Source organism: Drosophila willistoni, chromosome 3R (assembly GCF_018902025.1).
Source record: "Drosophila willistoni isolate 14030-0811.24 chromosome 3R, UCI_dwil_1.1, whole genome shotgun sequence".
Classification (NCBI taxonomy): Eukaryota; Metazoa; Arthropoda; class Insecta; order Diptera; family Drosophilidae; genus Drosophila; species Drosophila willistoni.
In genome coordinates, this window is record NC_061086.1 from 27,550,485 (window position 1) to 27,833,801 (window position 283,317).

Genomic DNA, 283,317 nt, shown 5'->3' on the forward strand with positions numbered 1-283,317 from the left:
CAGACAGCCAGCCAGATCTGGGAGACCGTCGGACTGTCTGTAGGGTATTAATAAGCTGGCCAGAGAACAAAAGAATCGGGCCCACATTTCGTAGGCCATGAAATTGTCAGTGAATGTGAAATTTGAAATAAAATGATGAATTTATGTGCCAACCGGTGAGTTGGTTTAAACGTGCGAGAATTTTGCATTTCACATGAAATTGAATCGTTTCATTTGTTTTTCGATCTCTCACTCTCTCTTTCTCTCCCTCACCCCCTCCCTCTCTTTCTCTCTCTCTCTCTCTCTGTTACATACAATGCATCTTGTAGATACTTTATACTTTACTCCATCTTTTCTTTTTGATGCAGTATAATAAAAGAGCACTTCATATGATAACCAGCAAGAATCTCAGTGCCAAAGCAAACAAACAAATTTCTACAAAAGGCGTAAACAAACTCAAACCAAAAGCAAAAAATATATTCATAATAATATTCGAAAATTCAACTCGTCAACATTGACATAACCCCAATTGCCGAGGGCTCAAGTGCATGCCGACTTATCGAGCCAAATGAAGTGGCATGACGCAAAAACCCAAGAACCTTTTCCACAAAAAACGAAGAAGAATTTAAAGACATAAGACGGCTATATGCAAATACTGACAAAATATATCCTTTTCGTTGCCATGCAAATCAGATTGCGATGGATTACATCAACTCCGGGTTGGAGCGGAGACGGCGGCTGCTGCTGCCAACAATAACAAGAGTGAAGTGATGCTACGAAATGACAGTTTTATACAATGTAGACAAGAGATGGTGAACTGAGGGGGCGGTGGTGCGATGAGAGCTGGCGAGATTCTAGTGGTACGCGTAAAAAAGGTGCTGAGTGAAGGGCGAGTGCAAATTGATTCCGAATCCGCACACTGAGTGACTTTGATGACACAATTTGATTGCTGCTATCTGTGGAAATTAATTACTTAGACTGCTCCAATGCTCGCTACGTTACTCATTACTTACCATTTCATCTGGGTCGGGGAGGGGGCAATTAGATGTGCAAGTCCGAATGGAAGTTCACTCAGCTCAGCTCAACTCAATTAAGTTTTTGCCCAGCTCATAAGCTGCATAAATCAACTTAAATTGTTATGGCTTTTAATAATCAAGTATACGCTGGGGTGTGAATCCGACTACAACTTGCCACGGTACGAAGTTGGGACTGACATTTGCATGGCAACCCAATGTTGGACATCGTCGAAGATTTATTAGGGCATTTGACTTGATTTAGCTTGTTTATGTTTTTCACAGGGACAAAAACTTATGGCTAAACATTATGGCCACAAAATGGACATTGAAACTGGATCTAGAGCTAAAGCTGACTGTGTGTGTGTGTGTGTTCGTCGAGGTGTCTGCTGATGTGTATCATAAATTATTTTGATGGAGCCTGGAAAATGCAATTGAAGCATCAGATAGAATCAACGTTTTCTCCCCCACACACTCTTTAATCTAGGATTGCAGGTGTTAAATGTCTTGGGCAAGGTGCTCGACATAAATTCTCTAGAGTTTGTGACTTTTCAAAATGATTTGGCATCTGTTTTATTTACCCACAGTGGGTAAATGCTATGAAAAACTACATTATAAATAAAGTTGTAGAATCTCTGGTAATAGTAATGAGATAGAAAATGTTGATGAAATAAACAAAAGGAAAAGTGAAAGCGAAAGTGTCTAACTAAATGATTGTCATATATTAACGAAGCTTAAATAAGTTGATAATACTTGGCCTTAAATTATGGTTTGTTTTTGTAATTGTAATAGTTTTTGTAAAGGAACCAGAACCCTTTTCACATAAGAATTGAATGAATTTTACAATGTTCTCATCAACAGTAATATAGATAAGATTTCACAAGTAAGATAAGAAATTATACTTACGAGTTAACAGCAAATCGCTTAGTAACTGGTCCAATGTGGCTGGCTTACTGGGGATACCCAACACTTTGATTTTCGACCCAAATTAATGGCCAACTCCACCCTAAAAATTTGCAAAAATAAAAAATTGTATATGTCTGTCGACGACATAACCGAAACCATTAGGGTCACTTTTATGCTATATGGTATGCTCTTTTATATTTCACTCCTGCTAATGTTTGTGTCTTGTAAGTTGTCACGGCGAGACAAAAACTCGACCAAATGCAGCGTCATTCATCACACACACACACACACACACACACATACGGACACAAAAACCCATATATAAATGTTGAAAAAAAAGAGGACCAAACAAAACCTGAGAGCCAGGACAACAATTCTCGTGTCTCTGCACTTAAATACCGAGCAACGAACTCAGACAAACAAACAAAAAAAAAATGGCAGCAGCAGCCCTTTTGTTTTTGGCACAGCATCCCACATTCCATATCCCACATCCGACATCCGCATTCCTCCAACGCCGCCCCCCCACCACTATTCCGCGCCCTCCCACAATGTGTATCAACGCGCACTCGACTCACTTAAGGCACAAAACACAAAAACATTTTGTTTATGCGCCCCAGCAAAACTGTTAAAAAATTAAAATGCTGTTTAACAACTTTGCCGCATGATAAATGAGCGCAAATACACCAAAAGGCGCCTCTTCCGCTCCCCTCCACAACCAGCCTTACATCTCATCCCATCCAGCACCTTCTCATCCGACACCGAACCTACCTGTTCCCATTGTTTATGGGCCTTTGTGACTGTGCTGTGCTGTGCTTGGAAGGGATTTGGGGTGTGGGAAAGAACGAGAGGATGTTTCTGAGACTGTCCGACTAGTGGATGTGGGTTGGCAACGACTCTGCGGATGAGGGGATGCGCCAGTCCTGGCATATTTAAGGCTAAAGTGTCATCATAATTATCCCAAAAAAGAGCAAACAAAACCAAAGATCGCACATTAGCGCTAAGGTAGGTAGGTGGGTAGGTCGGCAAGAGGGGGGAGGGGTCTCAGTGTGCATATGCAAATTGATTTTAATAATAAACATTTTCCGAGTAAATTGAAATAAAGCGCTCAAGTTTATAGTTGCAAAAACACAGAACCTTGTTAGCAAGCAAACACTTCATAAATTTAATTCTTTCACACCCAAAATGAAATAAGCATTATTTAATAAACCCTATCGAAAGTTAAGACCAAAATGACAGGCCAGTCTGGATTTAAGGCCCGAAATAAACCTTGTGTAAATTGTGTTACTTGGGCCAATTCTGGATTAGCTTCAGATTGGTAAGTACGAGAATTTTCTAAATCATCCCTTGACCTCAAGCTAACCATTTTATTTCGACAATGATTCTAAACTTGTTGTGCCTTTTTGATATAATGAGCAATTAACATTGCATCTGAAACGAAAAACGAAAACTTTTCTCAGCTCGGCTTTTATAATCAGCGTAAATCGCTGCAACAAATAACAAATAAACGAGAAACTTTTAATTAATTTAAAATTAACCACTCCACAAAACCGAGAAACCAAACAAACAAATAAACAATATCTGCACTTCAGCTGTCCGCAGCAACCGTAATGCTGATGTGATTTCTGACATCATTAACATAGTCTGTTGGAAAGAGATGGCGGAGGCGTGGCCAGGACACACCCACACCCACACAGACAAACACAACTCGAGATACAGACACAGTTATAACTAATGATAATGGCTACAGTTATTATGTCCTGTATCATTGGATGAATGGGTCACTTGAATTAATTTTATGTTGCCTTTAAAGTTCCAAAAAAAAAAGGACTCGACAAAAAGCATTTTCAAACTTTAAAACATTAACACAGACAACCACAGACATACAAAATCCCGCACATTATCACATAACAATATATGCAAAAAATTCCACAAATATCACTCAGCTCATTCACAGAACAAAGGATAATGAATAATGGACACAAAAATAATGTAAATGAGACAGAATTAGTCCACCAAATGGGAATGGGAAGTACTCGACTTTTTATTATAGGTACTTATATAATAACAAAACAAATGTAAAGGTAAGGTTTCTAAAGAAGCAAATCTTCAGTTTGAATTTTATATCAGATCTTTTTATGCAACTTGATTAAAAAGAGTTCATTGAAAATGAAAATAACGAATGGAAAAAAAGGAAATCTTTCAAATTAGATCTTTTAATGCAACTTGATTGAAAAAAGTTCTGTCAAAGGTAAATTTAGAATGTAATCTTTGATGTTAAAGGAATATTGAAAGTTACAGCATCAATCCCAAATCAAAATTCACTAGAATTTTTAAGGATCTTTTGCTCTTTTGATAATTAGGCAAATAAGGGCCCTCTTGATCCCTGGAACTCTTGGAAATGTTACAATATTTGAGGACTTTTTATGATGACTGCCATGACTCTGTGGGTCTTACAAACACTTTATATACTCTACATGTACTGTGCACAATAAATGCATATAATAATGACAATAAAAACGACAATATTATTAACGTATGACCGGACGCGAAATGTGCTTATATATGTAGTAACTGTCGCGTGTCTACAAAAACTGATGTCGTTAAATGTAAATGATAATGAATATTAAACATAAAAATACAATTAAGTATGCACTTATTGTGCAGTTAAAAGAGCTAACAATTTTCACTCTCAGAGGCATGTACATGCCCTTTGCCAAATTTATGTGTAGTTCAGATCAGACAATGTTCATAATCAGCCAAATTGAAGGTCAGCAATCTCAAAAAAACAATCTCAACAGATGGCATGATTTTTAATGAAATGAAATATTTTTGTGGTCTGCGTTTTAAATGAAATAAAATACCATAAAACTGATGATGGCATGACCCGACCCAGGACAATACAGAACATACATATAAATTGAAGTGCCAGAGTGAAGTAACGGGAAGACAACATTGCGTATGCGTGACAATGATGTCAAAGGACATTAAGTAATTATGCCAACAAAAAAATATTCATATTTTTCCGAAATAAATGTTTTTCGTATTTTGTGAGCGTACGATTGTATGTGTTTGTATGTATATATGTATGTGAGTGTGCGTGTGGTTTGCTGTGGTTGGGTGTGGTGTATTGTGGAGTACTCGGGGCCACAATCTGGAATAACACGCATTTGCTCTAATTAATAAGCCAGCCCCTCCAACTTTAGATGACTTGCCGTGTCCACATGAAATGTGTCATAATTTCTATTTATGGTCTGGCATCGCCGTGGGCACGTCGCGTTTATTATGATTTAATTTAATAAATTACAACAAGTCCTCGGTGAGCATTTGAAAAATTGCCACGACAGACCCACCGCACAACATGGCACGCAACCCGACAGCGGGCCAAGTTTCTAATGTGGCCAACAAGGAAGGAAAGGACAAGGGACACAAATTTTAAAGTGAAAAGCTAATTAAGTAATAATTTGCCGTATGTGGGCATAAAAAATTTTCCCATTACATGCCATAAAGAGTAAACAGTGTGGATAAAACATAGCGATAGAGAGAGAGAACGAGAGAGAGAGAGAGAACCAGTGAAAACCTCATCTACGCCTTTTTTATATGGGTTAGGTCATGGCATTCTGTTTATGGAGTTATGGTAATGCCTTTTGGTAATTACTTATTTGATAAATTGCTTCAAGTCGAGTTGAGTTTTTGGCCATAAACCAAATATTAACTGCAATGAAGTGCAAATTAATGTGCAAGATTATCAAATACGATATAATTTTTATGATTAAAAATTGCAAATTCTCTCAATATAATCGAAATAACAAAAATTATATGAATTTTTTATGAATGAATATTGCAAAAATGTTGACAATGCCCCGATAAAAATGCCACATAAAAGCCACAAATGAGAGTTTATGGCCAACAAAAATATAAATTCCTAATTCCAATTCACCTATCACACTAAACGAGGAATGAACACTAATCAGTGATATCTTTAATCGCATAAGATTTCTGGTTTTATGTTCTGGCAATCATTTTATTACTCATACAAACTGGAATTTGCACTTGCTGCAGGTGGCAAATGTTTGCCCTAAAAACGGGGTATATTCGTTTAGACCAAAAGCTAAGCATCTTTGTATATACTTTCAACTATTTTTGAAAGAACTGTCATGATTGATGAATGATTGTTCTTTTTTGGTATCCCATTTCTACTAATACAAATTGTGAAAATGATTGTTACCCTTAAACTAATACTAACTAACTTCAAATTTATTTAAGAGAATTCATGGTAAAGTAAGCGAACTTTAATGCTAGGAAGTTGTTTTTCTCATTCGCAGTAGATACTCGTGCGAATTTAAAGAAAAGTTAACTTAAGCACACACTAAATGCATAAAAATAAAAATCAACAAATGCCAGCTAAATGAAAACTTAATGATTTCATCTAATTACAGCAAAAGCAGAAAAATAATATAAAAAAAAAGGAGAAAAATGATAATAAAATGCCGGACAGCAGTCAGTCGCTGGGCTAATTTAGTTAGCAGTCTGCAGTGCGGAAATGCCACAAACACTCGTCGACACTTCTTGTCGACAGTCCTCCAGAGTAGCACAAATTCCCTGAAGTCTCCCTGAGGCAAAGTCAAAGTGAAGTCGACAGACAGCAGCAGCAGCAGCATCAGCAGTAGCAACAACAGCAACAGTCCGCTAACTATGACAATCTATGACGTTCTTTTTGCTGCTGTCTGTCTGGCCTGGTCTAGCTGGCTCTGTTCAGGTCTGTTGGCCAGTCAGTCAGCAACTGGCTATCTAAATTTAGCCACAAATGTTGCTGCTGCTGCTGCTGCTGTTGGCGTTGCTGTGCCTTTTATGGGCTTTGATCTTTAGCCAAACGCAACTTGGAGTACTGGTCAGAGCTAATTGTCCTTTGGCATTCCAACTCCACAACAAGAACATCATAGTGGCTTGTCATCATTGGCATCATCATCATCATCATCATTGATGGGATGTAACCTCTGCCACGACTTGCAGCAACAACAAATATAATTGGTATTTTAGAGATCTGTTGTTGTGTCTATATTTAGAACTCAACATGATGGCAAATGCCTTAATTACATATATATACGCATCAATATGTTGCACAAATTACTGTAATTTGGTCCTAAGTACAATATTGCAGATGCTGGCCAATTGATAGGAATAGCTCAACTCAATTCTTTTGCCCTTCCTACTCCTCTCATCACCTCCATTTACATCAATTTTAATCATTTATCAGAGGGAAAAGTAAAAGTAAACATAATTTCTGCACAAGCCAGCGATTTAAATGCAAATTTCATTGTGCATAAATTAATCGAATGAGCGCCAGGTAAAATGAAGCAATCACCACCTGGTCATACATACATATACATATATAGAATTAGCATAAATGCGTCATAATATTTTATGTTTATTAATTATGGCATAATAAAAACTTGGGTCTTCTATTATTGCATACATATCTGTCTATCCATCTGCCCTCTCTACGGTGTTAATGTGGGGCGTTCTTTGGGTTGCCGCCTTTCCTTTAAGAAATCTATGCAAATTCTCCCAAGACTCCACCCTTTCGAATCTTATCGTCAACATGGCCATCTACCATTGGGCTTCTTGGAAACTGTCAGCCGACAGACTGATAATCAAATTTCAGAAAGACTTATTTTTGAATTTATGCAAAAATAAAAAGTTCAAATTAGCAAAAAGAAAAAAACATAACTTGAGGGAATTGGGTGAACAATTTGAATATTGTTTGATCAAAGATATAAATATCTTACACTGAGAGAAACAATTGGACAGATTTACTATAAATGGAAACTTTTTGCTAATTTTTGATCTACTCATAAAATATTCACCAAGAAATTTGGACTGGAATAATGTACAAATGGCAATTGGTTCCTTTATGATGCATTCCATTCTTATATAAAGATAAACTCTACGATGAAAATATAAATGAAAAAGCCTTAGCAATCAATAAAAATTTAACCTAATAAGTTAGACGAAGTTTAAAAATATCATTTCTATTCTGAATCATGGTCTTGTTAGATTCGATTAGAGTGGGAATTCCGCTACGAGAATTATGTCAAGTTAGATGAGTTTCATCCAGTTTCTATTCAGATTCTATTTATGGGCAAAAACAAAGACATTTGAGTAACAGCATCCATGATTTTAATTACCACAACAGGCTGTTAGGCTTTTGTTTTTTTTTTTTTGGTTTTTTATCATGTACAATAACCGGTTTTTACCGTTGAGGTTCAAGCACTTTGCTTACATCTTGTTGATGTATAATTCTGGTTAAATCAATCAAGCAAAATTTTGGTAGCTCATGCTCATGTTCAATTGTATCTGTTAGATATGCGGTATATTATAGCCGGCGGGCGGCAATGGCAGCCGGCAAATTTCTCGGTCACTGGCACAGAATTCGCTTCGTTTGTTTTTTTTTCTCTCTCTCTGACAGGGTGTGGGTACGCCAAGAAACAATAACAAATGAACAGCATAAACAATTACAGCACCAATGAAAAGTGAGGCACGTCTGTGACAAGTTTTTTGTTTTTGTTTTTAAATTCCAACCATGTCTCATTTTGGGCAAGCTTCTGCACTGGATTTACTTTTAATGGGCCCTGCTTTGACTTTGACCATAGCCCCCATATAAGTATTATTCCGTTTCATTTTGATTGCCTTTGTTATTGTGTTGTTTTGGTTTTTGTTTTTGGCAATTTCTCAATAATAATTAATTTTGGAAGAACTTTCTATTAGCTGTCGTCGTCATCGTCATTTTATTTGTTGTTGTCGTTGTCGTCGTCGTCGTCCTCATCAGCATGCATTTATTTACAGCGTCAAGTTGGGTGAAAGTACCTTCTGATTTGGCGAATCAGAGTTCGCCAATTTCCACTCAGTCTTCAAGACGATGTGTGGGCATGTCTTATGCAGAATAGGCCAACCTTCTCAAGTGTTTAGTTCTCTTTAACGATTATTTGGGGTTTTTTCGTCAAGTGATTTCAGCGAAGAAAAACATTAAAGTTTGCTTAACTGTAACTAGAATTTTTCTCAGATGAGGCATTTTTTGTTCTTTTATTTTTTTGATTATTTAATTTCACCTTGTCTGAGCAGACGCCGACAGTGACAGCGGAAAGGTTTTAAGAAAGCCGAAAGCCATGAGTCATTGCCAAAGTTTTGGCATTTATGGGTTAAGAAGTCTTTCTTCTTAGAGATCTTGGCATTATATCTTCATGAAGATGTATGTATGTAAATTGTTTGCCAAATAAAAATGTATTACAACATTGAGATGACGCAAAGCAAAGATTGTTTATAGATCTTATTTACTGAAACTGAAGCTCAGGCAGTTAATTCTAACTACAAGAGCTAGGAACATAGGTATGCAGTAATTGAGTTTGGCTCTTAAGATATTTAGAACTAGTTTTAGTAGTTTAGATACTAGAAATAAATATTGATTGCTTCGATTCAAATTTGAATATTATTAGAACTTTAAGATGGACAAAGTTTTAAATGAAATGAAAGATTTTTTTTTAGTTTGCCACTGGAAAGGACAAGGACTAACTTTTATTTCTTTACTTCTTTTTAAAAAAAAATTCTTGACAATTTTTCTTAAGCCATTTATATCTGAAACCTTTAACATCCTTATATTTTCGTCGATTATAATAATATACATTAATGTCTGCTTAAATCACAATTTTCCTTTTTACTAAATATCGGTCAAGCCATTACTAGAAAATTTAAATAAGAAAAGGTCCTTAACGTGATTCTATGAAAATTTCAAATCATACACAATATTAATATTAATAAAAAGAAAATACCACATAGCCCTCTAAGGGCAACTTTTTCAATTTTCAAAAATTTGCAAAAATTGAACATAAATCGACAGCACCGAAGATTGCGTACTCTTTTTAGTCTGAAGTTATGTCTGGACTTAAAACCAAAGTGGTATGATTTAGTTAATAAGAGCATGTAAATCATATCTAAGTAGATTTTACAAATATTTCTAACATCTAATAAGAGCAACAATATGGTCAATTAAGTATGGGAATAATATAAACTAAATACATTTATTTTCGGGCTAAAGTTACAGCTAAATATGATATGCTCAATGTGAGAGAATATAAGAAATGCCCAAAACAAAAAAAAAAAAACGAAACAAAAATGGCAATCTCAATTTCAATGGGTAAATGCCTGACATTGTTGCGGCATTGAAGTAATATTGAAAATGCTCGCATTATGATAATTTAATGCAAGTGATTATTGAAAATCATAATAATATTTTTATGGTGCTTTCCACGCATTTTCGTGACGATTCGATGGGCAGAGGCAAAGGCAGACATGGTCTTAGCGCCTGGCTTAACTTAATGTTGGAACAAGGGCAGAAGAGCGCTGGATTGATGATGAAGGGCATTTGGGGAGGGTGGGGAGAATGTGAAGATTCCAAGCTGTTGCTGTCGTTGTCGCATTATTATTGTTATTACCAAGAAACACACACACATACACACACACGCACAGGGGCACTTTTTTTTATCAGCGCCAGCAAAGTACCAATAATTCGAAACAATTTATTATTTTAACATTTGTATATCAAAGACGAACCAAGCACACACACTCAGATACACACACACACACTCACTCAAACAGGGACCCACATGGAGAATGGAGCATCGTGTGATACTGAGAGCCATGGCTATTTACGAATGCAAATCACGTGCGCTCATAAACTGGCAAAGCGGCAGAGTCGTCCGCCCGCTGGCGCCGTCAGACACCTGCGCCTAGGCTTGAGATATGTATATAGATACTTATACACGCACACGCTTACGCAGCATCCAAACCCCACACCCTTCTGTCAACCTGACCCACCTGCTCGATTGACACTGATATTGAAATCGTGTGGGTGGGCGCGATTGCAAAATCAAGAAAATCTTTAAATTTTATTGAAACGAAGTTGCTCAATGAATGAAACGAAGCAAAAAGCTTTCACTGTGCCACCCATTGGAATTAATTTTACTGAGATTTCGATTCACCTGTTCGTCTATACCCTGTATATCCATATAACAGTGGGGTTAAAAAGGCAAAACTTAGTAGACAGATCTTTGGTAGAAATAAAGATTATTAGAGTTTGAATTGAACTTCAAGATTCCCCTGATTGAGAGGCAAATCACTTAATGTTGTTTATAATTATAAAATTACTTTCGTTCTATAAGTTTGTTAAAGTTCTGTATCAATTTTACAGGATATACGAATCATTTTTACTTCACATAACTTGTTTACAGGATATTTTGAAGTCGATAGCTGGAAAACTTTTGCCGATTTTTATCTTATTGTTTATGACAAAATCGAGATGAGAGGATTTCAATTTGGGCTTCTGGTGCTACCACGTTCATCGTTGATATGGCCAATTGCCATTTTTCTTGAGCTTTTTGGACAATTGAAACATTTCCTTCTGAATACTGTATGGGATTCCCAAGATTTGATTGGATGAGCTTGTACAGCAGGGGTTGAATGAACTGCAGTCTGAGAACTTGGCTCTCATCTAATTTAAGGGCCATGATTCACTTGTTGCACAATTAAGAAACAAAAACCAACAATAAATCAAGCAAACGAGCGAAACAAAACAAATGAAACGAAATGAGTAACAACAGAGGCTAAGCAAACAGCTGAGCTGGTGTGGCTTTCGACCAATGGCAAAGACAGCGGCTTCACTCCACTTGACCAAACAGCAAGAAGCAGCCCAAAAAGAACTCTTTTAACTCTTTTTGGCCAAAAACCAGAATCAGAGCGAGCGCGAGTGAGCAAAAAGAATGCCAAAGACACGGATCGAGAGAGAAAAAGAGAGGGAGAGATGGTAAACACACAATTCGCAAAGACAAAAGTCGACGTCTTTAGAATCCGCTAAATTGCTTACAATTTATGCTTGACGCTGCGACGCGACGTTGACGCAGCGCTCAGCTCTCTGACTTTCATTACAGCAACGTCGACGTTGACTGCGACGCAGGGCTTGGAGCAAATTGAATTCGCGCACAGTCAGAATCATCCGCATTCTCAGCTAAGGCAGATGCGCAGCCGCGCAGTCGCAGTCAAAGTCACAGCAGAACATCATCATTAGCAGCAGCAGAGGCAGCGGCAACGGCAAAAGAAATTGAAGCGGGACACGAGGGTATAAAAGAACCTGAGCCCTACTGACCAATGAGTACAACTCAAAACTCTCGTCTCCATCTCGGTTACGCGTGCGCGCCCAGTGGAGCAATTTATCGGGCCGAATCGTAATTTCAAAAACGCATCCTGACGCCAGGACATGCCAAGTGCTAGTGCAATATAAGAAACGATATTTCTGTGATCATTTTTGTTTAAGTCAACTGATTCGCTTGAATTTCAAATTTCGGTGAGTGTTCCTTTACTCAAATCTTAATAAGTGAATTCACAAACGAATCGAATTAACATATTTAATGCAAATCAGAAAGCCATTCAAATGCAAATTGCAGTTCACTTGAAAATCAAAATTAATAAATTTCATTAAATTTATAAATATATATAAATCAACTCACTGTTGACTGAATTATTATCAAAGCACAAAGTAAATTAAATTAAATGAAAAATAAAATAAAATATTCATAAATGCATATTATTAAAATATATTGTAAAACGGATAAAACAACAAAAGCCATTTATTAAATTATTGAAATAGAAGCGAAATTCGATACAAAAATTTCCACTCATTGGGCGCTGGCAGCACTTAACTCAAAATCACTTCAGAAGTGAAGAAGATTAAACTCTTTCAGTGACATCGATTGTTAACATGGAAAACTCCTCAAGTGAATTTTGCTAAAATTGAAAGTCCTGCCACAGGATGAGAAAGAGTAAAAGGCGAAGCAACAACAATGTCAAGTTTAATTGACACCATTGTTCCGGCAATGGCAACACTTTTTGCTCCATTAAGCACCATAGATTGGCAAACAGTGAACAAAAAAGAAATCACAAGAAAAAAAAAAAGATAACGACATTTACGGATCTGCGAACAGGCCATCACTTCAGTCCATCAGTCAGTCAGTCAGTCAGTCAGTCAGTCAGTCAGCCAGTCAGTCAGTCAGTCATTCAGTCAGTGAGATACTTTGCCTTGATTTCGAACAGAAGTCATATCAGACATTGACCAATCGTCCAGCAATTCCAAGCACGTTCCTCAAATTATTATTATGCGAAAATCGCTCGCAAAAGGATCTTCTTCGTTTGCCTCCTTGCCCCATGTCAATGCCACTGTAGTTTCAACTTTTGGCCTGCCTGCCACTCGAGTAGACAATCAAAAAAATTTAAATTTGATTCGTTGCGCATACCCAGCAGCAGCAGCAACTACAGCAAACATTATATTATGCCCAGCCAAAGCGCACTCAAGTGTCAAATGTAAGATGGCAAAGCAAGCCCAAGCCAAAGAAAAAAAGTACAGAAAATGAAAAGCAAAAAGAAAATCATGAAAAATACTTACCAACTTGCACTTCAATCGAAGGATTCTTACCATGCGCCGAAACAAATTTTTCTTTTCTTTATTTTTCGTCATCCAGTTTTCCCTTTTTTCTGTTCTTGTTGTTTGTTCTTTTTTGTCAATTTTTGCTTAAGTTTTTCATGATTTTCATAAATTAAATTGTTTGTCCGACTACAACATTGACATTGACATAGTACAAATAAAACTTAAGTCTTTGATGGGACAAACAAAATGAAACTGGAATAGAAATCGTTATCTAAAATATAGTTGATTCAATTTATATGAAACAAATCTTTGAATATTAATCATTACTTAGTTTAATCAATTTCATCTCCTGGTTTAAGTTTTTATGCTTCAAGTAAAAACTGATTTAGGTCAGGAATGGCGTAAGCCTTAAGAATTTCATTCAATATACTGTTAGATATCTTTTAGTTTTCAATTTTCCTTGAAATCTGATCCGGTTGATGTCGTTCTCAATGGTTTTGCTTGCTCATATGCAAATGTTTCAACTATAAAATTCACACGCATCAATTATCACACTTTCTTTGTCGAGTCCCAGGCGGCAAAATCTACATAGATAGGAATCTAAATAGATGGCCAGGCCCACACATTGTACCCAAGAAGAAGAACTGAGACCCAAATTCTGGCAAAAGCATTTTTGTTAATTTAAATTCCGTACATTACCCCAGCCCAGCAAAATACAACAACAAAATATTTAATATATTAATAATATTTGCACACCCAAAAAAAAAAAAAAAAAAACCATATAACAAAAGTAAATAAAAGATGAGAAGAGAAGAGAAAAAAGTGAAATGAAGTAGTTTTTTGGTCATTACGCATTCTGTTGATGGCTATCGCCTGGTCTCTCGAATTGGGACTGGGCCAAAAATTATGCTAATTTTATGTGTCAATTATCTGCCAATAAGCACAAGGCCTTTCAGGGGGCAGGAAGAGGCAGAGCAGGGCAGTTGTAAGAGTAGGGTTTCAGTACATACATATTTGGATTTTTTGTGGGTTACTGGGCCCCTCCATGGTCCTCTGTGATTGCTTCTGATGTGTAAACATGATTTGTGCCAGTCAAGTGGCCAAATATTCTTGTTTTTTTCTTTTTTTTTTGCTTGTTTATTTGTGTGTATACGTCATTTTTTTTTTTTTCTTTGGTGGGGTCTATTGGCAAACATTTGCATATTTTGTTTGGTTTTATGCAAATTAATGGGTGGACTTGCCGAGCTAAGCTTTATGAGTTTAGCAGTCAATTAAAGTTTAAAACTGAATCAATCAGCATATGAATAAAAAAAACAAAAAAACAGATACACATACACAGTTTCAATGAATTGTTTCATTTTACCTCGATTTGAAATGAAACGAGGCATGCAACTGACAAACAAACAACTAAACAAACAAACAAAGAGACACAAACAAACAAATTGTTACACAAACAAAATCTGTTTGTATCTTGACATTGCTCTCTCGATGACAAATAAACCAAAAATTAGCTACAAAATGCTCAAATTATACAATTAAACTTCAACTTCAATTGCCGCGAGTTAGATAAACAAACATATAGGGAGGAGATTGAATTCAGAGGGCACACGCAAGTTTATTCCCCTGAAATGTGGTAATCGATTGGTGAGCCATTCACGCAATTTGTAACAGATAGCCCGGTTTTGGCTGAAATAGCAGTTTGTAGACTTGCAAAAACAATTGAGGGTCGCTTAATGCTTATTTCAGAAGCTTCACTGTTTGTTCGATACGAAAAACAGGTTACAAATTCACAATCATTGAACGCTACCTAATTTGGCAGCAAACTCGTAAGAATTTTTGCCATAAATGTTAAGCGCTTGGCTTCTGTAAATAAATAAACAGATAATAAATGTGGTAACAAATTATGCAAATACTTTTCTTCTTCTTTTTTTTTTAATCATGACAAAGCCAATTTCTAATTATTAAAAGCCCTTATATAATGTCTTATTTTCAGTATTTAATGACAACTTTTGTCCATATTTATTTGATATAATCCTTAAAAAAAGGTTTTACTTCTGAGAGCTTTTATACGAAGTGTTTTTATTAATTCCGAAAATGCTTGAAATAAAGAATTACCTTTAGGTATTGCTTTTTTTTTTTTACTTTGATGATAGCCTACTTAACTCTGGCCAATTGCTAATGGAAGGGAAAGTCAAGTCGGTTCTTTATATCTTTGTTCTTTTGTTATTGTTGGTGCGGTTTTTGTGGTCTTTCGACCACATTCTCTTTGAATGAATCAGCATCTTGAACATTTCGGCAAATGTTACACTTAAATCTACAAACTACTAACAACTATTTGAGTGTATGAGACAAATCCAAAGTAAAAACAATCGTATGTAAGCAGCAACAATCTAGAGAACCCAAGACAAGCAAATTACCATAAAATTTACATAAAAGCTTCCGTGTAGAATTTATTTAAAACAAATAACAACAACAACAACAACAACGACAACCAAATAAAAGGAGCAAAAAAGAGTGGAAGCAGCCAAATCCTGGACACTACATCTTAGACCCAAGCCCGGAAGCCAAGAGGTTGTCAGGCAAAAAGCTATAAACATAAACTGCCGACAACAACAACAACAGCAGCAACAGCAACAGCAACAATTGGCAACAGGTGTAGGCCAAGTCAAGGGTTTCTACCTCTTTCATTCTTGTTGCTACGCTTAACTCGGGAATAGAAGCCAACAACTTGACAGCACAAAGGACCAAGTGTGAAACGGGCGCCTCACTGACCACGTGCCCCTTTTTTGGGATTCCGGACAAAAGTCGGAAACGCTGTAGTTCAAGCCGTTGGCTTTTTGTCTGTCAATTTTTCTGTCATTCTGTTGTTAAGACGTAGGTTACTACGTGCAGGGTCCTTGTCATTGGGCAAATTTACAGTTGGTTATCTTTCGTTTTTCTTTTTTCCCTCTGCCCTCATCTCTGCCCATTCGCTTTTGTTGGCCATTGTCGAATCGTTTGGGGAAATCTATGAGAATGTAGCGCCAAATTCGACACTAAAAAGACAACACGTTTTGCGTTGCCAGCATAGAGTGGAGGATCTAATGATGGTGGAGAAGGTATGGAAGCTATGGAAGGTGAAATTAAGTAATTATGCACTTGACTTGCCATTTTTGCAATTTCCCAGAGTTTTCGTCATCGTTGTGTGTGTGTTTGTATGTGTGTAGGCACTCCTCTATATGTATATACGTTCCCATTCTGAGCTAACATTTAAGCCGCTTTGCCAACAGACAAAATGTTCAGGCTCCCTTCCACTTCAGTATTGTACCATTGCCTGCATTCAATTCCAGTTGCATCCGAATATCCAAATACCAATACCAATTTCAATTCCTTCCTCTGCTCTGAGCCCCTCAGCAAAAATTGCCATAGAGCATATATTGGCATCATGTTCTTCTTTGCAGACATAGCGACGTTTTTGTCTTTAACAAAATTATAGTCACTACATGGATATGGCAGATAGTTGGGTGACTATGTATGTATGTATGTATTGAGTGCTCCATGAATAGGTGAGGCCAAATGGGAGGAAGTGGGCTGCTATTCTGGACAGTGAAATGTGCCAAAAAGCTCTCAATGGTTTGATCTGGCCTGCAAGTGACGTGATATCTCCGTGAGCGGCGAGAGTCAAGAGTTGAGTTTGCCTTCTGGATGGCAAGTCAATAGTCAAACTAACAAAATGGCAACTGGCAATAGTAACTGGAAGTGCATCTGCATCAAACTGCCTGGCAGGCTTAGTCGTCTGACCGATATCGATATACGGCATTACCTGCTAAACTGTTTGGCAGTCCAACTTCAGTTAGGACTATGTCCAGGTGGACAGCCAGTAAAGGATAGATAGACAGACAGACAGACAGATGGAGAAAGAATGAGAGAAAAAGAGAAGAAAAAAAAAGGTGGGAAGGGCGAAAAAGAGATGGCATGTCAAACAGTTTTGCAATTGTTTCGAAATTGTCTCTCGTGCAAATGCAATTTTCTTCAATTTCATTTGGGCGGAGGACATTTTTGCTAGCTGCCAGTTGGCAATGGATCCACATATACATATATAGTCTAGGGTCTAGTCAATATCTCTGTACATAACCAAAAGGGAGTTTAATCTATTACATTAAACGAATGGCAGATTTGTATTTTCTCCTTTCTCCTCCCCTCCTTGTACATCCCTCTTCTTTACAGTTTTGTCTGAAATGTAAGCATGACATTTAAGTTATTTGCACTTGCAGTTTTTGCCAACCTCTACGGGAAATTCAATTGAATTGATTGGCAAAGGTGTTGGTATTGGTGTTGGTCTACGCTTCAGGGAAAACGTTACCTTATTGCAAGTCATTTTAAAATTGTCATGCCATTTGACCTGACTCATTCCACACACATAAAAATTCACACACAGCAAAACATACTCAAATATGTCCTTAGATAACTTAGTAAGAGACTCTTAGATACATACATTTAGATTTTCCAATTTCCGGCATGATAGAAAATATAACATAGGCAGATATTTTTATATTTTGAAATTGTAATATTAAATATATCACATTTCACATAAAAGAGTCAAGGAAAAAAAAAAGAATAGTTGTATTTAAAGCATTGTTCATACCTGGCAATGAAGTGGACATCAAAATGACAATTACCGGCTCAACTCTTGACAATTTGATTACATAAAGCTTATGGTCAGGACTAACAAATATATCAAAGCCAAAAGCCTGAAACATTCGCCAAATACCATGAACAATGAACCGATGTTGACATAATAAAACGCATAAAACTAACGCAAAAATAGCAATCCCACAGAGAGGCAGCAACACCAGCAGCAGCCAGGACACAAGGCCGCAGATGCCACAAATTGCAATCCGCACAAGAAGAGCAAAAAAAAAGGAACAAAAAAAATTGTTATTAAAAAATATATGCCATAAAATGTGAGGGAAAAGCAGGCGAACAAAGGGTCAAACTGGAGAGGGCAGGATAGGGCAGATAAAAAGGATGGAAATCATATAAAAGGAATCAATGCAAAACTATGGGGCTTAAAAGCGCTTTAAATTGGCTAAGAATATGCAAGAGCATGGGTCATAAAAATGCGGTTAAATTCAAAAAGAAAAAAAAGAAACAGAAAACGAAGTTGAAACAAGAGAGTAAGAGAAATAGTCAATATGGTAATATTAAAGCTAGTCCTTAAAGTTGTAGAGAGCCGCCACCCACTTAATACATTTTACGACAGGATAATTTTAAGTTAACGATGTGTAAATACTTAAGGGCTTCAAATGCATAACCAAAAACCCGACATGATGGGCCAACCGCAATTATGACAACAGGGTTAGATGACTTCCCCTCCCCCAGAGCAGTCTTTCTCTCTCAGTTCTCTCAGTCTCTAGTTTGGACAACAGAACCAATTACTAGGAGTATCTGCAGTGCAGTGTAAAGGCTTTAGGCTATGATTTTGCTCTTGGCTTGGTTAAGGCAATGGTCACAAATTGCTTGCTCGTTTGTTGCACAAATGAGACACATTGTAACCAAAATGGGGGCGGAGGCAAGGGCATAAAGGTTTTCGTATCGGTTGGGTGTGACGACGGTAGGCCAATGTCCTAGACTGATGGCTGGCCTCTGGGCCCACAACCACATGGACACAATTACCGACAACGACAATTACCCGCCAGCAATTTACTTGAATTAACACCCAAGACCAAGTCTAGCTTGTTTCATAGTTTTCTGCTTCAAACTCACAAACTGCTAACACACACAACTGCATAACTTTTTTATAACTTCTTCAGCACAGAAACTGCATTCAGACAGCTAGCGATGGGCGATGGTAGATGTGTGATGGATAAAGGAAGAAGAGTAGAAAAATAAATGCATAAATTTATTATTACCACGACCACAATGCGGACGCTGGATGACCTTGAGCATGAAACAGCATCAGCAGCTGGCTAGTTGCCTGACTGGCTACGTGTTGGCCCCAAGGCACGCTCCTTTGTTGTCTCTGGCTTCATTCTGCTTCAGCTTTGGCTTCGGCTTCATCTCCAGCTCTAACTTTGTTCATTGGTGCTGAATGCGTCAACGCTTGGCCAATAAATTAGCAAAAGACCAAAGCAATTTGGTGGCGTTTTTATTGTCTTCCATGTGGTCAGTGATTATGAGTGTGTGCAGCATCAGGTGTGGATGCCACAAAATTGAATTTAATGCCAACGATGGCAGCTGCTTCACCGGGCATCAATCCTTAAATGCCTTTAACGTGATTTCCAACTAAAAATGTAACCCTTTTATTATGGTTAAGCGATGCTAGACTAAAATAAAAGGGGAATTTTTGCTATTCTCCTTTACTTAGTTACTCATCAGTGAATGAAATCTCTTGCTTGAATTTTTTTTTTTTTAAGAAATGTTTGTTTTAAGCTTAAACAGATGTACTAATACCCTTACGAAACTATAAATTTATTTAAATTTCTCTCACCACATCTTATTGTCATTCTTAAACAAACATGTAGATCTTTATATTTCCATTTATTTTTGAATGTTACTTTTTAGAAATGTAAATCGATTGTCAGATAATTCTTTCGTCGTTGTTACAAACACCATGAACAAACTAGATTATCCGCTGCAAAAGAGTACAAATAAAAGATAAAGCCCCTAAAGAGCCATCGAAATGGCCTTTGTCCTTATGCGTATATACATTGGTTAACGCCCATTGCATTAAGACCACGCCCACAGGCGCGTGATTTAATGAGTTTTACAGACACTGATTTATGCCTAATGACTAGGCCTAAATCGTTTTGTGGTTATATTACACAAAACGCCTCTCCTCTACACGATCTACCCATCTGGCATAGTAAACTACATATGCAAATAAAGCAAGTCAAACAAATGCCAAACTAAATTGCTTGAAATAAAACTTTTTGGCAACTTTAAGCCGCACACACACACACACAAGGAAAGAAGCAGAGAGGCGAGGGGAGGAGCACATAGAAATGAAAATTCTCATACGAATGAGAATGAGAATCACATCACAAGTGAGCAAAACAGATTTGTCACAAAACCACAACAGCCAGTAAATCAGCATAAAAGGCGAGTTGCAAGTCAAAACATTTCAGAAATTATGACCCCGGACCAGCAGCAGCAGAAAAGGGCCAAAGATCGTAGCCGCAAGGGTAGGAAGATGACGCGGGGGGTACGCGGTCACAATGAGGATGTGGACAGAGAGCTTGGAGAGCGTGTGGGTTAGCGATAATTGCCATTGTGGTGAATGGACAGCGAAGCTTGCCAAAAAACAAAAATCATCCAAAAACTTACATACATACATACAACCACTGAGAGTCGAGAGTTGAATTTCATAAATGCAATAATTGCTCTGGCCTGCGATGTTGGGTTGTGTGTATCTTGTGTGTATCTACATGCATTGTATGTGTATGTGTGCTTGTATGAATGCATGCACAAAAGATGCAAATCAGTCAGACAACAGGACACACATGACCGAAAGAATGACGGTACAGAGTAGCGGCACAGAGGTTCACTTCACGTCTTCTGCTGACCCTCGCACATTGGGGCGATTATGTGGCCAAAATGCGGTACAGACAGCTTAGAAATATCTTAAGGCCGTGAACTGCTTATGCCTGGTCTAATAAGTATTTAATTAGCACTTCGAACAAAACAAAAGACGTCTTATAGCCATTGTCCATTGATTTTATCTTAATACCTTTCAGGCCATTGTATTGCAGTTTAAATGGAAAATTTGCGTGAGTGTTCAAGTCAAGATTAGAACTTTTCCGCCTGCTGCTGCTTAAATTCATGAAAGGGCAATAACCAAAAATCTTCTTGCCCTATGTTGATGCAGATGATGCGGTAAATGTTGATTCGGCTCAAATTAAGATCCTGCTAATTGAAGATGATATCGATTCACATATTGCAACCACTGTGCTTCAGTTTCATTGCTGTACTGTGCCATACTGGAAGCATAAATAAGTTGTCTGCTGTTGCCTCAGGCCAATCTTCACTCCAGCTGAAGCAGCAGCAACTGCATTTCTAGCAGTTCGCCCAATCTAACGAGGCCGTATTCATTACAACCATGAGTGAGTGAGTGAGTGAGTGAGTGAGTGTGTGAGTGAATGGATGGCTGAATGGATGAATGAGAGGAAAAGAGCTGGTTGCATGCATTTCTGCTCTCCCATGTTGTACTTGAGGATGCATTGTAAGTCATCCAAATTTGGATGGTGAGGCACAAGAGCATAACAAACAGCTTGTTGTTGCTGCTACTGCCTTTGCCGTTGCTGTTGCTGCTGGGTTCACTTGAGCAGACAGTAGAGCAGCCACTGACACTTCCGTTTAGGCTTTGTTTTTTGCATCTTTTTTCGGATGACTTTTGGTATGGTTTGGCTTGGTAGCTGTGTGGGTGGATTGCTGTTGGTTGGTTGTCTGCTTGGTTAGTTGGTTGGTTGCCCATGTGGCAAAAACAAAGCAATTACAAGCTTTAACTTAAAGCACATTTACTTCTTTATGTGTTTATATGCATTATGTGTGTGTGTGTGTTTGTGTGCATTATTCATGTCTTTATTTATGGCTGACCAGTTTGATGCTTATTAAATAGTTGCATTTGCCCAAAATTTATATCCAAGACAAATACTAAAAGTTTTAAGCAATAATTTTTCTTACTTTGCATACAATTTGCAAGCATTTGACTTTTGTATTCAAATTTATTTATGTGAAATGGCAACAAATTTTATAAAATAATATATTTTTCTCCTAGCTACCTAGCTATTTTTCATGTGGCTTAAACTAAAGTCAAGATGGTATGTGTAGTTGTTGTTTTTCCAATGTGATATCCAGCTAACCATATTTTCTTGGAAAAACAAACACAAAAGGAAAATGTAGTGAAAAGCCTGCCTGGTTGCCTCCATTATTGGAGTGCAAGTGACAGGGCGTGTCATTTGTACTACACACACACACACACACACAAAAGAGAAGACCTACATGAGTGCCTGTTTGTGTGTGTGGGTGTGTGTGTTGGTGGAGGGTTTCTTGCTACTTAAACTTCAGCAAAATGTTCTGTCATTTTGACAACTACATTCACATACATAGTTTGCTTTTGCTATGTAACACGGGTAAAACAATGAGGGTAAAACGATGATAAAGAAAGAAAAGAAAAACCATCAAACAAGTATTAAGCGACGTGAGTGCAAAAGAAAAGAAAATCAAACTTGTGGTGAAAACTAAGAAAATTGCTCAAGAAATGCGGTTGAGTTGATCTAGCTTGTTGACATGTTCACACACACTTACACACACACATGAGATGCCACACTTGCAATCAAAAAACAAAAAAAAAACTTTTGCATTTCAGTTGACAAAAATTGCCATTTAAAGCCATTTTCATTACATTGTCCAAAACAGTAGCATCCACCTGACCACCAAACGGCATTTCCCGACAACAATGCATACAGATACATATATATATATATATATATACATACACACATACATATATACATTTGTACATTTATTTTCAATGTTGCCTCAGCCATAAGTTGAGCAAATGAAAAAAATGAAAAAAACATTGTATGTTGTTCAAAAGGATTGCATTGGTACGTGCGTTTGCAACAAATTGCTGCATAAACGCAAAGGCACACACACACACACACACACACAAACACACACCAATCTCAATCATGCCACGCCCAATGCTACACCCTACTCAGCTCATGCAAAAGTAAACGATTTTTAAATGCAATTTCACAAATGGTCAGCTTCGGGTCTCGCTTGGTCACCTCACAAAGTTGTCAAAAAATTATATATACCTATATATATCAAGATCAAATTTTAATGTGTTCGCCCCAGCCAACATGAAATTTTTAAAAGCATTTTGATTTGCCAGCCTGGACGATTTGCAAGGCTTATGAAATTGCGTTTGAAATATTTATGAAAATAAAATAGGTAAAAAAAAAGGAGGGCAGACTAAAAACAAGGGTCACAAGTCCAAAACCATTCAAGATTCTGTCTACTCCAATGGCCAATCGCTTTTCTCTTGAAATCTCAGTCAAAGCTTTCCAAGTATTTATACATACATTCATTTGTATAACTGTATGTGCGTGTATGTTTCACATAACAGACAAAATATTTTACCATTCTTGCATACTTCTGCGGCCTGCATGCCAAAAAGGTGTGTGCGTGTGTATATGAAGAGCAGCTACAAAAAGCAAAAACTGCCAGCAATGGAGCATAATCGCATAGGTATCCAGACTAGGGTGGATCGAATGCGTATTCGTAGAGTTTTTTAGTGCCATAAAAACACTGAAATCGAATGGAGAATCTACTGTGAAGAGATTGCCTTCGATGACACAAGACTGGTTTAAAAGTGTAGCAAGACAAATTTCTATAATCGTATCTTTTTTTAATTCTGTAATTTGCCAAAATTGAAATCTAGTGGATGAGTGAATGAATTCCCTATCGCACAATTCAAAAGTATAAACAAAAAGTTTCTTAGTTTCGTTAATATCACAAGAGTAAAGTGATTTTATTTTGTTTATTTTGCTTAAACTGAAATAATCGAATAAACAAAGATATGGAAGCCAGCCTATTGTAAAGACTGCTTATATGGCAATGACTTTGGAATACTCTGGGTTTTTATTTCGTGAAACTTAATCAAAATTTAAGAAATATTTTCATATTAGTCATATAAATTATTCCTAAAAAATATCAGTTAATCAAATGTTCACTTATTTAAAACTTTAAATCGTGTAAAAGATAGTCGTCTAGTGGCATTTCTTTAAGATTTTTCTTTTCTTTAATTGCAACGAATATGCTTGTACCATGCTTTCTCTCTCTCTTCATCTCTTCTCTTTATCTACCCACACTAATACAACCAATAACAACTGGACTACAACTAGCAAAATCTTCACATTTATGTTGCTGTGATTGTAAAACGTAGCATACTTTTGCGCACTGGCGTGCACAAAATGCCAGAAATATTTTTGGCCTCGGGTTTCTGCCTATATATGTATGTATGTATAAGTGTGCGTGTGTGTGTTTGACTTATATGAGTGTTAGCAAAAGATACTCACATACAACAAGCCTGCCAAAAAATGTTACATCTTCCTATTGACTTTTTGCCAGTCTCCCAGATGAGAATGAAGCAACAACAACTACGAAAATTGGTTTGTGTTCATCTACCAAACAATGCAATAAACGTAATTACAATTGTCTGTATATATGACAATGTATACTTGTATGTACGTACAAGTGTGTTACAGAGTCTTGCATGAATTGCCTTAAAAAAATCTTCAATAATTTGAAATCGAAGCTCAGTAAAATTCTTTCATCTTTTGCTATCGAAAATGCATTCATATTTTTTTATTGCTTTGCTGCTTTTTGTAAAGGCATTTTGTTTACACCATTTCTTTTTTTCTCTCTTTTTATTGTTCCCTTGGTCCTGGATATATTCAATCGGTATTTTAAGCACTGATGTGTTCAATCCTTTGTCACAAAAATGTGAACAAATATTTGCAGAATTTTTTCATAATTTGAGAAAATGCAAAAATGGAATTTTTACCCTTGTACAATGTGTTAATATCCTTGTTACAAGGACACATTTATTTTGTATTGATCAGTTATATTGTTTCATGTTGCAGAAAGCTTTATCAATAACAGAAAACTCAATTAAAAGTTTGTGCTGTGAATCATTTTGCCTGTGGATATATCGAAATAATCGTTTTTTTTTACTAAATGGCCAAATAAAATCAAAGTAGATAAAATCTTGCTTAAAAAGGCATCAGTAAGGTATATTCAGGGATATCTTTCAAGTGAATGCCACCAGACCAGCTGTTGCCCGCCAGGGAGAAAGTAGCAAAATGAAAACTATTTTAACATCCCTTTGCTAGTTGTTGCCACTTTTTAGTTGCCATTTTCATCCTCCACTTGCTTAGAGGAAAACACCGCAACGACCAACAAGAACGACATTAACAGAAGAAGTGTTTGCGCTTTTCGAGGCAAACAACTCGCCCCAAAAAACAACCAAACCAAACCAAACCAAACCAAAAAAAAAAGTAAAACGAACTAGGACACAGGAAGTCGCGTTTCGCATCCTGGCACTCGAATTTTGAATTACGACAAGGGGGCATCCTTTTGTCGGCTCGTCGTACTGTCGGCCTGCGTGTTTAGGATCCACTTCCTTTTTGGTGGGTCCAGCCTTCAAAAGGAAAAAAAAAAGTTCGAGGCTAAAGCAACTTGGTGACTGTACATAAATTTCATTCTATTTTATGAGGCGGCCCAGCCAAACATCTTTGAAAACTTTCACACACACTGAAAATCTATGCGCAACTAATGCAATTTTATTTCTCACTTTGCCATTTTTCATTGCAGGTTGCCGTTCTCGTTGCTGTTGCCATTGCCATTGACGTTGCCCAACGCCGCCGCCGGACTTTTTGTGGGCGTAGAGGAGGAAACTGTTTCGGTGAGTTAAGTATGAATTATGTTGTTTTAGCGCCGCTTCTGAGTTTGAAAACTTATTGAAATATGCTTGCATTTTGGGGCCACTACAAAACTTGCGTATGTCCTTTGAAACTTAATTGAAAGTTCGGCCCGGCAAGAGTTTCCTACAATGCAATATGCTTCAAGTGCTTGTGTATGTATGTGTGTATGTTCACCTATATGTGTGTGTGTGTGTGTGTGTGTGTAGTTTAAAAGGAACACCTCACGCTCTATGCCCTACGGCAGTAAATTAGCGACAGTTGTTCTGCCTTTTGAGTACGCCAGGTGAAAGGGTAATGGGAGATGGCAGATGGCAATGGATGAAGAGCGAGTCAAAGAACAGTCTTAACTGAATTTTCCATCGGAAGCGACACCAATGGCGATAGAATGAAATGTTAGAAAATCCTTACTGTGCGTGCAGCAAACACTTTTAACAGAATTTCCCATTCGCTTTCTATGAAAGCGACAATATTGTCTTATAGACTTATAGACTTATATATAGAAAGGTAAAAAATGTCCTTGCTTTTGGAGCATATTCTATACGATTCCTCTAGGTAAACTATGACAAATGTTAGGAAATCTATACACATTTAATGATGATGATTTATATACCATTTCATAGCATATAAATTTAAAAGAGGAAATGAAAATGACAAAATGCAAGTAGAAGTTTAGTAAATGGATAGTATAGAACAATATATGTAGGTCTAGGACTACTAAATTTGCTGATCAGTCAGAATTTGGGCTGTACTCATAGACAACTAAATATATATTTCAACAAAATAGAAATAAGAGATTCAACTTTAGAATTGCCATTTCATTTTGCAAATCTCATTATCTTTTTTAATGCACATGTAACTATTTTTTTCAGATTTCTACGATTGCGTTTCATAGTTACTGAAAAAAAGAAAGATAAGTTAGTTGCATGCTTCACATGTTGCTAAAGTTTCAAAAGCGTCAAAGGCAAAAAGAAAACTCAACGTGCAAAACTGTTGTCAGCCACACAAAAGTCACTTCACATCACTACATACACGCATACACACACACACTTTCAGCTGCCACACACAACTCTCAGAGTTCTCAAAGAATTGTCATATCTACATCTACAGATCTATCTTACACATACTTCTAGAGCGAAATATGTGGAAAAAGAGAGAGAGAGAGGGAGAAGAACTTTTCACGCACAACAAAATTTGTAGAAAACAAGACAGAACACATAAAAAAAAAAATAAGAAAAGATGAAATACTGAAAAAAAGCAAAGAAAGAAAACCAAACGAATGCCAGAAATCTTTTGCAGCTGCTCATAAAAATGTCAGAGGCAACGTCCCCAGCTCTCCTTTCCACCCGATACTATTCCTGTTTCTACTCCTTCAAATGCCCTCTCTTTTTTTTGGATTCCCTTGACTTGCAGTTTGCTTTTGTGAGCAATTTGTTATTCGATTTTTATATGGCCCATGCAAAACTTCCACTTCCAAAATGGCAGACAAGCCAACTGAGGAAGCAACTTGTAAGTGAAGCGGAGCTGAGGCGGCATTGCGGTTTGCTGGATGGCGGGACGGGAGTTACAGTGGCTGCTGTGGCACCACGGAAATGGCTTGAAATTGTCAGCTGCGCAATGATGCACATTAAGTGTCAAGTGTCAGGCGCTGCCAAAAGTTGTTGACAACAACAAGAGAATTCTCCTTCAACTCGTAGCTCGAAGAGACGATGACTAGGTAGGATGGTAGGGCCAGTGCCAGAGCCAGAGCCATAGCCGGAGGTGCCTGGCAAAGGATGTGAATGGAAGACAGTGACGCCGTCTGTCATCGGCAAGATGAGAAATGCACTTCATACTTGTATTATTTATTTATTTTGTTTAACTTTGCAAAGATTTCTCACATCGTTTTTCTATTGAAACGTGCTGCGAGCAGTTTTCTTCATCATTTTTCCCTTTGTGTAAACAAAATTTCTAACACCAGGCATTTGTGGTTATTTGAAGTGGGCGTTAGCCGACACAATAACAGCGAAAACTTTTGGCACCCTGTCGCCATAATCAATATATTTATTTGCGTTTCAATTTCTACATCAAAGTGAGCCAAACAATGGCAGGATTCCAGTCACAGGCAACAAAAAAGGACGCTTCCAATGGTGTTCTCAATTCCCTTGGTTTGAAAACGTGAGCTGCCTCTTTGAATAGGATTGGTAAATGTTGGACGGCTTGGTAGGTGGAAGGAGATAAAATGTCGCAACATATTGGTTAAAGGTTGCACATGTCGCTTGGAATGCAAGTTATCTTGAATTTCTGATTCCATTTTCGATTCCCTTCTTTTGAATAATTGAAATGCAAAAATCAAAAATAATCATTCGAGGAATTGCTGTCGCATTCATCCCTTTTGCCACTCACTTTTTGGGCATGAGTGCATTCAATCGGCAAACTTGTAAAATCAACAAGTCATTGGCAAACAGTTCGCTCCCAGACGATGCTGCAACAGAGCAAATATTTGCTGGCAAAATATTTTGCTTATTTGCATATAAAAATACAAAACGGACAGACAAGTTCGTGGGTAAGCAAACAGTTGATACAGGTGCCGGCAATAGTCGATAACAAACGGAATGAGCGGAACGAGTCCTCAAGTGGTTCAAACAGTTGCAACGGTGGAAAAAAATAACTATATTTAGAACCGGATACGGAAGTCAACTTACCCAGAGGGAGCTGAAAAGCACAACTCTCACATGCGCTGGTAAAGAAAAAGCAACAGCTATATCGAAAAACACGGCAGCACGTTAGAACCGGCAGCTACTGCCAATTGAAACTGTCGAAATTTTATTTGCCCAGCCAGGTGCAGATGACTAAAATAAAAACAAAAATCGGGAGAGAAAAAAAACGACAAACCAACTAAAGACTCTGGAAAGCTGTCAGAAAATGCCAACTGAATAAAAGCAACAGATTGAATTAAGAACCAAAAAAAAAGGGAATAAAAATGAAATCTATTTAAATCCTGCTGAAAGTTTGTTATGTATTTTATATTTTTCTATTTGAAAGGTTTGCCAACATTAAGAGGTTAATTTTCCTTAGGGATTTACGATTTAAATGAAAGTTTTTTAATCGCATCATATTGTCTCTATCATTCTACAGTAGTCTATCTTAATTAAAGCACTATATTTTCCATTTCGTGTTCGTTTGTTTTCTGTATATCTTCATTTGCAGTAACTAATTCAATTTCACTGTGACAGGCGACTAATGGCAGAAGGTTTTTAAATTCAATAACCCAACCCAATCATGGCAACATTTCAACATTTAAAAGTGCCTAAGCCTTACAATGCGCAACTAAAACAACATCAGCAGCAACTACAATAAAACTACAGCATTAAACCGACACATTTAAAGGCCAAACAAAGTTTTGACAATTTAAAAACCGAGTCCAGAGACCGGTGGACCACTGCTGAATGCAACTAAAATGCCAGTTAACTTTTTTGTTTGTGCAGGGTTTTTGCAATTTTTGTGCAAATGATGCCCTCCGGAAGGTGCTGGACACATGGCTCAAAGCGCACCCGGTGGCGACAGCGACCAAAACTGTTTCAGAATGGGGCAACAACAGAACAACCGAAAGACAACATCATGGGACAAGGGAGTCTGTGTCGCGTATCCGCAAAATCAATGTTAAGCTTGTAACGTGCAAAAGTTAATGCCTGCTTCCCTTTTCCCTACCCACTAGACCATGCACAAACCGAAGCAGAGGCAGCAACAACTACAACTACAACTACAATAACTACAAAAAAACATTTCATAGACCACAGAGGAAAGACCCGAATTCGAATCGCAACTAAAAAGCCAAAGCGGAAAATGGCCACAAAACAAAAAAGCCTGAAAATAATCAACGAAACGTAAAAACGTTGCCATATTTAATATGAAATGCAAAAGTGTATGTATGTGTGTGTGTTTGCGTTGAAACAAAGAAAAAACAACAATTTACAATGAAATTATAAATGCAAAAGCGACGCTCAGAAAGCCATGAAAAACCCCAAAACACAAATCGAAAAAAAAGGAGGGCACAACTAACTATGAATAGATATTGCCCATATATGTATGCTACATATGTCCTGGTCCATAAAGGACCATACAACATATATACACATTTGTACACAATATATAGAAAATGTATATATTTGAACGACATTGTTGCCTTACTTGATGTTGTTGTCATTTTTAAGCCAATTTCCGTTCATTTTGACGCTTCCGCTGCCCGCATCGAGCACCGAGTATAGCCCAAAAAACCCAAACATCAAAATCTGTATGCATTTAAAGGATATTTTTCTTCTGCAATGTCATTTTTTTGTTCTATTTTTCTGTCTGCTCTTCTGCGGTTATTGTGGGTCAATGGTTGCTCTTGCTGTTACATGCGTGGTTAGACAATTAAAATCCACACCAATTGTCCTTTTTGTTGAAGGTTTTTGTCTCAATTACAATTGAAATAGTTAAACAATTGATGAAATTTCTTGCATTGATTAGGGTGAAAAATAGTTACCAAAACTTGTGAATTTCAACAATCTTTTATTAAAATATTCTAATTACATTGCAAACTATTTGAGTAAAAGAAACTTAGTGCCTCTTTAAAATTTCAAATTCCAATTGAATTCCATAAAATAGCCAAAACAAAATATGTCTTGTTCTTGGCATTAGCCACAGGCATGGGTATTAGATATTTTCTAATTGATTTGATTCACAATTTAATCGATGGAATTATTGATTGCATATTTTCGTTAGCCAAACCACACGAGCCATGTATTCAGATGGAGTAAATAGAATGAAAGCATAGGAAAATAGTTCATGGCTTTTGAATTTTGTTCAGAGTACTCAAAAAACATTTGACCATATTCTTTCGATCAATAAATCAATATTATATACCTTAGATTTTAAAGAAATATCGATGTATTACAAAACAAAATATACCCTCATATGAAGTAAGCACTTGTAGGGTAAGCAAAAACGTAAATAAGTAACCTAGATACCGAAAACCTATAAATACATTTACATATGTGTGCGTAGAGATATATACAGACATACCGACATATCTATATCTGTTTTGTATATGTACATATATACATATGCGTAGATAAATATAAATAAATGAAATTTATTTTACACGATTGCACATCATGAAATTTGCAAAAATATTCCACCGAGTCTGCTTGGCAAAAAAGAAGCAAAGAGACCGACCCGGCTACAGATTTTCAAGTGGAGATGGCGTTATTTTATTATTTATCGGAATGCCGACTGCATGAGCGAGCATACGATATGGGAAACTAAATTGTTTGGATGCACAAACACCTTCAATATCGACTAACCAGCCACCAGATGGAACGAGTTTTTGGTATGTCAATTCAATTGAGCCAAACCATCGAACGGGGACGCACGGGGGGGAATGCGTTTAAAAAATGTTGACAAACAACAACAGAAGCAGACACTTTCGGGGGGGTGCCTGAAAACCAAAAGCATAGATATTTTGTTTCAATTATGAATTCATTCGTTGTGGTGAATCCATAAACAAAAAGGAATAGAGACAGGGAGAGAGAAAATGAGAGAGAGAGAGTGAGGTAGAAGAACTCAAAGAAAAACAAATTTTTGACTTTGTCATAAACCAAATTAAAAGAAATATTTTTCTAAAAAAAAACATGTTTCTTTTTGGAGTAGATAATTTATTTACCAAAACTCCATCAATTTGATTGTTTTATGGCATCAATAAATATCAATTTTACATTTAGTGCCATAAATAATGTAAGAAAAGTTGAGTATCGTATATACTTTTGGGTAATGGATACGAGTAAATGGCCTTACACACAGATATTGACAATTTTACAAATAGTTGTTCTGCATTGCCTATAGATCAATCCGAATATAAGCCAACTGCACATACATAGCTTTAAGCAAATAGCTAACTATACAGAGAGAGAGGGAGAAAGAAGAGGTGAAAGCGAAAACATAAGGGAACATACATAGTCACTCCGGGCATCAATTCACTGGCCATTTGTTAATATTTCGCGGCTCGTTGTCACCCTGGTCAGTCAGTGGCATGGTTATTGTCAACATGGCCAACGAATTGCATAGTTCGCTGAAAATGTCAAAATGGGACCCACAGGCTAAATGAATGACCAACAAACAAGCCAGCCAACTGGCCTTCCTTTCTGCCAATTGGTAAACAGTTGCCGCCCAGTTTCAGTTTCCCCGGGTTGGGAGTTATAATAACGCGTCACACCCACAACAAACCCCAAAAAGGCCGACTAGCATGCATGGTCCACTTGACATTATGACAACAACGCATCATCGAACTGCAACTGCATTGACAATTCTGTGTCACATTTTGGCGATGCAATTTAATTCTCTGCTTCCAAATGTGCATGTTCTATATATGCTGTAGATGGCGTATATTTGGATCTGCATTCACCTTTACGCTTTCACCTGACCAGGCAACTTTTTAATGAGCTCGATTTCGTATAGTTTTAATTAAAAACTGTGGGCGTGGCAGTAGTACTTGTTTACATTTCACTAGCAAGAATTTCCCCAAGGCCCTTCTCTCTCTCTCTCTTTCTAATACATTGAGAGAAATATGATTACTACTTACACAAAGAATTATCATTTCAAGATCATTAATCAAATAAACATTTAAAAGTTTGTTTTTTGATTATTTCATAGTATTTCTTTTTGTATTTTAGTTTAACATATTAAAGACTTGAAAGTTTTTTGCTAGTGTAAAAAAAGTTTTGCTGCCAGTGGCATAAAAAGGAATTTCATTATTGAGGCAGCTGGCTGAATATCATCTCTCTGATATATACAGCACATACATACATACATATAGAACGATATGGTGAAAGTTGTTGCAATCGTTATTGTTGTTGTTATTGTTGCAAGGGGTCAATATTTGCCTCACACACACACACACAGAGAAGGGGAGATTTATTAGCCCATTTTGGTGGAAAGTTTTTCCCTTAAAACCCAAAGGCAACATCTGCAGGTCACATTGTTATTACACATATGAAGATAATCTATATGTGAGTCTTGTGCAAAGAAAAAAAAAGCAACAAAAAAAAAAAAGATTAATAATGCATAATGAGTTGCAGATGTGAGGTTAAGCTTTATTGAGAAAATTTTCGAAACTTAAATATGTATATGGATGCGGCTTTCTATGTAGGTGAATAACAGGGAAAAGCCAATTGCAAAGCCAAAAACTGTTGCCTACTTTTGAGGGTTCAATGGAAATGAGCACACACACACACACACACACACACACACACACACAAACACACAAAGAGAGAAAGACATGTTAAACAAGCATTATTGCCTTGTATTTCATTTTTATGATGACTTTTGTCTCACTTTTACGCAAATGTTTATTTGGCGTGTTGCAGCAACACAAATAATTGTCATGCAGCATGTTGCATATATTTTGCGTGCGTGTGTGTGTGTGTGTTTGAGTGTATTGCCTTGGCTTTTATTTACGATTATGTGAATTTTGGCGTCTTTATGTGTAAAGCCATATACTACATCTGTTTATGTCTCAGACATCAAAAAAAAAAAAGGAAAATAAAACCACCAAAAATGAGTGAATATATTCAGGAAAACTAATGGCAAAATTCGAGAAGGTATTGAATTTTTCTTTTTTTCCAACCATTTTGCGATTTACGCTGATGGAAAAGTTTAAGCGCTAAAAACTAACATTGATAGTTCTCTTTAACCACTCTCTCTTCTTTTCTCTCCCGTTTCCCATCGTGCGTATCTCGTTTTGGGCAAACGGCAACAGCTGCGCGTACAAGGCAGCCTATATAGCCAGAGGACTAGGACTATATTCATTTCAAGCGACAAATAAAAAACCAACATAGAAAAGGGGGCAAAAAAAGACAAAGCAATATTTAGAAGCACCGAAATGACTATACTCTTGCCTTTTGAATGATTCTCACTTTTGCATAATGATGAGAGAAGGAAATCTCTTCAAAAAATGATTTCTATAGGGACTTTTACTCGATCGTTAGTAACAATCTCAAGCGAAACTTAAAGAGATCTTCCTTATATTCAACGATTACTAGGTTTGTGATTAAATTAAAAAAAAAGAGGCCTTAAATTTTATCTTCAACTATTCTTTTCAACAAGAAAAGGGTTGAATATCATTTTTAAGAGTATATTTTAAACATTTTTCTATAAGACCCTTGCGCTTGTGAATATCGCCGCCGTTTGCGTTGCTTCTGTGTTCATGTGCGCGTAAAGTCCATTAACATGAAAGGCAAACAAACAACTTTTACACAGAACGAACACACTCAAACATACACACATGCAAGAGAGTGAGAGAGAGAGAGAGAGAGAGAGAGAGAGAGGGGGTAGACAACCCATCATATAACCCATCGTCACACTTTCTCACACATACGTTTCACACAAATGCAAAGTTTTGGACACTTCATAGTCAACTAACAAAAAAATGCAACTACATTTTTTCCACTTGCCTTTTTTTTCTTCTTTGTTCTTGTAGTTTGTAATCAGTATTACAGTGCAAATGGTATTTCAAATTTTTATCAACATTTACTTAATATTTAGAAGGCAGACATTTTTTTTAACTTGGATTAAAGATAAACAATTAAAGAATCCAAAAAGTGTAAGAAGTCCTTCAAGTTCGTATACACAAATTGATAATAAACAATTATTCATGGCTTCACGCACACAAACATAGACACACTTACACCTATTTTGAATTGATCAGGCCAATCAAGTAAATCAACAACATGTATACGCCATGTAAGCCCTAAGACCAAACATTTGTACATACATACAAAGTGCGAGCGAGATACAATTGTGGCAATTGTTTTTAGCCTCTTTTATTGAACCGAATGGCATTAACAACAATAACAAAATACAATAACAGCTATCATAAAATCGAACAAATATTTGGCAAAGAGAAATAATTTCTAATAGGCTTTCCTCTTCAATTGAAATCGTACGATTCTATATATATTTATGTTTGTTTCTATGTATGTATGTTTCTATGTATGTATGTGCAATGTTTGTTAAAATTAAATAGAAACCTGTTCGAGGCGGCACACAACTTCAATAAATATTTACATTTGCTTGTGGTTATCTGAAAGTTTTTAATTAAATATACATATATACAGATTTTGCCAACACATATCGCAATAAATCCCCCAATCCATTTTTGTGGCCCCTAAGTTGATTGTTTATCCATTTTACAAAATTTTCAATTTTCCATTACAACATGTTCTTTAAAGCTGCAACATTTTTCCGCAACTTGAAACTTCATTAGTTATGCAAAGCACACAGAGAGAATGCCCAGAAAGTCCAGTCCGAAAGTCCAACCTGAGGGGCAGGCAGATGGGTAGAGAAGCTTCTAATTCCTAATAGCCCAAAGCAAACGAATAGCAAAAATGCAAAAATCTATCCACCCCCCGTACTCCAACAACAAAGACAAGACAAGTAAAAATGGAAACTTGAAAAACAATTCACTCAAGTTTGCTTTGCAACTAAGAAATTAAGCTGTTGTTGTATTAGAAGTGCTGAACTCGGCCAGTGAAGCAAAAGTAGGGAAACATATTTTACATATGACCAGGGTCGTAGCAAGTCGTGACCCTTACACATGTGGTCTCCATAGATTTGCTTTAGAATATAAAGAGGTTCAATCAAAAACAATTACAGATTTATTCTTTTAATCAGATATACAAAAGGATTAAATGCAGATTTTTCTCTCAAAATTATTATCGCATAATCTTTATTTAACTTCCTTTCATGGCAAAGCATTTTATAAGTATCACATATATTATAAACCGGACCTGCACGAGTGTACATGTGAGTGTGCATGTGAGTGTGTGTGTATGTGTATGTCTGTGTGTTTATTTCACACCTCAAGTGTGCTGAAATATGGCAAGAAAAAGAGTGAAAATATGCTTGAACGTGTCACCGATGATGCTGGGCATTCGTGCTTGAAAAGTTTTCTAAACATAACTGCCGACAAGCTCTGTTCCATTCTACTAGATATTTTTGCCCGCACATCTTCAATTCCTGTATCTGCATCCTATGCACACATTGCAAAATTTCCTTGGTTTCCACCTTTTTCATTGTTGTTTGATTCAGTTTTTTTCTTACCCTTTTTCTTCTTCCTTTCGTCATAAGTCTGTCTGTTGTTCTCCCTGTCTATCTGTGTGTGTCTGTTGATGTTGCTGTTCTCATGCCTGAATAAGATATGCATATATGCTCATCATCTATAGTCAGCGATATTGTGTGTTTTCCTATTGACTTACCTACATACATCTCTGATTGAGAATTCAATATACAAGAAGTAGGTTAGAATCACTTTAGGAATTTGTGGTATAGAATATTCTGTAAATTACTAAATGTCCCATATAAATAAATTGCAAGTTTTGCTTAAAGGATTAATCCTTAAACAAACTGTTTCTTTTAAAGACATCTGTCCCCAAAACCACAATTAAAGCTTTCTTGAAAAAATAAGAAAACAAAACAAAAAAAACAAAGTAGAAAGAAAACTTCTCGTCTGTTCTCCATTATGATTATAATCAACTTAATCGACAGCATTCCATTGCCACCCACCAACACTAACAAAATCTGTCACGTCACAAAAGTTTATCTAACTTTGCTTGAACTCATAACCATTTGCCCTATCATCAATATCCAGCAAAGGAACCAAAATCCACGTGCAATGACAACGCACTCCGTTTAATATTGAGTGAAAGCAAATATTTTTATGACCTTGACAAATCAGTTTTTCTGGTTTTTATAATAAGCCAAAGCAAGCCAATACCCAACTCATCCCCCCCACCCCCAATCAAACCTAAATGCGAATCAATCTGAAAATATATTATGTGAAGGTATATATACGTAGAAATGCCATAGTAAAATTCCACAGGGGTTTAGGGTATGAGAGAGAGAAGCTCAAAAAAAAAAAAAGAAGCCGTACAAATTCATACATAGCTTGAATTGATTTTGGTGCGAGTCATGAGGCCATGAGAAAAAAAAAATGTGCTAAGATTATACATATATGTAGGTACGTACATACATAGAAATGTTTTATATATAGCCCTTGACAGGGACCCAGCTTGGAGCATACATTGAACAGAGGGGTAAGTGTAACCGGCTTTGAGTTGAATATACCATCAAAGGTTCTTTATTCGGGTGAAATTCTGGTTTAATGGGATACGCCCCTGTGTCGCTTTCTTGTATCAAGGTATATATATCAAACACACTCATGGGATGGCGACGACAACGACAACAAAAAGCGCAAAATGTCGTTCGCTTTTGTGAGCCATTTTCTGTTTCGACATACGACAACGACACGGCATTTATAAAAATCATACGCACTGTTGTACCAGCAGCACACGGCAACAGCAGCAGCAACACCAGCAGCAGCAGAAGCAGCGGCAATTGCAATGGCAATGGCAATATATTCTTATGACTTGTCAGGCAACGTTACGCATACGTAATGCCATTTTTTTTGCCTTTTTTTGACAAAAACTGTCAGCTCCTTATTGCTGGTGGGGATCATAAAAACTAACTTCAACGGCAAGCTTAGGCCAAAGTCAAAGCCTATCATTAGCCAACATAATCCACTTCTCTTGCTCCGCCCAACAAATCACTTGTGCAGTTGGCTTTGGACGATTGTCAAAGCAAACAAATCAGCAAAACATTGTGAAGTTGACACGAGCCAACTAACTCGCCATAAATCAGTTATCATTTCTTTTTTTCTTCAGCCGATCAATCAGCTTCATTAGTTTGAATAGAGAAAACATAAAAAGAGTATTCTGTATTTGACCATTTGACGTTTATCTGGATAAGACAGGAATTATTTGGAATTATTTACTTGCAATGATTTGGGATCAACATCCAAAAGGGTTCCCTAATTTCATCCGGAGATTGTGATAAAGATTTCACATGTTTCATATTAATGATACGAAAATAAACCATGTGTTGTTGGACTTCAAAGTCAGAGTCAGCATAAAAATTTAGGTGCCAACTAACAAAGACAATGGGAAAACATATAGAAACAAGGCTACGCCCAAAATGTTTTGTCACATTTGCAACTTTTACAAGCTAAACTTCGATGTGGGCGTTGGCTTTGTTGGCACTTGATGGTATTCGAATCAATTGATGGCAGAAAAGTTTACATTTCATTCCAATTTTCAGGTGGCCAATTTAAAAAAGAAACAAGAAAAACAAGAAATAAAACAATCAAAAAGCCAAGGTAAGCCCAAATAAAATGAGGCATTAGTCAGGGCCCCTAACAAATGGTCATATATGTACATATAAATGTGTCACTTGAAACAAGGAAAGATGCTTTTCCAGGCTTTCCCTCATCACTTGGCAACGGCAATGGCAACGAAGAACATTTGAAAACTGTCAATCAGTGACAAAACAAAACAAAACCAAACAACCAACTAATTGGTTGAAATGCACAGTAAAAGGCAAAGAAAGAAGCAAAAAAAAAAAACCCAAAACCCCTCAAAAAAAGAATTGGGGTCTGCCAAAAAGTTTTACGCTTATTACACCAAAGAAAAACAAGAGACACAGGAGACAGAGAGAGAAAACAAAAAATGGTGTTGAGAAATTCATGATTCATTAGCAGAGTCAGAGACAGAGAATTCCGAGCTAGGGATACACCGAGAAGTGGATAACTTTTAACATTCAAGTCTATTGCTGACACCGACACCGACACCGCCAACACCACCGACGAAGCCAAGTTTCGCCTTGGCTAATTTAAATTCTTTTGGCGCCGCCGCCGTCTTATTAGAAGTAGTCGGGCATGACAGCTCCTTAAGCGCCTGAGTGATTGACATCAAAAAGGCCCTCCTTGATTCCTGTGCAATTTTAAAGCAGTCATCCGCAGAAGCAGTGCGCACAGATAATAAGTATATTATAAAACATCTATATATACCTATATATAATGTACATACTATACATTTATATAATTAAAATCATTCATCATTAGCACAAAATGCGCATGAATTGAAATTTGTCTCGTTTGCTTTTTATTCACGGTTTTTTGTTTCTGCCAGCAACCAATACCCAGACGAAAAAAATGACCAGTTGTTCGTCCTGTTGCAAATGCTCGATATAAAAGACCTTCATAAATTCAAAGATAAAAACTTCACATCAAATATATTTTGGAATAAAACATTTTATAGATTGCATTTTTCTAAAACAAACCAAAAAGTTTCGAAAGATTTTTTTCTTATCTGTTTTAAGAATATCAAATTCCTTTTTTACACCTACCACAGGGCATTCCAATGTCGATTTAAGACAAATCATACTTTTCAGTTAAAGTTTCATTTCATTTGAAATGACTGGACTGTTTTGTTAATTGCATGAATGCGGATTTTTTGTTTTGCCAAATGGGTTACATAACGGAAGCTTTCATGCCAAAGCAAAATTAAAGGAATTCTTTAAATGAGAAGCAAAAAATACGACCCAAAAAAAAAGAGCTGCAATTTCCATTATAATTAGTAACAAAAAAAAGAAGCTCATTCTAATATTTTAAAATGGATAAAGCTCTTCTAACTCGTATTTTTCTGACATTTTTTAAGGTATTTTTCAAGTTTTAAAGAATGGATCTTAAACTTTGGCAAATCGTAACTATTTTATAACCCTTTCTGATCATTTAGCTACTTTCAGTTTAGTGTATTCTTTTAATCTAATTGTCCATTTTCTTTACATTTAGTACCATTTTATTTTAAATCCAAGTCTTGTGCAAATGAGATGAGAATATGCCAAAATGTTCTTTTATTCTCTTCCACTGAGTCTACTAACCTTTTTCAACTCCAACACATCCATCGGTTTAAGTAACTCTGCTTTGGTCTGTCTGTCAGTCTGATTGTCGGTCGGACAAATCTCACTAAATGCCAAGACAAAAGTAAATGAAATTGCACTAAATCTACAGGGAATTTTGTTCAACCTTTGGCTTAGAGAGAAGATTGGGTGGAGATTGGTGGGATGGGTTTATTCTTTGTGGGGAGGGGGGAGGTGCTATAATCAAAAAAGGTACGAGAACAGGCCTAGGCCAAAGTGATAAACCGTTTCCACTGACATCGCATATAAATCTGCGACAAAGTTGCGTCTGCCAGACGCACGGACAGCTCCAAATCGTGCAGGATTTGTCACGCCAAATCGTTGGAAATGGTTTTGGCCTTGTTTATGCGCTTCAAGCCAAGCGAATTTTTGCAGAAAACGAAAAACAACAACATCAACAACAACAATAGCTAAAAACTGTTTGTGACTGTGTCGTAAATCTTTGAGTAGCTTATCTACAACAAAACTGTGCGCTTTTCTCTCTTACCATTTTTGTTTCATTTCTTTTTTTTTTTTGTTGTTCTTTTTTGTTTTTAATTCGCTGCGAAATATGCAAACAAGGCAAAGAGGGCTTGCAAAAAACAACAACAACAACAAAATGAACAAATGCAAAGAGAGAAAATGTTAAATGTTTATTTAAAATGAGGCACATGTTTTATTTGGCCAAGTGTAGGAGAAATGGGAATATTATTTATAGCAGAAACTGAGACGATTTACGTCCAACAAAGGCAAAAACAAAAAAACAAAAAACCCCAAGAACGAGACTTGAAAGATGAGTGCAGAAATTAGGCTATCAAAGATCTCAAGAGACAACAAAAAAAAGCTCGAGGTATAGACCAAAATACTTAAATGCCGAAGATTCTATACCCTTCGTGCGACATACACGGCGTATACTTATTTAGTCAACTAAATTAAATTAGAAAACTAAATTGAGTATACTTATTTAGTGAACTAAACTTAATTCGAGAAAACGAGTTAATTTTAAGGTGTTAATTTTACTAAATATCTTTAATTATTAGCTACAATATATGGAGGAGACTTAAATAGATGCTGGCCAAAACGACCATGCCCCCTTTTGGATTGAAGTAATTTATGCATACCCGAGAAAGTATGGAAAATACTCTCCCACAGCTTTCACTTTAGAGTTACTTAGGAAAATTATCTTAAAAAATTAGTTTCTTAAAAGTTTTAGCTGAAAAATTTCTACTAAACAATTATAAGTAATAAACTAAAAATTTGTTAAAGGCATAACTAAAACGTTAAAATATACAAAATAAAGCTAAAAGAGCAAGCTTTCCATCAAAATCAATTTAAGCTTGGATCTTGTAATTGCCTTTTAACATTTTTACAGCCCATATTAAATATATATATAATATTAAGTATTAACGCAGCATTTAATAGACCCATTTATCATAAATGCCACAAAAAAAAAGCCAAGCAAACGCACAATGCCAGACAGAACTGACAACGATAAAACGAAATCAACGATTATGCCTTCACTTTGATAAACGAGATGTCACCGAAAACAAAACACAATGCCATAGATGATCCAAATGAGGTGAAGCCAAGTAAAAGAAGAAAAAAAACCAACATTAGCTCAGTGTGAGCGACTTTAAAATACCCTAAGCTCAGTTGAATTTGTATCTTTCAGATGGTTTTCTAGCTTGTGATCCTATAAGGACTTACCTAAGTACATAAATCATGAAATTCTTACTTGAAAAGATATACAATTTGCTATATCCCAACTTACTTACTCCTCAGACATATATATAGACACATCTTTGATGCTGATTAAGAATATACCTACATATATACTTAATCTTTTGTTTGACTAACCCTTTTTGGCCTTTAAAAAGGACATCATCAAAAGGCATTTAATTTGCAATTGTTTTTCAGTGTTAATTAAACATGATTTTTGTTTCCTTTTCTTTTGGGCAAGAAGAAAGCCAAAATCAAAAATCCAAGTATAGATAATTAAATCAATTTGATTAGAATTTTGTTGCGAAACGCACAAATAATTGCATGTAAATTTATTTAAATGCATATTTACCCGCGTAATTGCTGCAAATTTACGTTTCATTTAATCGCCAGACCAAAAAACAACAACAACAACAAACCAAACATTAAAACAAAAACAACAAAAACTGAAACCAAGAGAGAGAAAGAAAAAAAAAGGACAGGCTGGCAAATGACGGAGGACCATGAAAAAGCACCAAACAGATTAAGTTTAACTCCCCCAACTGACTTTGGGGACTTTATTATTTGGCCATTGAAAAATGCGCCGACTGTCGGGGTACCCAAGTGGATTTTAATTTTTCAAAGTTAAACAGCGAGCGAGGGAAAGACCCTTTTTTTTATGATGATGTCCCAACTCTCTTAATGCTGGAGAATGGTCAGTGTGGACAGTCTGGACTGAACTGGACTCGACTGGACTCGGCTGGATGTTTGTTTAAATGTCGTTGGGATGGATATATTTGCCTATCCCGTCAGCCCCTCTAGGTCCACATCGATGTCGGCTACGTTTTATTGTTTACCTTTTCGACTGTTTGCTGATTGATCCCTTGGGTGGTGCTGGTCCTCCTGGTCCTCCATGAAAGGTGATGGTGAATGGCTGATGGTGAATGAAGGCCATGTCTCCGAGCCACAGTCGCCTTCGCGGCCTGTGTAATTAATTTCGCTTTTGCTTGAATTTGTCCCCATAGCAAAAAGCGAAAAACCATCAAATTGTCACGTAATTATATTTGTGTTAATGATGGCAAAGTCAATTAATATACATATACACATAGAATGAAACAATTTAGATTTTCAGTCGCCTCGTGGACTTTAATTAAAAATGCTTCTTCACTGTATTTTGGCCACAATTTGAATTCATGCTGTGATTTTTAATTTTCATTGAAATTGCTGCAGCTGTCGTCGCCTTTAAGTCATTCAACTGTTCCCTCACTGTTGGTCGGGGCGGGCATCCACGCGACTCAGCGGCCATCATCATCGTCGTCTCGACCATAACCATATTCCAGGAGATGCGACTGATAAACGCCTCGTACTAAATTGTTGGCCCATTAAGTTATATAAGCCTTAAGTGGCTTGTTAATCGCTGAATCAGAAAACAACAACAACAACAACAAACAAAAAACTTGTTGTCTTTTACATTTTTCGATTAACTGCGACAAGCGAACAACCAAAAAAAAAGAAAAAAAATGCAAATTATACGACCTTGCCACTGACAATATGACATCAGCGTAAAGGTAATTGGAGCAAACGATATCGAAAATCATTCAAGTACTTTACAAATGTATTCGAAGAGCGAGAGTTTAATTCGTTGAACAATTTTACACTGTAAAAGCATAAAAACCCCGCTTGACCATCGCCTTAATGAACATTTCTTTCTTTTGGCAAAAATAATAAAAGAACTTCAGTTAAAGATACTTTAACTTGTCTTAATAAATTTAAACATAAGAATCGCTGCTTTGGCTGACGAAACTTGGAATTGTAATTGTCCAAATCGATTGCAAATTCCAAATTTGTGGAGTTCACCTGGTTCAACTAGTCTTGGACAGATACACCGATGCCTGTGTTTACCTGTGTGGACGTGTCCCCACGTGCGGCATATTCATGGCAAATGGGGGGAGGCGCCACAAGGGGGCAGTGAGTCAGTTTGATTGCGATTCCCGTACATACAAAACGATGCATCAGTATGAATTACTACATATTAATGCCATCGAATATAAATTAAATTTCATTACATGACGACGTCAATTAAAAGCATGTAAAACTCAATCGGCAATGACGTTTTTAAAATGCAGCCAGACCCAGAGTCAGACACAGAACCGGAGGAGTCAGCCAACCAAGCAGCCATCCATCGATCCAACTAACAGCAATGGGAGAGACAGACAGGGGCTCAAGTAGACCCGGGGGCAGGGCAGGGGCAGAGGAAGGCGCTTAATGAGTCGGCAAATGGCTGATAAAAATGCACAGAGAATATGAAAATCGTTGGAACTGGCGTTGACATCGTGTTGTTGTGTGACGTGGCGCAAAGTTTTCTCGAAAGTGACAGGAAACATTGATAAAAGTGGCAACTGACTGACTTTTTTTTTTTGTTGTATTCTTTCTTTTTATTTTTGACTTAATGATGATGATTTGCCCTCAAAAGCATTTAAGATTATTTATGCTGGGCAATTGCTTATCTGTATCTCACTTTGCCTCGATGCATCCATTTGCCATTTTAAATTTGCCAGCATTTCACAAATAGTTCAAAGATAAAGTTTTTTAATTAAACAAAAAAAAAAAAAAAACAACAATAATAAATTAAAAATCTAATTAAAAGTTAAAAACAGAATTGTTGTTAATTTTCCCCAGGTTCCGTTTTCTTCGTCCTTTGTTATTGTGCTGCTTCTTTTGTTTTTTTGTATAATTTTTTTTTTCTTTTTTTCTGTTATTTTACAGTAAAAATCATTTAAGCCAAAAGCCCTTAACAATTATGACTTTCCTTTTGCGCCAAGTAAATGAAACTTAAAAGTAAAACTCGCTCTGCCATTGACGTGCGCTCACTGGGCTTTGTTATAAGCCGTCGACAGTTTTGTATGGCCTCCCGTTTCATTCCAATTGCATGCCCCCGCCGCATCCCCCCCGCCCCTTTTAGCCCTTTTACCGTGTTTGAGGCTCCTTCTTATGACAGGCACGGGAAACAGCGTTGGCAATGACGATGACGACGACGATGACGACGATGCAGGCTGGCAGATTGGCGGCAGGCAAGCAGTTAGGATGGATGGAAAGACGTTGCGCCACTTCAGCTTCGGCTTTGGCTTTGCTTCATTTTCAGTTTTACTTTTCAAGTTTTTTAATTCTTTGAATCTTAATGACTTCTCGTAATAAGTTTTCATTTCTCATAATTTCTTAGGTTAATAGAATCTTTTGCTGCAACTGCCAAGCATGTAGAGCAACTGTAAATGCAACTACTTGCACAGTGGTGTGAAAACAATCACTACATTGAGCATTCATTCATTGAATGGCAAGTAAGATGAGATTAAAAATCTACAGATTTTTAACTAGCTTAATTAATCTTTTAAGTTCCATACCAATACATCTAGTATTTATATTAGTTTTTCAATCCACTGTAAGTTCAGCTCAGTAAAAACTTTCGCTTTGGGAAAACTATAATTATGAAGTTGATACAAAGTCAGTCAGTCAGCAGCTCGTGCAGCAACTGAGAACTGTCAGGCAAAAACGCGGACGACAATAATGACTATGAGTCTGAACAGGCAGAGAGATGAAGGCGAAACCTTCCTCCCTCCTTCCTCCATCCTCCCTCTGAACCATTCTTGGTCGTACAAATTTCTAACACTGAATGCTGTAGCTATCACAGAGGAAGCACTAGAATTATATAAAAGTCCGACTACATAAAGCGCAGCAGGACCACAGTTGACATTTATGCGAGCTGTGCGACGACGACGACGACGATGGCCACATTGGACTTTAAGTAAATGTTACAAAAACGTTCAAGACGCATCTACCGGACAGATGAGGGGGAGGTTGAAGCGTAAAGCCGACATCGTTGCACTTGGCATTGTGGCTAATCATAAATTCAAAAGCGGCAAAAGTGCAAGAGCAGTAACAATTAACTTATTAAATGGGCAAATGCCAACTAGAGACAATGGCAGCGAACGAGGCGTGAAACAGCCGTGAGCATAAGAAAGACAAGTAAATATTTTAAAGTATAGACTGAAAAAATACCTAGTACCAAAATGAGGTGACTTCTAAATGTTTCAACACTCCCTTAAGTGGAAAATAACCCACCTTAAAAAGGTCAATGCTTCCACTTTGAGGTCTTTAACTAAAAGGTATCAAATTGTGCCAGCAAATTACTTAAGCACTTTTAAGAACTTTTCCACAACATTTTGCCATTGCGCACTTAACGACAATGACAATAACAATGACAAGAAGTCATGTTACATGGCGCTATTTGATTATTTTGTACGTCTTTTGCTAATTAGTAAAATTGATTCGAATTTTATGTTGCGTGAAATTGCCTCATTGTTTTCTTTAATCAAGAATAAATAACCCAAATTTAATTGAAACGTAATGTGTTTTTTTTTTTTTTTGTTGAAAAATCAAATCAATTTTCATCAACACTTTACGTTTTTTTTCATCGCTTTTTTTTTCTATTTCCTTTCTTTTCAGTTTGTTGTTGTGACATATTTTGGCAACATAGAACTCAATGGCGCCAAAGAGGACGCCATTTTCCAAGCAGCTCGACAAAATGGCGACAAAGACTCTACTGACACATCCGCCCCGCTTTAGTTTCATCCTACTATGCAGTTGCCTTTGCATTGGCGCCGTTGCAGCACGAGGTAAAAAAAAAAAAAAAAAAACCATATATCAAAAGTATATATATATCCAAATAAATGTATATAAAACTATACTATATATACTTGTATATTTACCACCTGCAGCATTCATTGTATTTACGGGAAAAATTCATTATGAATCTGTCAAATTCATACTGCCATTGTAGCCAAGTCTATACATATTATTAATTAAACTTTTGGTCATACAAAAAAATTTGATATAATGGCAACAGACAAAATAATAATAACATGCATAATAACTGAGGGTAAAAGAAGAGCTTTAATTATTAAATATCCTTCACAAAATAGCTTCATATCTTTAGGATTGTGTAATAATGATATTTCAGAATATGCTTTCAACCTTTTTACTCATTGATTGGAATAATATTAGTTGTTTTCTCTTTTTTTTTTAATTCATTCGAGACAGACACATTGCTGACAAAGTTCAGCCATTAAAATATCAGTGACAAAATCAAATTCAACATTGACACACTGCCTGCCTTTGATAGCAAACAACAGAATCCAACCATTTCGAAATGACACACAACCGCGACAATAGCTCGACTAACCGAAATAAAAAAGCCAAAAAAAAAAAAAAACACCTCTGGTTTGTCGGAGATTTATGAAACACCGACATTTACTTGCTCTTTGAAATTGAACTCTTTAGAATTCGGAAAACTTATTCAAAATCATCAATTTTCATCAACACTTTACGGTTTTTTTCATAATCATACTCTGAATGTTTTTCTTTTCTTATTTAACTACGTGTATTGCAGATTAGCTGGCAGTTAGCTTATTATGGGGAATACTATTTTTGAATAATGGATTGATCCAAGTAATTGGTCGATCTATTAAGTCTATGTCAAAATATAAACTAAGCTACTCAGTATATACATACCAGTAGCCATCAGATTGGGAAATACAGAGATACTTGAAGAATTTCAGAAAATATAAACCAATCACACAAAGAATCATAACAACTAAGTATATAAAGATTTCTGTGAAGTTAGTAGACTGATAATAACCCAATATATAATCTATTTGGATAAAAAGAAGTTTAAGATTTAAGAACTAGCAAGTGTGAATTTATACATTGTTGCACAGGAAATATTTTGTAAATTTACCAGACTCAAAAAGCTCAAAATTGAACGACTATTTTGCATAAGAGTACCACACGATACATACACATATACAATCATGTATACATACACTTGATGCGGTCATAGATATTGCTGAATTGCACAAAATTGCAAGAGTATAAGGCTAAAAAAAAAGGAAGGAGGGAAAAAAAGTGTAGGTAGGTATATAAGAAAAACGTTGACACATTTATCACAAAAATTTCGTTTCAGGGGGGAGACGAACGACAAAAAAAAAAATTTGTGTTGCAATTGCATTGGTAGGCGGCTAGCTAACTGGAGTGGCACGTTCTGGCCATAGATGGATTTAAGGATAACCAATCGCATGAGCTTTTAGTGCAATATTGCGACAATTTTTATTAAAATTTTAGAAATTTCAATTTATTTCGCACTATGCCCAACGGAGTTGTCTGCTTGCATTTTTGATTTGTTGCCAGGCTGTGTGAAATTGGTCAGCAAAACGTGATTTGATTTCTTTTCGTCCTGGCTTACTCTTTTTTTTTTTTTTTATTACTCTGGGTCAGCAAATATTATTTTGATAGCAGTGAGTGTTAGTCTAGGTAGGAAATTTGTTGCCTAATTGCTAATTTCATTATGACAAATGCGCACAGTCATGAAAAAGTAACAACAAACAACATTTATATATTTATGTGTATAGGTATATTGATTTTAGCAATCATCATCAGTCTAGACAGAAGCTGCCACCTTCTTGAGCTCTTTAATATATCATGGGGCAATCGTTAAATCAGCTTCCGCTTCACTTAACCATAATCAATGACCAGCTACCGAGTTACCCATCCGCACATTACACAGCTTATAACTCACGCCTCCTGGCTATATCTGGCTGCCCCTTCAGTGAGTTTAATTGAAAATGATCGCATAAACAGGTTCAGCTACCAGTATCTCTCTCTCTCTCTCTCTCTTCCCGTCTTGACCACAACTGGCAATTTAACTGGCCTGGCCTGGCCTGGCCTAGCCTAGAATAAACAAAGTAGCTTAGGCTTAACACTTAAGTAAACACTTAGTTGGCATAACAGAAACGCCTCCGAGAATAAGATATATGTATGTATAAAGAAGAGGTGGGTCTGGGCTAACAATCTTGTTGCCACAACTTCAACAAATTGGCCAACACTCGAGTCCACACGATCGCTTTTAGCATCTGTTGCGGCTGCGCATCCAGCTTCCTTTTGCCAACTTCAGCTGTCAGTTCTAATCTAAATAAGCGAGTTGTCTGCGCATAACCTTCCTTGCAACCAACAGATCGGACCCAAGACCCACAGTCCAGTCCAAGCTGGAACCTTAGCTTGGTCTTGGTTTAAATAATAATTTGTATAATTTATACATAGAATTTCTTGAAGGAATTCAACAAGACGATAGCTTCTTATGGTCATGGGCAATGGCTTTAGCTGGCATTCAACTGATTTATCTAGCATTGGCTGGGAATGTCTTTTCGGGCTATGTGGCTGGGGCATAAATAATTAACACGTGCAGCCAACAGTTCGCAACAACAGGGCAATTTGCAACAAAGGAAACACAACAACAACAAAAAACTTGCCTCTCCGATTAAGGAGTAAGAACAGGGCCGCATAATAAATGGGATGGGCCCAAATAACACGAATCGTTACAAGTAATTAATAACTTCCTTAACAAGTGCAAGAGGAAAAACACTTTGAAATACTAAAACTATAACAGGATTCCAGGATCAATACAACAGCTTAAATGTATGTTTAAGAAATTAGTCCATCCCTGGTTCAAAATTGCATACTCCTATTAAGTTTCTATGTACGTTTATTTTATTGTCTGTAAACGAAGACTTCCTTGTCGCCACTCTGGCTCTTGGTCTACCTTGTCTTTCATTAGACGTTTTGTGAGTCTCAAATGAGTTTGCTAACTGAAGTTCTCATTGCTTTAGGCATTTCTAATTATTTATTTATTGCTATGGCTCTCTGCTTGGAATTGTTTTCAGTTAGTTCAAAGTGTTAATGACCTTAGTGAGTAGACATAAAACGTTTATAGAGCAATTCAAACTTCACACGCTTCATGCCAAATGTTGCCTCTAATCAAAACAAAATCCGAGTAGACAAAACAATTTACAATTTACAACTTACATACCTAAAATGAAAATCGAAAATTATTCCAATACCACATTGATTTGGACACCGGTGTCTAACTAAGCATCATTTAGATATATATCCTGTGAATCCTTGGGAATTTAATTATACAATAGTTTTGTTATACCACAACAATATCAAGTTAGTTGCACTTATGTACATAGAAAATAAACAACAACGAGAACAACTCAATACAGCCAAAGCATATCCGACCACCTCCTGCTGTTGTCTCAAACAAATTCAAGTCATTGTCGGCAATTGATTTGCCAATCCTGCTACCAATGTCCTGCTCCACCATCTGCCCCTGCCTGCTGCTAACCTAAGAACAATGCCCATCCTATTCCATACAAGTTTTCGGACGGTCGTTCAATCGGTCGGTCGGTAGGTCGGTAAAGGTAAAGTAAGGACGTATATGTGACTCCATTTAAAATATAAGGAGGAATTCTTGCTGTGTTCTTGTAATTGTTATTATTCTTGCGGTATTGTTGCAGCTTAATTGAAAATATTGTAACTGTATACATGTACATACATGTGTGTGGGTGTTAGTGTTATTCTGTGGGTGTGTGTGGGAATGTGTGTGTGTGTGCCCCTTTGTTTGGGTATGTTTAGTGATAGCCTCAGGCATCTTTGTGCGCCACACTCGATCTCTTTCCTTTTTCCTCTTTCTAAATGAAATTAATTGAAGGCCCTCAAGCAACACTAACACACTCACAAACTTACACTCACACATATGGTTGCTGCTTGCATGGACGTGCCAAAGGGATAGCAATTCATGTCCTTAAAAAACTTTAACTATATCACGTTACATTTCGTCGTATTAGATCTTCAATTCTTTGTCTTTAGGAAGTTTTCGTTCAAACAATATCGAATTGAAAAGCATTTTGATTAATCACTTGTCCCCTCCTTTCTGGAGGTAACTTTTTCCCAACTTCCATGTGGAAATGCCTACAATGTAACTTGTTCGCTATAGTCACATATCAACTAAACGCACACACACACATTTGCATCAATGATGTACTTATATGTATTTAAGTTTTATACAACCAATAACTGCCGGCTATTGTAATAGAAGGAACGGCCCAATTTTACCACACAATGGCTATAGTGAAAGGTTTCTCTTCAAACTTTCGATTGCCTATAAGTAATTAATATTCAACTTTCATTGTAAGTAACATCACCTTGCCGCATGGTTATATAGAACTACAATAAGAAACCATAAGCCATTCCGTTTGGGTTAGTTGCAGTGATTAGCTATTTCCACTAGAGTATGGCGTTTCTTATCTCTCTTCCCTTTTTACTTCCACTGCAAAGTTACTGCCTACTGATTCTATTACCTTGGCCCCATGCAAAAGATTATGAAGATGATGATGATCATGATGATGATGACAGAGAAGAACAACTAATGCAATAAAGTCCTTTACTCTTGTATACAAGTTGGCCCATTTAAATGCCAACTCATAAACGTAAGACAAAAAAAAAAAAAAAACAAGAAGGAAGCAACTCGAATGTCAGTTTTCATTTTGCCATTTGCCAAGTTCTGTTCTTCCTTTGCCATTCTGCTGCATCCTTTTGCACTCCATAGTGTGTCCTGTTGGCTTGTTGGGTAGTCAAGTTGCAAGTTGCAAGTTGTAAATATGATATTTGGATTTTTGAGCTGCCTGTTTTGCTACAACTATAATTTCATTTGCCTCTGGTGGCATTTTGTCGCTGTATTACTTTTGGTGTTGCTGTTGTCGTTGTCGTTGCCATCATGGAGAACAACGTACATATGTACGTGCTGGTCACGATGGCGTCACCATGGTTGTCCACATTCACTTTGTTCCTTTTTGTATTCATTTTCAAGTGTATGTTTATGCCATCGTACTCCTTTTTGGTGTTTTTCGCTCGAATTTCACGGTGCAATCAAATGACCGGCTTAAGGCAAATTCAATTTATTATGCAGCCTGACAGTTTTTAGCCACTTTTTTTCTTCTGTTTCTCTATCTCTTGGTCCCTGTCTAGATGACAGCTGCCGGTGACTCTGACAGCAAAAGAATCCTTTGCTAATTCAGGCAACTCTTCCTTTTCCCACTATACTTCCTATACCATTTTAGTTTTTATGTTTTTTTTTTTGTTTTGTCGTCTTTTCTTTGTTTTTGGCCATTTCGCATGCAATGCGGCAGCTGCGTTTGAATTTCGCGCTATGCTGCACTCGACCAGTTTGACTAATATTGAGGAAATTGGAAAAATCCGAACAAAAAAACCGTCCTTGAAATCAAGTTAAAGTTGCAATCGCATTGCAAGCTCTCTCATCATTACTCATACGCAGCGTGTGACACAATTTCCATAATTTTTTGGACAGTAGTAGAAAGTTTATTTCATCGCTCTTGCATTTTGATTGGTCCGGTCCATTCATAATTCATTTTATAGATAAATTGGTAGGAAAATATTTGCCGACAGCTGTCATTGTACATTGATAAAATATTTAAATGTTTTTCTCTTTTGCCGTCCCAACAAACTGGAAATTGCCTTTGACTTGAAGCAATTAATTTGAATTTCAACTACTTAAAAGCATCAGCACTCATCATGTCAACTATCAGCCCCGCCCCCTTGACCTCTGTGTCCCCCTCGCTCGCTCCCTCTATCTCTTTAGTATGTAGTTGCTGCTAAATTAAACATAAAACGCTTTTAGTTACAATCACGTTCGTCTCAATTAAACTACATTAAATTCAATTAGCAAGGCAAGGCAGGAACACGAAATGAAGGCAACATTGTCGACATCGTCTTCGTCGTCGTTGTCGTCGTCATCATCAATGTCTTTGCGTTCCAAAGGGGTTTGAATCTGGCCAGAAGAGCTACATACATAAGACCTAGGCCAAAACGAGACCGAGACGTTTGGTCGGTTGCCTGACAATTGACTTTTATTATTTCTTACATTCACGTTGCATTATTGAGCTCGGGCACATTTGACAGAACCGTCAGGAACTGAGGTTCAGGTCCCTGTTGTGAGAGTGTTTGCCAGGGCTATGGCGTGTTAGTTTCTTCGTGTAATTAAGTTTAATATTTAATTTAATTGCATATAGACATACACAGGTATACAACTAGAACTAGAGTAACAACAACAACAGTAACAACTACAACAATGGGCACTCATAAAAAGGACACGCGCCGAGACAATGTTGCCTTACACTGAAATTATGATAAAAGTAGCTGAAAAGGTTTCGCCTTGCCTAAGCCAAGTCATCACTGCGAAGGTCACTCCATTCTCTTGCAAGGCCCACACTTGCCCAGAAAGAGAAGTCACTTCATTTTGTGCTTTAGCTGACCTCCTTTGGCTGCATTATTATCATTGGAGTTGGCTCCTTGCTTATTTTATGTCCTTTTGCCAGAGGATTATGTCGTGTTAGCAGGTAGTTCGTGACAAGCTTTTAAGGTGTGTGTGTGTGTGTGTGTGTATCAGAGTGTATACATATAGTGGGTATATTCTATCTTAGCTGTATAATATATACAACCAGATCGTGCTTTGCGAATAAATTGTGGTGAATACAGTAACTATGTCCCCGTATATTGCTAGCGATAAGAACAGCTTACTAACTCTTAATCGCATTACGTGAAACCTAATGATATTTGCTAAAAATGTCATACAATATGTATACTTTGGCTAAAGATACCAAACCATTGACAATGATTTTAACCTAGAATTGGTTAGTTAGCGTCTTTTTTCGAAATTCCATTAAGAATAAAATACTTTTAACTTTTCTATATAGATTTTGAATCTTTAATTATAATTTATGTATTTTAAAAATAACAATCTGGTCTATGAAAGTCATAAATTGTTTTAATTCTTAGATTAACACAGAAAATTCTTTTGAAATACAAAATTTGTATGTATTTTCCTTGATTTACAAGGAGTTTAATTATTTTTTATGTTAAAGAACAGGTAATTTAGATTCTATTTTACCGTTTTTTAGTCAAACAAAATGTGACTAACTATAATTTAATGGAAACTTCTAAATAAAAGAACTTAAAATGCTTTATAATAGATTCATTTTTGTTTTTACCTCTATGTGAAATGTCTTTAAATAAATTTAAAGTTAGCTTCGAATGAAAATAAAAACGATTTTAGTTTCTTATTCAAAGAATTAATATTCTTGACTAAGCATGACATTAAAGCTGATTAAATTGATTTAATTTAGTTAGAGCAGAATCTATTATTTCATTTCAAAGACCAAAATTTATTTTTAGATGAAAAATCATTTAACAATCCAAAACAAAATATAATTTGATCAATTATTTTGAATTTCCACCCACACACATACACAAAACGTCCATTTGAGGTACAAAACATTGTTATTTTGTTTAATACGATATAAAAAAATTTTAAATTAAGCCACAAAAAGATGCCTTTGGGCAGCTAAAAAGTCAAGTACAAAATATAATGACGAAAACTTTTAATAACTAATTAAATGGCATACGCTCAGTCTCTCTCTCTGTCTCTATCTCTGGCTCTGGATTTTGGCTTTTGGCTTTCTATCCCTGTCCTGACAGTTAACTCTCAAAAGTGTGCCCCAAGCGCCAAGATAGGAGAGGGGCAGAGGGGAACGTACAGGGGTTGGCCACTAAATTGTCCCAAGCTGATATTTTTCGTAAGCGTAGAGGCGAAACTAACTAAAAAGTCTGAATAAAACCGAGCGAAACAATGTTTTCAATTTATCAAATTAAAATTTAAATGAACAACATGGTAAGAGAGAGACAGCAGGCAGAGAGAGAGAGAGAGAGAGGCAGAGCTTGGGTATAGTGAGTTGTACCCAAAAACAATTGGTCAACGAAGCAAACTTAATGACCGCGTGGCTTTTCTACTTTCATGAAGTGGGGCAGAAAGTACCTATATATGTATATAATGCCAGGGAACATCGCTGCCGCTCAATAAATATTTAATTATCAACAACCAGAGGAGGGGGGAGAGAGTAAAAAAACAAAACAGAAATGAAATTACTATTTGTCATTTTGCTTAATAAGTGCTCCGACTGTTGGCTCTCGAAAGGCCGTTCTATATGTCAGGCTCATGAAAACTAACAGCGCACATTTTATGCTTTTATAACTAAATTTTCGCAATATCGCCACATCGTAATGTGTTTAAAATGTTGAAAATTGAAATTTTAATGCACACACACACACACAGACACACATATACATATAGACATCCAGCTACCCAGTCCAGTCCAGCCAGCCTATGGACCATCACAGACGCACACCAGGAACATTTTGGCACAGCAAAGAAGGGTTTCGTTTTGGGGTATGAGTATGGATTCAAAACTATTTGCGGCCATGCTCTGCGGTCAGATTGTGGCTAGCCCCAAAGTTGCACACCCATAGCCCACCCCCTCGTCGCCCTCGTCAGCCTCGTCACCCTCTTTGGGTCGCTGCAGTAGGCAGGCTATCACAGCAACCGCCCTGTTGGGCCACGCATAAGTTTGTGGTCGCATGGTCGCGCGCTCCTTTCATTTTGCATAAGTTCTAAAGTACACATCATATATAATTAAAATCGTAAAACGGTCAATTTTGCCCGGACGGAGTCTGAAGAGACCTGAGTAATGGGCTTAACATTTTTCGTTCGTTGCTCAACATGCAAGCAGCATGTTCTAGGGGAAAAGTAGATTCGAGGAAATATCTAGCCCCGAGAGAAAACTTTATATTTGTTTATCTAGGCTTGGAGCGATATGTGTATGTGTATGTGTTGTAATTAATTAGTTTACAAAATTTTCTTGAATTGAATTTGCCATGAAAACCTTTGCAAGTGTAATATTTTCATCGTAAAAGTCTTTAAACCAATTGAATGAGATTACGAAATTGTTAAAAGTTGAAAGTTCAAAGAAAAGAAATCCTAAAATATAAGATTATAATTAAATAATTGTTCGATAAGGACAACAAATAAGGAAAGAAGAGAACTAAAAAGGCAGCAAAGTGAATACATATAATTGATCCTTGACTTTAAATACTTTGATTTTGTTAAAACTTTAGGTAAATGCATTTAAAAGGATAAAGAATTTTGGGCATCAATAAAAAATGAATTATATGGCTATACATTCCTTATGTATTATTACGTATTTCCTGTCCGTCATGGCCTTAAACATATTAGACGTAATTAAATTTTATGGCCATTAAATTTGGCAATTTTCGAAAAGAATAAATGGCTCGACATGCTCTACAGACTGCCATCAAGCCATAAAGTATTCTTCAATATATACACATCTATATATACATAGAAAAAATGAAAGCCAACCCACATCCTTCTCCTCCTCTCGGCTTCTCTCATCTATAAGCAAATGACTGATGCAAATTTATGTATGCCTAGAACCCGGTCGTCTAATTTTGAGCCGCGCATTTACAATGTTTTGCCCAGATTTGCATGCCACAACAGCAATTTGGTCTATAAGGACACGCCCTTTTGCCAGCACCACAACATCCGAAAAAAAAACTGTAGGCCAAAAAGAAATACCGCCCTATGAGAAAGATGAAAAAAAAAAAACACACACATATACACAATTCATTTTCCAAAATGAATTTGTTCCGCTGTAACGGCCCATAAATGCATTTAAATTTATTGGAATGCGAGACCAAAAAAAAAATACATATAGATACATATATACATATATGTATATACTACAGAAAACTCTCGCACATTGAATGACAATAAATTATCAATTTTATTTTGACAGCGCGAAAAATCCCACAACGACCAAAAATAAAAAAAAGAAAGTCCTAGAACCGAACAAAATGTCAGAGACGAAATTGAGCCAGCCAAATATATGCAGTCGGGGGCATTTCTGACAGGAAGTTTCAGTTCAATGGTTTGTTCCAGCGGACGATTTTGAATTGCCCGCTTTTTATGCACTTGATATACATACATATATAGTTATATACTATATACACAGAGCAAAAGTTTGATCAATCTAAGTCTAAAAACAAAGATAAGAAGGCAGATAAACCCTAAAAGTATCTCAGTATTAAGTCCGAAAAACATTTAAGCCTCAGCCTCTTAACTTTTTTTTGATTGGTAACCAATTAATCTTTGGTTAAAAAATTTTTAATCTTTTGTTGTTATTTAATAGAGAGCTCTCAATTGGATTGGCCAAAAGTGTGAAAACAGTTTTTGTTTTCAGTTTGTTATTGTGGATCCGACACAAAATAAAATGTCAATATTGATTTATTTTTCACTCAGCATTATTACAAGCACTTGTTGATTTATCCTCGATTATTCGTTTTTTTCTTCATAAATTTCTTTAGTGTGGTTGATATCTGTAAAGTTAAATAAACGTAAGATCGGGGAAGACTAGTTTTATGGTATTTAGTAGCTTACTTTTATTACAATTCTCATGGCTTCGCATAATTTGTTGATCCGTAGTCGGTTTTCTCTATCTCGACCTGAATATCTGTTGATTATAGAAGCCATTAGTTTTATGTCGATTTTAGAAGACTTTTAACTTATTTTTAACTAACTCTGAGGCAATATACTCATTTTGAAGTCATAAGTCTTAAGATCTAAAACTAAAAATTGTCTTTAAAGTTTAAACTATTTAGAAAACAATATGTTACATAGCTAATTGACTGCTTATTTATGTATGTTATATACATATGTACATAGGTCTTATTATTTAAAATGATTTATAAGCTTATAAAGTTGATATTTCATTTTAGAACAAAATAATAATAAAGTAGAACACAATAATAATAAAGTAAATATTCAAAAAACAAAGCAAAATTTCCTTTAAAAACTGTTTTTGCTGTCTTAATGCAACGGGTTTTATAGAAAAAAGTATAAATATTTTTAAAAACTGTTGATGATCATATATTTAGTAGTCTTTTTTCTCAGTGTATGCCAGTTGACTGGGGTTAGACCTAGCCTAGCTAACATAAAGTACGATGAAACGGTCATACATAACTAATTTACTCGCTTAAACGAAAGATTCCCACCCCCCTTCAAACGAAAACTAAAGCGTTTATCACTTGACTTTCATTACAGACATTCCATCTTCATCAATCTATGGACTGCCCACAGACGTTGCCTTCTACTGCCCTGGCGAGGGACTCTATGCTGATGACTATGACTGCCACATCTACTATCGTTGTGAGAGGCAAACGGAGCATTACATCAAACCCTATATGCTGGCCTGCAAAGAGGACACGGTATACTCGCGAACCCTTCAGTTGTGTATGCCACCGTTGCTGGCCGGACGTGAGGAGTGCTCAGAGTATGTGAACGAAATTAATAGCAGTGACGAGCTGGCATATGATGGGCTCGGGCTTGGAGTCGTCAATAACCGGAATGATGACGATGACCATAATGCGCTGCTTAACAGCGCCGTCACACCCGCCGCCAATGAGTTGCGCACCTATGCTACGGCAAATCAGTTGCCAACAAATTACGGCCTGACAGGCCTGAATGGTGTTTCGGTCATATCCTTTTCGAGCTCATCATCTTTACGCTCAGCGGGTGGAGCGCAGGAGGATGAGGCGGGTCCGGCCTGTGAGTATGATGGATTTATGAGCGATCCCAGTGACTGCAGCGTGTTTTATCGCTGCATCTCGAATGGACGCGGCTATAATAAAATCGGTTTTCGTTGTTCGGACGGCACCGCCTGGGATGAATCACTGCAGTCGTGCAACCATATGTTTGATGTACGTGCTAATGGTGGGTGCCGCAATCAGCCGGAGCCACTGAACGATGGCTACTATGCTGGTCAAACATCAACGCAATCATCACAGACTAGTTATCAGAACTCCACCTCATCATCCTCCAGTTCAACTAGTAGTAGTCAGCAGAGCTCCTCATCATCATCCTCCTCTTCGACAAGTTCATCGAGTTCATCGAGCACTGTTTCTTCTCAAGAGTCCAGCTCGAACTCGAATCAGGAGTCTTCTACATCGAGCAGCAATCAGCAGTCAAGTTCAACATCGAGTAGCAATCAAGGGGCTAGCTCGGGTTCATCTAATCAAAGCTCCAGCAGCAATGGCCAAAACCAAAGCTCTAGCAGCAACCAGAACCAAAGCTCTAGCGGCAATCAGAGTTCGGGCAACAACCACAATTCGACCAACAGCAATCAAAGCTCGTCAGCCAGCAATCAATCCAATCAAAACTCATCCAATTCCAGTTCCAGCAACCAGCAGAACCAAAATGCCAATAAGCCCGTTCCAACTGAATGTGAAGACGATAAAACTTATATACCAGATAAAAAGGATTGCGCCAAGTTCTACAGATGCCGTTTGGATAATGATGGAAACTTGGAAAAGGTACCCTTTACCTGTGGCCCCGGCACCGTGTGGAATCAGCAGGAGAAAGTCTGCGACTTGCCAACCGATGATCAAAAGAAGAAATGCAATTTGCAAGCCTCTAGTAGTCAGAATTCCACAACGAGTGGCAACCAATCTAATAACAGTTCTAGTTCCAACAATAACCAGTCCAGTGGCAACCAATCCAGCAACAGTTCTAGTTCCAATAATAACCAATCTAGTGGTAGTCAACAAAGCTCATCCTCATCCAGTAATCAAGGCTCCTCATCAAATCAAAACTCATCTTCCTCATCCAGTTCCTCATCTGGAAATAATCAGACCACGTCCACAACATCAAGTAACGAATCCTCAACCAGTAGTTCTAGCACTCAGGCCACAACATCTAAGCCATCAAATCCGGATGGTGATTGCAAGGACACAGAGACATATTTGCCCGATTTGAAGGATTGTGCTCGCTTCTATCGTTGTGTGGATAATGGAAACGGAGGATTCGATAAGGTTGCTTTCGATTGTGCACCTGGCACTGTTTGGGATCCTGATTCAAAGGGCTGCAATCATCCAACTGATGTCCAGAAGGAACAATGCAAAGCTATGGCTAACGGTTCGTCTAGTGGCAGCTCTGGAAACCAGGGCTCATCTTCTAATCAAGGATCAAGTTCCAGTAATCAGAGCTCCTCAACGTCGTCAACATCAAATCAGGGCTCCTCAACAGAAAGTTCTTCGTCTACTTCACAAGGCTCTTCCACTTCCTCTTCAACCACTCAAGGATCTACCTCATCGAGCCAAGGATCATCTACGTCTACGGAAACTTCGACTTCCTCAACTCAAGGATCATCCTCCAATCAAGGATCGTCTAATCAGAGCTCTTCTTCATCCAATCAAGGATCGTCTAATCAGAGCTCTTCTTCATCCAATCAAGGATCCTCTAATCAAAGCTCGTCCTCATCTAATCAAGGATCATCTAATCAAAGTTCGTCATCCAGTCAAGGATCTTCTAATCAGGGTTCATCAACGTCCACCGAGAGTTCTTCATCATCCACTCAGAGTTCCAATCAGGGAAATTCCACTTCGACAGGTAATCAAGGATCGTCAACCACTCAGAAGCCATTTAAGCCTGCTGAGAAATGCGAAAGTGAAGAAACATTCCTGGCAGACAATGAGAACTGCTCCAAATTCTATCGCTGTGTGGATAATGGAAAAGGTGGCTTCATGAAAGTTTCATTCACATGCCCGCCGAAAACCATTTGGGATCCGGAAGCCAATAGCTGCAATCATCCAGATCAAGTGCAAACCCAAACTCTGAAATGTAAAAAAGTTGTCAGTGGATCTTCCTCTAATAGCAGTTCCTCATCGAGTTCATCGGGCGGAAGTAGCAGTTCATCTTCAAGCAGCAATTCTTCTTCCAACTCTGGATCCTCTTCAGGTGGCAGTTCTTCATCCACCAGCAGTAGCGGGGGAACCTCCTCGACTACCTCTTCGTCACCGTCATCGAGCAGCACATCTACAGAATCAAGCAGCAGTAGCATCACTTCCTCATCAACATCATCGTCATCGTCATCATCATCATCATCATCAGCTTCGACAACATCCTCGTCAACTTCGTCGTCATCATCGTCTTCTTCGACATCGACAACAACATCTAGCTCGCATCCTTCGGGAGAGTGCCAAGAAAATGGCCAGTTCCTGGGAGATCAACAAGACTGTGCCAAATTCTATCGCTGTGTCGACAATGACAGAGGTGGCTTCAGTAAAGTGACCTTCAGCTGTGGACCCGGTACAGTTTGGGATGCAGAGATTCAGGCCTGTAATCATGCTTGGGCAGTCAAAGGATGTGGATCCACGGCCTCTACACAGACACCATCTGGAATGACGACGACAACGCCCAAGTATCCTGCCCTTCCAACAACTTCCACAGCTCGGCCCAATCCTCAGGGATCTAGCACGACTAGGGAACCAACGACAAGTGGGGGATATCCTCCACTTCCAACAACTTCCACAGCTCGACCCAATCCTCAGGGATCTAGCACAACGAGGCAACCAACAACTTCGACCCAGCAGCCAACCACACAAAGGCCCAATAATGGTAAATGCACATCTGAAGGATTCATAGGTGATTCAAGCAACTGTTCCAAGTTCTATCGTTGTGTGCGAAATGGCAAGGGTGGTTTTACCCAGATACCCTTCAATTGTGGTGCCGGCACCGTATGGGATCAGGATTTGCAAACCTGTAACCACAATTTTAACAATTGCAAGACAACAGACACAACCACTGAGTCCGGCAAAGTGCCATGTGAAACAACAACGCCCAAGCCAACGACGTCGACGACATTATCAACACCAATCGACGGACCGAACACCACAACTTCCATGGAAACTACCACAGATATAACCACCACCCAGATGCCGGCTACCACGACCAAGAAACCAGAGCCACAGCAACCAATTTCATCGAGTAGTCCCTGCAAAAAGGAAGGTTTCTTTGGGGACACTGAGGATTGCCAGAAATTCTATAGATGTGTGAGCAATGAGAAGGGTGGATTCCATAAATATAATTTCAAATGCTCCAACAATACCGTATGGGATGCTGAAATCGAGAATTGTAATCACCCATCGGCTGTAAAAGACCCAAGATGTCATTCGGAGACTACAACGGGAGTGCCAGAGCCAACGACAACGTGGACAACACCATCATCTCAGCCGCCAACAACACTCCGACCAGAGTCAACGACAACGTGGACAACCACATCATCTGAGCCGCCAACAACACTCCGACCAGAGTCAACTACACCGTGGACAACCACATCATCTGAGCCGACAACAACATTCGTACCAACAACAACCAGTAAATATTTATATAAGCATTCAATTATGAAATTAAATCTTTTTTTTTAATATTTTAAGACGTTTTTTATCTTTAAGAATTAATTGTAAGCGGTATTTCAAATGAATTTTATTTATTTTTTCTTATAATTTAGGACCAACAACCACTGCCAATCCAACGACTACAATGAGACCAACAACCACGCAATCCTTACCTGAAACTTCAACAACGGAATCGGGCACCACTGAACGACCAACTAGTCCACCTAATCAGCCGCCAGGCACGGAATGCAAGGGCGAAGGATTCATGGCAGATCCTTATGATTGTCGGAAATATTATCGTTGCGTCAACACTGGCAAACAGTTGAAGAAATACACCTTCATGTGCCAGAAGGGCACTGGCTGGAACGAAGATGTTCAGACATGCGATTATGCTGAAAATGTACCCAGATGCTCCAATATGACTACAGAAGAACCGACCACAATGCCACCAACAACCGAAAGTCCAACCACTACAACAGAGAAATCCAAGCCCACAGAAACAACAACCACACAGCCAATAACGGATAAACCCACAACTGAACAACCTACTACAGAAAAACCAACATCAAAACCAACCGAAACTCCAACAGACAAACCCACAGAGCCTCCAACATCAAAACCCACCGAAACTCCAACAGACAACCCCACAGCGCCTCCAACATCAAAACCCACAGAATCTCCAACAAAGGAACCTCCAACAGACAAGCCTACAGAATCTCCAACAGATAAACCCACATCAAAGCCCACAAGCCCTACAACAGAGAAACCGACAGGTCCTACAACTGAGATCCCCATGGATCCAACTACAACTACAATAGAGCCAACAGGCGGACCGGGTTATCCGCCCGCCACAGAACCTGTGACAACTGATTCACCATCAACTATTCCACCAAATTCTGGAACAAAATACAATTGCACTGCTGAAGGATTCTTTGCTGACCCCGAGGATTGCAATCGCTATTATCGCTGTGTTGATGAGAAAAAGACTGGCAAATATCAGGTTTACAGTTTCAAGTGTCCCAATGGAACCGTTTGGGATACATCGCTGGACACATGCAACTATGCGGATCAAGTGTCAGGCAACTGTTCCTCAAGCCAACCGACGACAGTGGAACCATCAACCGCAACGACAGATGAGTCCATGACAACTACAACAACAGTAGGACCTGTAACTACAACATTTAGACCCACAACATCTGGACCAATAACCACGACATCTGAACCAGTAACGACAACATCTCGACCAATAACCACGACATCTGAACCAGTTACAACGACATCTGGACCAATAACTACAACATCTGAACCAGTAACAACGACATCTGGACCAATAACCACAACATCTCAACCAGTTACAACGACATCTGGACCAGTTACAACGACATCTGAACCAGTTACAACGACATCCAGCCCCGAAACGACGACCACATTATCACCGTTGCCGACAACAAACACAAGTTCTCCCTGCCCACCGACAAGCGAGGGACAAGAAGTTTTCGTCTGCCCCACTGGATTCCGTCGCCATCCTAAGAAATGTGGCATGTTCTATCAATGCAATGAGAATACGGATAGCAATGATCTGAACATTGTCACCTTCCAGTGTCCCAATGGCACAGTGTACCAAGACAATACTTGCAGCTGTGGCAAACCCGAAGCCAATGACGTTTGCAGCAAGGGAGTCACCAGGACCAATATCTTTGAGGATGAATCGCGTCGTCTAAACATGGTAAGGAATATAATCTTAAAACAACAAATTGTCCATCAATTTATGTGAACTCCGCTTTAGGTACAAATTCGCTCCACAGCGCCACTTTGTCCGGAGGAGGGACACTTTGCTCTGAATGACGACGAATGCAGTCAATTGTTTGTGAAATGTGATTACTCCGAGCAGACGGGACGCATCGAGGGCCAGATTTATAGATGTCCGCAAGGCTTTGCCTACTGGAATGTAAGCCGACGCTGCGAACCAGCAAGGAAACTAGTGAACTGCACACCTACCGCCTACAATGTGGGCGGTAATGTGCCACTGGAGTGGCTAAATCTTGGTCACAGACGTCGCAATCTTCGCATTTGAAGTGCAACCATTTTAGAGTTAAGTCCTTGCCGCAATTGTTTACTTCGCAAGCGTATTGTCAGCTTGCGCAGCAAATGATCGATACAAGAAGTTTAGATAAGTTGCTAGAACAAATTAATATATAGATACATATATGTATATAGGATTAAGCAAAAGGGTTTTTCATCTGGTGATGGGACAATTTAGGCACTCGTGCCGAGATTATCAAGAGCAGTAAATGCATTTACTTAAGTAGGAATTAATACAATAAATAAAAAACAAAGTTCTTAAGTTATCTCTCCTAGAGTGGAACAGGACACAGCCTTTTGTCACTACATATAGTAGCTTTTCATCCAGTAATTGTATTTATGTTTAAATTAAAAACGTTCTGAACGCCATATACATATATATATACATATATATAGAGATATAGATACATAGACATATCTTATAGTCTATTGCCTAAAAAGATTTTTTTTATAATAAATCGAAACGTATACAGCAGAAAACTACCTTATTTCTTCTTTTTGGCTAGTGTTGGCGCCGATGGATTGTCGCCCTTGTAGAACTCTTTGAGCAGCGCCATTGCCTCATCGCCGCGAACCCCGCCAATAATGCTAATCCTTTGGCCGACCACAGCAGCCACATCCACAACCGTTTTGCCACCAAACCGATCATTCTCACAGCCATAGATGATCTCCTTGACGCCCAGCGTATGCAAGGCAGCCGAGCACATGATACATGGCTCCACAGTGACCACCACACTGATTTCGGCAAACAATTGGCGTGCTGGCAGGTGCTTCTCTCGGCAATAGGCCAATGTGGCATCTATGCAGATGAACTCTGCATGTCTGGTGGCATTCCGATAGACATTGACTTCATTTCCGCCACGTGCGATGACTTTGTCTCCATATACAAAGACACAACCGACGGGCACCTCTCCTGCGTCACGTGCCCTTCGCGCTTCCACTAACGCGTCCTCCATAAATGCGGCCATTTGGCATGGAAATATCTTTAAAGGGGGTTGGGAAAATTGAGAATTTTCCACGCAAGTCGATTCCTTGTTTTCCTTCCGTACGAGTTCCGTATGCCTTTCTGCTACGGTTCGCTGGCTGGTCTTGGAATTAACAACAATTGTCCTTTTTGTTAAAGAAAACAAACGAGGGCTGGACAACAAGTGAAATAGTTTACAAAAATTTATCAGCACTGAATTTTGCATTTTACAGTACTAATTATTGGTGATGGTTAGCGAAGAAATTAATTACAACATATTTACATTTCTTAAATTAATCTTGTGCATGATTTATGCGGTTTCGTTGCGCATGAATCGTATTAAATTGTGCGTCTCCAAGAAATCTTTTGCCTTCTCGGGCCAATTGGTGTTATTCACAGACCGAGGACTGGGATGGGGAAGACACACGACCAGCTGAGCTGATTGGCAATATGTAGAACGCTTCAGCAGAGTGTACACATAATTTCCCACGGCCACCACATAGTCTGGTTTCACCAGGAGCAACTGCTTCTCTAGCGCACGCAGGCAGCATGTCCCGATTTGTTTCTTATAATCCCCTTTTAGCTCGCTGGGAGTTATATTTTTACCCGCCGCGTCGAAGAAAGCCAGGGGACAAAAGTTGTGAACGAAACATAGCTGTGAGAAGGTCTCTAGATTGCCGCCAGCCAATGTTTGGAATAGTTCCCAAAGACGTACACCACTTGGTTCTTCAATAGAGCAATCTAGTCCGGTGACGCGTCGTTTTGGATGAACCACAGGCGGCTGCTCGACGTTTCCGGATATGTGCATCAAGTCACGAACTGTCCGTACATTACCAAAGGGTATCTATTCGTAATATGCAAATAACTTAATGCGTAGTATATGCAACTGAGTCATATATAAAAAACAGTTAACCTACACCGGTTTGACCCATTCCATTGGGCCCAGGGTTCATCCCTATGAACATCACCCTTTTACTGGGTCCACTCAAAAAGCGACGCAAGTAGTCACAATGCATGGATGCGGCATACTCAACTGGATTATAAACAACGGCTATGTTTGAAGGTATGTCCAGTTGCTGCAGTTCAGAATTTAATCCTTCCTCAATTTCATAGAATCTTTGCCAAAGAGGCTTTGCAAACAGTGCTGAGGTAGTCAGTCCCTCATAAGCCTTGGGCTCCTGCAGGATTGGGACGACTTTGGATGCCGCAGCCTCTTGCTGTTGCAATTTCCGTTTTAACATTTTTGAATTCGTTGAAATTCTGGGCCTTTATGTTTCATTCTCATTCGTTTCTGATTAGGAAAGGCTTGGGGAAAATTGCTTTGGAGTTGCCACCCTCGCAATATTTTATTACAACAATTTAAAAACTAGATATAATACTAAATTACTTTGATTCTTATTTTCGATTGCGCTTGAACTCATCGAGCTTAACCTCAGCTGCCTTGGCAAAACTGTCTTTGAATTCTCTTGTTTTCTTTGCCATCTTGGCCTTCATTACGGACCCGACGAGTTCCACAAATTGTATTACCTATACCAGAATGAATATTGAAATAAATCATTGGCATTGTCAATTGAACTGGCTTAATGTTGTTAAGTACTTACAGTTAAATCTTTTTCGGGACAGCCCAGCTTGACAAATTCACATTGCGGCGCATGTTTGCCATGTTCCTCCCAAGGATTATCATGGGACTCCCAACCATCTAGAGTTTTGAAGCACACAAAGCATGTAGCTGTATCTTTTTCTCTCTCGGTGCCAGTCCAATAAAAACCCGCCTCTGCCATCTTTTGAAGATTTGGATAGTCGTTTAAATTTGCCACAAAGTTGTTGTTGTTGCTGACGTAGGGCTCAGCATCTTTCACTTACCTTAGCTATACTGCATGATGACGATGCGGGAAAGGGCCAATCCTTAAATGTCTCTAGACGATGCTGTTCGAGCAGATTGTGTGGACGAAAAGCCTCCAATGAATATGTATTGGGAATAGTTTGATTTCCTGCAGTGGCGTTCATTTTGACTAATTTTCAATTCTGTAATACAAGCGACGCGGGAGCAGTGTTGCCAGATAGTAAGTGTGGCCAGATTTATCAAGGAGCTATCGATAAGCTTATCGAATTCGGAAGCAACATCGATATTTATCGTGAAGTGTGGCCGTTCATTTAAGATTAAGCATATCGGAAAGAGAATGAGGTATATTGATTTGCAGTTCGTATTTGTAACGACAAATTATTAGATATGTCTTTAAAATCTACATCTATTAAAATGCTACCCATCTGGGTTTAATTATACATTCTAATGTACCAAATAAAGCAAAGCACTTTGATTTCCTAAAGTTTGGAAAATTTTCACTATAATCGACATGAAAGGCATAATATTAGTTAGGGTATGTAGAAGTCGACGAAAAATACCTTTCCTTGAGTTTCATTTTCAGCGTCAGCAGATTGACACTTATAAACAAACACAAAAATAAAAACATGCTGAAAACATAACAAAACTAAAAACACAAAAAAAAATACGTTTAAACTGTTTATTGTTACGTTGGTTTGTTTTAATTTAAACCCAAAGACCGCTCATCGTTATGCGTTTTTGTCGCTTCGGTTGCTCTTGTTTTAAAATTGATTATTAGGAAAAAAAGTAAAGGCAAGAAAATTTGTCGAAGGAGAAGGTGGAGGTGGAAGAAGGGAGGTAGTGACACAGCGGAGGAAATAAAAAAAAAAACAGACAGAAAAGAAAGTACGACTGGTGCGAAGCAACCTAATTAGGCCAGCCGCCGCCCGCGCCTAGATTACAAGAGGAAAACGTAGAAAGGGAAAAGGGAACGGAAACTTTAGTAGGTCACTGCCGTTCCAGGCTCAAGGACATCCAGGAAACGAGGCTCACTTTCGCGCAGACACACGCACTCACACACACCCATACATCAAGTTTGGCAATGAAAGTGTGCACTGGCAATGAGCTCTGCCAAACTTGAGCTGGAGTTGCTCCCCATGGCCGCTAACGAGAGAAAACAATCCGGTAGCAAGGTGGAATTGACAAAATTAAACCACGATTTGGTAGAAGAATGCAAACGTAGTCAGGAGGACTCAATATTATCGCGTCATCTTCGTCATGAGCTGGAAAAGTAAGTTGGGCCCCAACAGTGATCACGTCATGTATTAATTTACCTTTACAGATTGCCACGCGAGTCCCGTCGAGAATTGGTCCGAAAAAACAGAAATGGATGTGCTCCTCTTTTCATTGCCTGTAAGCGGGGAGCGGTGGTAATAGCCGAATATCTCATCACAATATGTGAGGCCGATATCGAACAAAAGGGACACTTTGAGGTGCCCGAGGACAATAGTTTTCATTATGTGACACCCTTGTGGGCGGCAGTAGTTTCAGGCCGATTGGCCATGGTCAAGTACTTGGTTCGCATAGGTTGTGATATCAATGCGACCTCGGATTCGGGATCTACACCTGTCCGCAGTGCCTGTTATATGACCCATGTGGATATCGGTAACTCGAATAGTGTCAGCTCTAATCTGGGAATGTCTAACTAATCTCTTCCTTTTCGATTGTAGTGAAATTTTTGGTCGAGAATGGAGCCGATATCAAGAAACCCAACATTAATGGCGGAACATGTTTAATCAATTCTGTTCAATCTGTGCAATTGTGTCTGTATCTGGTGAAGAAAGGGGCTGACATAAATGCGCGTGATATACAGGATAAAACGGCTCTGCACTATGCTATCCAGGAGCATCGACTGGACACCACTCGAATGCTGATTGAACAGGGTGCCGATCCGTATGCCCAGAGTCGGTATGGTGACGATGCATTGCGTACATCCTGCCTGAAGGGTGCCCATCAGATCTTTGATTACTTGAAAAAGGAACTGAACTATACCGCCGCACGGCTGGCAGAGGCTCACGAGCTAATGGGCTCCACATTTCTGGACGAACACAATGAGTCAAGAGTCTGCATTTTGCATTGGCGCATGGCCCATCACATCAGATCGGCGTATACGCCGTACATTGAGAAGAAACCCAGTGTCCCTTTGCGTAGTGCTTATGATAATGCCAAGGAATTTGTTACTCTGGAGGAACTGGATAACATTGCCACCGACATGGATGCCATGCGCACCCAAAGTCTGTTGATATGCGAACGTGTGCTTGGACTGACACACAAAGATATGCTCTTCCGACTGACTTTCCGTGGAGCCTCGTATGCGGATTCGTTGCAATTGCAGCGGTGTATTGATCTCTGGCGCTTTTTGCTGGAGGTGCGCGTCTCCAATTGGTCTATACTCCATTTTGAGACTTGCTTTGCGGCCCAGGCATTGGTGCGTCTAATGTTGGATTTGCATGCCCAAAACACCAGTCACATTCGAAGTGCTGATGCAAGAGCCCGTTTTGTGCATCAGGAGAATGTTCTGCCCCGTTTCGATGATGTACTGGGAGTGTTTCGCACTCTGGCCGAAAGCGCTGTTGAGGTTAGGCATTTGCTGCAATTGCGTCCAGTTTTTCGACGACAGCAGGAGAACTATGATCGAGTCATGCGTTGTCTAGCTCATCTTATTTATTTGCTGATCAACACCGTCCAAACTGAGGCTCAGCGCAAGCTTATCTTCAGGGCCATTCGCGAGACTGTTGTGGTTGGCAATTTGCGCAGTGCCAGCACTTCGGATACTCTGCTCCATCTCTGCTCATCAAGATTGAATGTTATTAAAAGCGGCTACATCACTGACGACAATTTTGCCGATGTAAGTTACAAAAAAACTGCGGATCATATAATAATATCGAAACTAATGCTCATTAATTACAGAAGACTGTGTTTCCCAATGCCGATGTCATCAAATTGCTCATCGAGTGTGGGATTGATGTCAACATCAAAAACGAAGCCAAATCATCACCCCTTCATGTGGCCTGTCTGCCCTATAATTATGACAATGAGGTTAGTTATGAAGACAAAAACAAACACATAATGAGTGTAAGCGACTGTTTGTGTTTGCTTTCTTATCAAAAACGCTTAATTTTCAATTTAATACCAAGAATCTACACCAAAAAAAAAAAACTATTGACTCCTTTGCCATTGCTGATAAATGAATGTCACTTGGTGCAGACTGATAACACGAAACACGTGTGTGAGCTTATATGATTTTCTAATCAGATATTCCCTTTTAACCTTTTGCAGATTGTTCACCTGTTGCTAAAATGTGGAGCCGATATTGATCAGCCAAATCGTGCCGATAAGCGACCCTATGACTCGATTGCCTCGAATCCCACCAGCACCATACCGCTGCTCAATTATGTGACCCTACAGTGCCTGGCAGCGACTGTTATTAGCAAGCACAGGATACCCTATCGTAATCAGTTGCATAAGCAACTCGAGAAGTTTGTCCATGATCATGAACCTTAAAAAGGCAGAGGCAAGCGTTATGTCTCCACTCCACACCATCCCCCGCCCCACAACCCACTCCCACCCTAAACCCATTTTCTCCATTTTTGTCAAAATTGTATGGCGTTCTTTTCGATTTATGATGTGTGCGACAAAATTTTGGTCAACTTTAGATGTAGGAGAAAAATTTAACCAGTGTTCTATTGGCTACATCGCGCTAATCTCTAACGATCTATCTAACTCTAATGTTAATTCGGCTTAAATCTAGTTTACGATAAGCGAGCAACAAAAACAATGTTAAAAAACAAAACGTGTAAACGATAAAAGTGATATTAAAAACTATATAGAAAATGTATCTGAATCATTAATATTGTATTTTAGAAAACTTACAAAGCAAAAAAACATCATTGAAAACGAAAAAGCAAAAAAAAAGAAAGAAAAAAGAAAATACTTAAAACAGAAATCGACAATTTCTGCTCAGCTGTTTGATTAGATTCTAGGAAATGCAAAAGCAAAAAAACTAACACATTATAACGCCAATAATCTTTATAATATGCCTGATATATATACTACATTATACCTACACACATATATATAGATATATATATACATACATACTTATATACAACTAGAATAACTAATTTAACACACTTGTTGAAACACTGATGAACTCAAAACGAATGTAACACGAAAGTGGGCCAAAACTAAAAGAAAATCACCATAAGAACCCAAAATGCAAACAAAAATATTGGTAATAACTCAACTCTCTCTGGCCGTCTTTAAGAGATGCATTCTGCCTTTGATTTTCTTATGATTAAAACTGCTTTTTATAATTATTTATATCTATGTATATGTATGTGTACATACATATGTATGTAAAGTTTGTTAATTCATAGTATTTTAAATAACAATTTCTGTGAGACTTGAAGAGTTGAGTTTCTCCAAAAATACAGGCAGAATCGAATAAAAATAATTATGAAATTTTGAGAAGAAATAAAATAAATAGTTTGCAGTTTACTGTCATAAATAAAAAAATGCTGGGTAAAGATTTCATTCTCTGCACAGAACATTCTGTGCTCCTACTCTGGAAACTCGTTTGTTATAGAGAAACGTTCTAAAAGTTAACTAAGTATAAGCTACACAACATATTGAAAACCTCTTTTTTACCCAAATTTTCACATAACATTAAAAAAGGAAAGAAACAAAAAGAGAAAACCCAGCAAAGAATTACCAAGAATTTACAGAGTATTAAATTTCAGCCTAAGTGCATGCAATGAAATCTTTTTTAACATTTCTGCTGCCTGTCATTGGGGTTAATATATTAAGGATAGGTCCAACTGGACTTTAGGTATATTAAGTTCAAATTTGAAGGTCTTTTTTATGATTTATCCAACTTAATGATGGAGCAGACTATTTAATATAATTTTATGCAGCATACTTTATATATATTAAAAGTATATAAGATACTTAGGTGGATCTAGTGATGAAAAATAGATGCAATAAGCTGGACAGTATTCATAACTTTTAATGTGTCTATAAACAATCTGCCTCAACATCTCTAGAGATTTCTGTGACAAACCTGAATGCTTGATTCCATAAATATTTTTTGTCCACATTACATTCCAAAAATTTTGTTTTATGTTTCAAAAAGCGAATTCTCAGACTTCTTAATGCATATTTTTTGGTAGCTATTTGCCATTTATCATCCACCACTGAATTTTGACTAAATTTAGTATATTGGGAACTATATTTTGCATTATTAAATGGTCTAGATGTAGAATCCTCTTTTATCTCGTTTACCAATTTCTCCAAATCAATTTCATTTTTCAACAAAGGCGACTAAAAGAAGACATAAGTATTCAGAAGTGTTCACAGATAAACACATTTGTATCGAAGTATTGTATCTATTTATTGATTGTGATTCTTTGAAATAATTAAAGGAAAATACAATAGGAATGCCACTTATGTACATACATATGTACGTACTTCCGAACATTTGGTTGACTATTTTTATTAAATCACAATCCAATTATAAACTTGGCCACGCCATAAATCAAAATGCAATAGGGAAAAATCTACTTAAAAGGATAAATTCAAATCAATTGATTGTGAGTAAAATGACTTAATAATAGAATCAAGAGTCAAATGCGAAAAGCAAACAAATAGAAATAAAAATAAACAACAGACAGAAAGAAAAGCAAAAAACCAATTTGCAAATGCTCAACAACAAGAAAGGCGACTGAGTTTGGTAAATTGCTTTGATAAATAGACGCCACGGCAATTTCGAAACTTCTCTGCCTCGATGATCGCTTCCTCGAGCAGCAGTATGTGCGGAGATCGAGATGAGATCAACCTTGATGTTGATTTATATGTGACGTTCTGCTTGCCGCATCTATTTTAATGCATTTGGTTGCATTGCATTGCAATTGCGTGCCCAACGGTAGCCCCAAAATCACTTCAATTCATCTCACCTCACCTTACCGCACTTCAACCAGCCATGCCAATTGTCTTCTGCCAGTCCTTCTAAGGTTCGTTTCTATTTTCTGAATATGCCACGAAGCCAATTCGGCAATGTGAGAGAAACGAAATGTGGACATTTTTTTTTCTTTGCTAGGGAGCGGAAGACACATAATTGATTGCATTGGCACGCACATTTGCTTATCAATGGGAAAGATCGGTCTCTCACTCTCACTTTTCGACCCAATCTCTCTCTTCTCCCACTGTCTACCTCAAAGGATGCTCTGTATTAGCCTACATGAAATATGATTGACAGTTTAAAAATAATCATAATCCATATTTTAGTAGAATTATGATCCATCTTCAACATTATAAAGAAAACTTATTTTCCGACTTAATCACTGTAGGATTTAAAACAGTCGTCTATATCAGAAACTGTAGTGATTTTCCCCATTAGCTAAATGAAAACGGCATATATGGATCGATTCGAGATCTCTTTTTGTTTCTCTCTCAAACATTCTGCTCTCTCTCTGTTTCGGTGAGTACCTAATTGATTTCCTAAGTTAATTTCTTAATTTAATTTCGGTTCGGGAGAGCCTTTGATATAAAGGCATTCAGTGATCGTTTGCGTGCCATTTGTTGTTGAGTCTACAAGCCGTCAACAAGAATCGAACGTGCGAGTTCATTCAATACAGAAATCCTTTCGTTGACCTAAAAAAGGTTAGTGTAATTCAGTGCTGAGAAAAAATAAAAGGAACTATCACCGAAGGAATACAAAAGTGAATCAAATGAACGATTAACGAAAGCTAAATCAATAAGGATTATATAATATTTTCATTTCCTCCATTTCGGAATATCTTTTAGTGCTTTTTTTTCTAAAAAAAAAATCTCAAAATTGTTAAACTGAGCATATCCTTATAAAGTAAAAGGCCATAGACAATTAAAATTTGAAGAAGAGTGATATCAAAAGAATGAATTCAATATAGAATGAATAACTCATTTCGAATGGATCATCAGAAAGAAATATGACTCAAAATTATTATGAAACCGCATAAAATTTCAATGCCAAAATTGAATAATTGATTAAGAGATCGAACTAAGAATATATCTCAAGGATTTTCAAAATACAAGATATTTCGATTTCTTTGACAAACTCTTTGAGGTTATTTTTAGTTTATTACGAATTCTGATAAATTTCTCTCATCAGTAGACTTGGCTAGCATATCTGAAATTGTAAGCATTGTTCAACGTCCTAAACCAGTTGTGAATCGCAACTAGATCAAGTGAAAAAGGCAAAGCATAGATTCAAATACTAAAATCCCCATCTTTAGATCAGCAAATAAGTTTAGGGCCAACTCTTTATAAAACTTTTGGAACCGTTTCCAAAGGGTTTTCATTTTTTAAAGTCAAAGTTCGGTTTTTTGTTTTTGGTTCCAGATAAACAACTGCCAAGATGTGTGACGATGATGCGGGTGCATTAGTTATCGACAACGGTTCGGGCATGTGCAAAGCCGGCTTTGCTGGTGATGATGCCCCCCGTGCTGTGTTCCCCTCAATTGTGGGTCGCCCCAGGCACCAAGGTGTGATGGTGGGCATGGGTCAAAAGGATTCGTATGTCGGTGATGAGGCTCAGAGCAAACGTGGTATCCTTACCCTGAAATATCCCATCGAGCATGGCATCATCACGAATTGGGATGATATGGAGAAAATCTGGCATCATACCTTCTACAATGAGTTGCGTGTGGCCCCCGAGGAGCATCCAGTATTATTGACAGAAGCCCCACTGAACCCCAAGGCTAATCGCGAGAAGATGACCCAGATCATGTTTGAAACCTTCAACTCGCCAGCCATGTATGTGGCCATTCAGGCTGTGTTGTCCCTGTATGCTTCCGGTCGTACCACCGGTATTGTGCTGGACTCTGGTGATGGTGTCTCCCACACTGTGCCCATCTATGAAGGTTTCGCCCTGCCCCATGCCATTCTGCGTCTGGACTTGGCTGGTCGCGATTTAACCGACTATCTGATGAAGATCCTCACCGAGCGTGGTTATTCATTCACCACCACTGCCGAGCGTGAAATTGTTCGTGATATCAAGGAGAAATTGTGCTATGTTGCTCTGGACTTTGAGCAGGAAATGGCCACTGCTGCTGCCTCTACCTCGCTGGAGAAGTCCTACGAGTTGCCCGATGGTCAGGTCATCACCATTGGCAATGAGCGCTTCCGTTGCCCTGAGGCCCTGTTCCAGCCCTCTTTCTTGGGCATGGAATCGTGCGGTATTCACGAGACTGTCTACAACTCGATCATGAAGTGCGATGTGGACATTCGTAAGGATCTGTATGCCAACTCTGTGCTGTCCGGTGGTACCACCATGTATCCAGGTAACTTGCGATAAAGCCAGACAGTCCTATTTTGTATCTAACTCCTTTGATAATACCCACTTTCAGGTATTGCTGATCGTATGCAAAAGGAAATTACTGCCCTGGCCCCATCAACCATTAAGATCAAGATCATTGCTCCACCTGAGAGAAAGTACTCCGTCTGGATCGGTGGCTCCATTCTGGCTTCCCTGTCTACCTTCCAACAGATGTGGATCTCGAAGCAGGAATACGATGAATCCGGTCCCGGCATTGTGCACCGCAAATGCTTTTAAATCTTTCGCATGCGGCGAAAGATCATCAAAGGCAACAACCGCAGCCAAGACACAAACCAACATCCAGCGAGCAAAACATCGCCGCCCAGCAACAATAATAATCGTCATAGCAATTAGAACTCACCACTACAGTGGATACTTCCTATGAAGGACCACATCGTCTTCACGTTGAGCAACCAACAACAAAAAAAAAGACAACGTAAACACAAAAAAGACATCAATTGTATATGAATTAGCTTTTTTTTAACCTTAGTCAGTGAAATCAAAGCAAAATATACTCGTATATATCTTCCATTAAAACTATGAATCATTTTCAGTAATAAAACCCACAAAAAATCTACACTTTTTCTAACTAATTATGAATTAGTCACTTTTAGTTTTGGATTCAACTAAATAAACGTAAGTCCAATTTGTATTAAAAAATGAAACAAGTAAATCGATAAATTCGAATATTTTTTGGTTCAACGACAGCTTTTATTTTCACATATTAGTTATTTGAGTTAATTTTAAGAAATGCTTAAAATGGATAATACGAAAATTCGTTATCAAATACAAAGAGAAAAGAAAAAACACAGTCAGAATTAAATTAGTAAAGTGTGCATGAAATGAACTGAGTTTTTGAATATATGAAGACTCTATAAATTCATTTTTAAATGGATTAAATTTAATAAAAATCCAAACGAATTTAGATTTAGGCAAAGACAAAGGAATGAAGATCAAGAAAAAATGTATTTTTGTGTTTAACATAAGTCAAATTTTGGTCAATATCGTATGTCTATGCTTTGATCTCTCTTTCAATTTCAATTCATTTCAAGTCAACTCACTCAGACACTCATGTACACTTGGGATAGGATATAGGTGAGAGGCGGCTGAAGAACTAATCCTTATAATCACAAAGGTCAATGAAATTATAATTTACTTAAGAACATAGAAAGAAACAAAAATATTTGCTTTTATATGTCTAAATTGATTTGCTTTCGATCTTTTTTTTTTGTCGAATTTCCCTTTTTTCATTTTTTTTGCTCAACAATATGCTAAAAGTTGTACTCTGGTAGGGGATTTGTTAAGGGATGAATACATTAAGTTTCGATTCATTAGTCTTCAGCTTTCCCCCACCTCGTAGTAGGTGCAGTGGTGAATGTTAATGAGATTTAAGGTTTTCTCCCAATGCTCTTTATGCTATTTATGATTAGATGAGACACATTAAATTAGTTATTGGCAGTGGTTTTCGTTTGTTTTGTTTCTTTTTTTTTTGTTTTTTTTGGCGATTGGATGTGAATTGTGCAATTGGGAGATTGTTTTGAGTATTTTGGCTTGTATTTTGTGTTTTTTTTTTTTGTTTTACATTTCGTTCCTTACAGATGAATAATATAATTTAGCTTATGTTATGATTATTATTACTTAACAATATAAAAGATATTCACGGAACTGCAAGGATTGATATGTATCAATCCTGTATGTGTAAGTACACATACATAATATACATACATACATATATAGACTTTGGCTCGGCCAAAAGTAAACTACCGGGTTTTTTTTTTTTCGTTTCTGTGTTTCAACTTAATATAGGTATACAAATATTGTACAAGGATTGCACTAAAATTATTGAATTATTTTTATACTTAGGCTATGCCATAGTTGTTATATAGACGATTATTATTGATGATGATATTTTGGTACGAATAGATGGGCACCTATTTCTTTTTTCTTTTTTTTTTTTTACATACATAAACAATATTAAATTTAAATTATTAAAAATTTTCTTTGTAGATGATATTTGTATGCCATTTTATATATAATTATAATGAAGCTGGTTTGTTATTATTTGTTTTCAATAAGAATGACTCACATCTAGGTTTTTATATCCTTGCAGTGGGTATTATAAAATAGGATAAGAGAAAGTATAAAAACCGTCAGGATCGGACCTGTGCTATACTGAAAATCGGTAAAGCAGTGGGAGTATCCTTAGCAAATTTACTAATGAGATAGTTTTGCACGTAAAACATCATATCCCAAAATTTAAATAAGATCGAATAATGGAACATAGTCAAACGCTGCCGACAGACAGAAAAAGTGTTTGGAACATGCAGAAAAAATTATGGTAAAGGACCGTCTGCAAGGGTATATAAACTTCGGCATAGCCGAAGTTAGCTTCTTTGATATTTAAGAATTAAGATAAACTATTTACAATGACTAAATTTCTAAAAAATGGCCATGATTTCATTTCTATTCCAGATGCATTCGCGTTTTCCGTTTTGACTTTGATCGAGATATATTCTGTTCTAATTTATAGCTGTCCGATAATCGAAAATACTTTTCATTTTTGTTAGTCTAACGATCATCAGTCATGTCCATGATGAGGTCGTTATTAATTTACTTCGCTCGAACACCTGCAATTGAAATGTATTCAGGTGAAAGTGGGTGTCGTTCCAAAACCTTTGCCCCACACGGCCTACACAACAACGGAATCGTGGATCTTGATTGGTTTGGATTTCATTCGCGTAATACTATGCAAAATTTGTATGCTTTTTGTGTTAAATTCGGTTCATTTGAAGTTTGTTTTGGCAGTGAAGGAAAGTCACACAGTAAATGCTCCCGAAAAAAAAGTCTAGCACCACATATCGGACCCTAGGGCCCCAAATCCGTTTGGGATCACGCCACGTCCAGATATAGTCCTGCCGTGGATGATATAGAACAGCTACCACAATAGCCACCGCAGAAAGCTCTCCGTGAGAATTTCGCCGTATCAAACTGAGGAAAGAACATGAATTTATTACAATGTGTTTCTGAGGAGAGCTGAGATTGTTGTACTTACTCCAGCCGTTCGATGCATAACCACTCTGTTTCCCAATTTATTCCACACAGTACCCGGACGTATGATGAAACCAGTACGCTCTATATTAATGGAGAAATCGCCTTGCGGGCATCGCATATTTCGATTATAGCAATCACCCGATGAGCCAAGTTTCTGTCGTTGTCCTCGTGTCTCGGCAAATTCGAAATCGTTTTCAATAATTCGCAAATTTGTAACATTCAGGCGCAATTTGCTGAAATAAGTTCGTCCCGAGTTCTCTGGATTGTAGTACTCATGCTCCCTTGATTCCGTCGGACAGCTATCCATGCGATGGGTTTTATTCTCATAGTAGATCGAATAGTTCTCTTGCGGTTGCACCGTAATATATTCACTTGGCGTTCGACTATTCATACGATAGCAATAGACTCGTATTTGTCGTGAACGAATAACTAACCAATATTCGCCATCCTCATAGACTCTATTAATGCGCTGCAAGTCGGAACAACTCTGTGGTGATTGACTATCGCTGGCTCGGCTAACAATTGTCCTACTGCTGCTACTGCTGCTGCTGCTGCTACTGCTGCGCCTTAAAATGGCATTACGACAGCTGATCAGCGGAGGAGTACATTTCTGCTTATCGAATTTCGTACGGAAGGGGCAAGAAACTCGCTTCCTTTGTGAATTGTAGCAAACACTTCGCCGTCGCTCATAGCCTTCGCAATTGCACTGCAAATAATTTTAAGGAAATTCAATGTTATTTGGTCAGATAGAGCGAGAAAAGGTAAATTATTCTACTTACCGGCACTGTCACTTTGTATTCCACTTTGTAATCACGGGACACACAGTGTGAGCATTTCTTTTTTTCAATTGGTCTATTCTTGGCATCGCAAAGATGTTTATCAACAGGGTCACCATTATTTTTGCCTCCCTTGACCACGCAATTTACGAATCGTGTCATGTAGTGCGAAGAGCAATCAGCCGGGCATTGGGACCAACTGGACTCGATCCAACCGCAGTTGATCTTGCACGTCTTGATGGTCTTGCGCAATTTCGGCTTACGCACATTTCTACTCACACAGTAGGAGTCGCTGATATGGACTTGTCGTTTCGGAGTGCCCTGCACCTCCGGCTTATAGACACGGGAACAATTTTGAATTCTACGTCTATAGCCCATGCCACACTTCACGGAGCACTATTGAGATTTTACAAATTGCATTGGTTATTTCTACATAACGATATTGTTCAATCACTCTTACCTCCTCCCATTTGCTGGTGTACTTGATTTGACAACAATTGCGCACTTCGATCGGTTTTTTGTCCAACTCACAGCCTCGACCATACGGTGCTGAGCACGTGACTGTGCGACTCTTCTTGCACCAATCATCACACTGGCCCCATTCTCCGGCCAGCCAGCGACACTCATCCATGTGGCAATTACGTCTTAAGTCTCGCGTTTGGACTTGCGGTTTCGTTCGCAGATTGCACAATTCCTCACTAACCGGTGAACCATTCAGATAGCACTTAAGCTCCCGAAATTGGTATCCTGTACCACACGATTGACTGCACTGCAATAGGGAAAAACAAGACGACAAAGATGTAGGCAATTGAAAGTATAATGACACCTGCAAAGGGTCTTATAAATACAATTCCACAAAAGTGTATAAAAATAAAAATGCTACAAAATAAATCAAAGTGAAAAGTATAAAAGTATAGATATTAGACATCTGCATGAATGTCAAAAAAGTGACATTCGGATATACTACTCTCGAATTGAGTTGAGTAAATAGTTATGAGTGCGAAACGGAATAAGTATGAGTGAGTGGATAGGCTTGCTTTATGTATGAGTATGAGTAAATATACTAATACTCATACACACTCACTCATTGTGCGTCTGTCACTCACTCTATTGAATTTTATCCGAGTATACTCTATTTTACTTATTAAGTGAATGAAGTCATGCAGCTGTCTAATACGAGCCCAAACCACTATTAATTCGAACAGCATGTTTTTTTTTTCAGTGCGCAATGTTTAACACATTATATTATCAATACTACTAAGTAAAGCGCATACCAATGTATTTTGTCTTAAAGAGAATTTTATTCTCTTAACGATTGAAAAAAAAATGTGTTCTATATCCAACAACATCAACAATATGAGTAGTTTATTCAAACGGTAGACTTAAGAGATAAGAAAAAAATGACCACTATTAATTCGAACGCTGTGTAATATGATTGCCTATCGTACCTAATACATTAATTTAATTAATATTAGAATTGTGTAATGTCGCCTTTGGCTTGTATTACGCATTGGACCCGTTTTGGCATTGAATTTAACAAATTTTTGCAGTGTTCTTGAGAAATTGAGTCCCACATCTCCTGCAACTTAATTTTTAAGTCAGAAATGTTCCGTTGTGGCTCATTTCGAAGCTTGCTCTTCATTAGCCACCAAATATTTTCAATTGGGCTTAGATCTGGGCTGTTTGATGGCCAGTCTAAAACCTCCATTTCATTATATTGCAGCCAATTTTTGGTTCGTTTGGCTGTGTGCGATGATGCCCCGTCCTGCTGAAAAGTGAATTCACCGCAATCTGCCAGTTTTAATATTGATGGCAGCAAACTATTTTCTAAAATATTAATGTATTTTTCAGCATTAAGCGTCCCTTCAATGAAATTCAGCTTTCCCAATCCTTTGGCAGACATACATCCCCATACCATAATGCTTGCAGGAAACTTTACTGTTCTTTTAAGGCAGTCTCTATGGTATGTTTCTGCCCTCTTACGGATGACGCGTTTTCTCGAATCGCCGACACAAACATCAAATTTAGCTTCATCACTAAATATGATGGTATCCCATTGCCTTTGAGTCCAAGACATTCTCTCCCGAGCCCATTGCAAACGTTTCTTTTTTTGACGAAGCGTAAGCAAGGGTTTTTCCTTGGCCTACGAGTAAGATAAGTTATTGAGTACAATGCATATGACAAATTATTACCAATGTAGTTAGGTAATAACAAAACATACTTTATAAAAACCATATCCAATATTTTTTAAATGTCGTCGCGTCCATTCTCGCTTTACAGTTTTGCCAATTTTCTGCGACCACTCAGAAGCCAAATTCCTCAAAGATTGGCGACGATCAGCCTTAACAATTTTGGCCAGTTGTCTTTTGTCGCGGTGTGTTATTGCTAATGATCGGCCTCTATTTTGAATTTTATTTTCAACATTCCCAGTTTTTTTTTTTAAATTTTTATCACTCCATGCACAGATGATTTAGACAAATTCAATTGCTTGCTGATCTCCGTAAGTGTCTTCCCAGATTTAAAATAGTCTCTAATCAATACTCGGATTTCGTTGCAAATAGGCTTACCACGTACCATCGTTGCTAAACTTACACTTATTCGCAGCAATTTTTAAATTTTTTGCATGCTGTATTGTGATATTATTTGCAGATTATAACTGTAGATAGCGATTCCGTTACATTGGTTGCTTTTGTTTTGCTCTTCTTTTGAGATAAAGGTGCAGCGTTCCAATTAATAGTCGTCATTATACCCTTGCAAAAAGGGTATATTAATTTTGGTCAAAAGTGTGCAACGCATAGAAGGAAGCATCTCCGACCATATAAAGTATATATATTCTTGATCAGCACGACGAGACGAGTTCAAATCGCCATGTCCGTCCGTCCGTCCGTCTGGATCAACGCAAACTCCTCCTAGACCGTTGGAGCTACAGAGCTGAAATTTTGCATGTAGGCTTGTATATACTGCAGGCGTTGTATATCTCGGATTCAGCCGGATCGGACTACTATATCATATAGCTCCCATACAAATGCCAAAGTCACGAACAGTGACTTTTCTCAATAACTTCGTTATTTTTTTAGCTATTGTCGTGAAATTTAATATTGGTGAGTTAATTACATATATAAACGACTGTGCCAAATTCGATTAAGATCGGATGACTATATCATATAGCTCCCTTAGGAACGATCTTTCGAAAACAGTGACTTTTGTCAATAACTTCGTTACTTTTGACGCGATTGCTTTCAAATTAAACATTTGTTAGTTTAATATATCTGTTAATGACTGTTCCGAATTTGATAAAGATCGGGTTACTATATCATATAGCTCCCATAGGAACGATCGGTGGAAAACAGTGACTTTGATCAATATCTTCGTTATTTCCTATGCTAAGATTGTAGGCTTTCTTTCGCAAAGATTAGCCTTTTTAGATAAAACGTTTTTCTATTTTGATGACTATAGGTAAGGAAAGAGTTACCAAAAAAGTTGCAAGGGTATACAAACTTTGACGCGGTCGAAGTTAACCCCGGCCCTCTGGTTTTTTTCTTATCTCTTAAGTCTACCTACTCATATTGTTGTTGTTGTTGGATATAGAACAAATCTTTTTTTTCAAACGTTAAGAGAATAAAATTCTCTTTAAGGCAATATACATTGGTATGCGCTATACTTAGTAGTATTGATAATATAATGTGTTAAACATTGCGCAATTAATAGTGGTTTGGGCTCATAGATATGAGTGACCTATGTACATAGTGCTACCGAAAAGTATGCCCCGACACACATATATAATATATTTAAAATATACACGTGTGTATGTCTGTATGCAAATGCAAAAACAGAGGTAAATTGCTATACATTTCGAATATAATTATGAATCTCTATAGAAAAGTAAAATAAACAATGTGCCAAACGACACAATATGATGCAAATGATATCGCTTTCTCTTCTCTCTCTCTCTTCAATAAATAGTCTGCCCTGTGTGTTATCTGTGAGAAAAGACTTCCTGCTTACTGCTTAGTACTGCTTGAACAACCGAGATTGATTCACTTAAAGAGCGCGTTCCGTAGGTTATAGAAGCAAAAATTACGCCTTTTAACACTGATCGCCTTCAGGCATTAAAAAAGAAGCTTTGGGAATCCAATGGTTTATAAAACGACAGACTCAACCTCATTTTACCTCTTTTTAATTAATTATTTTGATGGCTGACACCGATATACAAAGTGGTGAAAAGTGAGAAAAGAAAAAAAATTAAAGCCACTTGTGTTTAAAAAAAAAAAAACGAAAGAAAGATTGAGTATGGAAAAAAAGAGAAACGTACGGAAAAGAAAAATTTGTGAAATCGCCCCAAAAAGGATGCTTAAGTATATACAAAATCTCAAATGGCAATAGTGTAATAGTGTAAGTGTCTGCCAGGTTCCTCTGTTTCAAAAATAAGCCAACTACGTGTTTTAAAAGAACATTTTTGTTATGCTTAAACAATTAATAATCAATTCGCAGTGACAAATCAACCTCTTATATTTGTGAAATTGCTCCGTTAAGGAAGCAGCTGGAGAGAGCGTCTTATGCACATACATAGGCAAACTAATTGTAATATTTCTTGCCGGTGCTTGAAACGATCAAGATTCTCGATTTGAGAACTTTGCCTCTTTCATCGGGGACTCAGTTTGGATGAAGAAAAAAAGAGAGGTAAACACTGTGCAAAACGATATATGATATTGCATTCTCATCTCTCTCTTCAATAAATAGGCTGATGTAAGTGTTTTCTGTTGGGGACACCGTTTGGATAAAGAAAGAATGAGAGGTAAGAGACATATTAAGAGAGAGCTATTAAGAGAGTGCTATTAAACACTGTCAGATTCTTGTGCTTATAATAAACTGTATGTAGATCTATATCTATCTCTGACTGTGACTCAGAGCAATTAAAATGCATTACACCATTCATTTCTTATCTCTATAAGTATGCAACAGTTTTTTGTCTTTTTATTGAACATCAACTGAAGGTGCGCTAGAAGTTTATAAAACTCAAGCAACAAACAGTTAACACTTACCGGTGACCACTCGGAGAGTTTCCAACAACCTTCGCGGCATTCTTCGTGGCGTGTAACCTCAAACTTGACCTGACAATAGGACAAGTCTACAATATTCGATCGATGAATATCAGGGAATGTCTGAATGCAGTTATAAGTCTTTTCCCGTGTACCCAGCTCTCCACAGGCCGCCGAGCACTCTGATATGGCCGATACGTTTAATCTAGATGGGACAGAAAATGTTTTTGAGAATTGATTTCACTCGAATGAATATAAAATTCATTTGTTCATACGTTAGACGGCAATCCATATTACAAAGGCGATCCTCCATTTTGGGCTTAGCCGTTGCATCACAAAATTGCGGTGCCACTTTTAGTCCTTTGATGGTGCTTACGCAGGCCGGCTGACGATAACTTCTGCCCTGGCAGAGGGAATCGCAGATACTCCACGTTTGCATTTCCCAACGGTAGATTTCCACTTCGGTTTCCGCTGACTTTGGCTTGTCCATTATATAGGTGTACGTTAGCAATGCAGTGTCTTGCCTTTTAGCCGGACTCAGGTCCACAGAGATGATCTACAAAAATCCGATTAATTAATTGTAACTTTTCTTCGTTTACCATTTGTCTTACCTCAATTATCAGATCACGCTTCAATTTCCAAGAAATTGTTGTGTAGACCCTCTCAATGGTGCTATTCGAGCCACTATAATGGATCGTGACACCACTATAAGATATATTTTTTGGAAAAGGTACAACCAGTTCTTCGCTATTCAGTACAACACCTCGTTTATCATCTCTAACCACAATGTAATTTTGTTCGGGATAGCCAGGCTGTGTAATAACAATATTGGAGGCGCCTAAAATTATGAAAAAGTTTTTTTTTACATTAATCTCAATTGAATCGAATGGATGGTCATTGGCGCCCTGGTGTATGATAAGATTAAGGTGATAACAATAATAATATATAAAGATGCATTTTTTATTAATAAATCTTGTCTAATTATGATAACCCAGCACTGTCTGTCTTTTTGATTATAATCCGTTGACAAAAAAAAAATTCGTGAGGCGCCAGAATGGGGTGCATTCACCTGGATTTGTTCTAATGCCCAAGACACATGATCAGTCTAAATTAGAAAAAACCTTATCTTCTCCCTGCGGACAACAAATAATAAAATAAATTTATTTGCATGTAACCTGCTACAGGTACTGCTGCTGCTGATGATGAATTAATTGTGCATTGGACATCGTTAAAACTATTTAATTGCACATTAAGATCCAAAAACGCACAAACATTTCCCCTTTTTTAGCAACATTCAACATCAATTCATTAGCCAAAACAAAACGAAACAACGAAATTAATTATAGAAATTTTAATGATGTTGAAAGAATTGGGAAAGAGAGTCTTTATATAGTATAACTAAATATTGATTGATACACACCTTTTGGTATTGTTGTGGCATAGAAGAGGGTTTGCCCGTCTTTCTTTTTCTTTAGCAAATCGGAGACATAGACATTTCCGCTTAATTCCTCGCACGTATCATTGCGCCCCTCGCAGACGCCACATTTGTCTGTTTGGTAAGAGAAACGACAATTAAGAAATAGAATTCATTTCCTTTATATACTTTATGCATTTACCCATTTTGGCAATCGAATTAAGTTCATTGTCACATCCCGCTGGCCGGCAAATGCCATTCACACACTTATCAAAACTGTCAAAACTGCAGGTGGTGCCATCCTTGACCGAAGGCTCTAACATGAAATAGGCAAGATCGTCAGAGAGTCGACAATATAGCTTACACTTGTCCGATGGTCCCACTGTGAATAGAGAGATATATTGAAAAGATAATCAATGTGATTAAAGGAATAACAACACTTACGTCCATATTTTGGTACCCATTTGGAATTGCGGCTATAGAATCGGGTAATACCCTGTATATGCAAGTGTTGGCCATTCATATCGGAGCATTGTTGTTCCCGTGGATCGATCGAACCCGGCGGACATGTGTGTGTATTACATGAACGGTATTTCTTTCGACTGCCAGAACAATACTTGCCACCATTCTCAGGCATAGGATTGTTGCATTCGCGATGGGATTCCTGGACACCGCCACCACAACTAAGACTACAGTATGTGAATGGCGTCCATGGACCCCAGCCACCGTTTATTATCTGCAGGGAACCCCCGTGCTTGGGTACACATTTTCCCTTTTGACACCAGTTCCGATTATTGTTACATGGCGAACCATCCGCCCAGGGCAGGCTGGTCGAACGGCACTGACCACTGGGATCATTACACCACAATCTTCGGCATTCCTCATCCATTTGACAGTAACTGCTATTACTGTATATCAATTGACATTGGCTATCAAGGGAGTAGATTTCACCCGGTAGCTTTGAGTTCCTAATATCCATAAAGGCCTTTTGCGGCTCTGTGCTAAGCAGGCACGACTTATCCGATTTTCTGATAAAAACAAAAAGAAATGTTGTCCACTATGGATAGAGTTTCCAAATGCATATACCTACTCGAGCAGTTCGGAAACATAGTGCTGGGAACACTTTGACCATGACCACGGATGCATACGATCACCCATAACGCTAGCCATAACATGTAGGGCACTACTATTCAGACCCGGACGGGTGTTATACGGCTTGCAATGATCCTCATCATCGTGTGGCATATTAAGACTAAGAAAATAATAACACAAAATATATATTATGACGCAGAGATGCTATAGATGTCTGTGATGCTCACATGTGACCCAGTTCGTGTGACATGGTAAACGCTGTCGGCAGGCCAGTATCCTGTACAATTGAGCAGGATCTAGCTGGATTGCAGACAGTACCGAATTCAGCTAAACCCAGCATATGGCAGTGTGCATCAGACACTCCTCCGCAGATGCGTTCGCTATTGGTTGGGTTAAGAAGGTTAAGAAAAATGTCGAGAATTTTTGCGATTTTCTTCGAACTCACCGAGTAATTAATATGGCAGCATCGTAATGAAATTTATTTTCCAAAATAAACGCACAAAAATAATTAAGCATGGCGTTGCTTGAATTAAAGTTGGTATTATCATAGGGTAAAAGTATTATTCTGACTAGAGCAATGCGTATGGCATTGCCAATACTGGCATCCGAAAATATATTTGAAACTATTGAAAACAATGTCAAAATGTATTCCGTCAACTTATCATTATGAAACTGCTGCATGCTATTATCAACGGCCACCAGCACCTCCAGGGTGTAGACCTGATTGTCGATATCCTCGTTATAATGTCGCTTATGTCGCGTTAGTTTTGTTGTTTTTGGTAAATCTTGCAGTTCCTGTGGCACTGGTATTAGTTCGGGCAACGGATGCGGTTCACGCCCCCACTGGCTCAGCTCCAGGGCCTCCAGATGTATATCGAATTCGGAGACGGCATGTCTGGCATTGCGCTGAGAGTGTCGCCAAACGCGATGCAAGACCTCGTCGCTGCTGGTTTGATTGACCGGCTGAATTAGCAGAGTGCCGAAACCAGTTTTAATATAACCAGTCTAAATGCGGGGAGAAAGGGGGTAGGAGGTAAGGTAGGCAGGCAGTTGATTATTATTCATATTCGACGAGAGATATTGATAAGCATAATTTGCAAATGGTTTTTGGTTGGTTGACTTAGCCCGACTCCCGAAGGTCAGGCACAAGCCACAAGCCACCATCTGGTTGGCCTTACCATGCCATTGCACAGGGAGACAGCTACCGCCGAGAGTTGATCGCCCTTCACATTGCCCTTGTAATAGCAGCCCAAATAGTGGCCCGACTCCTCCATTTCGCCATCATCGGCCTTTTCGGTTTGATTGTTGAGTATGCGTAGAATTCGAAATGTGCTCATTGGTATAAATGAAGTATCCTGATAAAGTATCAAGTTAAATACACGTCCAAACATTTTCAAAATATACTGCGGATGGGGATCCCAAATTGGACTCGACTTGTTCCGAAATGTCCCCGTCATACTAAATGCCGACGAGGAGTCTAAAAACAAAGAATTGCATTCCATGCTATGCTCTAAATCAATTCCTTTAACTCACCTGTCTGGCTTATATTGCTGCCAGTATCCCGATTTGATTCGTACAATAGATCGACATCGTTAAGACTATAATATTGCACCTTTATGGGCGTTACAAAATCACTTAGATTATCATCACCAATATCCTGGATATGATCAAAGTCATCGTTCTCGTTTCTCCAGTCCACCATCGGTGTATCATTGTGTATCATGTACTGCCTGGGCGGCGGCGCTCTGTATACTGTTGTATTTGAGTGCAGGGGCAGGCTGTGTTCTTGTTTGTGGCTATAGATAAAGAATATAATCACAGCGGACATCAATAGGCTCCCAAGGCCCCAAAGGCATTTGTTCTGATGCCAGTGAGTGGACATCTTTAGGCCGCCTTTGCTATTCTGCAGCACTAACTGGAAGACACACACAAACAAAGAGAAAGCGAAATTCGCAACTTAGTTAAGGTTTTTATCTTAGCCCAACCCGATATGCTGGAGTATAGCATTCTCTCACACCTTCAACCCGGATAGATGTTTGGGCACGTTTAGCTCAGGCGATTAGGTTTGTATAAATGACGAATTGATGAACAAATTATGGTACTCTATGGTATGATGATTGCCTTTGGACGGACATACAAAACGGTTGCCCGTTGAAAAGACTTCCTCATCAGTGAAATAATTTCGCACATACTTATACTCTTGCCAAAGTTGAGTATCTTAAAAACAGCTCAAAGATCCTACTTTAAGATCTTATGATCTTGCACACAGGGTATACAATCTTCGGTTTTGGTCAATCTTTTGGCTTTTGTTTAAATTACTCAACAAAAACCGCAGAGGTGTAAAGTGTGCCAACGGCAATTTGTATATATAAAACATTAAACAAAACAAGCAAAGGGGAAGAATAAAGGTATCTACAAGTACCCCACACCACCACCACCAACACCACCACTGACCGCTCACCACTCACCACTCAAAAATCAAAAAAAAAAAACAGAACAGCCAAAAAAAAAACCCATACACATAATTAAATGCCTCTAATTTGTGAATTTATGTGAGTGCCTTGTTTTGCACCTCTGAGCAGATTTCTTCTTTTTCGCATAAATAAATTAACAAATGAATACCGCTAAACAATTGATGCGGCATTTTGCATAATTTCATGGTAGCTCTTTGAACTCTATGCCGATTCATTTCTCATAATGAGAAATAAGTTGCATAGTTTTTTTTTTCGTTTAGTATTTCTTTTCCCCCCGAATATATTTTGCGGTTTCGTTTGTATCATTGATGAAACCACACGAATAATTGAGATTGCGTTAATTTCATTAGATACCATAGAAATATGAAGTCATAAACCTTCCAGTTTAATGATCCACCAATTGTCAATAGCTAATGACCTTTGAAATTATTATGATTTCTTATTAAAAGTTAAGCAAATTTCATAGAATTTTATAGTCGCTCTTGATAAGCCAATGAAGTCAATGAGATAGCGTTAATGAGGGGTGAATAGAAATAAAAAATTGATCACCCATTTGAGCTAATTATGCCACTAATTGTCTTGATCTAGGAATCTCAATTATCATTGCCTACTTATGTGGGCTAATTTTGAAGTATTTTTAAGGATAGTTCACTGTTAAAGTTCTATCTAATCTATTTATTTGACAATCTTCTTTATCGTCAGTTCAGTGTGAGGTTTAGCATAAAATATCGTTAACAAAAAATACCAAAAAACCAAAAAAATGCCTAAGAATTGAACAAAAAAATTTGCAATGCAAATCGCAAAAGATATTCACGGCTTCTCCAGCTCTTTATGTATTTAATTAGTTAAAATGCCATTCATTCGTTCTCTCATTTGTTTGGTTATGCATGCGTTTGGAGAGCTGTTTATTAACTTGTTTCGCTGACCAAGATGCTAAAAAGAGGGGTGGGGGGACGCTTTTCGTACGGGGGCGATTGGCCGGTGGACTTATAAATATGCAAATGCAAGCAGCGTGCCTTCTGCTTGTGGCCAAGCTAACATACTAAGTAGCCTGTGTTTAAGGGGATGCTAATACCACTGATTCTCTTCCTTTATTTCCACTCGATTTAATTTATTTAATTTATGATTAAGGCGAAGTGGCTGCTGCCGGCTTGCTGCTTCTCTGTTTCTCTGACTAATTGACCAATTCCAAAGAGGCAGCAGCCAAACCAAAAAGAAGTTCGCCGAAAACGAAGAGAAAAATATAAATAAAACACAAAAACCTGTTTACACTTGACTGGAAATGGAAACAAACAAGCGATTTGTGTGTCAGCCGATATTGCCTTAGATTACCCCATGTGGCTATAATTTATGCCAATGGCCCGACACTCTGTCTGCACAAGACGCGCCACACAGTCTGTCCCCGTGAGCATTGTGAAGGCCGCTCTCAGACAACAGCTAGCCACCATCTCACCTTGCCACCGACACTGATAGACCCGACTGACCACTCACTGACGAACTGACAAATTGTTCCCCATCTCCCCCTGCTATTACAATTCAATGATACGCATACACGGCGTATGCGCAACATTCGCTTAATTGCACGACTTGTGGCTTGCCCGAGCAGTGGACCAGCAATTGTTGTCGTTAATTTGTATTTAATGACTTAATTACATAGCTGAGGAGCGCCCCCAGTATAGTATAATAGCTACGCGCAGGCGCACCAAGGGGTAGAATTAACAAATTAACAGCAAACAGCAGAGGGGAAGGAGGTACTCACGTATTTATTAATAATGTATATTATACGTGTGATATATAAATCAAGTGTTGTCGGCAAATACTTCACACACACTCCCCGCTATCCCTTTCTGATATCCTCTGGTTTTTAGTGATCGATTTCGATATTGATTTAGCGCACAGTTAATTATAGCCCACGGACTTATCGAACCATATATAGTGTGTATGTATATATGCAATTTTGGCAAAACACTCAATTGCATTTTCCTTATGCAGACACTTTGTTGCATTTGGGTCTATATGTATGTATGTATGTCTGTGTGTGTATGTATGTGTATTTATAGCAATTGCATTCGCAATTGATAAATAAACTTGTCGATTTTATGCGCGTGTTCCACAATGATGACGACTACACGAAAAAAAAAACGCATTCGGTTTATATGACGGCGCTTGACTGCCACCAATGAAATTGAAAACTCAAGTGAAGGTAACCGAAATTTGGCTATTGGCTTAAATACACTAAAAACACCATTCAATCCATTCAAATGCAAACAATTTCAAACATTTTAACTAGAAAATACATATATCTGTAAATATTTGCATATGCAATGGACCATTTCGTTGGAAATGTTTTTATTCATTATATCCTAGCATCCAAAGGTATATTATTTCGGATCAAAAGTATGCAACACATGGGGAAAAGTGGAAATCTTGCAAGGGTATATAGCCCCGACCCAATGGTTTTTCTTTTAAGGAGAAACGGGCAACCGGCAACCAAATGAAACGTTGGCAAATGGCAAAACGAAAACAAAACCAAAAACAAGCAAAACAAAAAAAAAAGTACAGAGAACAATAACAAAAACAAAACATCCCCCGGCTAAACAGGCAAAACAAAATAATGAAAACATGGCTATAAAAATCTTATTCTCTGTGAACTTCTTTGGAAAATGTCTGAGCCACAAGCCAAAAGCAGCGACCTTTCCGTTTTTCCCGCCTCCAAGCACACAAAACCAAAAAAAATCCCCTGAAAATTAAATTTTCAATTCATATGCAACGGAAGTGTATCGATAATCGCAAATGGCAATGTGTTGAAATGCATGAAAAACATTTGTGAGAATAAAAATTTCTGCAAAATTGACATTGACATCATTTGAAAATGCTGCTGCAATGAGTCAAACTTTTGTTATCCTTTACATGGTCATAAAATGAAAATAATAGTCATGACAATTGGCAATTGGCTGGCAGGCAATGGATGAATGATGTATGGGCCAAATATGTATGTATGTACAAATCTATTTAAATAGAAATTGCAATTTTCAATTTGGTATCTAAATTGAAATCGTCATTGAAGTGAAGTGCATTGATAACTTCACAATTCACAAATGCAGTCAATTAACCTTGGCCACAAATAAATTGCAATTTAAAAATGGGCAACAGAATCCATTAGACAGAATCGGTTTTTCGGTTCCATTTGGCTTAACGAGAGGCTGCTATATTGCCGTCTGACCATATGCTTGACATAGACATCATCATCATCATCATCATAATCATCATTGATTCACATCATCATCATCATGATCAGCATCAGCATCGTTAGATGGTAACCATGGAGAAGATTGTTTACAAGCACAATCCACGCCTCGCCGATAAACAATTTCGCCAAGTTAATTATTGCGTGCATAACCTTGAATTAAATTCGTATATGTATATATTTCGATCGTATTAAAACTATAAAATAATCATCTTTGTTTAGCTTTCATTTTATATAAATTTTTTTGCTGTCGGACAGCTCAATTTTATATACAAACATATACATATGTATATACATACATATATATTTAGAAATTAAATCTACATGTATTTTGCATAAATGTATAGAAATTCATTTTGTGAATGAATGAATCATCGCAGCGATCATCCTGATCAAGAGAGAGTCGTAATGTGATTTTATGTGCAATTAAATTGCATAATCTTGATCTTGGATTTTGTCATAATTGTTTATTTATTTAGGTTAAGATTTAATACTTTACATTTTTATGGACCTGCCTCTTTGATTTATTTGGCACACACCTGTTGAAAAGCAACAAACAAAATATGCGTTTCACATGGCGTATACTTAATATGCAGCAAGCATGAGGAAAATGCACTGTAGATTAGATTGTGGGACACAATCAACGCAGCAATTCTTTCTTTCTCATTGATTAAGTGTCCCTATTTCCTTTTTTTTTAGTGCATACGAAATTCCTTATGACCAAAAAACCAATCTCTGGCTAAAAACCAATCTCACGTTCGATTTATTTATTGTATCTGCAGTTTGTTACCCACGCCATGCAAAAACATATAAATTACAAATATTTATTTGCTTTTTTCGGCCGCTTACAAAGTTGTGCGTGTTTATTTGGACAGGCCAAGTCGTTTGGTACAGCAACAACAACACCACCACCTGAAGCACCACCACCACCACCAGCACCACCTGGGGTGCTGGTGTAGCAAAGTAACTAGATAAATTGGAAACTCAATTCTCAAATAGCAAAAACTAAATGAATAATCTCATCATGTTCAAAGTGCTGATTACTTTTGGGGCAGCCGTTAAATATTTAGTTTGCAATGGCTTTTTTTCTTTCTTTCTTCTCTTAACTATTCAATTTTTTTTCCCATTGCTCTTTGCAAAAAAACATTGTAAATTAACGAGAGTAATAACATCAACAACAACAACAACAACAAAATAAAACTATATAGAAATTAACTTGAATTTCACACGGCCACTTCAAAGGCTGCGCCTGGTGTCTTGGTGTGAAAATGAAAGCCAATGGGTGGCTGGTGCTGGACTGCATAGAACAGATGGCCTAATTAGCTGAAAGAACGTGGCTATCAATATGTATTCCATATGTATACACACACGCTTTGGAGGTTTAAATTGAATGTTTAATAGATTTTAAAATAGATTTCAAGTATGACATAAGTTTAATTAAGGATTGAGACTGGGGTTCCCATTTCGATTCACCTTTTATTTTCAAAAATTTCCATTGTTTAGTCGATTTTCTAGCAAGTTTTGGTATATCCCTCGTATTGAACTTGGGGAAATGGTAATGGGATTGCATATGGCTGGTGGCTTAAGGCCCCAAACAGACCATTTCAATTATTGTTTATTTTTTAAGTGGTTCGCTCAGGTTGCAGGAAAACAAAAAAACCACCCACAAAACTAGCAGCAAGTACTTATTGTTAGATTTAGTTAAATAATCGCCCATGCCCAAATGTTTAAACAAAACAATTAACTCAAGGAATGCCAAAAATGTTAAACATTTGCAAATATTTATTCTTTCGCGTTGGGCAAGCATTGAAAGAGGGCACGAGCAGGAGGATGGCAACAGCCAGAATCCTGTTCTGACTTTGCTTCTCCATTTGATGGCAATGACACTGCATCTGAAACTGGATGAAACGATTGGGGGAAATGACCAATCGAGCATGTGTGTGTGTGTGTGTGCAGAGAAAATAAACAAATTGAATTCTACTTTGAGAGGGAGGCAAAAGGCTTCAGTTAAACGCTTAAAGTTTATGTTGGCAAGGAAAAGTGAATAAACTTGAAATGCCAGCGACATGAGAATGAAAACAACAACAACAGAGAGACAGAGGAAAAGAATATTCATTGACATGCATTGTTTGTTTGTTTGTTTTTTTGTCTTATTGTTGTTGTTGTTGTTGTGCAATTGTTTAATTGTCTCTGATTATGCGTTTGAGTTACGAGAGCCTCATCAGACAGTTCAATTGAGCCATTGCCATTGCCGTTGCCCATTATCATCCTTGTAAACATTCGCGCAGCGTTTGGCTTAATAGCCATGAAATTACCCTCCATCCCCTTTCCTTCTTTCACCCATCCAAGTTTGTCAAATTACAAAGCGCAACTTAATCGAAAAAAAAACATATTCAATTGATTTGAACAATTTGATGAATTGCATTTCTGACACAGAGACAAGACACTCTCAAATGATGTGTCCGTTGTTGCATATCAATCAAATGGCTCATGCCCCCGCATCTTCTCTTCACCCTCCATACCTCCCGCCGCCCTCGTAGTCAATTAAATGCTGACTAAGTGTCGTTTACCTACTATAAATAAATAATTTTATTTCTGTTTCTGTGTGCCTAGAGAGTTCTTTCTGCCACTTACAGTGATGGATTATTAAGAAAACCAAAACCAAATTCTATCTAGAATTTAATTTAGTTGGAATTATTTTGGAACCCTTAAGAAAAGTTATAGGTCCATTAAGAAAAAGTTTCTAATACAAATTTCTAAATTAGGAAAGAAATTTGCTTTGAAGACAGTTCAAATTAGATTTTAAAAGAAAAATCTTTAAATTGTTTTGCTAAGTTTATTAATTTCCTTAAAGTTATATACACAAGTTGAAGAAAAACCGCTCCTGTCTACATTCTTTATATACTTATATGTAGATCTATCTATTTACTCATTTATGATGAGTGAAATATTTGTGGCAATTAAATAAATATAGTAAGATATTTATATGATTTTTTTTTTTCACCAAGATAGCCCAAAACTGAGTCATGGAAAATTTGTTCTTCTTTTCGTTTCTTTTATTTTTATTTGTGTTATGTTTATAGAGATAGAGAGGCCAAATTATGAGTTGAAAAATTTGGTAATTAAGACTTTCAGCAGGTTAAACAAAATAATGCCTACAGGTGAGTGTTCCAAAGTACAATTGATATGGAATTAATGGCCATGGTGGTATGTTAAGAACTCTCTGCCACACAGATTCACATCAAAAGTATTGGGCCAAATGGGGTGTATGTACATATATTCTTTTTGGTATTTTATTTGAATTTAATGGTGGGTTTGGCAATCCATGAGGCTGTTCATTGGAAACAGATGACCATGCTGAGAATGATGGAAGTGGTTGCTAGCGGATTGTTGGCATTGGGCATTGAGAAGAAACGAAATGGAGGCGCGCCGCCCATGTCACTGTCATATGATTGCATTTTGAATTGACTTCAGAAGAGACTGGGATTGGGATTCGAATTGGCGCCGCATCAATCATCGTATTAAAGGCCCATTAAGAATTAAAACTTTATACTTTTCGCAGATATTTCATATTTTTTTTAGCATAAAGAAGTTGTCAGTTCAATTGATGGCACTTTAAGTATGGTTTCGATTTCCACTGATAGTTTCAATGATGCAGAAAATTGTTCTCCCTTGTTCGGACATTCCTTCCGAGTAAGCCAAGTTGGCAACTTTAAGGCCATGTAGGAATATCAAAATCAAAATTCTCAAAGTGCAGTTCCCGAGAAAATAACAAAGAACTTTGTCTTTGATTCTCTTCCATAGAAGAAGACTTGGTTGATTTTGTTGTATGTGAAATTTGAATATTATTGTTTGAGTGGTGAGTGGTGGGAAACCCCGACATTGAGTAAATGTCATAAAGTCACTGGCAAAGTGCATAGACTTATAATAAAATGTCACAAACTATGCGGAAAAGCTTTTTTGCTTTTTGCAAAAACCTTCACATGGTTTCATTTATTCTAATTATTGTCATTTTGTTATTTGTTTTTGTTTTTTCTTCTCTTTTTTGTATCTTTCTGTGTGTGTGTGTGTGCAACGTCTGGGCGAGTTTGTCTGGCTGTCTGTCAATTAACCTCAGCGCTTTGCGTTGATAATATAAGTTATGGGTTTTTAATCGCTAAAAAAAAAATTTGCATGAGCATTGGGCCAACCCCTTCTACTTAACCCCCCCACACCCCCCCACACCAACCCACAGTTTTCAAGCGATTTGTGCTCGTATTTCAGTCTGCCAGTCATTGGGGTTCATATCGAATGCTCATGCCCAGGCCCATGTCCCAGGCCCATGCCCGTGACTTGAAGTGCAAGTTGAAGTTGAAGCCTGAAAGTCTTTGACTTTGCCTTTGCCTTTAGCTTTGGCTTTGTCTTTTTGGCATTTCATTCAGTTTTCAGACTGCATATGAATTATTCATTACACTGCAGTGTCCAATTTAAAATTTGCTGCAAATTAATTTTGAGGCGTGTACATTTTGTTTTTGTTTTGTTGTTGTATCTGTCGTATACGTCAAGTCAAAAAGGTTGATGCTTGACGTAGATTGAGATTTTTGCCTCCACCCTCGATTCGTTGATCTGCATTTCGATTTCGATTTCCATTTCATTTTCTCTTTCACAAAATATTCCTTGGGACATACGCTTTATGAATCAGTCCAAATGTGTGAGGTCAGTGACCTTTTTAGCGCGGGGCATTGTGACAATTATTTATTGTTTTCAATTTTTTTTCTTTTCGTAACTTTTTGTTGTTTTTTTGGTAAGATTGGGAAATACTCGTACGCTTCTAATTAAACAAAGCAACCAATTAATGTGCGCTCTAATCACATTTGCCACGGCTCATTAGGGTCGCGCCATGTGAGATACGCGCCAAGTTTTGAGTTCAGGCTCATGTTTGGGCTCTCAAGTGATCTACTATACAAGCATATATAAATATATAAACGATTAATACTATGTGTATACATATATTTGCATAAGCCAGCCGGACTGCGAGATAGAGGAGACAGCAAGCAAGTTTGGTACCCTTGGTTACCACCCAACTTGACCGACATCATTAATCTTAATGATACAAAAAGTTGCGGACTGATTAATTTGTTCGATAATTAAAATTGATTGGCCAACCAACCAACAACGGGAGATTGGGAGCGGGACGAGTGACAATATTCACAGTCTTTCGACATAATAAATTATATTTACAAAACAATAATATCAAAACGGCAGGAAAGGAAGGTAGCAAGGAAGGAAGCACAACCCACAATGAGCGACAGAGAAAACACAAAACATGCCATCGAATCGTATCGGATCGGACCGGGTCAAGTGAAGCAGGTAATACGACAAGTGTTAATTGCAAGTTGAGAGAATTCTCTCGGCATGTTTAGCTGTCATTGTCATGCAACTTCCGACACGTTTTGCTTGTCCAGTCCCACAAACAATACATGACAATACGACAGCCACACAATTCCATGATATATCTAAATTAACGGGTTTTCTATATACATATATCTGCATTCTCAGTGCTTAACTGGGAAGTTGGTTTTTGCAATTAGGTTCTGGCAATTCTTTCTACAATTTATTGAGGCATTATACATATATATCTAATAAGTTTTTCTAAATATAATTTATTCATTCTCTTTTCCTCTCGTTCCATTAACTAGAAAAGCAAAAATGTAATTAAAATTTGTTCGAGTATGAACAAAAATTATTTAAATAATTTGCTCTTTTCTATTTGCCTTTCAGTGGGTTGGGTTGGGATTTGGGATGGGATTTTTCTTGTAGTGTCTTGTACCGCCCACTGGTTAATGCATTGGGCTAAGGCATATTTATAACATTTTAACACCCCCCACTTAGGCTATTAGAGCATTTTTTTGGCTTATTTATTTATGGTTCAGTGATTTGCCAAAATAAACGCCATTATTTTGATTTTTATTTGTTGAAATACCAAAGTTCTTCAAAAATTATGTCACTTAAAAAACAGGACAAATGCAAAAAAGAATAGAAATATATGTGTAAAATGAAATTGAACATGTCTGGTCTCAGTTAATAAATTGAATCGAATATATATCATGATATATGTACATATATCCGTGCCAGACAGCAGCGAGGGTGGAGGCACTCAGACTGTATGCCAAATGTCTACATGTGTTCTATTCTATATGCCCTATATACATACTCATTCTAGCAGACGATTTTATCAGTTTGTCATAGAAACAAAAGATTTCTTAAATATGCCATCTAATCATATAAATAAAGATCATAAAGATCTTTCAATATGAACTCAAAGAGTCTTTGTTACTTTTCCGGTAAGCTTTAAGATTTTATTGTTTGTTTCGTTTGTTTATTTACGTATTATAATTATTTATTTCTGTTTATATCACAATTATTTCCTTTTTGTTTTTGTCATTTTATTGCAATCTCGTCTTCGTCTTTCTTTTGGCCACGGCCTTTTTACTTTCCCTCTTGCCTCTTGGCCTCTTTGTGTTTTGTTGTTTAATATTTCTTTTTTTTTCTTTTTTGTTTTCTTTTTCATTTTTGGTGGGTTAATTAAACAATTTTATGATTTCCTCGTTGAGTATTATATCATAGTTTTAATGGCCGTTCAACTCGCTGCACGCACACACGAGTTTGTGTAAATTTCAAACAAATATATCAAAAAAAAAATTAAAAAAATTCTGACACGCTTCACGTCTCTTCTTTTTTTTTTTGCTATGCCAAATAAACAAAAAGAACACACAAAAAATAAAGGAAAAAAAATTAGCACAAAAGGAAGGTGAAGTAAATAAATGAAAATAAAAAGAAAGATTGCAAAAAATGTATTAAAAGATAGACATGTGCTATTTTTGGGATCTCAGCATCCTCATCCTCGATTGCTTTCGCTTTCATACAGTTTTTTCTGCTTTTTATACTCTTCCTTTATGTGTGAGTATATTCACTTGACTCTTAAGACTTTAGTTTTAATTTATCTAACGGATTTCCTTTGCTACAACATTAGATAGTTTTATCGATAACATTTTCTTTGTGAGTTATCAAAAATAGTCCATCACCAAAGACAAAAAATTTAATTTACAATCGATGCATAAAGATTTTAAGGAGAATGCGAATCGTCCTTATAGATTTCCCCCGTCCCTTAATTTCTCCTCAAAAATAATAGACTTCTCTCCTTATTCTGTTATTAATCGAAAGCTATGGAAAGTTTAGTTCTTTAGATTAGCCAAATTAAGATAAAAATTGCCACAACTTTTCGATTAACTTTGTCAAAACTTAACAGTCTTATATTAAGAGAAAGGGTATTTAGACACGTCGGTTAAAGCTAATGTGTGATTGGTCTATTTCGGCTTGTTGCTATTTGGAAATTTTATTTAAACCATAAATCTGACCTCAAAGCTTTCTCACTCATCATTTGTCGAAACTTTTTTTTTAGACCATTCTTTTTTCGTTTTTTGTTTATTTTTTCAACATTTTCCCTACGCACATTTCCTGATGTTTTGTTTGGTTTGGCTGACTTTTGCAGCGCATGCAAAGAAAAAAAAAAAAAAACTTATCTAATTAATGTTGATGTACACATTTAAGTCTAAGAACATGTAATCTGTTAATGTTATTTCGTGACAAGCATTAGAACTAAATGAAGATCTCCAGGAACCTACATATGTCGCCAAGGTCAGATATTCCTCCAAACGACGAGGTCGGACTTCGACGAATAGGAGAAGGAAGATTTTGTCACCAATCAACAACAGGAAATAGAACCGATCCAGGGAACCGAAGATGAGACTCCACAAAGAGGAGAAGGAAGCAATTTAACATGCTTCACCAAATTCAACTTGAGGATGATATTGATATTTATGTATTATCTTAAAGCAATGTGTAGATTGATCAGATTAAAAGTCACAAAAGCAATTACTTTCTGAACTACTAGATCGAGTAGTTTAAAAAAATAATTGAAAAATAGTGTACAAAGTTTGAAAAACTCGCCTTTGACTAGGCCCACTGGAGAATGATTATTTTTTTTTCCTCTTTGATTTTCTAGCTCTGCGGTGGGTGGATTACTATTTTTAGTGAAGGGCGCCGTGTTTACTTAATTTCATGATTTTTATAGTTCTAAATTTTCGCCTTTTTGGCATTTTTGGAAACGTGTGAAAGTTTTGCATAAACATTTGTTTTTTTTTTTTCTTTGGGGCCGCTTTCGGAAATTCGAATTTGAAATTTTCAAATTTTGTGTAAAGCAACCATTAAAAATAGATTTCTTATACTACTCGCATATATATAAATCGAAATAAATTATTTTACACTTTGGAATTTGGCAAATTAGTTTTAGTGAGTGTAAGTAATTGAAATGATAATTTCATTTTGATTAGGTGAGAGTAAATAAGATTTATGAAAGAGCAAAGTGGGAATTCCAAAAAAAAAAACATCAATAATACCGATAATTGGATAGGATTATATTGGGTCCTCAAGGCAATCGTTGCAAAATATTCACCTCTTTGTTGATAGTTTGTGAAGACACTTTGATGAAAAGCCAACAACAATTTCCAATTGAAGAATCAAAATATATATAATAAAACTTATGCAATTTTCATTTGATAATTATGAGAGCACTGTATATAGGATTTCTTATGCATTTCACTTTGCTGCCATTGCACAAATATTTGATCAAAAAAGGATTCGAACTTCGACGTTGTGCTTTATATAAAGCCATATACGATATATTTCTTATAGATATCTATATATACATAATATATATATGCGAAAGTTATTCGCCGCCCCGGCGTTCATGTCCGGAATTCGAAAACAGACTGAAATTTTTCGCGCAAAATTTTGCGCCTTTTGCTCTCGCCTTTTGAATACGTTGGCGCATGGCTAGTTTTTGAATTTTAGATGTATACACTTGAAGTTTAGTATACTTGAAACATCGGGATAGAATTTGATGCTGTGAATAGATCTACATCTGCATGTGCTGTTTTCTTACACTACTGAATCCTACTGAAGCTTTACTCTCAGCAACTTTCTCTCTCTCTGGCGATTTTAATTTTAGAATTATTTTTGTTTTGCTTTCTATGTGTGGATATACTCATTTCTTTTATATTTTCTAGCATGCTGCTGCTCTAGCTAATAAGCTTTAGACAGCCAATAGAATATTTAGATACTCAAAATAGTTCGTCGGTCGATGACAATCCGATAAATGCCATATAAATTGCAAGAGGAGATGAAATATCTCAGGTATGCAGGCGCCCAGGGGTTCGCAATGTTCTTGATCTTAGCGCCGCTGCTGTTAAAGCGGAAATATCGATAAAATTGGCAACCTAGAAGAAAATCATCACAATTGTTTATTGCCTCAATTGGCACTTGGCACTGGTTCCCCATTGGGTCTATGCCAGATCCGGCCATGACATAAGAACCATGGGGAACGTCATCAACGATCGACGATCGACCATCGCGACTGGAGTGTGCCAGCCACAGGGTGTGTCGCCTTGGCTCATTTAACTAACGCCTTCTTCCTAGAACTTTATGATCCAATAAAAACGGAATGCCTATGAATTTTTGGGTCATTTTTCGAAAACAAAAACAAAAACAAATTGTCAATGCCGCATTTGTCTATCTTTTGCAATTTGTAGTAGAGTTTTCTGCTTATTTTGGGCGTTAATTGTCAACTGTCAATGACATATACATACACACATTCATACGCAGACGATGCGGTGCCACGCCCACATCCAAAAATTTATTTAGATTCTAAAAGATTCGTTTTTGCCATGTGGGTGCGTTGATCTCAACATGTATTTTTGTGTTCCTCTGACAAAACGAAGCTTCCTGGAAGAAATATTCGACAAAATATTCTTATTTTGAATTTATTATTCAAATAAAACGAAACGAAATGAAACGAAATAACAAATGAAATTTGTTTAAGCAATTCTTAGCCTCATTTTGCACTTTAATTAACTTTAATTTATGTTATTGTCCCTGAAAGTGCGACATTTATGCGATTTATAAACATATGAACGATTTAACTAGCCAAACCGGCAAAGTTTGATGATTTTATTTTTTATATTTTTGTTCTTCTTTGTTGTTTTTTTCTTATTGTTTATTTTTGGTTTTTATTTTTAAATATTTTTTTTTTTTGTTTTGTTTTCTCAGCGTAATAAAATTCAATACCAAAACCACTTGACATTTGCCTTGCATATCGGAAAAGATCTAAGAACCTGGAATACTTAATACTAATGAATAACCATGGCCATCACTCAACATATCTAGAGAAAAGATATCTCTTTTTTAAACTCAAATTGAACTTATCTATCACAGGGATACTTTAATTGATGTCTGTTCTGCTTAATCCTAAGCTAAACTATAACTAAGTAAACTAAATTAGCTTCATGTTAGCTTCTAGCAAAGATTTGAATCAGGAAGAGTGTAAACGAAATTTAAACTCAAAATTAGCTTAACAAAGGATTGACTATCTAACATACATATATATTTCTTCACTTATTTGTACAATGATCTGCTTAAGATCGGTCAAATGCTCCAATTAAAATGCTTTTAAATTAACAGTTGTTATGATTTCCTAATTACGGGCAAATCTAAAATCATAATTGGGTATTAAAATGTATTTTTATGATGGACCATCTTCTCGTAGAAAAAAACAAAACAAGGCAATAATTTTATGCTGAGCATTTGTTGAGCATAAATTTTACAAGAATATATATTTTTGAGAGGGCTGTTAGATAAGTCTGTGACTATCTAAGAAAGAAAACACATAATACTTTAAGTTGCTCAAGTATTATGTGTTTTCATTTTTAGATCTTGGATCTTTCTTAGATCTTGGTCTTGGATTTTCTTCGAATTTTCAATCCAGGTCATTTGTTTTTGGAAATTTCCAAATAATTACAGTTTGCAGACTTCTCAAACAGCCCCCCTTATTAGGAGTTTACGCCTGCTGCTGCTGGTGCTGCCTTATTTTTATGGCACACACCAATTGAGGCCGCCATAAAAAATGGAATGGAAAATGGCCAAATGGTTAAAAAGTCATTTTATGTTAGTATTTTGTTGGTTTTGTTTTCGTTTTTATGTTTCATCAGGAGAAAGTCCAACATTGATTACCTTGATGAACTCCATTATGGTTAAATGCAGCTTCGGAACATCATCATCATCCCGGTTGTAATTTCCTTTTGCAGACGAAGACATTTTTGTGCCCTTTTATAAGACGACGCACTTGCATAGGGGATACACTGTAATTTGGTTGCAGGCGTAACACCAACATGCAATAAGAGCCCGCAGTGAGATGTGATGGCAACTCACGATAAAAGCCAAAAAAAAAAACAACCGCGAAATATCAATACAAAGGAGCACAAGTACTGGGAACAAGAAACGTTGTTGTTGCTGCTAACGAACTGGCAAATTCGAGTTCACTAAACTTATGCTCCCACCGAGTTTGCGCCTGCGCAATTTATAAGACGTTTAAGCGAGCGAGCCAAGCCTTGGCAATAAAACAAGTAAATTAAATCCAGAGGAAATGCAATCCTTCGTTATGCATATAAGCTATAGCCTTCTATATGAGTATGTCGCGTTGCCTGCGTTGGAGGAGCAGGCAAATTTGCCTGACTCTGCGTCTCGCGAGCAACTGAAAGATCACTTGATCACTTGCTGAGTCTGCGACTGCTACGCCAGCTAGCACCAAATACAACATGAGCAGCATTGGCCATGCGACACAAAGCAGAACAAACAAATGTTGCTCAGCCAACGGCAACAGCAGCAGCAGCAGCAGCAACATCAGCAGCAGCAACAGCAACAGCAGCAGCAACAGCAGCAGCAACAACAAGAAAATTTTAAAGGGCGCAGTCGCTGGCATAATTTAAGCCCCAATGATTGATTTTTTTTTTTTGTTGCTGGCGCTTCTGCTGTTGCTGCTGCTGTTGCTGCTGGCTTTGCTGTCGTTCCTGCCATTAACAACAGCCGGCACTATTTGGGCGTCCTAATGAATTATTATTACAATTTAATGAAGAATAAGATGAAGAAATTTTTACAATCATGTCATTCATTTGTCTCTTGTCTAATTGGGCAACTTTCGTAAACAGAAACATTTGCTTGACTCTTAATTACAACAACTGTACAAATACTAATGAGAGCTTTTAACGATTTGATTAAAGACCCAACATGAATTTTTCTATAGGCCTCAAACACGCGCCGTTCGTAACATTGGGCCCTTTTTTCTTCGAGTACCCTATGAATATGCAAAATACACAAATATATAAAGTAAATAATGTAGGTACAATACATGACATTCTTGTCTCTCTCTGTCGATATATATAAGAAAAGAGCCCTTTTTTTTTGTTTGCGGTGGGGGCACTTATTAACGCTTCATTAAATTTTTGGTTTTTGCGCCCACCAAACTGAAATAAAAGCGACAGGCCACAAGAATTAAGGAACCCCAAAAAAACAAACTATAAAAAAAGAATGAGAAGTAAAGACATGAGTTAAAGCAGAGCTTCATTCTAGACTAGAGATGGCTACGGGCCGTGTCGGTTTGGGCTTAAAACTTAAAAGGGTCGAAATGGAACAAAAATGTTTCATATCTTATAAATTTTTTAGGTTTTCAGAACTTCAACATCGTGTTCGTGTTCGGCCCGTAGCCATCTCTACTCTATACTTAGTTTTATGTAAAACTGGTTTTCACAGAATCCAAAAGTTACAAACACACGAAGCACATACATACAGCTACATATTTATATGTATATATATGTACATGTATGTATATTTGTATAGGAAAGATAAGATCTAAGTTAATTGAGACAAGGCAAGTGCGTGCCCTATGCGAAAATTGAAGCCGGAACTGTTAACTAAAGCCTTTTTTGTGAAAGAATTCATCAAATTTTGTTTGTTTAGTTCTTAACTAGCGAAAGGATCGGCTAAAACCCATCAGTTAAGCAATTACGAGCAAATCGTAATCGAATTCATTTAAATGGCCATTAATACTAATTGCTGGCAATCAGAATGGTTCTTATCTTTATCTTCTATATATACTTATTAGGCAAAGAAATCAATAAACATTTATATAAACCTATATATGTGTAGGGTATTTACAAAATTGAGCATTTTACATTTCGGTTATCTTGGTTGTTTTTGTGAAAAGCTGCTGATTGGGGGACGCTTAATAAATTATAAGCCATAAAAATTAATACATTTTTCATATTATTACGCACCAGAAACAATACCAAAAAAAAAAAGACATAAAAAAGCGGACACAAAGACAATCAAATGAAATGAAATGAAAACAAAAAAAAAGTTCATGGCAATGCCAAGTTTTTGGTCCAACAAAGCCGTGCTTTGGCTCTTTGGGCTCTGGATCGCTGTTCAATCCATCAAAAGAGATTATATTCATTAACTAGGAAGGCAACTACAACAACAAGAAACACTTGGCCTGGGTCCAGGCTTGGGTCTCTATCCATTGATGGCCACTGTACTGGAATTTCTTAATTTTTTTGACAGTTCTCATCAAAAACAAAAGCAGATAAAAAAATAGCCAAACCACTCACATATTAATGTTGAATGTGTTGAAATTGCTATGATTATTATTATTATTACTGTTTCTTTTTTTATTTGTTTCGAGAATTTTTACAAGAATCATCCCATAGACAGAGACTTGTGCATGAATTGGCGCAAATGTTTGAGATCTGTGAACTCCATTAACAAATCGAAATGTCTAAGTTGTCAAGCCGACTTGAAGATACCAGGCAAAAAAACACAAAGAGACAACTATTTAGATTAGACAAAATTCGTATTTTGTGGACCTTGATATGCCATTTTCATCTATGGGTAAATGGTATAAGAAATGCCGTTCCGCTCTTATTACCCATGACAATAAGAATGCCAGACAAACGATTTGATGTCACTTTTAGCTGTAATATTTTGAGAATTTGCCAGCATGTGTTAAAATAGTCATCGTCGCACTTGACATTTAAGACCACACCAGACCAGACAAGTCCAATTGGACAGCCAAAAAAATGTATTAACCTTGTAATGGCGCCCCTCTCAACCCATTCCATTCCCTTGTTTTTGGCGATGGTACTAAAAACTGATCTGTAATGGCGCCCACAGATTCCTGCAGCTGTCGGATGTTCTCAGGCAATTAGTTGCTGTTGTTCACATTGACATGTTTACAAATTGAAATGAAATTGGGCCTCTTCCCTCTCATAGACACAGACATACATACATACATACTCATATATAGGAGTCCAGTCTTTGGCCTTTCAAACCAACATTCAGACCATATGTTTTCTGTCTCAAAGAAAAGGCCTATAAGAACCAACCTACAATATGTAAATACAGGAAAAAGCAGAGAAACTTAAAAAACATTTCAATATACCGTTTCTGTTATACCCTAGCCCCAATTGGCCACATTCAATCAATAATTTTCTTCAAAATGCTTAAATAATCCTATAATACTCTATGCCAGGGTATACATAGAAAAAGGGCCAATTCTTTACAATTTCCGGAAGACTGGGCTGGCTTTGATGATGCTTGGCAAACAAAGCAAAAATTATGGCTAGTATCTATTATTTTTTTTTTTTTTTTGATTGTTTCTTATTTATGGTCATCTAGGAAGACAAAGATAAAAAAAACTTCAATTTCAATTTCAATTCAATTCAATCGTTTTGAATTGTTTAAGTTTAGTACAAAAATGGAGTGAATGTATGGCTTGGCTGACTCTCGAAGTTCATGCATCTCTCAGTTTGGCTAAAACGAAACCACTTCAACTTTTTTTTTTTGTTTTACTAACGATTCGTCTCCGTTACCAATTTGGTTACGTTGTATTTTTTGCAAGTGGGCAAAACCAGTGCAACTGAAGGCTTCTCCAGGGCAGCAAATAAGGCATTTTTTTGTATTTAATTATTCAGTTTTTTTTTTTATATATATTTTTATACTATAATATTAGAGACTTTTTGTATTTGGTAAGCAAATGAGAGCCACTTGAGGTTGATGTACTTGACTTGTTGCTGCTGTTGTTAGAGAGAGAGAGACCCACACATTGTGCTTAGGCTGGCCATAGACAATATTTTCTTAGTGGGTAGGTCGGTTGTCGCCAGTTTCAACAAGTGACTAAATAGTTACTCACCCTAACTGTCACTTTACATAGAGCAAAAGGTGTGCCACACTACTTAACTTGCCACATACCAGCCAATATTAATAATAATAACTAGATAGATGATCGATAATGGAGATGGTTATCCACTTAGTCCAAGGGTTTAACTGACTGCCATCTATGGAAAGTTGTAATGCAAACAAATAAACCCATCCAGAGGTGTAGATTTTTTCTGTATCCATGCACAATTGTGTCTTGTCATTTATGCTGTGAAACAAGTTTCTTTCGTTTCATTTTCTACCAGTTTGACCTAATTTCCTTGACACATGCCTGGCAGGTTTACAAACAAAAAACTGTTACGGTTAGCAATAATCGATTCTATTTCTTTACCAATATGCCGGGGCGTTGGCAGTTCCCATTTTAATACACATACATACATTTATTGGTTTATATATGTAAATATGTATGTTTGTATTTCTTTGTCGATTTCATTAAGCAATAATTGAGTTTAGTTGTCAGTGATCCAAAACAAGCAGCCTGAGGGCAAACCACCTTAAGCCAACAAACAAACCCATAGCCCAGAAGAATCAAAGCAAAACTGGCCAATGGCCCCGACAATTTGGCTCATTTGCGAATTAGATGCCAAGTTCCCACGATTGAAATTCAATGAACATCTTGCTTATAGATATACCATCCTAACGTTCATATGTTTGTACGAACTTATTTATGAAGAACAGATGAATTTTTCGGATGTGCCGTATGGCCATAATCATAATCATAATCATAATAAACATCTATGTCCAAGCTGCCAGCCTCCGCCCCATAACTATATGGAGCTGCCTGCCAGCACGTGTGTGTGAGTGTGTGTGTGTGTGCCATTGTTTGGTCTAGTTTTTGGTAATGACCCAAATTTTGGCTTTTTGGCTGTGCGCTAAATACGACTAATGATCGTTTAATTATACAGACGACAGACAGCCGCTGCCGCAACATAAATACAACTAATTGTACAATAACAAGGCACGAGTAACTCACATACAATACAAACTCTCAGCCTATACCAACAACAACAACAACAACGAAATAATAAATGTATGAATCAGTCAGTAAGCTAAACAAACTATAAACTAATTCATAATTTGAAATTAAATGTTTATCCCGGCTATTTGGGGAATTGCCATGGAGCTCATTTCGGGCACTGAGCCTTAGCCATTTGACAAATTTGCGCCTGTCTCAGATAAAGTTAACAAATTTATTAATAATAGATTTTACAACTGCTGCCGAAGCGGCTTCTTGCTGTTGTTGTTATTGTTGTTGTTGTTGCTGCTGCTGCTGCTGTTGTTGTTTGTTGTCGCTTGAGATGCTGAACATGGCAATTTGTTTATATTGTTGAGCAATTGACACGCCTGCTTTTGGTTTACCTAAGCAAAAAAAAGATATATATATAGGTATATATGTACATATGTATGTATATATGTATATAATTTTTTTTCTTTGCCACAATTGTTTGAAGTGCTAAAATTAATAAGTGTACTTACGTTTTCTCTTTCTTTATCTTTCAACCTTTCGATACCCTCTCAAAGCTCAAGGGTATTTCAGTTTCAGTCAAGTCTTTTGGTTTTGGAGTTGCTCATATAGGCTGTTTAAATATACATCTACATAAATACATCTTAGAAACCCATCGCAATTTAATGTATACTTGTCTATTATAAGATCTTTATCTCTTCACCTATAAAAATTCTTGAACCCAACAAAAATTTAAGTTTTAACAAAACATATGTTAGGAAAAATTCTAACTAAAGTTTATCTTCTAAATTGAACTAAAAATTCATCAAATTCGATGCTCAATTTGGCTTATAATTTGCTTTTTATCAGAGTATTAGAGCCTTTCCTTTAACTTAAAAACAAATATTCATTTGGGGTGGATAGTTTTGAAGGCAATGACTTCTACTTACAATGTGTATGTGTGTTTGTATGCGTGTGTGTGTGTTTGTGTGTGTGTGTTTGTGCATGGCATACAAATTATTTTAAAATTGCTCATCCATCATTATAATTGTTGAAAATAAGAAAAATGTTTCTCAACTGCTGCCGTACATTTTAATCTATAACTGATTTAAATTTCAAAATTATTATTTTTTCTTTTCGTTTTTTTTTTTCAAACGTTTATTGCCAAATGCTTTTTTGGCACTGAAAATTGAAAATCAAATCGATAAATATACAAAAATTTATATACATAAATTCGTATGAAAATGCGTATATTTAATTATACTTTTTTTCAATTTACGAGGCTAGAATGAAAAATAAGTCAAAACTAATTTTAAAAACTACTTTTTTCTAATAAACAAATATTTTTAAGAACAAGGACTCTTCCTTTCTATTCGAGTATTTGAAGAAATATATCCTATGGAATTAAAAAAAGGATCGTTCACGTCCCACCTGTGCCTCTAAAACCTCAGAAGAGACGATAACTTGGAAACTAAAGACGACAATGATGAAATTGTAGAATTCAGCTCGAGTAGGCGATCCTCAAAGAACAAGGATGTCTTCAATATTATCGTTATACACAGAGTTAAATTTAAATAAATAATTTCCAATCCTTTTGAGTCAATAACTCAACAAAAAGAACACAAAATCATCAGAAATGTGTCACTTAAAGAACTCTTCAAAGTTCTTCATGGAATGTCCTTCAAGAACACTCATGAAAACTCTGAAAGCTGCCCTCGTTTTGCTGCTTGCGTAAACACAAATTCACATTTCGAATTTAGAAATGCATTTTATATATTTAAAATTGTCTAAAAATGAAAAATATGGAATTATTGTTTATACATTAAAAATCGACGTCCAGAAACCCAGACATGCCCTAAAATATATATATATGCACATATATTTTTTTTATATATAAATATGGACAAGACTTGCACTTGCGTAAATAATAAATATTCCAATGTGGAAGAAGGAGAAAGCATTAAATATTCATAGAGACAGACAAACAGAAAATATTAAAAGCCCGTATGTTGAAAGAAAAACTCTTATCATCAAGCAATATATTATATTAAATGATTTATTTAGGTAATTGTGAAAAATACTTGGAATTGTTTAAGAAGGGGCAAGGCACCTATTAAGACAATAGATAATAGATAGTTCATCTATAATTAGATAAATAATAGATAAATCATAAACCTGTGTATTTATAACTTATCTATATCGCAAGTCATATCTTATCTCTGACCTATTAGAAACAAGCATTTGGTTCGGTCGGCTTTGGCATATTTTCGTCACTTTTTTGTCAGTTAGAGAAAGGCCAGCTACCGATGCAGTGCACTATTCGTCTACAATTCTATATAGTACATATATGTATGTAGACAAACACGCGAGTTGAAATATAAAATTCAAATATGTTTCTTATCTTGTGAATTGATTGTGGGAAGTCCAAGCTAAAAATGGCATCAAAAATGTGAATACGATTATTAATTGGTGAACAAAACATTATGCTTGTTTTTTGAGTTTTGATTATGGGCACATGTGTTCAATTTCGTGTGAAATGTGATAAGCGAAATCTCCAAGGAATCCAAATAGTTACAGTTGAAATGTACAATAATGAATAATCTCATTTCTTGAGAGAACATTTGATACTTTGAACCACCCTAATACCTAGTAAAGTACTCATACGCCGTGTAAACCTCTTGCCGCGTGAGTGTAAGATCACAAAAAAAAAGAGAAAAAAAAGAAATATGTTTTACTTTTTTGCTAAACATTTGAGTAAATATAAATGTTAAAGTCGATGCTATTCCTATAAAGTGACGTGCATCATATTGTCATTACAAATTAACATCTATCACCTGTTGCCGGTCTGGCAATGGGTCTGGCTGAGAGGCTAGAACTTCTCTGGTCTTGGTCCTAGGTCTATGCAGAGCAAATTGAGCCAACTCTTTGATTATATATCTATATATACCCAACAATGCCATGTCCAAAGGCAAATACGGAAATGTTTGTCCAAAAGAGCCAATGAAAGGTAAATAAATAATAAATAAAACTGGTCGATTTAATTATGACTATAAATTGAATTTCTATGCAAATTTTTGTTGGGATTTAGTGTTGTTGTTGTTGTTACTGTTGCTGAGTTCAGACTAGTTGATACAATCCGTTAGACATATGTATGTATATAAATGCCTCGCAGCGGAAAGATCACAAATACCTGACCTGAGGCTTTTAGTTGGCTCTCCATCACAAAAGGGCGTGTGTCTATAAGACGGGGATTATGCATACCAACAGACAGTTTGTATGTATCATAAATAACCATTTAAAAGAATCGAATCGAATTGGTTTTTCAAAAATCTAACCCCTCTGGGATATCCTGAAACTGCATTTCATAACACATTGTCTCATAAATCATGCCACCCAGATGTACATATATATAAATAACACCCCGCATAGATCCGCTGCCCAAGAAACCGCCATCATTTCATCGTTTTCATCTTTCGTCTAATTCCAAGGAATCGAAACAAAAGGCAAATATATTCTAATATAAGAAAAAACCTCAAAAAAAAGCAGACGCGCTCCTTCCAAAAAAAAAAAATTCGTAATAAAATATTAAAAAGCAAAGAAACCAGAGATTCATTCATTTATATTATGATGATATTTTAATACCCTTACCATTAAAACAATGTATTCAATTTGTTTCTAAATTAAAGATAAGTCATTTGAATTTAAATGAAATGAAATTTACTAAATGGAACACATGATACTTATCGTTAAACGATCTAAGCGGTTGCTCTAGACCAACAATCTGTTGGCCTATAAACTTTTGATAACCATCAAACTACACACTTTTTGCAAGGGTATTAAAAAAAGAAAAGAACAAAAACAAAACGAATCTGCGGCCATTAAAGAATCTTCTTTTTGTGCGGTTTATGGCATTGCTGCTGATGCTGCACCCATTTGAATTCGATGATAAAGCGATGAGGCTTCAAGGTTTCCAAATTGCTTTCAAATAGACGCCGATCCGAGGCGAGACGCGACGCCGATTTGAGACGAGACGAGCCCCGTCTGTCCCCTATATTGGACTTCTGATCTTAGGCAGAAGAGGGCCAATAGAGTTTAACATATGAATAAAGGACGGCAGCTGGAGAAGGGCGCCAGAGAGGGAGAGAGAACACCCCCCTTTTTGTGTTTGATATATGCAAAGTCGACTATGATGATCGTTATTATTATTATACGATGATGATAAAGATGATGATGATGCCAGGCAGGGCGAAATATTTTGAAATAATTAAACGAGTGTCATTAAAATAAAATATATTAAGTGGAATCAACTATGTAAAAGTGTCATTAAAAAAAACGAATATACCCATATTAATTTATATTATAAAGTGGAATCAACTATGTAAAATAATGTTACACGCTCTAACTGGAAATGGCAGCAAATAAATAAAAAGTCATTAAGATTTGTTTCTTTCGGCCTAGACGACCACTGATTATGGATGAGGCAAAACAAAAAAAAACAAAAAAAGAGACTTTGTATATATTTTTTTGACTAAATACCATATAAAGCATTGAGGAACCAGAAATCAGACGATACTCCACAGGCGGTTCTGGCTTTTGATGTAAGCCACTAACAAATGAGCTAAACAAATTTCAATCTATGTATATAAGCAAAGAAAATGCAAATCGATTTGCTTGAAAAAATTCATTCACAACTAGCGACAGGTTACGGTCATATCGTATTGAACATGTCTTCAAATCTCATGGAATCTGCTTTGAAACGTGAAGAAAAATTGGACAGATAATTATTAAAGGTGTTTTTTCGCCTTGAGTGGAGTGGAGTGGAGGATGGATTGGACATTGGTTAGCAATTATGCTAATACCTTGCTGAAAATGGCTAACTAAAATCCATATTTAAATTATTAACACAGAAACGAAATCCAAATTCGGTTTCAACATTCAAAATGTTTAACATTAATCTTGACTGATAAATTAAAAAAGAATTAATTAAATCTCTTTTTGCTTTTCGCTGCCATCGATTGCTATGCCATTTGGCATCTCTTTTGATGGTTTGCCTACTTATTATTATTATTATTATTATATTTTTTATTTTGTTCCTATTTTTTCTCGCTTTTTTTTCGTTCTTTTTTTTATTTTTTTTGGTATTATCTTTCTTTAGTTTTAAGTTTCTTAGAACGTGGGCGGAGTATACGGGCGTCTGGCAAAGTAATTTGTCTTGCATGCAGATCACGTAAACATATATATAGACATAAAAATGTATATAATTCATAAAGTAAAAACATTTAATTATAAACAACAAAAAAAAACCACCGAAATGGCAAAATTACAATGAGACAGAGAGACACACAATACCCAAAAATTGCCATCAACACCCTAAAGTCACGCCTCGGCATCGCATTTTTGGTATAATTTTGAAATTATTTGTCAGAGTTTTTTCTTTTTTTCTTTTTTATTCACAACTCTGACAAGCTGTTTGTCAGTCGGCCCTCTAAACCTCTCTAAAGCGCCGTCCCCCCTTTGCCCAAATGGCATCCCCATCATGGGGAGTCATTGGGCCCCGGGGTTCACGCCCATGAAATATGCATACAAATGGGCAAGATATCATATTTACGATTATTCTGATGTCAAGAAGACAAGAATATTTGATTAGTCTGTAAGTGTAAAGCACTTGTCTCACAGGATTAGCACCTTTATCAGTGTACATAATCAATATCAGTATCTATATTTGATTCTTGATAAGATGACTATGAGATTATGAAGTTTTACCGTATCGATTTTTCTTCATTTTGTAACTCTTCATTAGATTCCTGCCTCAAAGGGTAGGCAACTTTAAAGGACATGATCCTCCGAGAGAGAACAGAGAACTTCTAGAGGCAAATACTCGTGATTCTCAGAGAGATTGAAATCAAAAGCTTTTATTCTCATTGGGAATTAGGAATTAGGGTATCTATTACGTCGTTGATTGTTTTGTTATGCATGGGTTATAAATTTGTTCATAATTCTTTTTTCTTTTATTTTTTTTTTTTTTGGTTTCTTGTCTTAAAAGTCAATGAACGCTGAAAATTTTCTTCAAAGTAAATTGAAGACAAAATAAATAAAGAAAAAAAACAACAAGGGGGGGACAGCGTAAAAACGCGCAAACCGACGATGTACGACGACGAACCAACGACAAAAGAAATAACAACAACAACAAGAACAACAACTACAACAAAATAATAAATATTCAAATTCTATATAATGTGCAAAATTTGGTTGAAATACAAATTGGACAGCGCACCCATAGAATATTATAATACCAACAATAACTATAAAATCCCAAGTACATATGCTTACATATAGCAAGTCAAAGCGCCACATTGACCGTATGTACAATATAAGTTTTAAACTTGGCACAACAAAACACACACACACACAAATCTATTTTGAAATACAAAATAGAACAAAAAATATTGTCACTATTTTTCATGTGGGGATTTATATATATGTATATAACATAGACAAGAAACAAATGGATAAGCTAGAATAGGGCCTGACAACGCAACAATTGACGCCATAATACATTAGATTTAGACCTATTCACATACATATATATATTATGTACATATGCATATATTCGAGGGTTATACTAACAGATTTTAAATAGCAGACAAATTGCTATAAGCCAATTAGCATTTGGTCTAAAAACAATCTATTGTTTTTTCTACTTGAATCGAACAAGCTTTGTTGGCTCAAGTTTGGAGTTAGCCAAAGACAGTCGATTGTCATTGAGCTAAACACATTGAAGCGTCAATTCGGCAGCTAAAAGTCATAAACTTGAGATTGTTTAAACTATTGGAACAACCCTCGCTAATGCAAACTTATGTACGTATGTTTATATATGTAAAAAATGAAGTAAGTAAGTCGTCTTGTCGACTTTGGTACACCATGTACTAGTTGAAAATAATACATTTTTAATTTCTATCTTGCTCGCTCTTACAAACATGCTAGCACACTAGCGCCGCCACTGGCCTACGGCCAACTTCTTCAGACATACGTATTTGACATGTTTTTAGTTCGATTTTAACAAAATTTAATATGTTGATAGCAATTAGTAAGACTAATGAGTGTTCTGAATTTGATTTGGATAGTCAAGAAATGGCGGCAGGCAATAGGTTTTTTCTAAATTGTGAAGGCGGAAGTGGGCGTGTCGATAATTTAAAATAATCATAGTTTGCGCGCATACTAAACCAGTCTACATATTAGATTTGGTGACTCTAACTTTGTTAGTTTTCGAGAAAATCAGTTTATTTAATTAGTAAGGTCTGAAGTGGGCGTGTCTAAAATTTAACTACTTACTACACGAGTCTACATAACAAATTTATGAGAACTAGATGTTCATACGGACGGATGGAGAGGCATATGGACTGAATCGACTCGGCTGTTGATGCTGATGGGGTCGGAAAAGCTTCCTTCTGCTTGTTACATACATTTTGGTGACTTTAATATACCATTTCATTTTATGGGTGCATGGTATAACAACAGACATTTAGCTTCGATGTCAATGTCAGATCCAGCTCTCCTCCCATGGGGGTTACACGCATACACATGGCCGGCACCAATGGGTTATCAGTCTCAGCTTCGTGTCGAACTTACCTACTACTACATCGTTACATGTTTCAACGACGGCGTCCCACTTCCTAATGCGCAACATTATGGATTCCATATTGATCTGGCTTCGTGTTGTTTTTCGAAAAACATCAACTACAACAACAAAGCCATTTACATTAACTTACATAAAACGCCTTGTACTTGTATGTAACTATGGAAAAGCGTTGATAAAATGTTAATTGCCTCTGGTTAATTATGTTCTTCCCATTTTGATATTTTTCTCACAGGCAAAAAAATGTCACGTCCCCATAATAGGCCAACACCTATGGATACGATTGAATGGAATTGGATGTGGTTTTACACCTTGTTTTGTGTGTGTATGTGTGTGTTCCTAAAAATTTAATTAAGTGCACTTAAAATACAATTCGTGTATTGCATTTACGTTTCACTCAAATGGAGCTCAAAAAATGACATCGAAAAATTTGCTGCATTTGCATATAAATGGTATGGCAGCTGATGCATCAAGTACAGGTAAGCACAGTAGACATTAACTATAATTGACGTTGAGTTAAATTTGAAATTTTGCTACAAGAATCTAAAAATAACTTTGGTCTAATGCTCAAAATTGTTTAATAATATTTTATTTGATGAATGATTTATTGTACCAACTCTCTGTGTCATAGTTCCAAAACGGAACCTTCAGTCAGTAGAGTGACAATTTGGATATTTGTTTGCTACTCTGATTAGACCGTAAGATATATTCTTCCGAAAAATAATATCGTATTTGTTAAATTACGTATACGGACACTGTGACTCAGCAGCTCACATGGGAATAAGTATCTGCAATTTGATAAGATAACTAACAAAAAGTAAAGATTTGAAGCATCATCTTCAATGAGATATGCTTTTAATACCATGCCTATCTAATTTAGATAAAACAGATTGGATTTCGCCTAAGATTTTTTGCCTAAGACACTAATGAGTCTTATTAATTTCTACAATCTTAATAAATTTGATTAAAATCGCACAAGAAACATGGAAAGTATAAGTATGAATCTATTTTACTAGTCGGTCGTATGGTCGTATTTGGTAAAAAGAATTGAAAAGACATACCTTAAAATTTTTGCATGGTATATCTTAGTCGGCGAGACGACTTACTTACTTCATTTCAAAAAGTAAGAGATGTCTTGTCATAATTCATAGTTAACGTAAACAAAAGTGAGAGAATGTCAACTGATTAACAATTTCTACCTATTATGTATATATGCAGATATATTAATTTGATCAACTTGATATATTTATATTATCTTTATAAATATTTTATTAATATGTAAAGTAATCCAAGAAAATTTAACGATAAAATTTATGCCCAAGACAGAAAGATGTTGATATTGCTTATCTTTCAGCTTAATTTACGAGAATCTGAAAGATACTTCCATCCGGTGCACGGAGTGTTGGATCCGCGATGAGATGTGAAAATGTAATGAACTAACTAAACGTTAAATTAGCTACTTTTGGGCCAGGATTAACCAAATTAGCATGAAATCCTTACAATAATAAAAGCATTTACATCTGAATGTGATACAAGTATGGAATATACATATATACAGAAGGCATTGAAATCACCTCATCTTTAGCATGGTTCCCATCACAGACTTCAACCGAAAACAGAAGCAAAAAAAAATAATATCTGCCACTGTCGGCTTGCAATGTGCCGAATTGACATTTGTTTGTTGTTGTTGTTGTTGTTGTTGTTACTTTTATTGTTGCCAACTACATAAATACATACACATAAAGCACATATAAACAGACAACATATACATAGGAAAAAAGAAACAAAAACCAGAGTGGCTAACATCGACCGCATAAAAGTTTGAATACCCTTGCAACTTATTTTGGTAACTCTTTCCTTACCCATAGCCTCAGTGGAAAAACCAACGACTAATGATGGCGAAAGAATGGCCTACAGGAAATAACGAAGATATTGATCAAAGTCACTGTTTTCCACCGATCGTTTCTATGAGAGCTATATGATATAGTCACCCGATCTTGATCAAATTCGGAACAGTCATTAACAGATATATTAAACTAACAAATGTTTAATTTGAAAGCAATCGCGTCAAAAGTAACGAGGTTATTGACAAAAGTCACTGTTTTCGAAGGATCGTTCCTCTGGGACCTATATAAAATAGTCACCCGATACTAAATTTCACGACAATAGCTTATAAAATAACGACGGAAGGACGGACATACGGACGGTTATGGCTTTTTAAACTCGTCTCGTCATGCTGATCAAGAATATATATACTTTATATGGTGGGAAATGCTTCCTTCTATGCGTTGCACACTCCTGACCAAAATTAATGTACCCTTTTTGTAAGGGTATAAAAAATAAAGACATATACATACATACATACATGCATACATACAAATGAAAATACATACAAAAGCCTGGCTTGTGCAATGAACCGTGTATATTCAAATGCGGATGGTCACAACGCTGCTGCTTTCTTTGTGTCTTGGGTTTTTAATCAAAAAAAAATATATATATGTATTTGTATAGTGGACAACATATGCACCGATTTTGAAATACCCTAAATATGCTAAATAAACGACATAAGCGAATGATCTATAAGCCACATGTCTAGATTGATACATCTATTTTTGGGGTTTAATATAGTCATTTACCTTCTCCCTTGGACTAGAGAGTATATAACAAAGTTGACAGAAAAATATCAACAACTAAAATGGGACAAAAACAAAAGCACAAGAGAACCCAACAAAAAAAATAAAAAACAAAAAACACCGAAAACGAGACGAGCACACAAAAATAGCGACAAATCAACCGAAATAATAAAAGAAGCGAAAGAACGCGACAAATCGATGCGAAATCAAAGCAATAAATTAAGTTTGATTTTCGCTACGCCAGCCGATTTTTGAATTTGTCTGGCCGCCCAGCAACGCTTTGAACCGCAAAGAACCCAAACACGAGTCCAAGCCCCGAGATTCTCTAGCATCAGACGGCACAGACGGGGAGGAAAGGAAAGTATGCAAAGGCACCACAACACAACCCCAAGAAAAGGGCTAGACATTTTTACCTGTTTATCAATTTTTTTACACGGATATGGCTCTGGCGGCGGTCCTTTGTAGTAGTGCCTCAGCATGGTCTCACCATCCACATCATCCGGATGTATGACCTTGTCCTTTGGCAATAATTTCGATGGCAGGAAACTTGCATGCACTGACTCCGCCGCACTCTCTCCTCGACCAGGATCAACACTGTCATCCAAATCCACATCATCATGGACGTCATCTTCGTCGTCGTCGTCGTCCGTTTGTGGATCGGGTGTGTGGCAGATTGTTGTGCTGGCTGTATGATTGCTGCGGGCCGAGGCAATCGAACGTAGTGTTCCACTGCCGCAACTATTCGTTTTGGCATGACTATGCCTAATCAATGAGCTATTGATATCATTATTGGCGGTATGTGGAGTATATAGTTCTTCAGACATGACTGTCTGATGAATAGGCGTTATAACTGAGCTGGATCTCATTTATATATATATATATATAGTTGTTACAGGTACGTGCAAAAATTTACGCAAACTTTACTAAACTGTTGCAGGTCCGTTCCATCAACTTATCGTTTGTATTATGTTTTCTCTTCGGTTGTTTCTTTTCTTTTTTTTTTCTTCTTATTTTCTCTTCGGTTTTCTGTTGGTTTTGTGCTTTATTTTGTTTTTGGCTTTTTTGCTTATTTAGTTAATTAAAATGCGGCATGCGCCCTCGTAATCCCGCCTCAGCCAACATTAGCCCAAAATATGTATATATATATATGTATACGTAGAGGTTATATCTAAGCAGATAGTAGCTGTTGCTGTGTAGCTTTTTTTTTTAAGTTAACAGTTAAGATTATAAAATCACATTTATCTTTATGTTTGTCGTCTGTTCACTATGCTTCAGTTCGAAACTCTTAAGAATCTTCAATGTAAAGTCCAATTCGAAATGTTTTTGAATTAAAAACTGATGCTGCATTTTGCAGATTTTCAAATTATCGGATTTTCTATAAATTAATTAGCGGAACACAATTAGATTATGCCGTAATTCTTAGGATCGGCTAAGGGGCCGATTCTCTAAGTTTGGCATAATTTTGACATTTTTTTTAATGAATAAAAAAGCAACGGACGAAAAAATAAGTAATATCAACGATGTGTGGAAAGAAACGAAAATGACTCGGTCCGCGCGTTTCGTTTCGGTCGAGTTCCCACTTGTTACTGATCGTGCGACAAACCGATCGTTAATCAGAAGCCACAGCAGACCCAGCAGACCCAATGCCTAAAAGCTTAAAGCAACGAAAACACACAGCATCCAAGATCCAAGAGATGAAAGTTTTTTTCTCTGCAAAAGAGCATGGACAACATAAGTATTTGGTCATGGAGGCCATGACTTGATATTAATTGCCAAACGATCCTCCAGGACGGTAGCTTAAAAGCTTACACAACAAAACTTCTGAGAGAGAGTTTAGCTCAGTTTTGTTCTCACCTCTACACACACACACGCTCAGTATGCCAGTGCTGGCATAATGTCTGAAGCAAGAAGAGCTAGCTAAAGATAGCTAAATCCAAAGCAACATAAACTATTTTATACTATTTTATCCATACTGAATATTGGAAATATTGAATACCAAATGGCTCTCATTTCATATATTTTTCTTGTTTCACCAACTTTTATAATAATATTTTACTACATTTGGCATAATAATAAAATAATTACAAACCAATTAGCAAAAAATTTAAAAATTTGGAAAAACAGTTGTACTACACTCTATAGCATACATTTGGGGGCGTATTTTACAATAACAGATCCACTGGTTTTAAAAATCTGGACATGCGTTGGAATTGGAAATCAGACTACCCGAAATAGTCTCAAAAACATCTCAAAAATCATTGTTAAAAACAAATACATGGTGAATTATAAAATAAAACTAAAAATAAGATAAAAAAAATCTTCTTCTCTAAAGATTGAATTTCCGCAAACTTCTAGATTCAAACTTTTACCCGCAATGACATTTCAAATAAGTCAGATCTGTCTAATCAAAAAAAAAAAAGCTAAATGTTTGCTTTGTAGCGAACACACTCTCAGAGAAAGAAAGAGAGAGAGAGAGGGAGATTCGGATTAGCGTGCTTGAAGCATTAAAAAACCAGTTAACCTGGCCGTTGACCATAATGAAGTTTGTATACCCTTTAAAAAAACTACCAAGCGTCATAACCAATCGATCATTAGGCCATTTTTAATAAATTTCAATTTAAATTTCTAAAATTAAGTACCTGATTTAACCTCCCACTGGATCTTTACACTGTACTACATGAAAACGAGCCTAGTTCAAGTTGAAGTTATACTTTCAACTAAATCAGTTAACTTCGGTTGTATAAGTGTATAAAAAAAGAGAGCCACTCTTGACCACTATGGTCAGCAAAAGTCTCTCTCTTAAGTCGCATTCTCTTTTATTAGCATTACTCAAAGTTCCATCACCTCTTTATCACTTTCGATTTCAATTCCATTTGAAATTTTCATGCAAAATTTTGATCTTGTGATCAGTTTTTTAGCATTTCACAGTGCTGTTTCTAAGTAACTTAATCTAGAAATATTTTTTATTTTTACAACGAATTTGACTAATCGGACATTACTGTAATCCTTTAGTGTGTAGTTCCTATGGTACAAAATATCGATATTCTGATTCAGAATTAGGGTTTTTGCCATAACCATAATGCTGACTTATTTATAAAGAACATAATCAAGCAATATTCTGAATAACGTCACAGGCCCCAAAAATAGTTTAACATCATCTGTGGCTCATTCTTTGCTATCAGAAATAAAATGGAACAGCATTGAGGGATCTTTTCCATAGAAATTTTGTTCATTTTTCTATGGCAAAAATTACCATATGTAGCAATTGACCTTATTGTATATTAAATATTTTCTTTAATTAAAGACAACAACACTAAGAATTAATCAATTAAAAGAGAGAACGCTCGTTTGCCACATTAAAATATAGTTAAAAATTAAAAATCCATTTTAGCAAACTTTTTTGCTGCAGCAGCAATAATACACACACACACACACACACATATAGATCAACACATACAGCAAAAAGAAAAATGAATTCCAAAACAATATTTATATAAATTTATATACCTAAAATCATACATATTTATGGATAGGTTAATATCTGAACAATGATCCTCAAATGAAAAAGTTGATGCAGGGCAACGAAATCAACAGAAGCGTGTAAGATTTTGTGGCAAGAGAGGAGGGAAGGGACGTACTGCATGGGGCAACATGTAACGCATGTTTTGTAATTATTAACAACAAAAAACTTGAATAGAAACCAACAGAATTAAACTCAATGGAAAAAATTATTTACAGAGGCTGGTCGAAATACCAAAATGTTACAAAACCAACATTAAATTTGATGAAGTAAGCAAATCAACCAAAAATTTTGTATACTTTAAACAAAAAAAAAAAGTGAAATTTTATCATCCAAATTCGTTAATCATATCTTAGGTAAAAAGTTTCAGTGGCTAACTAGAGTCAAAACCTTATACCTCATTCAAGAGAGATATTCTCTATTAGAGAAAAATAAGATTAGTTTTTGGCTGCTGATAAGATAATATGACTTTCTAACATGCGATATACTACATAGTCAGTAACTAAAGAAATCTAAACAGCATAAATAATTTTATCGCTAAAATGACTTTAGTTTAGCATCATGATGTTTTAATTCTGTGAATTTGCAAACCATGAAAAGAAAATATTCTGCAGAAATTTCTAAATTTAAAAATTGGACAGAGAGGGCGCCCTATTGAAGGGCATTCAAGTGTCTGACATATGTAAAGTCATGTAATGCAATGCAATGTAATGTATGTTTATTTTAGTAGTGAATAAACAATCATTGTGACTGAATAAGCTACTCCTACAGAAAGATATTGCCGTTTCTGTGTTACTCCCAGATGTTAATGATCAAACACACTCGAGACGAGACGAGACGAGACGGAACTATAAGAGGTGCGGCTGAGGCCAAGACTGTGACCACAAGCCGCAATGTATCTGTTTATCTATGTGTATCCCCTTATCTATCTATCTATCTATCTATCTATGTATATACATCTGTTGCCATTCTCTATATGTATGTATAGTCGGTCCATTGTATCATCTCAATAATTAACGCATTTAGACCATTAGACGGCAGACCAGCACGCGCAGCTATAAACTTTTGTTTAGCATTAAAATGCCAAAATAGAATCCGATATGTGGAAGCAAGACAAGACAAGACAAGGGATGTTGCCACATACTCCCTAGATCAAAAAATCCCAGATCCCAGATCTCTCTTTTACTTTTTTTTGGTTCTTTTCTACCATATCGAAACAATCAAAATCTTGAATATATATGCAACTTTGCTGCTGGCATTCCGGCCCCCAAAAAACAAAATCAACTTAAAGATCAGACATAGACAGAATATCTGAGGGGTGAGGGGATCCAGTCAGACTGTCTGCCCCGTCTGTCTCCTCGTGCGTGTGTCCAACACGCGCTGCCCTCTTAGTCATTAGCGTGTTGGCGATAGTTTGCAGCAGCGTTTTCATTAAATTGTTGTTGTTTTTTCCTCGCCCGCACACTTGATTGATAAATATTGATCCTGATTGAATGATGGAAAGCTTGCGAAAAACTTAAAATAGCCATTCAAAGGCCAACGCCATCGAAATAATAAAGAGCTCAGGTTTTTAAGTTGCTCGGACAGCTGCTCCTCAATCAAATCGAATTAAATATCTGGGCTAACTAAACAGAAACCCTTTTTTTTTTTTTGTATTGTATTGTATGTGCCGCTCCTCTCGATTCGGTTTTTGTCGGCTTGTGATGTCTAAATTCTTCAAAAATCAAACTCAATTACGTTTGCTGTCAATCAGCATCGGCATCCCAAGAGACATGCGTAAGAGGAAGGCATTTCTACTACATACATACATATCTCCCAAAGATACATTTCACTTAAGTGTATGGCATATATCATCCATAAAACTAGCGGATCGAATACTATCTCATGTATAGTCTGCGAGCAGCAGATGGCGATTGCGATGCTGATGCTGATGCCGATTGGATTGGGTAAATGGGTATAGATGAGGACGTGCGTTGACCCGGTTCAGGGCCAACGCCAACACCCACACATTGGGCAAATATAAACTAATAGATGTTATACATATATAGATAGATAGATTTATATATATATATATATGTAGATATGTTGATAATTATATAAAATATACATAAAATGCCAGCCAGTCAGACTAACCAAATTGTACTCACTGGGTTTTTGCAAAAAAAAACGACAAGCCAAAAAAAAAATAAGTGAAATTTATGAGCATCATATGGAAATTAAAAGAAAATCTACACTCTAAAAGACACCATAGGAAATATATTACGGGTTGGCCCAGTTTTTATGAAATATGTTTCAACCAGTCACTATTAAAAAACCCAGAAACAAGTTACTCAGTTCCGCTCAAGAATCAAGAATAAAGTATTGGAATTTCCTATGAATACAAACAATTTTTAAAGCGAAACCAGAAAAGTATACCAAAGGTTATAAATCTGTTGAAAACATTCGACACATTTGCCTCATATTGCATACTTTAGGGAGAAAAGTTCACCTCATTTGAAATCCCTTGAGCTGCCTATGAAATTAAGCATAATAGTTTAGTTTTAACATTAATTTTTATGTTCAAAATTTTTTGAGCAGTGTAATTAAAAAAAGAAAAAAAAGTAAATTGAAACTATATCATAAAAGATGAGTGCCCGCTGAAAGGAAAGATCATTAAAAATCAACTAAAATTCATGTATAAGTGTATATAGAAAGGCCTCAAGGTTTGACTATCTCTTTGAACTCAACTGAAGAAAGATATAAGACAAACTATCTCAATCAATATGTAGATAGATATCAAACGATGCCTCAAAAACAAAAAAAAAAAAGAAGAAAAGATTATGAACTTAAGCATTTATGGATTCAAGTTCTTGGTTCTTTCAATTGAAAAATATGTTGGAAATTCTTAAATTATTCAATGAATAAGAATCGAGGCTTTAATTTGATATGGTGTGGCCTCACAGAGAGAGAGAGAGAGGAGAGAAAGAGAGACAGCAACAAAACAAAACAAAAAAAGAGGAGAAGAAAAGAATGAAAGAATGAAATTTATATTTCTTTCTGAATAATTCGTTTTGTCCATTGATTCCGAAAACGTAATTGAATGCAGACAACAATTTACAAATACAAATACATTATATTAGAAAACGAAGGCAGACAAATTAGCATAATGCCTCAACATGAGCCCAAATTATGTCGATTTCGCACTACGTCAGCAGCAAGAGAGCTCATCGAGTCGACAACCTATCCAATTGCAATTGCAATTTGCAATCGCAATTGCGGCTTATACTCTCATATGGCCCTAAGCCGTATGCTTTAATACTGTTCTGCATTTTGGAAAATTGCAAATGCTAATGGGCTTATTCCATAGAACTGAACCACCACACACTCGATCAGCACTCGATTGCAACACTAGCAACTTCACCATTTGCCGACTGGAGCGTCAATTGATCCTCGACGGTGATAGAGGCAGCTGTGCCGTCTTGAGTCACTGCAGCTGCCATTACAAGCCGATCTAGTCGATGTCGTGGATGTCTTGGATGTCTTGGCTCATTTGCCTAGCTTGGGTTAAAGAAACAGGCGTTAAGTTTACACCTCCGGCTGGCTGCATACACAAATCAATGAATGTTGCCTTGAACTATTGACATTATATTGAATTCGCATTTTAATTACGCTTTGATATATTGAACAGCTTTTGGCCAACTTGTTGCAGCTCTATTGTGTTGCATAATGTGTTGCCGGGAGCCACTATAAATATATTGGGTATCTAGTGGCTGGTGGCCAGTGTCAGTCGTTGGTGGGTCAGAAGTGTGACTGTGACTTCCTCGTTACGGTAGCGCCAGTTCAATTGTCATTATGATTTATCAACAACCAGACACTGGGGCCATAAATTACTTAATAGGCATTAAACAAAATTAATTACACTATTGCCTAAGAATCCGCAAGAAACCTCCACCGCCCAGACACAGTCTCCTCTCTTGATCACTTCGAGATGACTTTAGCCCATGGTAATTGACCTTTTTTTTTTGTATAAGAGATGGAAACAACTAAACGAAATGAATTATTATCTTGTTAATTGTCACGTACAAATTTATTAAGTGATTGTGGATAAATATGGCCAACATATGCAGGACAGAACCACAATAGAAACGGGCCACACCAAGACCAGACACCAGAGCCATGTTGGGTAGAGTAAGTAACTCGGTGGCTATGAATTTACATGACCATCGTTTGGGTTTCTGCCACCCAAGAAAACGATGTCTACAAACTATTAAGAAATTCCATCAATTGCACGAAGGCAGTTTGCTTATGGAGTTAGCTTAATCTATACACTGGAAGAAATCACGATTAATTATACATTTATTAAAATCCTATAAGAACAGTGTAAGGCTGTGGCTACTGACTAGGACCTTTTTTCCGTTTCGATTAGGTCAAATATTATGTGAACTAATCGTCTTTTGTAAGATTCAGTTGGAGGCAGACAATAAGCCGGGTTTGTTTAAAAAAGTAACGTATTTATTATTATTAAATATGGGCTTGTATTAATTAAACAATTAAAATATTAGCTTTTCCCTTTTAAATGCAAACTTTAAGGTTATATTCTAATGTTAAGATATTAATTTTTTCATTTTCACAGATTTGCAAAGATTTTTCTTTCGAATTTTTCACAGATTTGCACAAGATTTTTGTTGAGAATTTTCAAGACTTGTTTTTTTTTTTGGACTCCATTTTTTTAGGTTTGGTTTCGGCCAATTTATAACCGTTTTTTTTTTTTTGACTATATAGCAATTAAATTTGAAATATGTATGTTTTAAAATGATATTAGACACAAACTTTAAGCTGTATTCAAAAATACGAATGTTTTTAAAGTTATATTAGGAACTTATTTTCTAAAATCTCTTTAAATTTGGTAAAGTTACGGGTTTTTGTGTATTTTTCAGAATTTTTTAAACTTAATTTTTCCTCATGAATAATAAATCAACTTTTTAGTAAAGAAAAATCGCTGTAAATCTTTGCTAATCCTGCTATATAGATAATCCGACGCTAATTCCAACTTTTTTTAAGCTACACAGAAAGAACTTTTGACAATTTTAAGATTATTAGCTTTAACTATTATAATTAATACAGGAATAATGTAAAGATACTGATTTTATGGGTAGGATTACAAAGTAATTACTTCTAAATACATTACTTTCCTTTCAAACTTTTATTATTATTAGAATTATTTTGTATATGGAATACAAAAACGTTTTCTGAGTGTAAGAGCCAAAACCATATGCATACTAAAGACAATGCATGGTCAGAGATATAATTAATTTGATTTATTGTTTAGAATTTGCTTAGTTCATTAAATCGGTAAATAAAAAGTGCTGCATGAAATTAACATAATTCTTAAAAGGCGGACGCTATTTATAATTGTATTGACAGGAATGTTTATACCTGTCCAAGTGCATTGTAATATTTAGCCATGGGAACAAAAACCTACTTTAAATCAAAATTGAATATACTCGTATATTGGCAACACGTAAATGAAATTTGTCAATAAACAATGGCTCAATGAAGACATAATTTTGCTCCGAACGTGGTTTATTTCCATCATCACTTCTAAAGAAAAGTAAGACCTGAAAATATAGAATAAAGATTTAAAAATTTTATTTGCCACTATTTTGGTTTTCCAACCCTGAAAAGTTTTTCATGTGACAGTTCAAGTCGTTGGAAAATAGAAAAAATTCACCCCATCAACTATGAGAAGGGCAACAAATGCCAGTTACCTGGACAACGATTATGATACCAACACACCGAGGGAAAAACAGAAGCGAAAAAAAGCCGAAATGAAGCAGAAGAAGAAAGTGGATAGTGAATCCTTAAATATGGATACAAAAACGACTGCCAGTTATTTTAGCCTTTGCATAACGGGACAAATAGTATCTGCCACATTTCCCTTGGGCCCGGATAAGGAATATGTCTTCTGCCGCTATGAATTACTTGCCGGACCGGATTGGCAATTGGCTTCGGGTCCCCAACATGGTCTCACACAGTTGGCCACAAATAAACAAAGGCATTTCAATGATCCAATTGTATTCAATATGCCCATTGAGGTGACATATAAGAGCACCAGTCCATTTGGTTGTAAGTAAAGAAAAGTTTAACTAAGAAAGAGAAAGTTTCTAATGATTTTCCAGGGCCCCAGATCCTGGTGAGCGTCTTTGGACGCAGCGGTCTAGGTCGTGAAACATTATTAGGCTATGCACATATACATCTTCCCGTTTTTGGCAGTCATCGTCCAGCCGAAGTGCCACCAACACAAATTGCACCCATTCTAATGCCCAAATTGCCGAGCATGCTTGCAGATTTAACCAGTTGGATTTTGCGCCGTGAACCAGAACTGAAAGATCCCAAAGTCTTGTTAGATAATCTCAAGTGCAAGGGTAAGACTTACGATGGACGCTTATTCAATGTGGATCTATATGTAATTGTTGGTTGATTCTTGCAGGCCTATCCATGGAATCTTACGGCAGCTTAGAGTTCCAAATGCATACTGTGATGCGAGGAGCCCGTAAACTTGGTTACCACTGGCATGTCTGAGATGTTGTGTTAATAAAACGTGGAATTGTTGAAGCGGCAAAGCGTTTGTCTTAATCTAATTGGTCAGCACTGCGTTGGGGGAGGAAGGGGAGGGGGGGTTGGGTGGGTAATGTTTCCTCAAACTTGACCTTGCATTGCCTTGGCCTGGCGCAAGACAAGTAACTGGTAATCCGACACAACAAATTTACGGCAATCGAAATCCAAGTGCATCCTAATTGGATTAGAGGGCAATTAGACTAAGACAGGCTAGACTCAAGTGTGTGCCACTTGAGGAAGGTATAAAAAGCTCCAAGCAAATGGCCATCGGAGGGCATTCGCGTCCTATACACGCTATGGACAGGGAATAGTTGCCAGTGATTGATTAGAGAGACAGAGACCCAATCCGAGCACCAACGAAACCACCACCGAATAGAAACGTCATCATCATGATCAGTCTGAATCCACCAACCTATGCGCATTTGCGCGATGGCAGCAATCTCAGCCTGGCGGAAAGTGTGCCCGCCGAAATAATGCATATGGTCGATCCGTACTGGTATCAGTGGCCACCACTCGAGCCCATGTGGTTTGGCATTATTGGCTTTGTGATCTCAATACTGGGAACTATGTCTTTGACGGGCAACTTCATTGTGATGTACATCTTTACCTCGTCCAAGTCATTGCGTACACCATCGAATATGTTTGTGGTTAATCTGGCTTTCTCCGATTTCATGATGATGTTCACCATGTTCCCGCCGGTGGTACTAAACGGTTTCTACGGCACCTGGATTATGGGTCCATTCCTGTGCGAGTTATATGGAATGTTTGGCTCACTCTTTGGCTGCGTATCCATATGGTCAATGACTCTGATTGCCTACGATCGGTACTGTGTCATTGTGAAGGGAATGGCCCGGAAACCTTTGACGGTAACGGCGGCAGTGTTGCGTCTCCTGGTCGTTTGGATAATTTGCGGAACTTGGGCTCTGTTGCCACTCTTTGGATGGAATCGTTATGTTCCAGAGGGTAATATGACAGCCTGTGGCACTGATTACTTTGCCAAGGATTGGTGGAATCGATCCTACATCATTGTATACTCTTTCTGGGTATATCTAACGCCTCTGTTGACCATTATTTTCTCCTACTGGCACATCATGAAGGTAAGCAAATCTTAGGGAAACTAGGGAAGGAATGTTACAAGTTGTTTATTGATAGGCGGTGGCAGCTCACGAGAAGGCTATGCGGGAACAGGCCAAGAAGATGAATGTGGCATCGCTGCGCAACAGTGAGGCAGACAAGAGCAAGGCCATTGAGATTAAGTTGGCCAAAGTGGCTCTAACCACCATCTCATTGTGGTTCTTTGCATGGACACCCTATACCATTATCAATTATGCTGGAATCTTTGAGTCCATGCACTTGAGCCCATTGAGCACCATTTGTGGATCGGTCTTTGCCAAGGCCAATGCGGTATGCAATCCCATTGTCTATGGCCTGAGGTAAGAGAATGTGTCTATATACAAGAAGAGCAAATCTCATCCCACTGCATTATTACAATTCCAGCCATCCCAAGTATAAGCAAGTGCTTAAAGAGAAGATGCCCTGCCTGGCCTGTGGCAAGGATGAATTTGCCTCAGATTCACGGACTCAGGCCACCGCCGAAATCAGCGAATCGCAGGCTTAAATTTCAATAAAAAAAAATCAAAGACGACGACTGCAGCAGAAGAAGAAGGAAGACTTACAACAACAATTTTGCATAGAAAAAGATCCAAGAAAACGCCTCAAAAAAAAGTTAGCAATGTTTAAAAAATGTAAAAAAAATAATAATGAAAACTGCAACTGATAGAAAATCAGAACATATATACAGAGTTTTGAAATATTTTTCGTTTATGGTTACCAGAATGCTTCATCAAGCACATTGCCCCAAAAGACTAACTTTTGATTTTATTCGAAAAATTAACATTTCACACATTTTTGCAAACATTGTCATCAGAATCAGGATCGCGTTTGGAATGGGGGATTAGTTTGGGTTTAGCCATAGTAAGTTTGTAAGCCGAGATCTATGAGTGTGCCATTATTTCGCCTCTCTCGCAACTCCTGGGTAAATAGGGCTCGTCCTTGTAACAATATGAAGTCAATTAGCCGTCTATCTGAACTCTGGCGTAAAGCATCTGGATCAGTGCGCTTACGCAAATAATTAAAACAACATGTTCTAAGAGAAATTTCAATTAAAATAAGAAGATATTGGAATAAAGGGGTTTTGTTAGTTTCACTAACCGAAAATGTTTTGTGCCACAGGCACTGGCACACTCTTTGCCACAGGAATCGCATGGAATGGCACTGCAGTTGGTTATGCACATCAACCAGATGCCTAAAAATGGAAGACAAATAGCTCAATAACTTTTCAAATCTCAATCCAAGGCTTGATTTTTACTTACATATCAAGATGATATTGAAATGCGCCTGCCACTGTGCCATTTTGTACCTCTACTCGGTGGTTAAAGTTTATTTTAATTATTATCCCAGCTCATGGGAGCTTATTTTTGTGGTTGATTGGCTGGTCCTCCTAGCTCTGTGGCATCAGCAACTGAAAAGACTGACCATCTCTGTTGCTGGTCTTTTATATGACCAGGATAAACACTCACACACACACACCCACACACACACCATCAACCCGTAAATGTAATATTCAAAGTGCTCATCCAAGCAGTAAGTAAAGTAACCAAAGAGATTCATCCAAGTATGTGGACATGCACTGCATAATAAATAAACCCAAACGCACGCACAATTGCAGCTTGCGCAACAAGTTTATGTGTAGCATATTCTTAAGACTGGTGGAAGGTGTTGGTAAGATGTGCCTGGTTGGTCCATTCCAACCTTCCAACCACCCAACCACCCACAATCAAAACATTTTGTCCAGGCAGCCCATAAAAAGTTTTTAATCGGTGACAAGTTATGCATATGAAAGACATCAAGATGAGGCAATATTCTGGACTGTTGAATATATCTGATATTGTTGATAGAAGAGAATGCCCTAATTTTAATTCGGACGGAATTAAAGGCTTAAAATTTTTAGTTTTTGTTTAAAGATTACTAGAAATCTGCAGCATAAAACTAAATTCTACAAATTGTATATATTTTTTCCTTTAATAAATATTAAATGCATTTAAAATATGATTGGACCGTATGCATATTCTGCACACATTATGCACACTCGTTATTTTATATCTTTGGTATCGTAAATTATTTTAAATTTGGCGCCTTTGCACATTCCATAAAGATGGCAACGCTGTCTGCATGGCCCTTGCATTAAAGAGTAATTTGCTCTTCGATGTCTCTATTTTGAGCAAATGTTAATTTACAGCAATTTTTTCTTATTATCATGTTATTTAACAGCGCCGATTTGATTACCAGCTGTTGATTTGATAAAAAACTAAAAATATTAAGTATCAAATATGTGGGAGCCGCCACGACTAAGCACATCCTTGCGAGCCAAGACCGAACTGGAGGCCAGGACTCGTCTATTCAGTCGTAGAAAACATGCAAGAACGGCTGCCTCCACACCAGCAAATGGTCACGATCAGGCGTAAGTAGATTTGCACTGGTGGCAATAGAGTGTGCTTTCCCCCATTAGAAAAGTATTTCACCATTGAACGTATTGTAGGCTTGGAGGGCAAACTATAGCAAAGCTCTTGGCCCACATGCCGCCTGGAAAACAACCGGAGGCAAAGGTTCATCTTCACAAACTGCGAAATCTGGTGCAAGAGTGCATGGGCTATGAGGAGCAGCCGCAGGTGGTGGAACATGCGGCTCTTTACTTGTTTTGGCTACTGCTGGAGCAACGGGTTATGCTGGTGGCTACCACCAATCGATTGCATAGCATGTTTGGTCAAACCTTCGATCGGAAGAAAACTCAGATACACGATAGCATTCTGGCCATTGCCAATTCCTTGGATGAGCACGAGCGAGAGGAACTTAAACGCTGGCAACATTCACTGCGAAAGGGCCCAAATGAACGCCCTCTGTGGGGCGAACACATTCGGGTCAGCTGCACGCCAGCGGAATCCGTTAACATCGGCTTACTGACCAATCTCTCGCCCGATGCTTTGCTCAAGAATCGCACGGTTAAGAAATTCTCCATGAAGTTCAAGACCAAATCTGCCCCCGCGAGTGAAAACAAGGGTACGAATGGCGTCAAGCTTAGCGCCGAACTGCAGTCCTTACTTGACATATCTGAGAAACTGGATGATGAACATCTCCTGACTCGCGTGGGAGACATTTTGAGTTCCAAGCGCAGCAACGATGAGCTACAGAACGAGCTAATGGAACTGCTAGGGTTCGAACACTTTGAATTAGTTGGAAAATTGCTGCAGGACCGAGCCAAGCTTTCCCTACAGTTAGAACAATATGCCAATCGATCGCGTCGGCTCAAAGAGGTGAAGCAGAAACGCCTGAAAACAAATGCCAGCAGTGGTAAGGACGCCGAGAAGCGTCCCACTGTGGCCAGCGCTGTGGTGGTGCAATCAGCCCAGGAGAAGCAGCTCAGCAAACAGCAGCGCCGCGAAGAGAAGAAATTGCAGCGTATTATGCGCAGCATCAAAGATGACTCCCAGGAGGATGCTGGCTGTGCAGTGGCCGTGTCTGCCCAGCAATTGCGGATGCAATATCAACGTAAATTGCTGGAAGCAGCACAAAAGGAACCCCTGCTGCTCACCACAAAAACTGTGAAAGCAGAATACCGCCAATCCGCACCCATTACGTATCCCTATGTCTTCGATAGCCAGTTGGCGGCCAAACAACATGCCGGATTCATTGGTGGTAGCCGCATTACCCTCCCAGACAACGCTACACGCGTTGACAACAAACAGTGGGAGGAGGTGAGAATTCCGGCCAGCGATCCTCCGCCTCTTACTGTGGGAAATGAACGCATTCAAATCTCCAGTCTCGATGATATCGGTCAGCTGGCATTTGCCAATTGCAAGGAACTTAATCGCATCCAATCGGTTGTCTATCCTGTGGCCTATCATAGCAATGAGAATATGTTGGTCTGTGCCCCAACGGGAGCGGGCAAGACCAATGTGGCTATGTTGTCCATTGTCCATACCATACGCTGCCATCTAGAGCAGGGACTAATCAATAGGGATGAGTTTAAGATCGTCTACATTGCACCCATGAAGGCTTTGGCCTCTGAAATGGTTGAGAACTTCTCCAAACGATTGAAGGCCCTCCAGATTGTGGTACGAGAGCTGACGGGTGATATGCAGCTGACAAAAGCGGAGATGGCGGCCACTCAAATTCTCGTGACGACGCCGGAAAAGTGGGATGTGGTCACACGAAAGGGTAGATGCAATAAAAAAGTATATTTAGAGATCAATTTATCATGTCTATTTGTTTGCAGGAAGCGGAGACATTGCCTTAATTAATCTCGTCAAGCTGCTTATCATCGATGAAGTGCATCTGTTGCATGGAGAACGTGGTCCTGTGGTTGAGGCTCTTGTGGCACGTACTCTTAGACTGGTAGAATCCTCACAGTCGATGATCCGCATTGTGGGACTCTCCGCTACTCTGCCCAACTACATCGATGTGGCGCATTTCTTGCGAGTGAATCCTATGAAGGGTCTGTTCTACTTTGACTCTCGTTTCCGCCCCGTTCCCCTCGACACAAACTTCATTGGCATCAAATCGGTAAAGCCTCTGCAGCAGATTGCCGACATGGATCAATGTTGCTATCAAAAATGCCTAGCCATGGTCCAGCAAGGTCATCAAGTGATGGTCTTTGTCCATGCCCGCAATGCCACTGTGCGGACGGCAAATGTTATACGAGAGTTGGCCCAACAGAATAACACAAGTGCCGCTTTCCTGCCCACTGATTCGAATGCCCATGGCCTGGCCACGCGTTCCATACAGAAGAGCCGAAACAAACAGCTTGTGGAACTCTTTAGTTGTGGCCTGGCCATGCATCATGCTGGCATGTTGCGTGCCGACCGCCAAATGGTCGAGAAGTACTTCATCGAGGGTCACATCTCGGTGCTCGTCTGCACGGCCACTTTGGCGTGGGGTGTCAATTTGCCTGCCCATGCTGTAATCATTCGGGGCACGGATATCTATGATGCCAAGCATGGTAGTTTTGTAGATCTGGGCATATTGGATGTACTGCAAATCTTTGGACGAGCGGGACGACCCCAGTTCGACAAGAGCGGAGTGGGTACCATTATTACAACCTACGACAAGTTGAATCACTATCTCTCCCTGCTGACCAATCAATTCCCGATCGAATCAAACTTTGTGCAATGTCTGTCGGATAATCTGAATGCAGAGATTGGACTGGGAACCATATCGAATGTGGAAGAGGCTATTGAATGGTTGAGCTACACGTAAGCAAAGAGAAACAATATCTTTATGGTAATTTTGTTTAATCTTTGGACTCTCTTCCAGATATCTGTTTGTACGCATGCGCATTAATCCCCATGTCTATGGCATTGAGTATGCCGAGTTGCAAAAGGATCCTACGCTAGAGGCACGTCGACGTGCTCTTATAATGAGTGCTTCAATGAATTTAGACAAGGCCAGAATGATGAGATTCAATCAACGAACCATGGACATGAATATCACCGATCTTGGGCGAACTGCTTCCCATTTCTATATTAAATACGACACGGTGGAAACATTTAATGAGCTGATGAAACCATTTATGAACGAAGCCGAAATCCTGGCCATGATATCGCAGGCTCAGGAGTTCCAACAGTTGAAAGTTCGTGACGATGAACTCGAAGAGCTGGACGAACTGAGAAGTTACTATTGCAAAGTAAAACCATTTGGAGGTAGTGAAAATGTGTGCGGAAAAGTCAATATCCTAATTCAGACATATCTCTCCAATGGCTATGTGAAATCCTTTTCATTGAGCTCGGACATGTCGTATATTACACAGAATATTGGCCGCATAACCCGTGCTCTCTTCTCCATTGTACTGCGTCAGAATAATGCCATTCTGGCGGGTCGCATGCTGCAGCTCTGCAAGATGATCGAACGGAGACAATGGGATTTGGACAGTCACTTACGTCAGTTCCCGGCCATCAATGTGGAGACCATAGAGAAGTTGGAGCGACGCGGTCTGAGTGTTTATCGACTACGCGATATGGAACAACGCGAACTAAAGGAATGGCTGCGCAGTGATCGTTATGCCGAACTGGTGATAAGATCAGCTCAGGAGTTACCTTTGTTGGAGATGGAAGCAAGTCTGCAGCCCATTACACGCACAGTTCTTCGTATCAAAGTGGACATCTGGGCGAATTTCACTTGGAATGATCGCGTTCATGGCAAGACAAGTCAAAGTTTCTGGCTATGGATAGAGGATCCCGAGTCCAATTATATATATCACTCGGAACTGTTTCAGATGAGTCGCAAGGCTGTGTTTAGCGGGCAGGCCCAACAATTGGTTATGACCATACCACTGAAGGAGCCCTTGCCACCACAGTACTATATAAGAGCGACTAGTGACAGCTGGTTGGGCAGCACCACATGCATTCCCTTGTCTTTCCAGCATTTGGTTTTGCCCGAACATCATCCTCCGCTTACGGAGCTGCTGCCCTTGCGGCCGCTGCCAGTGACAACTCTGAAGAATGCTCTCTACGAGTCTCTCTACAAGTTCACCCACTTTAATCCCATTCAGACGCAAATCTTCCATTGTCTTTATCACACGGATAACAATGTCTTACTGGGAGCACCAACAGGCAGTGGCAAGACAATTGTGGCAGAGATTGCCATCTTTCGAGCTCTGAATAAGGAGCCCAAGTCCAAGGTAGTCTACATAGCTCCACTTAAGGCATTGGTAAAGGAACGCATAGCCGATTGGCAGCAACGCTTTGAGAGATCACCGCTGGGCCTGAAAGTGGTGGAACTGACTGGTGACGTAACACCGGATATTCAGGCCATACGGGAATCTCAGCTTATTGTTACCACGCCAGAGAAATGGGATGGTATTAGTCGATCGTGGCAGACGCGAGAATATGTCCAGCATGTGTCCTTGATCGTAATCGATGAGATTCATTTGCTTGGCGAAGATCGTGGCCCGGTTATCGAAGTCATCGTTTCCCGCACAAATTTCATTAGATCGCATACGGGACGCGCCATTCGCATTGTTGGTCTGTCTACGGCTCTGGCCAATGCCCAGGATCTGGCCAATTGGCTGGGTATAACTCGCATGGGGCTGTACAACTTCAAGCCCTCAGTGCGTCCTGTGCCGCTGCAAGTCCATATAAATGGTTTTCCAGGCAAACATTACTGTCCCCGCATGGCCACCATGAACCGGCCAACATTCCAGGCCATACGCACCTATTCACCCTGCGAACCGACCATTGTGTTTGTCTCCTCCCGTCGACAGACACGTCTCACGGCTCTGGATCTGATCACCTTTGTGGCCGGTGATGCTAATCCCAAGCAGTTCCTTCACATAGACGAAAATGAAATGGAACTCATTCTTCAGAACATTCGAGACCAGAACCTAAAGTTCTGCCTGGCCTTTGGCATTGGTTTGCATCATGCGGGTCTCCAGGAGGCCGATCGCAAATGTGTAGAAGAGCTCTTTCTCAATCGCAAAATTCAGGTGCTAGTTGCCACAGCAACTCTTGCCTGGGGTGTGAATTTACCAGCCCATTTGGTTGTCATAAAGGGCACCGAATATTTCGATGGCAAGGTGAAGAAGTATGTGGACATGCCCATAACAGATGTCCTACAAATGATGGGTCGAGCAGGACGGCCGCAGTTCGATAACGAAGGAGTCGCCGTCGTATTGGTCCACGATGAAAAGAAGAATTTCTACAAGAAGTTCCTATACGATCCGTTCCCTGTGGAATCCAGTTTACTGGGCGTTCTTCCTGAGCACATTAACGCTGAGATTGTTGCTGGCACTGTTCAGACCAAACAGGCAGCTCTCGACTATCTCACATGGACATATTTCTTCAGGAGACTCTTGCGCAATCCGTCCTACTATCAGTTGGAAGGCGTTGAGCCTGAGAATGTCAACAAGTTTATGTCCAATCTGGTGGAGCGTGTGGTTTACGAACTTGCAGAGGCCGCCTGCCTGGTGGAACGTGATGGATATTTGGTGCCAACATTCTTGGGACGCATTAGCTCCTTTTACTATCTCTCCTACCGCACCATGAAACATTTCCTGGATGATCTGCAGCCAGGCATGAACACCAAGGACGTTCTCTTGGCCATAGCTGACTCATATGAGTTCGATCAGCAGCCCGTGCGTCACAATGAGGACAAGTACAACGAGCAAATGGCTGATACGAGTCGTTACCGGCCACCATCATCCACTTGGGATTCGCCGTACACGAAAACATTCCTTCTGCTTCAGGCTCACTTTGCCCGCCAGTCGCTGCCCAATTCGGATTATCTAACGGACACAAAATCTGCCCTGGACAATGCCACTCGTGTGATGCAGGCCATGGTTGACTATACTGCAGAACGAGGTTGGCTATCGACCACTCTAATAGTCCAACAGCTCATGCAATCCGTGATACAGGCTCGTTGGTTCGATGCCAGCGAATTTCTTACCTTACCAGGCGTAACGGAGAATAATTTGGATGCTTTCCTTGACATTCCGCATGAGAATTATGACTACTTAACATTGCCCGTGCTTAAAGAATTGTGTCGAAATGATTACGAAGTAATGGCCGGTCCACTTCGGGATCGATTTGAGGAGCACGAAATTGAGCAAATGTATAGGGTAAGTAATTGCCATCCTTGAATGACTTCATTACTAAAACAATTTTAAATCTCTTTAGGTTATTCAAGATCTGCCCGAAATGTCTGTGCAAATTTCAGTAGAAGGTCGTTTTATGGAAGAAGATTATGCCAAGCGATCTCTAAGTCTGGAAGTGGGATCAAAGGCTATGTGGATGCCATTGCATGCCAATGAGGATTATGTTCTGTCCATAGACATGCAGCGACTAAATGTAACCGGAAAGCGACGTGCACCCGGACAGCCCTTCACCGTGCACTGCCCCAAATATCCGAAACCCAAAAATGAGGCTTGGTTCCTTACCCTCGGCTCACAGTCAAGCGATGAATTATTGGCCATGAAACGGGTCACCGTTCGAGGAATGCGATCCGCCAATCGTATATCCTTCCAGGCCACACCCAAGCGGGGACGTTTACAGCTAACTTTGTATTTAATGTCCGATTGCCTGATCGGCTTTGATCAGCAATATGATCTTCATTTTGAGATTATCGATGCCAAGACAATTTAAGACGATCTTCCGCAAAACCACACACAACCCTTTTTTGAAATTATAGAGACTCTTGTTAGTGAACTAGCTAATCATCTATGTATATGTGTATTTATTATGTGATCCTCTGTATATAAGTATAAACATTACCATTATATAGATAGCTTTTCTAAAAAAAAACCTACAACTATCATTTAATTGTTATATGTAACAATCACGCACATAAATCGAATCAGAAGTATTTCAAATTTTTCTTTGTCTTTATATATTTTCTACGAAACATGCCACTTTTGCTTGATTTAAACTAAATTTAAAGCTTAACTTAAATACTTTTGATCAGTCTCTCAACTGCATCATTTAATGAATTTAACGACAATCAAAGTGTGAAACATATATTTATTTAAAAGCGCCCTCATACAATTTATTTCGTCAGTATAGAATTTGCCATTTCAATAGTAAGAAAGATTATAGAAAATAAAGTCTGACAATTTATGCAATGAAAATTAATTGGAGAATATGTACATATATAAATTAATGCTTAGTGATGACGTTATTCTATATGATTTGTAGGTTTTTCAATACTAATTACCTAAAATAAAGAATTCATGCATAACGCTAACGATATAGTAGAGAGACTCTTATTTTCACATGCCTCTAAAGCTTACGTTATTTCTCATTATAACAAAAACTCATTTCTACGCTCTTGGCGCATTCCATATCTGCTATAATTCTCTCTCTGTCTCTCTGTATGCTTTATCGCAGTTAAAGAGAGCCCGATTTTAGCTGTGATACTACGAAAGAGCCGGTAAGAATCATGAAATCGTAGTGTATAAAGCGAGCAGTCAACGTTTCCATTGTTTACACCAAATTCAAGTTTCGCGACGGCAAGAAGTCGAGAAGATCGATCGGTAGATTGTGAACTATGTTAACTTTTATTGTGCTAGTGGGCACCCTTTTGGGGCTAGGTTGGTTCTATTTGAAGCATATCTATTCATATTGGGAACGTATAGGCTTCCCTTATGATAAGAACAGTGCCATACCATTCGGTTGCCTAACTCCCGTATGGGATATGAAGCAGAGCATGGGATTGGCCATACATGAAGTGTATAAGAACAGCAAAGAGCGCTTTTTGGGCGTGTACCTGCTTTTCCGTCCAGCTGTTCTAGTGCGGGACGCTGAGCTAGCACGCCGTGTAATGGCTCAAGATTTCTCCAGTTTCCACGATCGTGGAATCTATGTGGATGAGGAGAAGAACCCATTGTCGGGCTCAATATTTGCGTTACGTGGCCAAAATTGGCGATCAATGCGTCACAAGTTGTCACCGTGTTTCACCTCGGGCAAGCTAAAGGCCATGTTCCATGTGTCCGAGGATATTGCCGACAAGATGGTCTCCCATCTGGATACGTTGATGCCCCAAGAAGGCTCCGTTGAGGTTGATGTCAAGAGCGTTATGCAAACCTATGCCATTGATATTATTGGTTCGGTAATCTTTGGTCTGGATATCAATAGCTATGAGCATCCCGATAATAAATTCAGGACATTGGTTACCTTGGCGCGTAGCAACACTCGTTTCACTGCCCTCTTTGGCATGATGATATTCCTGGTGCCATCGTAAGTGTCCTCATATACTTTCCCAAGTGCAATATCTTCAGAATTTATTCTTTTTTCCTGCAGCATTGCCAAGTTTCTGTTCGCTCTTGGCTTCCAAAACAAGGTGGGTCAAGCCATGATGGAGATTGTTAAGGAAACGATTGAGAATCGAGAGAAAAAAGGCATTGTACGCAAGGACATGCTGCAATTGCTCATGCAACTTAGGAACACAGGTCAAATTGAAGAGGATGATGAGAAAAGCTTTAATATACAGACCACGGAAACAGGTTAGAACGGTTGAATAACCTTCCACTTATTTAGATCTATTATATATTAACATTTTGTTTTATCTTCTAGGACAACTTCAAGCCCTTTCATTGGAGACCATTACAGCTCAGGCCTTTATATTTTATATAGCCGGCCAAGAGACTACCGGATCTACAGTTGCCTTTACTCTGTTCGAGCTAGCACAATATCCGGAACTTCTGAAGCGTGTTCAAACTGAGGTGGACGAAACTCTTAAACAAAACGATGGCAAAATCACTTACGATGCCTTGCAAAAAATGGAATTCCTTGATCATTGTGTACAAGAAATCACGCGCTTATATCCTGGCTTGCCATTGCTCAATCGGGAATGTACCCAAGATTATGCCATACCCGATACCAATCATGTCATCCGTAAAGGAACACCCGTAGTAATCTCATTGTATGGCATTCACCATGATCCCGAATATTTCCCCAATCCCGAGGTGTTTGATCCCGATCGCTTCTCAGAAGAGAATCGCAATTATAATCCCACAGCCTTTATGCCCTTCGGCGAAGGACCAAGAATCTGTATTGCCCAGCGTATGGGTCGTGTGAATGCCAAATTGGCCATTGTCAAAGTACTACAACATTTCAATGTCGAGGTCATGAGCAAGCGTAAGATTGAATTCGAGGCCAGTGGCATAGCCCTTTTGCCCAAAAGTGGAGTCAAAGTGCGACTCTCTAAGCGTACTAAAAATTGATTTGGTGGTGAAATATATACAATTGTGAAATTTCAATGCATTCAATAAATATCGCGCAAATCATTTGATTACGATAATAGTTAAGCCGTAGAGTATTCTGATAAGGTCCCCCCAAATACATATGTAGAGTCAATGGTGTTTTTTTTTTCCTATTCATTGCTTGCAAATGTTGTAGTTTCTTTCGCATTAGATATTAGACATTAATATTTTATATATGACTTATATACAAAATAAGATAACAAACTGAGGTTTTTTTGCCTTTCATTTATATCGCGGTGGGTGTGGGGTTGGGGGGTGTCTGGGATGTGATTTCAATTGGCCTCTTCTTAGATATTCTCGCGTTCCTGTTCCTGCATTTGTTGTTGCTGTTGCAATTGTTGCTGCTGCTGCTGCTGTTGACTCTCCAACAATTTCTGTTTATTCTTTTGCCGGAATATCTCCTTGCTTGCCTCTTTGATAGCCTCGAATATTTTAGCTTGCGACATTATCTGCTTTTGAACATTCTCCACGGCTGGTTCGGCATTGATGTCGATCAGATCACTTAGGCCCTCGGACATATACTCATTGTTATACGGCTTATCATCAATGTCGTTGCGTTTTATTAACGAGAACGGTGGGTATGATGGATACGAGGTTCGTTTGCGTCCACAGCCTATAATGATTTGAGTTTTTATTGATTTTTAATGGGTAAACTAGATATATTTCATTTCGATTACCTGTGAAGGCATTGCAAAATGGTCGTTTCTCATATTTCCATTGTATAACACCGCTCAGCTTATGCTAAAATTAAAGAAATTAAAAAAGGAATGAAATATACATACAATATAAAAATATTAGACGTTCGAGGAAATTGAAGAAGCTCTAAAAAATGGATTCTCAATAATAAATAGTTTCTGAAATCTTGTTTGTTTTTGTTTCCTGCATCTTTTATAGAATTTCTGATCATATACAATACTTTTTCGATATGTTTTCTGCTTAAAATAGTCAAAATCAGATCATTTTCTGATCTTACATATATGATATATGATATGTCAGCAGAAAAATGATCTCCTAAATGTGACTCCTCGTAATAAGTTGCAAATTACCCTCTACTTTTAATCAATTTCGATTCCTTTCAGAGAGACTCATTTTCGAGTCTTCCTTTATTTTTGAATCAAAAAGAGGACTCAAAATAAACTCATTTAGGCAGTGGGATAAAGTGAGGGAAATTTTCGCCCATAAAACGAGATTTTACCTCTCAAATTTTAACGAACCATTTTCCCTCAAAATGACCGATTTCCCTCCCGTATCACAATGATGAGCCAATCCAAGGTAAATATTCTCAAACTAATGCTGTCTGCTAGTTATTTAACGAAGTAGATTAAACTATTTTCGTTTTACCACTTTTGTATTAAATTGCCAAAAATATCTTGCTTAAAGTGCATGATATTTAATATATTTGAGTGACTATGTCATAATAATAGACTGTAACCACTAATTCCCTCTTATCTTATTTCCATATGTCACTTTCACAATCAATAACCCATTAAATTTTTTTTCACACCCTTGAAAACAGAGTCTATCAATTTTGATCCACAGTTTGCAATGCATTAACTACACTTCGAAAATATAACAATGTCAAAATTTTAGAAATATTCTACTAAGAAACTTACCTTCAGAAACCAATAAACAACAAGAATTTAATACCATTTGGCGTATTTTTAAAACAATTAAATTGTAGACAAGTTTTAACAAAAAACATCAAAAAAAGATTGTAATAGAATATAAAAAAATATGTTCAACCCCCTAAATATTAATTTTGAACAAAGTTTTACAATTTTCAACTTTATAAAAAAAGAGAAAATGTGCACAGCAATATTTTAATATTTTTTTTAGGGCATTTGAAATGCATTTAAGAATTGATATCGCAGTCTAAAATAGATTTAACCACTTATTGCCTAAAACAGATTAGCTTAACAGATTTTGACGAAAAATTAATATTAAAATCTGATAGGATAATATGGAAACGCCTCACTTAAAGTCAGCCTTTAGTCCTTTATATTTAATCTCTTAATCATTTATTGCTTCTAAAGTTTTTAATTACTTTCTAAGCTTAATGTTCTCTTCCTGGCTAAGTTTTTGAATTGCATTTGGACTCACATTTGATAGATTATTCACTTCATTCGTTTGCCTTTCCCTTTCCAATGAGGCACTGCCACAGAGCACGGAAAATAGGAGAAGAGCCAGCCATAGGCATAATTTTGTAGAAATATTCATTTTGATTTTGTGTTTTTGGCAGAAATATTGAAACTTAAGGAAAGAATTGACCCGTTACACTTAACGCTCGAAATGCGATTGAATGCGGAGCGAATAACGGTCCTCGGTCAACATGTCGGCTACGCAATGTGAGACTTGTTGCTTTCAGGATGTGACAGGACGTCCTACTGAGCTGGCAATGTATTTTGGTGGCCAACTTAATAGCTTTTCGTGTTCTTTCCCGACCTAGCCCAGTTACTTTGAACCGCCACCTCTCCACGCCCTGATGTATTGACATTTGCGGTTTGCTTTGGTCCTTGCCCTTGTCCATATTCAAAGCTTAAAGCATAATTTTTGTAAAATGGCGTAAAATGAATTAAAAAGCGATCTCGAAGTGTCGAGAATTTTTGTGCAGTGTAGCTACAACGACTTTACGTTTCTCAAGAGAGAAATGAGACGACTGTCTATTTATAACAGGGAGAAATAATGCTCACCGAACCGAAGCATCCCACTCGAAGTCGAATCCCCAAAATGCATGCATTTTTTTCGGCAATTTCTTAGTGGGAACGGTTCAGTTCAACGGATTGTTTGGCCTGTTATGTTCATTTGGTCCGTGAATTCGATTAGCAATTTCAATTAATTTTTTAAACCAAGTTGCAACAATCTATACACACACACACACACACACACAAATGTGCCACACATAGATCAGTTGAAATCATAAATAAACATCAAAATTGGCCAATTTGTTTAAACAAAGTAAACAGATCTTCAAATTATATTCCAATATATATATTACTATTTCTCTTCTGTTGGAATTTGTGTGTCATTTTATTTTAAAATAGCAAGTGAGTAATTTAAAAATCTATAAATTAGCCAAGTCAATAAAATTCTTAACTAATTAACATTATAACGGCATATGGATAATGGCAAATATATTAAATTCTCTTTTCATTTCGCTTTTTTAATATATCACATTGCATTTTCATGTTGCGTATGAATTTTCTGTACCTTATGTTGTTTTTTTCTATTCATTTTTTTTGCTGTCTACGTAAAGTAAAAGAGACTAAAAATATCGCGGCTATTTTCAGTTTTTCTTAGTTTTACTGTAACACTTTCATTTTGCCATTGCTGTCGCCGGCTTTTATTTTCCTTCTTTTCCTTATTCTCTCTCAATTTGTCTTCATCATTAAATTGTTCGCTTGTTCTTTGTTTATATTAACAAAACAAAATCGAAATTCTTTAAATATTTCGCGTGCTCATATTATAAACATTTCATTTCTCGAGTACGCAATAATTTCACAGTAAAATTACATCGTAAAAAAAAAACAGAAATTTCTGGTAGGAACAAAAAAGTGAAAATGTGAAAATCCCGAAAACAGAAAAGAACAAGAAAACAGAAAATATTGTTATGGCTTTTCGTTGCAGTGCCAGAGTTTTGTTTATTTATAAATATGAATTTATTTTATTAAATTTCTCATTCGACTATTTTTAGCCAACGAAAAATGTCAGAGCCTACAGCCCAACAGCAACAGCAGCAGCAACAGCAGCCGCAGAATGGTAAGGAACGTTCCAAATCATCAGAGGATGAGACACCACGCGAACCAGCACTGGTCAGCAAAGACATTGATGTAAGTTACCGTAAAAGTAAAGGCAACATGACGTATGATTGATATTCATCCATTCGTGTTTTGTATAGATTAAGACTGAATTGGAATGCCTGGTGAAATTATTAGATGGCAAACTTTACAAAGAAGAGGAAGTGGTCATTGAGGAGCTGCATCAGTATTTGATCGAAGACGATGGCTCCTGGGCATTGGGTGATAATTTTTTGGTTTTCGTTCAACGTGTTCTGCGTGATTTGCAGACCTTCTCACCCGATACACGGATACATTTGATACGTACACTGGCCTATGCGGCACTTAAAGACGATGTTATTATCATTTTACATCAAGATCGCCGGGATCATACATTGATGAACTTTGCCCAGGACATTGAGAAGCATACACCCGAGGAGCAGCAAGCATGGGCCATGTTTGTGAGTTCAACAATGGAAATTCGTAAAAATGTTTCTTATAATCTTCACTTGCCTTTTAGATGTGCAATCTGTTTGAGAATGTGGGTCCTTCGGAATGGCTGCTATATATCTCAGAGTGGGAATACAATGGCCAGACTACCTCAAATATACGAGTCACCACCAAAGTTGCTGTCCATTGTATTCTCTCGAATTGCCCTCAATTGAAGAATCTCGGCACCATGATACTCTACAACATAGCCATTAAGGAAGTTAAGACTGTGGTAAGGTTAAAAGCCTCAAGGCAGTTTTATTGCTTTTATTTTTAATTTTGGAACATTTCTCTCTTGCAGGTCTTTGATGACATTGCCGTGGAACTAGCCATGGCTATTCTACAGTTCTTCCAGAGCAGCCCAAATGAAGATCAAATCTTTCGCTCACTAAAAGCCTTGGCCCGTTTTGTAGAGGTTCGTGTTGACCTATATTGTTTGCTTTTTTTTGACAGCTGTCAAATGATTGACACATTTCTTTCAATTATTTACTTATTTTTTCTAGGTATCCGCTGACGTTCCTATGATCATTCAAATGATTGGCCCGCATCCAAAACAATTTGCCGGCAAAAGCGAACGTGTCGATGAGCTAGTCAAGATTATAAGTCGCAAAGTCCCTGCCTAAGAGGAGGCTAGGAACGTACACAGGACTCAAGAACTCTAACCATACATATACATACATAAATTTAGAACTTTCATCTCTGTAAAGCATTTTAGCTACACAATAAACATTTCTATCCCATCTACATGGATCTAGCAACAAAATTACATTATGGCATCGCCGCAGCAGAGTTTCAAAAATGGAAAACCAGATCCACCGCTGGCCCGTAGCTGCAACCAATGCTGTTGATTCGAAACAAACATCTCCGATGGCAGTTGAGTATCCTGAGCAGCGGCATCTTCTGCAAGGGCAAAAGAGTGAGGGGTTAATCCATGATTAGAAACATTCTTTCAATCCACTTACGTGACTTCTTGTCGAACTTGGGTGACTGACTAATGGAGATGATATCCTCCGGCTTACGCAGTAATATCTTACCCACACCCTTACACATACGCAACACTTCATGATTGCTTAGTTTGTCCAGCTGCTGCTCATCCAGCTGGGTGCAGCTCAATATCCATTCCCTCACATCATCAAAATCATTGAGCAATCGCACAGCTCCGTTAACGCTGAAACGGATACGCTTCTGATAGATAAAATCCAACCAGGCCTCGCAAATAAGCTTTAGGATTAGCTTGAGTATGACTATATCATTGGTGGCACGTATGGTGGGCAGAAAGATCTCGTCCAGGACATAGCCCACATACAGGCTCTTCTCATCGTTGTTGTAGACTTCGCGTTGCCAAAAACTGGCGGCCGGAAAGCACAACGTAAAATTGGCTAAGCTGAGCACACGGCAGACAGCGGACAAGATCTGAACACACTCGTCGGTGGTTTTCTGCGAAAAAAAAAAGAACTTTAATGAACAAAGTGTTGATTTAGGAGCTTTTATAACCTTTTCACCTTTAACTTGTCTATATTGGCATTCACCTCAAAGATGAGCTTGGTGCGTAAAGCTACACACACAAGCATTAGTATATCACTTAGATCGGCAGTGAGTTTGGGCAGTTTAAAGGTAATAAAGACATTAAGGCATAATTTCACATCGTGCTCCATTATCTGAAAGAAACGATCCATTTTCCATTCGCAGCACAAAAACTTGGCCTGTTCGGTAACCCACAAACGCATCGAATGCACAGAATGATCTAAAAGAGTCCAAAGAAATTTAATTGTATATCCATATTTTGCTTAATTCTAATCCTACCCAATCGATGGAGTATGGGAATTTGTTCAGCCACTGGCAATAAACTGGAATTATTATGAACCTCAATGTTGGAGAAATATTGATTGCTGAGATTAACTAAATTCGAAAAGATGCTTATCCAAACGGTGCCAGTAAATGTGCCAAATTCCTAGAGGAAATAAATGGGAAAGAAAGTGAAATTAGTCTCTATCAAAGAGGTCAGACTCTCTCCCCCTTACATTCTTTGGACAATCTCGATATTGTTCCACAACTTGATCAACGAGACGCTTGGAACTAGTTGATGATATCAAAGTCAGGCGAAATAATTGATCCCAAATATTGTTGCAGACAAAACCAGTTAAAATTTCACCTATGCCACGTAATGTAGAGAAAACAGGCTCCGGAATATCTAAGGGAATGAAATAACTTAAAAAAGGATATTAAAATAGACTAACTATATCACACCATTCACACTCTGATGATATAGCCAACTGCGTATGGAGTCAATGTGGTTGATATTGTAACAGGACATGGGAGTATCGATCCACCAGAGCAATATGTGATCCAAAATGATGCCCACATAGGACCACAATAGACGCATTCCACGTACAATATAGGCATTCATGTCAACTGGTCCGCCCTTGCCATTATCTGTAAAATTATTTCAGTGTTAGCACAAAATCTTGAAGTAGTTTAAGTAGATACTTGCCAAAAATCGTTGGACATATCTCCAAGGCCTTGGCTATTAGTTGGGCAATGAACAAACGTTCTTTTTGTAAAAAACTTTCCGTATGCTTGCAGCGTAAACTCTGCTGTTCCTGACCCTGACCTTGACCTTGACCCTGGCTTGTGTCCGTGACGACCATTGCATTATAATCCTGTGCCGACTCACAATACGATTGATAATCGCCAGCAGCAAACGATATATTGAGAGTGCGTAATATTTCGAGACTAGATGATGTGGATTCTAGATTTTGTTGCTCTCTCCAGGCATCCTGTTCCCCCATATTGAATAGACCGAATACCAAATCCAAAGCATTTTGCTCCACTCGAGTCTGTGATACCAATTGGAGTACGTAACCGAAATCGATGGGTTTTATGGACATAAGCAATGCTGGATACATATTACTACAGACATTGGCATGCATCTCTTCTTTGCGCTTGCCACTTAACTTTGGTTCATCCACAGCCTCCTCCTCATCCCGCTGAGTGGGCTCCATAACTGGCGGCAGTTGTGAAATCTGCTCCACTTTGCGGCACTTGTTATATAGTTGGGTGATGTGTAGAGCCCAATTTAGCCACATCTCCGATTGCATCGATTTGCGTAGCAGGTGACTCAACTAAAAGTTCAAAAAAAAAACTTTAATGAAAAGGATAACCGAATGCCTTTTAACGCACCGTCTGCTTAAGGACAAAGGTGAGCTGACAAAAGCGACGATCATTCAATTCCATCAGGAGATTAAATTTACGCATCAGCAACTGATTGTAGGGACTCCTCTTGATTTTCTTCGACAGGGATTGAAAATCGGCATTTTTCGTTTCATCCTTGAGGTTCCAGTATTGTTCGACCACACGTTCACACTCTTCCAAAATGGTATCCTAAAGTGGGATGTCCAAATTATTAGTTACCCAATTAAGTGGTTGGGTCTCTCACTCACATGCTCGCTGAATATAGACGAATTCACATCGATCACAATACGTTTGGTTATGCGACGCAGTTCCAGGCCCAATTTACCGATTTCCGCGAACGTGTGCATCGGCTGGGATTTGTTGCGGCAGTACCATTTTGGTGTAGTCGTCATTTTCGGAGTAGTACTGGGTAGTACCCCCCAGCCGGCAGCCTCACCCCTTTGTTTTTTGTGGCCTAAACACAACCCGCTAACCCGCTGCTGGCTGGCTGGCACCTATGCCCCAATGCAAATCGTTTTTTAATTATTGTGTCTCCCAGGCACGCATCCGTCAGTTGTTGTCTTCCCCTATATGTATATCAGAAATATCTGGGGGCTGTCTCTACTCTACTCTTCACCATGTGCTGCCAGAAATGCAAATTATATGAGTGTTGGATCGATGCTGAAACATGAGAAACTCGGTAGCCAGGCAACGTACGCATTTGGACGGGTGGAATGGGTAACTAAATGCTCCAATTTATAGCACACTGTTTGGTCATTAAAAATCATCGACAGGCACGCATTTGTCAGGTTATCCTATGATTATACAAAGTGGGTATATATACCAACCAATAGGCACAAAAGACTTTATAATTCTTTCCATATGGTTGGCTTTCCATTGGTTGTTGCCCTCTCCATGAGATTCATTTTACAGGGTATCCAAAGTGTCAATATTTCCATGCGATTATACAAAACTCCGAAAATCAAAAGTTTCGGAGTTTAGCTAGGGGAAACATGGGAAATTCCCCAACAAAATATTGTTTGCCAAACAGTTGAGAAACGTAGCCACACACAGAAGCGAAATAAGTATCAGATAGACGGCAAGTTTATTGATATAATTATAGATAAGTTTGATTTTATATTTTGTGGTTTCTTGTTTTTTGTTTCTTGAATAAACGGGCTGTAAATATTCAACACATACATTCTGCTTGTTCTCTTAATTGTTACGATCCTATACTTAAACTCTCCTCTCATCTACATATACACATCATCATCAACATCTGGTTTTTGTTTGCTATCACATTGAATTGTTACATTTATAGTAGTAGTAGTTGCTTGCTGCATAATGCCAGCTTAAAATCATTTAAAAACATGTTTGAAATTTCATCTGAAACATATGTATGTATGTGCACGTAAGTTAGGTATACTTGTATATGTGTGGGTGTGTGTGTGTTAATTGTTTCTGTGGCCAAGTAAAATAAGCACAACTCATCTTTTTGTATAAATTATATATAACCAATTAATTTTGTTCAATTGAAGAATTCTTAAAGCTCTTAAAGTCAAAAGAAAAATGTGTTTTTTACTAAAAGTATCGATTAAATTTGCTTGCTTTGCTTTATTTACGTTGGCCTTTGGATTGGGTGTTGGCTTTTGTTGCGTGTACGGGAGAATAGGTGCATGGAATTCGGAAGGACATATTTCATTTAATGAACAATGTTGTTGAACTTTTTAAAATCATCTTTTCTGCGCACCTCTCTATACTCTTTCCTATACAAAATAAGAGTTTAAATTGCTTGCGCTTCTCGTAACTACACTTTTAATCGTAAATTAGTGGCTGTTGCTTAGTTTCTTGTTTTCTCTCTCTCTTGCTATATCCTTTTAATATTATGTATCTTTTCCACACTTTATCTATCGCTTGTTGTCCGTTTTTCTTTCCATTGTTTGCTTTTTTTTTGTTGAGTTGTCAAAATACATTCATGTATGTAATACATTCAAAATATAGAAATAATAATATGTGTATACATATAATAGATTTATATATATATATATGTTTCATCTGTGTGTTTCACGTATAGTAAAATATATATGTATGTATGTATAATGTGTATATATATTGTATATATAGATTTTTTTTTGTATGCACTATGCCTAAATCATGCCTAACCATGGTTTTACTTTTTTTTGCCTTAATTCTCGTTAGTAGTAATAGTAGTTGTAGTTTTATTTGTTGTTGTTGTTGTTGTTGTAGTAGTAGTTGTAGTATTTGTATCCTGCAGCTCTTCGAGAGTTGGAATATCGTCTTGTAGTTTTAGCACTTGCAACCTTGGGTTATAGTGCCCGGCTAAATAATATGTATCATTGTTATCGTATATGGATTGATATTGCTTCGAATCGGCACCAAATTTATCAAAATAGCTGCCAAACTCTAGCACCCCGCATCGATGCGAAATAGTCTGTACATCGTTCTCATCCTCATGTGGCGACTCAAACAGAGCACCCTATAAAAGAAAAACAAGATTAGAATATATATCTCTTTAACGGTGTTGAATTTCCACCCACCGGATATTTCAATTTTGGACATCCAGTTGTCTCTTCCGGATGATAGAACCACGCCACACGCACCACCTTATTGCCTGTGGTGGTCTCCCACATGGACTCGATGCGCCCAATATATGGACGATCTGGCCTGCCCGTGGATAAAAATACTGCACTATCCCCGACCTGCAAGAAAAGGAGATTTGAAGATGAACTAATTCGTTGAACACTTTCGTTTAAAGTATTACCGTAATTGTCTCCTTGCCCCTTTTGATTGTTTTGTAGAATTGCTTTCTGGCCCGGCCTTTAACTCCAGCCTTGCGGTAAGCTGTACCATACCAGCCCCAGAGCTGTCTCTCGGGCAGAAATGCTGCTATCTTGCTGCTGCCCTTGGAGTTATTGTGCTCAACCAGTTCATCGCCCTTTGCCTGAGATTTGAAGAAGGAGAGAAGGATTAATAGTTGTTCCTAAATTGATGCAATAAGGACATACCTCATCAGATATCTCGGACATCAGATTGGACGTAGTTTCCTCTTCCATGTCCAGCTGTTCCGCTTTCACTTTCACCTCCATCTTGACGCGTTGCACAACTGGCGTTGGCCCTGGCGCTGGCACTGATGTTGCCGCTGGCGTTGGCACTTCTGCCGTGTCCTGCGATGTTGCTTTAAACTCCGTCTCATCGCTGTCGTTCTTGCGATGATGCTTCTTGTGCTTTTTACGTTTCTTGTGCTTATGATGCTTACGACTGGCATCATCGGGGACAGCAATTCCGCCGTTGCTAGCGGTGCCTTCATCGGCGGCATCTCCACTAGCATTCGACTCTTTCACGCCTCCATTTGTCGCAGCTGCTGCCGCCTGGGCCACGCCATTCTGGGCTTTTGTCATCTTCTTGAGACTCTTCTTCAGGCGCTTCTTCTCACTACGCTGTGTGAATAGCTCCATGGTGGCTGCCAACGATGTTGTATTATCACCAATTAACATGCCATGATGACTGTGCGAGTCATCGCTTCCAGTTGGACCCATTACATGATCCTGTATGCTGCCAGGTACGTTGTCACCTGTCCGCAATGCGCCACGCTTTTGTTTGCCTACAGAGTAGAGGGGATTATCGTTGTACTCTGTGCCATGTGGGACGAAACGTTTACGAGTTTGGGGACGGGAACAGGAACCGAAATCGGCATAAACGAAAATAACACAAAAAACAGGTAAATAAAGAGGAGAAAATTAAGAGACACAGCCAAAAGCACACACACACACACACACACACATAGAACAATCACTCAAAACTATATATACATGCTCAGGAAAACAGAAAAATAACAATAAACCTATGTCAATTCCTTTATAAGGACTGAAATTACAAGTAAAACTATGAGAAACTGCATAGAAAGGACACTCCCTTCCCTTTCTAAGGAAAAATATACTACATTTTTCTTAATTTTCACAATCGGAATGAAACTTTTTAGACTTTCATTTAATACTTTAAAGAATCTCTAATCCTTCACTTTACTAGACTTACAAAAGTAATTGTAAATGTCCTGTCGCTAAGTAGACTCAAGTTCCTGTTCAATTCAGTTGATTTACCCACCTGCTATGGGATAATTGCTGAGAAGCAGACGTATATTCTGCAAGCGGATCCTGCCGCTATCCCCATCATCAAACTCCACGCTGACAAAGTCTGGAACTGTTGTTGCTGTTCCTGCTGCTGCTGCTGCTGCCGATGAAGTATTTGCTGCCGCTGAGGTTGAAGAAGCCGCAACCGTTGAACCATCCTCAAGCGGTTCCGACTCAATGGCACGTCCTGGATAAAGGCAACGATACTGCTGACTCCAGTAGGCACACAGACGAGTACCCACTGGCACACTCTCTACACTTTTGGGTGCCACCTCGAGAATCTATTTGGAGTGAAAATAGAAAATTAGTTTCTTTCATTTGGAGGGAAGAGAGAGTGGCTAACCGTATCCTTAAGTATGTCCTCCCGCGACATAACATGCGACTTGTTGCCCCTTTCTCCATCCAGCGTAATGGCATAGACATCTGGCGGTCGCAAAGGCTTCATAACCCCAGCATAGAATAACCCGCCCATGTCGGTGAGTACGCGAGTCTCATCCCGGTACAAATGCTCGCTGGTCAATTGCAGTTCACGATCGTTGGCGCTGAGACGACGCTTTGCCTCCGTTGGGCCTGCGGCCGTTGTGGTCTGCTGCTGCTGCTGCTCCCTGTCACGATCTCGATCTCTGCTTGCACGTGCCTTCAGTTTGCGTTGCTTGCGCTCCGAGGGAGGCTTCTGCGTTGCGACAGTGGTGACAGAGGCATGATTGGCCGATGTGGAAGATGTGGAGGTAGTTGTTGGGGCATTTGCAGCAGCCGCGTCCAGCGCGCTTGGCTCCAGCCGGACAAATGATGAGGTACTCGGCGATGGACTGAGCTCCGTTTGGGTTTGCTGCAATTGTTGCGGTGGCGGCGGGAATGAGTGCGTCTTCTCCGGGAAGCGTAAAAAGCTGGACGTCTGCAGATTGCTGCTAGAGAATTTCGGAAATTTGTAATCCCTCAATGGAGATGATGTCCTGCAGAAGATTCGAATTGTAGCAAATTGTGGAACTAAAATGGAATAATTAACTCACCCGAGTACACTGGACAGCGAGGCGCCAAGGGTTAATTGCGGCTGCTGGATTGTTGGTTGCTGGACTGGTGATTGTTGCTGTGATTGCATTTTAGAGCACTTTTTCTTCTTTTTGTGCTTGGAAATCTCATCTAGCTTGCGCTTCTTTTTCCGATACTGACGCGTTATATCCGCCAGACGCATCCGCATACTATTATCCATGAGGGTAAAGACCTCCTGGCCAAAACGTTGCACATAAGTGGGATTCATAGTGTCCAGGGCATTGCGTAGCTCCGATTGCAGCTCCTCATCCTGCAGATCCATATCATCATCGGCTTGTTGTTGCTGCTGCTGCTGTTGTTGTTGTTGCTGTTGCTGAGAACGACTTGTGCTATGTCGCCGCTTCTTTTTACTCTTCTTGCTGCAGCGCGTTGATTTGCGACTATCGCTGGACGAGGATTTGGAATGCTTGTGCTTCTTACGCTTCATAGGCGTCAATTCGCCCGTTGAAGTGACAGGTAACTCGATGCCTTGCATCGATGGAAAACCAGGTGAATTACTAATTGGCATTTGAAAGAAACTTGAGGAGCTGCCTCCACCATTGCTGGAGAATGTGGTTGCCGTTCCTTGTTGGTTGTTGGCAAAACCAAAGCTTGGTTTTGCCTCTAATCCAACTAAAGCGCCAGCGATTGGCATAGGAGTCGTTTCCACAGACGTTGGTGTAGTCTCTATAGGAGGTGGCGTAGGCGATCGCGATGTGGGCGTGGCAAAGAGGCTACTACCCTGGACAACCTCTTCTTGAAAACGCTGTGTGGCAAGAGCACAGAGTAGATTTAATCCACCCAATTGCTCTGCTGGCGGCGGCACCGTTTCAATTATAGTTTGGATGGGTGGAGCAGGTGCCGATTGAGGCGGCAACGGCGGCGGTGGATGTTCCACTGGCAACGTCTCGCTGTGCTCCATAGGCTCTTGCTTGACTCGCACTAAAGGTGTGCTATTAGTGCTTATGTTGGACAACAACTCCAGTCCGGTCAAATCTTCGGGAGCTGTTTGCTGCTGTTGTGCCATCGTCTCCATGGGCGCTGCTTCGTGCAGCGGCTGCTGCTGCTGCTGTTGCTCTGGCAACAACTCTTGACTTGGGGCACTGGCACTGGTTATGTCACAGGAATTGGTTTGGGTATGGCACTCATTAGGTTGGTTAGCTTCACTGGGTTTGGTCAGCTCTAGGGGCTGGACCAAGGGATTCGGATGCGGTTGGGATGGCTCGTGACTTGTCACCTCCATGGCCCCACCTCCTTTCGGAGGACATGGATAGATCAAGCTTTCGTCTTCACTGCACACAGGCGTATCGGTTTGTATATTCATATCTTGCATCTGGGGGGGTAATGATGGATGGGAGGGAAGTGTGGGGATAACAGTGGGTGGCGCTTCCATTAGACGGGGCGGCGTCTGCGGCGTCAACGGGGCATGCAGCTTAAAATTCAAAGCCGTCTCATCACAAATTGTCGGCTGATTGGGTTGAATGGTGGCCATCAATTCGCTCCCAGTACCATGCATCGATAGATTCAGCAAAGTCGGTGTCGATGTGCAACTGGGAGCCGTTGTTGCCGTTTGAAAGATGTGATGGGGTGCCGTGTGCCCTGCCATGGCTGTTCCAGCCGACTCAATGGTGGCCGAAGTTGGCGGCGTTGGTAGACGCATTAGATTTAAAGCCTGTTCCTTGTCCCGGGACGCCTCCAACGGCACCAAAGGCGGCAGAGCCAAGGGTAACGGCTGCGCTGTGGCGTACTCCTCCAGCTTCATGGCCGTCGGCGGCAATAGCAACGAACCCATGGGTGCCTGTTGAGCAGCCGCCAGACTAAGGAATCGGGAGCTACTCGAACTAAGATTGTTGGTGCTGGAATTCAGGCTGCTACTGCTGCTACTACTGGCAGCAGCCAGACTCAGATTAATGGTGGAATTGGTGGTCGTGGTGCTGCTGGTCTGCTGATTGGCTGTGGCCGCCGCCGCTGCCAAATACAATTGCAATGTGGAGGCATACGAGGGCGTTGCAGCTCCCAGAGTGGAATGGCCGCCCATCGAGGGAAATATAAAATTTGGTGACGGCTGCAAGGCTGCAGCGGCAGCAGCAGCAGCAGCTGGACCACCGGCTCCATTTGCCTGGGGAATGTAGGCCGAGGGCCATACAAAGGCCGCTGCCGCCGCCGCCTGCTGGAACGGATCTGTGGGCGTTAAGAGGGGAAAATTTGATATGCCTGCTGTGCATTGACGTGTTGGAGTTTTGGATTTGAGTTTGGTTTTTGGATACACGATTGGATATTACCGCGGGTAGTTGGGTGAGTGGAAGTTTGGAAGAGAAGCGCAGTTATAAAAGCATGAATTAGTTTTTGTTTTTCTTTTTTTGTTTTTTGTCAGTTTAAAACTAGGATAAAAGTGCTTGTAAAAGGAGTGCAGCAAATATGACTTATGAATGACTTAGAATGACGATGTTGACTTACCAAGCGCTGCTGGGGCAGCCGGCAAAAGCACCACCTGTCCGCGACTGGCCTCGCGGGAGTATTGTAAGCCCACTGTGGCGGGCGACATGGAAATCACTGATTCAATGGGTAATGCATCTACAAGAACGCAAAAACGGAAACGGAAACATAACATAACAAAACCAAAATTGAAAAAGGGGGGTGGTGAGAGGGTTTGTGTATATGGTAGTGAGTAAGAGAGAGAGAGAGAGAGCAGGTGGGAGGGGGGTGAAAATGGTTGATTGCCTGATTGTTTAGATTTGGCGGGCACTTACTTGGATATTGCCAAAACGTGGATGGAGTACGATTCACACCAGCAGCACTGAGGGCCAACTCTTCGGCTGTGGTTGTTCCAGTGGTCATCAAGTCGCCGTTGCCCGTAAAGTACAAATTGCCGCAACTGGTGGCTCCTGCTGTCAGAATGGATGGAGAAAACGTAAATTGAATTATTTTCCACTTGCACTAAACTTGACAGTTTGACGTTCGATTTTTAATAAATTTTTCGTACAACTACAGCTTTGGGGGTTTATTTTTTTCCTTTTTGCAATGTCCTGTCAATGTATGTAACTGTGTAAGTGTGCGTCAGAGTGTGTGTGTGCGTGTGTGTGTGTGTGGGCGGACAGAAGTCAGAGAGAGAACATTGTGTGTGTATACGTAAAATACAGCAATGTCCTTGAACTATGCATTTAGTGACCGACCGCACTGCACCACCCACCGACCTATCTAACCACCCAACCCACCCCTAGGGCCAGCGGTAAGATAATTTCACAGCAATTCAATTAAATTGTACGTACATACACAGAACATAACGTAATTACGTTTATGTTATGGAAGCCAGTCCACTCCTTGAGAGACTCTTCTCCTCCTTCTTCTTCTCCTTCTCATTGGACATTTTCAACCTCTCCACCCCAGGTCACATTTAAATCTCAAAAGTATGCAAATAGAAATGACAAGCAAGCGTGAAAGGAATGCTTCAAAAAAACGCAATTAGTGACACATTATTTGACAAGTGGCATATTATTATTATCGTTCCGCCCCTGTTGCTGCTCCACCAAACGGAAATTCATAAATGTGTGTGTAAAAATAGAAAGTAATTCCAATTTCGGTAGGGGGAGGATATTCCTTTAAGCCATATGGTCATATACTCAAACCACTTTGGCGTTTGCTTGTCCTGGCTGAGACACCAGTCGACGCACACAGCAGGAGCATCCCTTGTTGTTACTCTTCCCTTCCCCACCTCCTCACCAACTATTCGCAGTCACTTACTACGCACCACCTTCTGCTGGGTACAACTACACAAAAGTTAACTTTACCAGAAAAAAAATTAAACAACAAAAACCACCCACATACATGCATATTAAAAAAAAAAAGCCCGCACACAAACACACAGAAAGAGACATGCTCTACCTATGAGTAATCCGTCTTTAGATCTACGTTATGTTCTTACCTCTACCAACCCACAAACACACACACACAGAGCATTTGGAATGTACTACGGAAGTAGACGAAAATGTAATACCCTGGGATTTGGGCGTACTTGAAAAGGATATTTTTAGACTCAAAAATCATATTTAATACGAAAAGGAAAGGTTCTTTTAATCCATCATATTATATGAGGCGGAACTTCCCTTATTTTGTAACTCATGATATACCCTTGCAGCCCCCAAGCAATAAATCTTATTAGGTTGGCCTTGTGACCGAGAGAACGAGAATAGCTACAGAATGATATAATCTTTATGCTTGTAAAAGATGATTCAAAAATATATCTTCCAATTCTACATCGTATTAGGAGACTTTGAATAGATTAAGGCCAAATGTTTGACCCCTAAACCTATGGTACCCTAATATCACTTTACGGGCTTAAAAACTAAATAAAGAACTTGAGAATCGCAAGAAAGAGATATTGAAAGAACGCAAGAACGCGACACACAAAGAATATAAAGAGTATACTTTAGTCGACTATAGCTCTGGGTAAATAAACGCCCACGCAGTCAGGCATCTCCCACTGTGTTTCACTTTCGTTTTATTTCCGTTTTAGAAGTTCATACCGCATTTCCTTCTTTCTGGCAAACTTTCTACGTTTCAATATTAAACGTAAACTGTTAGGTTTCGTGGATGTTTTGGAAAGATTGCGAGAAGGGATGAAGGAGGGCCGAGGATGTGGAGGGTGGAGGTGAATCAGAATCAGACGGTGTCACATGGTACGACGACAGCTTCGCACAACAGGCGGCCACGTTCGCATCATATGATTTCTGCCCTCTCAACTTTAACGGGGTGTTTACGGTGATTCTGCTGCTGCTGCTCGGGTTGTATGGGGGTGGGACACCACCCCCGATAAGCGAAGGGACTGGTGGAATTCTTTTTTTTAATGTTTGTTGAAATCTTATTAGTGCCATAATTGAACTACGTTCTAGACCCTGTTACGCCTATGTCTATGCCCTTGATGATGCTTATAACGAGATGTTACCCTCATGGGAATGGTCATTAAATACTCGGGGCATGGGCACAAATCTGGCCCCTTGCACAAATTAAATTAAGGATATGCGCACTTACCCAGATCGGCGACGCGTATGCCAAAGCAGTTCATATCCTTCTGGAGTGGTTGCTGCAATGGCAATGTGGTTGGTTGGCTTAGAGCCGCCATTACAGTCTCTTGTGGTCGTTTCCGTGCCACTGCAATGCCAATGGGCACTGAATTGCCTGTAAGGAAACCAAAATGAGTGGGGGATATAGGAAAGTTGGCAAAGCGTGGGCGGGGTTGTCGTTTTGGAGTTCAAGCTGAACCTACCTGTTGACTTTTCCATATCAGGCATTTTGGGTGAGGGTGCCTCAATTTTGACCAAAGTGGTTAGGGTAGACGATGACATGGTCTTGGACGAGGCCGAAGAGGAAGATGAGGATGAGACAGTACCCAATCCTGTTGCAGTCAGCGATGTGGATGCCGTTTGTTGTTGATGGCAATTATTGGATGTTATCTCAGATACTTGGCAAGGTTCACGTTTTATTTGCACAAAAGTGTACGATGAGGAAGTGGATGAGGATGAGCAATTGGTCTGCTGGTGGTGATGATGTTGATGTTGCTGGTGATGCAGTGGAGTCATATACGCCTGGGGAGGTTGGGCGGCGGCAGCACCAACAAACTGTTCCAAACTGAGTCCAGAATGGACAACACCTCCTGCACCACCACCTGCTGGAGTCCCAGTTGCTGGTGGCACTAGAAATGTGCCCGTTGAGGAATTAAGGACATCCGGGGCATTGCTGGCATTAAAGGTGGCCATTTGTTGTTGTTGTTGTTATTAGTTGTTGTTGTTATTATTGTGTTGTATTAAACAAATTGATTGAAGTTGGATTCTTGTTGATTAATAATATTTTGGGGCATGGGCATCTCTTTGGCCCCTTAGCCTGTTGAGGCTTATATATTTCACATCCATATACATATATATCTTTCTATATTTCTTCTTTCTTTTTTATATAGCTACATATATATAGCTAAAACATCCATTATCACACACTCACTCACTCACACACACTCACACACTCTCTCACGCGCGCACACACACACTCGCCTACCCAGTCTACATTTTTACAGGTCTTTTTCTCTTCTTTATTTTGATGCAACATTCAATTTCAATAATAATAATGCTTGCAGGGCGAGGAGCCTTTATGCGCTTTTTTATAAACAAATGACATAATCCACGGACCGCGACGTATGCAACTTTGTCATATACATATGCATATATATAGATATATATATACGTGTATATATATATTGTATATATATATGTGTGTGTACAAAACTGGACCTGCTCGTCCCGTCAGAGTCTCAACGTTGTGACGATGTGTTGTGGCGGGGGCGGAGGCGCAAAAATATTTAGCAACGAATATAGAGTATTTTAAAAATTTACTTGATAATTTCTTTGTCACCGTTTATGATCGCGCGTTTTTTTTGCTATATAATATATGTGTATATGTAGCTGTATATTAAATTTAACTTGCGAATTAGAAATCCCTGGAGAAAAGTCCACGGTAGTTAGTCTATCGATAATTTGAAATTGACAATATCGATACTAGACATGCAATCGAATTGTGTGGTATTTATCGATTAATTGTGATGGCCAGTGTAGCTTTATCCAGCCCTGGTTCGGCGTCGCGTTTTGTTGTCTTTTATTTTGTTTTATGGTTTAAATGGTAATCCGCTTTGTCAAAGGAAATCCAAAAAGAAAACTCTTTGATTACCTCAGCTATGGCCACAGAAACAGTGCCAAATGGTGAAAAGTTTCATCTGGTTGGTGGCCAAGATGAGGATGTAATATGTCCCACTTGTGACCGTAAGATCAAGAGGAGTCAAGTAGCTGACCACTGTCAAATGGAAATGGAGCGTCTACACAATGTAGGCAGTGGGACAGTGACAGCGACCACAAATGCAGCAACCACAACACCACCTCAGTCAGGTTCAGTTTCGGGAACTGGAACAGGAACGGGTGGGCGGCAGCCATGGAGTGTGTTTCAACGCGTACAACGCAACCGGCAAGCTAGACAGCGACAGCGTACACGAAAGCGTCCAAGTAACACAACTACGGCTGAATCTGCAGGTTCAGCTCCGCCAACAGTTCCTGCTGTTGCAGCCGCCGCCCCTACCTCAATCTGTCCTGTGTGTAACAAGAGTTTTCCTCAATCTAATATCCAGCAGCATACGAATCAGTGCTTGCGCCAGTCAAACGGAGATCGACATTCCAGCGAGGAGACCGATGATAGTGAGGAGTATGAGGAATACGAGTGGGCGGGACAAAAGCGTATAAGAGTCTCAACACTGGTTCAGGGTGGGTACTCCTCTCTGAATATGGCTCAAACCAGCAAGTACAATGGTAGCCAGCAGAACGCCGATGATGAAGACGATGAGGATTTAAATGTAGATGAGGATGATACTCACATATATGGTCCAACGCAATATGGCGAAGGCGATGTAATTCCCTTGGCCAATGAGGACAGTGATGGTAATGTCTCGGAAACGGATGTTACCAGCTATGTGCGACGTCTTATTTCGTCCTCTGAAACACCCAAGACAAATCATTCCACAAGCGAGAATACAGCGACTACTTCTACAGCAGAAACAGGGGAGGAAGAGGAGCAAGTGGAGCAAACGACTGAAACTATGGATGTGCCATCCACCTCGCGTGGGACTAGATCCCATGCCAAAAACCAACAACAGATTATTGAATCACTCAAGGCGCGACTACGACTTTATGATAAGCAAGCGCAGGCCAAATTCAAATGCCTAATCTGCATCGATGACTACAAGAATCCCGCCATTTCAGTATCCTGTTGGCATGTCCATTGCGAACAGTGCTGGTTACAGACTTTGGGAGCCCGGAAATTGTGTCCCCAGTGCAATTCCATAACCACCCCCAAGGACTTGAGACGCATCTACCTGTAGACATTGGCTCTTTTCGATTTGTTATCCCATACGCCTCGCTCCCCCCCCCTTTTATTATAGTTTCGCAGCTGTAGTTGATAATAATCCCTCTATAAATATTTATAAATAGTAATTATAAAGATTACAACTATAGTTATTATATCTATATTATGATACGTGGTGACATAACAATAAGCATTGCATTATGTAATTATTACAATAAATCATTCGAAACCAATGAATATTGTGCCAATTATTCGCTACGTGCCCAAAAAAAATGGAAACTAATTTTTGAATACGTTACAAATAACAATTCCTACTGAATTGTACGATTTTTACGCTTCATAGATCTATGTATAATGATTTAGATTCTACAAACACTCTAAAAGGTAATGAAAAGTATAAAATGTTTGTTCGATTTCCAAAAGTTGAATTCCATTTAAAAGTAAGATCGTAAATTCGTTTTATTTTGGAGCCATTATATTCAGCCCTGGCTTGCATATGTATATATATTTCTAGTCCCTAGCCCCAACAATAGCCCCCATCTCTATTAGCCGGTGGTCGATCGCAGTTATCGGTATCGAGTAGCAACAGTTTGGTGTGTGCCGTACCAATTGCATTTCCAGCACCTTATCAGGTTAAATGATTTATTAACCATGTCCAGCTCCAGTAAGTAGACTTATATAGATTGAAATCGTCCTTCTCATATCCCTATTTTCTCACAGATGCTAATCCATTTGCCCAACTTGAGAAATCGTTTAATTATGATGGCAATGTGTATAAATATTTCGATCTGCCCTCCATTGACCTAAAGTATGGTAAGTTGCGAAACTAACTTTGATGTTACTAGAGCTAACCAGGTGGGGATCACTTGCAGACAAATTGCCCTACTCCATACGTGTTCTACTCGAGTCAGCTGTGCGAAATTGCGACAATTTCCATGTGCTGGAGCAGGATGTGCAGAGCATATTGGGCTGGACAGCAGATCTGAGGCAGGGCACCAATGATGTGGAAGTTTCATTTAAGCCTGCCCGTGTACTTCTCCAGGACTTTACGGGAGTGCCAGCCGTAGTGGACTTTGCAGCCATGCGAGATGCAGTCTTAGATCTTAAAGGAAATCCTGAAAAAATCAATCCCAGCTGTCCCGCCGACTTGGTCATCGATCATTCTGTCCAAGTGGATTTTGCTCGCTCCTCCGATGCTCTTGGCAAGAATCAGTCTCTGGAGTTTGAAAGAAACAAAGAACGTTTCAGTTTCCTAAAGGTATAAGGTCTTCTAGCTTCATTGAACTTTATTCCAATTGTAATTGACTCTTTTTAGTGGGGAGCCCGAGCATTTAACAATATGCTGATTGTCCCACCTGGATCAGGAATTGTACATCAAGTCAATCTGGAGTATTTGGCTCGTGTAGTTTTTGAGCAGGAATTGTCTGATGGTTCCAAGATCCTTTATCCCGATAGCGTTGTTGGTACCGATTCACATACGACAATGATTAACGGATTGGGTGTCCTTGGCTGGGGAGTGGGAGGCATTGAAGCGGAGGCTGTTATGTTGGGTCAATCTATTTCAATGCTTTTGCCCGAGGTCATTGGCTATCGGCTGGAGGGTAAACTGGGACCGCTAGTTACCTCAACCGATCTCGTGTTGACCATTACCAAGCATTTGCGTCAATTGGGCGTGGTGGGCAAGTTCGTAGAGTTCTTTGGACCTGGTGTAGCCGAGCTGAGTATTGCGGATCGGGCCACGATCAGTAACATGTGTCCAGAATATGGAGCAACTGTTGGTTATTTTCCCATCGATGAGAATACACTAAACTATATGGCACAAACAAGTGAGATTTCCTATGAGAATCAGTAGAAAGTTACTAACTTAATGTTTTTATTTCTATTTAAGATCGTTCGGAGAAGAAAATCAAGATCATACGAGAATATCTGAAGGCTACCAGGCAATTGAGAAACTATTCGCAGCAGGAGCAGGATCCCACATATACAGATACTGTGACCCTGGATCTCTCCACAGTGGTTACATCGGTTTCGGGTCCAAAGAGACCGCATGACAGGGTCTCGGTCACCAGCATGTTCCAGGATTTCAAGTCTTGTCTGACCAGCCCTGTGGGATTCAAGGGCTTTGGCATTTCTCCAGATAACTTGGCTGACAACGGGGAATTTCAATGGGATGATGGCAAAACGTATCGATTGCAACACGGTTCCGTGGTCATTGCTGCCATTACCTCGTGCACCAACACATCGAATCCTTCGGTGATGCTGGGTGCTGGTTTATTGGCCAAGAATGCCGTACAGAAAGGACTCAGCATATTGCCCTACATTAAAACGTCTCTCTCGCCAGGATCTGGTGTGGTTACCTACTATCTGCGTGAGTCTGGTGTCATTCCCTATCTGGAGCAGCTTGGCTTCGATATTGTTGGATATGGTTGCATGACTTGTATTGGCAATTCGGGACCTCTAGACGACAATGTGGTGAATACCATTGAGAAGAACGGACTGGTCTGTGCCGGCGTTTTATCAGGCAATCGCAATTTCGAGGGTCGCATTCATCCCAATACACGAGCCAACTATCTGGCTAGTCCACTCCTGGTCATTGCCTATGCCATCGCAGGCCGCGTTGACATCGATTTCGAAAAGGAGCCACTGGGAGTCGATAAGGATGGTGAGGAGGTGTTCCTCCGTGATATTTGGCCCACACGTCAGCATATTCAGGAAGTAGAGCACAAGCATGTGATTCCTGCTATGTTCCAGGAAGTCTACAGTAAGTAGAAGTACATGATGTAGTCAAGAGTTATTCAATATCTCGACTATATAGGCAAAATCCAATTGGGTTCACGTGATTGGCAAACCCTGGAGGTGTCAGACAGCAAATTGTATCCCTGGAGCGCAGCCTCAACTTACATAAAACGTCCGCCCTTTTTTGATGGTATGAGTCGTGAACTACCTCAACCCCGGAGCATTGAAAAGGCCCGCTGTCTTTTGTTCTTGGGTGACTCTGTGACCACAGATCATATTTCACCAGCTGGGTCGATTGCTCGCAATTCCCCAGCTGCTCGTTATCTGTCCGATCACAATCTTACGCCCAGAGACTTTAATTCTTACGGATCGAGAAGAGGCAATGACGCGGTAATGGTACGGGGAACCTTTGCCAACATTCGCCTCGTTAACAAGCTGGTGAAGCGAGCAGGCCCGCGAACTGTGCACCTGCCCAGTCAGGAAGAGCTGGATATATTCGATGCTGCTGAAAGGTACCGTGAAGAGGGCACTCCATTGGTCTTGCTAGTCGGCAAGGACTATGGAAGTGGCAGCAGTCGGGATTGGGCAGCCAAGGGACCATATCTGTTGGGTATTAAAGCTGTTATTGCAGAGTCCTATGAGCGAATACATCGATCGAACTTGGTCGGAATGGGTATTATACCCTTGCAATTTCTGCCCGGAGAGAATGCCGAGACGTTAAAGCTAAATGGTCAGGAGATCTACAACATTGCCCTGCCCGGCAGCAATCTCAGGCCCGGCCAAACGATCGAGGTGGAAGCAAATGGAGTGCGATTTGAAACCATTTTACGCTTTGACACTGAAGTGGACATTGCATACCACCTAAATGGTGGTATACTTAACTATATGATACGCAAAATGCTTGAGTGATGGCATTTCTTACAGTGTACCTTGCAAATTCCATGCGCATTTGGGTTTATTTTTTTAAAAGTTGTTAAGTGAATTTAAAAATTGGCGCCAATTTTTCACATACTAATAAACTTGTATCGAATTCCAAATGTGTTATCGATAAAAATTGATAAATTATAAAAACTATCGAACAGTCCTGCCGATGCTGTGCAACACTGGTCAGCATTAGTGTGACCAAAATCAGCGCAAGAACCCGATGAGCGAAGCAAAACATTATTATTTTATAATTTTTGTTTTGTTTAGTTTTAATAAATGTAAACTAAATAAATGGCTTAACTAAAATGTAAAAGAAAGCCCAGTGTCGAACGAAAGCGAAAAAAGCAAAGTGTAAGTGCAGCAGCGAGAACAGTAGAGCCAAAACAAAAAGCGAAAATTTTCATTGTCTCGCTCTCTCGCCAGACGCGAAAGTGTGGAAAGGAAAGGCAGAGAAAAGAGGAATAGAGAAAAAAAATATAAGGCTCTATTAGGACCCACTTTTGGCATTTTGTGCGTATTAAAAGGTTTCCCCCGCAAACCACCACCTAGTGCCGCACACAGACAGTTGAGTGTGAGATTGTGTGCGCGAGTGTGTTTTAAGGTGTTGAAATATATTTTGTTTAAACAATGGAAAAATTCACAACACAACTACAAAAACAACAACAACAACAAGAGCAAAACAACCTTGGCAGCAGCAAAATGAATACGAACAGCGTCTTACCCCACTACACTTTTAGCGGCATGAGCTCTTTTGATGCCGAATCTTTGCCCGATTATTCAGAATTTGATTCCGAATCGGTAACTTTGGACTATTATAAGGAAAGGTATTTAGATTCAACAAAATACCATCAACAACAACCATGACCAATGCCCAAAAAAAAAAAGTTATGCCCAATTATAATTTTTAATTATGTGTTTTTTTGTTCAGCTTTTGTTTTATTCTTTTATGTTATTTCCGTTCTTTACTAGCCTTTGTCTTTACTCCCACGCATTCAGCTAGATCTATTTATTATACCCTTTAATTTAAGGTTGTGGAAAATACAGTGAAATCCCCTCAGTTTGTACCTAGATCATAGGATTAATTGGTATTAACAATTAAAGGCAGAAACCTTCAATTTTGACCACACCCCCTTCAACACATTCCATTGCAAATGGAATACCTTGCTTAATCCCTTATAGCAATCAATCTTGCCAAGCAACCCAATATCTTATCATTCCATTGACTTAAGTAATAACAAATATGTATATGTAAATCATGACAAATGCACAGAGTGCAGAATTAGGATCACATTTTTCGAGTAACCTAGCATATGACGAGCACATTTTGCTTGATTCTAGCTGCTATAAATAAATAGACACCCATAATGATTTTTGTCTGGCCCGCAAAAATACTCACAATTGGCCAAATATCATAGCACTTGGCTCTCCTGCCAAGTTGCATATATATACACATACAGATGAGGTATATGTACACATTTCTGTTTCATTTGAGGCCTGAAAAACTAAAATGAGGACTTACCAGTCTCGAATACCCTTTCAGTTCGAAAGATATTTCAGATGTTTGTGGTTTGAAACGTAATACATATATAAATTATGGCAATAGTTTAGGTTAAAGTGATTATTTGTTGACTTAAAAGAAGCAACAGATTGATAGTAGATTTTTTTTTGACTTTTGTATACCATAGATGGAAGTATACATCGACATTGATTAGATTTTAGATTTGTTTTGTCTTTAGAATTATATATAGATCATTTTCTAACTCCTTAGACTCCAAATTCTGATCCGAAGTAGCTCCAAAGAGTAAATCATATTTTGCCCTTTGGTTATTAAACCTTCCTGCGTAGAGTATCAGAAAATTATGATGAATTCTCGCTTAACTCTTATCATTATCCCCACACACATTTCCACATTTTAAGCTGAGTGGGGCATAGGAGGGGGGGGGATCAAAAGTTTTTCCACACACACATGAATCTACATAAAGTCAGCGCCAAAAACTGCATTGCATTACATTTCAACGCATAATTAATGATGCATTAAGTTGTCTGCAGTTGTAGGGCTGCTCCACCTAACCCTTCCCTTCCCTACTTCCTGTTGGCCTGGCATCATCCGGCCATCATCTCTTCTGTGTTTTTTTCTGCTCCATTTCAAAAATTTGTATTATTTTCTTTTTGTTTTTGTTGTTTGAAATGAATCTCAAAGAGAGTATTCAACCGTTGCGAAAATGTATCGCATTGTTTATCCAAATTGTGGCAGTTAATCCCATGCTCGATAATTGCCCAGAAATGGTCGGGGTTGATGCAGCTGCTCTCCCTGTATCATACATCTATGAGTCTATCCTAATCCCATATTCCGCCTTTCCATTGTCCAATTGTTGTTGATTTTGCATGCCGCTCTTCTTGCTGTTGCTGTTTCTGTTTCTGTGTTTTGCTATTTGTGTGCTATTGTTCAATTTGTTTTGTTGCATCCTGCCTGCCTGCCTGTCTGCCTTCCTGCTACCCCACCACCCATATCAGTTGCCCATTGCCAGTTGCTCTAATCGAATGTTACCAATTCTATTTCTCCTCCCCTTCGATAACGCACAGATGTTGTTGTTGAGAAGGCTGCCTGCCGCCAGCAAATATTAAAAATTTCTTTAAAATATAAACACATTGAGACCACATAGACATATTGGATTTAATTGCTGCTGCGCTAAGTAAAACAGAAAAGCAATAAAACGACAATTTTGACAATTGTTATATACCTTGGCCTGTTCTCCTCTACCACCATTCCACAAACTAACAAAACAAAAACAAACAAATTTGTTATATCGAAAAAAAAAAACGCATTGAAACGCATTCCAATTAGTATTTTGCGGGCAAACACTTTGCTCTGCCCAAGCATAGTTCATAAGGTAAGTCCTCCACCGTCCAGTCGCCTTTAACTCGCTTCCCATCGAATCAATATTAATCTATATTATTACGTTTCTGTATAGTGTCCTACGTCCACCAGCTGACAAAATGGCGCCGACAACCACCATTGAGACCATAACCATCACACGGCCCCTGAAAGTGAGTATAGAAATGGGAATCGAGCCTACTCCACTCATGCTTTGCTTTTGGACATTCGAACTATAATCTGATTTGGAACTATCAACGATAAGCTTTAACCTTTGTGTCTATTTTTAGTCTTTCTATTTGTGCCTAATTGCGCTTTAATTAGCTGTCGATTCACATTTATTAGCCACTTTTATTTTGATTAATATTGGACTAGGAAATAAATGTAAAAATTTCCTCAAAATTAATTAGCCTCTTCTGTATAGAGCAAATGACAAAAATCTTATTTTTGATTTAGGAACACTTTTTGTCGAAACGATTGAGATCTTTATAGTTATTAATTATTGATTAAAATAAGCAGAATTATATCTTTAATAACTAAATTACACATTTATCAGACCAATAGGACACATTGCGTTCGATATTTGTATTATATCCTCATCCTAAACACTAAATTCCTTGCATTAGAACCAATTTATGAAAGACAAACAAGTAATTTTTCGTGGTTGATATAATAAATGTTTCCTTTTCTTGACGTTTTTCCACCAGGTGATTGCATTTATCTGTGGTGTCATTGTGGTGGTCCTTATGATCCTGGCATTGGCATCAACGGATTGGCTAATGGCTGCCGGTTGGCGGCAAGGTCTCTTTGTTCATTGCATTGAGGATGATGCACTTCCACCGTTACCATTTAATATACAGGATCCGCCTGGCTGCTATTGGACCCGCGATATAGGTATAGATTCTAGATATCAAATTATATATCAATTAAATGATATTAATGCTCTTTGATTGCAGGTTATATCAAGGCCACAGCAGCTCTCTGTATTATCACATTGATAACTGATGTTATAGCCACTGTGCTGACAGGTTTGGGCCTGAAGACCCAAAACCATAATCTTAAATACAAATTCTATCGCATAGCAGTATTGGTGATGCTCGTATCATGTAGGTTTTCCATGTCATTCTACACTTTAAGTAAATAATTGTAATTAATGTGAATTTTACTCTTAGTGCTGGCCGTATTGTCCGCTTTGATTGTGTATCCCGTCTGCTTTGCCGGTGAGCTTACAATGGGTAAGTATTGCAAAAATTATATCTACGTTGATTTGATAACTATAATTTCAATGTTATAGCGAACCGACGAGTCTGGGAGTTCGGCTGGGCATATGGCGTTGGCTGGGGAGCTGCCATATTCTTGTTTGGTGCCGTTGTCCTGCTGCTCTGCGATAAGGAATCGGAGGAGATTTACTATAAGGAGAGGAAAATCGTACATGAAAACCAAATGCGCGCCTAGGCAAGGCCGCACGACCTGCCTGACGTCGTTCTTTAGATATATAAGTATATAGAAGCCAACACAGACACACACACACACACACACATAGATTTCGATACAAAACAGACAAACCGGAAAAAAACAACAACAATACGAACAAAAGCAATTTGCAGCACTAAATTCGTTTGAAATTTTTCAAATTATGTGTATGTTATGACGACCAAATTTATATTTCGATTTCAATCAATCAAATCAGTAGCCACATCGCCCGATCCCCAGGCCATCCATCTTCCATAGTAATCGGCATTTGTTTAGATAAGTGTTTTTTTATGCCCAATTTGTTTCCTTTCTCATAACTCTAGTTTTCATATTCTTTTCGAGAAACGTGATCTTCCAAGAACCACAAAACACATGACACACACACTAGAATCTCTCATATACACCGCCCCCCACCCAGTAAAAGCATGTATTATCGTATATCAATGTCAGAAAATTCATAAAACAAAAAAAAAAAATGATAATCCAGTCAATATATCTATCTAGTGTTCCCCCCTTTTTAAGAAACCAAAACAAAAAAAAAAGAAAAGGAAATGATAATGAAAATTAGATTTTACTCATATTAACATACTCATAGTCAGAAATTCATGTAATCTCATATATATCCAAAAAAAACTCCACGAAATTTGACACACCAAAAAGAGATATTGAAAGAAAAGATAAAAAACCTATTGGGAAATGAAATAATTGAATAAAATTGAGTGACTGGATTGAGAGGATGTTAGGATGGACGATAGGACGATATATAGCAGAAGGCAGCATTAACCAATCATTGTAACGAAAATCGAATACCGCGCGCAGCTCTACCCACATATTGTCGATTACGCTTTCTATTTGATGTTTATTTTAATTAATTAATCGATCGTTTAAACTTTAAACTGTAGTAATTGTACAACCTCGAATATTTTTTTAATTTTGTTAAACCCTCCACCGCCCAAAAACTTTTTATCAAGTAACTTTTGTAAATTACTTTTAGCCCGAATTAGGTTTACCTGAGTTTAAGTTGAATTCGAATATTTGCAATAATAATCCTTTTTTTATATATATAGTTTTTTTTTTGTGCGTTAGCCGCTTTTTTATATATGTATACATAAATGTTAACTAAGTAATTTATTAATTTGTGTTCTCTCTACCAACACACTCACACCCTAAACACACTTACACACTTAGACATATCAATTGCGAATAAAATGTTTCTGACATCTTTTGTTAACATATGGCAAAAGTATATTTTATTTTTTATTCAAACACTTTGATTTTCGCCAACTAGAACATATCATTTATAAGTTAAGCTATTCATTCATTTGATTATTATTCAATATTATTAGCATTCTCTCAATCATCAACTAAATCATGCTAAATTTATGGTTTTTAATTAATTTTTCTGTTCAATTAACTAGCCGAAATGAATTCAAGCAAAATGCAAAGACAAATTTTCTAATGAAAAAAGAAAAAAAAAATGCGACGTAAATTACAACAATACAAAATACAAAGATGTATGAAGACATTGAACAAATCGTAGGCAGGAACGTGCGGTGAAAAAGCGAACAAGTAAGAAAAGAAGAACAAAAAACCAATTAATAGCGAGTATGATAAACAATTAAACCAAACAAATTAAAATTAATTACAAACTATGCTTATATAAGAATAAGTAATATTTATTGCAAAAACAAAAACATATATCTATATTATTAATGAAACGAATTATACTCCAATTTGTTACAAGTTTCAATTGTGTAACAAAACAAAAAACAATTATAACAACCGAACAACAAGATAAAAAAAAACAATTCAAATCGAATCATTTTATTTTACAAAACTATACATTTACATATATAGATATATATATATTATATATACATAATACTTGACATTCAACTATATCGAATATTATGTAAAACATTTTAATATTACAAAATGCATTTTTTAAAACCAAAAACAAAAAACTTAATTTTTAGTGCATGAATAACAAACAAAAAACTAAATGAGACATTATCAAACATATTGCTAGTGATCCATATAATGTAAACTTATGCATAGATCGTACGATATACAAAACACATATATATATATACATACATATATATATATATATATATATATATACATTGTGTTCAAATATTTAGATCCCCATATATCTGCAGACAAAAGAAATGAATTAATGAATTTGCATATTAAATTAGAGTTTTTTAACAAAAAATTACCCCAAAAAAAACAACAACAACAAAATGTCATTAAAACACACATACATACATAGATACATCACCCACAAAAACTACCACCACATATGCAATTTGTTTCAGATTCAGTTTTAATGTACATATTTTGGGAACGTATTCAAAGCAAATAAAATAACGTTAACAGTTTGCAATCTGATTGATCAATTTTTAATTACTTACAACTAGTTTTGGGCTAAACTACTCATTTTTTTGAACGATTGACTCACTTTTTAATGAGTGAACAAGTTCATTTGCTTAGTAAATAAGTCGCTCAATCTCTGACTCTATTGTTCAGTTAACTCACTTGCTCCCTTGACTCATTTGTTCAGTCTGTAATTACCCGAGGGTCCTTAATTAGTTATTTTACTCTTGTGATTAGGATATTTTAATGATAATCGATAGTTGGCAACAAATCAAGCATCTTTTTCTATAGATGGAGCTTACTTATCCACATTTTCCATTACTCAATTATTATAAAACATAGAATTTAGTTTATAAAATATGATTTTAGCTTGCTTAAATTAAAAATTCAAACGGAAATCCATTTTAAATCATTTCCATTTGGCCAGAATTCAGTTTACTTACTGATCTAGCTGTGATTTAAAAAACTTATTCAAATAATTCTGTTTGCAGTGTAAGAAAGGTTGAATCAATGAGCAATTGAGTCATTCAATCAACGAACAAATGAGTCAATCACCAAGTGAGTGCAATAATTGAACGATTAAGTGAGTGAGTCAAAAAGCGACTCAATCCTACCTATTAGACATTGAAGAAAGGATAAGAATGGAAATTACATTTTGTATTCATTATTGATGGTATAGATTTCTTTTTTGTGAATGGTTCAATTCTTATCAGTTTATTTTGAATTTGATTTCGAATTCAAACAGTTTAACTTATAGTAATGTCTTTTTGGATAACCAAGCTCAAGATTAAATGATCATAGTTGTCAAAAATGGATTTTAAAAACTATCCTTATTCTAATCCTTTCAAGTTTAAATTAAGAATGAAGGATGACATATATTTTAAGCATCCTGGAATCGTTAGCAAAGACTTTTACAAGGATTTTGATCTTTACAACTGTGAGTGAGTATAATATGAAATGAGCTAATCTATGAACATTTTGACAGTCCACAATAAGTCTTAAAAAGAGATTTAATTTGTTTTAATTTAATAATTTATTCTAAGTGTAAGATAAATTGTTTAAGTATATGCACACAATATATACTATATATGTATGTGGGATGATAATATCACTATTATTGTGAAGTGATTTCAATTGCAGTCATTTTTTAATCCTTCTTGGCGATTAGTCCTTGCTTCTTCAGCTGGCGCAATGCACACTTGGCAGCCGTACACTTGGCAATACGATAGTTACGTCCAATGCCACGGAAAGTGCCCTTGCAGAAGACATCGACTGTGACACGGACCCGCCGACCATCGGCCAATTTCTCGGGTTTACCAAACTTGGCCGTCTCGGGCTCCAGTTCGAGAAGTTCCCGTATGGGTGATTTTGGCACTGAGTTGCTGAATTGTTCGATTTCAGGCTTCATCATGTTGCTGTAGACATGCCACACGACATCCAACGACATATTGGAATCAAGGAATATTGCACCGGCGATTGATTCAAAGACATCACCCAATGCTTTGGGTACTTCCACATCCTCGGCATCATCGCATTCCTCCTCGGAGAGCAGATAATACTAAAAAAAAAGGAAATAAAGCAAATTAGAATGTCTTGTAAAAGTTTTTAGGTCTTTAAGCCTACCTCTTCGCTTATGCAATGTCCGTTCTCCTGTTGGATGCGTACGAATCGATCGATGACATCATTTAGACCCGGAGACAAATGACGGAAGAATTTGTGGAAGCCATGACGTACCGCCAGAGAGGCAAAGATTGTGTTATTCACCAGAGCTGAACGCAAATCGGTCAATGCTCCTGGTGAATGCTGTCGCGGATCCTCATACAGATGCCTGGTTATCAGATAGTCAAGCACAGCATCGCCCAGAAATTCAAGACGCTGATAGCAGTCGGTCAAACGATTGGGCGTATAGCTGGCATGGGTCATGGCTTGCAGGAGATAGGAACGATCACGAAATCTGTAGCCTAGAATTGCCTCAAACTCTTCAAATCCGCTGAGCAAATGTTCCAGCTCGTCGCTGGCATTGGGGGCAAATGGAAGCAGGGGACTACGAGGCGTGGGCCATTTCCCATAGACGACAGTCGTGTTCTTAGAATCCGGTTTAGTGCTACCCGGAATACGTTGTTGTTCATTGCTCTCAATCTCAGGCAATGTGTTTGCTGTCTGCTTGGTGTACGGCAGCACTCGTATTCCCAGCCAGGCCATGAAGAGAAGAGCTCCCCGCGGCCCGCACTCGATCAGATACGCACCGATCAATGCCTCCACACAATCTGCAATGGATTTATCCGGTATACTATGCTGCGATACCAAATTGTAGGGTATAAAGCAACTAAAATCATTGCAACTCTCATTGGAGTCGTCCAGTTGGTGGCCATTCGGAGCTCGCTGATCGATGCCAAGACCCAAAGCTTCAGCTTTCTCCCGCACCAATTCACAGATTTGCACACTACTTAGATTCTTAATGTCCAGCAGATCGGCTAGTTTCCAGTGATGTGTTGGTATCTTTGCCTCAATCAAGGCCTTCTCCAGCTCTTTGGGGACATAATAGCACGGAGGCAGCCAATTGTCATGTGGCTCAAATTTGGTGGCTATCATATACTCGCCCAATCGTTTGCGTCGCCCCAAACGATAGAGATTTAGATTGGCCACCTGCTTGGAGCGTAGATGGCTTAGTTTGCCCTCATGGACATTTTCGTAAGTGATGTAGAGATATGTGGTTATGGCATATTTCAAAAACGAATCGCCAATTGTCTCCAAACGTTCGAGATTAATGCCATCATTGGCATTGGACATGGTAAGAGCCTGAAGAATGATGCTGGGACTGGGTCCAGGATGACCCACCAAATCGGGCTGACGATCAAAACTAAAACCATTCGTAGTCAACATGGAAGTAGTTGTTTCTGTCTCCTGTTCTGTCCCTTCGATTTTTTCTGGTTTCTTTGGAGGTTCGTACTGCAAGCGCAGCTTCTTCTTCTCATCCTCCTCAAGAATCAGTCTATGTTGATCATTATAGTTATCAAAATTGTCGCCACATCCTGAAATGCTGTAGACTTCATTTTGGCCATGTTTGAGCAACCATTCGGCATTTAGTTGTATGAGATCTGACAATTGCAAGTCTCGTCTTTCACCCAGTCTGGCTATTAGTTGCTCTTCGTCTATATATGGCAGGAATTCTTTGATCAATTGCACTATGGAAACTTCACTAGAAGTCGGTTTAATTTTTCCCGTCCGCTTTAGATCCAAATCTCGATCATGGGCCACCAGCATCCCAGATTTCTCAATCTCCGCCTGCAACGAGGCTATCGATTGCTCATAGCTCTCGCTGGCTACCCTAGTTTCTTCTGGCGATTCCGCCTGCTCTTTCAGTCCAAAATTATAGCCAATGAGAAGATTTTTCGTTTCCTGGTATTGACGTTCATTGGCTGTGGTAGCCTGGATAATCGACAGTTGCTTCTGACGCTTTTCCAGCTCTTGGGCCGTCTCGATGGTTTCGGCCTCGTTCTTGGAATTGAACGCAATGCGCCCCGCATCGATATCATCAGCCACATCATCATCATCCGAACCGTAATTATGCACTACGACGGGACCATCATCATCGTCATAACTGGAGGCCAGTGAGTTGTCCGAATCGTAATAATTATAGGTCGATGGTTTGCTCTTTGATTTGCCATTTTTCGGCTGTGTCTTGTTCTGCTTAGAAGCGCCGCTTTTGCCACTCATGCCTCCATTGCTTACATCCCAGAAGGTGGGTGAACCATACCGCGTCTGTTCATCATCGCCTAAAAACAAAAACAAAATGAATTAGTTTAAAAAGATGAAAATTGATTTCTTCTTGTCCTTCTTTGTTTTACTTACAGAACTTTACATTGGCCGGCAATCCAGCCATATGATACGCTTCATCGTCATCTTCATCTTCGTTCAAAGCACAAGATTCAATGTCTTCGGCCATATCGTTGGACCAGGTGCCAATTTCAATGAAATCATCCGCCTCCTGCAATTGCTGTTCTCCCTCAATGATTAGTTCATTGGCGCTTTTTTCCAACTTCTTGGAATCTGGTGGAGTCTTCTCTTGCTTCTCCTGCTCCTCTTCGACAGGGTCTGACCCATTCTGACCAGTCGTTGTTTCCTCCACGACGTCTTTGGCCTTTTGCTTTGATTCCCGTGATTTTTTCAGCACTTCTGAAAGACTCCAGCCAAAATCTAGCATGGGCCATTCAAATTGCTCATCATCGATCTGCTGACGACCCAGGCCAAGATCCGCAGAGACCTGTTTGCGTATATCATCGGCCAGGAGTAGCCCATTGATGCGATACAAGATGCAAGGCAGGCATACAGCTGTGCGCCACAGCGAGGCGGGAAACGGATGTACAGTGCACAATTCTGGCACTAGGATTTGCTTCTGTTCGAGATTCTCACGTTTGGCCCGTTTCGTCTCCTCGGAACTGGTGGGCAGGGCCACACCCTTACGATTCACATACCGAGGAGTGAGGAAATTCAGACGAGCACTCGTATGATCCACATCGAGCAGCGGTTGTGATGCATTCTGAATGGTCAGGCCATATTTGACTAGATAATAGTGACGGAAGGTGCGATAATTATCACCCGGAAAGCAACTAAGTGGCGACAAATGAGGACAAATTTCGGCTACATAGAAGTATTGCGGCTGATCTTGATTACGATACCAGGGCATGACGACAGCATCCTGAAAACGCTGTGCATCAAACGCCTGGGCCAGACGCTGCTCATCGGGAACAGCCTGTGGCATCATACTGCCATTGGCCTGGATTTGCTCCAGGAATTTCCAGTCAATATGCCGACTTGTGCCCTCTGCACCCGAACCCCGTATTGTAGGCACTATAAACACACAATTCTCCGTGGAATCGGGATCAAAGAGCATTAGGAACTTCTGCAGACGCAACACATTGGTGAATGTGTAGTTTAGGAAGGCATTGACGCAGCTAATCTGCTCCTCCGTTAGGACTACTCTCTCCTTGGCCAATTCTAATGACACTTTCACTTCGCCGGAGCGTGTGAATATCGAAAAGGCGCTTAATTTGGGTATTCGCTTCAATGTCAATATGCCAAAGCCCTGCTGGGCATCCTCTGGTGGATAGATCTTGCGTCCTCGTGTATTTTGCTCCTCGGGTATGGGACACTGGAGTGTCAATTGGATAAAGTATAGATAGCATGGCTGTCCGGCTACGGGCCGGCAATTGCAAAATTCGGAGGCAACACGCTTATAGTAATACTGTCGTCTCTTGGTCGTTCCCGGTCGCGGTTCGTCGGTCAACTGTACAATATGCTCGTCCTCGGGCTCCAAATCGAAGCATTCCCAATCCGATTCGAGAGCGCGGAAACCCTCTTTTCCAATCGGTTGCAATTCATCGTCCAGCTCTCCAATCTTATGCAATTCCACACAAGTTTGCAGAGCGGCCAATCGGCGTGCCAGCGTCTGGGTAGGCATGGGAAGACCCTAAGAAGAACACCGAAAAAGAGAGTCATGAGAGAAACATGTTATGGTTAACCCAAGGTTTGGTGCTTCACCTACCACTATATCGTGCTTCAGAGGCGAATTGATGGGCAGACGGATTGTGTATTGATACAGGGTGATTCCATTACGCTCGGTGCTTGCACAGCGCCAAAGAGCCGTCAACTTGGTGAACGTATCACTGGGCAGGCGGGCGCAATATTTATTAACCAAGGCTATGGCCGTTCCGAGATCCACAGAAGCTCCGGTTAGGAGCTGAGGTTTTGGTCGATAGGCAGAGAGGCAGCTGGTAAAACGTTCCGCCTGACGCTGCTCCAGCTCCGGCGGCTCTGTATTAGCACATTTCGATAGCAACATCTAAGAGACATGTAAATTAGTAATAGAACTTATTTGGTTTTAATTGGATCTTCACCTGCTCTATTTCTCGATATTGGGCCATTTGATGTACCAGGGAATTGGTAGTGACAGCCAGATTATCCAACAGATCTTCGCTAGACGCGGGAGAGGCATCCTTAACAATGTCCGAGTCTGAAGTCTCAAGTTCACATTGAAATTGTCTCTCTTTGGTTCGCTCATTGGAGGTGCTCAAACTAATGGCTTCGTCGCTGGAGTTACTATCCTGACTCTGTGCTTCCAAGGGTGCAGCCGGAGTGCCATCATCCTGAATCTCCTGCAGTCGTATATCCGTCGTGGTGGTATTCAAAACTTCTGGATTTAGAATTTTCACAGTGCCGCGTGCAGTGCCAAAGGTATATGGATCCGAGCCCAGAGAATTTGGCAATGCTGAGTCATCTGAATCACTGTCCATATCGTCCTCTTTGTTGTCTCCATTTGCGCCGCAGATGTAGCGATGACTTTCCGCTCGCAACTCCACCGACTTGGCTTCGGCAGGCACATAACTGGGTGCCACCAGCATTACATGATAGGCGGGAGCAGCACGAGCACGTCCCTTGCACTGGACATAGCTGCGATATGTGGTGGGCGGATCCCAGCGTAGAACCAGATTACACTTGGGTACATCTATGCCTTCCTCTAGCACCGAAGTGGCAATGAGTAGATTACAATCGTGCATCCGAAACCGTTTGAGTACCTCCTCCTGTCGGCGATGCTCTAGCTCCGCCTCCTTTGGCTCTGTGGCCGGATCAGCAACACGATCTGTGGTATACTGGCAGCGCAAGAACTTGAGATCAGCGTCGCGTCGGCTCATTTCGGCTAGGAGTTCAAAGAGTACACGCGCCGTATGGTTTTGGTTGCAATAAATGAGGCCACAAAGAGTGTCGCCAGCCTCGTTATGATCCCGTTGATGGCGCCTAGTGTAAACACGTCTCCTATTGCGAGGCTGGCCATGACCTGAATTAGAACTGGACTTGGTTTTATTCGTTGGTGGTCCATTTGTTCTTGTTGTTGTTGTTGTTGCAGCTGGCAGTGGTTGGTGGGTTAGGGCGGGTGTGGTTTGCGGTGGGGACTGCAATATCTGCTCGAGATTGGCCAGTAGAGAACGTGTCTCCGAATGCTGCGGCTGATCCACCTGCTCTATAATCTGGCACTTGCTTTCCACCGCCTGTGACAGCTTATTAAAGTCAATCTGCTCGACTTGATGGCGCATCTTGCGGAGATTATCTGTCTTGGATTGCGGCTCATCGGGCTTGAAGCAGCGCAGAATTTGCAAAAGTCGTTTCACTTTCGGACTGGAATAGCGTTCAATATTTTGTCTAGACTCTTCGCCGCCGTTGCTCGTGTGATGCTTCTGGAATGACTGATCGCAGATCGTGTGCAACTGAATGAGAGCCGTGCTGACAAGGCAATAGAGTAGAAAATGTCTTTCGTGGGGCGTCTTCACCTTCTGCTTCTCGTTACGTTGATAGAAATATTGAGCAGCACGCTGTGTGCACCACGGTCCCATCTCGTAGAGTACAGACAGCAGGGAGTCAATCATGTCCAATGGGTCCTGCTTGGGATCGGGAATATCTACGGAAGAGCAAAAGCAAATTAATTCCAAAGGGCTGAGGATAATTCAGCAATGTTATTTACCCTTTAGATCTTCGATAAATTGATCGGTGCCGTAGATTTCATACGGATCGTAGCGATGATCCAAGAGAAAGGATTTATGCGTATTGAGAACATCGGCCAGCACACTGGACAGCTCATCCATCTCATAAGGAGCACACTGGACAATATATTCATAGGGTTTGGGCTTACAGTAGCGGAGCACAGTAACAATATCACTAGCCGTTTCGATGCGACACATTACATGCTCCTCCAGAGTTTCCAGCATAGAACTCAGCTCCTCCAGCTGACACTCCGCACTGTGCAAGGGCCCAGCTAGTCCCAAGATCCTCGGCCTATCACCAGCTGGGGCGCGGCAAATGTGATTCTTGAAAATGGGCACCAACTTGCTATAGACAGAGCCATCGTGACAATCTTCCATTACAATCAGCCCCACCCGATTTAAGGCCAGTTGACCCAATTCGAGCAACTCCAGAAACCCTTCTGGACGCAATATGCTAACATGATAGTCTGTCCAGCAGTGATCGAATGGCACTTGCATATCCGGTTGCTCCTGCCACACTTTGAGATCGGTGAGATGAGTTAGCATGGTGCACATGGATGTGGCATTCGTATCACTGCCAACTTGGCAGCTAAGGTACACACTGACCTTGCCCTTACGCCGGCTACTACGCGACAGCTCTTGCAGTAGTTTCAAGGCTATAAATTCCTTGGAGCTACGGTGCCCCAAACAGATGATGGTGTTCCGCTCGTATGCAGCTGCCAGCAGCTCCACTTGGAAGTCACGAGGCGTGAACACCGAAGTGTGCAGATTGTCGCACCAATGGAACGCCATCACGGCGTTGGTATCTACAGACTTGATGGGTCTCAAAAACTTTTACTGTCTCACGCGAATAAAGCTAAATAATACTTTATGCCGGCTCACTTATAGTAAAATAATACCCCTTCCGCATTTCTGCTCAATTCGCTACTCGTGGTACTTGTCATCGATAGTGATATCGATAGTGTTATCGATAACTCAGAGGCTGGTGCAAAATGCGACCTTTCAAAAATGCAGCGCAATGAATGTGAATTCAACTTTAACAAAAAATTATCATAACTTGTCACTTGATTAGTGAAATCTTTTCAAAACTCACATGTTCATGTGTACAAGTTCACCTGGAATTTATAGGCAAATCGCAGGCACTGTGAAATTAAACTTATCGCTTGTCGATGACAACTGCTTTTACTGTGAATATGATATTTTAATACAATTTGTAACTTTATAAATATAACATGCGACGTTCTCAAGCTCCATCTGTACGAAAGTTGGCCAAGAGGGGGGCGCAGGATGTGAGGGATATAGTGCCCAATCAGGCACCCAGAAGTCCGCCCATGCAATGGGGCTCTTCTGGTAGTAGTCACAAATCAGGACCAAGGCAGCTGAAGCCGGGAGAGAATCCCCTCGAAGACAGTCGGATCTTTCACGTACTCTGGCGCAATCCTTCCACCAGAAAGCATAAAATTTGGACTGGAAATGGAACACTTGTCGTCACTGGATCTAGGGCAACACTGAAAGATGAGACAGGCAAGGTGCTGGGTATCCTGACTAGATTTGGACCAGAACAAATACGAGAGAATGAGCAACTTGAAATTGATCTTAAGGAGGTTGAAATACAAGAGGAAATAACCACGGTCGAGGAATGCATTGAAGTGCGTAATCAGGAGATTTCCAACTGGTGTCGCAAGATAGATGAGGAAAATGGTCACTTGGTCAGTCCACTGATCGATGTCACTAGGCCACAAAAGCGAATAATGCTCATGAGGAAGGGTGCTCCCATTCCACCAAGCATTGAATGCTCTTCTTTTGGACTTAATATAACGGATTGCATTTGCGTATTGAATCCCGCAGAGCTTCAATGCGAAATAATGCAAATTCTTGCTAACGAGACTTCCCCCGACGTGGAGACCATTCAACGCATAGTGTGTGATCATCCTGTATTGCTTAGTAATACACTTGATCAGTTTCCAACTTTGAAAGAGCTTCTATTGCCTCACCTGCCGGCGTGGCACGATATGGGTCTCTATGATTCTGGAAAATTTGAATTTGGTCATTTGATGCTGGACTATATTGTAGTGGAACGTAACCAGAAATGCGTCCTAGTGGCCAATACTAATGATTGCTTGAAACTTTTCGTCGGCTATTGTCTCTCATGGGATATATCTTACATTCAAATCTTGGAAGCCGATGACGCGGATCGCTTTAATTCGGATGACGAAATGATGCTGGCTCTAATAACAGTTGACAGTTTGCTGACACTTGATCCGCTTTTCCTTAACTCTAAGTTCCTAATACTCTATAATTATGAAGCCAGAGAGAAGATGGATCAATTGCTGACGGTGAAAACGCACACTCAAATCTTCACCCTGATCACTGCGGACAATGTGGAGGAATCTGAGGTATTACAAAAAGCCATTGATCCCAAATGGAAGCTTATAAAACCACCATTCAGCGAAGAATTCCTTCAGGTTTGCATTACCAGAGCATGGCAAATAATTTGTTTTATTTCAAAATTTTCCCTTTCCTTTTTTTCAACAGATGAACTTCCTCAGCGATAAGGAGCATCTTTTGAAATCAGTGTATATAAAGCATAATAATATAAAAACTTAGTATATCAGCGACTGCAGCAGATCTAGACGCAAGGAATACTTGTTGTCCTCCTTATTATAAATGACTTCATTGCAGTGAATAATGTTGCCGACACTCAGATAAGCCCCTAAGCGTTTAATAACATCCTCGTCCAGTTCGGAGTCCTCAGGAAACCCTGCAAAAATATAAGATGTCCCTCACAGATCCATCATTATAATAATAAAACTCTCTTACCAATTATATCAAAAACTGTAGTCAATATGGGAAAGGTAAACTGAGCCGGATATGGCAAAATATCAGTAATATGTGTTGGTGTTATATTCCCATAATCCACAAATAATATGCTAGGATAGCCATCGCCCACCAAATCCAAGCATACGCCTCGACACCAGTTACCCTGATACTTGGCTATGCACAATGATTTTCTTCTGTCTCAATGAAAATTTAATTAGTTTACTAAAAGACAACGAGAATGGGAGGGGGTTGGGAATACCTACACAGGTGCATAAGATGTTAATTTAGCAATCGATTCACCATAGCTTTGGATCTCCCGCTGCATTTGGGTGATCTCATGGGCAAAATCTTCAGTGGTGCAGTATATAAAACCAAATTTCAGAAAGGAATTATCCATAATGAACAACTTAACGTTGTCGCCAGTAGGTAAAGGAACGTGGATTAGATCCTAAATAAATAAAACAAAGGTATAATCTATGAAAAAGAAAAACATAATCTCATCATATCCATCACTCACGTCCTCCATGTAGCCCAAATCCGATAACGGAGGCTCTACCGGTAGCAGAATAGTCCTAAACAGACGATTCAAACTGCGATTATTGTCCAGCTCGGTTAGCATCACCCGCTGCATGCCCTTATTAAAATCAAATTCACGTTTCGAGTACTTCATTTCAAAGATAAGAGTCTCATCCAGTTCATAGATCATCTCTCGCAGATTGGGAGTTATGTAACGTTGTGGCACCTTGCGCAAAATCACGGGAACCGCATAGCGCGGCAAGGCCGTAAGATGATTATTACAAGCATAAAGACTTTCCTGTGGCTTTGTGACAATCTCAATGTTGCCAAAATCTATACAAACTACATAAATGGCATTCGGATTGTCTACATTTAAGACCATGGCACGTAGAATTTGAGTACGCATCTTATAGATGACAATTTGGCCACATTGTGGCAAATCTTTCAATATGGGAGCTTTACGTCCCTGCAGTGTTACTGTCGTCAGGACATTGGCATAGTCCACCTCATTATGAACATCAGCCGAGCGTACATATAAGACATTTGACTGCTCGAAGGCGGTAATCTTGACATTAGAGCTTGAAGGTGGCATCATCAATGGACCCAAGGAGACAGCAATGCCTTCCTCAACTTTCTTTGGCTTTGGCATTAGTACTGATTTGTCTTCGTTGCAGTATTCCTTATGTTGATCGGCAAGCTTTCTGAAGCAGAAAGCATTACAAAAAGGCATCTGGCAAAATTTACAAGAGACCAAAGTGTAATTGTCACAATCATAACATTGCTTAAGATCAATGTGATCATCAGTCGATGACAATTCCTCCAAATCAGTGGCTTGAATCCTAAAAAAAATTCATTCAATTACATAAATCTTTGCACTGAAATTATTGGTTTACTCTACTCACTCGGCAAAACGACGACCCGAACGATAGTTCAAAACAATCTGATCTTTTTCGATTTTCTCCTCCAGCATATAGACATTATGATGCTCCAGTTCAAACCCATATCTTGCATTTAGATAACGTTGATTGGGATCATTTTGGCATAGCATAGATCCTTTGGCATAGTCGGCTTTGCTAAGCAATGGAGCCTTTTTCAACATGGGATGTGGATTCTCAACTAAGGATATAGCTAAAGTGCGACAGTCCATGTTTACGGGACCACGATCAGTCAACACAACTGGCGGTTCTGACTTAGACTTCTCCTCCGTTTCCTCCGTGGGCGTCGGGTACTGCATTTCCTGCTGACGATGATTGTTCCGTTGAGCACGACCCTCAAAACAGTCAAGAATGTACGGCGCATCATTAACTTTTTTGCGTGCCGACTCAAAGGATCTATCAACAAAATCAATCATTTTTATTCAGCATAAACAACAAACATATCGAATTACGCTCACCCGATATTATGAAAAAAAACAAAGTAAACATTTGAATTCTTTCGATATTCCAAGTTATAAATTAGACTGCGTCCAAAGAAATTAATGATAAGGTTAGACGTTATCAATGATTTGGTCTTTTTTACAACCAAATAGGGATATTTTAGTTGCATGGCATTGCGATTCTCCCAGTTGGCTGCATCTCCAGATACGGTTGAAGCCACGGTGGCTTCCTCCACTGTGCCTTTGACGTATTTATTTTGCGACTCATCGTAAAAGTCACTGGCCATGGGATTCCATTTGGACCAATCATTAATAAGTTCATCGATTTCTGGCATTTCACAACTTTCTTCCGTTTACCTGAGCACCTAAATCAAAAAGAGCGCTTAGTATTCGAAATTCGAGTCAAGTGCATGTGGGCACCTGAGCTAGATATGTGTCATGACTCCCTTATTGGGATAAATATCTGTGACAGTGACTGATATTCACCCAAGTGACTGGTATTTATATATATTTACGGTACTGCAATTGAAAAAAGAAAACAAGGATATTTTTATGACTCAGGCGTATTTGAGTTGCTGTATTAATTTATTAATTAAAATTTATTAATCATAAATATCGTCATCTACAGATGCTCTTCTCAATGTGTAGTGATGTGATCACAGACACGACAATCCCGCTCATCTCTATCGAGTCATCTCTAGAAAAAATGCTTGTTATCGGGTCATCTCTAGAAAAAGTGTGTACCTATTTATACGAAAAATTCCACTTGTAAACATTACAATTTTCACTATAAAACGCCATGGTTAAAAACGAATCCAATTTCGTTGTTGAGCGCATAGTAGACAAGCGCATCACTGGCGAAGGCAAAGTGGAGTACTTCATTAAATGGCGTGGCTATCCGTCAGCGGACAATACTTGGGAACCAGAAGAAAACTGTGATTGCCCGGCGTTGATCCAAAGATTTGAGGAGTCTCGAGCGAAGTCTAAGAAGCGTGGCGAAAAGAAACCTAAATGCGAGGAAATTCAAAAGCCACGCGGCTATGATCGTGGTCTGGAATTGGCCGAAATAATGGGAGCCACAGATGTCACAGGTGACATTAAGTATCTGGTCCGTTGGCAATATTGCGATGAATTCGATTTGGTGTCCTCCAAACTGGTCACTGAGAAAGATCCACAAATGCTTATTGACTATTATGAGAAAATGGCACCCTATTCGCGTCACATAAGCAAGCGAATGAAAGGAGTGCCGGAGGAGATGCGAGTGGTGGCCTCTCAAACGGGTTACGCTGTAAATACACCAGCCCATCCTGTTCTGCCAGCAGAGACCTTCGAACAAGAACAACAACAGCAGCATCATCAGCAGCAACAATCAACGATGAGTGATCTCAGCTTAGTCGACCAACAGGCTCCAATGCAATTAGATGACGATCCAGATATGGGGCAAGTTGGCGTTTCCTATTCCATACCAGTTCCGGGTGTGGGTGACATAGCAATTGACGTACCCATGGTAGAGGGTTAAATTCTTAATATATTTTTAATTTTCCATAACAATTTGACTATGTAATAAACATTAGACTAAGCTTAACGATTTACCGGCTCATCCAGATTGATTGGGCCAAGTTGACCAGTGCGAAAGAAATGAATAAACTTTCGTGCGGCCGCCAATAAATTTGTCATCACCTCTACCTGACCATTGTATTGCTTGACCCGATGGAACATTCCCTCCTGTTGGGCATATTCGGCCAACACTGAGCTAATATTGTCGCAGGGTCCTGATTGCAAGTGAAGTTTCTTAACGTAATCAAAGCGTTGGTGTCGATTAAGCCAGTAGAGCAAATAATCGGCAATCAGATCTTCGCCTACTATGTGATCTGGCAGACAACCCACCAGAGCCAATTTCATACCCATTTCGTCGTCAGAAATGGATGGTTGGAGTATGCCGGGTGTGTCAATCATATAGACTGCTGGTTGTTCCTGAATCTTAATGCGTTCGCCAACTGCACGGGTTATTCCAGCCTCGGCTCCCACACGAGCTGCACTCTTCCGCTTTAGATGCACATTCCTAAGTACATTGATCACAGAACTTTTGCCCACATTGGGAACACCAATAATCATAATGTTGTGCTCCGCACTCTGGGCACGATTAAAGCGACTACTTTCTGAAATCAGTCGGGTGGCCAAGGGCAATATATCGAGAACTCCATGATTCCGCTGATCCTTACAGTTTGTGAAGAGGATGTGACGTAGTTCGGGTTGCTGGGATCGCAGCTGCTGTCGAATGCTGCGCTGTTGCTTATTATCTAAAAGATCCATTTTGTTTAGCACCAGGATATGCGGCTTGACACCACTGCCTAAACACCACAATACGGAAAATGAGATTAATGTTATCAATTACCAATTGTCAGGCTCACCTGTAATAGTGTCAAAGAATTGCGAATTGCGGCCGGCAATGGGAATGCGGGAATCGTGAATTTCCACAACACAATCGACATTTCGCAGTCTCTGTTGGATCTGTCGCATACCCTTGGTCATGTGGCCGGGGAACCAGTTAATCCGCTGCTTGGAAGGCACGCGGAAAACCTGCCGAAAGGCAGATGAAGCACTCGCCGTCATGGTGTCCTCTCCTTGCTACAACTGACGCAACAATTGGCACACTGAAAGATATCGATATGGCAACCCTGATGCTATACCGGCTAAATTTAAATTCAAATCTTGCCATAATATAACTGAATCGCTGTGCGCGGCAACACTTCATGGAATTTCAGCTCCATTTCCACATTATAGGACAACAGCTTGGCATACTCTTGGAGCAATTGTCTCCAATAGCATAGGATATCTTTCATACGCAGTTGTTGCCAGACAAACTGAAAGCCCCGTTCTGCAATCTCCTCGGCCAAGTCATCGTGTTGGCGCAAATACAATATGAGTCCTTCCAAATCTTCCTCACTGGCATTACTACCTACGGGCACATAGTGTATCCAGGGTTTCAGGGAGGAATAGAAAAACTCCTGCCACTCTTGACCGACATGTAGGACCAAGGATTTGCAGAGCAAAATGTGACGTAGGCGAAAACTCGCAGAAATTCCGCGAAAATTGAACAAATACTTGAACTTGCAATGTTCAGCGAGGGACATCTCCTTTACCGGAGAGTTTTTAGATTGAGTGTATTGGGCGTCAACCAAATGTGGTGCTCGTTTCGTCAGGAGCACCAGATTGTCCCGCTCCTTGGACGATCGTGAACCTCGAAAGAAGCCAATTGAAATCTTCTTTTGCCAGGGCATCCTTCTTGCCCTATCAGCTATGAATCGGCGCATATGGTCCCAGCGCCCAAGACCACGGGGATACTGCTGCAGAAGGGGACCAGCCGAGGTCCAAAACGACCAAGCCGGGCACATGATATCCAAAAAGTTATCCGTGCTGGAGTAAGAGAAAACTGGTCCACTCAGACCGGATAGAAAATGAATCTGCGGCCAATCCCTTACATTGAGAACAAATTCCAAATCAGGCAGATCCCTTACTATATTTAGCAAAAGCTCCTCGACACTGGCACAACGTGACGGATACGCGCAATTGTCTGAACGATAGAGACGACTTCCAATCACCTTGTAGAGAGTCCCAAAGCGACGCGATTGGTCAATCATTGGCTTGGTTATGCCTGTTCCAGCATACGGTCTCAGATTCCGGGCTATTGCCAGTGCATAACATTCGCATTCGGATTCACAAGGTTTGAAATGCTTCAAAGCTTGTAAAATACATGGCACCATATCAATTTCATTTAAAGAATTCGGTCGGAGTCCTGATTCGGTGGCCAAGATAAGACTACCAAGGAGCATCCAAAGAGTGGCAATGAAAAGCATCTTTCGTTATATTCTGTAGGTGGTAATACATTAAATTTTTATCTTACATCCTTGCCGAAAGGGAACAACTGAAATTTTAAACTGACTTTAAAGTCAAAGGATTTGGATGTATTTTCGTTGTATAAAAATATAGATAAATATATAAACTTATAATTAAGTAGAGCAATCGCAATGTTGCGTGATTGCAAATTTTACAGCACATGGAATTTGAGTTAAGTTTTATGGAGACGTGGAGTGATAGAGAGATAAATTGAATCCTATCACAACTTTTTACTTAAACCTAAGCAAGTCTAATTCGACTATTCGAGGATCACTACAACTCATCCTTGGCACCGCCTATATGAATCAGTTCACTCTCTGGTCGAACCTCGTAGGTCAGGAGCTTGGCATAACCTTTGAGTAGCTTCCGCCAATAGCATTTGACATCTTTCATTCGCAAATGTTGCCATACAAAGTTATAGCCTTGTTCTGCTATATTCTTGGCCAATTGGTCGTGAGTCCTGAAATACTGCAGAATCTCTTCGTATTCCTCTTGGCTGGGATAGCTCTTCAGGGGAATGTAGTGGATCCAAGGTTTCAGTTGATCGTAAAAGAACTCCTGCCATTCATCGCCAACATGGAACACCAAAGATTTGCAGAGGAATAAATGTTTCAGACGAAAACTGGCGGCCACTCCGCGAAAGTTGAACAAGTACTTGTACTTGCAGTGATCTTCAAATGACACTTCGTCGGCTGGTGTGGCGTTCAATGTGTCCTTGGGAGACTTCCATGCCTGATTCTTTGTGTATCGGGCTTCCACCAATTGTGGTTGGCGGCGGGAGAGTAAAATCAGAGAATCCCGTTCTTCTGAAGTGCGAGAGCCGCGGAAAAAACCAAGCTCTCGTTTCTGACTCCAAGGTATGGCGGCAGCACGCTTCTCCAGCTTTTCCCGCATCAGATCCCAGCGACCAATGCCCCGTGGATGCAATCGTGTAGCCGGACCACCAGCCCAAAATGTCCACGCTGGATACATAATGTCGCGATACTCTTTGGTCTTGGAGAAGGAGAAAACTGGTCCGTTTCCCACACTGTTGCCCCATGCCGTGTTAATTTGCGGATAATCTCGTGTATTGATTATTAGATCCATGTTGGGCAAAACGGGCAGCAATTGTCGAAGAAAATGTTCGATGCCCTGACAACGGGCTGGAAACATGCACTTCTCATCCCGGTATAGCTGGTTTTCATAGATCTTGTAACGTGTTCCATACCGAGCAGAACTTTCGATCATCTGTCGACTGACACCTGTGGATTGATAGGCAGCCAGATCCTGGTTAAGAACTTTTTCGTGGCAAGAGCAATTGACATCAGATTCATCACTGCTGCAGGGCTCATAATTGGCCATGGCATTCTCAATTTGTTGTCCAACTGAAGAAGAAATTGTTAAGTGGGAATAAATAACAAGAATAAAGGGTTAAACCGGCAAAATAAAATTCTACTTACATTTATCTTTAGAGTTGATCTTAACTTCATCGCCATTGCACATCTCAGCATTGCTGTTGCATAGTTTATCATTTCCAGCAATACTCAGTCCACTTAAACATATTAATAAAATAGTAAATAATAGGCTTCTCCTCATTTTTGTTTTGTTTTCTTTTTAATTGTACTTTAGGTATGGCAGCATTATTATAAACAGCATTGCCACAAATTTAAAAACAGGATTGCCCTTAGACTTTTCAAAGTAATTTATAAGCCATATGGCAACCCTGATAGCTTAAACAGCTGCCAAAGTGTGTACACACTGGCTATTAAGTACGGAAAAAAAACCAACTAGAAAAAAAGAGAAGACGTCGAAAGTTTTCTCCGTGTTTAAAAATGCTATTAATTAGCCAAAATTACTAACGAAACGAAAAACGACAATTTACCCAGCGTGCGGCACAAAGTGCAAGACGAAACCACGTCAAATAAATTGAACGCGAGTCGCGACCACCACCACCTGCAATAAAAACAACAACCACCACCGAATCCCATTGTCAATAGTTTATATGAAAATTTTGCAATAGCTACAACTAAACAACAATAACAAAAAGAAGAAAGTCCAAAAAGGAAGATCAAGACAAAAGTTGACATAACTGCAAAACTGTAAATTACCAAATCGAACAGTGGGAGCCATATGGAAATTGCACAAAAGGAGAATTGCAATTGAAAAGGAGGAAACAGTGGGAGTGGCACCTGCCCACATACTCGCTTACACACATACACACTCTCATACACACAATTAACAAATGTTTTGTTGAGATAATTGCCAAAAAGCCATATTAAATTCAATGCAAAAAAGGTAAATTTCTTGAATAAATATGTATGTATATATGTATGTATGTTTGTGGATGTATGTGAATTGGAGGTGTATGTAGGCGTACTATGTTTATGTCTGTGTGGGTGCGTGTGAGTGAGCGAGTGTGCAAGTAACAGTTAATTGAGCTCTCATCGATTTGTTGTTATTGTTGTTGGTTGATATTCAAGTGTTTACCCATAAGTTTTTATTTCTTTATTTATTTTATACTTTCCCAAATTGGAAAAATGATCAACCCCACAAAATTATACTTTAACTATTGCCCCACTGTGGCGTTTAACTCTCTTGTCTTTGGCATGACTTTGAGCATCGATGCTTCCGTGCTTGAAACAACCTGGTCTGGTTTTTATCCGAAATTAGCAATTGCAATTTTTCGTTTTTTAATATCGGAACCCAAAACCTTATCGCATGATTTTTTTTTTGTTTGCTGTTGCCTTTCGTTTTCACATGTCTCTCTGTTCATTTTGTGGCAGTTGGCAGCGACCTAGGGTTACTGCTGACTAATTAGTGTTGAGTTATTAACTAGATAATTATCGCTAGTGTTTTGCGAGGTGCGATCCTAAAGTTTTGCCCTATTGTCACAATTGACTCAAACAAAAAGTCTTCGATTAACTCCAAAAAACAATAACAAAAAAAAACTAGTTTCTGTTTCTTCTGTTTTATATACAAAGAAGAAAAAGAAGCAGAGAAACAACAAATGTGAAAAAAACAGTCATCGTAATATGAGTATCTGTATATATATATATATATGGGAGTGGAAAAAGCTTCGCTTTGTTTAAAACAAATCTCGTCATAATTATAAGCTTGCATACGAAAAGTCTTCAGGTTTCAGCTCTATCGCCCTATAATGAACAGACGGTGGAAGGGGGAAGGTCACATAGTTCCCTATTACAATCTGTATATGCAATACACTGTGAAAAATTCAACTACAATCAAGCAAAACTAATTCCAAGCACATATATTATTTTACCCATTAAAGATAATTAAATATTTATCTTTACATTTAATTGTTGACCTCTGTATCTATCTTTTTCTGTATCTGAGTTTATAAGATTGTCGCTTTGTCCTTTACATTCCTTTTAAATGTTTTTGTTTCTTTATGCCAAAAACTAAAACTTCTAACATTTTTATACATTTTCTTCAGTGCAGAATTCCTTCATTTTTTTAAATTTACGTTTTGAGAATACATTTTTAAGTCATTAACATTTAAATGATATGCACCAAGAAAAAAAAAACGATTGCCTTTGTGGCCCTTGATTGACTTCAATAGCTTCTGAAGCATGCCCAATTCCAATCGGATTCCCATTTGAAGAATATTTTTCATTTTCTTATCTTTTTTTGTTTGGTATGTTTATTATAGGGTTTTTGTGTAATGCCGGAAGTCATCGATATTCATTCATATAGATAAAATCATTAGTTATTGGACATTTACTACTGTCTATTCTCCTACTTCTTGTTTTTTTTAGAATTTCATTAATGTCTAGCCGGTAAAAGTGGGAGGTTCTGGATATGTAGTTGTCTTAGTTACCATACTAGACATTGGCAAACAGCTGCCATTAAGAAGCAGTCGCGCAGTCTGGTATTTTGTGGCATTCTCTTCCTTGTTTTTATGGTTTTTGAGGATGGCAATGAGTCAACCAACCCCCCTAAAGGGCCGCCAAAATTTCACCCACAATTTCACAAAACGCCTAACCTAACCAAATGATTCATCAAAAACGTATGCAGATTTGTGTACCTTAATGGGTCTGTAGAACATATTCATTATGCTCCTTGCCCAAAACTCTCTCGCCTCGTTTCCTTGTCTCGCAGAGCGACTGCGCAATCGAAGGGCCATAACATCCTTGAGGTGAATTTTGTTTACTCAGGGCTGCAACTGCAATAAGAATTACCTACTTTGTATTTAATATTTCGATATGCATTCCATTTCCGCTACGCCTGAGAACAAGTAAATAAAAATGATTAAAGAAATTACATCATTATATGTAGTTAGATAATAGCTTAGAAGAATTGCAGCCAATTGTATACACATATTTTCATAGTGTCATTAACCTCGAAGTGGAAACGAGTTCTCCAACAGCTGGAAAATTGTTTGCGGTCAACGAGATCATTACGATTATAATCTGCATAGAATGCTCAGCGTGAAATGTCATCTTCCGAAACCAGTTTGCTAATAATGTACTACAAAATGCATTCACGTTTCTATGTTCCTTGGCAATAAGCCAACACGAACGCATAGATAGCCTCGATCGGCTAACAGATCGATCGACGCATGCGTGACTGATTGCCGCTCGGCTTGGCCACGCACGCGATCGACGTTCGATACATTTAGCTTATCATTCCAAACAGTCTCTGTGGCGGTGGTGGTGGGGGGGATACACGTATTGGTCTAATACCACACTAAGAGCCTGCATTCGTATGTGTGTGTCATGTCCGACGCCGTCGGCTATCAGTAAACGAACACAGCCAATGCTCCAATTTTGAATATGCATTGTGCTCCATCTCCTTCTGGCAAACTATAATACCCTTACTTTTTAAGGAAGTATTTCGATTATGTTGGCACATTGAAAATCAAAGATAGAGGAAATACTTCATGGAACAAAGGTCGCTTATCAGACCACAAAAATCTCTTTTAGTATGACCCTAGATTAGATTATAGCTTCATTACTTTTAATGCTTGCTGGGGTATCCTTTTTTTGTCGCGATTTGGAGCCAGTTGAAAGTCTAAATGTTGGATGGATATTTTTGGTCCTTTGGGCGAGGCCATTTTGCGACACTTGTTTGTACTAAAGTACTTTTTTCCTTGAACTACGAAAGAAAGTAAATTGAATTGAATTTAAAAATTAAATAGTTTTTATTGCATATTAATAAGAAACATTTTATGTAAATATATTGATATATTGTTTAAGGTGTCCTTCTTAAATATCGAGGGTATTTTCAGATTCGTTGTGAAAAACACAAAGTTTTTTTTCATTCACTTAAGATTTTGTTTTGTTGGTCAACTTATGCGTCTGCTCTGAAAAGTCGTGAAGGGGGAGGCAACGCGCAGTCGCTGCTAGGCTCTGTCTCTGCCGCTGCCGCCGTCTCTGCCTCTGCCAATGTTGCGTTTGTTTGTGTGCCTGAGTGTGTGGCAGCGCCAGCATAACGGATGGAGTGAGTGAGTAAGCAAGAGCATGGCGAGCGGGTGAGAGCGCCCCAAAAGTTGAGTTACAAAGCAGCGCCACACATTGACGGTTCGTTTCGTTGGTCGTTCGCTTGCCGTTGGTGGTTTATCGTGTGAATGTGAATGTGACTGTGTGTGTGTGATATTATATACCCCATGTAAAATTCAAGATACACATGTGCAACCAAAGTTTCAATTTCCTTTAAGAAATTTTAAAATATTCTTCTGGTTATTAATACGAATATCATAATTGCTAAATCGATAAGTGTGTGTACCAAGGAGAAAAGAGTGGCAGGGACAGAGCGATTTTTGCATTGTGTGTGTAAGTGAGAGAAATTCACCACACCCATCCACCCACCACCCACCCAATGTCCTATCATCTCTCTCTCATGTTCTCTCTCTCTCTGAGTTCTGTGTGTATATTCCGTTTCCAGTATTGCATTTTGAAATTCTTTCAATCGTAGCAATTTCTGTGGCATAAAATATACATTTAACAAATGTGTTTAGTGCATAAATAAATGTATAAAATATTTCTCATTTTTTTGAAGCTTTAACCAAATGTATTTACATTACAACTACATGGGCCAAATATAAATTTAAATGTATAAGAGTGCCTCCGTTATAAGTACATATATTGGAATCTTTAACCTCAACATTTAATCACCTTAACTATAAATGGATTATGAATAGATTTAAATTATGCAAAAGGTAATTCACATTTTCATCATCTAATTTTTACTTCAAGGATAAGCCACAAGTTTGGCATTTACACATTTATTTTTTAGTGTTCTTTGGAAAATCGATTTTACGTCTCAACTGGGCTCTTTTTTACGCCTAGCTCACAGCTGTTTTTAAGGGTGGTCTGCGTCGCACTAAATACTTATTACGGACTACTCACTCACGGCGGGCTCGGCCCCCACAACGTACATATGCGAAAGCACTGTTAATATTTAATTGGAACTGCATCGACAAAGAGGGTTGACCATAAAATATATCAAGTTTTTGCGGTAGTTGGCAATTTTCTTATACCCAAACTCCCAACCGAAGACACCCTTCCTTTTCTTGTTTTGCACAAAACTTAATTAAAGTTGGCTCGTTTTAATTAAGCACGTAGCAAAGATATATTTAAACTAATCTCATTCGATCTCTCCCCTAACAGAAACATTAGTAATTCATATTGACGACCAACTGGAGTTTATTTTAAACAAACAAAACGAGGATTGCATTTCTTTTGAGTTAGAAAATTGATATCGTGGCAAAAACATATTCGATAGATTCTTAATGAGAAATATGAGTCTGTCCACTGACTGTGATTATACAGTGGAAATAAGAACTATATGTCTAGTAACTTGTTGAGAAGATTATTCAATTGTTTTTCTGTTTAGGTCAAACTCAATTGATCATAATATGATACAACTTCCATATCTATAATCAAACCCAAACTGGCGTAACATTATGCCTATTTTGTTTATGGTATATAGTCGTCAATCCAAGGTTCATGCAATAGCTCTAACTCAAAACCTCCTAGTGTGTTGCCCCCAAGTCCGCCCTCTGTCTCCATCTCCCTCTCTCTTGTAATGGGTTAGAATTTCTGAATAATGACAATTTGTTGGTGTTTTTTTTTTGTTGTTTTGGCCCAACCAAAAATGGGCGCGCGCACACACCATGCAAATAAATTGAATTGGTATGGAAAATATAGATATTTTTCTTATTATTTATTATGGCTTGCCAACGTTGCCTGAAAATATTTATATATGTATGTATAAAGATTCCATATACGATACCATGAGACATCACATCACCCACACATGTATGTATGCCAAGCTTGAGCTATATATTGTTTAACCACTAAAGCAAATGAGTTTGAGTGTACACATATGCATTAAGATATCGAGGTTTGTACACAAGTCTTAAATTACCATAGGATATCTGAGATACGAGATAATCATATCTGTCTTTGTATTTTCCCTTCTCTACAAAGATGATGATGATGCGGATGATGATGTTGTTGTGAGAATGTCTGTTTCATCACTTTCATTTTTCTCATACAATAATTTCCACATTGTATACACAATATGTGTGTACCTGTTTGTTTAGCCATATTCAAGATCAATTCGTGTGTAGAACTATTCAAAATTTGGGTTAAAATTGTGTGAATGAAAAAGAAACAAATGTATATACATACATACATATGTACATAGATGGAAATATTTATATAGATAGATATAGGCATATATAAAGAGTCAAGAGTGTTGGCAAACGTTGGCCACTCGACTGGATGGAGAATGGATAGATAGCGACAAGAAATTGGGTCATTTCTGGCCTGGTCTTGCTTGATTTATGGAGATGGAACTCTTTGTGTGTATGTGTGCTTTGTATGCATATCTCTTTGTATGCCTAACTAGTTGATTAATCGAAGTTTATTTCTGGTTTTTCACTCACACACACACACACACGCACACTTGTGTCAACACTTTATAAAAATGCATCTATCTGACAGTTACAATACGTTATGATATGTGTAGAGTGTTGTGTCCCTTTCTCTTATATAACACCAATAAACAAACAGACACACTTGCATACACTTTGATGAATAGGTCCATTGATAATGCTTCATTAGATTTGATTATCAGTGAATGGGGAACCTGTTGGGAGGAGAGCACACCTTGTGTGGATATCCATGAATATTTACTTAAGTTTTTCAGTGTGGGAATATTGGTCTTAAAGACCTTAAAAAAAAGAAAGTTTCACAGGACTTTTATGACTCTTTGAATAGATATAGCAATTTATTTGGATTTCCGTTTATTAATGATTTTAACTGTCTCGCCGTAGTCTGGATTTTAGCCATGGCAATGAGGAAGGCATACAATGAAATGCTGGAAAAAAAGACATTTGCGAATACCAAATCATTTTATTGTCTGCATAGTTGTGGGAGAATTTCATCTCTTTTCCTAAGTGATTACAAAACATTCAACAATTCATTTTTGTCGTTTTCTCCTTGTTCATTTTTGTGCACTATTTCTCTATGACTCATACAGTTATGGAGTGCGGAATAACTGTTTTCTATGTTATGGCTAAGAAGGGGTAAAAGCAGTTTAGCGTGAATCAAGATCAATTTCAAAACAAGAATAAAGATGAGGGGAGGGTGGAGAATGGCATTGGCATTGGAGCATATCTGGCTTAGATTATGTACTGATTTCTTTTTATGTTCTTTTCTGTTTATTTGCAGGTAAGCGGAAATGCGTACTTTATTTAAATCTCCACCCTTCCTTCTGGTTTTCGCTTCCATGAGTTGGATTTGAAAAATAATCGATTGACAGTTGAAGGTCGAGAGCAACTCAGCAGATTGCCAGCCCACATGCCGTGTAGAGTGGGTATCTGTGTATCTTATATCTGGTTTCCATCTGCATCTTACCGAGCTGCGTGCTTGAGTGCTTTATGCCCAAGCCCAGACTTGGGACACGTTGTCAGGCCACGCTCAAGTGATTCGATTGACACACACACACACACAAAAAGACTCCCCCAGCCCCAACTGTGAAGAAACTATTTATAGAAAATTTGTTCTTGCATTTATTTTGTTTTGCGTCGCTTATTTAATGAGAGCTTCTTAGTAGATACATACTAGTTACTATAGCCTTTAACCAATCTTAGTAGAGCAGGCACTTGTCACCATTGTTCATGGGTGTGCCCAAAGCACAATTGAATTCCCTTCCAAACTCCTCCGAGTTGGCCAATGGGCCATTGATATCCCAGCGTTCAGGTGTGTGTTTAACTAATGGCATTTGATCCAATGATACTTGTTCTTCATCCTGATCCTCTTGATCGACGGCAACAGATCTTGCCCAGCAACGTGTCTGGGCAAAGTAAATGAAAAATAGCTGGGTATTTGTGTAATCCAATTCTGGCAGTGTCTCTCTGTAGAGTAACTTTTGTTGCTGTTCTAGCCAAGCCAGATAAGCATTGAATGCCACATTAAGGCCACTTGATTCGGTCATAATCTCTCGCAGGCGAGTGATGTTGCGAAATTCTTCGGGATGATCGTACAAATAGTTGCTATATTGGACACGTTGGCATTCGCTGACATTACGATATCCAGACATGGTCAGTTCGTTCCATGGCGATGTCGATTGCGGATAATGATTCCAACCCTCGTTATCGAAGGCTCTTATAAGGGCGCTTGCTAGACGTTGGCCAAGTAAAGCGTATTTCAAGGCTTTCGGATAAAAGTAGCTGTAGAAGGGCATCTGTAATAGACCCCAACCCACGAGAACCGACTGTTGACGTGCTACTAAAGCTGCACGTACCTCAAATCCTTCCACAAGACCATCTGCATCCTGTCCAAAATCATTGCCACGCAAACGATTCAGTTTCTCGCGCGCTCGATAACGCAGTGACGTCTCCAGTTTACGCCAATAATCGTGTTCCTTTTGAAAGTGCAACTCTGCCAAATCCAGGCTTTGGTAGTCCGGAAATATGATACGATATTGGGATAACTTTGTTCTGGCCGCTCTCCTATCATTCTCATCCATCCATTCGACCCGTAGTTGTTGATCAAAAGCCTTGACCAGGTCACTAAAAATCTGCTCTAGGTCGCTTTTAGCATCGTCGCGTTGTACTTCCTGTTGATAGATGTGTCCCACAACCTCTGGAAAGAGGCGTTGCACCACCTGGACACATTGTCGAAGACGTTGCGTTGGATGATCCTCGGGGGGTTGATTGAGTTCCTGCAGAGCAACATACATAAAATAGCTAACTATAGTGTAGGCGTTTTTGGTCCTAGTCGTAAGCACCAGATGTTTAATGTAATCCTGTGAGCGTTGGAACACCACTCCATTGTAGGGACCTTCAAGCACAAGTTCCACGTACATTTTAAAATCCAATTTATTGCCATTTTCCAGTGTAAGGTCGGTTAGGGATAATCCGCCCCTTTGCCTTTGCAATCGATCCTGACCAGTGCGCGACCGAGCTCCATAATTAATTGGAGTGACGGGATTCTGACCCATGGTATGAAAATGATGAGCTCCCATATGCTTGCACAGCTCAAACTCAAAGCTAATTACATCACCGGCCATTCGTTCGGATTCGCTTTCACTCAATGCCAACCAATCCCTAAGATTAGCGGCCACTTGTAGTTGCAGTTCTTCATATACCTGATCCTTAATATTCGCTCCCCTTGTGACCCTGACATTACAGTGCTCAGCCGGAATAATGGTTAACTTTGGTTCCCCAAAATAAATGCTATTGCCACGCATTTGCTGTAGATTAAGGTCCACTTCCATGCCAATCAAGATATCCAGACCATAGTTGCGACGCAGTTCGGCCAGAGTTTGTAGCCAAGGCCGATTCGGTTGCCAATTGGAGTTGGGAACATTGCGGAGGCCCCCATTATCGCTGAGTATCTTCATCAGAAAGCGTCGTCGTTCCTTGGCGTTACCCGGCACGGACCTACACGATTCGTAGAAATCTCGCACTTTACGGACACTCAACGTACTGGCCGAACTGTAGCCGTGACGTTGCTCTGTCAACGGTTTCGCGAACAGTTGTTGCAATTGATCCACTATGTGACTCTCAACAAGCTGCTGAGCTGTGGTCAGATTGCTCTGACGTTGTAGTTCTCGCTGGTGAAACGATGGCCATCTCCCGCAAGCATATTCAAAGAAATCCTCACAAGGATTAACACTTAAATTCAAATACTTTTGCACATCGAGAGACATTTGTTGTCGCACTCGGAACTCTTCTCGGCTATCCGGATTAAGATTGGGATGTTGGTAGTTCGGTGCTTGTCCCTGGCTCATTAAAGAATTGCGATTCATGTTGCCTTGTTGCTGTCGTGCCACATTTACATTGATCAGCTGGCAAAGCAATAGAAGAGCGCCTATTGTAGCTTTCATCTTGGCGTTAAATTAACAACTGAGCTGAGCCATTCATGATAACGACAAGTCTACGATGCTCATGAACTTCATCAATTGGGTCAAGTTGGTGGGTTATCATCCCAAACCAGGGAGAACGCGAATACGAGAGACTAACAGAAAGAGAAAAAGAGGGCGAGAGTGACTATGAGTAAACAAACAAACAAACAATTAGTGACCTCGCACGTTTACAAACTTGGCAATGACAATAACAAAAATAAAAAATAGCAAATAAATTAGTTCCCAGAAAAGACCGGCTTAGTATCAGCTACCCTTTAATTACATAATTATTTACACTGGTCATTAATTGCTGTATATTAAATCTATAGACAAAAGTTAGTTTTTAGTAGGTGGAACATTTATCTGCCGGATTCATGGGTGTTCCCAAGGCACAATGAAATTCTGTAGAGAACTCTGGCAAATTACTCAATGGTCCATTTACTTTTAAACGCGTCCAACTGTGATTATCACGTAAGCTATATACAGCTGATGGCATCTCCTTATCCTCCAGTTGACAATATTGCTGCGAATAGGCCACAAAAAAGAGGGCAGTATTTGTGTAGTTAAGGCCAGGAAGAGTCTCTTTAATTAAACGGGTAAAATCATTGTTTGGCTCCTGGAATCCCAGCCATGTTAGGTAGGCTCTAAAGGCCATATTGAGGGCGGCACTATCACCGATCAATTGCTTTGTTGCCGTGACATTATGCTGCAAATACTCCTTCACCTGGCGATAGAAGCAATCGGTGCGATTGTGATATCTCCAGGCAGTTAGACCATCCCAACTGTCACGCTCCAATAAGCCCTTCGACCAGTGCAGGTCGTCAAAGGCTAAGGTCATTTGTTGGGCCAATGCCACGCCCAATGTGGCATAGCGCATGGCATGACCATATCGGGCATCGTAATGGGGCGGCTGAAACCATGCCCATCCGATGTCTAGGCGTTGTTGTACGGGTCGATAACGCAGTCGAGTTTCATACGCCTCCAGCGGATCATTTGGATTGGGCAAACTCTCGTCGTAGAGTCGATTGAGCTGTTGCTGTCCCTCTACCAATCCCAAAAGCTTGTGAAGATTTTTCCAGTATTGCGAACGTTCCAGGTGAATCTTGTAGGCTTGAGGCCTCTCGTACTCGGGTAACCATAAATGAAGATTTGTCAGCTTACGCAAAGCAACTCGACGACTTCCCTCCTCGATCCAATCGACGCTGATGCTTTGCTTTAGGGAATCATGTAAATATTTGTATAATTCCAATAATTCTCGTTTAGTCTCCTCATCGTTGCCAAATTGTCGGGTATATAGCTCACCCAAACCTGTGGGCAGCAATTGCTTGATTCTCTCCAGACACTCTAACTGGCGTAAGGGCGGACGATCTTCCAGAGGAAAGGTGAGAGCAGCCACAGCCCTGTACATTATATAATTTGCCACCTGGCTTAAATTGTGAGCTGCTACCGTCCGTTGTAATTGCCGATAGTAGTCCGGAGCAGCCATATAGACCGGTTTATAGATATTCTTATCAAAACTAGCCGTAACATAGGCCTCCAAATCGAGGCCATAAATATGACTTAGCTCAGCCAGGGTTTTCCGTGTGTAGTTTCCTTCGTAGAGTGTCAGCTCGGCATCCCAAGGTTCCAATCCTTGCATGCCGCCGCAAAGTTCATGTTCAAAAGTAATAATTTCAGTGGCCAGACGAGCAGATTCCTCATTGCCCAGAGCTAGCCAATGCTTCAGTTCGGAACCCACTCTCTCCTCTAGTGCCTCATACAATGGATTAGTTAGATCGAGGCGTTGTTTCTTGGCGTTGCGGCACAGTTCCCTGGGAATTAATGTGTTGGGCTCACTGAGATAGATACTATTTTCCTGGACATTTTCATAATTGTATCCCAAACGCAGTCCAATCAATATATCCATACCAAAGAGATGACGCAATTTTCCCAGCACTCTTATCCAATCATAGCTATGATAATGCACTTCCCAATGGGAACCTGGCACAGCTGGAAATCCGCCATTCTGTTTGATAAATTCGCTAAGGAATTGCTGCTGCTGATGATCCTGCTGCCCGCCAGCCATTAGGCATGATTTGTAAAACTCTTTGGCCTGTCGTGCCAGGGCGCTATCATTGCGATGTGGAGTATCCTCCAGCAAATGAACTAGATCCACATCGGTTCTCTGTTCCAATTGTGTGAAGGGATTACCAATTGCTTTCCAATTGCCACAAGCATACTCATAGAAATCCGTGCATGGATCCGCACTTAAATTTAAAAAGCTTCTCATTTCATTGGACTTCGTTTTGCGTACCGAATCTTCTGTTTGAAAAATTCGTTGAAATGATGTGGGTAGAGTGTCTTGGCCAAATGTCTGGCAGATGATGATGGCCAGTAGCCCGAAACTAAATGGCGACATGCTGCTGGATCTATGACGGCACGCTGAAAACTGAGAGAGAACTCTAAGTAAGCTTTAAAGAGTCCAAACCAAAAGGCTGATAAGAGCGGATGGGGTCAGTTGAGGCTATCAAAAAAGAGAGAAAATACTGAGAGAGAGAGGAGAGAGAGCACAAACCAGTGTTAGAACAAGTGCAAACGCTTGAAAATAATTTATTCATCTCTCTGAAATACATTTTTGTGCCTTAAATATGATGAATAAACAAGCAAGTGAGTGACTGTTTAATGAGTAAGTGAATGGAAAGTGCCTTAATAAAGATTGCATTTGAAGCGAGCATTAAGCTTGTCTCCATAAGAGCAACTGTAGGTATTGACAAACGGCTGGGCATTCGAGAGAGCCGTATTGATGCGTAATTGTTCGGGTAGCTCATCGAATATGTCCACAGAATCGGGATAGTCGGTGCAATACATTTGAGCAGTGGCCAAATAGAATAATTGATTATGCGAATAGTCGAGAAGGGGAAGACGTTCCCTGTCATAGATAGCCGCTGTCTCGGCAGTATTTTTTAACCATTTTTGATATGCTCGATAGGCAATATCCAATGCTCCGTTGTCGGCCACAATTCGCTTCATTAGTTGCTTATCCCGCACTGGCTTATTCTTGAACTGAACAAAGATTGCATATTGTTCCTGGAAGCATTGCGTTCTACGTTGATACGATGACTCTGAGGTGACATCCCACCAATTGTTCTGATAGCCATGGCTATCATAACGCCGTCCTGTGGCATCGAATCCATGAAGCATCTGGCGAGCCAACAAAAATCCCAATGTGCCATATTTCAGTGCATTTGGATAGGCTGGATCCCAGAAGAAACGAGCCTGCAGGAATGTAATGGGCACTCGAATCTTATTGCTGGTCAATATATATTGCGGTGTCTTGTACACTTGATCGACCAATTCAGGCTCCTCCATTAGCTTGGCCAGCAGGTGGTGTGTGCGCCATTGCAGAACTTGTACTAGATTCTGATAGAAGCGATCTCCATGCAAATTAAGGCCGCGCATATAACGTATAAGTTCGACATCGTTATGCGAACGGAATTGCAGTTCCAATCTATCCAATTTCCCAATTGCCTTTTGTCGTGTCTCCTGTGTCATCCAGTGTAGATTCTCAGATGCCTGCAAATCTTCGCGAAAAACTTGTTTGATATCTGCCCACGTCGATTGTAGATCATTGATCATCTCCATGTTGTTGTAATTACGATGAAACAGACTTTCCAGTTGTTGTGGGAAATATTTCTTGGTCAGTTGAACGCACCAGATTTCTGGCTGAACACCTTCTGGTATACGTGCGGCATCCAAAGTGTCCAGAGCACGCCAAATTGTATAGTTGGCCAGCTCTAGTTTTGTTGTACTACGAACCACATCCACCAAATTCGACAGGTAATCCTCTGGAGTTTCATACACTTCCACATAGAGGGTATCATTGTAAATCAATTCAAGATAACGACTCACATCCACATAGCTGGCGTAGGCGGCTTTCATATCGGCTGCTGTGCGTTGCCTTGTCGTTTGCTCTAGTGTAAGAGTAGGATTGTGAGGCAATCCTTTGGCCAATTGCTGTTCGATATGTAATATTTGATGGGCGACTTCGTCTAGCCAAATTTGTGATTGTTTTGGGAAATACATTTTTAGTTTCTGTACAATCTGCTGCTGATAACGTTCTCTATCACCGCTGTACGCCTCATCTAAATAGTAACGACGCTGTCCTAATGGCAATTTCGGTGCTCCGATCTTCAAGCGATGCATACGCTCCTCTTTGTAGTCCAGCACGACATCAAGACCCAACAGAATGTCAATGCCCATACGACGTTTTAGTAAAGCCACCACCTGAAGCCAGTCATACTCATAGGAATACCAAGAGGGCACACGAATCTCTGGCCAACCACCACGAAAATCGGTCACTTCGAGCAATACGGCGAGGGCAGAGCGCGTGTCGTTTGCCTGACTGCGACACGAGCTAAAGAACTGCTTCAGCTGGCGATCGGCACTGCTGTCCACTCCACGGGTGGGGCTTTTCAGCATCTCTGCACTTTTGCGTACATAGAGTTCCTGAAGTTCTTCCAAATAGCCAGTGCGTTTATTATGCAACTTAGCCGGATGCAGACGTGGCCAATTGCCGCAGGCAAAATTGTAAAAATTGTCACAAGGTTCCACATCGTCGTGTACTGCCTCTTCGCCCATGTAGGCCTTGATGTGGGCTGCCTTGGCTAGGCGTAGAATATCAGTTGTATAGTTGTTAGCGAAAGGACGACCCGACGATGGGTTGGCCCAACAACAGCCAACGAGCAGACCAAGTAAGAGTCCTCGCAGCAGCATGTTTGATCGGGTAAGAGTGTTCTGGTTGAAAGTCGAATCGAAACTAAGCTAGAATTGAGAGATGCCTCGATTTTTGACTTGTAGATGGATGGGCAAGCGCGCTTGATTAGTTAATTATTTTCATTAACCATTGCAGTGAATTCGCTCAATTACGCAGCGACTGACCCAAATTCTAATTTCATTTGAGTCTCTCTTTCTCTCGGAGTCTCTCCCACACACTCATTCACTCTCACCTAATCTCACAACCATAGTTGTCATGGTTTTCGCACTTGACCCTCAAGGTAGTCTCTCTCTCTCTATCTATCTATCTATTTGAGTCGGCCTCTCGCTAGCTCGTTCAGTTAATGAGCTAATGACTTTTCCCCTGCCCAAGGTTGTGACACATTATAATTAGAATTTGTTTTTCCTCACTCTTAATTTGTTTATGTCGTAAATTCTAATGAATCCCTTTATTTTTCTTTCCTCTTTTGCAGTTAAATTTCTACAAATTCGTTTTTATTAAAAGTGTTGACTAGTAGAATATATAACAAGAATAAGAACAACAACCCAACAATCCAGGAAACGGGATACTATTAAGCTCCAAAAGAAAACTACAAGCACGGTAAGCAAAACAAAAACAACAATCAAATTCTATTCTATTCTATTCTGCAAAAGTTTTTACAGTAAAAAATTTTAACATACATATTTTACAAATTGTGTCAAATTGTGACTTTCATTTTTGTCCATATCGATCGGCTTTCACTAATACTTCTACTACTACTCATCATCCTTCTTCCAACAACTAGTTAGTCTCGCTTTTCATTTGTTTTGCTTAAATTAGTTCAGCAGACATTTGGTCGCCTAGACTAAAAGAAGTCATATAAATCCATTTAAAATTCTCATTGTTGGACATATGCCAACAATTGAGTCCTAGAACTGTTTTTTTTCTTAAAATAAATTACTTAAAATTCGAATTGTTTCTCTTGTTTTCTTTTGTGCCTTGGTAAGGTTAAAACAAATCCAACATAGACTGATTGGAGATGAGAGAGGATGTCTCTATAAATCATATTTATATCATTAAAGACACTTGGAATTTTAATGCTAATGATAAATAATGATTTTATTTTATAATACAATTCTGTTCCTTTCGTTTAGTTGTGTTTCTTCTTTTTCGCGTAATTCTTTTGTCATATTCAGCCGAGTGTTTTAAGTGTTTTAGCATCGAGACGTGTGTCTATTATCACGGGTTTGATGCTAAAATTATATTTCACATGATAGCCATTGTTATCAGCTGTATAGACGGCTGTTTCCTGATATGCCCAAGTTATATTTGAATGCTGATCGGGTACGGTAAAACTAGATGTACGAGTTCCAGTAATAATCAATTCGGGACTTTCGGTACCTTTGGCCTCATCATTATTCTGACGTAGGACGCCCGTTTCATTGCGCGTGTTGTGTTTATCGCGGATGCTGAGACATTAAACTATTGATTACTTTTTGTGTTGGAGAAAATGGTTTCAAAAATAAGACTCACTGGAAATGATAAAGCACTTTGGTGGCAGCATGATTCTGCTGAATAAGAAAGCATATAAACACTAGCCAGATGCACAGAGACTTTGGAAGAGTGGAAATAGAAAAGCAAGTTTATTTTGATTAAATCCTTGTTAGAACGCCCACAAGATATTACTCATACTCACAATAGTAGTTGCTCTGATCATTCTACCTAGTTTGAGCTACTAAAATGTACTGAATGAATGAAACTTTTGTGGCGTAAAATTGATTTTTTTATTGATATCTGTTATGACAATTCATATTACAACTAAGTCGTCTCTATCGACTACTACTAGGAACTAAACAAGTTAAACCGGTCGGAATGTTGAGAATATTGCATTTGACAGGTAGTTCGGACTTCATTCGTGCGATTCCGCACCATTTACTACCTCTACGTACTCTTTAGTTTAGAGAACTATTGTGAGGTGTCTCTAATAAAACGAGTTTGGCATTGACTAGCATCTACTAATTGAACTTGCTTGGATGGTGGTCATGATGCTGTGGCTGATTCTAATGCTTTGCTGATGATTGACAGTAATTGCACATCATATTGTAGGTTTACCATATCTACAAATATTCCGATAGTCGTGGGGAAATATTCAATTGGAAAACAGAAAAGCTCCCCAGGGAAATATCCCTGCAAAATCAAGAGTCAAGTACCTAACAATGTGACGATGGGATAACTATACTATTTGTCAGCTTTGATAATTTCTAATATAATATATTTTTCTAAATGGCAATGTATGACTATGACCACACAAGGCGAATTGATGGCATTCAACGGAGAGGTCAATTAAAAATGGACAATAGAATTTTAAATTATTCGTTTTCATCAAAACTCACAATCATCTGTTTGCAATTTCACGATGATGGGTATAAATATTTTTTAAAGGCACACTACCCTTGAACCCCTAAGATAGTATTTAGCTAATATTTAGTAAATAACTTTCTGGATGCTAAGGTAAACAGTTGTATCAATTTATATGACTTGAATTTGCATAGTAGTTATAGAAACAAGTTTGTTAGAGGTTCCAATTGCCATGTCGATATACTATATAGTTTTTTTTCTTCAATTACACATTTCATTGGAATGTAGATATGGATTCTAGATTTTGTAGTCTCTCACAATACACAGGACCATATTTGGGCTAAAAGTTTTATTAATATAAGAGTTATCTTTGCATTTAATTGATATTTTGAACACTTTAAAAAGGTAACCATGGGCTGATTAGTCTAAGGATCTTTTCATGGATTCTAAGCACACGGGGAACTTCATGATTAACATAATGGTAATCATCACTTGAGCCACAGCCACAGCTAATATAATATGGAGGTAATCCAGCTGAAGTGTCATCTCTTTGAATTGTTCTTGGAGTTGTGGGTAATGGAACATTTAATGTATTAGGTCCTCCCTGTTTGGGTAAATCTTGCGAAGATGCATTGTTATCTGTTGGTTGAACATCTTTTTCTTCAGTCGGTTGATATAAAGGAGTTGTTGATGTTTGTTTAGGCCGAGGTGAAGTCGTTGGAAGGGGAACAGGTAAATAATCTGGCCCTTGATCCGCAAGGAATCTTGGCGATTTCCCTTGGGGTGCTGCTTCTAATCCATTCCATCCGATCAAGAGAAGTATAAGTAACTGCAATTTAAATTAAATTTAAACCCGGAATTAGGATCCTTAACTATTTATTTTATTCAATGATTCGCCACAAACCTGGGCTAGCATTTTCAACACGATACTGAGAATCAGTTGTCCGCTTACATTGAGTTTTATATAGTTAGTTTTAAATCACGAGTGTTAAATTTACATAGTCGCCAGATAAACAAGTTTATTAGAGGTTCCAATTGCTCATGTATAATTCCATTTCTACAGCAATTAATCAGTTTTGCAAGAGAAGCTATTTACTTTTAAGCATTAAAACGAGCGAATCTTGAATTCTTTGCAATTGAGTTTATTTTAACTTATTAAATATAATAATACAACTGGACTTAGATGGGATTTTATGTTAGCAAAACTTTGAATTTATCCTAGTATGGCAAGTATTTTTAGAAGCTTTGAACTAAGTCTAGGTCCAATACTCTTGGGACGAACTCCACAATCGTCATAATAATGGTCACTTGAGTCACATTTCACTGGAGTTGTTGGTAATTTATCTGATGATTCTCGAAAAACTTGCCGAGGCACTTGAATATCATTTAAATTGTTTGCAATTTCTTTTCTCGTATTATTTTCCCTTTCAGTTGTTGTAGTTTGTTTGGGTTGAGATTCTGTTGTAGATATATCCAGTTTTGTTGAGATCTTTGATGTTACATTGATTGATGCTCTATTCCAACTTTTCTCTTCCTTCATTGCGGGGTGTAAGGTAGTGGGTGCAGATGTGGTCCTTGGAAGTGTCTTTTGTTCGACATTTGTTCTGTTCGTTTCAATTTCCCTCTGGGGCGCTGCCCATAAACCATTCCAACCGATTAGCACTATTATAAGTAACTGCAATTTCATTTTGTTTTTTAGCACTTTGTATAAGTATCCTTAGCTGCTTATATTCTATATTATTAGTTTACACACCTGGGCTTGCATTTTCAACACGATACTGAGAATCGATGGCTCGCTTACAGTAAGTTTTATATAGATTGACATGACTGCTAGTTAGACAAGAATGCATTAAATGATTATTGACTCAAAACGGGTTCATTAGACGTTGCTATCGGATTGCAAAATGTATTCACGTAATAGGTTTTTTGCAAAAAAACCCATTAAAAGTATACCAATTAGGGATCGATTCAATAAAATCTATGAGGTCCATGGGGAAAATAGTAATGCATTTTAATGTCTAAAATTATAACCACACCACGAACTCTTAATATATTGTTAATTTAAATTTTTTATATAATTTTCCCAGTCTAGAATGTAAGCACTTTTAAGAGTGTCTCACTTAGTCTTGGGCCAATGCCAAGAGGACGAGGACAATCATCACTGTCATTCGTATCGCAATCCTCGATATCCGATACCGATGTGCTGGTATCTTCTTGTGGTGATCCTTTTAAAACGGCGTAGAGTTTAGAATCCTTGAGACTGAAATCAGATTGACTTGTAAATTTATTGTTTCCAAATTGATTGATTGGAATAGCTGGTAATTTGGTTGTAGTTTCATCCGTCAATGAAATAGAAGTCGAGTTGAGGGGTTGTGTATTAAAGAACAATCCCAACCAATTAATAAGCAGATAAGTAAAGAACTATAAAAGAAAAATTGTCATTAATTTCAGAGATAATCCTCTATTCATCCTAACTAATAGTACTTACAAGTGGCAGCATTTTCAATATCGCACTGTGGATAAATGCCACCGTGTCGAGTGTTTTATATAGTGCTTAGCTTGGCGCACTTCGTTGCTAGTTAGTAATGCATAAAAATACCCAATCAGATATAAACATTAATAAGTATGCAGTTGGAACTTTTCAATTTGCGTCTCCTACACTCGGTTTACTTTCGGGATTTTCATTTTGGGAAAGTCTACAAGATTTTCCTGACTTGATTTAGTTTAGAATTAGTCTATAGTTTGGGCGTCATACTTTTTATGGTTTTGATTGATCGATAAGAATATGAATCTTTATTATATTATTCTACTGATGATTCATTTAGTTGCTAAGGTATTATGTTATTTGTTTATGGAAAATGCAAAGAATTACTTGGAATCAATTAATCCATGATTTGGTTCCAAGTACTTGTAGTTAAATAGCCCTTAAATACTCTTATAAATGATTCATATTTAAACAATAATAATGCAAATGTTTGCTAGCATACGTCATAGTATGAATAACAAAAATTTAGATTAATTTTCTTATATTTTATCTCTTGGGACAAAGAATGTGGTAAGAATTCCATTGCTTACAAAGGGAAGAAATGTAGGAAATTTCTGTTCTTAAAAAGGAACCTAAATTTTAAGTTAGATAATGCCAAAATCTTTTTGACATACATTCAGTCCTTTTTTATATATTCTGTTTTCTTTTATTAGAAATACTTTCCAATTACTGTCAGTAATAAGTTAATCAAAAAGAAATTCAATAATCAAAGCGTTTGCTAGGATTTGAAGTATTATTATTCCTAATAGAAGTTTTCTAACTTGTTTATTTAGTTTAGTCAGTTGTTTATTACACGTATTAGTTTCATTCTATTCTCTTAATAATGTCAATTAATATACTCTTATACTCTCAAAGAGTAAATCCCAGGGATTAGTGCCTATTAGATTCAATCAGTTACTTAGTCTAATGCAGCTAAATAACCATTTAACTCTGGCATTATCTTAAATTAAAGAAACTTTTGTTAATGACCTAGGGAAACAACACTGGTTTAAGTAGGGCAAACAACAGAGGGCGTGTTAATAAGTCAATGACTTTATGAATGAATCTGGTTTTTCCAGCAAAACACAATTTTATTTCACAACGTAACGTTATTTAAGCTTTGTATAAGTTGCCTAACGTTGCTTCAAATTGATTATTCCCTTTAAAAAAAAACCTATTATTTATTTTTCCCTTGAAAATAATTCCATATGGAGTAATTTTGTTTTAGTTAAAGTTTTTTATTCTAGTTTATTTTTTATAAATCTTGAAATATTTTTGATATATACAAGATATATTATACAATTCGATCTTAAATGTAATTAGGAACTGGGGAGAGCCAAAATGTGTTAAAGTTTTGGGCACATAGTTATTTTTCTTAATTTCTCAACCATTTGAACATCAGTTAATTGAATAGTGCATAACCTGGTACAATGGTTAGGGATTCTACTTATAATACAAATGAACTTAGGCTAGAACTTTCAGCACTTTAGCTGAAAGACTGTTCACTGGTTCCTGTAAGGTTAATTGAGCCGTATTCTTGTGTGGTTTAAAGGCGCTGATGTTGTACAAAACATCCAAACAACTAAATGATGTGGATTGCTGATGGTTATCCAATGCGCCGATTTCTTTATACAGGAGGGTTAAAGATGAACTTCTCTTATGCACCTTTCCTTTTTTGGTTGAGTACTTTTTGCTTTCCTTTGATGTCTTGTGAGCTGGAGTTGTTGCTAAGGCAAATTAGTTAGTTAGTCGCTTATGGGCTTCCTCTTTGAGGGTCAATCGTTTATTCTGGTTGCTTCTTATCCAAAGGTTTTTGTGTTTCACTTCGCTTCTCAACGATTTCTGTTTGTCTTGTCTTGTGTGTGGGTTAAAGTAAACTGTAAGACTAACGTATCGGCATCTTGGCTTTATATACTCTCCACTCGTTTATTGAATTGTATAAGTTTCTATTTGGCAGACAACGACCTATGGTCAGAAGTGTGACTGGCCCGTGCCATCGCCATAGCCAGTGACTTCGGCTTGCGGTTGCTTGGTTACATTCCGTTGGAATTTTCCCAGCGCACTTCTACCAGTTCTGTAAACTAAAAAAAAAATCACCGAACTAAGCACTTATTCGACCATTTATTGTCACTATATTTAGCCTAACTAGTCATCCCCGTTATTAAAATGCAGTTATCGATCTGATTTCCCATGCAAAAATTGTTGATTATATTAAAATCTTTCCACAAAGTTACTGCAAGTCAACTGATTCATAAGTCGGTTTAGTTCATATAATAATAATTATATGTCTGGCCCCATCCTGATCATCATGATTCACTATGTAAGGACGGCCAACATGTGTTAATATGTTTTGTAAACTTTATTTATGATTTTATTATTAACAATTCAATAAACAAAAAAAAAAAGAAAAAAAATTATTAAAAATTATGCAAAATTGTGAAATTTGTTTGAAAATAATTGCTTTTGGAGAAGGGGGATAGAGCGAGTAACGAATTCAAATATTCTCATTTACCATTTTCCAATTTTATAATTTTACAATTAGTTTTTGTTTTTTGTTTTTTGATTTCTCTATATACAAAACACTTTTCAGTTTCTTTCTTTCTTTATGTTTCTTTTGATTTGCTTAGTTTTTAGTGTCAAAACAACATTAAAAAAAAAAAAATATTTATAATTTCTGTTGTTTGTGTTATGCGAAGCAAACTCACGTGTATCCCCCTCTTCAAAATTATTTATTTTCAGACGAAAAAGTGACAAAGATAGATACAGAACAGAGAATATAGAGAAAGCAATCCCCCTCAACTCCATATAGCCCAATAAATCAAAACAAGCAAAAACAAATAAATACTACTACTAAACAAATGAAATAAAAGCCAAATTAATAACAAACACAAAAACTAAATCAAATACAACTTAAATATACTAGTCAATGCCCCAAATTGCGGCGGCATTGCGAGAGAAACGAACGAACATCAAGGGTCACTAAGCCGCCTGCACAGTGTGGGGTTTTCTGTACCGTTGTGCCACTGCAGCCCCAGTTGCTGGCATGGGCGCCAACGTCTCGCAGCTGGAGCGCGAGATCGGGACGGATCTCTTTCCGCCCAATGAGCACTACTTTGGGCTGGTCAACTTTGGGAATACCTGCTATAGCAATTCGGTGCTGCAGGCCCTCTACTTTTGCAAGCCCTTTCGCGAAAAGGTCCTCGAGTACAAGGCCAAGAATAAGCGGCCCAAGGAGACGTTACTCTCATGTCTGGCCGATCTCTTCTATAGCATTGCAACGCAAAAGAAAAAGGTCGGTTCCATAGCACCCAAGAAGTTCATAACACGTCTGCGCAAGGAGAAGGAGGAATTTGATAATTATATGCAACAAGATGCTCACGAGTTTCTTAATTTTCTAATTAACCATATCAACGAGATCATTCTGGCCGAACGCAATGCAGGACCCGTGAATTCTAATAACAATGGCAACAATGGCCATGGCAAATCTGGAGCAGGAGGAGGAGCATCTGGTGGCACTTCAGGAGTTCATTTGCCTGGCAGTAAATCCAATTCATCTCATTCCAATTCGACAACCAATTCAACAAACTCCAATTCGAATTCCAACTCCAATTCAACCACTACCAATGGCAATAGCAGCAACTCCACGGGTTCCTTAAACGGGACGACCAGTGTGCTTGATGGCAGCGGCATTCTAACGGCCACAACCACGCCCGTTCTTCCAACGACCAATGGGGCCAATTCGGAGCCCACCTGGGTGCATGAGATCTTCCAGGGGATACTAACATCGGAGACGCGTTGCCTTAACTGTGAGACCGTCAGTAGCAAGGATGAGAACTTTTTCGATCTTCAGGTGGATGTCGATCAGAACACTTCGATAACTCATTGTCTGCGCTGCTTCAGCAACACGGAGACTCTTTGCTCGGACAACAAGTTCAAGTGCGACAATTGCTGCAGCTATCAAGAGGCCCAGAAGCGTATGCGTGTTAAGAAATTGCCCATGATATTGGCTTTGCATTTGAAGCGTTTCAAGTATATGGAGCAATTTAATCGCCACATCAAGGTCTCACATAGAGTTGTCTTTCCGCTTGAGTTGCGGCTATTCAATACATCGGATGATGCTGTCAATCCGGATAGACTATACGATCTAACCGCCGTGGTCATCCACTGTGGCTCTGGACCGAATCGTGGCCATTATATTAGCATTGTCAAGAGCCACGGCCTGTGGTTGCTGTTCGACGATGATATGGTCGATAAAATTGAAGCCTCTACCATTGAGGACTTCTATGGCCTCACCTCGGACATACACAAGTCCTCGGAAACGGGTTATATATTGTTCTATCAGTCGCGGGATTGCGCCTAGACACACATTTAATTATCAGTTTTTTTTTTTTTTTTATATATTTTTCGTTTTTGCATTTGCCTATATGTTTGTAGAATGTTAAGCGAAAAGTTTTTCTCATTTTGATGACTCTTAATACAAAATAAATAATAATAAATAATGAATAAAATATGCACAAATTGCCTTCTTGCTCTAGGTCAGTATGACGTTAATGTTCTAACGTTGTTCACGAGAATGGAATCTTCCCACCTGGCTTTGGGGGCCTGCCAGTTGTCGACTAATCACTCACCTGCCATAACTGTGAGAATTCCCCTCTAATTTATGCCGCCGTTGGCCAGCCTTAAAGTACGAATCCAACTAACTATAACTACTATAGCTGACGGCGGCAATTGCTTTTCAATAGAATTCTTAAACTCCTCCCTCAGGTGAGATCGACCACTTGATCGTTTGGTCAGCCATTATCAGTCGAAGGCGGTGCTGTAATATTATGCGAGCAATTGCTTAGTCACATCAAACAAATCACGTGAAGTTGAGTATGTTAATGTGTCCGGTATATTTATAGCACATATCCCCGGATAGCATAAATCAAATTCAATCTTATGAATGCAGAATGCAAGTAGCAATGGGACACGTTTCTATACAAGTTTCACGTGAACGTGTTACCAGTCACATGAGAGATTATAATGCGCCAATTCATAGATGATAATCGTGTTTGGTTTAGTCACAATGTTTAAGAGAAACTTTTGCTCATGACAACTGATTTCAGCTATTTGCATACCTTTTGCTTAGTATTTACATCATTTCTGTGTCTGTGTGTGTGTGTATTCAAGGCTGATTATATTTCGACTGGCCATTGACATTGCTAACTCAAATCAAAACAAGTTGTGAGAGACGACAGTGCTTGACGACATATTTATGAGAGAAACTGCCAGAAACATCCCAAATTAATCAGGAAGTGAATGCAACATATATCCGACATATTTAGTCCCTTTAATACCAAGGATAGATGGATCTATGTGTGAATATTAAAGAAAATTAACTGATACTTGCAAATTAATTGAAGGCGGCATTTAGAGCTAATGGCCTAGTAGCGATTTTTCCCACATTTAGTTACTTTTTAGTTAGCTAGTTACATAAGATAACATATTTTACTTCAATTAGTGCTATTATTTTGCCATTTAGGCGGGCAAAAACCTATTGTGATCGCTTTAAACTTGCCCAGACGAGTTCAAAGAAAAATATTTTTAAATATAGTCTTATCTAATAAAGGTAATTACTACGACTAAAATGTGATTCAAACATACTTCTCATTCATTATCAAGGGATATTTACGAAAACAATTCCTAGGTTAACAAATGCTAAACTAAACATTGTGTAAGTGAGTAAAGTGATAACACAGGACATAAAATTCACACTTGAAGTCGATTTTCATTGTTATTTTTTGGTTTTATTGAGGAAAAATAGTTCTATCTTTCGATATATTACCTATACTAAAGGTTTACGACTTTGACAATTTACTGTCATTGTATTATAAAGTATAAATGATAATCCTGCAAATAAGATATTTTAGGTAAATATTAGATCACTAGATCAAATTAAAAGTAAAATGTATTTATATGTTTCATTGATTGATATTATTATATACATTTGATTGTGACTTTCGTTTAAGTTTTGTTTTCACTTTTTGTTTGTTTTTATTACGATTAAATTAGGTTTGTAATTAAATCTACTCATTATATGCCCCTTTTTCGTCTTTTTCTTTAGTTGAGTTGAGGCATGAAAAACAAAATGTACACATGAGGGTTACAAATTGACCTCAAATATCATTAGTAATCTAAATTGCTATGCGTTTCTCTTGTTGGTTTTTGTTGTTGCTGCCTAAAAAGTGTGTTTGAAATTCGTTTTTAAGTAATTTTCATTTGTGATTTCATGATTTTCTCTTGTAATTTTTTTCGGCATGTCATTTTAAACCAATTTGTACATGGGACAGGCGTTAAACGTCATTGACAAGCTCAGCGGCGGCAACAACAACACCACTAACTCCAACACCACAAACACAACACACCACACACTACACACACACACTACACACACACACATACTTGGGGGACAGTTGGACACATTTGTTGTTGCGTAGGTTTTTCTACATTGTAGATGATTTTTCAGTGGATGGTTTGTTTCTTTTTGTTGTTGTTGTAGTTTACTTGATCGATTGGTTTTATCTTATGGCTCGAGTAGACTATTCCGCATTTTATGGCCCGTTGCTGGTAATTACGCATAATTGAGGACTTTCACTTTGATGCGTGGAAAACTTTACGCAATTTTTTCTGTAAAAAACATGTTGCTTGGTATGAGATGTGTATTATTTTGTTATTTTGTTTTCGTTGGTCGGAGACATGTGGCGGACTCGGTTGTCATTTGACATATTGCAGGAATGGGATATGTCGAAGAAGATGTCAATGAAAATGTTGCAACATTTGCCATGTGCCCCCCATCCCTTGCTTTCATCTCTCTCTCTCACTGTCCCTCTTGCTTTCATCTCTCTCCATATGTTTTTATTTTCTTGACTGATTTTCTGAGATTGTCAATATGCGTTTTCCATTGAGGCGTGGCGAAAATAAAAACGTACACATATGTTTTCTTTTTTTTTGCGTCATGCCAGAAGCCGTCAAACTAGGAAACAGGGAAACTTGTACTCGAATTCATATCGAACTGCAGCTACTTTCTAGCAAAATATGTAAATCTCATTTCAGTATTGCATTTCCCCCCGTGCTTCAATCATCCGGCGTAAACTCTGTGAGTGGTGTATTGAGTTTAAACAATAACAAAGTCTTTAATTAGCTTAGACGCTCTGTCGGGGGGTCGCATCGTCGTCGTCGTCACCCTTTTCTTCGACTCTTCGCCTGAGTGAAGAAAATGAGTTCTCTAGTCGATCGTTAAAGATTTGTCGCCCTTTAAGTTCTGACATGATTATGGCCTGTGAAGAAATAAAATATGTCATTAAATATATATTTGAAAAATGCCATGACATTAATTCAACAAGCGAGAAATCATGTAATACGAATCCTGCAATCATTATCATATACTAAAACTGATTCTTGATCAGATTTGAATTGCTATTTTGAGATATGAATAACTCAGGCAAATATTTGTCAATTATCTATATCTAATTTATGTGTCAATCTATAAATATTTCTACATAGCTTATCAAAGCAAACGTGTTTTGCAACTGATTAGAGAATGACAATTGACTGACAATCAAGTGATGCATTTTGTGAAAATTTCCTACCGATACACAAGTTTTTCTTTTCACATGGCGGCTTTCAGTTTTTTGCGTCTTAGGCAATGCGCAGAAATTGGCGCGCGCAGCATGTGGGAGCTAAGCCAAGTCAAGACCAAAAATGGGGGAGCAAAGTGCAGTCTGAGAGCATAAGTTTGGACCAACTGATAGTTGCTCTTTTATCAATTCTTGTAATTTTTGTTTACATTAGCAATTTATTTATGTACATGCCCAAAGGGGGGGCCAGCAATTAAAACAAGACTCCACGCCTGTGGGAGGCCAACAAATGCTTGCTAATTCGAATGCAACAACCACAAGAGAAGAAGCAGCAGCAGCAAAAACCAATGTGGGGGCAAATGAATTTGTCATAAATGACTTTGAACACAACCAAAAAGAAGCGAAAAAATAAAAGTCACTGTCATATGACTCATACGACTGGGGCTGTCGGTAATTGGTGGAACTAAAAACAAAATTCAATTAGAAGCGACTATCAAATATCTGGTTTCTTTTACTTTTCAAGGGCTGCCCAAAAGTAGGCTAACAATTTTTCATATTTTGCTTTGCCATTTCAATTGACATTAAGATCAAATGCTTGGCAATCGTTGGCGGGCTGGTCTGTTTGTGTCTGGTATTTTAATTTATGGATTATAAGCTTAACCCACGCCCACTTGCCCCTCTCTTCCTCTTGCCTCATGCTGCGTGGCATCCGTTGCGACAATAATTAATTGAAATATAAAATAAAAGTCGCAAAATAAAGATGTCTATGTAGGAGAATTTCTTGCTTTGTTTCCATATATACATATGTATGTGTGCGTGTGTATGTAAATAAAACAATTGTTGTTCATTGAAGTAACAATTTCGAATTTGTTTATTAAATTAATGCAACAACAAATAACAATTGGAGAGAGCGAGAGTAACATTTATAGGGTGCCTTTTTATTGAATGGCATTTTTCTTTGTTGTTAAATAGATTCCTAAGGGTAAATTTATGCACATTTTTAATAGTTTTATTGGAAAAATGTTGCATGCTCTGAATGATTTAATGAATAGACATTCAGAGAGAGAGAGAGAGACCTCTCAAACTCACTCTCTCACTCTGTCTCTTTGTAATCATTAATGAGTTGTTATTGTTGGGCTCTTCTTGTAGTAATTGTTGTTGCTGCTGTCATTTGGGACCCCCCTCGAAATTTTTGTGGTATATTTTGTTTCAAGTGTCTGTCTGGCCCTTAACATCTGCTGTTGTTGCGGCACGTGCAAGATCGTCGTTTCCTTATCCACCCAAAAGAGAGACAGAGAGGGATAGAGAGACCCTTTTCTACTGGTGATTTGATCTGAAATTGAATCATCTGTTTTGTTTAGTTTCCGGAACCAAAGTAGGCACTTGGCTGTGCCCACTTCAAATTCATTAGTTGTGAAAATAAATCTAAAAATTGGAAAAGCGTTATTAATTTCCAGATGGTCCAGATATGATTTATACTCATGAGTTTGTTCTCTCGTTTACTCTTTCTTATCATCCTCTTGACATCCACCATCCACATGCACTTGCCGAATAGAGTAGCTTTTTACTTTTCTTTTTCTCATTTTTTTTCTTCATGGGGTTGGGGGTGGATTTTAATTCGGTTGCACATTGTATAATAAAAGTATCTACTTCGTGCGTTTTCGGGCGCTTTTCATTCTTTCCACACACACACACACACACACACAGAGATACAGTCTAAAGGCACATTGGGAGGCGCCTCATGCACACCAAACACACACCAGAGACACATCAGAGAGTCCGAATCCATTCGCTTCGCGTTGCTTTGTACTCAGCGTCGTCGATGTCGTTGTCGTTGTCGTTGTTTGGTTCGCTTTGGTTGCTCGTAGTTCGCTCAGTCAGTCTCCTTGGGCTTGTGCAACTGTGAAAATGTGCGGCGCGTCGTTTTAATATTGAAACATATATATATATATATATATTTTCAATTTATATACTAGACAGATTTTTATTACTTTTATTTCGATTTAATTTGTTTACGCGTAAACTGTCTGGAAACTGAAGAGTCATTTTCTTCTTGTGTGCGGGAAAACTAATCAAAATTAATAACAACAAGTTCATAATAGTGTGTGGGTAGCATCCATCAGGCCATGCCTCATCAGTGAATTTACTTATATGTATATCTGGCAATCTAAACTGCAAATTGTATGTGTTCGTGAGTGTATGTGTGTGTGTGTGTTAATGTGCAGCAATGTTAAATTGAGACCACAAAGGAATTGCCAAAATAAAAGAAGAGAATGAAAATCATCTAATTGGCATTATCTAATACATACAAATAATATTTCTGAGTTTTCTGCAATCGTTGTATGAGATCATCTAAATAACGAAAAGGGCAAATGCAATGCATATATCTTATCTCCTATACACTGAGAGAAATCAAACTTTCTCACACTCTCCCTCTCTATCTCTTTCTGTTCGCGTGTGTCACTGCATTAAATTTTTTTCATATCTTATCAGCATTTATTTACCTTAAATTAAAACATTTGACTTGCCGATAATGAAGCAGCTGTATACACACAAGTAGTAACTAAATCTGTTTTTGCGTATACTTTTTGTTTCAGTTCAACGTTTGTTTTTAGATTTGACCTTTTTGCAGAACAGAAACTGAAACTGAAACAGAAACAGAAGCAAAAGTCGAGAAGTCTTCCGCATTTTATTCGCACACGTTGATGATTTCGTAATTGCAAATAGAAAGATAGAAAAGAAAAAAGACCAAAAAGAAAGGCAAACCAAACGAAACGCAAACTGTAAATAAATGCAATTGCAGCTGCAGTTCATTTAATTGTAGCATTTGGCAAGCATAAACTCCAACGGCAGCAACACAAATACCAACAGCAACATTAACAACAACAGCAACAGCAGCAACAGAAGCAGCATCAGGGAGAGAGAGAGTTTTATGCATAGGTTGGGTTTTTGTTTCTTCTATTGCAATGTAGGCCAACAAGTGCGTTGAACTAAACCATTTGGTTCTATAGGCAGCAGAAAACAAAATAAACAAAAAGAAAAGAAGTCAACCCACTGACGTCAGAGCCTTAAATATGTGAAGAATCAGAAATTGCTAAGGTTAAATAGTTTAAATAATTTCAATAATTAAGACTTCACTTTAAGGTGACAACTTAAACAAAACCTTTGAAGGATGTAACCCCAAAATGTAATTAGTTAACAAATTAGATAGTTTCAGACAACAAATTTGACTTGCAGTCAAATTTCTCTGTTCGAAAGTTCAAAGAGTTATTGAACCTTTATAGATGATCATCACCTTGATAGTGGCAACTGTACCTTGTGTTGCTCTTGTTGTTCGAGTTGCAGTTGCAATTGCAGTTGCTGATGTTGGGCACTATTTATTTTTGCCACAGTTTGTTTGTGCTGCTGCTGAAATTACACATAAGGTGCAAAGAGAAATTCAAATCGAGTTGCGTGCAAAATTGTAATGCAGAAACATGGATAAAATCCAACCCAAAGTCAAAGCACTATGTTTATTTGTCTATTTTACGAGTCTTTGGAATACAGAAATAAGTTCAGAGGCAAAATAAGTGAGCCAGATACTTGGAAACATCTAGAGGTAGCCCTTAAGAGGATATTAAGTAGCAAATGTTTATGTCTAGATACTTTTTTGGATTTCATGTTGCTTTGTGCAATTGCGCGTGAGCGTTACTTTTTAGGGAAAGACTTCCCTTTTTGGGTTCAATGGTTGGATTGGTGGAGTGAATTTCTTTCTCTCTACTCCCCAGCTAACATGCCGGGGAGCAAAACTTTCTCTTTTGTCCTGAGGATATTTGGCATAACATTGCGCATTTATTTGGCTTTAGTCTGTTGTATTGGGCGTGACCAAAAATACATTTGTAAATATTTCTAAGCGAAAACTATACAAAAATTCGCATCTTTTGTGGTGGATGCTGCTGCTGCTGTTGCTGCTGTGATGTCGTCAATCATCAAATATGCCAGCCACCTGGTTTTCTTGGCAAGCTCTTAATGAGAGATCTATTTCAATAGCAAACATTATGACACATAGCCACCTTCTGTCAAGTTAATAATAATGAACTTGGCTAAGACGTTTTTATTTTGCTCTGTTGGTGTGCCATTTCTTTTCTATTTTGTTGTTAGTCTTGTGTGTTGTCTGTTTTGCTGCCGCTTTTAAGATTCTTATCCAACTGATTTCGCTTCAAGGCGAAGCAGAAACAAGTAGTAACACGAATTCTATTTCCTCACCAAGAAAAAACATTTTGCATTAGCCCTTCGCTCCAGCACAAAATTTATGCGCATAAATTAGGCTTTCTAACAAGGCCCCCTTGTCCAATTGCAGTTAAGACAGTTAAGTCACTATTTGGCCCAAAAATGCCAACTGCAGCAGCAGCGACGGCATAAATATTACAAGCTTCACAAGAATTTACGTTCGAGTTTTGTTTATTGCATTGTTGGAAGTTAATTTTAGGCCTTTTGAAGGAAAACCAACAAGCAACAACCAACACAATATGGTATTAAAGTTTACAAAAACATAAAAATATCGCCCCGATTTTCCTTGTTGACTGCAGAAAACTCATAAATTATTTTTATATGCTTCTTTGCCTTGCATCAAAATACAAAAACTTTTTCGACTGTACAGACAAACAAACACACGCACACACACACAAACTGGGGATATTTGTATGTATGTGTGATAATCTAAAGCCATCTTGTCCATGTGTCTTATACAGAAAAATATCAAGAGAAAAACAAAACTTAAAAATAGCCAAATCAAAATGAAAAGTGCAGCATGATGAGAAATACAGAAATCCAAACAAAATGTGTAACCAATCAATGAAGTTGAACCCTTAAAAACAAAAAAATAAGAAAAAAAAACCAAAGCCAATAACTAAAAATAACAAAATCAAAGAAAAAAACCTGAAAAAAACACTAAAAACTACGAAACAAGAGAGACTGAGTTGAGAGAAGTTGGCAACAAATCGCATTGCGTTGGTCCAAAGCAAACAGACCAGCAAACAGCCAGCAACCAAAAATAGCCAACCCAAATCTTAGCAACATTTTCCCGGTGTGGTGTTGCAGCAACATTTTGTGTTTGTGTAGATGTTGTTGCTTCTGCTCGCCTTCATCATGAGATTCGTAGACATTTCCAAACGCTGTGCCGATTGCTCGAGAGCTGGCATTGATTGCCCCCATACAACAGGCAACAGGAACGGCCATAGTGATGCCAATGGCAATACATTTGGCTGGCAACATGTTGCCAACACATCAGTTGGCAACACTCACAGCAATAGCAGCAGCACAAGCAGCGGCTGTGACAGCAACAGCTCCTCCAAAGAGAACTACTATGTACAAACCAACAAAAATCAACAACAACAACAACAACAACAGTATCTACAGAAGCAACATGGATCTGGAGTTCGGGTCGATGGCTTGACCCCGCAGCAATTGCAACAAATTCGTCATTATCAACAAATGCAACAGCAACAATTGAATTTACTGCAACAGCAATTATTGCAACGGCGACGTCTGCAGCAGCAATTGCGCGAACAGGGTGTACCTTCTCCAACAACAGCAGCAGCAGCAACAACCACAACTATTGCTGGGCTGACCTGTAATCAGCAATATTTGAGGCAACAGCGACAGCAGCAACATAATAATGATAACTTGAATAACAACAACAATATTAATAATCAAATTAATCAGATCAACAATAATGCCAATAACAACAACAACAATTACAATGTTATGGCTTTTGATCTTGGTCAAGGTGTGTCTCCTCTTTATATATACTTATATATAAATATGTTTATTAAGTCGATTCCATCTTTAACTTGCCACTTGAAAGTCTCTTGAGACAAGTTTTTCTGTATGCAATCTTAATGAATTTCAATTGAAGAGCAAGTGATCCTAAGGTCATTGCCCTAAACCCCACAAATTGCATTGAGCTTAATAAGTACGAGGGGTTTTCTTATAGTTATGGAATACAAAAAGAACAAGAATTGTATTTAAGAAACTTTCAAGACAAATCTCGCCCAACCCTCCGCTCGGCACACACACAGAAAATGCATTAAAATTATCTATATATACATATAAATTCTTTATATTTGCCTCCATAATCTTACACTGGCCTAAATATGAAATGGAAAGCTATGCCATTCAATGGGGGAGGCGAGTCAGCCAGACAGCCAGCTTTTGCCACTTGTCGTTCGTTTTTGGAAGCCAACAACAAAATGTTTTCTCTCCCCTCAAAAAAAATTTAAACTAATGCAGTGGATAAATCGTTTCATATGTTCCATGTTTCGGTTGCACTTGCCTGACAGAGGCAACCAAAAAGAAAAATTTTTGTGTGTGGCGGCTTTTCCCCCTTTTTTTTCAGTTTTCAAATTTGTTCAGTTCACAGTTTAGTTTAGTGCAGTGCCGCCAGTGAGTTAATTTTAAAAATTCCATTTCGTGTGGATATTTGTATAAATTACATAAGATGATGCCGAGGATCGATAGGCGGCAATGCGCTGCAAAAGAAGTTACCGCCTTTTCACATGCAATGCCTTCAGGTTTGACCTTTAATTGCCATTGGCAGCAAAAAGTTTCTTTCTTCTTACCTCGGCTGGCACAACAGGCACATGCAACTGCGCCTGGCAGTTTCCATTTGGAAAATGTTTTATGGAGGGGGGCGAATGAAGTAAAGTGACATTTTCTTATTGAACTTTTTATGGGATGACAGTGCCTGGCCCCAAGATGCTCCTTCTATATCCATCTAATGGTGGTTTTGGGTGTTGACGACTCGTAAAAATCTTGCCGAGCAACATAAAAATAATTTTTATAACTTTTCTTCGTTTTTTTTTGAATCTCTCTCCTGTCTTCTATGCGAGATAGTGTCATATTATTTGCTAGTCTTGTTCGGATATCGTAAAAATTAATTGAAACATGCCATGCCTGATGCACAGACAGACAGACAGTCAGACGGGGGACGGTCGGTGTTGAGGGAATGGGGCAGGGAATTTGAGGCACGCTAATGTGCATTAGTGGTAATGGGAAGTTTGTTAGTCTTCCCTCCTCACATCCATTGGCATGTTAATTGAGCCAAGTTCAGTGTCAATTCTTATTAGTCAATTAGAGTAAGCGCCAGATAAAAAAATAATAAAGTTTATTTTAAACTAAATATCTGCTTTTTCTTTTGCAGGACTGAAACTTCGACGTGGCATGACAGAATTCTCAACAAACAACGATCACAGGAAAGCACATTTCACCTCATCTCAGCAAAAACCGCTTCAAAATTCACCCATTCATCAAGCTAACACCCAATCGCCCCATCCACATCCCCATTTGCTTCAACGCTTAGCCCAACAGCAACAGACTTCTTCTCTACCCTTTAGCCCAAAGTACAACGGCAACATCACGGCTGCCTCCGCAACTTCACCACATTCCCCATTGAGTTGTTATCGCAATCCCGTCAATAGTCCAAGCAATCATCTGCCATTTAGCACCACGACGACATCACAGACGACGACAATTGGCAAACGTTACCAGCAACAGTTAACCGATCGCCTGTTGCAGCAGCAACATCTGCAACATTGCCAACAGCAACAGCTACAATCGCTTGGCTGTGAGGATGATGAAGACGATCCAAGTGCCGCTGATGATTTAAGCGAAGAGAGCCTCAAACAGAATGTTGCCATTGTGCTGAGCAATTTGGATCGTTATAACAACGCGTTGCGCAGCATCATACTGAATGAGCAGGTGAGCCAACTGACACCCAGCCCCAGTGGCAGCAGTAGTCTCTTCCTTGACGACATCAACGAGACGAAATTTCCGTTGGACAACAACAACTTTCTGTTGGGTAGCAACAACATGGCGGCTACACCGGAATCCGATTACAATAGCAATGCTACTACGCCCGGAGGACAACAGCAGCAGCAGCAGCAGCAACAACAACAACTTGGGGTAGGTGGAATGCTTTGTGGTAATGTTGGTGTTGGTGGTGGTGGCGGGATGAGGGATACAACTTCTACTACTATCAATGGCGGTGGCAACAATCTGAATTGTTCATTGGCCTCATCGCATGATTTTACTCACGACAATTCCGATTATCAGTGGTTCCTGGACTATGGCTATCGGGATGGTTGCGGTGGCATGCAGCGTAGCGTGCTCAGTTCCCTCTCGGCCTCATATAATGCCATGGGTGACTTAATCTACTATGAGGATTTGGCAAAAAATCTGGATGCCAATCTGGCCGAAGTTGATATGGAGAGTTTTCGTGCCGAGGATATACATTCGTTGCTTTCCCAATTGCCAGCCTATTGTAAGAGTCTTGGCGGTGCGAATAGTCGCCTGCAGCAATCGTTGCTACTCCAGCAGCAGCAGCAGCAACAACAGCAGCAGCAACATCAACAACAGCAACAACAACAGATGTACCACAGCAATATGGGCCATAATATGCACAACATGTCACAGATATCAACAACTTCCACAAATGAACTGATTGATAATTCCTTTTGCAAATCGGAGCTGCTCTTCTCGCCAGTCAAAGAGTCCCATATATCGGTTGACTCACTCGATATGGATGCGTATCCAGATGATGGTGATATTGTATTAACCTGCAACAAGGACAACTATACAATTGCCTTTGAGGGCAGTGTACTTTATTCCGATGACAGTTTCTATGGTAAGTAAATCGAAAATGTAGATGCTCAGTTCATTTGAACTCACCGGCAATCTCTTTTTCCCTAGCTGAACCCAGTGACAACGCCCAGAGGAATAATAAACAAAACTGCATTAATTTGCACAGTAATCTCGAAGATATAGTGAAACGCAACAAAGCCCTGGAAGTGTCCATGTCACGTTCGGCTCAGGCATTCCAGCCTCTATGCCCCAAATCGCCCAAGGGGCAGGCATCCACAGCGGTGGCAGCAGCAGCAGTAGCTCAATTGCAGAGGTAAGAGTCACAATCCCAACTCCCACACCCCACACCCCACACCCCACACCCTACACACACACACACACGTTACGTCCCATGGATTGATTCTGTTTAGGGTGGTTAAAATTCTTAAGTTAAATGTAAAATCGATTAGTTTTTCAAGTTACTTCTGTCCGACCTAGTCTAGTCATCATCGTTATGATGAGAGCGGATGTCGTTATTTCCTTTGCCTGCGAAAGGGGGGAATCATCTGCCATGTAGAATGCAATCTTGTGGGGTCATATCAATTGAGTTCAATTTAGTCTCATTTGTTTGCCGCAGCCGTAAAAATAAATATAAGAGTAATATATAGAGGAGAGAGAGTGAGAGAGACGGAAATCTAAACTCGGACTTTCTGGTATTAATTCCAAGCTGCTGTCATATGTTTGTATTCTTTTAACGCTTTATTGCATGAAGTGGGTTAAAGTTAATCCTTAGGGAAAACAAATACGTTTTGGGCATTACCCAACTAATTCATTCATAAAGTGATTAGCAAGGGTAGAAATAAAGGAAAATACCTCGAAAAATGTTATGTAAATGATCCTCAACGAGTTTTCCTAGACGCCGCCGTTGCCGCCATAAAATCCAGGTAGCAGCTAGCAGAGCCCTTAACCGAATCAATCCTAATCCTCTTACCTATAAACCCATTCCGCCAACAACATTTTTATAACCTCAACCGGTCGACGTGTCTCTTTGTGGTAAAGACGCTCGTTATTCCTTGTCTCGCCCTCTCGCAGGTATCCCTCGGGCAATAATAACCACACCACAAATACGGATACCATCACCATAACCCGGCATTTGCCCCAGTGCAGTGTCCGAAAGAGCAACAGCTTGCCGAACTTGCAAAACGAGGATACAATGACGTTCAGTTCGCAGCAGCAGCATCAACAACCTCAGCAGGGGCCACAAACTGGCAAGGATTCTGAGCAGGCGGCTCCTTTAAATGTCTCACAGGCCATTAGTACATCGACCATGGAGTCGTGCAAGTCGCGATCACGTAACTTGTTGCCCATGTGCCAGATGCCCATCTCAATAAGTGTGTCCATATCGGAAAGACTGCAACATCAAGGTTTGCCACAGCAGGAAGCCACACTCATATCACAGCAACTTGCACAGCAACAACAGCAGCAACAACAACACCAACAGCAGCAGCAGCAGCATAATCATCATCATCAGCACCAACACCGGCATAAGCATCAGCAACATCGCTGCAGTTGCTCCCAAGAGAGTCAGAACTTTTGCATCTCTGGATCTGCCTCGTCGGGCAATTCCTCCAATCCGCCGGCGTTTAATCTAGTCAAGCTTTTCATTAAGCAAAAGAGCTGTAGCAGCGCTCAAACAGACGAGGCAATAGCCCAGGCCAGTGCCCACACCTGTATGGATGTGTCATCTGGTTGTTGGCCCTCCAGCGATGCCGCCAGCTCTAGCAGCGGTTCCCTGGAGCAACGTTTGCGTAAGAAGAGTATGCACGATTCGGGCAAGGGTTCGGCTGTGAGTCGCCACGACGAGGAGGATGAGGAAGAGCAGGGCCAGCAGCAGCAGCAGGAAAGGCAAACGCCTAAACGTCAATTGCGTTCTCGCAGTGATGCTGTCTTTTACGATGATCCCGCAGCAAGCTCCAGTTCCACAGGTTCTCTAACCGCCACCAACAACTCACCGGCACATCGTCGTCGGAGTATGCCATTGCGTAATCCTCAGCTCTATCAACTGGCAGCGAATTCTCAAGCGCATACCTCGACGACCAGCCAATTGTCATCGGATGCCAGTTCGGAGCAAATGACCCAGGTGCCGCAACGTGCTGAGAGTACCCGTCCTCTATCCTGTGCCTCCAGCTCCGAGATGATTACCCGCTCCATGCAAACCTCATGCGGATCATTGAGCACCACCAGGAGCAGTCTAAGCGAAAGGTATCGTTGTGTGCCGCCCTCATTTCTGGAGAAGCTCAACAATCTGGGCGAACAACGACAGGCGCCCATCTATGTCATCTATCCGAACTATGCCCTGCCCGACTTGGGTTTTGTAAAGACCAACACCAGTTCCGATGTGATCTTCACGCCCTTCAACTACAAGATGACACTGGAAGAGGCTGGGGCCAGCAATTCCACAAGTTCGGGCACGCTGAAAAAGCAGCGCAGCAGCCAAAGCATCAACGAGGATGAGCTCTTCAAGACAATGGACTACAAGCATATTGCCGATTGGCAATCTCTGGCCACTCTTTTACCCATAGAATATCGCCATCGACTGCAGCATATTCCCGAGGTGAAGCAGATTGTCCGACAGCTAGATACAGATCTCGCTCAGCGTCCATTGTTCTGCATGAGTCCGCCGATAAGGCGAAATAGGACACATATCTGCGATTGTGCCAAGTACTTCCAGCAGACGCCTGGCCAAGGGGAGCAAACGCAGCTGGATGAAGGTTCTAGTTCGGGATCAAGTCAACAGCCAAGCTCAGGCTATCGCGGCTCATCAACGCTGCTCACCGATTCCGAATTGGATGCTGATCCCTTGAAGCAAATGTATGTCTATCAGTATGATCAGCAACAGCGTATGGATTCGGGGGTAGAGACGAGTCCGGCTAGTCAACAGACTCCACCACAGCCCATGCCAAGAAGTATTCTGCGTAAAGCCAATTCGGCCAATTCGGCGCGTTCCAAGCGCAATTCCATGATCGAGGCCCAGCAGACACAGAAGATGTCTAAGCTGGAGAAGCGTCGAAGTCTCCAGGAGCCACCCTATTCCTACGCCTTGGGCTCGAACGATGAGTTGGCCGATGTATTTGAAGAGGAGGAGCATAGTCAGCAAACGCCACCAGTTAAGCAGCGACTCTCTCGCAAGGATATCGATGCTCGGGCTCGGGCCGAGAACTTTTTGGCCTCGCTACCTCGTTCTGAACTCAAGTATTATGCTGAGATTGCATCCATTCTCGAGTCTTCCGGTGAGCAAGTGCAATACGATGCGGCGGCCCTCAAAAAGGAAGTCAGTCGTGTGCTTAGTCAGCAAAAGAAGGTGTCCTTCAACGACGAGGCGGCTGCCACAGTGTCCAATGGACTGCAGCAGGCCAAACGCTTCTCCACTCCACCCAATTCGCCAAACATTTCCATGGCAACGCATCAGCGACGTGAAACTTTGGACATGCTGGAGCAACGCAAGATCGAAAGCAATCGCTTTAAGCGTCTGCAGATTCAATGGGAACTGATGAGCAAAGACTCGAGCATGCTGAAGGAGTTGGCAAGCGAGGCGGCCACAAAGAGTGGCGGTTCCACACCCACCTCCGCCAATTCATCGACCAGCAATGCAGCGCAAAGATCACGAATTCCACGGCCAGTGAGCTATCCAGCCGGACGGTAAGTTTTACTCATTAAAAATTTGGATAAATTTAATTTTATTTTCAAAATTTAAATTTTTTCACTTAAATCTTTATTTTGTGTTTTGTTTTTCCTTTTCTCTCCCTTGTTTCTTGTTCCTTGGAACCTTTTTTGCATTGTTTTGCATGATTATTTGATTTCTTTAAACTTGGGCAGTGGCAGGAGTTGCATTCCAACGCCAACTCGCCCAATTAGTAGCCCATCACCGGCTCGTGCCTCACCCAAGACTGTCATTCAAAGCAAAAACAAAACCACTCCTTTGTCCACCCCTCGCCTAAACAGAGTCAGTAATCATGTTCAGGATGTTGGCAGTGGAGGCAAGGCAAGCACACGATCGCCCAGCCGTATGATTCAGCCGAAACGATATAGTCTGGCTGGCACGCCCCCAACGCCAACCCCAGCAGCAGCAACAACAACAACCACACCCACAACTAGTAGGGCACGGACGCCCACAAGTCGAGTTGCAGTTACGGCCCCAAATACACCAAAACGACAAAGTGTTGCCCCGTCGTCCAGGTAAGTCGATTTGAATATTAAAAAGTTCTCTATATTAAAGAATTTCCTTTGTTGCAGGCCCACCTCGCGAGTGCGTTGAGCGCGTCCACATGAGTTGTTCAAGTGTGTCCAGTCATCACCAATTAGTCATCAACCCAAAAAACGGGAGAAAAAACAAAAGAAAACTTCAAAACATATTTAAAAAAACAAAACAAAGAACAATGATACATTGTAAAATTCTAGGCTAAGGCTTTGTGTGCTTAGATGCCGCCGCTGCTACTGCTGCTGGCCCGGAAAGTGATATTTAGTGAGATCAGATCTGTAGACGGAAGCGTAGACATAGGCTGAGGCTGATTACGATGATGATGATGATGAAGATAATGCCAGTGCTAGTATTTCATTTAACTTTCTTTCTTAAGTTGCGCCTTAGAGCAAAGACAGACAAGCCAGGAGTTAGCTAAATTTCTTTTCTACAAAAAATATACAAGAAAAAAAAACGATACAATACATATGTATGCCAAGTACGCGTAAATCTATAAACAATACTATATTTGTATGTATATATACATATACATATATATTATCATCGCAAAGGCATATGGATAGGGATTAATTCCATTAGCCTACTCCATCAAATTTATAAATTGTATAAAAACATATTTTCTATAAACTATGCCGCATATATAGTAAATACAAATACTCGAGAAGAAACATTTAACAAACTTAATGGCATAACAACATACATACATTTGAGCGAAAATAAAAAACCACAAATATATATATATTTACCTATATATACACAAAAACACACTTTGACAAGCAAAAAAAAAAAAATAACTATTAAGCAAAATTTCACAATTACATATGGAAAATACATAGCTCAAGAGCGGAATCCAGTTGAGATGATATTTGGCTGCAGAGCGATTTGCTTTAGTATAAACTAATATCGCTCACTCGCTCCCTCCCTAAATACCTAACTACCTTATAACTAACTATTATGTATGTATGTATGTCGAGTGTAAAGAAAGGAAATCAAAATGATGTAAGTTTTCAAGTTAAACTTAGCGAGTGGAGAATTGATTTGTAAGTTTTGGGAGTAGTGCGATGAGGAATCATCATTTCCCATCAAAATGGCCTTTGATTTGTTCAGCTTCACAATTAAAGAAAGATATTTAACAGTTGGGTTTTTCATTTTCATTAATTTTTTTATTGTTTTTTATTTTTTATTATTATTTGGTTTTATGCTGAGACTTTTGCTTTCGCTAAGCCTAAGTTTAAAGTGATTTCAAATTGTACGATATATGATTAATATCTATAACTATAACTATATATACCTACTATGTAAAATCTATTATTACTTCTTTTCATTTAAACAACTATTTAAATACCATTCTCTCTTGCTTTATCACTTTGCTATTAATGTGTACAAGACATAATTTAATTTCTTTTGTATCCCTATTTGTATAGCTACTATTTACTTTAATTTTATTGTGTACAAGAAGCAAATGAAAAAACACATATAATATAAAATTATGGGAGAATTTATCAAGCAAAAGGATATGCGGGAATATAATTATGTATTAAATCGAAGAAAAACAAGAAAAAAATGTATAAAAAAACACACACACAACAAAAAACAAAAAATAAAACAAAAAAAACACAAAAATCAATAAAAATATTAATAAACGAGTAAAAAGTATTACCAAAATGAACAAAAGTGGGATTTTACTTCTAATGATGGTCAATTTAGATTAGATATGCTAATATTTAAAGACTTGGCAATTAAATTTTATTATTTTAGTCACATCTAATGGCAAAAGTTGGTAGAAACTTTAAAATGTTTAGGATATTCTGAATTATATATAAGAAATGCTTGGAAATTGTAGGCTCCACAATAATCGGGGCAAAATTTTGTTATTAAATTAAAGACATTTAATATATTTTGCATTTAAAGCCAAAATATTGATTTTATCGGTGAATCATGTGAGAATTTTGAATTTACCGCCTTCAAATATTTGTGTGACCAAAACAAAGTAGCGTTTAAGATACCAGTATCAAAATACTGGGAAATAAGATAAGGCGTAATTAGTAATGTAGATAGCGTTGTCAAGGGTCAGCCTAACTGATATTCATATTAGCAGGTCCAACAAGTAAACAACATTGACGATACTTATAACGCTTGTCATGAAATAATTTGAAGTTTTAAATTTCAAATCAGTTGCTAAAGATAAGTCGATACGACCACCAGCGTATATTGGGACTGATATTTCTGTCTTTTGCGAAAAGGAATGACATCATTAAGCCCTTACTAAAGTAATTTTCCACAATTATGTTTACCATTTGGTTGACCTTTGCCTTCGCCTTGTTCTATTGGCTTTATAGAGTCAATAAGAACTATCATGTTTTGGGTTTTTTTGCTAAACGAGTCTATACCCAAAATGGCAAACCAGTGGAAAGTCTAGTGGGAGTGCCCAAGGGATTAAGTGGTTTAAGAAATTTGTTTGCTAATTTTGGCAAGGATAATGGTAAGAACAAAAATTTTTAATATATTATATTACACTGCAACTGATTGAATTGATTATTTTTATAGCCAGTGTGTTTACTTATCTGCGTGAGGTATCCAAGCGAATGGGCCACAGAAGTTACATTCAATATGGAATGGGCAGGACCATGTTAAGTGTTGTTGATGCTGAATACGCTGAAATAGTGCTTAACGATCAGAATTTGATAAACAAAGGTCTGGTCTACACATTTCTGGAACCTGCTCTTAAAAATGGATTGCTTATTGCATCAGGTGAGTTGAAGCAAAACTAAAGTTAGTTGTTTATAATTTCTTGTAATTTTCAATAGGTCAGAAATGGCATAGCCGTAGGAAAATGCTAACACCCACGTTTCACTTTAATATAATGGGTCAATTTCAAGAGGTTTTTAAGTAAGATATATATATAAACGGCCTTAAATGAAAATTACTAATGGTTTATTCTATTGCAGAACTGAAAGTCTGAAATTTGTTCAACCTTTTCTAAAAGAAGAGGAAATTGATATAACTCTGAATGATATTATTCCACGATTTACCCTAAATACCATTTGTGGTGAGTTTTCCATTGGTAGCTATCATTTAGAAACACTTAATGATATAGAATTTCATTTATTTTAGAGACCGCAATGGGTATCAAATTGGATGACATGGCTGAAGAGGGCGATCGTTATCGGAATAGTTTTTCAAAGATTGATCAATGTTTTGCTCGGCGTTTGACTAATCCATTTCTTTGGAACAGGAAAATTTATGATTTAATAGCGGCAAAAGATTATGAACCACACTTGAAAGAAGTTCATAGGTTTTCCAGTGAGATTATAGCTAAACGTAAAGTCCTTTTCGAGAAGGAACTAGAGCAACGGCGTAATACAAAGACAACAGAGGATGATTTGTGAGTGAAGATGAAATAAATTAAAGCTTAGTGTATGAATAACATATTGAACGTTACAGATTCATCAACAAGAAGCAACGCTATGCCATGCTGGATACTTTGTTATGCGCCGAAAGCGATGGATTAATCGATCATGCGGGCATATGTGAGGAAGTTGACACTCTGATGTTTGCTGGCTTTGATACCACCTCAATGGGTCTCATATTTGGGCTAATGAATATGTCTGTCTATCCGGAGCTGCAGGATCTTTGTTTTAAGGAGATTGAGGAGTATGTAGATGGTAAGTAAAAAATCGATAAAAAAAATTATAAAGTTCTTACTAACCATTTGCTTTTTACCTTTCAGATGACTTTAGCAATTTGGATAGTAATCTGCTGGGCAAGCTAAAGCATTTGGAATGCTTTGTTAAGGAAACAATGCGAATGTATCCATCTGTGCCTATTATCAGCCGGAAAACTATTCAAGATACTACTTTATCCAATGGCTTGGTTTTGCCCAAAAATACAGATGTCACCTTGCTTATTTTTGACATTCTTCGTAATCCAAAACACTGGGATTCACCAGATGAATTCAAACCAGAACGCTTTTTACCCGAAAATTCCCAAAATCGTCCAACATATGCATTTGTTCCTTTCAGTGCGGGACAGAGAAACTGCATAGGTAAGACAAAGATGACCATATGTATTTCTATAACGTTCTCTTAACAAAATGGTTTTTTCTTCTATTTTTTAGGTCAAAAATATGCCATGCAGGAAATGAAAACTCTAATGGTGGTTATACTGAAAAGTTTCAAGATTTTGCCTCTTGTCGATCCAAAAGCTCTTGTATTTAATGTTGGCATTACTTTAAGAACTAAAACTGATATAAAAGTTAAACTTGTGAGACGTAAATGAGTCTATTGCATTTTTGTAAATACAACTCATCAGTAGTTAACTGCAATTTCATGTTTTGTTATATATGTATATCTATAGATATATACATAGTATATGAGATCTTTTCTTAAATACTTTTAAATGTCCATGAATTTTTGTAATGTTTCTACTATATGATTGATCCATGGAAATGTGTATTTGTGCAATTCTTATGTTTATATACTTTTTTACTTATCTAAAAACATACTTATCTACTAAAGGTAGATAATAATTTCGATTTACTTGTATAAAATAAAAATAGAAATATGTACTTGAAATTTTATTTTTACAGGAATATTATATTTCTTAGAGTATGTAAAACCATTCACAAAGTTATTATACAATGGGCAGATTTGTCTTACATTGGATTATAATTTTCATAGATTTGCCAATTGAAACGAAAGCGCGGGAAAATTGACTTTCTCTCTTCTGCATTCGCACTCAGTCATTGCAACTCTCTTACTCCCACACTCACGAATGTTCTCATATGCTAGCTAATGCAAGACAGAGAGGGCAGGTCAGTAGTAGAGAGAGTGAGCGGTCAGTGGGTGAGAGTAGCTCAATAAGAAGAGCGGTTGTTGTTGAGCTTAGCTTAGTGAGCTAGTGAGTTATAGAAAAAGAGAGAGAGAGATACATATAAAATAAAAATAGAAATATTTGAAATTTTATTTATACAAGAATATTATATTTCTTAGAGTATATGAAGCCATTCGAAAAGTTATTTTACGATGGGCAATACTGAAGGAATGCATTTTATGAATTTGACTTACATTGGTACGTCATTTTCAATGATTTGCCAAAATCAAACGAAAGCGCGGGAAAATTCACTTTTTTTCTTCTGCATTCGCACTCTGCCATTGCAACTCTCTTACTCCCACACTCACGAATGTTCTCATATGCTAGCTAATGCAAGACAGAGAGGGTGGGTCAGTAGTAGAGAGAGTGAGCGGTCAGTGGGTGAGAGTAGCTCAATAAGAAGAGCGGTTGTTGTTGAGCTTAGCTTAGTGAGCTAGTGAGTTATAGAAAAAGAGAGAGAGAGATACATATAAAATAAAAATAGAAATATTTGAAATTTTATTTATACAAGAATATTATATTTCTTAGAGTATATGAAGCCATTCGAAAAGTTATTTTACGATGGGCAATACTGAAGGAATGCATTTTATGAATTTGACTTACATTGGTACGTCATTTTCAATGATTTGCCAAAATCAAACGAAAGCGCGGGAAAATTCACTTTTTTTCTTCTGCATTCGCACTCTGCCATTGCAACTCTCTTACTCCCACACTCACGAATGTTCTCATATGCTAGCTAATGCAAGACAGAGAGGGCAGGTCAGTAGTAGAGAGAGTGAGCGGTCAGTGGGTGAGAGTAGCTCAATAAGAAGAGCGGTTACTGTTGAGCTTAGCTTAGTGAGCTCGCGAGTTATAGAGAGAGTGGGAGCGAGAGAACAATTCTTGCACTTTCTCCCGTTCTTTGCTGACGCTGAGCGTATAAAAGAAGCTGCAGCTGCGGGGGCGCGCATCTGTTCTTGGGGCTGCTTCACCCCGCGCGGTTGTAGTCACGCGCATTCCCTGCGGCCTAATAAGTAATTGCAAGCTGATCGTAGAAATATTGGGTAAGTAAAAAATTTAGAAATTTTAATTAATTTAACTCTTTAATTTCTTTTACTTATTATTAGTATTCTTTCTGTTGTTTCTATTATTGTTTCAGATCTGTCAAATATCTTGGGGTAAGTGAAATTATTAATCATTTTTGCCTTCCTAACCTAACGTAACATTTTTTTTGCCTTTGCTTTTGCTCCGTTACCTATTCGGCTCTCTTAAATTCAAAGCTTACGATTTATTTATTGTTTTGCATTTATTACAATCTTCAGTTACTCATTTTAGGTAAATTTATGTCGTTGATTCAATTCTCTTTATATGCTGAGCCTTAAATTGCTAGAAATAAAGGCCTTAAAATGTAAGGAGCTTTTACCTTCTCATTATTAAAAGTAATTGTAATTACAACAACATGTGTTGTGCCATTTTTATTCATGTGTGTGAGAGTGAGTTTGTGTGTGTGTGTGTGTGTGTGTGTGTGTGTGTGTGTGTGTGGGTGCCTTTGCATACATTTACCTAATTAAATAAAATAATGTAAACGTAAAAGTTGCAGAAGGCGCGAAAACTGTGTGCCTTCTAAAGTTACAGAAGAAGCAGGAGCAACATTCAGAAACCAAATTCCACTCTGCCGCCTCTACCAATGGAAAATAAAATTACGCAGAAATATTTTCAAATATTTATAATGGAGTTGGCACGTATGTGTATGTGTGTGTGTGTGTGTGTATGGTGTGTGTGTGTGCGTTAGGTTGATAATTATCATTTACCATGTGCTTCTGGGTTTTTGCTATTCAGCCGATTTAACATTGCGCATACGCACCGTATGACGACGACGTTGACAGCATGGGTAACGTCTGCTAAGCCTTCCTTCAAGCAGGCAAATATTTATTTTCCGCTGAAAATTTCACTTTTCTTTCTACATTTCCGATTGAAATTTGTTGCCCATTAAGTTTTTTGCTCATTTTGCGTCTGCGACTGTTGCCAAACAATTTGCATATGAATTTTCCATTTTTTGACATTGTGTGCGTAAAGATGTGTGTGTGTGTGTGTGTGAAGTAAATGTAATTAAAAGTTTTGTTTTAACTGTGGAAATGTAACTGTAACTCTCAAGAGCAGTATTGTCGACGTTGGCATTGTCATTTGTTTTGGCCCTCAATCCCTTCATCAAACAGAAAAACACACACATACAACAAGAAGAAGAAGCAAACTCGGTCAGATAAATTTTGCTGTCAAAGCGAAAGCCAAAATGTGCATGAAATATGCACTGAGAATTGAGGCCTACAATATTTGCATTCACATATTTTTGTTTAAATAATTACATGCACATGACCCAGCCAGCCAACGGGCGCGGCAATTTCGCCTGGTTATGACTCGAGACACGAGACCTAGAAATGGGCGGCTCCATTTTGATGGACTACTCTTGCATCCGGATCATTCCCAATTCGTCTCAAGGCTTGCAAAGGGTTAAATTTTTGTATCTATAGCTTTTGGAATCCTCATCTATTCGATCTATCTAAGTGTATCACTGGAAATCTGACTCTAACGACTCATTTGTCATTTGAAATGAATCTTACTTGTATAAAATAACTGAATTCGGTTCTATATAAAGTTTTTGTTAAATCTGTTAAAGTATTCAGGTTTTCTGTTTTTCAGCTCTAATTAAGAGAAATTTGTTATTCTTAATATATATTATACATTATGTTCCCTAAAATATGTTCGTTTTTCAAGATTTATATTCAGTTTTACAAACTTTTGAACTTTTTTAAATTTATAAGGTGTATTAAGGTCTGCTTACAATGCCCAACAAAGGAATTTTTTTTTCTATTTTTCGGTTTTTGTGTGGTTTTTTGTTTAGGCAGTATAAGGACACAAAGACGGAGACAGAGATGGTAAACAGAGACGAACACGTACACGACATAAAAGCCAAAATGCCAAACAAAACTTTTGCAGGGTTTAGTGGCAAGTGGCATCATTAGTTGGCCCTGTAGAAGACACGCAAACTCGAGGAATGAAACAATAAAAGGGCCATATAATAAAATGCAATTGATATGCAAAAGTGAAATTGTAGACAAACACCGCACCACAAACCCAAAGACAACGAAAACAACAAAACAACAAAAATGTAGCATGGATGTTGTTGATGGCATGCTACCTAGAAAGTAAGGCAATTGCGGCGAATTCGCCGAAAGAGGCGACACTTGGCATAGCCAGCGCATGCTCCACGGCCTCCACCACAGGAATTGGTGGATGGGGATTGAAGTGATGGGTACTACCAATGCAAGCACAGCGTATATGCACGTATTGACCTAGTTCAACATGTTGGCTGGTTGGCTGGTTGGTCGCGTTCCTCTGCATTCAAAATGTAAACCATTCCTCCAGCCCCAGCCAAGTGTCTCAACGCAGACACTTGCCCGTCGTGTGTTTTGTTTGCTTTGCGGGTGTTTGATTTAAAAATTTAATAACCTATGCACCACCTCCTCCTCCTCCTCCTCGCCGTCCGTCCCCTTCTTATCATCATTCCGCCCAGTCATGGCACCTTCTTCTTCGCTGCCACTAACACCATCACGAATGAATGTACGAGAATTCAATTTCCTGTCGTCTTGCCACTTTTATGCAGTTCACAAGTTGCCCAATCAAATCAAAAAATCTTCATGTCTAGACAATGCTCCTCCTGTGCTCCTTACAGTAGGTACCCGCAAGTTAGGATTCATTATTTGAAATTAAATTTCATGGAGCCATCTTTCTCTGTTTTACAAGTTAGTTAGTTATTAATTAATAATATTTTAGCTTGGTTTTAAACGTTAATACAAAATCGTTTATTAACTTGAACAATGAACTGAGCAGTCAAGTCAAAGTCAAGATGATTATTTATAAATTTCTTTTCATTGTGAGTAAATCTTATATTTATAAATTGCTTTTTATTGTGAGTAAATCTTATATTAAATTTAATTTGCTTGTACTTACAATGGAATCAACACTGTTGCTTGTATTTCCTATAATTTAAAGTTTGTTTCAATTTTTGTTTAGTATTTTTTTTCACTTTTTCTTTTGGCCAAACGATTTTCACATGCACTTTACTTCGTTGCTTGATGCTTGCCACACGGCGATGGCAAGCAAAATATGCAAACAATTTTCAATTAAAAATCAATTTTATGCTTCAATTGCGGCTAAGTGCAAAAAAAATTGGTTGTTGTTGTTGTCGTTGGTATACCATAAAAGCAAAGAGTATCTTAAAGCAAGTTCACAAGGTCTTTTGTAGCCACAAAATTTATTGAAAGTTAAGTTTAAATATTTCAGATACCCTTGCTGTTTCTTGACTAGATTAATGACAATTTCTCAGCTATTCGTTTGATTCAAGCATCTGAACAATTTCACAAGACTCTTTGGCCAGGGTAGATGAAAATTAAATCAAAGAAAAACTACTTGAAATTGATGCAGCTGTCAAAAGGCTTAACGCATGAATTTGTTATAAAGTTGCATTGACTTTGCCTAAAAACCAGAAGAAAGAAAAAAAACCAGCAAGCAACAGCTGTTCGGAAAGTTGTGTGGGGTAAAAGCAACATCAAGTTGGCAATTACATTGTGAAAGGACATTTAAAATCTCAAGTTTGGTTTGTCTAGTGCCAAATTAAAGATAACAGTTCGAGGGGGAAAGCACAGTTAAAGATTTCTCTTCTAAAAGTAATGTAACACCCAAAAGCCAATACTTGTGTCCACTTAAGAGAAAAAAATCCACACAATTCAAGTTTGATTAACGTAAACTGTTAATTAAAATTTCAAATCTCTCTCCCCCATTCAGTCTCTCTCACTCTCTCTCTCTCTCCCTTGTTACATTGTTCTTTTATGTCTATGTAAATTGTGATTACACAAGTACATAAGTATTACAATAAGTATGTACTTGAATTTCAACGTTCTTCAAGTGGGGTAATTGACAAATTGATTGCTCAGTTGCGTTTAGAAAATTTTCATACAACTTTTTATGGTTAGCCATTTTGGTGGTCGTACTACAATTGTTGCCAATTTGCACCCTGCCACATGCGGGCGGACATGTGCGGCGGGTTGAGGAGATGTCCGTGCATTCAGTAACAAAGCTCAAAGTTTTGCCAGTCAAACATTTAAAGTGAGAGAGAGCCATGCCACATATCCAATTACGTTTATAGATATTAGGAACATTGCTCCAAAAAATACGCACAATGTAGCCATAAAAAGAATTCTTACATATATATCTAGTTGCTGGAGAAGCTTAAGTGTGGGTGGGGCTAAAGTGTTGCTAAGTGCAGCGAAACATTTGAACTTTCTGTTAGTTCAAATTGTCTGGGGCGTTGGAAAAGTTGCGACAGCAATGTGTGGCACTTTGTTCGATCATGTGCGCAGCATTTGGACATGGTCAAAAGTTGAAGTAGATTTTTATAACCCCTTTTTTGTTCACTGTCTGGTACCTGGTACCTTGATGTACCTTAAATTGCACGCTTAGTTAGGCCACTTAAATGTTTAATGCAGCCAGAATTCGATGGCTAATTTATGCATTCAGTCGACGACGTTGGCTTAAGTACAATATATGTATGTATATGTAAAGTTCACTAATGGGCCATAAATAGCAGTGTTCCTCCCTTTCCGCAACTCCACGAAGGCGCGGAGTTTTCCTTATACATTTTAAATTAGCTTATAGCTTCCAGGAAATGCACACAACGCACACACACACACACACACACACAGACACACGAATAAGCACACACACACGAGCGGACATAGTCAATAATCAGCTCAACTTCAATGTTTTAAGCGGAAGCAACATAAAAGGAACTTCTCCTTGGAGAGGAGGTGAAATGTACTGGAACCAGTCAAGGAAAAAAAAATGTCTCCAGGGTTTGACATGTACATGACATTCGATGTGCCCATGTTAAGTAAATTTACATTTTTTATACAAGTATTTTTCTATTTTATGTTCAATTATGTGACCGGAAATGAATGTAAAGTGAATTAATTATTTTTATTGTCAATTGTTTATTTTTCATAGTTTACGAATGAAAAATATACATAAGCACTTATTTATTATTTAATCATAATTTTTTATGCAATTTTCAATTGGTTTTTTTAGCCTTACTACTCAATAAATGATAAAGATTTGTCCCTTTGATTGACTAATGAAGTCTAAATAAACTTCTTTCATCTTTATTATAAACTTTATTAAGACAAACTTTAAGGGAGAGAAGACTCAAAAGGCTTTACCTTTCTTCTAGCAATTACTTAATGGAAGTCTCTAAAATCAATGTGTTATATGAATGACTGAATAGAAGAAACTTTTCATTTAAATAGTCATTGCATCCTTCTATTAAGTTATAAGTCCTTTACAGGTTATACGATTAAGCACATTCAGAATTAACTTGTATAGCTTGCCTTTCGACTTATTATTAAAACTTTTCCTTAGTTATTGAAATCTCGTCTCAAGTTATTTCATATTTAATCATGCACTTTTTAATTGGTTTTTTTTTTACTATAATTTAGCCTTACTGCTCAAAAATGATAAAGATTTGTCCCATTGGAAAATTGATTACTAATAGAGTCCAAATAATCTTGTTTCATCTTTATTTTAAACTTTATTAAGACAAACTTTATGGTAGAGAAGACGCAAAAGGCCTAACCTTTCTTTCTACCATTAATACCTTTCCATAGTTATCAAAATCTCTTATCAAGTTTTGGCAAAGATCACTTTTGCCTTGGATATTTGTTTTGGATAATTGAAAAAGAATTAGCATTTATTTAATATTTTCCTAGATTTTTGATCCTTGCGTGCCGACAGGGATAAGGAGAGCAAAAAGCATGCTCCGGTGTATAGTTAATTGCGAGCGTGTTTATTATCTTAGCTCTGTGGAACGTCATGCTCGTAAATTAAAATGACACGCTTTGCATATCCTGACAAAACAAAAAAAAACACACACACACACACACACACACATAGTATGTATGTACATACCTACTATATGTACATACCTACACACTTGATGGCAATAAAAATTTTAATTATTCAATTAAATTACACTAGAAGGCGTTGCTCAGACTTTGGGCCAAATGCGAAATGTCGGTCGCCTCCAGTGAGAAACCAAATGACCGACGGCTCATAAAATTGACACCAAGTCACATTTGCACGCCACAGATCCTCATCCTGGGCACGGAGAGACAGTGCATCGTCACAGCAGAGAGAGAGCAAAAAAATCATATAAAAATCATGTTTATTTAATTTGCATTACAAAGGCCAGTCGTTAAATTCACTTGACGAAAAGAAGAAGAAGAGGCGAGCCAGGCCAAGCCCGTGTTTTAAAAACAATAAAACGTACACCAGGAGGCTCAGCACGTAAAATGATTAACAAATATGCCCCCGAAATGGGAATCGACGGGGCGTTGCCACCTAAGGACGAAAGGAATATGGTTGCAACAACTTTGACTGCTTCGGTGAGTAAGTGAGTGAGTGTGTCCGTGCAACTCTGGCAATTGAGTTGGTCTGGGTCCTGGGTCTGGACTGGGTTCTGAATCGTTTGGGCACGCAAGTCCCAACGCGAATGGAGTTGGAGCATTGGGCCAAGGCACGCATATTTAATTAGCTCAGTGAACTGACGTCTTTTGGGGGGGAGGAATGGGGTTTGGCTTTGGCCGTAGTGTCAGGGACCGGACTTAGTTTGGCTAACAATTTCCATTTTACAGGACATATTAATGCAAACACTGTGTAACAAAAATGTTTCCAGAATTGTGTCAAGAGATTCTTGTAAATACTTAACCATATCTTGAAAAGTCCTTCTAAATCATGGAAAAGTGTGAGATGAGCCACTTAGAGATCCATTCATTTAAGCAGGTTCACTCATAGAGGGTCTTCACTGTTGATTCCTGTGTCCTTCCATAGTCCCTGTAATGTAATGTAATGTTATATGAGCTGGAGAGTAGTTGAGAGGCAAAATTTCATATGCGTGTCCATGTTCTTCTGTTCTGCTGCTGCTGCTGCTGCTGCTGTTCCTGTTACTCTTGTACTTGCTGTTGTAGTTGTTGTGTGATTAATTCGCGCAAAGAGTTGTGTGCTTCCGTTTCCGGTTTTCGTTGTTGTTGTTGTTGGCACCGCGCGCGCGCTTTTATGCTTCACATTTCACAGGAGGCTGACTCGTACTTAGTCCAGGCAAGCTTTCTACCACTCCCACACGCTTTCTTCCGCTCTCTCTCTCCTTCTGCTTTTTCTCGGGGCATATATGAGGCGAGGCGGGGGCGTGGCACAAAATTAATTGTTTTGTGCCCAACGAGGCTTAAAAACACATGCTCATGTAAGTCATGTCCGTTGCAGTAGCGCCAACGCTGAACGCTGTTCATGTTCATGTTTTTGAAAAATCAGAAAACCCACACACGTTCCACAAGAAGAAGCAGCAAGAGGAACCTAGTGAGGGTAGGGAGGGGGAGGGAGTAGCCAGTAGCGAGTTAGTTATCCTGCTCCTTAGTTTTCCTTTTGGTCACCGGGCAACATTTGACGCTTTTGCTTCGCTCTAAACATTTAAGATAAGAGCAGCACAATGGGTTCGTTTGTGTGCCATTAATATGAAAATCAGACACACTTATCTTAATTAGTTAGTCGTTTATATATATATGAAGGGCCAGCTCTGAAAAGTCAACCAAACCAAAGCCAACTCGGGCAAGTACATCTAGTGACATGTACAACTAGAAAAAAAAAATACGAATGTCACGCAATGCTCCGCTAGCAACTAAAGGGAGAGGGAAGGGTATACTTTTTAATTTGGTTTTTAATAATATGATATTTGAAGGGGTGTGTGTGTGTGTGTGTGTGTTTGTGTTGGTGTGTGCGTGGTAATGTGGCAGCTTATACAAATTATGGCACTTAACATGTAATAGTTAATTTTGTACAACAACCAACGCATTTAGTTAGTTTTTCACAAAAGTTCTGCTAACCAAAACTAAAGCAAACCAAACTCCAAACTCCCGTCCTTCCCTCCTCCCCGACATCAAAACATAACTCTAGCCCCAACCTCAATTCAGGTCTCCAAAGGCACATTTCACGGTAGAGTTAATTTGCGTTAAGTATACGTCATGTGGAGCATGGCCAGCAAAAAGGGTTCACAAAGCATACAGCAAATATTTAATACATCACAACCCTTTTGCCTGTTTTGTGTGGTTTTTGGGCATTTCTTTAATTCACTCATTGGCTTTACATATATGTACATATACAAATACATATGTATTACATTTAAAATTAGTATACATTTTAATTATTCATCTAATGAATAACTATCAAGTTAGCTAGACAGGTAGGTATATATATTGGTTTTAAATTCCAATGATAAATACATATTGAACACTAACCCAAGAGCTATAACAGAGAGAGAGAGAGAGAGATAGAGAAACCATATCCTCTTTGGGATAACAAATTTTTGATATTTGTTTACATGTTTCAATTGTGTATATACATACATGTGTGTTTGTGTGTGTGTGTAGGTGGGTCTTGCTGTTCTGTGTCTTTTGTGCCAACATTTTATTACTACAAATACTAGTTTCAAATATTTGTGTGTAGATTGTAGAAAAAATTCAATAGTCTTTGTCTCATTCATTGAGAGTGTTAAAAAATAAAAATTGTACTAAAGCAACGTTTGCATAAATTCAATAGAAATATGCATACGATGAGTAAATTTTTCAGTGGTCATTTGATTATACATACATTCCAGCTCACACTTTTGCAAACCATACAGAGTCCTGCAATGACATGGGCGTAGTGATGACAAGGGATCTAAAATAAAAGCCAATTTTCTTTTAATAAATGCTTAATTTCTATTGTCAGAAAGGATCCACTGTTAAATGAGACATCGTAAATTAGTTTCTTATAAATAATTGGAGTCTTAAAAGTCCTAACCTAAGGATTATATTTAAAAGAGTCAAAAATAAAAACTTAATTGCCAAAAATTTTGTCTTCACTTTGTATTAAGAGCAATTTGCAGTGGAATTTTCTATTCATGTGTCATATTATTTCAGTCTCTTCCATTTCTTTTTCATATCTGTTTGATATTCTTTTCTTTTTTTGTTTGTTTGTTTGCTAGCAACAAAAATATGCGGGCTTAAAAATATTACACAATATTTGAAAGAGTTTTTCAAATGGGTCAAACGAGAACCAAAAAAAAAAAACTTTAACCACAATACACAAAAATATTCAACAAAATACGTTTTTTTTTTTCTTTTGTTTTGTATGTACATATATTGAAAGATGAGAAAAAGAATAAAACATAAAACCAAAAGGAAATATTTTTTAAATAGCAATTTCATGTTACTTATGCTCATGTACGTAACTACAGTTTGTCTTATGTCTCGGTTTGTTATTGATCAAAGAAAAGAAAAAGAAGAGAAACGAAAACGAGAACTTTATCGAATGTCCCTAAAGATATGGTTCAACCTGAGTTACATAATTTTTGCATTTGCAATCGAATTAAGGGGGCTGAGAAAGTGAGAAAGAGAAAGAGAGCGCAAGGAAAAAAGAAAATCATGTAATTGTAATTGAGGCGAAGTAAGCGTAAATTGCGCTAAAAAACAAAAAGTGGCAGAAAGCACAGCCGCTTCAAATTCAAAAATGGTAAAAAATAAAGGAAAATTCCGTGAGTTAATTTAGAGACAAAGACTTCCGTATACCCTGTAATGAATATGCATAAAACATATTGTTCCTTTAACAATATTGTTAGTAGAACTTGATAGAAGAATATGAAAGCCTTTGTAATGAGTTTAAACACTCTTCTTGATTATTAACAACTTTGACAATTATTTTAGCATACCCAATACATGTGCAGGGTATGAATATAAAGTGACTGTTGGACTGTCGAGTAGTAGAAAGAAAAAAAATAACACAAGTAGTCGGCTGTGGCAGCGGCCAGCGAAATGTTTGTTTCCTTTCAAATCAGTACACTTCCTTTACTGGGGTCGTTGTGGGCCTTCTCTCTCGGTCTTCGGTCTTGGGCCGAATAAATGAAAATCACTTGAAAATACTAACGAGCTGTTACGCTTGGCAAGAAAAATATAATCAGCAGCATCATGTCTGCAGGTGCACTTAAAAGGCGTTCACTTTTCCCTCCTGCCTGCCACGCCCTCTGGTCTGGACCAAAGTCTCTTTACCGCCTTAGACATCTAGAGAGTCGTTGCCGAACAATGACCAAGTAAAAGAAATGCGAAATGATTTCAAACAATTAAAACTAACCTTTTTTTCGCTGCCTTTTTGGATGTGGTGAAGGCGAGTCGGGCAAACAATGGCAACGAGAAAAATGGAAATGTTTATAGCAAAAGTTAGATAAGTCTAGTAAATCGCAGTTAGCTTTTGTCAGACATCTCCTGAGTTGGCTGTGGGCTGCGGGCTGCTGGTTAAAGCTGTTGGACCACTTTTCAAGATGCTGCAGAAGATGATGATGACGATGACGATGACGATGACGCCAAGTGGCAGAGTGCTTAAGCTTATGAAGGCCACGACGAAGGCCCACAGTTTGGTGGAACCGGAGATCGTGATTGTGGCAAGATCATAAAATAATGAAGCTGCAGCAAAGAGTTGGATGGCTCGTGCCAGTGCTAAAGCCAAGCCTGCATCCACTTGATTCCTTGTCGTTGTGTTGTTCATGGAAAATGACTTTGAACTTTATTGTGTTTCGAGTTGAGCCAAGAGTTTGTGCTTAAGCCGGTTTATGATTGGATATTATTATTATTCATTTCATATTTTGTTGCATTTTTATTCGGTCTTGTTGTTGTGTTTCTTGTGTTTGCTTGGATTCGAATTGATCGCGTAACTTAATTCATAAATGCAGAGTGGAAATGGAAATGAAATGGCAATGGCAAGGCTGAGCACAACTGAGCTAAGCCAGCTGAGACTAAGAGGTAAGTGCAGGAGCGACTGGCAGGTCAACAAAAATGGCAAACACTCACTTTTTGGACGATGACGACAACGGCGACGACGACGACGACCGCCTTCTATAAACACAAATAAACAAAAAAGAAAGATACATTGTGTAATAGGAAAACATTGGCCAGCTGCCTTGTGTCCTACTGTCTGGTTGATATAAAAACGCAATCCAAATGCAAACTGCAGACATTTCAATTGCAACAGCCGAACCACAGGCAACCAAGGTCTAAGCCGGAGAAAAGTTCAACGAGCGAGCCTTTCCCCTAATGTATCAAATGGCCAACGTTAATTTGGTAAGTGTGAGAGAGAGAGAGAGAGAGAGGAAGAACAAATGGGAATACCTTTTCCAGAACATTACATTAATGGATATGCATATATAGAATACGGAAATGGATTAAAAATTATTAGGAAATCCTTTTTATATTGAATGAATTTTCATTGTCATTTCATCAGCAGATGCCATTTGTGGCGGCTGCCACAACAATATTGACAATATTCTACGGAGGAGTCGGATGTGCAGCTGCTTCCATTCACTCGAAGATTATGCCAACAACATCATCATTTTCAATGGCTCTAAATGACAACAACTATGGCCTCAATACGGCATCATCATTTTATGACAATCGTTGGCTTCCTGTGGAACATCAGGCGCAAATACAATCACAGGCTCAGTCTCAGTCTCACTCGCATCCAATCTATCGCTACGGCTCCAATTTCGGTGAGGAGGCTGGCGAGAGACGTGTTCATGGACAAGGTGAGTCCTCGGGATCTGCACATGAAGTGCTTAATGGACTTACAAATCTGTCCGGCTTGGGACACATTACAAATGGTTACGGTTCAGTGACGCCCACACATACCGAGGCTTTGGCATTGGGATCGTCCAAGCAGGAGATACCCATTTATGAGGAGCACAATGAAGATGCTGCAGTTGCAGCGGTGGCTGCATCGGCCAACGACTACGGTGGGGGAGAAAGTAATCACCACCAGCAACAGCAGCAGCAGCAGCATCCTTCGTTTTACAATGGCTTTCTGCCAGCTTACGGCGGAGGAGCGGAACAGACTTATGGACACTCGTGGGCACCATCGGAAGGAACTGGTTCTCAGCATGACGAGGGAGTAGGAAGTGGCCTAGACCAGACAGGGGGCATACATCCGTACGCTTATGACAAAATATCTGTGGGCAATTTTCTGCCCCATTACGGACAGAATGCAGGCTATGACGAGCACCAGCAACAAGAACAACAACAACAGCAGCAACAGCACTCCTCTTACTTCTCCTCGCATGATAGCTCCGGCACATCATCGGGAAGCGGTGGATCTGGTGACGATTATGAAGAGCATCCAGATGCTCAAGACCCCGGAACCAACTACTTGTCCGAGTCGTCAAGTGGTCATGGTCATGGTGGTGGCGGTGGTGGTGGTGGTGGTGGTGGCGGTCATGGGCATCATTCTCATCATGTGGATATTATTAACTATGTGCCCGTAAAGCATGTGAAAAAGCAGCATGTGCCTGTAGAGAAACAAGTCAAGATTCCAATCTCTCATGCCGTCATCATTCCAGTGCGAAAACCAGTGCCCATTCATATCCCGATCACCAAACAGGTTCAGGTGGCCGTCGAAAAGGAGCTAAAGGTTCCAGTGGAGCGTGTAATTCCTGTGCCTGTGGAGAAACATATTCCCATACCGGTGGAGAAAAAAGTGCCTTATCATGTGATTAAATATGTGCCCATCAAGGTGCCCAAACCGTTTCCTGTCAAGGTGCCAGTGTTCAAGACGGTTTTGCATAAGGTCAAAAGTTGGTGGTAAACTGACACTAAATTTGCATACAGCACACAGCAAACACGTTTCATATATGTAATTATAAGTCCATTACGCATACGCCTCGTAAACAGGCACACACATTCACTTACACAATACACTCACACATACACACACACTCATCCAGAGTCAACCAAAGCGAATGTCGCATTGTCGTTATGCAATTATTTAGCACATTTCATTTTCAATTTTTGGAAAATTTTGTTTAAAACCATTTTTGTGTCTCATTTAATATTACAGCAATTTGCATTAAAATATACACACACACACACACACAGTGGGATAAAACCCGTGATGTTTTCTACTTGGTGCTGCATTTGTATTACTTTCTCTCCCCCTCTCCACACTTATTTAATTTTACAATGAAATTTGTTTTAAATGAAATAAAATTCATCTTAAAATCTCAACCTGGACTCAGCCAAATGCCATTTCCAGGCCATTACATCGACCGACCATCCAATCAACAGGAAGCGGGGTTCTGTGGGGATAGTTGTCCTTTTCGAGCGGCCAAGGATGCGCAATTCTCTAATTAAATTAAGTGCACACCTTTTGTTGGTGTCCTTATGCAATGCGTTTACATGTTTGCCAGAGTTTTCCCCCAGAACGAAAGAAGGGTTAAAATGCGCAGAATAAAAGCAACAACTAGTTAAAATCTCACACAGACACACACACACCCCAGAAGAGAAATCTTAATTTAAGCCCAGAGTTATATATTTACAACTTGTCAGAATATCTCATAATTCAATATGAAAGTGAGCTCACAAGAAGACACAAGTTTCATTCGGCTGGGTATGGTTTAAGTGCACATAAAATGTCATTAAATTAGGTTAATTTATTTGCTGCTCAAACAGAGAGTTAACCCTCCCATGTAATATCTCTATAGATATATATATATATATGTATATATCTGTCATACTTCTCCATTCAACTCAATTGCTCAGCTCGCATGCATTGCGCGACATTTTTCTTGCCATTTTTCTTTCTTTCGTTTCTTTCTTTTTTGTGTAAAGAGAAAACACAGCGGGCACGCACACTGTCCTTCGTCCTTCCTATACTCTGTGTGTTTGTGTGTGTCACTTGACTGTTTGTCATAGGTTTCACAGTTGGCGCGCGTCTCGTGTCTCCGCCGCTTGTCAGTCAGTCACGAGTCTGCCTTTGCTCTTGCTCCATTTACTGTGTATTTTTGATGTCTAAATTGCATTTTATTATGTCGCTGGCTTCAAGAGACTTGCAAAGCGCAAAAAAAAAAAAAAAGTGGAGAAAGAGAGAGAGCGGCGAAAAGTTTCCTTGCCCTGCCTTGCCACATATGCTGTTTTCTCCTGCCTCAAGTGTGTGCCTCTACTCTCTGCTACTCTGCCTTCTTCTGCCTGGTTGTTGTTGCGGTTGTAAATTTTATTTATCATTTAACATTTTTTACGCTCTTTGTGCCACAGCCCCGGACCGTACCCGGACTTGGTTTGGTATGGTTTGGTTTGCTTTGGTCTGGTTTGGTCTGCCAGTCAGCGACGATACACTTTAAGTGAGTTTTTGAAGCACTTTATTTTGCATACAAAATATTCTTGCGTCTTGTGTCGATGTGAATGCGTGCATATACGTAATATTGTCACTGCGACTTGAACTTCTGCTTCCGCTTTTAGCCGTTGCCGTTGCCGTTGCCGTTGCTGTTGCCATTGCCGCTGATGTCAGATTATGAGTTTTGCCGTTTATACACTTTTTATGTTAATGCTAAATTAAACACTCTAAATATTATTAAAATATTTATTTACCAGCAACAATATTAAATTATATTCATCAGTATGTTTGTATTATTATCCCTTTGTGTGTACTGTTGCTTTTCGTTTGGTTTATAACAAACAAAAAAATACCATTTAATTAAGTGCACAATATAAAGTTTTGCAATATTATAACGTTTGCCTGTCGGAAGCCGAGAAAAAAAGAAAAAAAAAAAACACAAAACATATAAAAGAACAAAAAACCAGATTTGTTATTAGTACTTTCCCTTTTTATATTGCTACGTTGCTTTTATTGTAGCAAATAAAATAAATTAATATTAATTAAAGGCAGGCAAAATGCACATACTAAACACAATTATCAGAATACCAAACAAAGAATTATGTGCAGGGCTGAAACAGACCGCCCGAGGGTTAAATCAAATGCAAATGCAGTTTCAATCATCGATAAGTTTGAGTAAGTTTCAATGTAAGACAATGAGTTGCTGTATTTCATTTGAATCTAAATTTTAATGTCATTCACATAACAAAAAGGATTCTTGACCTAATTGCATTGAACTAACTAAATTAACGATTTCAGTTTAGATAGATATTCCTTTTAGTCGCAGAAAACTCTAAAATACAGTCCTGTTAAAGTATGTGTGTGTGTGTGAATATTGTTTGAGTGTGTTGTGGGTGTGTGAATATGTAGCTGCCACTATGTTTGTGCTTTTATTAAAAAACTTTTGCATAATGAAAGTTTTTTGAGCTTGCTTTCCAAATTGTAGACGCAATATATACATACACACACACACACACACACATGTGAATATATATATCTATAGAAAGTCTGCAGATATATTGCTCGAAAAGTTACAGTTGAGTTCAGTTTTAGATATTATAAATATTGTTACAAAAGTTTGTTTTGTTGCAATATGATTCAGTTCAAGTGTTTATGATAATTCTCTATAGTTAAATTGAAAGCAGTAAAATGCTGATTTTTAAATCTAAATATTCTAGAGAGAGAGAACGAAAAAAATGCGTATGTAGGTTTTTGTCTGTCTGTTGTAGCACATTAAAATGTTATTTATTTCGTTTAATCTTCTTTTTATTGATTTTATTATGCTGGCAACTTCTCGTCCCTCTTGTTCCTGGGTGTGTCCCACACACGACAATGTCTATATAATGGGTATGAGAATGTGAATTTTTATTGTAGCCACAATGGTTGCTGGCCTGACTTTATTAGGAATGGTAGGAGAAGGTGCCAAAGTATACACACACACAGTGTTTCCTCTGTTATCCCCTAAAAGCAATGATACTTTTATCCCCCCCTCTCATGTCATTGCCACGTAAGCATGCCACTCAGCGAAATGTCTCTGGCTCAGGCTAAGACTCAGGCCCAGACTGAACTCTTGATGGTTGCTCATGAGAATGACGGGAGGAAGAGGGCGGCAGACACACACTTTGTCGCTTTTTTTCATCTTTTAGGTGTGTGTGTGTGTGTGTGTGTGTGTCTCGGTGTGTGGATTTTCGGGGCGCATGTTATGAATTTTCTTTTTCGGTGTCTTAAACTGGCAAGGCCCAACACAGCAACAGACAGAAAGACTGACAATAAGAGCCAACGAAAAGCTTGGCACGTGCAATTGCCCAAGTCCCGTGTGGCAAGATTATGTCTGCGTTTTGCTTTAAATGATTTACACTTAGTCCGTCCAACTGTCCGTCCGTTTGTTTGTCCTGTAGTATGTTTGCCCCGATCGTCCCAAGGAACCTTAAGCAATTTCCCGTGTCCTTTATTCATATTTGTTCTGGGATAAAGAATTTCGTCATATACCGGAAATTGAACTACATTTTGACGCCTGATCGGTGACACGTGTGCAGAATTTAGCTTTTGTCAGAATAGACCTTGACCTTTTGTTAAAAATTTAAAGGGCTCTTTCCACCTTAAAAATCTTTGCCAAACATTTATTAATTTTATGATTTGTGTGAAACTTGATGATCTGAGTTGCCCGAGGTCTTGACAGTTTTGATAAACTGTGTTTGATTCCAATTCTAAAAGGGTAAAACCTACATTGAAATTTGATACATAGTATTTGTGCTAGCCGGCTAAGTCACTCTAACTAACCACCCTATCTAACAGAGAGATGGCTATAGCTGCTCCTTCTCCGTTTGTATATGTATGGATGGCACAACAGACATTTGTTTCATCTAAACGACTGCAGAGGGCGTTGCGCAACGGAAGTGCATCGAAGTTATATAATATATATATATATATATATACATAAATAGATGTGTATGTACATGTATGGTGCTTGTGTATATGTTTTGTTTGCTTGTGTTTTGTTTCAAAGTTCTTGCTGTGGCAATCTTCTGTACAGTTGGCTTTTATGGCACTCGAAACGTGTTTGTCTGCATATATAGAAGAGCTCAAAGGTAAATGTTGCTGTTCTTGTTCCTTGAGCTGTCGTTGCAGTGCATTTTATCTGCGAGAATGGGAAGCGAGTCTCCTCTCTCTCTCTCTCTCTCTATCTCTCTTGCTCTGTATATCTTCCCCTTTTCTTGCTCAGTCAGGCGTGGCAAATTGCAAACTAATTTATTAAAAACGGATATATGAGTGCAGAATTTATACATACAAACATAAATTTGTATATATGTATCTACCTGGACTGTTTGTATGTGTGTGTGTGTAGTTTGCTTGGAGCTCAGCTCGGTGCACGGCAATATTGCTTAGAGTTCATAATTTCTAGCTCTGGATATGGCTCCGACTCTGGCGGTAAATAATGTGCTGTCAGCATGTCAACGATTCTGAAATCGTTGCCTCCCACTCGGCACATTTGTTTATTGGATCAGTATGTGTGTGTGTGCATTTCTGTGTTGCCATAAGTTTCCTTTTGTTGCTGCTTTTAAGCATTTTTGCTCATTACTTGCATGTGTGTGTGTGTATGTCCAACAGTTTGAAATATGGCTAAAACAACGAGATGAGAATGTGTCTAAAACTGTCTTTTAGTTTCAGTCATAAAGTTTCATTTTTCAAAAGTCAACAGCAGCAGTAAAATAAGAAAATCGATAACTGGACAATTGTCAATCAGAAAAAATCTTTTATATTTGAATTAGAAGCAGACAGAGAATGACAGACAAAAGGAAAGAGACTTCAATTAGCTATTAGAATCATAAGGCACATGTTAATCCAATTCAATTGATTTTTAGGACTACAAAGTTGCTAGGTAAAGACTAAAAATCGTCATAAAATATTCACAGCATCAGCTCGTAAAGAATCTGCAGTTCATAATTGCTCCTCAAAGATTCAAAAGAAGACAAAAAAAAAGAAGAAGAGTGGGTAAATATATAAAATATTGATACTTATAGAGCCTTGCCTTGTATACATTCTGTCAGCTACTTTAAAATTTTTAAGCGCACTTTAATGACAATTATACGCTCGAGTACCAAGTTGTTAGTGTGTGTTTTAAAACTTTTTGTTGGGGCTAGGGAAAGGACTAAAAAGCATCTCCACATATAGACTATATAGAATTTTGTAGTAGATTGCTTTTGTTGCTGCTGTTGTTGTGGCATAAATCCTTTTAACGTCAATGTGTGCGTGTATGTGTAGGAGTATGCATAAAATACTTGCAAACATTTTGCCACTGCACGCACAAGATTATTAAAGTTCTGTGTAAATAGTTTATGGTAATCATAAAAGATAATAGTAACAGCATTTTTGCTTTACGAGCAAAGCCAAAGTTACCACCCCAAAACACTCCCTATACTCGTCACCCACTTACCACCTATTCTTTTGTCACGCCACTCAGTTGTTTTTTTTACCTATATTGCATAAAATTTAAAACATGAAATATCACTCATACGCCAAGTAGTCGTTGCTTTGAAAATTATTCAGTGGAAAGTATTAAGGTCGCAAAAATGCTTTTTGACAATTAAAAATAATCAAAAGTACGTCGAGAACTGTGAAGAAAAACCAACCACCTGAGTCAAAAATTTTATGTTGCACATAAATTTTTGAAGTAACAAGAGTAAACCAAAAGAAAAGAAAATGGCAATAACCAACAACTTGACAACATTCGTACACCTGAGTTTGCAGAAGACTACCTCTATTTCACCCTTACAGCGAAAGGTAAAAATGGGTTACGATTATGACACCTTTTTCTATATATATATATACATATATTTTTGATGGAGAGGAGCAGCCAACCCGTTGACCGTCATTTCTCAAGGGCAAAAGGATTGCAGACGGTGCTGGATGAGTAACCACTTAGAGCTTTCGCACAGCAATTATCAAAGTTTTTGGGGTAAAAGTGCTGATTAATTTTTAATGTTTATCTTTACCCCGTCGTCATGTTTTTCTTCTGCTCATTGGTGCCGAGTCATTTCCTAAATTATAAAGTCATTTTCTTGCTCACTTAGGGGCGGGACGGCGTTGGGGTATAAACAAAGAAGGCGGAGAGCGACTAGGTGATTTAAACGCATTTTGGCCACAAAGTGACGAGCCATTTTTAGCTTGATAAACACTAACCAGTTACTTGACTAAATGGCCAAAATTGCCCCAAAAAGGGAAAGTACACTATTTCTCTTTGTCTCTCTTTCCTGTTCTCTGTTCTCGCGGCATGATAAATTAATAGTAAACAATCACACATAACCGCAGATGTGATATGGGTTCTGGTTTAGCATTTCGCTGTAGAGACTCACATCCATCCAAATAAATTTTCATTATGCATATTTCAGGTGTAAATTCAAAATGAGAATGACCTTATTTCACTTCTCTTTTTTTTTTTTTGTGCTCCAACTATCCATCCCAAAGTCTGCCTAACCAATCTCATCAACAGAGTTGCGGTCTACAATTTGACCGGACGCATGTTCATTGCGTTTTGCGGCTTTCACAATGTTGCCGCTGCTGCCACGCCTCTTCCTCTCTCTCTCTCTCTCTTTCTCTCTATCGCCCATTTTGCAGTAAGTGTGGGTGCGCTTGTCACACGAGTCGTAAAATTCTTAACGAAGTGGTTTCTGCGGGTCCTGCAATTATGAATTTATGTATGTGCGTTTTCCCATGCATATATGCATGTGTATGAGTATATGAGTGTGCATGTGTGTGTGTGTGTGTGTGAATCAGTTTATGCAATCACAGACAGACCCATTGATTTGAGTGTATGATTATTTAATTTGATTTTTAGTTTCCTGGCCACTATTACGAGGTTTTGTTGGCTTCCGGTCCTATAAATTAGACAAATTGTAATTTTTGATAACGTTTTCTTGGTTTCAAAATTTGATTTTATTATAATATTTACCTAACTGGTTTTTATTATTAATTGCATAACTAAAAGTTGCATATATAATGAGTTTGTGTGTAAAAAAAGGCAACATTTTAATTAGAATTAAGATTTCTAATAATTAATCTTTTTTCTATTCGTTAGATGAAAAGACAAATGATATTGAGAGTGGTTTTTCACCTGGTTTCAAAACCAAAACATGTCGTATGCTTAATATTGCAATTCGCCTCTAAATATGCAATCGATTATCTTCAAAAAACCAACTTGTTAGTTCATAATCATTACCGACCGCTTACAGCTTCACAATTAGAATTCATATATTTTTCCTTAATCAAAAGTGAATTTCGTTTTCTATGAGTTAAGGCCTTGGCTCGCAATGAATGAAGAAAAATAATTTATAAAAGAATTTGTAGCATAGTTTTTGGGGTGATGGCCAGAAAAAAGGGTGCAGTTAGCAGACTGGCTCCCACGTCAATTAGAGTTAATTTCATTAGTTGGCAATAACTTGCAGCACTTACCCAGCAGCAACAGCTAAACTAAAAGCAACTACAACCTCCGACCCTTGGACAGTGGGAAAGAGAGTGAGAGTGAGAGAGGAAACAGGGATCGGAGCTGTGACGTACAGAAGTAACTTTACTTTTTGGCTAATTTTGTTGCTGTTTCGTTAACGCCTCGCTGAAGTTGAACGTCATTGTTGCTGTTGAAGTTACATTTGGAGCAATTAGCCATTGCATTTTCTTGCACTTTTGCTGGACCTGGACCTCTGCTCTGCTTGGCACTGTTCGTGCCGTTTGCCTTTTGCAACACCCCTTACCCCCTCCATTTTGCAAGTCCAACACTCCAATACATATTTATTAGCCGCATTTGTTGGATTTTAGCTCAATTAAAAAGTTTTTTCTAGCCACTTTTCTTCATTTCCAAAATAAGGGGAAGCCTTCTAACTCTTCGAGCAATGTCTTAGAGAATTGTTCATGCTGCAGCCTAATTGCAATTAGTTTTGTACAAAATTTGCAAAAATAACATTAACAGTTTATTATTTAAGACTTAACAACATCCTACGTTATACATATTAGAAAGACAGTGGAATAGAGATAATTTATTAGCCCAACAATTGGTTACTATTGGTACTCCAACCAATGCCTCCGCCAATTATTCCTGAAGTGTAGTGGGCCGGCCGCTGTTTGTGCACAATTGTACGCACAATTGGCACTTTCACGGGATAGGGATAGTAAAAGGGAGTGGCAACAGGTTTCTCCACACGATATGGAACACGACGCTCCACCACAAACGGCATGGGCCTCTCCACGGGCACTGGCTTGATCTTCTCAATTGGAATCTTAACCTCTTGAAGTTGGGGGACCGCCACAGTTTTCGAAATCGGAATTTTAATAGCCATTGGCTTTGGAATCGTATTAATGACTGTGCGTGGCACCTGGATCTGGATTGCCTGTTTGTAGGGAACATGCTGCTTCTGATAGTGAGTGATGGGTACATGTTTGGTAATTTCAATATGCTTGGCCAGCGGGAGACCAGCCAGAGCCTTGCTGCTTGAGGGAGTGTGATGTATGCTCGTAGTTATGGGCGGCAACTGAGGAGGTGAATGAGCATTGGCTATATGCACTTCTGAGTGAGAGTAAAGTGATTGCTGATCCTGATGTTGCTGCTGCTGCTGCTTTGCCGCGGTCGTTGCTCCTCTTGGGGGAAGTTCTTCCTGCTGCCGCTTGACTGGCTCGGCTGTTCTCTGATGCTGTTTATGTCGGGTCTGCACCTCATCATCTGATGTTGCTTGGCGAGCCTGCAGCGGCAATAATTGCCTTTCCCTGTCCTCTCGATAATTGGAAATCGGTTGTTCTCGCGGCTGATAGGCAAAGTTGTGATAGTAGGTGGCTGGCTCCTGACTCTGCGCCTCATAATTTGCCGTATTAAAGACAAAATCGTTGTTGCTATCATGTTGCTGTTGCTGTTGCTGCAGTTGATGATGTTGTGTTTGCTCCTGACCTGGGTCAAGCTCAACTTCCGTTGGTAAAGAGAAACGGCTGCTAGGATAGGGCACAAAACCGTTTGCTGTTGTGCCATGAGTTTGAATATTCTGTGCATAATTTCCATATGAAGTCCTTGTATAGTCATCGCCGGCACCGTCGTAATAATTTCGCTCATATCCCGCTAATCCTGACAACGCCTCTGTGGCCGGTTCATGGTAATTGCTTTTACCATGTTCTACTGGCAAAACCAATGGCAATGGCGGTAGTGTCAGCGGGTACGGAGGAAATTGCTGACTTGCCACCGGCTGGGACCAGCTGCTCATTGTTATGAAGAGCAAAATTGGAAGCCACATTAACGCATTGATTATTAATGAACTGCCATGGCTCTGGCCAACGATTGGTGGTGCCATCATGTTCTCCTCTATGCCCCGAATCTATCTGGCTATCTGTGTATGTATGTATGCCTATTTCCACTCTTTTAATCCCTGGGACAAGTTCACACAAACTCTCTGTGTGGGTGAACAGTCCATTTGCAAATGTAAATTTTCTATGAATGCATTTGTGTTTTTATACCATCCTTCCACTGGTAATCGGATCTTAGGTAATTCAAGTTCATTGCTTTGTTTAGATTGTATAATTGACTGATCCCACAGAAGTAAACTTTCACTTATGCCATTGTCGGTGTATCCACTTTGTAAAACGATCTGCCCGATCTTCAATTACCACAGAGAGACAATGTCAGACTTAGCCTACCGTGGCAACGATCGATGCGAAATGAAGAGAGAAGAACATGCAAGTGGAGCAATTGATGTCTTGATTTAATGGCAGAAACTGAACATTTCTCATCGTTAGATGTTCCATAGTGTGGCTGTGGCATGCCTTAGGCCTGGCCGCATCACATTTCACACGTTGCAGTAGCATGCGGTCAAATGTAGCGACCATTTCGATGTTTGATTGCACAAATTGTGACGCCGCGCCGCCGTTTGGTGATGTGCGCGTTTCATGTGTTTGCGGTGTGGCCACTGCTTTCTGGCTGTTTCTCTTAGTAGATGTTTCTCTTTCTCTCTGGAGCTGCCACCAAATGCATTACATACGTATATAGACACTCCTCTGCTTGCTGTCTTTGGCATGTGTGGTGTGGCAAGCAAACAAGCAAGCAAGCAACTGTTCGCTGCCATATGAAACCAATTTCCGGTCTCAAGTTGCTGCCGCACTTTCAATTTCAAATTTTATTTGCATTCCCTCGACACGAGCTAGCAAAAACAGTCAGTCAATGGCCTTAACGGCAATGACATTTGCTGGCAATGTTCTTGCATAATTTCGTTGCCATCCCCATCCCCATCTCCATCCCCTCCTCCTTTAGTCACTCAGGCATCCAAATGACAATAGGGGTACCTATGCTGGAAATCAAATATTTTCTCACTTGCAACAGTTGAGAAAAAGCAACCGAGACAGTGTCTCAGGTTCGAGAGTGTGGTAGTTGTACCTGAGTTGGTTAGTTGGCAGCGCAACTCATTCATCATTTTCTTCGTCAGCATTGCATTTTACTTTGAAAAACTTCAACTCCGTCTGCCCTCTACCCATCTAGCCAAGTTTTCGCACAAAGTATTTGCACAATTGCTGCTCGAGTTGCTCCCGAAATGACAGCGCAAAGTACACGTAAAGTGTATTTTCACATTGAATGAGGTTAAGCTTCGTTAAATTTTTGCGCAGCTTTCAGTAACCAGCCATCCTATCGTCCTATCCCCCTTACTAACTTACACTCTCAGCATCCTTTTCTCAGAGAGTGTGTGTGTGTGTATGTGTGTGTGTGTGGTTCCAATTTTTGTTTGCTTCTTTTTCATTACTTCAAATGCTTTCAAGTCTTGTGAAGCATATTTAAGCAAAGTTCTATAAAGAAAGAAACCAGGCGGGCGGGCAGGCAGGGGGTAGAGTAAGATAGAGTATGGTTTAGCTGGGCAGTATGTTTTATGCTTTTCTTTCAATTTTTCTTCCCCTAGACCCTAAGCCCTTCCTTTTTAACTTCTCCCTAACTATGAAACGCAGTTAAACTTCAACTCTTAAATATACATAAACACACACACACACACACACATACACACGCACGTTAGTGAACTTATTAAAGCTGAAAGTTGGGTTTATTTTGTTTCTGTCTTGTTTTTTTTTTCTTTTTGGGTCGTTCTTTGCTAAAAATCCATCATAACATTAACGTAAAACGTTGCTGGGCCAAAGAGAAAGACGTTTACATTTGGCTGTGACACTGAAACTTCATTAAGTCACGTTAAAAACGTTTTAAATGCAGAAAACACCCACCAAAAAAAAAGCAGCCAAGAAATTCAGGCTATGCGGTGGAAATAGTTGAGGGAGAATGCCGTTGGCCATCGCGATGGCCGTCGCCTTTTGTTTGGACTTTGCTGACCCAGCACCATCTCCGAACATTGAAGGCGACGGGTCAACGTTGCATGCGAATTTAATCAAGTCATGCAATAAAATTTACGGTTCCTTTGCCTCTTTTGCCTACGATGCCAGTTGGGCCACAGATTTGCCAACATTGGCCCGGTGCTCTGACCTTCTGAAACCTCTCAAAGTCTAAATACCCTTAGAAATATAGTTTTAGTATTCCATAACTCGGAAAAGTTATTTTTCTATTTTACAAGTAAACCTAAATAAAAACATCTGAATTGGATTTTAAGAAAATCTTCTTATAAATATTAAGATGTGAAATTGTGATTGAGTTTTAGTTTTGTAAGTGGATTCTTCTCTAAGTGAATATTCCTACTCAATAAGGGTATAAAAAAGAAACTTGGCTGCCACACCATTTAATGCCTTTTCATATTTTCCTTTTTTTCGCCATTTTCCTCGTGTTTGGTTTAAAACAATTTGCGGTTGAAAGAAAAGTTTTCTTTTACGTTTCTCTTTTCTGTGTGTGTGTGTGTGTTTTTTTTTCTCGTTTTTCTTAGGCATTTTTGTTGCTGCTTTTTTGCAAATTCTTTAGAATTCTTTTTTGGTTTTTCATTTGCCGGACAAACGGTCATAAGAGAATCACACAAAGAGAGACATTGAGGAGGGGAAAATGTTCTGTGTAAACTTTTCGATTGACTTGAATGTCAATGTTGGCAGTTAGCAGGCCTCCGTCTCCCGGTCATACTTAACTTAGCTGGCCCGTCTCATCAGATGGCGGCATTAAGTAAACATCAACAGTTCTAATGTGCTGAAAAATAACCAAGAACAAGAACAAGAACAAGTAAAGAAAAACTTTCATTACCTTGGCTTGAAACCCATTTGTTCGGGGTTGAGTTGGGTTGTTGTTGTAGGAAAACTGCGCCAACCGCAATCAAAATTCCGCGACGCAGTGCTTAATTGGTCTTTCTCTTGAAGACTCTCTCTCCTTCTCAGCCCGCCACACATAGTTTTCCTTTCTGCTTGTCTTGGCTGCCTCATTTTTGCCTTTTTCCCACACATTTTTCGCCATTTCTTTCTTTTTGTTTTTTGTTCATCTAACATTTTTTTTTTTTTCGTTGGTTTTGCTTTTTCTTTGGCTCAGCACACAAATGCAAATTTCAATTACGCGTATTGCGGGGCCAAATTGAAATGCTTTGGAAAATATTTTCTTGCCCCTGACCCCCGGTAGCCGACTCTGTTGTTTTCTCTGTCTCTCTCCCTCTCTATGGTTAACTCACTAACTCATAAGAAATGCAGCGTGGGTAGAACTTCAGTTTGAGTTGGCCATGTTCTGTGCCTCCAACTTCTTGGGCCCCTTCTCCAGTAAACAATCGCGTGCATTTCATTTGCATTTCGAATGCGCACAGCAACTTTGGTCGTAGTTGAAATTTATTTGCTAATTTTGTAACATGTGTCCAGTTTTTTTTTGGGAAGGGGAAGGGGAAGTGAAAGGGGGATAAAAGTTGAAAAGTTTGTTGTCAAAAACTTGGGCCGTGCATTGGGATGGATGGAGAAAGGAAACTGCCAAAAATCCATTTGGTTTCTGCGGTTAATGAAAATTTCATTCGCTCTCTGACATGGCAAAGTTTTATACTTTGGGCCCTGTTAGCGTGGTGTGTAACCTGACAGCAGTTTGTGGCTGGTTTGATGGCATCTACAAATTATTTCATTTAATTGCCATTGAAATATTTAATATTAATTAATGTGCTTTAATTGCTGCTGCGACATTGTCCTCATGGTCGTCGTCGTCGTAGTCCTAGTCATCGTCATTCTCGTCCTCTTTGGCGTCATTAAAAACACATCAGATTGGAGTCCGTCCCCCTCGCCTTTTTCATCGCCCTTCACATAATATTAGGAGTATTAATCTTAATAATTGCTGCATATTGCCGGAAAGTATTCTAGCACAAATAATGCGGAAAACTTTTTGCTAAACCAAAGACCACAACTTCTTCCCAAGATTCCCCTCACTCACTATTGTGTTCCATCTTCTTTCTGTCTATCTATCTTTGGTGGCATTATAGTTGACCCCTGGAATGTCTCAGAGGCATTTCATTTCACCAGCCTGGCAGGACTTTGCATTGACAAACTTTCATTGTCTTTTACTTATGGCATTATTAATGATGGCTTTTTATGAAATTTGAAGTAAATTGAATTCTGCCAAAGCCCCATCAAGTATTATCATATGAATTGAATTCAATTGAATTGAATTCAATTGAATTGTGGAAAATGAAAATGGTAAATGGAAATTGTTGCCGCATCAGCACATAAAAGAAATATTTCCAATAAATTGTATAAGTCGACTACTACTACTATTTTACAGTCACATTCCATTCCATTCCATTCTTATTCATCTCATCCGCATACTCACGTCCATTTTGCCATATGCGACAAGCGACAAGCATCCAATGGTCAGTGACGTTAACTCGTTCCTTTAACTCTAATGAAAACTGACAACCTCCCATATATATGTACACATATACATACATATTCTCATTCTGAGCCAAACACTCCACGGACCATTGCTGGTTGTAACTAAAAGCATTTCAGCTTTTTGCAGTTGGCGCATCAACTGTGAAGGCATTGATGGACTGCATTTGATTAAATTAACACACTTCAAAAAGAATACTCGACAGTTTTTTCCCGATTTCATCCTAGTTTTAGCAGGAATAGCAGGACGAACAGTTGCCGCAGGTTTTGATGCAGTTTGGTTAGAAAATTTATTCTTGGCAAAAATTGTTGTGGCCAGGCTGCGCAATGTAATCGCAGTTAAATTGAAAAACTTTCCATCCACTGTTTGTGTATTTTCTGCATTTTTTTTTTGGATTTTATTTTTTCATTATTTCACACACAAACATCCGCACACACACACACACGGAGATATGTATATCAGACTGAAGCGGCCATCGCAACGATTCAGCCAGAATTTAGTATTTTATTGAGTTGTTTTGATGGTTATTTAATGAAGTGCTATTTGGATTTTAACCCACTCAACACTGCGATTTATTGAGAAGAACTGCAACAGCACCGCCATGGCAAATTGGCAAATTCATGTGGCTGACTGATTGCTGGATAATATTAGGTAAAATGCACGTTGAACTGTTGAAGATATGGTGTTCAGACAGGGGTGGAGAGGGTGGAATGGTACGCCATTTGGCACGTTCTCATATTATATTGAACGCGTTTTCTGTGGTCACTAATCAATCAGATGCAAAAGCAAATAACTCACTTTTCCAAATTCATATGCAAATCACTGTGAAATACAGTGGGTTAAAAATCTATTTCAATTTCGCATTGCCACAATTTTAGCAGGCTAATAAAAAATAAAAAAGCAAGTTTATTTTTTTTAGAAATAATAATATAGAATCAAAACATTTACTGAACAAAAAGAAATCTATTCATATGTAGAATTGAGAAAGTGAAACAAAGTTTTATAAAAAGTGTCAATTTAAAACATTTTGTGTCATTCGTTGAAAGGGAAAAATTACAGCAATTCAACTACATAAAAATATGTAAAATATATAAAAAATATTGAGAAATTAAAGAAAAGGAAGAAAAGTTTCAAGCTGTATTACTTCTCATATGTCTTCAAATAAATTTCCCCTGCCTTGTCTTTTCTTTTATTAATCAAAAGCTTTAAGTATGTCGTATTTATAAAAGTCTTAGCGTCTAGGCGTAGATATGTCCTCATAGAGATTACAATGGAGATATATCATCATCCCCTTAAAAAATTGTTGACCATTCAGTAAGCCATTCAAGTAGTTTTGAATAAATCCTCTTACTGGCAATACAAAAATTTCTTCTTTGTGTCAGTGCATTTAACAATATTAATAGTTTCAATTTACAAAGGTAAAAAATAAAAACTTAGTTTAATATTTACAATTTGAATAAAAAATTTGATAAAAATATTCTAGAAATTTGGAAAAACTGTTTCTAGTTGAGATAAATCAATTTAGAAATGAATTAACAATTTCAAAGAAAAATTTTATAAAGATATTCTAGAAATTTGGAGAAAATGACACTAGTTGAGACAAATCAGGAATTATTTGAATTCTACAACCTTTTTTTTAGAAAGTTTTCCTTTACTTCGATTTCCTATTTTGCGGATTGTCTGATTCTGCTCTAAATGCAATTTGAACCACAGTTCGTTGATGATTTTCAAGGGACTGAGTCTGCTTTGTTAGTTAGTAGAACTGTTGCTGACACATGCGGCCAGTTAATTTGCATTCCTCGAGCTGTATTGCGGTTTGCGTGGATGGGGCAATTAATTGCTAATGTGATTGGCACGTTCTGCAAGTAATAGCTGGAAATATGTACATACATACATATGCGGTGGATGGTTGTCCTATTTCGTGAACATTTGTATAGAGTCTTTTTAATTGTTATGCAGACTTTTAATTATCATAATTTAAGCAGCGGGAGTTTTTGTTGTTATTTCTGTTTAGTTTTTTGTCGTTGTAATTACGATTAAGAATAATTTTATGTGTTTCTTTGGTTGCTGTGAGGCAATTAAGTTTTCAAGAAAGTCAAAAAGTTACCTGCCAATTAGTTTTATTGTAGCCATAGAGTTGCAAAGGCAAGGAATGCCTTTAAAAGCGCATTAAATGCAAAGGCAAGTCCTTTAATTAGCTTTGGCGGAAGTTGTATGCCACGTCTTTGAAACTTACCTTTTTGCAGTTTTTTTTTTTTTTTTTTTTTTGAGTGCGTGCAACATTCTTCTAATTATGAGCAATTAACAAATTGAGGAAGTTGCTGGCTGCCAAAAGAGGCGGCTTTTATGCAGCACCTGCAGCTTTCAAATTTAACACGATGGGCAGAGAAAAACCACATAACACACATTTTATTAAGTCAACATAATTAATAAAAATATGGTCATAGTTTGGTCTCAAGTCGATGATTTAATGAAGTCATTACCATAATCAGACTTTAACATAACACAAGAGAAAGAGAAAAAGACAAAAAGAGATAGAGAGAGAGAGAGAGAGAAAAAATGAGGAGATTAGCGGAGATGGAACAACACCATAAATATTCATTGTGCATGTATCCCACTGCCGTCATCCTTAAGCAGCATGTAAGCAAAAGCAAAGTGCCATAAGCGGAAATCAATTTCATAGAAATGAAAGTCATCGTACACACAATGGACACGCTAGGAGCCAGGATATGGAGAGCAAGTGGCATGAGCGAGGCAGTAGGCAGCAGGAGGCAAGTTCAGGCGATGCCACACTCTTGCGCATTGGAGAAAATGAAGCAGAAGTTATTGGCCAGCAAAAGACGATATTCTGTTCCTGGGCCCACAATGTCAACTCAGGCTTCTGCTGCTGCTGCTGCTGCTCCTGTTGCTGGTCTATGTGTGTATCTGGGTGAGAGTCTTTTGGGGCGGTAGAGGGTAGAATTGTCCTTATTGAATTTCAATGACACATAGCTGAATACTATGGTCTCTCTCTCTCTCTCTCTCTGTCTTTCTCGTCTCGTGTCTATTTCTTTCTCTTCTTCTTTTAGCTTATATTTATGTGGCAATGACAAAAGCCAAAACACTACGCAGACTGCTTTTCAAATCTTACAATAGACACAACAACTTGTTGACCGGATATAGATGTATTGCGTTTGTATGTGTTCGGCGCCAATAAGTACATAAATGGGATTACTTTTGTATGCAAGAAGCAAAGTAAATTATTATTGTTGATCACAATCTACTACAATGTTTTGTTATGTCATCTCTAAACGTTCAAATTAAAACACTCGTTTGTTTTAATGGTTCAAGAGTATCGAATGATAAAATGAACAAAGTCTTAATGAAATTTTTATTTCTTTTGATTACATTAGACTCAAAGTCTTAAAGGTTGATTAAAAAACGTTTGATGATTCTTCAGTTAAATTAAAAGATAATTGCATTGATATTCTTTCTTTAAAATTTCATTTAAATGGACTTTCTCTTAGATTGAGTTGAGCACTTTTTCTGCATGCTCAATTTAAACAAACTGGGAATTCGTTTGAAAAATTGAAAGTTAAATTGCTGCCATTGCCATGTTGTTGATTTCATTTTTTTTCTCGTTATTCCTCCACTTTTTTTTTCTGGCACATGTAAAAAAAAATGAAAACTCTGCGCTTTTATTTATTTATATTGAAATTAAGTTGCGCTTGTCTGTAGAAATTGTTGCGGTTGGCTTGCATGTTAACCCTTGTTTTGTTTTTGGCACGGCTTTCAATGCACACAGACCCATTCAGCGTGGATTTGAATGGAGAGATGCTGTGCTCCTTACAAATCTTGACCCAACCCCAATCTGCCAAGTCGGTCTGCCTTTTACCTTTCGCTGGCCTCAAATTTATGGCCTTGTGTAAATTGCTTCTGTGGTTCTGTGCTGTCTGCAATTTCAATTGAGAGATGGCTTTAACTCCTTTTTGCTCTTGTTTAAAAATTTAATGAGCTACCGAAATTGTAGATACCAAGAAGAAGAAAAACAAAATGTATCCAACATATCCAGGCAAACGGGGCCTGACAGACTTGCGACAGGTGGCATGTGGCATGTGGCAGATGTGTGCGTGACAACTAATCCGCCATTTTGTGAGCCAATTTTGCTGAGCTAATGGTGGCAGTGACCTATTTCGACCAAACACTTGGGGCCTCTTTATTAGTCCTTGGGCTATGTTTCTGTTTCCTTCTCTGTCTGTCCCTAAGGCATTGTCTTATATGTAGCAAGACATAAAACATAAAATGGCTAGACTTTATTTTCATCATGTCTGTCTATCTACACAAAGCTGGCAACTTAGAATAGCATTGTCATCGTCATCGTCATCATCATCATCAGCATCAGCAGCAACATTTGTCCCTTGTCAATGCATTTAACATATTATAAGGCCTTCTATGCCAACGATTATGTGGCAATCGAAAACGTTTGCATTAAACGTTCGCTAATTGGTCTCCTTTTGTCATGGAAATTATGCACTAAAAAGCGACTGCTGCCACACACACATACACACATACAAAAAAGGGGAAAAAAAAACAATTCCCATAAAGTGCAATTGGTGCAACAAAAAAAATGAGAGGGAAAAATAAAAATAATACGCTAAAAATGAGAGAAAGAAGAAAAATATCGCAGAGGCAAAAAAACCATTGCATACAAATGGGCGCGACTATGTTGGCATGAAAGCAATTTCTATAAAAATGCGTTTAACAGCAGTCGACGTCGCACAAAGCAACACATTTGCTGCATTTATTGCGATTTCCCGTTAACTTGCCAGCACTTCACACACACACAAACACACACACTGGCTCACACCCTCACACAATATAGAGTGGGTAAAACACAATACGCTCTTTGGTAACGATCGCTCGGCTGCTCTGGAATGCCACGGTATGGCAGGATATCGCTTAAAATCTGATGGTGGGCATAAAAGAGAGGAGAAAAGGAGAAGACTTGCACTGCCACTGTGATAAATGGATCGGAAAATGCGCGTAGTTAGCAGTGGGAAAACCTTGTTTAACGTTTTCTAAAGGCAACTAAGGTGCCTACATACATTTCAACCTTCTCCACATCCAACGGAATGGAGTGTTGGCCTTTGTAATGCTTTGTTTCCACTGCCACAAACACATGCACCCAAAGTGAGAGAAGTGCTCATTATAATCCACTGCAGAGTGGGCACAGTCTACCTAACCTTTAATCAAACACACAACAAAAGAAAATAAAAATTTCTGCTAAACTTATGAACCTAGCCAAAAAATATTCGAGCTACTCTTGAAAAGCATAAAAGCAAGAATAATAGAAGTGGGTTAAAGAATCCCATAAACATAATTTTGGGTGATAATTGAATTCCCAAAACCTTTTGGACTATAATCATAATTAGTTCTACACTCGTTTTTATTTACGAAGCCAAAAATGGAAATAGGTGAACGAAGAAAGGAAGAATCCATATCGTTTTTGCTTTAAACAAAACTAAAAATCTTTGGAAAAATGAGAATTAAAGTTAATTTAGTTGTTATTAAAATAGGTATATGCGGCTTACTACATAAATCTTTATCCAAATGAAACAAAACATAACTACATCCAACAATACAATATCCTATATTGGATAAGTTTTGAGTCGAGGTAGATATACAGCTGTAGATACCCTCTTAAAAGTTTTTCTCTTCTTTTTTTGTTTTATCAATATGAATTTATTCGTAGTAGGTGCATTATGTGGTCGAACCATTACTATAGAACGGCAATGCTGTGTCGCCTCATTGCGCACTCCATTCGAGCGGGAAACATTTACACCTCACCAGGTAGTGGCTTGCGTTTAACGTGTCAAGGATAATTCATAAAAATCGGCACTCAATGCTCTCTCTCACCTATGTGGAGCGTGTTGAGTGGCTTGAAATTGACTTGGTTGATTTTAAATACGAATGCAAATGAATAAAATATCAAGGCACTTTATTTAGTTTTCTTGGAGGTTGTTTTCTTTTTGTTTTCCTTGCCTCTCCATTATCATTTGTTTGTTTTGACTTGAGTTTAGCTAGCACATTGATTTCATCAACTTATGCATCTATCCTTTTCACCTGGGCAAAAATTTCACAACTCATTTAATCAATTTCGCTGATGTTGCCGTTGCTGCAAGGCCAGCAGCCAAAATCTGACAAACAGCTGGGCAAACTTTTTCCCTCTGGCACACACGAGTACATCAAGTTTTTGCCAGTCAAATTATCCTGGCATCAGCTTCTATGTATGTATGTATGTATGTGGCAGCATATGCACTTCAAGGCACTGCATCGAAACTCAAGTTGCTCATGCTGCTTGATAAACGATTCAAAATTAACTTTTCCTAACGTTTCAGCCTGGTGGCCAACATACTTACCAACAAAAAGAAGGGGGAAATATATTTTTTTTTGAAGGTTGCGGTTTGGCTCGACTTGACTTAATCAATTGAAGATGTCAGTTCCATGTGTGTGTTTGCGGGAAAACGTATGAGAATTTGGCAAATTAAATTGATGGAGCACGTTCGTGTTGGAGAAAAGAACTATCTCATATTTATGTGCTGCACTGCCACAAAGTTAATCTACCTTGATAGAGCACATAAGGTAATAGAAGGTAAGCAAGTAAGTCAAATATCAATTTATTTGATTGGCGATAGTAATTTATCTACATTTAAATGATGTCTTTTGGTTTAAAGAATCTTTTTCATCTACACGCGATGTCTAACCAGGATTATTTTTATCAGACTATAATTTTCATATCTCTTAAAATAGTTCAGGTTTTTTTTATTTGGTTTTATTTTAAGATTTCTTATCAAACATGAAGATAGGTAGGTACTTCCTAAGGCCATACAGCTTAACACATAATATTTCATACTAAAAATGAAAAATTTTCTAAGGGAAAAACTTTTGCGTATGTGTATGTAGTTTTTTTTTTAGATAAAGTTTTAGTAACTACGTTGCTAACTTAATGAAATTTTTCTTTCATACAGTATACACATACGAATTTTGTGTAGTGTGTAAGAAGCTCCCCTCTCGAATTGCCCATACCACCCTGCTGCTGAGGGGTCCACATTGCACGTTAATTTATTTTGTTATTGACATTTTTATACTCACTCACTTAATAGTTGAGTTTTTGGCCTGAGTTTTTGGCATTTCGCAGCTGCAATGTCGTTTGTTAAGGAAATGTCAAAAGTTTTCGCGCCCATAAATTGTGGACCACAATTCGAGTCCCAGAAAGAGAGACAGAAAGGAAAAAAAAACGTAGCTTTTGTGTTTTTTTTTTGTTTGCTTTTTTCGTTTTCTTCTCGCCTATTTTGATTACGTTTAGTTTAATGTTGTTTGGTCAGAATCATCTCTAGCCTCTACTATAATATGTACTACCTACCGAAACCATTCTGTTGGTGTTGCTTAGACTTTGGGGAGTGGAGGACAAACAGACAGTTGGCAGATGCTATTGTAGTTGTTGTTGTTGCTTTTGACTGCCATTCTCTTTATTGTTTGCTCAAAATTGTCATCAATAATAATAAAAGTACGACAGCAGCAACAGTAAGAGCGGTGACTGGCAAGAGGGGGTCAGGCAGGCGGCGGTGGTGGTAAAGCTGAGCCAACACAATGAACATTGGCCCATCATTGGGATCCTCTTGGCCACTTGTGATATAATAAATGTTGCCATGTCTGCGTTTGCTTTTCCTTGTACGAGTGTGCGTGTGGGTGTGTGTGTGTGTGTGTGCACATTAATGTGTGTTGTTCATGGAATACACTTTTGTATTCATTCGACCGCAACTAAAAATGTTGGCCATAAACTTTTTTCTGTTTCTGTTGTTTTTTTTCTTTTTTTGCGTTGCTGTTTTATTTTTGTTATTTATGTCTAAGTTTTTCTTTCACTTCGTTGTTCACTTTGCCATCTCGGTTTGTTGTTGTTCTTTCTGTTATTTTTGCTCCTCTAACTGAATGTATTTCAGTTGATATTAGCACTTGGCTCACTGGAATCGATAAGAAACTCTCTTCGTGTATCAATGATATTTGTCGGTGATGACTGCCCAGCCGCACACACACACATACACAAGGATTTCCTACAAAATTTTCTTTTTATATGGTTTTTTATTAGCGTTGAATTAAATTGAGCGACGCATTGAGTCTTCCTTGTTGGCTCTTGCCTGCTGGTGGTTGGCTCCTGGTTGCCAGCTTTGATGGGGAATTGCTAATGAAATAAGTTTTTAGTTGTGAGATTTTATTTTGTTAGCTTTGGCCACTGTGCTTCTTTCATCGTTATCCACATCTTTTGTTAATGTTTATTTATTTGACTCGTTCATTGAGGTGTGACGGTTGTCCATGACGATGACGAAGCTCTCTGAAAGGCATTTCAATGGCAAAACTTGCTTCATTAATTACTGTCACTGGGCTCAGGCCACGTCCACATCCACGTAGACGGTCCAGTCGCATTCGCATCCGTATACGTATCCGTATCCGTATCCTCAACGTGTCGTAAATCAGTGCAAATGGCTAATTGAATCAAAGCGCTCAACTCACTCGCAGCTGACTGGAGTAAAATAGAAAGTCCAATACTCTCCTGATGGCACCCTCCTGTTGCAGATTTCAAATGCAGCATCACTGACCCAATGATCTGTTAAGTTGCTAAAGTCTGTCTGTCTGCAATGAAAGAGCAAAGCTTACAATTGCGAGGGAGCTCCAACAACATTAGGGGTCTGCCTGTTGCAGTGATAGATTATAAGTAGTATCCTTACTACTAACCGAGACCCCCAAATGCGTTGCATATTGATTTTGTTTATCATTCTAGGATTTTGTGGCTGTCTCTTTAACTGAAGCAGCAGTCGTTTTCCTTGTTTCTCTGCTTATTTATGCTTTCACGTTGATTCTCTTTTAAAGCTTAAAAGCAATTTGTATTGAATAAATTGAAAAAAAAAAATGTTGTTGTTCTCTTTGCATTCTTTTTTTTGTGGTTAACAGAGCCTTTAGGAGCTGTATGTAGGTTGTTTGTTATACAGAGCTGCTTAGATACGGTTAGTTGCCCTTGCACTACTCACCCTCTTACTCTTTTTGTCTATTCGAGACGAAGTACTAAACTGTGCGGCTAAACGTTAAGGAGGGGAGAACACAACACACAAATCCAAGAAATGAGAAAGAAAAATGGTAAAGAGAAGAAAGCTTGGAGAAATTCCATTAGGGTCGCAAAAGAAGAGGGTCAAAAGATAGTGGAAAAAATCTGTATTTAAATTTCTTTTACAATAATATTTACCTACAATTCCCGCTTCGACACCTAACTTCCGCACGAACGACACGATGCTTCTTCCCCTCCCCCCCCCCACCCCTCTCTCTTTACACGTCTGTCCCTGCCACCTATCATCCAACAGCCATCAGCAAGCCCGTGCCCCAAAGTTGTTGCGGGTTAGATGGGGAGGGCCACTTCCGTGTGAACTAATTCGCTTGCACTTCTGGTTCTGCGCTTTCTTCAACTCCCACGCCCACTTCCAACACTCCATATCTTTTTTATTTTTTTGCTCTTTCTTCGTTTTTTTTTTATTGTTATTGTTTGTAATTGAAATGGTGCAAACGTACAAGCGATAAAATGTAAAACCAAACGCAAAACTCAAGCTGTGGGTGATGGACAAGGGTTCGGGAAGGAGACAAGGCTTGGGGCGTGGCTGTGCCAGAGCCATCCATCGATTGCTCCATTTAACAAATTTCGATTTCCGCATCAGATTTTCGCCCCATAGCGACTTCCTGTGCGAACTTCTTCTTTGGCTTTTTATTGCTTTTCCTATTCCCCGCCCCACTCCGGTTCCCCTCTCACCAATAGACCATCGGAGAAACCAACCAACTAACCAACCATCCAACCGACCGACCAAGTTCTTGGTTTTATTGGCAGAAACGATTTTTCCTGTTCGCCTGCTTCAAGGCTGCATTTTAATTATTAAAATTCTTGTAATTTTAATACCTTGAGGCGATCATTGCGTGTATCCGTGTTCGTGTGGCAAGGATAAGGCAAGCAGTCCGTGATTGAGAAAAATTAAATTTAAGAACTGAGATATCAACACTTAAGAGTTGAGTTTTTCCTTCTTCCTTTTTCTTTTATTTTGCACCTGCTATTCATTCCTTATTCAGTAGTCCTTGAGACATCTGGCAAATAGCAATACACTTGAAGAAATTAATTTAAATTGGTAACTACTTCTACTCCATCTGAAAGTTGCCTTTTTTCTCCAAGTGCCGAGTATAGATACATACACAGATGCAGTTGTTGGGGTCAGTTGGAGAGTTCACTTGAATTTAAAATGAAAACCATGTTAATTAAAGTAACAAAACATGAGCATTCAACAGCCCATGACCGGTAGTCCATGAAGTCGCAAACAGGCAAACCCGACCACAACACAATGTGCGTATGTGTAAGTAAGTGGGTGTTGTGCATCTGAGAGTGTGTGTGTGTGTGTGTGTGTGTGTGTGTGCGTCATCGCTGCGGGATTGTAGCTCACATAATTACACACGAAGTACACTTCGATAAATGGAATAAAAAAAAAATGGAAATAAGGAAACTAAAGTGAAACCAGAGCCATGACAAAAACACAGATAAACAGGATGAGCGAAACACCGTGTGGGGAGGGGGTATCGGTACTGAGGAGAATGCAATCATTATTATGCAAGTGGCACTAGTTCTAGGGCCAAGAAGACAATCGTACAATTGTCGGACCAGGACAAAAACTGGACATCTAGCAAGATTTTCTGTTATTGCTAACAATTTGCATACCCTATCACAATATAACCAAAGGGTATTTTATGGATGGAGCATTTAGTCTTCATCCTAGTAAGTCTTTAATATAAGTCTTTTACAATTAGATAAGTATATTAAATGTTTATGGTATTGTCATCTGCAGAAGTTCATTATGTAATGATTAAATTTGTATTTTATCAAGACAAAAGAAATTTATGTTTGCAGAGTATTGTGAAGTCGTATGTGTAGATTTAATTTTTGTTTTCTACATTTAGTCTGGACACATTGGCATATGAATATACGAATTTCGCAACTCATTTGGCCCTGACATGGGTGAGACAGCAAATTTCTTTGGTTATATTTTCTATTTCCCAACGAAGAGAGTGGGAAGTTGCACAGAAGTCTCTAGTGCAAATAGCAGAAGGCTCATGCAGAAGTCTTTTCGTTTGCTTCTTTGGGGGTGGAAGGACATATTCCTTTTCATTTTAATTTTTTTCTTTTTTTTTTGGTGGTTGCTGCTGCTTTAATTTGTCCTATGAAAATATTTGCACACGACTTGCAGCTACAGATGTAATTGAATTAAAATCTGCCCCGTCTAAAGTCGTGTGAGCCCCACGGCAATGGATTTGTTTCTTTCTATACCCTTTACAAAAGGTATATTAAGATAACCTGAAGCTTTTAGGTATATTAAGTTAACCTGAAGCTTTCTGGCATATATATTGAACTATTCTATGTGTTTAAATAGCTAATTTACTACAATTATGTTCCAAGTTTCAGAATCTAAAGAATTTTTCTGTTTCATCTGCATTATTAGGCAGTATAATTTTGAATTTTTATAAATAGTTTCAAGCTTCAATCTTAGTATTACCCTCCGATCTTAGTCCATATTATTATTTTTGTGGCCCAAATTTTGTTAATGATTATATTATTGTTGTCTAAATTCTATTTAGGTCAAGCTTAGGTTGATTAACGGCTTTAAAATATATTCGAAAGAGTATAGATAAATTCGTAGAGCAGACTTAATTTCTTTTAAAGCTCAGTGAGCAGGGCTGATCAGAGTGTGGAGACAAAGAGAGAGCCTCAGGCTTTAAACAGTTTCAATTTCAGTGGCTGAAAGTGAAAGTTTTGTACATATACCCGCCCGTGAATGCGTCACCGTCATCCTCTCATCACCATCATCATCCTCCTCATCATCCTCATCCTACTCGGCATTTGGGATTAAAACGAATTTTCGGCTAAACGGAAATCAACAGCGCAAAGCTTGCCCTGCGGCTGGCGCAGAACATTGGCAATTTTAGCTCTTCAATGGGTAGTGGTTCGTAGTGAGTAAAGATAAACTCTTCGAGTGAAGCTAATATTACACAGCCACGCCCACACATAGTTCTATATAGATTGTAATTATTTGATTAAATGTTGAGCCCTTCTCGTGCATATAAAATGAAATTATTAAAATGTATTCAAAATGCCAAAAAGCCAATTTAATTCAATTACGAGAATATACCCTGGCCAGGAAGCAGCAAAAAAAAAAACAAAAACAAAAAACCCTGGTCAAAACAGAGGCAGGACCTAGTGGTCGGCGAGGGGGAATGAAGGTGTGTATGGTGGGGATTTCGATTTGCATAAAATTGATAAACAATAGCAGCAGCGGCAGACAATAGGCAGAGTCTAGCCGGCCAATTGTGGGACAAAGTCCTTCCCAGACTGATAATGCTTCGACGATTTGCCAAGGATTAAGTTATTCATTATTTAAGAATGAATCTGGCGCAGGGGAGAAATTTATTTTTGTTTTTGTTTGCCGCAGTATCAATTTTTGGCCCTCCCCAAAAGTCTTTGCTCTTTGTCCGCTTGTTAAGTCAATGTCAGAAATATATATGTATGTGTATGTGTATGTGTGTGTGTGGTGAAATTTCAATTGCTGTTTGGTTTTGGTTGAAATTCTGTAAAATCTAATTGCTGAGAAGGTCAGCAGCATGTCATTAGAAATTCTCTTGAGTGAAAACTTTCAGTCTTGAAGCTTAAATCGGATTTAGCACTTTGTTAGCCGCAAGAAGAGAATTTTTAATTCAAACATTATGTTGAAACTTTGATGGCAAACTGAATATGTGCAATGCCATAAAGCAAATGAACCTGAACAGCAGCAGCAGCAGCAGCCACAAATGTTCAACAGATTTATGACCGATGTAAAGTTAGTGTAAACTGAAAATGAAACGAAAAATGTGGCACAACCAAAATGAGAGTAGCATGTAGCATGGTTGGATGACTAGTTGGTGGAATGGATTGTAGTGAGCTTCACTTAGCCATCAATCCAAAATGGTGACAATTGACAGACAAGAGAAGAGGAATTTTGATGAGCACGAGGACAATGATGGTAAAAAATGTATATATATACATATCGCACGGATAGATGGTGACTGTAGAAAATGAACTATATGAAAATCCATACATATATATGAATTCAAATGATATACAGTTGTTGGTTTTGCTTTTCCATTACACAATCCATACAAGTATGTGTATGTATTTAGCTTACACCTGACTCATTCCATATACTGACTGTGCATGTGTGTGTGTATGTGTGTGTGCTTCTTTTGCTTAACGTTGGCGGACTGTGAGGCAAAATAATTTCCGAGAGATTTACATAAATACACAAGTTAAATGCACATTTAGCATTTTGAATTTGTAATATTTGTGCAGTTTTATTCTCGAGTGTGTGTGTGGGATAAAGCCATGGCTATGTGCCTAACCTGCATAGCTTTGTCCTTTCTTTTTCATGTTTTTATTTTACTGTTCCTTTTAGCTTAACGACTCGTTTCATAGCATTGTCGGACACGTTGTGAAGGCGTGCCAGGCTTTCTGGATTGACAGCAGCAGATTCTATATGGTGGTAGGTATGTAGGTATATGGGATCTGACCTGGCCAACCTCGGTTCGCTTTGGCTTGGACTTGAATGCTGTGCAAATATATGCCACATAAATTGTGCAATTGTTGCACTTGCTAGGTCACATCGGAGCCAAAGCGGAGGAACGAAATATGCTCTTCTACTGTTTGCCTAATGAAAATCGTCGTAGTTGTTCTCATAGTCGTACTCGTCCATGTTGTCAACGTCATGGCTCTTCTTTTTTGCGGGTTACCATAACTGATTTGCCTGTACAACATGGCGTATGAATTTTAATATTTACTCAGAGAAAGAGAGAGAGAGAGTGAAAGATAGAGAGAGGGGAGACTAGAGAATGTGAGCAAGGTAAGCTCTTCTCCATTTTGCATGTTTTTTTCCCATCATCTTTTTTCCTAGTGTTGCTCTCTTTTTGTATGTATTAAAATATTTTCATTTCTCTATCCGGAAACTCTGTGTGTGTTTTTATTATGCATCGAGGATATGCTTTTTTATGCATCCAAATGGGCTATATACGATCTATGGGGATGTTTGCCTTCATGGACAATTTTACAGGTTTTGCCAAGAAACATATTTCAGTATAATAACTTGTAACTTGCCTAAGGCCAAAGATGGTTTAGAATTAGTTACAAATTGTGCAGGGTATTTAAGCTTCACCAGGAACAAAAGTCTCTATGGTTTCTCTTATGTTTTTATTTTTGTTGCATCTCAAAATATTTTCTGTATTGTCATCAAGATGAAAACTATTTGTCTATTCACGGCCTTTTCCTTTGCTCACTGCTCTACTACTTCTATTATTATTATTATTATTATTGTTGTTATTTGAAATGCTTTTCCATTGGTAGACGTCTCTTTTTTCGCTTTTTGCTTCTTCTTTGTTTGCCCTGTGAACTGGCTTAGCCTTTACCTTTTTTTTGTGCGTTTTCAGAGTTATTAATATTTATTCTCTCGCCGGCAGGAGCCTCAAAATGAATTGCTAAAAATATTATTGAAAATTGTATTACCATTGTCTGCAGTAGCAGCAGCTTAGGTTGAGGATTTCTTTGGCTTTTTAAACTAGTTCACTCAATGATTGTGCAACTTTGGCATTTAAGTTGCAGTTCTAATTGCCAGACTATTGAGCACTTAAAACAGTTTTCAGTCGATATACTACACTACATGTGTGGGGAGAGAAAAAGAGTGAAAAGAAGTTTTCCATCACTTTTAATCTTCATCTTCTTTTTGCTGAAATGTTTACCTTGACGCTTCGTTTGGCTATCAATCAATTTGATTTCTCTCTATCTGCCTTTCATCCGGTAAATGAATGTTCTGGTAATGTGCAGATGGGAGCTAAGCACCAGTTTCAGCAGTCTTCATTGAGCATATTTCATGTGTTTATCAAGGGGGTATGGGAGGGGGGTCGAAAGGGCACCTGGGCATATGTGGTTTGCTCTGCGTGAGGCCGTTTGCTCATCGTCTAACGAGCCGCATTTCGGGGGCCAGGCAAGATTTATGTGGGCAAAGATTTTGCCAAGTTGTGTTTCGCTTTGGCGCCTGGAGGTAAATATTATTATTTTACTAATTAGCAGAGACCCTAACTTATATACATTCATATGTGTAGGTAGCAAAGGAAATCGGATAGGAACCATGTGTAATGTTGAAGTCGCTTTTAAGCACTTTTAACTGCGTTATAATTGGATATTTTTTAAATTCAGATTTATGTGTACTATAATAGCAAGTTTAGCTTAGTCTATGAATACCTTCCTCTTCTCTAAATGCTTCCATTTGCAAGTTAAGCCTTCAAGTTTGCTCTAGAGTTAGCATGACCTTTTGAAATATACATACATATATGTATTTCTGTGTGTTTGCGCCATTATTTCAATTGTTACCTGGCCAGGCAACATTTCGACTGCTAGCCGCATGAAAACTAAAAAGTTTTATTACCGATTGCCTTCTGTGGTTGCCTTGTGTGTGATTTAAATTTTTGGTTTGCAGCAAATTGCATCGATTTGAAACCGAAAATACAATTCAACATTGTAGCCACAATGTTGCCTCACTGCTTATTTGCTATAAAGATTACTCACTGAGCTGATAGAGAGACAGAGAGCTATTATTTAATTTGACCCAGAACTCACATTTCTTTGTGTGCATTGCCAAATTGGCATTGAGAAAAGTTTATATTTTATTAAAATCCTCGTTTTCATGTACTCCTTCTCTGTCTCTCTCTTTAGTTTTTCTTCACCCCACACTATCCTTTTTCATATTTGATAATAATTTTTGAGTTTTGCATGGTTGGAACTTAGATTGCTTTTTTGGCATTTTATTCAATTGATTCATGGCAATTGGCATTTGCCCACCGATTGCTCCCACTTTATGCCAATTACTACTAAGCCGAAGAACAAGTTAGAACCGCAAGCTTTCTCTCACACACACACACACACCACACAACCAATACCACACCTCCGTTCCTCCCCGTTTTCAATAGGATTTGAAAATTGCAAATTGGATTTGCTCAACTCCAAACCATGCAACAAATTCAAAAGCATCAGCAACAACAGCAACAAGAGGAATAACAGCATTGGCAATCAAATCGTCTGAGTTTGGAAAATACTTTTGCCAAAGTTTTCTAGCAATTATAACTTCAAATCGATGCGTTGCTCGATATGCATATATGCATATGTAAGCATACATATACATATGCATAAACGGATACATATATCCGTGTGTTTTTTTATGTTTGAGCATAGTTAAGCAGTTAATAGCAGTTATTATATACGCCTAATTATGCTAACTTGAGACACTCTTCATGCCACTTTAATTTCAGATTTCTTTGGCTATGAATGTATATATTTTTTTTAGCAATTTCCTAGAAGGAAAAATATAAAGACCAAATCTCGTTTATTCGGGTTTCTTTAATGTCGTTAACTTTTAATTAATATGCAAATTGCGTTAATGTTTACTCATTACACGCAAAAACCGTCTGTCAATATGTCGCAGGACACAAAAACAGGTCAAACTTATGTTACCGAATCAATTTTTGTAAATTTACATGCGATATGTTGACCTCAATTTGAACCCCCATCCCATTGTTGCCTGTTGCGCAAAAGATGGCCAAAAAGCGAACACAAAACCATTGACACTTTAATAAGTAGTCAACAGCCGCGGGACTGGCAACGGCCGCGGCATTTGGGACATTAGTAAAAAGGACCGTCATTAGCGTCAAATATTTCAATTAAGCCGCGTAACACATGCATCTCTTGTGCCAATTTTGTGTTAATGGCTCAAATACAAAAACTGATGACATGCTCCAAAGTTTGAATTCAAAAAAGTTTACTCTAGTAATCATTTAGATTGGTCTTTCCACATATAAACATACATACGTAAGAATATTTATAATATAGGCCAAATATATTTCGGTTTGCCTGCACTTACCCGATTTCAAATGACACTTGCCATATCATAACTAATAAGCATAGCTAAAAATTCATATGAAAATATTTCCTATGTGCAAAATAAACAAATATTGAAATCATACAATTACAATTTACAATTATTTACGGTAGAAACTGCCGTCTAATTATGTGTAGTTGTATTAAATGAACCATGGCTTAGTGTTGAGAGCAATCAAACTGTTATATTTCTAGTTTCCGGCTATTGAGTTGGCTAAAAGATTCCATTATTGTCGCAGTATATCCTCAATAAATACAAAGCTAACATTTGTGTCGAATTGCAGCTTTTTATCAAATGACCATCTAAAAGACAACATAAAGTCTCCTGTGGGTAGAGGCAGAGGCATCAGTTCTAGTTGCAGGTGTAAATCCTTAAGAATATGATCACCCTATATAAATAGAAAAAGGCTAAAAGGTCTTAATAATGTTCATGAAATATGTAAAATCTTACCACAAGTGGACATGTTGAATTGAAATTTGAGAATTGTTTAAATAATTTAAAAACCATTATTGGAAACGGGCTATAAGGTTTCTTCAGAAATCGACATACATCAATGGAGTCCCTGATCAACCATGGCTTAAAGCCACTTTCTCTTTTGTAAAGTTGATAGTCAACAGTAATATTATTAGCTGGATGGACCAAAGTTGCGTTCAAATTAAACATTATTAAATCGCGTTTTACTGCCTTTAAACGACAATTATTGATCACAACCCACGAATTATTATAACTTTCACAGACAACATTTGTAAACTTAAATGTAATAGCTAACTGAAAATTTGAAAACAAAACAAAATTATTCTTTTTTCGCGAATTAAATTAGTAATTTCAACTCTTACACTGTGCTCAATGTTATTGTTTATAAAATAAGCGATAAATAGAACAAAAATATTCCGATTTAACTGCATCGTGTCGAGTTCAAATAATACTTGAAAATATTTCCTATGTGCAAAATAAACAATTATTGAAATCATATTTACAATTATTTACGGTAGAAACTGCCGTCTAATTATGTGTAGTTGTATTAAATGAACCATGGCTTATTATTGAGAGCAATCAAACTGTTATATCTCTAGTTTCCAGCTATTGAGTTGGCTAAAAGATTCCATTATTGTCGCAGTATATCCTCAATAAACACAAAGCTAACATTTGTGTCCAATTGCAGCTTTTTATCAAATAACCATCTTAGAGACAACATAAAGTCTCCTGTGGGTAGAGGCAGAGGCATCAGTTCTAGTTGCAGGTGAAAATCCTTAATAATATAATCACCCTATATAAATAGAAAAAGTCTAACTAAAATGTTATAATAATGTTCATGAAATATTTAAAATCTTACCACAAGTGGACATGTTGTATTGAAATTTGAGAATTGTTTAAATAATTTAAAAACCATTATCATAAAAGGGTTATAAGGTTTCTTCAGAAATCGACATACATCCACGGAGCCCTTTATCAACCATGGCTTATAGCCACTTTCTCTTTTGAAAAGTTGATAATTAAGAGTAATATCATTAGCTGGTTGGACTAAAGTTTCGTTCAAATTAAACATTATCAAGTCGCGTTTGACTGCCTTTAAACGACAATTATTCATCACAATCCACGAATTATTATAACTTTCACAGACAACATTTGTAAACTTAAATGTAATAGCTAACTGAAAATTTGAAAACAAAACAAAATGATTCTTTTTGCGCGAATTAATTAATTAGTTTCAACTCTTACACTCTGTTCAATGTTATAGTTTATAAAATAAGCGATAAATAGAACAAAAATACTCCGATTTAACTGCATCGTGTCAAGTTCAAACAATGCTTGAAAATATTTTCTGTAATGCGAATCAAACATTACTGAAATTATCGTGTTATCTTTTTTCAAATCAAATTGTCTAAAAATATATGTAATAAATGAACCATGAAAAGTGTAATTAGAAATTGTATTAAAAGTTTAATATGTCCAGATAAAAATGTTAAATGCATTTGGTTAATTAATTAAATCAATACGTTCCCCTTAATTGTTTCCTCTCCTTTTACCATTCTCTCAAATAAGTTGTATTTTTTTTCTTGTTGCATAACTCAAAGCGTTGCGTTGTTCAGTTGCAGGCGTCTTGGCATCGCCGCCAGCATCCTGTTGACCACAAAATTACGTGCTTCGTTGTATCACATGCATATACATACATACATAGAGGTATATTCATATATGTATATACTTATATATATGCAGTTTCCAATTAAGGCAGGTGGTGGTCATGAGGCGATGGGTGGTAAACAGGACCTGGGCCATATGCCATACGGTAAATTAAATTGCGCGATAGCTGCGCATGCAAACGATGCATACTTAAGTGCCGTACAGCAAGCATGGTGAGAGTAAGGTTCAAATTGAAAATAAAAGCAATTGCAATTCATAAAATAATAAATATAAAATTGATTTACGGCATCATGTCCGTTACGACCAGCAGCGGAGGCAACAACAAATACGCGAGACAGAAACAACAACAGGAAAGATAGCCTGGCTAAAGGAAGTGCGCCAGTTGCTCGAAAGCGAAAATACGCTATGGATTTTCTTGCCAACAAGTGAGAGTGAGAAATGTGAACGGCCAAACGGGCAATGCCAAAAAGTGCATGTCAAAAGCACAGATACGAGATATGCCACAATGAATTTGCAACGAAATGATTTTTATTTAAACAGAATTGTGCGTGGCTGCATGCGAGAGTTGCTTGCAACACATATGCAACACACACACACACACACACACAATCAAATGGCGAAGGAAAGACAGACAAACATATGGATATAAGAATCAGGGATGGAATAAACTAACTTACTTACCAATCAAACTCTTTAATTTAAACGTAAATAATGTTAGAAACCTTAAAATATACACTGCCATAAAAGGAATGAGTAATTTTCAGTGATTAAAAGTCAAGAGCCCCTCACAGAACTTAATTCGCTCCTGTATATGTTATAGACTGGCACAGAGATTGCGAAATATTTGTCATAATACTTTTAAGTTCATGTCAAGCGGAGATTATTTCTTTGCTTCCATGCTCTGATTGACATATGCCAGTCGAACAAGAGTCCATCCGAGTGGAGAGAGTAAAGAGAGAATGGAATGGAGAGGAATACATGTGGCAGGGAGAGATAGAGAAAACTAAAGTCGAATGGCGTTGAGGCCGGGTCGTCGATAGCACCATTTGTTCTGCTTTCTGTGATGCAACGGTGGATGTGTGGGAGGGAAAGTTATATGGAGGTCAGTTGCATCAAAGCGCTGGCAACATTTTTTATTTAAAAGGTAACGAACCACAACAATACAGGTGAAGCAGGAGCAGCAGCGGCAACAGCAGCAGCAACAACAAGTCCGACGACAAATAAATAATTGTATGGCATGTTACGTGAATATCATCCTGACAGTAGGTAACGCAACATTGGCAAGTTTGCTTCACCCCCCACGCCACGTCTCTTCTTCAGTCTCTTTGCGCCATCGTCGCGTGGACTGGCCATGTTGCGGGCGTGGGCGTGGGCGTGGCCAGGAGCCAGCAGCGCGTGCCCCTTGTGCATTATCACATATCCTGTCTAGCCTGACTCGATGTTACATACAACTGTGGATATTTTGTATGTACATATGCCAAAATGATAAATGATTGTCATAAATAAAGTGCGTTAGTGGCGCAAGGCCGCCTTTTAATCGCTTGACACATTTTATATTTGGCCAACATTAATCATTTTGCTGTTCTGATTTTCATAACGATTTCTTCTTATATTTTTTCATGTTCTACTCAAATTTTTCTATTTCCTTTTTTGTCCCCCTCCCTTGCCATTTTGAGTTGCCTTTTTAATTTATTAAAAAAAAAAAAACACTGCCAAGGAAACCCAAAAGTTTTTCTTAGCCAAAGAAATTGTAACATTATTTATGTATTCCGGATAGAATGGTTATAGGTAAATATACATATATCTATATGTTTATACAACGATTTACATATAAAATGAACTAAATAAATATGTTTATCAGCTTGAAATCCAATTGGCTTGTTTCTGCATTTGCCTTATAAAAGTTTCATGCAATCTTGGTCGGATTGTGGGTGATGGAGGCGGGAGGCGGGTGTTGGCAAGTGGTTTTGTATTGAATTATTTATTGGGGATAATTTCGATTGCAATGCAAAGTTTTTAGGCCGTCTAAGGTCTGCTCGTCGTTAATGTCCTTAATGTCGTGGTTAAAAGTTTTGTTGAGCTCTTTGGCTAATACTTTTGATTTTCGGAGTGATTTCAGGGGTAAGGCAACATGTTGCCC

At 38.5% G+C, this 283,317-nt stretch overlaps 36 protein-coding genes and 2 long non-coding RNA genes across 56 annotated transcripts; 18 read left to right on the forward strand and 20 right to left on the reverse strand.

Moving 5' to 3' along the window:
• The first annotated feature begins 20,476 nt into the window (after positions 1-20,476).
• On the forward strand, positions 20,477-63,537 carry LOC6646929 (flocculation protein FLO11). Its single transcript, XM_002069616.3, has 4 exons — positions 20,477-20,597; positions 57,256-61,365; positions 61,499-63,111; positions 63,172-63,537. Exons 1-4 carry the CDS (start codon positions 20,477-20,479, stop codon positions 63,457-63,459), a joined length of 6,132 nt encoding a protein of 2,043 aa, XP_002069652.2. The 3' UTR covers positions 63,460-63,537.
• On the reverse strand, positions 56,422-64,604 carry LOC6646928 (tRNA-specific adenosine deaminase 2). The gene is made up of 3 exons (XM_023178542.2): positions 63,952-64,604; positions 56,593-56,665; positions 56,422-56,531 (listed from the first exon to the last, which is right to left on the reverse strand). The coding sequence occupies exon 1, from the start codon at positions 64,433-64,435 to the stop codon at positions 63,953-63,955; it is 483 nt and encodes a 160-aa protein (XP_023034310.1). The 5' UTR covers positions 64,436-64,604; the 3' UTR covers positions 56,422-56,531; positions 56,593-56,665; position 63,952.
• A 12-nt stretch (positions 64,605-64,616) lies between these two features.
• On the reverse strand, positions 64,617-65,696 carry LOC6646904 (single-strand selective monofunctional uracil-DNA glycosylase). Its single transcript, XM_002069614.4, has 2 exons — positions 65,349-65,696; positions 64,617-65,275 (listed from the first exon to the last, which is right to left on the reverse strand). The coding sequence occupies exons 1-2, from the start codon at positions 65,670-65,672 to the stop codon at positions 64,742-64,744; spliced, it is 858 nt and encodes a 285-aa protein (XP_002069650.1). The 5' UTR covers positions 65,673-65,696; the 3' UTR covers positions 64,617-64,741.
• Positions 65,697-65,747: 51 nt separating this feature from the next.
• LOC6646903 (baculoviral IAP repeat-containing protein 5) lies at positions 65,748-66,516 on the reverse strand. The gene is made up of 3 exons (XM_002069613.4): positions 66,295-66,516; positions 66,033-66,212; positions 65,748-65,958 (listed from the first exon to the last, which is right to left on the reverse strand). The coding sequence occupies exons 1-3, from the start codon at positions 66,436-66,438 to the stop codon at positions 65,827-65,829; spliced, it is 456 nt and encodes a 151-aa protein (XP_002069649.1). The 5' UTR covers positions 66,439-66,516; the 3' UTR covers positions 65,748-65,826.
• Positions 66,517-66,891: 375 nt separating this feature from the next.
• LOC6646902 (protein fem-1 homolog C) lies at positions 66,892-70,151 on the forward strand. Its single transcript, XM_002069612.4, has 5 exons — positions 66,892-67,544; positions 67,596-67,918; positions 67,984-69,161; positions 69,224-69,352; positions 69,593-70,151. The coding sequence occupies exons 1-5, from the start codon at positions 67,375-67,377 to the stop codon at positions 69,815-69,817; spliced, it is 2,025 nt and encodes a 674-aa protein (XP_002069648.1). The 5' UTR covers positions 66,892-67,374; the 3' UTR covers positions 69,818-70,151.
• Positions 70,152-72,895: 2,744 nt separating this feature from the next.
• Positions 72,896-75,243, forward strand: LOC6646901 (actin, indirect flight muscle). Its single transcript, XM_002069611.4, has 3 exons — positions 72,896-72,973; positions 73,691-74,631; positions 74,698-75,243. The coding sequence occupies exons 2-3, from the start codon at positions 73,707-73,709 to the stop codon at positions 74,901-74,903; spliced, it is 1,131 nt and encodes a 376-aa protein (XP_002069647.1). The 5' UTR covers positions 72,896-72,973; positions 73,691-73,706; the 3' UTR covers positions 74,904-75,243.
• A 1,784-nt stretch (positions 75,244-77,027) lies between these two features.
• Positions 77,028-119,687, reverse strand: LOC6646900 (A disintegrin and metalloproteinase with thrombospondin motifs 9). The gene is made up of 16 exons (XM_002069610.4): positions 118,529-119,687; positions 87,572-87,953; positions 87,217-87,515; positions 86,484-87,043; positions 86,266-86,418; positions 86,037-86,198; positions 85,391-85,974; positions 85,149-85,328; positions 84,953-85,081; positions 84,144-84,370; positions 83,808-84,088; positions 83,536-83,737; positions 78,954-79,262; positions 78,497-78,889; positions 77,719-78,423; positions 77,028-77,654 (listed from the first exon to the last, which is right to left on the reverse strand). Exons 1-16 carry the CDS (start codon positions 118,979-118,981, stop codon positions 77,556-77,558), a joined length of 5,118 nt encoding a protein of 1,705 aa, XP_002069646.3. The 5' UTR covers positions 118,982-119,687; the 3' UTR covers positions 77,028-77,555.
• On the forward strand, positions 82,815-115,947 carry LOC111519158. The gene is made up of 3 exons (XR_002724258.2): positions 82,815-83,173; positions 83,234-83,288; positions 115,718-115,947. It is a non-coding gene; the product is annotated as an uncharacterized LOC111519158 (long non-coding RNA).
• Positions 119,688-127,264: 7,577 nt separating the features above from the next.
• LOC6646899 (B9 domain-containing protein 1) lies at positions 127,265-128,237 on the forward strand. The gene is made up of 3 exons (XM_002069609.4): positions 127,265-127,740; positions 127,794-128,039; positions 128,105-128,237. Exons 1-3 carry the CDS (start codon positions 127,356-127,358, stop codon positions 128,194-128,196), a joined length of 723 nt encoding a protein of 240 aa, XP_002069645.3. The 5' UTR covers positions 127,265-127,355; the 3' UTR covers positions 128,197-128,237.
• Positions 128,238-128,506: 269 nt separating this feature from the next.
• Positions 128,507-130,026, forward strand: LOC6646898 (opsin Rh6). The gene is made up of 3 exons (XM_002069608.4): positions 128,507-129,329; positions 129,385-129,665; positions 129,730-130,026. Exons 1-3 carry the CDS (start codon positions 128,622-128,624, stop codon positions 129,848-129,850), a joined length of 1,110 nt encoding a protein of 369 aa, XP_002069644.1. The 5' UTR covers positions 128,507-128,621; the 3' UTR covers positions 129,851-130,026.
• A 33-nt stretch (positions 130,027-130,059) lies between these two features.
• On the reverse strand, positions 130,060-130,741 carry LOC6647486 (trissin). The gene is made up of 3 exons (XM_002069607.4): positions 130,605-130,741; positions 130,444-130,537; positions 130,060-130,378 (listed from the first exon to the last, which is right to left on the reverse strand). Exons 1-3 carry the CDS (start codon positions 130,642-130,644, stop codon positions 130,198-130,200), a joined length of 315 nt encoding a protein of 104 aa, XP_002069643.1. The 5' UTR covers positions 130,645-130,741; the 3' UTR covers positions 130,060-130,197.
• Positions 130,742-131,569: 828 nt separating this feature from the next.
• Positions 131,570-138,649, forward strand: LOC6647485 (activating signal cointegrator 1 complex subunit 3). Its single transcript, XM_002069606.4, has 5 exons — positions 131,570-131,752; positions 131,831-133,506; positions 133,565-134,540; positions 134,602-137,899; positions 137,958-138,649. The coding sequence occupies exons 1-5, from the start codon at positions 131,622-131,624 to the stop codon at positions 138,420-138,422; spliced, it is 6,546 nt and encodes a 2,181-aa protein (XP_002069642.1). The 5' UTR covers positions 131,570-131,621; the 3' UTR covers positions 138,423-138,649.
• A 620-nt stretch (positions 138,650-139,269) lies between these two features.
• Positions 139,270-141,246, forward strand: LOC6647484 (probable cytochrome P450 6d4). Its single transcript, XM_002069605.4, has 3 exons — positions 139,270-140,012; positions 140,076-140,278; positions 140,349-141,246. Exons 1-3 carry the CDS (start codon positions 139,324-139,326, stop codon positions 140,996-140,998), a joined length of 1,542 nt encoding a protein of 513 aa, XP_002069641.1. The 5' UTR covers positions 139,270-139,323; the 3' UTR covers positions 140,999-141,246.
• On the reverse strand, positions 141,239-143,305 carry LOC6647483 (cardioactive peptide). The gene is made up of 3 exons (XM_002069604.3): positions 143,138-143,305; positions 141,715-141,778; positions 141,239-141,650 (listed from the first exon to the last, which is right to left on the reverse strand). The coding sequence occupies exons 1-3, from the start codon at positions 143,252-143,254 to the stop codon at positions 141,325-141,327; spliced, it is 507 nt and encodes a 168-aa protein (XP_002069640.1). The 5' UTR covers positions 143,255-143,305; the 3' UTR covers positions 141,239-141,324.
• Positions 143,306-143,832: 527 nt separating this feature from the next.
• Positions 143,833-146,043, forward strand: LOC6647481. The gene is made up of 6 exons (XM_047009162.1): positions 143,833-144,081; positions 144,729-144,864; positions 144,933-145,271; positions 145,331-145,531; positions 145,601-145,714; positions 145,803-146,043. The coding sequence occupies exons 2-6, from the start codon at positions 144,739-144,741 to the stop codon at positions 145,920-145,922; spliced, it is 900 nt and encodes a 299-aa protein (XP_046865118.1). The 5' UTR covers positions 143,833-144,081; positions 144,729-144,738; the 3' UTR covers positions 145,923-146,043.
• On the reverse strand, positions 145,533-149,003 carry LOC6647480. The gene is made up of 9 exons (XM_002069601.3): positions 148,740-149,003; positions 148,480-148,680; positions 147,791-148,421; positions 147,547-147,732; positions 147,321-147,490; positions 147,103-147,250; positions 146,802-147,043; positions 146,262-146,736; positions 145,533-146,199 (listed from the first exon to the last, which is right to left on the reverse strand). Exons 1-9 carry the CDS (start codon positions 148,881-148,883, stop codon positions 146,063-146,065), a joined length of 2,334 nt encoding a protein of 777 aa, XP_002069637.1. The 5' UTR covers positions 148,884-149,003; the 3' UTR covers positions 145,533-146,062.
• Positions 149,004-149,552: 549 nt separating this feature from the next.
• On the reverse strand, positions 149,553-159,586 carry LOC6647217 (protein winged eye). 11 transcript variants are annotated; one of them, XM_023178792.2, is made up of 11 exons: positions 158,911-159,586; positions 158,676-158,822; positions 156,398-156,532; positions 156,105-156,221; positions 153,629-155,828; positions 152,962-153,571; positions 152,593-152,899; positions 151,497-152,122; positions 151,253-151,432; positions 151,029-151,190; positions 149,553-150,967 (listed from the first exon to the last, which is right to left on the reverse strand). In XM_023178792.2, the coding sequence occupies exons 1-11, from the start codon at positions 159,398-159,400 to the stop codon at positions 150,656-150,658; spliced, it is 5,286 nt and encodes a 1,761-aa protein (XP_023034560.1). In that variant the 5' UTR covers positions 159,401-159,586; the 3' UTR covers positions 149,553-150,655. The 11 variants fall into 11 exon arrangements, with proteins under 11 accessions (XP_023034560.1, XP_023034557.1, XP_023034564.1 ...); XM_023178789.2 differs by having other exon boundaries at positions 153,629-155,861; XM_023178796.2 differs by having other exon boundaries at positions 151,497-152,092; positions 153,629-155,864.
• Positions 159,587-160,242: 656 nt separating this feature from the next.
• Positions 160,243-161,773, forward strand: LOC6647216 (E3 ubiquitin-protein ligase Rnf220). The gene has a single exon (XM_002069599.4). It carries the CDS (start codon positions 160,366-160,368, stop codon positions 161,554-161,556), a length of 1,191 nt encoding a protein of 396 aa, XP_002069635.1. The 5' UTR covers positions 160,243-160,365; the 3' UTR covers positions 161,557-161,773.
• A 332-nt stretch (positions 161,774-162,105) lies between these two features.
• Positions 162,106-165,313, forward strand: LOC6647215 (cytoplasmic aconitate hydratase). The gene is made up of 6 exons (XM_002069598.4): positions 162,106-162,204; positions 162,261-162,353; positions 162,413-162,798; positions 162,856-163,366; positions 163,429-164,301; positions 164,356-165,313. The coding sequence occupies exons 1-6, from the start codon at positions 162,192-162,194 to the stop codon at positions 165,183-165,185; spliced, it is 2,706 nt and encodes a 901-aa protein (XP_002069634.2). The 5' UTR covers positions 162,106-162,191; the 3' UTR covers positions 165,186-165,313.
• A 68-nt stretch (positions 165,314-165,381) lies between these two features.
• LOC6647214 (transmembrane protein 47) lies at positions 165,382-170,783 on the forward strand. Of its 2 annotated transcripts, XM_002069597.4 has the most exons (7): positions 165,384-165,551; positions 167,784-168,091; positions 168,173-168,248; positions 168,783-168,969; positions 169,032-169,181; positions 169,248-169,310; positions 169,370-170,783. In XM_002069597.4, exons 3-7 carry the CDS (start codon positions 168,198-168,200, stop codon positions 169,528-169,530), a joined length of 612 nt encoding a protein of 203 aa, XP_002069633.2. In that variant the 5' UTR covers positions 165,384-165,551; positions 167,784-168,091; positions 168,173-168,197; the 3' UTR covers positions 169,531-170,783. The 2 variants fall into 2 exon arrangements, with proteins under 2 accessions (XP_023034605.1, XP_002069633.2); XM_023178837.2 differs by lacking the exon at positions 167,784-168,091 and having other exon boundaries at positions 165,382-166,024.
• Positions 170,784-171,859: 1,076 nt separating this feature from the next.
• Positions 171,860-180,397, reverse strand: LOC6647213 (endoribonuclease Dcr-1). Its single transcript, XM_002069596.3, has 6 exons — positions 179,444-180,397; positions 177,825-179,380; positions 177,473-177,769; positions 175,780-177,397; positions 173,551-175,703; positions 171,860-173,485 (listed from the first exon to the last, which is right to left on the reverse strand). The coding sequence occupies exons 1-6, from the start codon at positions 180,252-180,254 to the stop codon at positions 173,075-173,077; spliced, it is 6,846 nt and encodes a 2,281-aa protein (XP_002069632.1). The 5' UTR covers positions 180,255-180,397; the 3' UTR covers positions 171,860-173,074.
• Positions 180,398-180,469: 72 nt separating this feature from the next.
• Positions 180,470-182,288, forward strand: LOC6647212. The gene is made up of 3 exons (XM_002069595.3): positions 180,470-180,649; positions 180,711-181,927; positions 181,998-182,288. The coding sequence occupies exons 1-3, from the start codon at positions 180,556-180,558 to the stop codon at positions 182,067-182,069; spliced, it is 1,383 nt and encodes a 460-aa protein (XP_002069631.2). The 5' UTR covers positions 180,470-180,555; the 3' UTR covers positions 182,070-182,288.
• On the reverse strand, positions 181,923-184,602 carry LOC6647211 (protein vreteno). Its single transcript, XM_002069594.3, has 6 exons — positions 184,192-184,602; positions 183,701-184,129; positions 182,800-183,637; positions 182,546-182,730; positions 182,283-182,476; positions 181,923-182,223 (listed from the first exon to the last, which is right to left on the reverse strand). Exons 1-6 carry the CDS (start codon positions 184,506-184,508, stop codon positions 182,066-182,068), a joined length of 2,121 nt encoding a protein of 706 aa, XP_002069630.1. The 5' UTR covers positions 184,509-184,602; the 3' UTR covers positions 181,923-182,065.
• Positions 184,603-184,972: 370 nt separating this feature from the next.
• LOC6646870 (chromobox protein homolog 3) lies at positions 184,973-185,858 on the forward strand. Its single transcript, XM_002069593.4, has one exon. The coding sequence runs from the start codon at positions 184,973-184,975 to the stop codon at positions 185,690-185,692; it is 720 nt and encodes a 239-aa protein (XP_002069629.1). The 3' UTR covers positions 185,693-185,858.
• Positions 185,682-186,873, reverse strand: LOC6646869 (mitochondrial GTPase 1). The gene is made up of 2 exons (XM_002069592.4): positions 186,585-186,873; positions 185,682-186,524 (listed from the first exon to the last, which is right to left on the reverse strand). Exons 1-2 carry the CDS (start codon positions 186,784-186,786, stop codon positions 185,755-185,757), a joined length of 972 nt encoding a protein of 323 aa, XP_002069628.1. The 5' UTR covers positions 186,787-186,873; the 3' UTR covers positions 185,682-185,754.
• Positions 186,874-186,877: 4 nt separating this feature from the next.
• On the reverse strand, positions 186,878-188,030 carry LOC6646868 (O-glucosyltransferase rumi). Its single transcript, XM_002069591.4, has one exon. The coding sequence runs from the start codon at positions 188,028-188,030 to the stop codon at positions 186,879-186,881; it is 1,152 nt and encodes a 383-aa protein (XP_002069627.3). The 3' UTR covers position 186,878.
• Positions 188,031-188,104: 74 nt separating this feature from the next.
• On the reverse strand, positions 188,105-189,680 carry LOC6646867 (O-glucosyltransferase rumi). Its single transcript, XM_002069590.4, has 2 exons — positions 189,510-189,680; positions 188,105-189,434 (listed from the first exon to the last, which is right to left on the reverse strand). The coding sequence occupies exons 1-2, from the start codon at positions 189,643-189,645 to the stop codon at positions 188,344-188,346; spliced, it is 1,227 nt and encodes a 408-aa protein (XP_002069626.4). The 5' UTR covers positions 189,646-189,680; the 3' UTR covers positions 188,105-188,343.
• A 123-nt stretch (positions 189,681-189,803) lies between these two features.
• On the forward strand, positions 189,804-230,251 carry LOC6648192 (homeobox protein 5). 8 transcript variants are annotated; one of them, XM_015177360.3, is made up of 7 exons: positions 189,804-190,344; positions 204,654-204,781; positions 223,839-225,320; positions 225,386-225,590; positions 226,316-228,955; positions 229,133-229,492; positions 229,550-230,251. In XM_015177360.3, exons 3-7 carry the CDS (start codon positions 223,859-223,861, stop codon positions 229,569-229,571), a joined length of 4,689 nt encoding a protein of 1,562 aa, XP_015032846.1. In that variant the 5' UTR covers positions 189,804-190,344; positions 204,654-204,781; positions 223,839-223,858; the 3' UTR covers positions 229,572-230,251. The 8 variants fall into 8 exon arrangements, with proteins under 8 accessions (XP_015032846.1, XP_023034543.1, XP_002069620.2 ...); XM_023178775.2 differs by lacking the exons at positions 189,804-190,344; positions 204,654-204,781 and adding an exon at positions 221,590-222,425 and having other exon boundaries at positions 223,839-224,599; positions 224,750-225,320; XM_002069584.4 differs by lacking the exons at positions 189,804-190,344; positions 204,654-204,781 and adding an exon at positions 221,590-222,425.
• On the reverse strand, positions 197,074-199,425 carry LOC6646866 (phosphate-regulating neutral endopeptidase PHEX). Its single transcript, XM_002069589.3, has one exon. The coding sequence runs from the start codon at positions 199,408-199,410 to the stop codon at positions 197,167-197,169; it is 2,244 nt and encodes a 747-aa protein (XP_002069625.3). The 5' UTR covers positions 199,411-199,425; the 3' UTR covers positions 197,074-197,166.
• LOC6646865 (neprilysin-4) lies at positions 199,665-201,836 on the reverse strand. Its single transcript, XM_002069588.4, has one exon. It carries the CDS (start codon positions 201,824-201,826, stop codon positions 199,772-199,774), a length of 2,055 nt encoding a protein of 684 aa, XP_002069624.1. The 5' UTR covers positions 201,827-201,836; the 3' UTR covers positions 199,665-199,771.
• LOC124459682 (neprilysin-3) lies at positions 201,986-204,209 on the reverse strand. The gene has a single exon (XM_047009164.1). It carries the CDS (start codon positions 204,178-204,180, stop codon positions 202,114-202,116), a length of 2,067 nt encoding a protein of 688 aa, XP_046865120.1. The 5' UTR covers positions 204,181-204,209; the 3' UTR covers positions 201,986-202,113.
• LOC6646863 lies at positions 205,250-205,886 on the reverse strand. The gene is made up of 3 exons (XM_002069586.4): positions 205,857-205,886; positions 205,694-205,773; positions 205,250-205,629 (listed from the first exon to the last, which is right to left on the reverse strand). The coding sequence occupies exons 1-3, from the start codon at positions 205,875-205,877 to the stop codon at positions 205,353-205,355; spliced, it is 378 nt and encodes a 125-aa protein (XP_002069622.2). The 5' UTR covers positions 205,878-205,886; the 3' UTR covers positions 205,250-205,352.
• LOC26529226 lies at positions 206,853-207,440 on the reverse strand. The gene is made up of 2 exons (XM_015177470.3): positions 207,423-207,440; positions 206,853-207,347 (listed from the first exon to the last, which is right to left on the reverse strand). The coding sequence occupies exons 1-2, from the start codon at positions 207,432-207,434 to the stop codon at positions 206,916-206,918; spliced, it is 444 nt and encodes a 147-aa protein (XP_015032956.1). The 5' UTR covers positions 207,435-207,440; the 3' UTR covers positions 206,853-206,915.
• LOC124459683 lies at positions 207,640-208,868 on the reverse strand. The gene is made up of 2 exons (XR_006953721.1): positions 208,272-208,868; positions 207,640-208,193 (listed from the first exon to the last, which is right to left on the reverse strand). It is a non-coding gene; the product is annotated as an uncharacterized LOC124459683 (long non-coding RNA).
• Positions 211,899-213,554, forward strand: LOC6646862 (ubiquitin carboxyl-terminal hydrolase 46). Its single transcript, XM_002069585.4, has one exon. The coding sequence runs from the start codon at positions 212,086-212,088 to the stop codon at positions 213,400-213,402; it is 1,317 nt and encodes a 438-aa protein (XP_002069621.1). The 5' UTR covers positions 211,899-212,085; the 3' UTR covers positions 213,403-213,554.
• A 1,347-nt stretch (positions 230,252-231,598) lies between the features above and the next one.
• On the forward strand, positions 231,599-233,869 carry LOC6648191 (cytochrome P450 4p1). The gene is made up of 8 exons (XM_002069583.4): positions 231,599-231,996; positions 232,062-232,265; positions 232,322-232,403; positions 232,463-232,563; positions 232,629-232,899; positions 232,959-233,179; positions 233,245-233,559; positions 233,632-233,869. The coding sequence occupies exons 1-8, from the start codon at positions 231,801-231,803 to the stop codon at positions 233,790-233,792; spliced, it is 1,551 nt and encodes a 516-aa protein (XP_002069619.2). The 5' UTR covers positions 231,599-231,800; the 3' UTR covers positions 233,793-233,869.
• Positions 233,870-246,595: 12,726 nt separating this feature from the next.
• LOC6648189 (filaggrin-2) lies at positions 246,596-248,126 on the forward strand. Its single transcript, XM_023178871.1, has 2 exons — positions 246,596-246,613; positions 246,777-248,126. Exons 1-2 carry the CDS (start codon positions 246,596-246,598, stop codon positions 248,124-248,126), a joined length of 1,368 nt encoding a protein of 455 aa, XP_023034639.1.
• An 8,093-nt stretch (positions 248,127-256,219) lies between these two features.
• Positions 256,220-257,512, reverse strand: LOC6648188 (putative mediator of RNA polymerase II transcription subunit 12). The gene has a single exon (XM_047011364.1). The coding sequence runs from the start codon at positions 257,510-257,512 to the stop codon at positions 256,220-256,222; it is 1,293 nt and encodes a 430-aa protein (XP_046867320.1).
• Between the last annotated feature and the right edge of the window lie 25,805 nt (positions 257,513-283,317).

Coding starts and splice junctions, on each gene's coding strand:
- LOC6646929 (XM_002069616.3), top strand. CDS start 20,477: ATGACCCCGGACCAGCAGCAGCAGAAAAGGGCCAAAGATCGTAGCCGC. Junction 20,598..57,255: donor AGAGCTTGGAGAGCGTGTGG/GTTAGCGATAAT, acceptor CTTTCATTACAG/ACATTCCATCTTCATCAATC. Junction 63,112..63,171: donor AATCGCGTCGTCTAAACATG/GTAAGGAATATA, acceptor ACTCCGCTTTAG/GTACAAATTCGCTCCACAGC.
- LOC6646928 (XM_023178542.2), bottom strand. CDS start 64,435: ATGGCCGCATTTATGGAGGACGCGTTAGTGGAAGCGCGAAGGGCACGT.
- LOC6646904 (XM_002069614.4), bottom strand. CDS start 65,672: ATGTTAAAACGGAAATTGCAACAGCAAGAGGCTGCGGCATCCAAAGTC. Junction 65,276..65,348: donor ATGGAATGGGTCAAACCGGT/GTAGGTTAACTG, acceptor TATTACGAATAG/ATACCCTTTGGTAATGTACG.
- LOC6646903 (XM_002069613.4), bottom strand. CDS start 66,438: ATGAACGCCACTGCAGGAAATCAAACTATTCCCAATACATATTCATTG. Junction 66,213..66,294: donor CATCATGCAGTATAGCTAAG/GTAAGTGAAAGA, acceptor AATCTTCAAAAG/ATGGCAGAGGCGGGTTTTTA. Junction 65,959..66,032: donor GTCCCGAAAAAGATTTAACT/GTAAGTACTTAA, acceptor ATTCTGGTATAG/GTAATACAATTTGTGGAACT.
- LOC6646902 (XM_002069612.4), top strand. CDS start 67,375: ATGAGCTCTGCCAAACTTGAGCTGGAGTTGCTCCCCATGGCCGCTAAC. Junction 67,545..67,595: donor CTTCGTCATGAGCTGGAAAA/GTAAGTTGGGCC, acceptor TTACCTTTACAG/ATTGCCACGCGAGTCCCGTC. Junction 69,353..69,592: donor CCTATAATTATGACAATGAG/GTTAGTTATGAA, acceptor AACCTTTTGCAG/ATTGTTCACCTGTTGCTAAA.
- LOC6646901 (XM_002069611.4), top strand. CDS start 73,707: ATGTGTGACGATGATGCGGGTGCATTAGTTATCGACAACGGTTCGGGC. Junction 74,632..74,697: donor TGGTACCACCATGTATCCAG/GTAACTTGCGAT, acceptor ACCCACTTTCAG/GTATTGCTGATCGTATGCAA.
- LOC6646900 (XM_002069610.4), bottom strand. CDS start 118,981: ATGAGATCCAGCTCAGTTATAACGCCTATTCATCAGACAGTCATGTCT. Junction 87,044..87,216: donor TCTCCCTGTGCAATGGCATG/GTAAGGCCAACC, acceptor CCCCGCATTTAG/ACTGGTTATATTAAAACTGG. Junction 78,424..78,496: donor AATACAAAGTGACAGTGCCG/GTAAGTAGAATA, acceptor AATTATTTGCAG/TGCAATTGCGAAGGCTATGA.
- LOC6646899 (XM_002069609.4), top strand. CDS start 127,356: ATGAGAAGGGCAACAAATGCCAGTTACCTGGACAACGATTATGATACC. Junction 127,741..127,793: donor GAGCACCAGTCCATTTGGTT/GTAAGTAAAGAA, acceptor ATGATTTTCCAG/GGCCCCAGATCCTGGTGAGC. Junction 128,040..128,104: donor AGATAATCTCAAGTGCAAGG/GTAAGACTTACG, acceptor TGATTCTTGCAG/GCCTATCCATGGAATCTTAC.
- LOC6646898 (XM_002069608.4), top strand. CDS start 128,622: ATGATCAGTCTGAATCCACCAACCTATGCGCATTTGCGCGATGGCAGC. Junction 129,330..129,384: donor CCTACTGGCACATCATGAAG/GTAAGCAAATCT, acceptor GTTTATTGATAG/GCGGTGGCAGCTCACGAGAA. Junction 129,666..129,729: donor CCCATTGTCTATGGCCTGAG/GTAAGAGAATGT, acceptor TTACAATTCCAG/CCATCCCAAGTATAAGCAAG.
- LOC6647486 (XM_002069607.4), bottom strand. CDS start 130,644: ATGGCACAGTGGCAGGCGCATTTCAATATCATCTTGATAT. Junction 130,538..130,604: donor TTTCAATATCATCTTGATAT/GTAAGTAAAAAT, acceptor TTCCATTTTTAG/GCATCTGGTTGATGTGCATA. Junction 130,379..130,443: donor TGTGGCACAAAACATTTTCG/GTTAGTGAAACT, acceptor AATTTCTCTTAG/AACATGTTGTTTTAATTATT.
- LOC6647485 (XM_002069606.4), top strand. CDS start 131,622: ATGTGGGAGCCGCCACGACTAAGCACATCCTTGCGAGCCAAGACCGAA. Junction 133,507..133,564: donor GGATGTGGTCACACGAAAGG/GTAGATGCAATA, acceptor ATTTGTTTGCAG/GAAGCGGAGACATTGCCTTA. Junction 134,541..134,601: donor ATTGAATGGTTGAGCTACAC/GTAAGCAAAGAG, acceptor ACTCTCTTCCAG/ATATCTGTTTGTACGCATGC.
- LOC6647484 (XM_002069605.4), top strand. CDS start 139,324: ATGTTAACTTTTATTGTGCTAGTGGGCACCCTTTTGGGGCTAGGTTGG. Junction 140,013..140,075: donor ATGATATTCCTGGTGCCATC/GTAAGTGTCCTC, acceptor TTTTTCCTGCAG/CATTGCCAAGTTTCTGTTCG. Junction 140,279..140,348: donor TATACAGACCACGGAAACAG/GTTAGAACGGTT, acceptor TTTATCTTCTAG/GACAACTTCAAGCCCTTTCA.
- LOC6647483 (XM_002069604.3), bottom strand. CDS start 143,254: ATGAATATTTCTACAAAATTATGCCTATGGCTGGCTCTTCTCCTATTT. Junction 141,779..143,137: donor AAGTGAATAATCTATCAAAT/GTGAGTCCAAAT, acceptor CTTTAATTTTAG/CATAAGCTGAGCGGTGTTAT. Junction 141,651..141,714: donor ATTTTGCAATGCCTTCACAG/GTAATCGAAATG, acceptor AAATCATTATAG/GCTGTGGACGCAAACGAACC.
- LOC6647481 (XM_047009162.1), top strand. CDS start 144,739: ATGTCAGAGCCTACAGCCCAACAGCAACAGCAGCAGCAACAGCAGCCG. Junction 144,865..144,932: donor TGGTCAGCAAAGACATTGAT/GTAAGTTACCGT, acceptor TGTTTTGTATAG/ATTAAGACTGAATTGGAATG. Junction 145,715..145,802: donor CCTTGGCCCGTTTTGTAGAG/GTTCGTGTTGAC, acceptor TATTTTTTCTAG/GTATCCGCTGACGTTCCTAT.
- LOC6647480 (XM_002069601.3), bottom strand. CDS start 148,883: ATGACGACTACACCAAAATGGTACTGCCGCAACAAATCCCAGCCGATG. Junction 147,251..147,320: donor ATCGAGATTGTCCAAAGAAT/GTAAGGGGGAGA, acceptor TATTTCCTCTAG/GAATTTGGCACATTTACTGG. Junction 146,200..146,261: donor CAAGTTCGACAAGAAGTCAC/GTAAGTGGATTG, acceptor TTGCCCTTGCAG/AAGATGCCGCTGCTCAGGAT.
- LOC6647217 (XM_023178786.2), bottom strand. CDS start 159,400: ATGGCCACCTTTAATGCCAGCAATGCCCCGGATGTCCTTAATTCCTCA. Junction 155,865..156,104: donor GGCTGCCCCAGCAGCGCTTG/GTAAGTCAACAT, acceptor GTCAATGCACAG/CAGGCATATCAAATTTTCCC. Junction 150,968..151,028: donor GTCCAAAATTGAAATATCCG/GTGGGTGGAAAT, acceptor TTTCTTTTATAG/GGTGCTCTGTTTGAGTCGCC.
- LOC6647216 (XM_002069599.4), top strand. CDS start 160,366: ATGGCCACAGAAACAGTGCCAAATGGTGAAAAGTTTCATCTGGTTGGT.
- LOC6647215 (XM_002069598.4), top strand. Junction 162,354..162,412: donor CTCCATTGACCTAAAGTATG/GTAAGTTGCGAA, acceptor GATCACTTGCAG/ACAAATTGCCCTACTCCATA. Junction 163,367..163,428: donor AAACTATATGGCACAAACAA/GTGAGATTTCCT, acceptor TTTCTATTTAAG/ATCGTTCGGAGAAGAAAATC.
- LOC6647214 (XM_023178837.2), top strand. CDS start 165,828: ATGGAAAAATTCACAACACAACTACAAAAACAACAACAACAACAAGAG. Junction 166,025..168,172: donor TTGGACTATTATAAGGAAAG/GTATTTAGATTC, acceptor GTTTCTGTATAG/TGTCCTACGTCCACCAGCTG. Junction 168,249..168,782: donor CCATCACACGGCCCCTGAAA/GTGAGTATAGAA, acceptor TTTTTCCACCAG/GTGATTGCATTTATCTGTGG.
- LOC6647213 (XM_002069596.3), bottom strand. CDS start 180,254: ATGGCGTTCCATTGGTGCGACAATCTGCACACTTCGGTGTTCACGCCT. Junction 179,381..179,443: donor ATTTATCGAAGATCTAAAGG/GTAAATAACATT, acceptor GCTCTTCCGTAG/ATATTCCCGATCCCAAGCAG. Junction 175,704..175,779: donor GCCGGCCAATGTAAAGTTCT/GTAAGTAAAACA, acceptor TTTTGTTTTTAG/GCGATGATGAACAGACGCGG.
- LOC6647212 (XM_002069595.3), top strand. CDS start 180,556: ATGTTCATGTGTACAAGTTCACCTGGAATTTATAGGCAAATCGCAGGC. Junction 180,650..180,710: donor CGATGACAACTGCTTTTACT/GTGAATATGATA, acceptor GACGTTCTCAAG/CTCCATCTGTACGAAAGTTG. Junction 181,928..181,997: donor TCAGCGAAGAATTCCTTCAG/GTTTGCATTACC, acceptor TTTTTTCAACAG/ATGAACTTCCTCAGCGATAA.
- LOC6647211 (XM_002069594.3), bottom strand. CDS start 184,508: ATGCCAGAAATCGATGAACTTATTAATGATTGGTCCAAATGGAATCCC. Junction 182,731..182,799: donor ATTTGGGCTACATGGAGGAC/GTGAGTGATGGA, acceptor TTATTTATTTAG/GATCTAATCCACGTTCCTTT. Junction 182,477..182,545: donor TTAACATCTTATGCACCTGT/GTAGGTATTCCC, acceptor TCATTGAGACAG/AAGAAAATCATTGTGCATAG.
- LOC6646870 (XM_002069593.4), top strand. CDS start 184,973: ATGGTTAAAAACGAATCCAATTTCGTTGTTGAGCGCATAGTAGACAAG.
- LOC6646869 (XM_002069592.4), bottom strand. CDS start 186,786: ATGACGGCGAGTGCTTCATCTGCCTTTCGGCAGGTTTTCCGCGTGCCT. Junction 186,525..186,584: donor ATTCTTTGACACTATTACAG/GTGAGCCTGACA, acceptor TGTGGTGTTTAG/GCAGTGGTGTCAAGCCGCAT.
- LOC6646868 (XM_002069591.4), bottom strand. CDS start 188,030: ATGCTTTTCATTGCCACTCTTTGGATGCTCCTTGGTAGTCTTATCTTG.
- LOC6646867 (XM_002069590.4), bottom strand. CDS start 189,645: ATGAGGAGAAGCCTATTATTTACTATTTTATTAATATGTTTAAGTGGA. Junction 189,435..189,509: donor GATCAACTCTAAAGATAAAT/GTAAGTAGAATT, acceptor TTTCTTCTTCAG/TTGGACAACAAATTGAGAAT.
- LOC6646866 (XM_002069589.3), bottom strand. CDS start 199,410: ATGAAAGCTACAATAGGCGCTCTTCTATTGCTTTGCCAGCTGATCAAT.
- LOC6646865 (XM_002069588.4), bottom strand. CDS start 201,826: ATGTCGCCATTTAGTTTCGGGCTACTGGCCATCATCATCTGCCAGACA.
- LOC124459682 (XM_047009164.1), bottom strand. CDS start 204,180: ATGCTGCTGCGAGGACTCTTACTTGGTCTGCTCGTTGGCTGTTGTTGG.
- LOC6646863 (XM_002069586.4), bottom strand. CDS start 205,877: ATGATCAGAGCAACTACTATT. Junction 205,774..205,856: donor TGATCAGAGCAACTACTATT/GTGAGTATGAGT, acceptor ACTCTTCCAAAG/TCTCTGTGCATCTGGCTAGT. Junction 205,630..205,693: donor AAAGTGCTTTATCATTTCCA/GTGAGTCTTATT, acceptor TTAATGTCTCAG/CATCCGCGATAAACACAACA.
- LOC6646862 (XM_002069585.4), top strand. CDS start 212,086: ATGGGCGCCAACGTCTCGCAGCTGGAGCGCGAGATCGGGACGGATCTC.
- LOC6648192 (XM_002069584.4), top strand. CDS start 221,759: ATGTTGTTGCTTCTGCTCGCCTTCATCATGAGATTCGTAGACATTTCC. Junction 222,426..223,838: donor GGCTTTTGATCTTGGTCAAG/GTGTGTCTCCTC, acceptor TTTCTTTTGCAG/GACTGAAACTTCGACGTGGC. Junction 228,956..229,132: donor GTGAGCTATCCAGCCGGACG/GTAAGTTTTACT, acceptor AAACTTGGGCAG/TGGCAGGAGTTGCATTCCAA.
- LOC6648191 (XM_002069583.4), top strand. CDS start 231,801: ATGTTTACCATTTGGTTGACCTTTGCCTTCGCCTTGTTCTATTGGCTT. Junction 231,997..232,061: donor TAATTTTGGCAAGGATAATG/GTAAGAACAAAA, acceptor TTATTTTTATAG/CCAGTGTGTTTACTTATCTG. Junction 232,900..232,958: donor AAGACAACAGAGGATGATTT/GTGAGTGAAGAT, acceptor TGAACGTTACAG/ATTCATCAACAAGAAGCAAC.
- LOC6648188 (XM_047011364.1), bottom strand. CDS start 257,512: ATGGCACCACCAATCGTTGGCCAGAGCCATGGCAGTTCATTAATAATC.